Here is a 245,598-nt window from a genome sequence, read left to right as displayed (position 1 = left end):
AACAGCTGGACTTCATATTTTTAAAAATGGAGGATCAAACTTTTCTGCTTTTCTTGATCCCAGCAGCCCTTGAGCAACTCCAGGTGAAACCTGAAACCATCACATTGCCTGCTAGAGCCTGATTTGAATGTCTGTAGACCCTTCCCCCTTCCATCCCAAGATTGTGATCACGCAGACACTGTGCTTTAAATACCCTCTGCCTTCTCCCGCCCCTTTCTCCCGCACTGCCTGCTTTTTGTAACATCTTGCCTGGCAAAGAGATCTGAAGAGCTCAAAATCTTTTGGTTGGCCTAATAAAGGTATTGCGCTAACAGGACTTCGACATTTGTCTTATGGCCAAGACCTTTGCTTTCTGTTTTGTTGGAAACATCTGACAAATACCAGTTAGAAAAGGTTACAACGCTATGTGTGAACACTAGAGGGCAGCCAGGGTTAAACAAACAAAAACCCAGGCTGCAATCCTAACCCCACTTACTAGGGAGTGAGGTTAATTAGGCTTAGTTGCACTTACTTGTGAGTGAATATGCATGGGACTCCCTATGTAGTACCAGGGAGCACACACATGAACTGTTCACGCTGTTAATAGGAAGGGTAGCCATGTCACTCTATGCAGAAGGAGGAACCATTTATTGTGCCAGTACCACCTTCCATGAGAACAGAAGAAAGAAAAGCCCTTCTGGGCCAAGCCAAAGGCTCATGGAGCTCCATTTCTAACAGTAGCCAGCCAAATGCCTTCAAGAAGCTCACAACAGAGCATAAAGGGGATGGCCGCCCTCCGCCTTTGTCTGCAGCACCCGTGTTCATTCGTGTTTGTTTATTTTTCCTCATGCCCACAATGACCCAGATAGGACCAATTCACACAAATGTGAATTTTAATATTTATTTTTAATATATACTCAGTTGTACTGTAAAGTGTGATGCTGCTGCCAAACTTGAGCTTCTGGGCCCAGTCGGCAGCTCTGCTCAGCCAGGCAGCAGGATGGGGGGCATCACTGGCGATGCTTGACTCCCCAGCCCAGATGAACTCCAGGCATGTCTGGGGGACGGGACATGCCATGAGCCGGTTCCCATGTGGCACTGCCTTGCCTCGTGGAAGCTGCTGCAGCTGTCAACGCTTTCTTTAAAATGTTTTTATACCAGCTTTTGGAGTGAAGCCTCCTCAAGGTGGTTTACAAGATAAAACAATAATAATACAATTACAGTATCAGCATGACACGTTGAGAATAACAGCCAACAGCAAAAACTACCACGTATAAAGATGGACATCCATTAATTTAAAACCAAACTGGCAAATCCAGGCTCTTCAGGCCTGTTTACAAAGTTCATATAAAACATTATGGGAGAGCTCAACATTTTGGGGTTAAGCAAAAGCATTTTAAGTGGATTATTCACCAACGGCATACAGCATTTTAAAAATGGCTAAAGGGAATTAAAAATGGCCTTGCCTCATGTGTTTCTGGGCCCTCACCCCCCAATAGGCCATGACATTTCTTTCCCCTGGCTGTTCAACAACTCCAGTCAAAACAAGCTTCAGCAAAGAGCCAGCAGCCGGCGGCGCTGCATTCCCTAGCCAAGAACTGCGACTGCCCCAGCCAGTCACAGTAGCGTCAGCAGTTTGATGCTTAGCAGCTAGGCATTGCAGTCGTCCAACCCTATGTATGCCTGAGATCTCGCAGGGCTTGGGTTTCCTGTACTGGCAGAGGTGAGGGTTGGGCTGGTATGGGGGATACATTTTGTGGATCATGGCCTAGAGTGGTGTGTGAAGTGGAGCACCCAATATGTGTCATACCACTTTCACCCAAGTGCAATTGCCACCAGTAATTTACTAATTTGCTTTAGCGATTTACTATGGCAGCTTTCAAAAGCCTTTGCAGTGCTATATTTAACTGCATTTAAAAATTGGGAATTGAGTCCAGGGTGAGTATCTGTGCAGTCTCCTCACACGTACATGTGCCTGACTTGTGTTTGGGTCTTCAGTCCAGAGCCACGGTGTGCATGGCAGGAATCGGGGTGTCAAAGTAATGGGCAAGCAATATACCTGAAACTGGGCTCTCTAATGTGGGGAATTAGCAGCAAGACCAGAGCCAGACATTAGAATAATCTGGCAACATGTATTACAAAAATAGAAATAGTATACACATAGGCAGCATTCAGCTGGGACTGGCAGCTATTTAAATAACTTTATGGAGGATCCTGGGGATTAAGATTAAAGGAGCGAAAACACGAGTAGACCTTTTTGGAAAAAAGGAAAGATTAAAGAGAATGGATCAAAACACAAATATTACCTATTCCAAGGTGCAGAGTATAGAAAAGGACTTTCCTTCAAGGTCCACTGTGATCTGGGAGTTTGTTTTGCAGAGCAGAACACTGGAATTATATAGGGACTGTTCCTCACAAATTATGGATCGCAAAGTACCCTCGTCCCTAGAGTGCAATCTGTTGAGCGTACAGAATGGCGGCGATGGAGGACTGAAGGCTGGGAATGCCTCCTTAGGTCCCATTGAGCCCTAACTTTCTGAGTACAATGGAGCTGGAGGGAGAGGGAAGATTAGCAGAGGTAGAAGGGTAGAGGAAAATGGGGAAAGAGGTAGAGGAGAATGCAAAACCCAACTATGAGAGTCTCTGGAGAGGGTCACGTGGACTGAATTTTTTATCAGGAGGACTTCATTTTGAAATCTTGGTTAAGGGAGGGTTTTCCTCTAGGGTTAAAAGATGGCCAAGGGGATGTCTGGGACCTCAGCCGCCATGAGTGGTGAGTGCAAAAATGAAGCATGCAAAGGGGAGGTCCCTAACCATAACTGATGCTAATGAGTGTTAATGTGTTTACCATCCGTGGTGCTGCTTTGGGGCATGGTGTTTCCCCTCTTTAGGCTGCAGGATGGCCTGTTAAAAACGGCTGTGCCTAGGATGGCTTGATTATGATAGTAACTATGCAGACAGTGAGGCATTTGCATATATCCTGAAGTCTCACACCTGCTACAGAAAAGTAGGAGTCCCAGCAGTTACTTGCACCAAAGGAAGACAGTCCATATATATCTGCTTCATTCCCCCTAAGCTTTTATCTGACATATCTTACCCAGGAAAAGTGGACACATTAAAGTCAAGAGGAGTATACTTAAAATGACAGTGAGGCTGAGCTCCTCATAAGAGCATAGAGCTGGAGAACAGTATTGAAAGGAATAAACAAAATGATTGGAGCAGCCTTCCCTGCAGGGGATGGCTATTTCCTCTAGAAATAAAATGATCGGGAGGGAGGAGGAGATACTAGAGATGTATATAACCATTACTGGTGGGTGTTTGTTTATTTTCCTTCCCTTATAGTACTAGAACTCAGGGTGATGTGAGGGGTAGTGGGCTCAGGCCAGGTGAAAAGAAATCACACAGTGCATAGTTTATGGAATTCACTGCCACAAGATGTAGTAATGCTTGCTTGCCCGCTTTGTGAAAGCCTTAAGACAAGTCCATGGAAGATAGACCTACCAGCCATAGTGCCTAGGGGCAATATCCTTCCGAACACCAGCTGTTGGGGACAATCCACAGACACCAGACACCACTTTCTTGCCTAGATTGTGAAACATCTGACCTGCCACTGTGGAAACACAGTGCTGGACTAAAGAGACCCTTGGTCTGATGCAACACGGCAGTTCTTATGTTGACCATATACTACCTATCTGCTTTAAGTTCACATTAAGTGTTTTTTTTTTTAATTCCCTTTATATCCCACCTTGTTTCCTCTTGCAAGGACCCCAAGATGGGGGTGACCCTCCTCCTCCCTATTTATCCTCACAACAACCCTGTGAGGTGGGTTAGGCTAAGAGTCAGTGACTGGCCCAAAGTCACCCAGTGAGCTTCATGGCTGGGCAGGGACTAGAACCTGGATCTCCTGAGTTCCAGTCTGACACTATAACCATTACGCCACACAGGCTCTCAAGTGTTGTGTCAGCGCAACCGAGAACACATAGGCTTATATCTGCAATATCACCAGGTGGATTACTACGAGAGTATGCAAGCTTTTGAGTTACAGATCCTTTGGCACCACTGTGGAGCTTTCAAGAAATCAAGGAATGATCCCAGAATGGGCCTCCCCAGATCCTCAAAGCACAGTCTCTGTAAATAGGAGAGGGTTTGTAGCTGAGTCAGGCAGGAAGTGGTGGCTTTTCCCCCATAAGCAAATGCTTCCATCTGACCTGACTATCTGCTAGGGTGCAAAATCCAACAGGTTTACACTGTGGTTTGAAAAGAGGCAGTGAGATCTCTGCGAAGCACACACGAAACTAAAACCCAAGAGGTATTAGGCAGTTGGTAAGATCTAAAGGACATGTGACATGGAATTGCCTATTACTTTCTTGTTATGTATCCTAGGAGGGCGAGGGGTACTGTGGATTATTGTTTTTGAGCCTTGGCAACTCCTGCAGAATTGGGAGTAACAACAGTGGGTAGAGCTTCTGCTAAGTTCTTCGCTTCTGTGTTGTACGGACTGTGTAAAACCTGCTCTGTCTGTTTCATGGATTGTCAGGTGCCTTTTGTTCCATCGTCCACCCACAGACGGATGCAGAGTTTTTTTCCGTCATGCAGAAAAATCTGCAAATTATTACGTAAGTATGTACATAAGTATTTACGTAATTTACCTCAGTATGTAACATTTAGCGTATTGTTCCCCATTCCATTCAACATTTCCTCAGCAGAAACTTACGTATTTTCCTACGAATATATATGCGTACATTTTGGGAAAGTAAAAAAATCATACGAAAGTCCATGGACTCCGTGTGGCCTGAGGGGGGTGCTCTGCAGCGGATTGTGCAGGTCAACTTCTTAGAAATCCGAGCTCATTTTAGTCCATCTTGAATAAAGAACTGTTGTGCTTGAGGCCTGATGATTGTTGCAGTCATTCCTACTACCTATTCAACATTTTGTGGCAACAAGGATGGGATTTGAGAGCTATCCAGGCAGCAAGGACTGAATCCAATTATATAGCTAACTGTTAAGCAGTCAACTAGGCCCACTTAAGACCTGGAGCAACTCCTGTGCAAAAAATAAATCAAAATTAAAATGGCTACTCTTGGACATATTGAAGAGTTTTATGTGAGTCAACCTGCTTCCTGGGTTTCTTATGCAGAACTGCTTTCATTTTATCTTGAAGCAAATAAGATAGCTAATCCTGAACAAGAACAAGCTGTGATCTTAACTGTTTGTGGGCCGCAGATATTTGCCATAATAAGATCCCTCACTGCTCCTGCCTCACCCAAAACTAAGACATTTGATGAACTGTTAGGATTACTGAAGATACATTTCTCACCAAACCCTTCAGTTATTGTGCAGAGATTTAAATTTCACAAATGAATGCAGCAACCTGGAGAGGGCATTGCTGCTTATATTGCAGAGCTGCATCATCTTTCTCAACACTGCAACTTTGGGGATTTTCTAGAGGGATCGCCTTGTCTGTGGGGTTAAGACTGCATCACTATATGTCACAGAACTCAAGAGAGATGCAGAGGATTTAAATGCAATCCAGAGCAAGCAGGCAGAGAATTCTGGGCAGCAAGGACAACAGAACACAGGAAATGCACCCTCCATAAAATCTGCAGATAGGCCCTGGCTTAGCTATTCCTGCTCAGGCTGTGGACGGCCACATCAGCACTCTCTGTGCAGATTCAAGGATACTGAGTGCAGGTTTTGCAAGAAGAAAGGCCACCCTGAGAGAGTTTGCCATTCTAAATCTGTCAGCACAAGGCCAAGGAACTAGACAAAGAGTCACCCCACCTAGCGTCCCATGAGGTTGACTGTCGACAAGGTGATAAAACTCAACAGCGATATCACATTCAGAAGGTCTGTGGCAAGGAATCTCATGATTCTGTGTTGTATGCAATAGTATTAATTAGAGGTGCAAAATGGAAGTGGATTCAGGATCAGGGGTATCTATAATTAACAGGGACACCTTTAAGCACATATTTTCTGGGACCCTTCCTCCCCGGTTGTCAAGTCCATCATGCATTCTGCGTGATTACAATGCAAAGAAGGTTGATGTTGTTGGATGCTGCATTGGAGATGCATTGATGGCTCCTTCCAAGGGAAGCTTCCACTTATAATTAGGCAGTGAAAAAACCTCTTGGGGAAAACTGGTTCTCATCAATAGGTCAGCATTCAAGGAATTAATGTCCTTATTACAGGTTGGCTTGCAGCAATTGTTAATAAATTTCCAAGGGCATTTTCTGAAGAATTGAGAGAATACAAGGGGAAGCCAGTGTCATTCCATCTGGATCCACTCATTGCACCAATCTGCATGAAAGCCAGGAACATGCCTTTTGCACTGCGGGACATTTGTCTACAAACCAGGAAAGGCAATAGCTAATGCCGATGGATTGTGTTGGGTACCACTTCAAATTCCAGATTTTGTTGCACCTCCTCCACTGGAAGTCTTGATTCTCGAAGCCCTTCCTGACCCACCCCTTTATGCTGATCAAATTCCCAGGCTGACCACTCAGGATCCTACTGGGTCATTTTTTAAACTGGGTATGGAGCAGATGGCCGGATGAGGAACTGCCAGAGGAATTTAAGCCATTCAAACACCATCAGCATGAGATGTCCGCCCATAAGGGATGTCTGCTATGGGGAAACCTTGTTGTTACTCCAGATAAAGGTCATCAAACCATCTTGACCACGCTGCATGCAGCTCATCCAGGGATCATTTGTATGAAAGCATTGGCCAGGAGCTATATCTGGTGGCCAGGTATTGACTCAGATATTGACAAAACTGTAAATGAGTGCAGTACTTGTCAAGCCACCGGGCACAATCCACCAAGGGCACCTATCTTTCCATGGGAAGTGGCCAAGAAGCTTTGGTCAAAAATCCATATTGATATTGCAGGTCCATTTCAAGGGGAAAACTTCTTGGTTGTGGTAGATCCTTACTTGAAGTGGCTTGAAGTAGTCTTAGCGCCATCACAAACAGCCTCTGCAACAGCCACAGCACTGTGCCACTCATTTGCAACCCATGGGTTGCCTGATACTATAGTCTCACACAATGGGACTGCTTTTGCCTCTGATGAATTTAAAATGTTTGCAGACAAGAAACTTATTCGGGCGTCACCATTGCACTTCATCATCCCCAAGCAAATGGCCAAGCTGAACAGATGGTCCAGATGACAAAAGATGCCCTGTAGCACATTGTGGGAGGAGACTGGCCAACATGCCTTGCCAGGCTTCTCATTGTTCAGCATGTTACTCCCTGTGCAACAACAGGAGTCAGTCCTGCAGAGTCACGTATGGGGCGGCATCTAAAAACTTGCCTTGACTGTCTCCATCCAGATTTAGCTGAAGACTTAGCAAATGGAGCAAGCTCTGGATGCTGCCTTCTCAGCTCCTGCTCTCTATTCATTTGCCCCACAAGATCAGGTGTTTGCTGGGAACTATGGTGCTGGTCCAAGACGGGTTCCTTCCTCTATCACTGAGATCACTGCACCTGTGTCACACAAGGACCAGTGCGCAGATGGGTCAGTGTGGCATTGCCATGTTGACCAGCTGGGAAAGCATTCTGGCCAGAGTGGTTGTCATCAGCAGACGTGTGTTGCTGTGGAACTGATGTGTTTCTTTCACTGCCAGTTGAAGCCCCAGAACCACTAAGTGATGGGAGCAATACACCTTCCTTACCTTTGCCAGTTACTGAAAGGAAGTCATCTGAGCAAGCTACACCTACTAGTCCAGCGCAGAGGCCGTGCCATGCAAGGGTGCCTCCTCGTTGGGTGGAAGGCTACGATAGCTAAGGGGGGAGGAATGTTATGTATGTACCCTGGGGTGCAGTGGGGGGGGCACTGTGGGTTAGTTATTGTTTCTGAACTTTGGCGGCTCCTGCAGAGCAGGGAGTAGGAACAGCGTGCAGAGCTTCCGCTAAGTTCTTCACTTCTGTGTATGCTGAATAAAGAACGCTTGTGTTTGAGGCCTGCTGATTTTTTCAGTCATTCCTACTACTTTCTCTTGGTCTTTAAAAAGAAAAAAGCAGCCACTGGAAGCTGCAGAAAGATGTAGAGGAAGGCTGCATGGGAAGGGGCCACTTACACTTTCCCTGCCAATGTTATTTCCCATCAAAGTTTATTGCCTCAAGATGCTTCTCTTTGCAGAGGAAATGATGTGGGGAGTTGTATTTTTTCCTGCAAGAATGTTATTGATTGATTGATTGATTACATTTCTATATTGTCCAGTAGTCGAAGCTCTATTAAACAGTTAAGGGTGATGCCCTTTCTTGGCTGGAGGATAAAAAGTTAAGCACCATCACTCCACCCTCCCTTTCTCAGCTCCTGACTGCAGGCAAAGAAAAAGTCAGAGGGAAAGTTATATGGAACTCCATATTAACATATTATTCAGCCCTAAGGTGGAGGGGACGGACAACTGTTTGTATGACCTCAGCTCAAACCCTTTTGATAGATTGAGAACTGCATAATGCCTTTTGGCTGTTCTGGTTTCTTTCTCATTCTCAATGGTCTGAAATGAATTCTAACTTCAGGGAGGGGCAGGAAGAGTTACACTAAAACATAATCCAATGTGGTGCTGGAGAAGACTCTTACGAGTCCCCTGGACTGCAAGGAGGTCAAATCAGTCCATCCTAAAGGAAATCAACCCTGAGTGCTCATTGGAAGGACAGATACTGAAGCTGAAGCTGAAATATTTTGGCCACCTAATGCGAAGAGAAAACTCTCTGGAAAAGACCCTGATGCTGGGAAAGACTGAAGGCAAAAGGAGAAGGGGACGGCCGAGGATGAGATGGCTAGATAGCATCACCGATGCAATGAATATGAACTTGAGCACGCTCCGGGGAGAGAGCGCAGGACAGGAAGGCCCGGCGTGCTATGGTCCATGGGGTCACGAAGAGTTGGTCACAACTGAATGACTGAACAACAACAACATAATCCAATGATGTCTGTGTATCACCCAACATGTTTTGTGAATGGCAGCTGATTAAGGTAATAATCATTGTCTGTACTTTCTTGCATTTCAGTGCCCTCTGACAACACAGTTTACATCCCTGCCCCCAGCATGTGTACATAGATTTGCCAGTTTGAGGTCAATACTTACTGCATCTGATGAAGTGGAAGATGCCCACAAAAGCTTATGCCAGAATAAATCTGTTAGTCTTTAAGGTGCCACAAGACTCTTTGTTGTTTTTGCTGCAGCAGACTAACATGACCGCCCCACTGGAAATTAAAACATAGGAATTCTCTATGTTGGGTCAGGCCAAGGTTCATCCATCTCCAGTAGTGCCTGGCCAGGTGCCTCTGAAAGCTTACAAGAAGAGCATGACGGCAAGGCCCCTGTTGCTTGTCCACAAGGGCACCCTGCCTCTGAGCATCACATTTCTATTTAGCTGTTGTGGTGAAGAGCCATTGATACTTCTCTTTCACGAATCCAACCCTTTAAAAAGGGCCGTGTAAGCTGGAAGCACCTATTGCGGTAATGAGTTTCATATTCACTGTGTGATGTAGCCGTCTATTTCCAGTCCTTGGACCTGCTGCCAATCAATTTCATTGGTTGATTTCATTCCAAAGAGTTGTATTGGTTATTTTAAAACGTTTCTACTGAAGTATTATTTGTAGTACATTGTCAACAGGAACAAACATATTAAACATTAAAAACACAAATATAAATTCCCTTTCTTTAGTATAATTCATTTCTAGCATATTACTCAGCTATAATATTGGCATTGTTTTCTGATAGTATTTTGTAGATCTCTGTCCTGTGTTTTATCAGGTCATTCCAGAAGGATTTTTGAGCAACTGGGGGTATATGATCTGACAGCTTCTTGTTATATACATGATAAATGGAAACCATAATAAATTGGTCATGCCTGGAAATCCCTCCCCATACTCTGCTGTGATGGGTTAACCGTTCTGAAAGTGCAATATCCCATATTTTGGAACAGCAGACCTGGGCTGAGCATTCAGTTTGAGATTTCCAATGCTGTGCTATTTCAGGGCAGGCTGCCGCTAGCATGAAGCCAACCACTTCCTGGAATCATAGAAGAGTAGGGTTAGAAGGAGTCTATAAGACCATCAAGTCCAACCCCCTGCTCAATGCAGGAATCCAGGTCAGAGCATCAAAGTTCTCAAGGTGAAGCTAAACATAATGACCTGGTTCGCTGCTAACCATGGGTAAGAAGTCTCCCGCGTGCTCTTGGCTTCTGCTTTACATCCAGCTTTGTAAACAACCCAGGAATGCCCCGTGAGCTGCTGTGAGCTGTTTTTATATTATGTCTCTCTGCACCCTAATTCTGCCATTGCTCACTCCCCATACTAAAAGGCACTGAACAACTTGTGGGGCAGTTGGCCTTTCATCTCAGGTATTGAGAGAAATCTGCTAATAAGGGGTCAGGAATAATAATGTAGGGAACTATATCTGATATAATCCAGAAGACACCACTCACCCCATCTAGAAGGGATGGACTTGAGGTCAATCCCTCAACCTATATAGCAGCAATCCAGCATTGTCACTTCGCCTCCAGCATAGAGGGGCAGAGATTGATTCAAACGCTGCAGTTTCATCAGGGTGTCATGCCAATGAAGCACTGCTTTAAGAACAGCCTCTTTCAGCCTGGCAGAAATAGTTCTGAAGGATAGCCTCAACCATGTTGCATCCCAACTGGCATTAGTTATTTGGCAGTCCAAGTCACTTTCAGCCCTTGAGTATCCCCTATGTTCCTTCACGGGTTAATTTTTGAATACTTCTGGGTGTGGAGGAGGAATCCAGAGACAGACAATAGTTTTTAACAGTTGAAGGTGGTATTAAAGAGGCATGTTTGCCTGCCATGTGTACTCTCACCTAACCAGATAAACAGGTATGTATGCCTCAAAAACTTCCAGTGCCTAGTTGATCAGAGGTGACAGTGAGGCAAAATGGGTTTGATCCAGACTGGGCTATTAATGCTTTAGGCTCCTTGAAATCCATCGGATTTCAATGGGACTAAAGCAGAACTGCTTTAGGCTCCATCCATCCTAATGAGTAGTATACCTATTTCATTCTACTTCGCAGTCTCTTAAAATTTACAGTCTGTCTCCAGCCCTGATTCTGTGTTTCCCATCAGTCCTCTGAAGTAGTAATTCTGTGTGTGTCAGGCTACAGTACTGTGTCACAAGACAAAAATGAATTTAAAGCACCAGTGAGTCGAAAGCACCCAACCAGAGAAGAGGTAATCCATTGCGTTTCTACAGGAAGTACTGCTTTGCCTTTGCCTGCTTCCAACAGAGTTGGGCTGGGGTGGGGGCTGGGGGGGCTGGGGCAGGGTGGGGCGGGGGGGAGGGTGTATCTGGTAATTGTATCCTGCCTTTGCATTGTGCCTGATTGGATCTTTCCATCGCTCCTGATGCAAGGACACAGCACTCCCAAAGTCATCTAACTTCTCTGCACAGATCACACTCTGAGCTTGCTCTTTCTGTTCAGGAGACACACTCAGCCCTGTGACTCAAGTAGAAACCAGGGGGTGGGCTCCTCTGAAGGTGGGTAATTTGTCGTGATGCACAAGTTAAAAATAAACCTTTTCAGGCATAAAAATGAAGTGTGCGGCAGTTTTAACATCAGGAAAAATGTGTGCCTCAGCTATCTAAAGTTCTCATCCTCTACACAGCAACAATGTAATGGATGAGATGGTTTTTAAAAAATTATAGTGGCTGTGAGATGTTGTACAGTCATCTGGTCATGTTGTCTGTCATTTATGCATGTGATTGTCATTTACATCAGTGCGAGGCCCAAACATGGGTAATTTATATTCCTTTATCTGACAAATTAATTGATAAATTTGCCACAATGGAAGCAAGGAAAAAGTCATCAAAGTAGGCTACCTGTGTGAGTATGAGCTGTGTGGGATGCTGCAATGAAATATTGCAGCGTGAAGAGCTTCTGTTCAGCTTCCACCAAGTTAGTCAGAATTCTGTGCACACTAAGTTCCTCCCCCCATTTTGTATTTTTTTTCTTGGGGAGGATTGGGTGGACATTCTTGTGTCCGCCAGATTACAATGTTGGATTGATTTTTCCATTGATTTTTATGGGCAGCTCTCACCTCTTCTTCTAGGAATATTTAAAATAACTTCTCAGTGTGAAGCAGGAAAATTACGCATTTCCCATAAAATGTATAGTTTTATCCCGGGGCCTTTTTATATAGATGTGTCTCTTCCTCCTCCTGCCATTCCATTCCATTCCCCCTCCCACACAGTCAGTCAACATTCCATGCCATTGAGTTATTATGGGGCTATTTGTGGGGGGAGGGCTGCTCCTGAGGGTTTTTTCCCCCTGCAGATCTTTTGGTATTGTGCAAATATCACAATTACCAGAAGTCTGCTGATACCTTTCTCTTGTGCATGGGTGGTACAGATGAGGATAAACCCAGGATGTGATGATTAATTATTTTAATAAAGGGCTTTCTGTTTCAATTATGCATAATTTCTACTCTTAATTTTAGTAATTGTAAATCATGTTTATAAATACACGATGATTTGTAATGTTTTGAGATTTTATTATTTTAACATTCCATTAAAGTTGTTCAGTCGTTCAGTCGTTTCCGACTCTTCGTGACCCCATGGACCATAGCACGCCAGGCCTTCCTGTCCTGCGCTCTCTCCCGGAGCGTGCTCAAGTCCATATTCATTGCATCGGTGATTCTGTCTAGCCATCTCATCCTCTGCCGTCCCCTTCTCCTTTTGCCTTCAGTCTTTCCCAGCATCAGGGTCTTTTCCAGAGAGTTTTCTCTTCGCATCAGGTGGCCAAAATATTGGAGCTTCAGCTTCAGTATCTGTCCTTCCAATGAGCACTCAGGGTTGATTTCCTTTAGGATGGACTGATCTGACCTCCTTGCAGTCCAGGGGACTCGAAAGAGTCTTCTCCAGCACCACAGTTCGAAAGCATCAATTCTTCGGTGCTCAGCCTTCCTTATAGTCCAGCTCTCACAGCCATACATTACTACTGGGAAAACCATAGCTTTGATTAGACGGACCTTTGTCGGCAAGGTGATGTCTCTGCTTCTTACTATGCTGTCTAGGTTGGCCATAGCTTTCCTCCCAAGGAGCAAGCGTCTTTTAATTTCATGGCTACACTCACCATCTGTGGTGATCTTGAAGCCCAATAAAATAAAATCTGTCACTGCTTCCATTTCTTCCCCTTCTATATGCCAGGAAGTGATGGGGCCAGATGCCATGATCTTAGTTTTTTTAATGTTGAGTTTCAAACCAGCTTTTGCACTCTCCTCTTTCACCCTCAACAAGAGGCTCTTTAGATCCTCTTTGCTTTCTGCCATTAGGGTGGTATCGTCTGCATATCGGAGGTTGTTGATAATTCTCCCAGCAATCTTAATTCCGACCTGTGATTCATCCAACCCGGCGTTTCTCGTGATGTACTCTGCATATAAGTTAAATGAGCCCAGAGCACTAGGAGTGTACAAATTGCGACATGGCATGTCCAGTGTTTTCATGGGTGAAGATAGTGTTCCTGACACATGGCTCATACTTTTCTCCCAGAGGGCCTATGAGTTCTCCATGCAGGCCTTGTGCCTACAGCGTGTGGTGGCTTGAGCAAGAAAGAAGAGGCACTTCGGGTCTTGTCCAAGTGCCTGGTTGTCTGTGGACTGGGTTAGGTAATATCACAGGACTATTTGGCCACCATGGCAACTGGATTGACATTTTTTCTGCCCAGATAATGTGGGACACCATCAGTGAGTGATATCATGTTAATGCAGGGTCAGGTGGAGCTTCTAGGCACACTGCGGGAGTGTCTGTCAGTTCTGCTATGTTAGTGTTTGTTCCACAGCTACTGTTTTCTTGACTCTGCTTCTGAGAGTGCGTAGGGAATCATGACTAGCAGACCATCATACTGAGACCATAGTATTATCCTGTCAATCTTCTTTGAAAAATCTCTGTGTTTCAGACATTGCCCGAAGGAGACCTCACTGCTAATCTTTATGTTTGTGGAAAGTTCAAAACTAATTTGGATATGAAATATGGGTTTGAGGCAACTGAAAATGGTTTGCTTGACTGCATGCTCTTACATTTGAGCACTATGTCACAACATGTGGTCCTTCCAGTCACTAGAACACAGGCACATCGAGCTTCCCATGTGAAAATAATGCTCACTTCCAGTGCAAATATGCATTTCCCAAGAAACTGCAGTGACAGAGACTGAAGTCTGTTGATATATCATAGAATCATAGAATAGTAGGGTTGGAAGGGGCCTACAAGGCCATTGTCAGGGTGGAGACTGAGCCAATAGAGCCCCAGAGCAGTTCTGATTCTGAGAAGGAACAGCAATCCGTGGGAGAGGAGCTTGCTCATCTCTCACAAGCACAGCAGCTGGCAGAGATTCCTCCTGCCAGCATTCCTGGGAGAGATAGTGACCCTGGCAGCAAGAGAGCGCTGGTAGGGGGCTTGCTGGATGCTCGGCACAGACGACAGATGGAGTGCGCCGAAAGGAGGTGCTCCGCTCGTTTGGCGCTAAAACAACGGTCGCGTCCCGAGGACCCAAGGGAAAGAGGGAGGATCTCTCCATAGACCTTAAGTTCAGAGTCCTCCCGTGGTTCCCCTTCAAATGGGGACCAACTGCCTTACCTGGAGCTTAGACTACTCTGCTATCTACCCCAGTGCTGTTCCTTGCTTAGTCGCTAGTGATTAGTATCTGAAAGAGTCATAAAGGAATAAAGCCTTGGAGAGAATCCTTGTCGTCTGAGTCCTGAGTTGGCTATTGGAGGGGACTGCAAGAGGCAGCTAGGGCGCTCCTGACAGCCATCGAGTCCAGCCCCCTGCTCAATGCAGGAATCCAAGTCAGAGCATCCCCGACAGATGGCTGTCCAGCCTCGTCTTGAATGCCTCCAGTGTGGGAGAGCCCTCCACCTCCCTAGGGAATTGGTTCCATTGTCTATCGCTCTAACAGTCAGGAAGTTTTTCCTGATGTTCAGCCGGAATCAGGCTTCCTGTAACTTGAGCCCATGAGTCTGTGTCTCACATGTTTTCTGCAGGGTAGTTCAGACTGGCATTCTCTTTACTGTTTTCATTCAACCATTATGAAACCATGTGCCATCAAGTTAAGAAGCTTCAGGGTCTGTCAAACCAGTGCTGCTCCTGTTTTGTTATGTTAAAAACTTAGCTCTCTCAGAAGACATTGAAATTATGGTTCGTTTATAAACAGCCACCTGTTTAACTATTAATTCAAAATGGAAAAATATTAATCCCCCTTCCCCCCTTTGACTGAGTTGCTTCTCAGAGTTTGGGACATGGCTTATGGTCAAACTCACTAATATTATTAGGGTAAGGGAACACAGGATAATAACTTTCTTGAAACACGGAACTTATGCTATCGAGATATAGAAAGCTTAAGTGTATAAAAGTTCAATAGGGAATATTACAATAAAATGATATTGATAAAAGTGTTACATTTTTTATATGCTGTAAATAACTGTTAGTTAGGTAATTGCATGTATGTATCGCAGAACAATATTGTTTAGGAACCTGGAATGTCAGATCAATGAATCAAGGTAAGCTGGAGGTGGTCAAACATGAGATGGCAAGATTGAACATCGACATCTTGGGAATCAGCGAACTAAAATGGACAGGCATGGGCGAATTTAATTCAGGTGACCATCATATCTACTACTGTGGGCAAGAATCCCGTAGAAGAAATGGAGTAGCACTCATAGTCAACAAAAGGGTGGGAAAAGCAGTACTGGGGTACAATCTCAAAAACGACAGAATGATCTCAGTACGAATCCAAGGCAAACCATTCAACATCACAGTAATTCAAGTCTATGCCCCAACCACTGAGGCCGAAGAAGCTGAGGTTGATCAGTTCTATGAAGACCTACAACACCTTCTAGAACTAACACCAAAAAAAGATGTGTTCTTCATCATAGGGGATTGGAATGCTAAAGTCGGAAGTCAAGAAATCACTGGGATAACAGGCTGGCATGGCCTTGGTGTACAAAATGAAGCAGGACAAAAGCTAATAGAGTTTTGCCAAGAGAACACACTGATCATAGCAAACACTCTTTTCCAACAGCACAAGAGACGACTCTACACATGGACATCACCAGATGGTCAATATCGAAATCAGATTGATTATGTCCTTTGCAGCCAAAGATGGAGAAGCTCCATACACTCAGTAAAAACAAGACCTGGAGCTGACTGTGGCTCACATCATGAGCTTCTTATTGTAAAATTTCAGCTTAAATTGAAGAACGTAGGGAAAACCACTAAACCATTCAGGTAAGACCTGATAGACAGAGTGCCTGAGGAACTATGGATGGAGGTCCGTAACATTGTTCAGGAGGCAGCAACTAAATCCATCCTAAAGAAAAAGAAATGCAAGAAAGCAAAGTGGCTGTCTGATGAGGCTTTACAAGTAGCTGAGGAAAGAAGGGAAGCGAAAAGCAAGGGAGAAAGGGGAAGATATATCCAACTGAATGCAGATTTCCAGAGAATAGCAAGGAGAGACAAGAAGGCCTTCTTAAATGAACAACGCAAAGAAATCGAGGCAAACAACAGAATGGGAAAGACTAGAGATCTCTTCAAGAAAATTGGAGATCTCAAGGGAACGTTTTGTGCAAAGACGGGCATGATAAAGGACAAAGAAGGCAGGGACCTAACAGAAGCAGATGAGATTAAGAAGAGGTGGAAAGAATACACAGAAGAACTATACAGGAAAGATCTTAATGTCCCTGATAGCCATGACAGTGCAGTCACTGAACTTGAGTCGGACATCCTCGAGAGTGAAGTCAAGTGGGCCTTAGGAAGCATTAGTAACAACAAAGCTAGCGGAGATGACAGCATTCCAGCTGAGCTATTTAAGATCCTAAAAGATGATGCTGTTAAAGTGCTGCACTCAATATGCCAACAAATTTGGAACACTCAACAGTGGCCGCAAGACTGGAAAAGGTCAGTTTACATTCCAATCCCAAAGAAGGGCAATGCCAAAGAGTGTTCAAACTACCGCACAATTGCGCTCATTTCACATGCCAGCAAGGTTATGCTCAAAATCCTACAAGCTAGACTTCAGCAGTATGTGAACCGAGAACTACCGGAAGTACAAGCTGGATTTCAAAGAGGCAGAGGAACTAGAGATCAAATAGCCAACATTCGCTGGATCATGGAGAAAGCAAGAGAATTCCAGAAAAACGTCTATTTCTGCTTCATTAACTACACTAAAGCCTTTGACTGTGTGGATCACAACAAACTGTGGCAAATTCTGAAAGAGATGGGAGTACCAGACCACCTTAACCTGTCTCCTGAGAAACCTGTACGAGGGTCAAGAAGCAACAGTAAGAACCGGACATGGAACAACCGATTGGTTCAAAATTGGGAAAGGAGTACGACAAGGCTGTATATTGTCGCCCTGCTTATTTAACTTATATGCAGAGTTCATCATGAGAAACGCCGGGTTGGATGAATCACAGCTCAGAATTAAGATTGCTGGGAGAATTATCAACAACCTCAGATACGCAGATGATACCACCCTAATGGCAGAAAGCAAAGAGGATCTAAAGAGCCTCTTGTTGAGGGTGAAAGTGGAGAGTGCAAAAGCTGGTTTGAAACTCAACATTAAAAAAAACGAAGATCATGGCATCTGGCCCCATCATTTCCTGGCATATAGAAGGGGAAGAAATGGAAGTAGTGACAGATTTTATTTTCTTGGGCTCCAAGATCACCGCAGATGGTGACTGCAGCCATGAAATTGGGAGAAAAGCTATGGCAAACCTAGACAGCATAGTAAGAAGCAGGGACATCACCTTGCCAACAAAGGTTCATATAATCAAAGCTATGGTTTTGCCAGTAGCAACGTATGGCTGTGAGAGCTGGACTATAAGGAAGGCTGAGCGTCGAAGAATCGATGCTTTCGAACTGTGGTGCTGGAGAAGACTCTTACGAGTCCCCTGGACTGCAAGGAGGTCCACTCAGTCCATCCTAAAGGAAATCAACCCTGAGTGCTCATTGGAAGGACAGATACTGAAGCTGAAGCTCAAATATTTTGGCCACCTAATGCGAAGAGAAAACTCCCTGGAAAAGACTCTGATGCTGGGAAAGATTGAAGGCAAAAGGAGAAGGGGACGGCCGAGGATGAGATGGCTAGATAGCATCACGGATGCAATGAATATGAACTTGAGCACGCTCCGGGAGACAGCGCAGGACAGGAAGGCCTGGCGTGCTATGGTCCATGGGGTCACGAAGAGTCGGACACAACTTAACGACTGAACAACATCGATTCATATAACTGAAAGAAGTCATTGCACATTATTTAGGTACATATACCTGAGAGAGAGAGAGAGAGCATGCGTTTGTGCATGCCGTGGAGTTGCACTGAGCCCAGGCCCCTGGCGACCTTTGGGAACTGGTGAGCCAGGGCCCTGTGTGATGCAGCAGTGCAGCTGTAGCTTCTAGACAGACTTAGAGCGCAATCCTATCCAGATAGGCATCCGCCTCTGAACTCGGAGGCGACTGCCTATCCAATGCAGGGCAGAAGAAGCACGGAAGGGATCGTTCCCTCCACGCTTCTCCTGCCCTGCCTTTTTGGCTAGATAGCCAATTTCGGCTGTCTAGCTGTGGGAGCATGGAGAAGGGGAGGAGGCTGCCGGATGACACATAAGATGTGCCGTACTGGCATTTCCACCCTGCCCACCCTGGAACGCCCCCCAGAATTCCCCGTTTTGCCCGCTCCATGCTTCTCTTTCAAGCGCAGTGTGCGGGGCTGTCCCACGCTGCCTTTGAGGCAGCGTGGAAGTGGGGGGAGGTTGGTTTCCGGAAAACCAGATATCCTATGGCCGTCTAGCCACTGTCTAGCGGCCATAGGATTGCTCCCTCCAAGATATAACACCCTGCAGTAATCAATGCAAGAAATTGTCAAAACTTCGATGTTAGCAGTCAGCTCCTTGTTCTCTAGGAAGAGGCAAATAATGCCATATGTTTGTACTGTTCTGTACTTTTGATTTGTCACTACAATGTGTTACAAAGTGCTGATTGTATCATTTCCTATATTCTTGCAAGTGCCAGGAGTTACGAACAGCAAGTGCCTATAAATTTGTATAAATTTGTTTTGGAGCTTTCCACTGAGAAGAGGAAAAAACGTTTGGGGGAAAATAAAGTATAAAATGTATTGTTCAAGGCCAAATCTCTTAATATGCAGAGATTAAATTGGGATTTTGTTCTGTGTAAGCTCCTTTAAGATCATCTTAGAGGTATTAGATTTTTCACAACTACTGTAAGGAGAAAAACAGCAAAAGTTGCATTAACTGAGAAGCCATGAAGCTAGAAAGTAAGTGCCCTGGAAACTGTTTTACAAGATAGATCTATTCAGCCTAGTCACTCATTGTCTCATGATCTAATCAGCAGAGAATAATTACAGGAGGGTAGATTTCTGTTGAAGTTAGGAGAAACTTTTTAATGGTAAGAGTAGTTTGACAATGGAACCAATTACCATGCTGGAGATCTTCAAGGAGATGCTCTACATTTCCTCTAGTCATGTTTATTTGTTTATTTATTACATTCCTATACTGCCCAATAGGAATGTAATAAATAAACAAACAAACAAACATGACTAGAGAAAATGTAGAGCATTCCTATACTGCCCAATGGGGCCGCAGTGGCTTAGTGGTTAAGACGCTGAACTGCAGACTGGAAGGTCGGCAGGTCAGCAGTTCGAGACCCGAGTGCTGCCTGACGGAGTGAGCTCCCGTCTTCAGTCCCAGCTTCTGCCAACCTAGCAGTTCGAAGGCAAGAAATTGCAAGAAGATAAATAGGTACCGCCTCGGCGGGAAAGGTAACAGCATTCCGTGCACCTTGGTGTTCAGTCATGCTGGCCACATGACCACGGAAGCGTCTTCGGACAGCGCCGGCTCTTCGGCTTAGAACAGGGATGAGCACCGCACCCTAGAGTCGGACACGACCGGTTGGGGACACCTTTACCTTTTTATACTGCCCAACAGCCAAAGCTCACAAGCTCTACATGTCCTGCAACAAGCATGGCACTGGACTAGATGGCCCCCTCCAATTCTTTGATTCTATGGATCATAGGAGGGGGGCTTGTTACAATTCTATACAGATATTACAATTGTATACTATGATACATTCCCTGATAATTACAAAGTTGGATTATTATACTGAGCTGGAGACGAGGCTGCCTTTGAAAACAAGGAGAAACTGAAACAGATCCAGAATTTGGTGGTCTGTTATTTGAGCAGAGCATGATATGGGGATTATATCAATTGCTTTTAGGATCCAACTGGAACCGGTGGTTCTGGTGGTTAAAAAGGCTAGCGTATGTGACCTCTAGCACAGGGGTGTATAACCTCCAGCCTGGGGGCCAAATCTTGATCTCCTGGGGTCCCAGCCTGCCCCTCCACTGTTCCCCACATGGCCCCACCCCTTTCCCTGGATTACCAGCTGTTTCACGGTTTCCCAGCTTTTTTAGTCCCCTTCCCCATTCTAATATGTTGAAAATGCCCCTCCTACACCTTAGCTACCAGCAGTAAGAGTTTCAAACTAAAATACGAGGGTATTTTGGGGCCCACTCCTTTTGCCTTCAACCCTTCCCACCACTGCAATGAGGGCCCCGGACTTTTTCAGAACTTACCTGAAAAGGAATTTGGTCCTTGCGCCAAAAGAGGTTCAACACCCCTGCTCCCACACACCAACAACAGCATATACTGGCGTAATGGATACTGGCATTTCAGGGATACTGGCACTGGATACTGCCCACAGGCCCTGGATATCTGAAAGAACATCTCTTCCCCATGCATGCCTTCAAATCACCCAAGAAGGCTCTTTTTCAGGTGTCCTAAGCCTCTGGGTTTGGTGAATAAGCACAAACTTGAGGGCCTTCTCCACCACCTCCATCCCCCGCATCAGTGGAAGCCAATAAAATGGACCTAGAGCAGACAAATTCATAGCATCATGATGTGCTGAGCATCCCCGATATTTATTAAGAGTATAAAGTCAGAAGACATGCTCAAAACATGAGGTGTGCTAAAAGAAGCTCTTTGGCTTCTGACCCTACATTTTTATAAAACTGTTATTTAAAATAAGCACTGATCAAGTATTTACAGACCCAATTACTATTTAATTTCAATGTCATCTAAAAATACATTTCCATGGATAGATGCACTGTTTCTTTTTCATGTGATGAAAATCAGCTGTTTTGCCCCTAGCATTGTTTATATGTACATCGTGTACTTTAATCTCCCCCGGGGAACTGGAGGGAAAGTAATACATGGTGACAACATAGCACTTGCCAGTATGAGTGCAATACCCCAGTTTTCCCTGACATGATGGAAACATGTAGAACTAGTTTTTCCAAGGCATGGTCCAAGACAGAAGAAGGTACAATTGTTTCCAGGACTGTGGAGGTAAATTTGGGCCACTTTCATCACACTTCAGATATTACGTCTGTCTTCATCTTTAGACACTGCACTTATTCACGAATAAACATGATTAGTGGGATTGCATTGTAAAGTTGAGAGAGATGAATTTCCACAATTATGCATATCTAAGTAGAATACTAAAAATATAATTCTTCCATTCTATAAGCGACAATGCAAACCATAATTTGTAATGGCTTGGGATGTACACTGTTGTACATTGAATTCCATGAGAGAGAAGAAAGCCGTTTGCAATTGCGGTTGTTTAAAAGGGATTCACATTATTGTTAATGGGGTCCATATGCTGAATGTTCCTGAATATTTTACAAGCTAAAACAAAACAATGTTTCAGGGTTTGGTGGTTAAAACCTGATTTCTTTACAACAAAAAGTATGTTTTGTCAACTAAGTCTAAACTACTTCCAATATGTAAAAAATAATTTCTCCAGATGATGTTTTCATAATGTAATTGAATAACTTAGCCATTGAAAAACAGTTGCTGAACTTACATCTCACTTGGCATATGCTTCTAGCCAAAATTTATCTCTCATTTTCCAAGCTAGTCTATTTCTGAGACTCCTTTTATGAGAAGCCAGTTAGATACCTTTCAGGAAAGGGACAAGCCAGAGTTCTGGGTCTGGATGTCACAATGCATTGTTTAGCCTCTCCTCTTGAGCAAGCAAGGAGTGACAGAACAGCACTCTGGCTCATGGTTGTTCTATGTGAACCAGACCTGTATGTTCTGGGAGCTGTTCTAAGACCATCAGAGGGGAATATGGAGGTGCCTTCCAGGGGATAGAAGGCAGTGTGTTTAACCCTTTCTCTGCCAGTGGCTTTCTCTAAAACTCCCCCTCCCCATTGCCTTTACCACTGCAGAGTTCCAGACCTGCAGTATGTGCAGCCTGTCTCTTTAAGCGACAGGCCTAGGTTGCTATAGCTGCACCCCCATTTCTTGGGTAGATGTGGTTTTCTCGATTATCCAGCTAGCACTGGTCAGGAGGAGTTACTTTGTCTATACAGAAAGCTCAGGCAGTTGCTAAGTTGTTTGGTATCTGTTCATGAACAACGAAGGTTCGTGATGTTACCCAGACTCCTACTGCTTCTTCACCTTAGGGCTGACAAGTTGGACAGCCATTTCACACAGCAAGTACTCCCCACCAAACACACAGAATTAAACAATGAAATACCACGAAACCCATGTACACCTCTCAGACTTGGGTATGGAAACCCATGAGGTGCGGAAGCAACCACGAGGAGTTTTGGGGGGGAAACAGTCCTTAGCCTAGCCTACCTCTTGGGTCCTTGCGAATGTAAAATGAAGCCCATATATACTGCTTGAAGCTTCATGGAGGGTGACCAGATGCAAAGCTCTTTAATAGCGCCCTCCTTTGCTGCTGTGTCAGCATGCTGCCTTTCCCAGGCTTTGCTCTTTCCTGCATCCTTCTTGCAAGGCCGCAGCATTTTATCACAAGCCCACCAGCTGTCCAGGACATGTTGTTAATGACTGGGTTGGGATGATCACAGCAGGGGAAGCAGCCCTCGTGGCTGCTGCCCCCACCCCTGCACGTGCATGGCCACCATTTGCATTATCCCCCGTGCTGTAGCATGGATTGGCATGCAGTCTGAACCTGGCGTGGCAGGGAATGCTTCCTACCCACCCTACAACCCACGATGTGCGATAGAGGTTGAAGGATGGGAATGGAGCTCTCCCCACCACACCACGCACTACGTTCATAGAATGCACCAACCTGTGCCACAGTGGAAGGGATAATGCAAACGGTGGTCGCGCGCGGAAGTGAGAGGGAGCAGCCATGATGGTTGCTTCCCCCACTGTGTTCATCCAAATGTGGCCAAACATTCAGTCTTTGGCATTCCCCTCAGGCACTGTAATTATTCTAAGGACTTGGGAATCCCATTCTTTCCCTCCTTCGCTCACAGCCTGATGGAACTCACCATCTTTCATACCACACACACACACCCACGCACACCCACACACACACATTTATCGCATGACACTTGTAATAATCAGAACTGTGTGTGTGTTTTCTGTGTCGACACGATTTTCAAGAAAAATCCAAGGAGATTTGCAATATCGACATAGAGAATCACAAGGGGTGGGGTGGGGGACAGTAACAGGTAAATATACTTCTCAGAAGATGGGAATCAAGAGCCTGCTTTTCAAATTCTTGACACATCTTGAACATTCAGAAAAGGTCCAATCTCAGGCCTAAAATAAATCTCAGACATGTTCCTCAACATCCGTATATTGCTCCTAACTTTGCCAGTACCAGAGGGTATTTCTCCACTTCCTTCAAAGCTAAAACATGCCAACCACTCACTCAAGAGTTCCTTAATTGTCCTCCCAATTCACCAGAGAGCATAAACATTTATGCTATTTATGTAAGAAATATATATGCTGCTTTTCCCCTCCAAAAAAGGAGTCACTCAAGTAATTCAACAAATCTACCTTTCTGGCAGGAGAGATGCCCGTTCTAAAACCAGAACATTTTGAAACACATTGGTTCCTACCTCTAGGATTCCCACTCCCTGAGAATAAGCAACTTCTCCATTATATGAAGTTTGTATTTTAAAGTAGTGGCTTCCTTGATACCCATGTGTTTGTCTACTCAAAAGCCCTCCCATGTTCATTTGGGAAAAATGTCTTTGTCATCTTTGCAATCTCCTGCTCTGGTCCTACAAATGATCAGCATTGCTCTCTTTCGAGTGTTTTAAGTGTTAGACTTTGACTCTCTGAGCTAGTCTACTCATGAGTCAGCTGTAATCAATAAGGAGGCAGGAGATCTATTTTTAAACCAATCCTGCTTCCTTTGATTTTTATTGAGATGGGATTGCAAAGTGGGTAGGAAACTGTGGTGGACATAAGATAAGCTCTCACATGTATGTGTTTTGTATTATGTCTGCCCTGGGACAGCCCTACTGTGGAGCTTGGAGAGATGGCTGCCTCAGGCGATGGGTTTGGGGCACTATTAAAAAGGTGGCAAATTGTCATTCATCTCATTTGTTTTATATCTTATACGTAACTTTGAATCAGGAGTGTTGAACTTCAGAGGCCTGCCAGCCAGATCCAGCCCCCTGGAGTTCACCAGAGCCCCCCCTTCCCCTGTCCCCATCCCTTGCTCTCTCCCATCCCCACTGTTTGGTGGTTCCTTGCTTTTGAACAGTGCCACCCGCCCCCCTGACCTGACCAACCCATTCCAAACGGCCGAAATGCCCCCCAAAGGCTTCCTAACTGGCAGGAAGAGCTTTCAGCTAATAGGTGCTTGCATTTTGGCCCCATCCCATTTACTTTTGGCCCCGCCCCTTTTGTCTTTGTCCCCACCCACCACTGGAATACAGCCTCGAATGACCCTCAGGCGGAAAAAGATTCGCTGTCCTGCGTATGTGCGCTCGCATGAATAGATCATTTGAGATATGAACTGGGAGAGAGCGTTGTCTGAACAAATAAGGGTTGCGATACTACGCACGCCTGTCGTTGAGTGAGAACTGCTGAATACGCCGGGATCGACCGCTCAGCACACATGTGTAGGACTGGCCTGCATGTGCTTTTCAGCAGAGCAACATCAGGATTTGTGCGTGCTACTAACTTCACAGAGCGCTACAGTTGCAGCCCAGCAGAGGAGGGGAGAGAGAGGAGCTGCTGATCAGATCTTTCACCTCAGGGCTAAAATGTCTTGCGCCAGCCCTGCAAAACCCCTCATATGAGAATTAAACGTAAAGCCGTGTGTCTGGCTGGGGGTGGGGGCGAGGTTTGTGCTCCGTCTCTGGAATTATCACCCATTCGTTCGTGCTATGAAGAACCAAAGAAGAGGTCGGACAAAGCAAGATAGCAAGACAGTGGAAGTGGAGTAGGGATGGCCAACTGACAGCCCGCAGTTGGGACATAATCTGCCCCAGCTTAACCCCGCGAGCACACACCTCTCCATTTTCCACCTCAGCTGCTTTCCCCCACGTAAGCTATGGCAAAGAGCTTTTAAACAAATATATACCTCAGCGTGAACCGCAAATCAGTTATTGGTCAAGCCCTCCTCTTCTGTACTTCAGCTGCATAACATGCTTTGTCATAAGGGGGACGGGGAGGTGTTAAGAGACCCTTGGCTGTGCCATCGCTTACACAGGAGTGAGTTGTGAAGCCACCGGTGTTTGTCTAGTACCCTGCTCAGGGCAAAGTGGAGTGGGTGGGCCTTTACTGTGGGGGCTCCTTGGTTATGCAGTATCCTCCCCATGAGGCTTGCTTATCTGGGCCTATTTAATCTTTGGAATTAAATGGACTGTTTGGCTTGGGCATTTAGGGACTGAGAGAGGCAGAGGATAGTATCTTGTCTTTCTTGCTGTTATTAGAAATGTGTGAGATTTCTATGTATTTGGTTGTATGAGTATGCTGTTTGTAATTTATTCTGTATTGTTGGCTGCCTTGAGGAGGTCTTTGAACATTTATTTATTTATTTAATTTCATTTCTATACCGCCCAATAGCTGAAGCTGGCTGGGTGGTTCACAAAAATTAAAACCAAAGAGCACACAATAAAACAATATAAAATATATAAAACATTAAAACCACAGTATAACAATACAACCAGAATAAAACCAAGCAGCAATGCAGGGATTTAAAATACAGATTTAAAACACCGAAGCTAAAAGTCTAGAAAGCTAAAATGCTAAAATGCCAGGGAGAATAAAAAGAATACAGTGTAGGTGCCAGGCGAACCTCACTAGGGAGCTCATTCCACAGCAGAAAAGGCCCTCATGGGTTTATAAATGAAGTTAATAGGTGCTGCTGGAGCCTTCCTTGGCCAAAAAGATACATTTAGCACTAGTCATACGGAGTAATAAATTTTAAACATGGCCCCTAGATGAGTTACTTGCCTTTCAGACTTGGGTTTCCTTAACTCAGAAACTCCTTGGTGGAGTTGGGAGACATTTCTGTGGATCTAACCCAAGTATTGTGTGTGTGTGTGTGCGCGTGCGCGCAGGCGGGGGTGTGATTTTAAGTGCAAACGGAGAGTTTGGGTGAGGGATACTGAACCCTCCCCAGCACCCCTGTCTTGAGTGCTTTCCCCACAGCTGGAGTCATGTCCAGTTTTGGAGCTCAGGTGCCACGTAAGGGAGACAAACCACGGGGAGGGCAGCCGTGAGTGGTAAGAGGGTTCAGTAAGTACACCCTCAGCACTGTAAGGGCCATACAGTGCACACAACCCCCGAAGGGGGACGAGCACATGCAAATACTTCCCTAATTGCCATGTGATGTCACCACCCCGCTGGCAAACCCATGAGGCTACTTTTACATTGGCCAATCAAACACCCTGGTGGGAAAAACAATCCAGTCTTGAAGTGCCATCAGCTACCTCCAGGTTCAGCAAGATCAGAACACTAAAGCCAACTCATCTAGGTACCTTTGATAGTGACTTTTTGTTCTGAATATTGAGCTATGTTACCATGAATGGAAAAGTAATCAAGCTGAATGAAAAAGTAATCAAGAGGCAAGGAACCTCCCTGAACTTTTTATTCAGTATCAGAACCAAACTTCCGTTCCCTTTGTTTTGACCCATCCTGGGTACAGCCTCAAAGCAATCAAATTTTTTGTAAGCTTTGTGTGAAATCCTGTAATTGGCTGGGTGTCTGAATGATCAGTGTTCATTCTTTCTGCTTGGACATCCCTTACACTAGTGTGTCTCATCTCTGAAAATAAACCCAGGGTTTGATAGCCTTCTATTATAGTGCCTCACTGGCAAAGGGCTGGATGCACCCGAGCTCATCTGATCTTGGAAGCTAGGCAGGGTCAGCCCTGGTTAGTACTTGGATGGGAGACCTCCTGGGAATCAGGCTTCCTGCACTGAGCAGGGGGCTGGACTCGATGGTCTTGTAGGTCCCTTCCAGCCCTGTGATTCTATGACTCTTCACTAGTGCAATTCTCTATTCTACTTTGGCAGCAAGCCTATGTTTCCTGGGCCACAGTTACCCTATTCTATTGAATCATCTTACTTGCTGTATTTGCAAATAAGGATCTTTCACACCTAGAGAGAGAACACTTTACCAGCCCTGGTAAAGTGCCCGCTGAATCCCAGAGCCAGGTTCCATACAGGGAGAAGCACCATTTGACTGGCTAGGTACTCACTCTGTAAACTCCCATGTGAGTCGTCAGCTCTGAGTCCAAGAGAGGTGCTCTAGAAGTGAGTCTAAGGTATTGGGAAGGGCTACGAAAAGGCTCAAATAAATACACAAGATTTTTAATTGCACTGGAAACTTTAAAGAAGAGCCCCTTTGGCAAAGCTTCAGAGCCAATCTGTTTTTAATCAAAATTGTGGTGCCTAATACTGGCTTGGTAATTTCCACATCCCACAGAGTTTGGCCAGGAGTTCCAGTTGTGCCAAAAGGTAACCCCCTAAGAATTCTCAAAAAACCCTAAGAGCACATCAGCCTCCAAGGGCAAAACATTCCAACAGGACCACCACCCTCTGAAAGGAAGGAAGCAGCTGCAAGTCTACACCTCACCAGGCAATGATATAAGTATTGACAAAGGAGTCACTGGGAAATCCTTCACGATCACCAGCGTCCTGCCTATTAAAGGCACCAAGTCAAGGATGCGGCCAGCCATGTGTGTTGGGGGGGATTATATTTTGGGGCAGCCCATGGCTGTCATGGTCCTGAGCTGAACCAGACATGGCAGCCCTGACATGGATGTTGAGGTTTTTCCAGATGGTAGACCTTGGGTTCCTCAAGGCAATCTCCATCAACTGTTGATGGAAGGCAGACTGTTGAGCAGCAGTATGCTTGCTGCTCCAGCAGAATCTGTAAACTGTTTCAATTGCCCAACACAAGATACAACTGCAGTGCAGTGAATGTGTTGTGTGAGGCATGAGAGATGGTGGATTCCAGCAGGCTGCAAGCTAAGGAGGGAAAGAGCAGGATTCCCAAGATCTTAGAATAATTACAGTGCTGAGAGGAATGCCAAAGACTGAATGTTTAACAACACGCCCTGGACAGTGGGTGAGCTTGTGAGTAAATGCTGCAGCCTTGCGAGGAGGACGCAGGAAAGAGCAAAGCCTGGGAAAGGCAGCATGCTGACACGGCAGCAAAGGAGGGCGCTTCCTCTTGCAAGGGCGTTTTCAGCTGAGCCCTGCTGAACGGTGAAATCAATATAAGGAGGAGAAGAGGGCAAAAGACCGAGAGCCACAACCACCAGAGTGGTGCATGTACCTGGGTCCCAACTAGTTAAGTTTCACAGTTTGGGAGTTGGGTGCCCATTGTAGTGAGTGGCAGGTATGAATGATTAGAGATTTGCATACTGACCTATAATTGTAACAATAAAGGAATATTATCACAAAAGCAATTGTGTGGTTGTGCTGTTTATATCCTCCCCTCTCTTAGGTCCCAAATGTCAGGTTTGATCAGTCTGGCACGAGGCTAAATTTTGGTAACACAAACACACCAAAATTGGAGCCAAATTAGACAGGAGCTGTGGAAACACTGATGGAGTTCCTATACATGACTATAACAACTTCTTCTTGGCCCTCAAGAGAGATCAGTTCCTTTCACAGATGGTAGTTGTGTTATTCTAGACCAACTTTGCAACAATATCATCAAAGCTGAAGGCAGCTTAGGTTACTATGGTTGGACAAAGGGCCAGAAAGGGAATAGGTTTTAAGTGGCTGACCTCCTTTCTGTCTGACCTCCTTTCCCCTTCCCATCTCACCACCACCACCACCTCTCCCCATCAAAGAACTACTGCAATGCAGATATTGCAAATTAAATTTTCCAAGCATACAGCAAGCAGATCAAGCTGCAGAGTTAAGACTAAAATTAATATTACTATGGGATAATAATATTGGCCTTATACGGCTGTAAGGATTACTTTGTACATGCTAAATGCATACATACTATGCATTTATTACTTCCTTGTTAATCACCTAATATCTGCAGGTCAAGAATAGGCATGGTCAGTTTTTCCTAGTCAAGAGGAATTCTGTAACAGCAGTACAGGTTGTTTGCTTTGGAGGAGAGAGAATAGTAGTGATATTATGGTGGGTGTTTTTTCTGGTGGTTGTTATAAATACATGGATTGAGCAGGAGTGGAAAACCAAGGCACAGGGCTAGTCCCAAAGCAACATTAGATCTCCAAAGCCAGAGCAGCACCCTGGCAGCCCTGCAAGGCTCCTTTTCGTCAGTCAACTTTACAAATGTAAACAGCTTTCTCTGGATGGATGGAACGAGGTGTGAGGAGGAATCTGGGACTGAGGCTACTGTTGAAAATGGCCTGTGACAAAACCTACATATTACAGCCTTGTTTAATTGCTAGATTGCTGCTGACAACTGAAGATTCAGTTACAACCATTTTTGGGGTGAGGTCTGTGCATGTTTGTCTTCCATATCTATGTAAGAAAACCAGACCAGGAAAACCTGGGCAGAGACTGATGCTACAAATGCAATTCGATATACTGGGGACAAAAGGAACCAGACAGTGTGTGATTCAAGAGCTTGCAGCTCTGCCAGCACAGCGGCATGAAGATGGCGGGAGCCTAGGTGCAGAAAAGCACCTTGCATCTGAATGTTCTTCTGTATGCGCGGCACACACAGGCACTAACATTTTCTAACGCCGTAGGGTTCTCTTACATAAGGATCTTCACACTACCCGCTCTGAATGAATAACCCCTCGTCTCAAAAAGCATTCCACTCATTCCAAATGCCAAAGTACCTTCCCCCAAATTTCCAATTTTTCCACCGGAAAACCGAGACTGGGGAAGGGTTCGCGGCCCGTCTTCGCGCTCCCAGCCCCGGCGCGGCGGCGTTCCTGTCAGCTGTCCGCGGCAGACCGCGTGACGCCGCAGCCCCGAGCCCATTCACTTGCGGGTGAGCCGCGCCACGTTCCGCCACCGCGCGCCGCTTCAGACGCGGCCATCGGCCGGCAAGCCGGGGGGCGGCGCGCACCGCCCGTGCCTGATCCGGGCCGCCACCAGGCCGGGCGTCCGCGGGTGTTCAGCGCGCGCGGCCCGGCCGCCCTTGCAGCAGCGCCGCGAGGCGCGCCGGCCTCCTCGCGCCGGAGGCCGCCTGGCGGCCGCGCGCCTGAGCCAGGCGCTCCCCGGCCGGCTGCCCGACGCCCATCCGCGGGGCCGCAGCCGCGAGCGCCCCGCGCCGCCCCCGCTCGGACGGCGCCTTTGTGCGGCTGCTCCGGCGCGGGACGGCCCCGAAAGTAGTCCCGGCCGCCCCCGGGCCCGCCGCCGCGCCGCATCACTCCGTGAGGGAGCGGGCCAACGAGTCCCTCAGGAGCGCGACGGGCCGCGCGCCGCCGGCGGTCCCGCCGCTTCGCGCAGGGCGGGCGGGCGAGCGAGGCGGGCGAGGCGGGCGAGGCGGGCCGGCGTCTGCGCCAGCGGCGGGCCGGGGATGCGCCGCTGCGCCCCCGCTCCCCCGCAGCCCGGCGGAGCGGCGGCGGCGGCTGCCGGCGCAGGGAGGGAGCCGCCGCGGCGGGCTGGGCTGTCCGCCGCCGCCCGGGCTGAGGCAGACATGGAGGGCCGCGCCGGCCGCCCGGGCGACGGGCCGGCGGCGCCGCGGCCCGCCTAGCCGCGGCGACAGCGCGGGAGAAGCGGCTCGCTCGGCGCGCCCGGCCCGGCCCCGCCCCGCCCCGCCCCGCCGGCATGCGGCGCCGCCGCTCCCCTCGGCCCCGCCGCCGCCGCGACCCCCGCCGCCGCCTCGCGGGTGAGCGCGCCCGAGCCGAGAAGATGGGCGCCGTGCTGCGCGGCCTCCTGGTCTGCGGCTTGTGCTCCCTGGCCGGAGGTGAGGGGCCGCGGGGGCGGCGCGGGGCGCGCCCGTCTCCTGCCTGCGCGGGCGCCGCTCCCGGGTCTTCCCGGGTCTCCGGCGGAGCGGAGCCCGGCAGCTGCGCGGGCGGGGGCGTCGGGACGCGGCCCGGCCCGGCCCGGCCCGGCCTCGCGGGCTGGCGCAGCGAGCGCGCTCGCCGCCCTCCTCGGCGCCGTGATGCTCGGGGAGCCGAACTGCGGGGCCTTCGGGGGGTTGCGCGCCCCCGGCGCCGCCTGCTCACCGTCGACTCGGGGGCCTCCTGCCAGATAAGCGCGTCCCGCCTAGCAGGCTGAGTGGTTCTCGGGTTGGAGCCGTCGACTAGCCTGCGCCCCAGCCCTGAACCTCTTTACTCGGGAGTAACCCCAATGGAAACTGGCTCAAATGAGTAGACATGATGGAGATGACTGCGGAAGTTGTAATTAAGCAGATAAGCGCGCCTCGCGGTGTAGCTGCAGAGGGACCCCCTGCATGTTTACTCCAAGCCAAGTTCCACTGAGTTCAGTAGGATTTAGTCTCTTATAACTGTGCGTGTAAGGACGTTTAGACTGCAGTTTGGGAAAGCTGCCTTACCTTGATTCCACTCCGAAATACACTTATTTTGGAGCATAACTGCTGATGAATGAAACAAATGAGATTGACAGTTTGATCCTAACTATGCTTACTTTGAAGTAACAGTAAATAGCAGTGTTTCTTTTTGCAAAAGGGTAAGAAATAATCAGGTTTTCAGCCAAGAACTGCAATATTTTTTTGTCTGCATACACACACAGGGCAAGGTATGTATATCTTAACGTATACAATTTCAGTTATATGCACCAGCATAATTTCATTTTGGGAAAGAAGAAAAGGCTCCGTAGACTTTAAGGAAAGTTTATGTTTAGTTTCAGAAGATTGGAATAGATGGTTATATACTTGTCAGTTCAAGCCAAAAATAAGTCTGTTTATTCAATATTTTATTTATTCATTCCTCCCCCCCATTTCCTGTATTTGTGGTTAGTGGAGTCTTCAGATACTGTACAGCTGATTTATTGTAGCTGTTTCAAATACTGTTGGGAAGAAATACTTGTTCGCATCTATCTCATAACTATCCTTTTTCACTGTTGTGGAAGGAGAAGAATGCTTCTTGTATTTGTGTGCACAAAGGAATCCTGTCTTGATTTTTTAAAAAAATCCTCTGCCAACCTTGGTTTGTTTTGATGAAAACATATCAAAACTATGATCCTGGCTCCTGGAAAGCCAGTTGATTGATAATCTTGAGATAAAAACATTCCTCTATTGCTTTAGGCATCTGTTTGCCATATTGCATCCTCCAAGGAAACTTGTATATATGTTTAAATGCGTGATATAATAGAGAATATTCCACTTGTGGAAGGAAAGTTGATTTAATTGGATCCCTGATTTTCAGAGGAACAGAAGTAAAATTTCGGTTTAACTTTTTTCCGGCATAACATTTAATCTAGTTCTTTACATCATGACCAAAACACTTGGTCCAACTTACGTCTGAGGCAGTAATACAAAAATCAGTAGGGCCAGGGAACAAATTCTTACTTTTTCCAATTGTCATACTACCATATTTCTATGAATTTTCTCAGACCTCCTTTCCTGTAGGGAAAAAGTTTCTAATGATGGTTAGTTACTTTTAGATTTTTATTTCTCTTCTCTTCCATATTAGTGCCGAAGATAAAGTCTTGCTTCCAAAACAGAATAATGGGGAACAATCCAACTGCGAGTTATACTGTGTATGTCTCATTGGAATTAATGGGAGCTGCACAAGAGAACAGTTCTCCTGGGCGTCCTTTCATTGAAAGGAAAGGGTAGGGCTTCTTGTGCAGGCCTTGTCGATATGAAGGGCAACTGTGCAAAAGCATGTTAGTTTCCCTCCCTGCAAACCTCATTGAAATTGGTAAGTCGAGAGCAATCCCAACACTTGCTGTTGCCCTGGAACAGGGAACAGGGCAACACTTGCTGTTGCCCTGGCTGGAAGAGGGGATTTAGGATGGGTGGGAAAGCCCCAAGAGTGGGTAAGCATGCCTTCCTTGAGGCACCCAGTACACCTGGAATTCTTAGCAGTCGTAGGAGTAATGCTGGTGTCAGTCCTCCTGGCAGGTGTGCCCAGTGTGGGGTGTGTCGGGGTCGGCCTTGGCACCACTGGATCGAAAACCTTGTGCGCTCTCAGATCAGGCCTGCATCCTAAGCCAGGTTCAGGCTACTGTAGTTATTTTCCCTCCAATGGGAGGGATTTTTTTTTAAAAGATGAAAAAAATAAATTGCCCTCCCATCCTGGCTGGAATGAGCCATCAGGGTTCTTTGAAATGTCAAGATTGCTTACCTTAACCCCACCAACCTCCCCTTAAGATTGCTCTGTAGTTCGCCTATGCAGGTCTTACTGAAATGAATGGGAGCTGTGCAAGAACTCCATTATTGTTCTCATGTAGCTCCCATTCATTTCAGTTGAGGAGGATTTTCTGGAGGATTCTGACCCTTCTCTCTTCAGAGTTCACTTAGTCTCGCTGTTCAGTTTTTTATCTGGAGATATGCTTCTATATATTATTGTCCCATTATTTCTATCGGATCTTGGTATGGGTTCAGGTGAGGATAAGAAGAGGAACAGTTGAACTCTGGCTATAAGGTGCCCTATTTCATTTCTTTGTAATGAAAATAACTCATGTAATGTAGATTGGTTCTTTAGATTACAGGGAATTTAAGAATGCAGGTCTTTAGGTTACTGAATATCTGGCTCTGGGTGGAATACAGTTAGCTCCTCCTTCTGTCAGTGGAATGGGGAGAGGTGCAATTTCCCTCTCCTGCAGCCCCCTATGTGCCCTCAAAATCTGAGCAGATTTTGAGAGGCCACAGAGAGCTGCAGGGGGAGGAGAGGAGGTCTGGTATGAACAGAAGTTCACTGTACTGGTTACCTTTTAGTTAGCATATTGTAATAAACTGCATAATATGAGGAGCATATAGATATAAATAATCAATCTAGTGTAATGGATAGAGCGTTGAAATTGGACTGGACAGACCGGATTTTCAAATCCCACTTGGCCATGAAGTTGAAGTTCACTGGATAACCTTGGGCTGGGTAACCTTAGACTAAGCCCACAGCACAGGATTAGGGGTGGGGATATAAAATGGGGTGGGGGGGGGACTGAGCTCCTTAGATGAAGGGATGGATACAAAAGTAATATTTGTGCCAGGTTGTTACATCATTTTTGCAGTATAGGGATGAGGGTACCAGTTTTGACAGTCTTGGTGAAAATTTAACTAGAGAATTGCTGTTTCGAAAGCAATGTTAGTAATTTAGCCATTACATATTTTAAATACGGACCATTGGGTATCTACTTGCCAATCTGGCTAGAACAAGTTTCTTAGACAGTCAAGCTTTTTAATTCAAGTTCATTTGAGCAATATATTTTCCCAGACTCCAAACATCAGAAAATAAGTTAGAATGCTCTTTCTGAGACAGACTAACAGCTGACTCTATGCATGTTTACTTGGAAGTAAGCCCACAGAGTTCAATGGAACTTACTCTCAAGGCTTCAGTATGCAGACTTTTGCATAAATTCCAGAGGGGTAGTTGTATTAGCCTGTAGCAGCAACAAGCCTGTCTTGTGGTGCCTTGAACACTTGACAGATTTATTGTTGTGACATAAGCTTTTGTGCACTAGAGCTCATCTGATGTGGGATCTAGTTCATGAAAGCTTATGCTGTTAGTCTTCAGGTTGTCCCAGTACTTTTTTTTATCCTTTCCACAGTTACTTGGAAGGCAAAGCTACATCTTACATTGAAGATGTAGCTACCAGCTCTGTCTGTCTTTCTTTTCAGACTAAAGTGAGTGCAGGGGCCTGATCTGTATTGGGATCATGTCATTGGGGGTGGTGGAAGGGGGCCTTAACACTTTGCCTCAGTTGTAGTCTAGATCGAGAGCTCCAAGCCTGTGATCCATTAAAACAAAGTGCCCCAAAATAATCCCTTTGTTTTGATGGGTCACTTTTTGGCAATGAAAAATTACAGGCACAGGGGCCGATCCGGATTGGAACTACAGCAGAGGGTTAAAGCACCCTACCCCCCAGGCTAGGGTCCCAATCTGGATCAGGACCCCAATCTGGATCAGGACCCCTGCATTTACTTTAGGGTAAAAGGCATAGCTGCTCACTCTGTCTTCAAAGTAACATGTAGTTTGGTCTAAGTCCCATAGAACAAAGTGGGGTTAGAATAACAGAACCATAGAGTTGGAAAGGGCCATTTAGGTCATCGAGTTCAACCCCCTGTTCAGCGTAGGAATCCAGTTTAAAGCATCCCTGACAGATGGCTGTCTAGTCTCTGCTTGAATCCCTATAGCAATTGAGGGCTCACCACCTCCCTAGGCAGTTAGTTCCATTGTCTGACTGCTCTGCCTGTTAGAACGTTTATTGCAAGTTTAACCAGTTTATCTGAATGGTTCTTAAAATGTGGTGCCCAGATCTGGACAGTGCTTAAGGTGAGGTCTGACCAGCACAGAGTAGATTGGAACTATCACGTCCCGTGATTTTGAAACTATACCTCTATTGAAGCAAATTGCATTTGCCTATTTGCCTTTTTGGCAGCCACGTCACACCGCTGACTCATATTCAGTTTATGATCGACTACTATTCCAAGATCCTTTTCACACGTACTATTGCCAATCCACTTCTCCCCCATCTTAAACTAGTCCACATGATTTCTTTTTCCTAAATGAAGAATTTTGCACTTGTCTGTTAACATTTCATTGTGTTATTTTCTCCCCAATTTTCTAACCTATCAAGATCATTTGGATTTTGTTTTTGTCTTCTAAGGTATTAGCTATATCGCCCAAGATCCTTTTCATACATACTATTGCCAAGACAGGTATCTCCCATCTTACACCTGTGTATTTGATCTCTTTTTCCTACATAAAGAACTTTGCACTGGTTTTTGTGTCTTCTAACCTATCAAGATCATTCTGAATTTTGTTTCTGTCTCCCACTGATCCACCTAGTAGAAGTGCCATGTAGCCCACACTTAACTAGTTTGCTAATCGGAATATCATGGGGCACTTTGTCAAATGTTTTGCTGAAGTTAAGATATATAAATGAAATAAGGTTAGTCTGGCAGGACTTGTCCTTGACAAGTCCATGCTGGCTTCCAGTGATCATTTGCATTAGTGTCAAGTTGCCTAAAGATTGAGCACTTTATAATCTGCTCCTGAATCTTCCCAACTATTGATGTCAGACTGACTGGTCTGTAATTTCCCAGATCTTCCTTTTTGCCACTTTGAAGATTGGGATATTTGCCCTCCTCCAGGCATCTGATACTTTACCTGTTCTTCAGAATTTCTCTAAGATAATGGAGAGATGCTCTGTTAGCTCCTTCAGCATCCTAGGACACAGTTCATCTGGACCTGGGGACCTGAATTCATTTAAGGTGCTTAGATATTCCCTGACCATCTCTCTGTCAACCTCAAGCTGCACTCCTTCGCCTTCTGCCTGTTTTTTTACGCATGCCAGATGGGACACAGATTAACTTCCATGTATTCAAACACAGGATAAAGCTATATACTTGCTAGGTGATAAATAAAAAAGGAAGTCCAAGGGTGATTTTTAGGAGGAAGGCTTCTTTTTATCAGTTGGCAGTTTGGGGAATTTACTTGGTTTTCTTGGGCCTAAGTACTGTTTCATACATTATAGTATAACGGTTACACAGGAGCAAATGTGGAGTTGCCATGGAATGTGTACTCAACGGGGCCTTGGCCAGTCTTGGCTCTCTAGTGAGTATACTGTATGCTAAGTGTGTGTTCAAACACATATTTGTTTTTGAAAAATTCAATCTTAGCACTTAGATTTTCTTACTGTGGCCTGATAGAATATAACAATAGAAAGGGGATTTCCCTTATGTCCCCTAAAGACCCCTAGCAATTAATTTATATCAATCAGGCAATTCTTCCTACCTTTTGCTGTCTCATAATGAGGAAGCTCCCTAAAAGGGAAGTTTCTGCAAGCAAGAGTGAGGTGGAGAACGACATATGCCCCAGTATTGAAGGTTTCACAGCTGGAATTCATGGCCAGACCCTGGAGGGTTAGCCTTCACCTTTTCTCCCCTCTTAAAAATGTTGCTTATGCAAAGCATGCATCAAGAGACTATCAAATATTTATGGAATATCCCAGTACGGCATTATTGCCATGAGCAGTGCAGCTGTGATGCCAGGCCAGGCCTGGAAGAAACAAAAATGCTTTTTACATAAATGGCTCTCAGATGTAAATGCTTTACAGAAAAAATACGCAGCAATGAAGAAAAATAATTAGGCTATAGTTACAAAAAAAATAGCTAGCACTGTGTTCAAGCCTTGCTTGGATGGCCAGTTTTGGGGGGGCGGGGCACAGAGGATACTCAGTTCACTTTACTTTTATTTGTCTCTGCCATAAACCATAACAAAATTTTAAAAATCGAGCAAACACCATTTGCTCAGTTTGTAACATCAGTTTGTAAACTGATTATATAATATGACAAGTATTGTATGACGTCTACAATAAAAATATCCAATGCGGAGTTTGGAAACAGAGGAAGCTCCATTTTTTTAATCCTATCTGAGGTTAATACTGTCCTAAGGTGGATTTTCATTCTGCTAGAAGTACGTTCTGCTATTTAACTTCATTTACTTTTATTTTATTTTTAAAAATCCTGATTTTCATCATAAACAATTCTGAAGCAGCTAACAAAAATGAGAACCCATTAACTTAAAAATAAAAACGAATTCAGACCTCAATAAAACAGTCACAGAATAAAAAATAAAAAGAAACATCAGTCAAAGCAAGACAGCCAAGGCAGCAAAATGTAACATCTAATTAAAACCTTGGGATAATAAATTGTTTTTACATAGTGACTAAAAGCAAAGTAAGTACCAGCGAAGTTTTCCACCACCTGCTTGCTACCATCTGCAGTTGCCACCCATTTCACCTCAGAAGGCAGGGACACCCAGGGAAGGGATTATTTTGAAGACCTTGGAGAGCGGACAGGGTCATATGGGACTATAGGTTTCCATTGCTGAGAACTGTATTGATGTAGCCTTATGTGCATGCTTGAATCTTGTGCACGCTATGTGTGTGTAGGTTTTATGAATAGACACTCCATATATTATATCAGGAACTGTTGATAAGAAAATGAAAGTTTTAATATCACCTGTGTATATAGATCTTCCTTTGCTTTTTCATGATCAGGATATTGAATTCTATTTTGAGGACACTTCTTTTTCCCCCCTGTCTTTCTCCTTTCAATCCAACACAACACCTTCCTGCCATTCTTTGTATTCCACACTGATACACAGTCTGTTTCCTTGAAAGTCAGGGTGCGTTTAGGTCGCCATTAGTAATATACTTACAATATGATTCCTTCACAATACTAGCTATAGGCATCTGTTTTATTGCATATATCACATCAATAACAGCAGGTTTGCTCTAAAACATCTACTGCACACTGAACAGTATTGGGTGTTTTATTTTCACAGTTATACAATATGTGATATGTGTGTAACTGTGCACATATGTGCTACAAGATGTGGTGATGGGCCACTATTAGCTTGGATGGCTTGAAAATGTACAGGGTTAGACAAATTCACGAAGTCAAAATTATAGTAGCTAGATATGGAACCTCAATTTTCAAAGCTTTGATGATCAGATGCTGAGGATGACTGGATGACCATTTCCATTACATTCTGCTTGTGAGCATCTTGCTGATCACTTGGGAGAGAGAGGCTGGGATCCAAAGAGCTGCTTAGGTTCAAACCAGGAACTTCCTAGCACAGCGGAACTTTGAACAGCTGATTGTCATGCTGTATCATAAACTGTTTGTGTAAATCCTCTTGGTTTTGAAAACAGTTTGCCATGTACCATGCAGGAGTCTTCTTGGAGAAAAGCAAGAGTAACTATACATGCCTACTCAGAAGTAAACTCCACTGAGGTCAAAGGGGCTTATTCCCATATAAGTGGGTATAGGATTGCAGCCTAAAACTTCCTTGGATTCATGGTTCTGTGGATACTTCTGTGGAATGTTGGACTTGATGAACCTTTGGTCTGATCTGGCAAGGCAGTCTTTTCTTATGTGAATCTTGGAGGTTCCAAAATGTACGATAACTAAGGAACCCTTTTAAAAATTAAGATTGGAGGCACAGTTTGCCCTTAAAGTTCGTATCTCAGTGGTGGAGTATATGTTTTGAATGTGGAAGGTTGCAGGCTCAGTCTCTGTCACCATGGACCCTAATGATCTAGCTAACTACCAACCAGTAATACATATCCTATCCTGGATGATAGTGATGTTCTGGACCCATTTCTGATCCAGTTTCGCTGCTTTGATTGTCCCTGGTGGATAACCTGCAAGGAGAGAGTGGTGGGGGAGTGAGTTCCTTTTTATCCTCGTATCATGGTATCCTGGATTCCTTTCTGGGTTGGGGTCACTGTTTTGTAGTGGTTTCTAGTCCTATATGGTTGACCAGTTCCAAAAGGTTGTGTTGGAGGGCTGTAGTTTGGCGTGATGCTATGATATCTCATAAGGCTCTGTATTGTCCCCATGCTATTAACATCTGCATGAAACTGCTGGGAGATAGGATCAGAGGTTTTTGTAGTGGTTGCTAACAATACAGTGATGACATCCAGCTTTACTTCTTTAAGTCAGACCCAGGTGTAGCCTGAATAAGGTATGTGGAGGCAGTGAGGGCTGAATGAAAACTAACAAACTGAAGTTCAGTCCAGATTAAAAAATGGAGGTGAATGGATTATCAAATATTAACAAGGTATTAATGGTTGTGAATGGATTATTACCAGGGAAGTGGTATTCAGTTGGCTCTAGACAGGGTTGCACTCCCCCTTAAGAATCAGGTTTGCAGCCTGAGGCTGCTGCTTGGTCCAGCTCTGACTTTTAAAGGCCTAATTGACATGTGACCTGGATATCAAGCGCCTTTTCCCATAAAAGTCTGCCTGTCACTTAAGATCTTAGTGGGAGGCCCTTCTCTGGTGGCCCCGCCTTCTGAAGTTTGGTGGGCAGCTATAGAAGAGAGGCCTTCTCAGTGGTTGGCACCCACATTATGGAACTCCTTCTCTAAGCTTGTTTATTTTGCCTCATCGTTAGCTTTTACCTAACTAGGTGAAACTCAGCCTGTTATTTCAGGTTTTAATGGCATTTGATTGCTTTTTATGGTACCTGATATTTATATGAGAATTGATTGATGTAAAGCTTTTACCTTGCTGCCTCATTGTTGATCCTTTTTTTGCTTTTATCTGCTGTGTGACTGGGTTCAGGCACAGCGGCTTGGGTTAACCCACAACTAGCTGCATTTCTGAGGGGTGCCAGGTTGCATACGCGACCCCTGCTCGGGGATTGTCATGTCGAGTGAACCTAGCGAGTGTGGGTTATGCAAGGGCAGCCCTCTCATAACCCTGAAACATACCATGGGTTATATGAGGGTTAACTCTCACATAACCCACACTCACTGGGTTCACATGACACGACAACCCCCGAGTAGGGTTTGCATATTCCAGATGGTGGCCATGAGTGCCCCACATGCATTACAGCCTCAGTGTGGGTTGATTAACTCACAGTGGGCTGTCATGTTGTGTGTACAGCCTGTGTGTGTGTGTGTGTGTGTGTGTGTGTGTGTTTGCTTCATTTTATTCTTCCAAGCCACTTGAGGCATTTGTGGAAGGCAGGATATTAATCCCAACATAAATAACTACAATATTTTTTTTTAGCATATGTAAGGGTAAAAATTATTGTCCTTCAAAGGAACCATTATCTGCATCTCATGTTTCTTCATGAGCATGGCTCCTGAGTAGAAGGTGGCAAGCCCATGAAGCAGGCATTTCTTTTGGAGGGCAGGTCATTCTGTTGCCCTCTTTGCATTGAGAATGATTGATCCAGTCAGTCACAATGCAGAGACAGCAAAATTGACTGATCCCAGTAGATGCTTAGGGGAGGGGGGGGGGGGAATGAATCATGCGGAAGTGTAAGTAGCTGCTAACTCTTGTGGATGCATGCTTTTTCTCACAGTATATAGTGAGAATTACTGAAATATTTGCTTCTCATCACACTCACGCTTCAGCTGAACCTTTTTTGAGTTTAAAGTTCAGCTAATACACTATCCAAAGGCATAGCCATGTTAGACTGTTGCAGCAAAAACAGAAAAGAGTCTTGTAGCCTCTTAAAAATTAACATATTTCTTATGGCATACGCTTTCATGGACTAGTTTATTTTGTTGTTTCTGTTAATACTACACTGTTTGCCATGGTCTGCTTTTGGTGTATTGGACCATCAAAGTCTTTTGCTGAAACACTTTCAGTAAAGTATTAAGCAATGTGATTATAGTGTTTGTGGCTGAGGTTAATGTAGCTGGAAGGTAAGATAAAATGGCATTACTGCAAACTGTTAAAAACGAAGAGGAATATGTTGGCATTTCTGTTTTGGATGAAATTGTAGTTTGTCAGATGTCTGAAAGTGACCATATCTGCATCAACTTGCCAAATAGGAAACTTTAAAAGAAACCCACACATTTAAAGAAATTCATTTTCAGAGTGTATAGAGCATGTATTTCTTTACCTGCTATTATAACCATAACTTGTTGAGATGACGAACCCTACACACCTCATTTTCAAGTCCCAACAAACGTATAAATTTGTTTATGTACCTGCATTCATGTAGTGCAGGGGTGGACAACATATGGCCCCCACCTCACCTCCCAGTGTGGCCTCTGCCACCCCCTAGTTTGCCCCTCGCCCTCCACTGCCCCCACATCCTGAAAAAAAGTGGACAATTTTTTAAAATGAAAACAAATGGTGTCCAGAGCAAAATGAAGCACCCAAAAGGTAAAATCTAACTTGTTTGAAACAAGCTAGATTTGACCTATTTGGCACTCTGTAGTGCTCTGGACACCATTTTTTCCATTAAATTTGTTTTCTGTATTGCCTGGAAGACTGCAACCTGTGGAGGGGGAGGGTCCAGGTGGGTGAATTGTTGCTTACCCCTGGTTTAGTGAATATAATTTTTTTCACTGCTGCTGCATGTGACTTGGAAAACATTCTGGTATGCCCATGAAATCTGAAGTCTTACTATTTGAAATGAAGCTGTTGTGAGCAGAGATAAGATTTGGGCAGAACAGTCCTATGCATGTTTATTCAGAAGTAAGTCCAACTATGAGGACTTGAATGGGGCTTACTCCCAGGTAAATATTCATAGGATTGCAGCCTAAAAATGGGTGGCCGAATGTGGATGCTGTTGATTCTTTTTGCATGAGGCAGTAGTTGGTAGGCAGGTTGAGCTAAAACACAGTGAGGGAACAATCCTCTGTGGATTGACGGTCACCTCTGGCCCTGGGGGCAACCGCCTGTCCAATGCAGGGCGTGAGGAGCGGATCTCCTCCCCCCTCCCCCCTCCCTGCTCTTATGGCTAGACAGCTGATTTTGGCTGTCTAGCTGCGGGACCTCGGAACACAGGGAGCGGCGGCTGGGCGACACATAGGATGTGTCGTACCGGCATTTCCAACCTCTCCACCCTGCCCTCAGGAATGCCCCATTTTCATTGCTCCCTGCTGGTCTTATGAGCGCGGCACGCACAGTGATCTGTGCTACCTACGAGAGTCAGGGTTGTTTTTCTGGGAACCAACCTATCCTATGGCCGTCTAGCAGCTGACTAGTGGCCGTAGAATTGTGCCGTAAGCTAGATAGGGGCAGTGAAGAAGTTACTGTGTGTTTGTGGAACAGTAGGCATAATCTAATAAGGTGATGATCTCCATTAATGAATTTCCTTTATGGTTGGAGGCTGAGTCAAAATACTGAGTCTGTCTGCATTCAGACGTCATGGTAAGCCAGATATTTTTGGAAATTCTGGCATATCATGAATGAGCAAACACGTTGATCCACATTGCTCGATTGCTCCCGCTTAGCTCTTACTAGCAGCAGGAACAGCTAAACAAGCCAGGGGTTCTCCATTCGTGGTTTGTTTACTGTGATGTTCAAACCAGGAACTCTGGCTTGTTGATCTAATAAGCCAGAGTTGGTTTTTAGGTTTTGACTCTGGCTTGTTAAGAGAGCAACAAACCAGAGTTCCAGTTTGGACGTCAAACTAAACAAACCATGGGCGGAGAATCCCTGGCTTGCTTAGCTGCTGCTTCTGTGATTCTATGCTGCTGGCAGGAGCAGCCAAATGAGACCAATCAGGCAGTGTGCTTGCTGATTTCACCCTTATTTCCAGTTATATTCCTGCCCATGGCTTTAATTTCTCAGGTTCTGCTAGCATAAGCTACCTGAAAGGTGATTTCCATAAACTGACTCCTCTAATTCTCCCTTGCATCTGAAACTCTCTCAGAACTGCTACTTGGTCTCTCTCTCTCTCTCTCTCTCCAATTTAAATACAACCTCTGCCTTAACCTCACAGTCATAATCTCTAACAAAAACAAAGCACAAGTATGTGTAACTGCATTTCCTAACACTCATCCCCTCTTGTCCTTACTTCATCCTTCCCCACCATTCCCTTCATTGTTTGCTGCATTTTTGAAATTTAGATTGTAAGCTCCTTGGGACAGGGATCTGCTTTTTGTTGTCACTGCTTATTTCACTTGTAAAGATGGCTTGAGTGCAGATGGAGAAAAACTCCGTAGTGGACGCAGTCAAACACTGGTGTGTGCTTATGGTCAGCTATATTTAGGGGCAGTGAGGGCAGCAAAGAAACGAATGTGTCTCTGCCTCTGTTGAATCCTCTATATACCACCCAGTGGAGATTTTCAGGTTAGTCAGAGGCCTACTGTGATATTGTTGCAAGGCACTTCCACAATAGAATCTATGGATCTGCTTGGATTTCGATTTCAGTGTTAAGGCAGGTGAATTAGTTGAGGTATCCAGAGGATAGCCGTGTTCAGTTTCCTTGGAAGAGTTTCAATTGGGACAGCTTGAGGACATTGACAAAATGCTTGGACAGGTTCGTGCAATCACTTCCATATAGGATCCTTGTCCCTCTTGGCTTATAAAACCTCGCCGAGAAAGAACAGCTGGCTGGGTCAGGGAGGTGACCAATGCCTTCTTGTGAGAGGGAGTAGTCCGGAATCACCTGAAAGAGACAGTGGTGAGACCACTCCTGAAGAAATACTCCCTGGACCCGGAAGATCTCAGTAACTTTAGGCTGGTGACAAATGTTGCTTTCCTGGGGAAGGTCCTTGAGCAGGTGGTTGCCAATCATCTCCAGATGCTCTTGGATGAGACTACCTGGATCCATTTCAGTTGGGGTTCAGGCTGGGTTTTGGCATGGAAACAGCCTTGTTAGCCCTGCATGATGACCTATATTGGGAGAGAGACAGGGGGAGTGTGACTTTGTTGATCCTCCTTGATCTCTTGATGGCTTTTGATACCATTGACCATGGTATCCTTCTGGGACGATTGTCTGCGCTGGGAATGGGAGGTACTGCCATTGGTACTGCCAGTGGTTTTGCTCCTACTTGGATGGTCAACTCCAGAAGGGGGTGCTTGGGGGATATTGCTCCACCCCATTGATTCATTCTCCAGGGTGGGATTCTGCAGAGGTTGTTTTTGTTCTCCCTGCTATTTAACATCTACTTGAAAACATTGAGTGGGGTCATCAGGAGTTTCAGAGTGTGTTGTCATCTGTTTGCTGATGACACGTAGCCCTATTTCTCTCTTTCATCTTCAGCAGGTTAGGCTTTGGATATGCAAGACTGGTGCGTGGCTGTGACAATGGACTGGATGAAGGCTGATAAACTGAAGCTCAGTCCAGACAAGACTGAGGTGCTGTTAGTGGGTGGTTCTAGACAGGATGGAGAGTGCTCAACCTGTTCTGGATAGGGTTACATTCCCCTTGAAGGAGCAGGTTTGTAGCTTGTGGGTTCTCCTGGAGCAATCATTGTCACTTGAGGCTCATATGGCTTCAGTGGCACGGAGTGCCTTCTACCAACTTCTACCTTCTACCAGTGGCCCAGCTGTGCCCCTATCAGGACAGAGATAAGTTGGCTTCAATAGTCTATGCTGTGGTAACCTCCAGGATGGATTACTGCAAAGCGCTCTACATTAGGCTGCCTTTGAAGATGATTCAGAAGCTGCAGCTTTTGCAAAACGCAGTTGCCAGATTGATAACGGGGACCAGAAGATCCAAACATACAACACCAATTCTGGCCAGCTTGCACTGGCTTCCTGTACATTTCCAAGCCTGATTCAAAGTGCTGATTTTGACCGATAAAGCCTTACACAGCTCTTTACTGCGATATCCAACAGAATGTCTCTCCCGACGTGAACCTACCCATATACTACGCTCATCATCTGAGGTGCTCTTCCAAGTGCCTCCTCTGAGGGAGACTCAGAAGGTGGCAACAAGAGAAAGGGCTTCCTTGATGGTGACCCCCTGATTATCCCCAATGAGGTCTTCCTGGAGCCAATGTCATCTTTTCGGTGGCAGTTAAGACCTTTCTCTACTCTCATACATTTGGCAGCATATGATAAGGTTTTTAATTGGGTCTTGGGATTTCTTATAGTTGGTTGTTAAAATTGTGTGTTGTCTGTTTATATGTTTGTATGTAAATGGTTTTATATTATGTACGATATTGTATTTTTAAGGTTTTTCATCTTTGCAAACACCCGGAGAGCTTTGGCAGTGTAGAAGTGTAATGAATGACTGAATGTGTATGGATTAGACTACAGGTTTTGCATAAGTGACTACAGTACTTAAGTATAGTCTTATATATAGGATGAACTTGCACAGGAAAATCTTCTTCCCATTATTTCAGTAATGTGTACTTTGATGAATTGTAGCTTTAGTGGTGCTTAACATAGATGTCTGGTCTTAAGGAAGGAAAGCCAGTGTGGTGCAGTGGTTAGTGTTGGACTAGGCCTGGGGAGACATGGGTTCTAGTCCCCACTTGGCCATGAAGCTCACTGAGTAACTTTGGGCTAGTCACTGACTCTCAGCTGAACCTACCTCTCAGGGTTCATAGATAAACAATGGAGAGGAGGATGATCATGTATGTTGCCTTGGGCTACTTGGAGGAAAGGCAGAATATAAATGTAACAAATTACATTTCTCAGAAGCAAATCTTCAGGCAAATCCAACTTCAGCACACATTAATGTATTAACCACCCTCCTTTTGTTGAACGCTGAAGGACAAATATTCCCTCTGTGTAGAAAGGAGGATCTTTGCACCATCTTATCTCCTTGTACAACCAAGATGTGACATCAACACTGTCTTTTCACTGTCCCCAGTTCTCATTAACTCCCTAGCATATATGTACAGTCTGTCGGTTTGGCGAATGCCTCCCCTCCAAGGGAATGTGGGAACAAGCAGTATGAGTAAAATAATGTAAATGAATAGTACTGGGGATTCCAGCTTTTAGTTGGAAAATGAAAGAAAAGAGTCTTTCTGGAAATGGGACAAAAATGGGGACAATGTTTTGCTAAATTTTTAGATTAACAACTGCTGGCATGGTCTAAAGTCTTTCAGTGTCACAATCTTGCTGAAGTTAAGCAGGTCTGGATCTGATCAGTGATTGAAGGCTAGACTGCCTAGGAACCCGATGTTTCCATTTCTGAATCCAAATGTTGGCATTGACCTTTAAAGCCCTAAATAGGGACCAGAGTATCTAAAAGAACCAGAGTATCTAAAGGAACATTTGTACCTGCTCAGACCCCTAGGTCATCTTCAGAGGCCTTTTGGGTGCCCCGGCTGAAAGAAGTTAGGAGGGTTGCTACAAGGGAGAGGACCTTCTCAGTTGTGGTACCCCACTTATGGAATGCTCTCCCCAAACAGGTTCACCTGGTGCTTATGTTGTTATCTTTCCAGTGAAAGGCTTGAAGAGACCTAGTTCTAGATTAGCTAACCATTCATAGATGTGTTAAATCTCTATGATTCTATGATTCTTCCCATTGCATGTGAACAGGAGTGGGAATACTCAAGCCCAAGGCATTGTTACATGTAGATGTAGCAACAAATGAGGGCTTGAACCAAGGCAATGCCTCGCTCAGCATTATCTCATGTTTAATGTCAATCACTGCCTTATGTTATTTGGATGCCTATTGTTTTGCTGAATATGGGTCCAGTCAACCGCAGGAGATCTGCAGAGCAGAGATGACTGTTTTTGTTCCCGTTTGGAGATACTTGTGGTTGTAGCAGGCGATCTGTAGGAGAACCTTGCTATGCTGCTAGGTTTGCCCCTCACCGAGGCTGGGGCCAAGCAGCCCTCAGTCCTATTTTAGCCAGTAAATGACATAGAATCATAAAATCATAGAATAGTAGGGCTGGAAGGGGCCTACAAGGCCATCGAGTCCAACCCCCTGCTCATTGCAGGAATCCAGGTCAGAGCATCCCTGACAGATGGCTGTCCAGCCTCGTCTTGAATGCCTCCAGTGTGGGAGAGCCCACCACCTCCCTAGGGAATTGGTTCCATTGTTGTATTGCTTTAACAGTCAGGAAGTTTTTCCTGATGTTCAGCTGGAATCTGGCATCCTGTAACTTGAGCCCATTATTCCGTGTCCTGCACTCTAGGATGATCAAGAAGAGATCCTGGCCTCCTTCTCTGTGACAACCTTTCAAGTACTTGAAGAGTGCTATCATATCTCCCCTCAGTCTTCTCTTCTCAAGGCTAAACATGCCCAGTTCTTTCAGTCTCTCTTCATAGGGCTTTGTTTCCAGTCCCCTGATCATCTTTGTTGCCCTCCTCTGAACCCTCTCCAGTTTGTCTGCATCCTTCTTAAAGTGCGGTGCCCAGAACTGGACACAGTACTCCAGATGAGGCCTAATCAGTGCTGAGTAGAGGGGAACTAGTACTTCCTGAGATTTGGAAGCTATGCTTCTATTAATGCAGCCCAAAATAGCATTTGCCTTCTTTGCAGCCACATCACATGGTTGGCTCATATTCAGCTTGTGATCAACCACAATTCCAAGATCTTTCTCGCTTGTAGTGTTGTTGAGCCACGTCTCCCCCATCTTGTAACTGTGCATTTGGTTTCTTTTTCCTAGGTCCAGAACTTGGCATTTATCCCTATTAAACGTCATTCTGTTGTTTTCTGCCCAGCGCTCCAGTCTATCCAGATCACTTTGAATTTTGTTTCTGTCTTCCAAAGTATTAGCTATCCCGCCCAATCTGGTGTCATCTGCAAATTTGATCAGCATTCACTGATCATCATCATTAAAGTATTACGCCACCTACACAGTGGCATTCTTGGCTTTACAGAAAATTTGACAGTAGGCTGTGGTTAAAAAATTGACCGCGACTGGGTTCGCATGAGCCACTAACCAATGATGGTTTGTTTTCCAAAGTAGCCCATGATGGTTTGTTTTGTATGTCATCTGTGAGCTGTTTTTCCCGCCCACAAGGGGTTATTTCCCCGATATAAGCCACCCTGAGAACCCATGATCTGCAATAGGATTATTTTACCTATGGTGGATTAGCGTGTCGCCTACAGAGCTGTTTCGGAGATCAGCCGAGCAACAGATTGCACTGCCAGTGGCCCTCCAACCCCTTTGCTGCCTGATTCCTCCCTCTCTCCCCCCTCCTTCGGCAATGTGTCCTGCAAAGTTGCTTTTGCCTGGGCGGTTCTCGAACAGTTTCACCCGCTGTTAGATCCTCACTTTTCCATGGAAAAGCAAAGTTGTGCAATTATCCAACAGCACATCTGGTGCCTTCCCACAAGTGGAACCTGTTTATTAAATTTCATCCCATTCCTGTAAACTTTCAAGGAGTTGGAGGCACCCTACCCCTTTTTGGTGCAACGCTCCCTTGGGTCCCTGTCAGGCCCTAATCTCCCCATTGTGGGTGTGCCACAGTGGAGGAAGGAGCCATTTCTTAGGGACTTCAGCCTAGTAATATTCCAGGGGACTTAAGGAGTGCAGACAGCCCTTGGATCCCTAAGCATGGATACCCAGGAGGAGTGTTGTGGCAAAACCTCTCCATCGTGCTTCACAGAGGGCTTTTTCACACAACCATCAGAGCAAACTGCTCATGCTCTATCTGGGAGACTTTCCCCAGAGAAGGGAGAGAAGGAGGAGAAGGCACGCATGAAAGTTAGGGTGCGCCATTGGAACTGGAAAAAAGGTGGGCACAGTCATAGAACTGTGGGGCAGCCCAGAGGCCCAGGCGATCCTTAACACCATCAGGCATGACAAACTGTTTCTGTGGTTCTCCATCCAAACGCACCAACTCAGCAGATGCTTCTTCCCTTCCCTACAACCCACGAGACTGAACCTCCCCCACAACTTTCACCACCAGCATCAGCCCCCAAGCCAGCCACCCAACTCGCCCCCCAACCTAGGCATGATGCCAGATAGTGCCTTAGTAGATCCAAAGCAGATTTAAGCAAGCCCAGTTTTAAGCAAGCCAAATAAGCTGCTTGGTATGCCAATAAACCGTTTCTTTTTATTCTGTGTTGTTGTTTTGCTCCTGGCAAAGGGGGAGCTGGCAAAGGCTTGGACATTGGGGTGGTGAGTAGGGAATATAAAATTTCTCCCCATCCCTGCAAAGCTTCAAGGAGTTCGAGACCCCCACCTCTTTTGTTGCACATAGGCGGAGATAGGGCTTGGACATGTGGCTTGGGAAGCGGCACAGCGGTGGGAGGAGTGGGCAGGAGCAGGAAGGAAGGCCTTGAGAATCAGGGTGACATAGGTTGGTTAGGGTGGTGGGGATGCGGGGAAGGATTGACATAGGGTTGAGAACAGTGGGGAGCTAGTGGAGACAGAAGTTGTCCCTAACATGAAGCGGACCAATCAGAGACAGGTTGGTGACGTAGTGGCAGTGCGAGGGACAACAGGATATGGTTTTCACCGCAAAGGAAGCTGGGATACTTGCCCATCCGGGCGGGAGGACTGGGGGGAGGGGAGAGAATAAGCTAGGTTGTGTAGCTTATGTGTCAGATCTTGTGATGGGGCACAGTAGGCTATTTGCAAAATAACCTAATGTGAACAAGTAAGTTGACCACTGTGTCAACTCTAGATTTCAGTTTGTTTTGTTGAATTTTACTCATGATGGCTTTAGATATTTTATATGTCACTTCAGAGCTTTAACTGTCAAAAAATCATTGTTTATGGCTGTTGTGAACTGCCCTGGGAGTTTTGTTATACTAAAGGGTGGCATAAAATGTTTTAAATAAACAAGCGTTAGCCAGAAGCAGAACTGTTTTATAGAATCAAGTTTGTTCTACTCTGAGTACGAAGAAGGGTAATTACACTTTTTTGATAGCAGTTTTTGCAAAAATGTTCTAGTTTGCCATTTTGGTTTTTGCAAACATCTTGTTAAATTAGCCAGCGTTACTGAAGCGGGGATCCCTGCAAGAATTTTAAGCAGAGTATATAATTAAGAGTGTATGTTAAATTTTAAAATATCTCCTGAGAAATCTGTGTTCCAGGTTACTCCCTTTTCAATAGCCAGGATGTATCATGTGCTCTCAGCTTAACTTTCATGTAGAATGAAGCAGGTTTTTGAGTATAAAAACATCTTAGAATATCTGCACACACAAGGGCTGGGAAAAAGCCCTGAAAAGAAATCACTTGGCATGGCTGCCCTAAGTCATTCTCCTTATCCCTTCCATGCTAATTAGAAATACACTTTCATCCTAAATTGCCTTGGACCATGAGTGCAAAGATCCAGGAAGCAAATAAGCCATTGGTACCACTCCTGCCCAGTATCCTTCCTGACTGAGCTGGCGGTGGTAGTCTCAAGTGTGGTGTTTGAGGAACTCAGGACAGTGGTTCTGGGTGACTTTAACGTCCATGCTGAGGCTGTCTTTGGAGCTTTGTCTCTGGACTTCATGGCCTCCATGACAACCATGGGGCTGTCTCAGTCTGTCATCAGCCCAACACATGAAGCAAGGCATACCCTTGATTTGGTTTTTGCTCCAAGCTCTGAGAGGAGTAATCTGAAAATGGGGGGCGGGGGTCCAAGTAACCCCATTGTCCTGGTCAGACCATTTCCTGGTGAGATTTGAACTTCAATTTGAGCTGTCAGAAATGGATTATCCTTTCCCTTCGCAATCAACGCCACAATAGACAAAGCTTCAGGCTAATACGACTTTATTTTGCTAGAGACTAGCCTCTCTGTTTTGCTAGAGACTAGCCTCTCTGCAAATGCAGATTCAAGGAAACTCTCAGACTGCCCCAGGCCCTAAACAGTTTCTAAGCAGAGGAGATGAACCAGAGGTTAGAGAAGTTGCCAGCAGATTAGGTATGAATCTCACGGCCAGGCTTGCTCTGCATTGATGTGGCTCCCTCCTACGTTGGCTTCCAAGAGTGGCTACCTGGGCGAAGCATCTGAGCCCTGCCCCTAACTTTTCCTGCTTAGCTTTGCGATGTACCCTACCATCGCTCAAGTCATGCCCCACCTCCTCCTCCTCCTCCTCAACTTGAGTTCCCATGGTGGAGGGAGGGGGGCAGGGATTGAGCCTGAGCCATCTGTTTGTCAAAGCCTTCTGAGGAATCTCTCCTAGCATCTAGCTGCTCTAGGGAGGGGAGGGTCCCTCCCCCATGCTTTGATCTAGCCATTCTAACTCTGACTTAGAATCTAAGTTGTCAGACATCTGAAAGGGCTGGGGTACTCATCCTTGACAACGGTGTTACTCCTGCGGGGGGTGGGGGACCCATTCAGATGGTCTGCCCCAGGAGATTGATGAAATCCAATGGATTTCTGAAAGCCCTTTGGGATTTTGCAGTGGAGAAAGCTGGTGATCTAGCTGAGGCCCTAGTCTCACTGTGGTACAGTGAGATGCAGAGGGTCAATGACTTGATTGCACCCGAGTGCCCTCTCCGACGCTGTGGAGCCTGCTCTGCTCCCTGGTATGCTAGGGAGCTACGGTCAGTGAAACAGGCTGGACATCAGGTAGAGTGCAAGTGGCACAAGACTCGAAATGAAGACAATCGAGCACACTGTAGAGCACATAATCCTGCCTATTGTGTGGCAGTGCGGGCAGCAAAGAAGGCTTGCTTTGCTGCCTTCTCAAGTAGCTGTCCAATATAGCTCTTTTGGGTGGTCTGGTGGCTGTTAACAGTCTCCCCAACAAATGCGGCCCTGGTCCCCTCAAGGACCTGACCTGCTGTGACCTTTTTGCATTGCACTTTGAGGACAAAACCGCTCATCTATGCAGCTAACTTGACAGTGTTGTTAGTGCAGCTCCGGTTGAAGTGTTTAACGCCACCATCTGCCTGATTTTGTGGGAGCAGTTTCAGTTGCTGCGGCCTGATGACGTGGACAAGGTGCTTGCAGCATTGCGACCGACCATGTGCCGTCTTGATACTTGCCCCCCTGGCTAATCAAACCTAGCTAAGGGGGTATGACTAGATGGGGCCAGGGTGTTGTGAATGCTTCTCTATGGGAAGGGGTGGTTCCTGCTGTTCTTAAGGAGGCAGTAGTGCATCTACTCCTGAAGAAGCCCATTCTGGACCCAGTGGTTTTAGACAACTACTGCCCAGTTGCAAGTACCCCTTTCTTAGGGAAGGTGGTAGAGAGGGTCATGGTGGAACACCTGCAGGGACTCTTGGAGGAAACTGATTATCTAGACCCATTTCAGTCTGGGTTTCGACCTGACTACAGGACTGAATCAGCCTTGGTCACCCTGATGGATGTCCTTTATTGAGAGAGGGGGAGGGGGAGCGCAACCCTGCTGATTCTGATCGATCTCTCATTGCCTTTTGATACCGTCAACCATGATATCCTCCTGGATTGACTCTGTGGGATGGGCATTGGAGGCATTGTGTTACAGTGGTTCTAGTCTTACCTGCAGGGTCGATTTCAGAGAGTAACATTGTGTGACCATTCCTTGGCCCCTTGGCAATTGAGCTATGGCGTTCTGCAGGGTACCATCCTGTCCCCAATGTTGTTTCACATTTACATGAAGCCGCTGGGAGTGTTCATTAGGGGACTTGGGGCCAAGTGCCATCAGTATGCTAATGACACACAGCTCTATCTCCCTGTGACATCTGAATCAGGTGAAGTTGTGCAAGTCCTGGATCAGTGCCTAGATTCAGTAATGGGCTGGATGAGGACCAATACACTGAAATGGAATCCTGCCAAGATGGAAGCCCTGTGGGCAAGTGGTTCCTGGGTCTGGGAGATAGGCTCATTGCCTGCTCTGGACGGGGTTGCACTCCCTCTGAAAGATCAGGTTGGTACTCTGATGGTACTCCTAAATCCATCACTCTCGCTGGAGGCCCAAGTGGCCGTGGCAGCTCAGAGTGCCTTTCACCAGTTCGGCTGATTCGCCAGCTGTGGCCTCTCCTGGACAGGGATCGCTTGACTACGGTGGTAGAGGCGCTAGTAACCTCAAGATGGGTTTACTGCAAAGCGCTGTATGTGGGGCTGCCCTTAAGGCTGCTCCAGAAGCAGGAGTTAGTGCAAAACGTAGCAGCTCAGCTGTTATCGGGAGCTTCCCCGTTCCAGCATGCAACCCCTTTGCAGAGGGAACTGCACTGGCTGCCTATTTGCTACCGGGCCAGGTTTAAAGTTTTGGCACTAGTGTGCAAAGGCCTAAATACTTTGGGACCAGGATACCCCAGAGAGCACCTTCTCCCTTACCAACCTGCCCAGTCACTGAGATCATCATGCTCCTGGTGGTTCCACATGGACCTATAGCTCAACTGAAGTCCACCTGGAGAATAGCCTTCAGATCCCTTCCTATGGAACTCCCTGCCTCTGGAGGTCAGGCAGGCACCAACACTGTGTTGTTTTCGGCACCTCTTGAAAACAGCTCTTTTCCAGGAAGCCTTCCTTGGTTGATCAGCCTCAGTTTTATTGGCACTCTGTTTTTTAAAGAATAATTTCAATATGTTTCATTCTCTTATATTCATTTTATCTCTTGTTGTTCACCGCTCCGGAATCTGTTCAGATGTGGAGCGGTATACAAATGTTGTAAAATAAATAAATAGGGATGCTAGATACACCTGAATTGCTGCAGCAGTAAAGAAGCTAGTTTCTTTTCTACCTGGATCCGAAATCTTGTAAGAAGAAGAAAAAGCACATTTGCCTCATACTATTTGCCCTGTCAAGACAAGTGTTATATTTTCAAATGAACAGGAGAGCATTCAACAAACTCACCAGAAGTGGTACTAGTAGCAAATGGGGACATTTCTGCTTTTCTAAGGGAAAGTACTGGTCCAAATTATGTGGATGTGTCATGGAGTTGGCCCTCATGGAATGAAATTGAATGGAATCAGCTTCAATAAGCCATGCGTAAAATGGTAGTAAAAGCTGGTTGCTCTGAAGTCCCTGTCTGTTTTTACTGGGGAGCTGAGAACAATAAAGTAGATGGGATGAGAGTTGGAAAGCAAGAGGTGGAAAACTCAAATAAGCTCTGACAGAACACAGCTAAGCAGGGTGGATTGATCTAAATCCCAGCAGCATGATTTAAATCAAATTTTGCAATTTGAAATTATTATTATTTTTTTTTACTAAGCACACTTCCCTCGCCCTACCTCCCAGGACCTCTCAAAGTACTTAAGTTGAGTTTTGGGCTTGCTTTATAGTAAAACAGTGTTTGCTATGAACAGTATGAATCATTTGTTGTTGTTGTTCAGTCGTTCAGTCGTGTCCGACTCTTTGTGACCCCAGGGACCATAGCACGCCAGGCCTTCCTGTCCTGCGCTCTCTCCCGGAGCGTGCTCAAGTTCATATTCATTGCATCCGTGATGCTATCTAGCCATCTCATCCTCTGCCGTCCCCTTCTCCTTTTGCCTTCAGTCTTTCCCAGCATCAGGGACTTTTCCAGGGAGTTTTCTCTTCGCATTAGGTGGCCAAAATATTGGAGCTTCAGCTTCATTATCTGTCCTTCCAATGAGCACTCAGGGTTGATTTCCTTTAGGATGGACTGAGTGGACCTCCTTGCAGTCCAGGGGACTCGTAAGAGTCTTCTCCAGCACCACAGTTCGAAAGCATCAATTCTTCGGCACTCAGCCTTCCTTATAGTCCAGCTCTCACAGCCATACATTACTACTGGGAAAACCATAGCTTTGATTAGATGGACCTTTGTCGGCAAGGTGATGTCTCTGCTTCGTACTATGCTGTCTAGGTTTGCCATAGCTTTCCTCTCAAGGAGCAAGCGTCTTTTAATTTCATGGCTACAGTCACCATCTGCGGTGATCTTGGAGCCCAGGAAAGTAAAATCTGTCACTGCTTCCATTTCTTCCCCTTCTATATGCCAGGAAGTGATGGGGCCAGATGCCATGATCTTAGTTTTTTTACTGTTGAGTTTCAAACCAGCTTTTGCACTCTCCTCTTTCACCCTCAACAAGAGGCTCTTGAGATCCTCTTCGCTTTCTGCCATTAGGGTGGTATCGTCTGCATATCAGAGGTTGTTGATAATTCTCCCAGCAGTCTTAATTCCGACCTCTGATTCATCCAACCCGGCATTTCTCATGATGTACTCTTCATATAAGTTAAATAAGCAGGGTGACAATATGCAGCCTTGTCGTACTCCTTTCCCAGTTTTGAACCACTCGGTTGTTCCATGTCTGGTTCTTACTGTTGCTTCTTGACCCTCGTACAGGTTTCTCAGGAGACAGGTAAGGTGGTCTGGTACTCCCATCACTTTAAGAATTTGCCACAGTTTGTTGTGATCCACACAATCAAAGGCTTTAGCGTAGTCAATGAAGCAGAAATAGATGTTTTTCTGGAATTCTCTTGCTGTCTCCATGATGCAGTGAATGTTGGCGATTTGATCTCTAGTTCCTCTGCCTCTTCTAAACCCAGCTTGTACTTCCGGTAGTTCTCGGTTCGCATACTGCTGAAGCCTAGCTTGTAGGATTTTGAGCATCACCTTGCTGGCATGTGAAATGAGCGCAATTGTGCTGTAGTTTGAACACTCTTTGGCGTTGCCCTTCTTTGGAATTGGAATGTAAACTGACCTTTTCCAGTCTTGTGGCCACTGCTGAGTGTTCCAGATTTGTTGGCATATTGAGTGTAGCACTTTAACAGCATCATCTTTTAGGATTTTAAATAGCTCGGCTGGAATACTGTCATCTCCGCTAGCTTTGTTGTTACTAATGCTTCCTAAGGCCCACTTGACTTCACTCTCTAGGATATCCGGCTCAAGTTCAGTGACCGCGCTATCATGGCTATCAGGGACATTCAGATCTTTCCTGTATAGTTCTTCTGTGTATTCTTGCCACCTCTTCTTAATCTCATCTGCTTCTGTTAGGTCCCTGCCTTCTTTGTCCTTTATCTTGCCCGTTTTTTCACAAAACGTTCTCTTGAGATCTCCAGTTTTCTTGAAGAGATATCTAGTCTTTCCCATTCTGTTGTTTTCCTCGATTTCTTTGCATTGTTCATTTAAGAACATTTAAGAATCATTTAGCTCTATAGTAATTTTGGCTTTGTCACCCTCCCTTGCATTGCTAAGAGTAGAACTCTGCTGCCTGGTCTTAAGAATTACAGCATACTGGTTTGCAACTGAATAGAACCTTTATGTAATCTAAAGACATGACAGGCACATGTCTTTTATATTGTAGAATTATGCAAGAATATTAAGCCAGGATCATTTAGTTCAGGGGTGCATAACCTGGGGGCTGCATGTGATCCCCCTCCAAGGCCTTAACTGCAACCTCCTGGATGCCATGACTACCTCATCACCAAATTCCCGTCCTGCCAGTTTCCTGCCAATTGCATTGTTGCAACCAGTGATACAGATAGCTATTTCCAGTGAGGAAACAGTGTTCTGTATGAGGGTCTCTGAGGGTGGGGGTAGTGGAAAGCCTTTTGTCCAGGATTGCTGGGGTGAGACGGGGGAGGGAGAGAAGGCTCTCTGCTCCCACAGTGATCTTCATACAGACCTCTCTTTCCCTGCTGTTGCTAGCAGTGAGGAAAGAGTGATCTGTATCTGGGTCACTTGCAGGGTGGGGTGTATGTATGTGTTGCATATGCTTGTGTAGTCCCCACCCCCAGTTCAGAATCTGTTCTTTTTAAAATGTTTTAATTATGGGGTTTTATTCTTGCTGTTCACTGCTCTGAAATCTTTGCTGTGGAGTGGTATATAAACATTGTAAATAAATACATAAATAAATAACTGCTACAACATCAGAGACACAGGACTCTGTCGAACAAAACCCAAGCTGTCAACAATGCACATTTACTGTCAAGAATGCAGAATCCTCTCACATGTTGGGAAACTGAGCATAAATGTCTATCAGTAAAATATACTTTAGATCAATAATTTTAATAAGGAATGGAAGAACTAACTATGCTGGGAATCTTACAGAGAGGATTAAAAAAAACATTTTCCCCCCATGGCTTCATTATTTCCCAACATTGTACATCTTTACTCTTTCTATACAAGTGTTCTTATTACATAGCTTTTAGAAATTGTTTTGCGGGGAGTAAAGGCTGGGTAATAATATATACATACTTTGTCTTAAATTCTAAAATTGAAAGCTGTTCAATTTTTGAGGGTGGGGGCATGGTCCTCAGGAAAAAAAATGGGAGAAAATGGTTCCCCCCCCCAAAAAAAAAATATTTCCAGTTTTTTTTCTGGGCCTTCCCATCTCTACCCCTCTTTGAGGATCAGTCCCACTAAACAAAGCAGAACTTGCTTCTAAGTAGACATAGATTAGACCAGGCTACAGCAAGTGTGCAGCACTTTCTAGAAGCAAGATATTAGGCCAAATAGTCTCCAGGAAGGTATATTTGCAAGAAAGGTGCTCAAATGGGTGGTTGTGGTGGAATTCTAGGCACTCATAGATGACACTGATCATCTGGATTCATTTCAGTCTGCTTTCTGTTATGGGTTTGGTGCTGAAATGGTTTCCACATTGCTTGGTGTGCTGCATTTGTCTTGGTAGGTCACAAGTTGTGCAGGTTTGGCCTACACTGTAATGTTTTTAAAACTGTTTTTATTGAGAGGGAGGAAAATCATACATTTTTAGTAAGAAATAGAATAATTTAACAAACAGAATAACATTAAAAAACTGAAATGTACTAGGAAAGATGTAGAGTCAGTAGATCATTATAATGGGGCTTACAGTGCAATCATATGCATGTATACTCAGAAGTAAGCTTCATTGAGTTCAGTGAGACTTAGTACCAGGGAGGTGTGTGTAAGATTGCATTCTTAATTTACTTAGGTTGTAACTAAATGCAAATAAGCTGTGCAGCACATAGGACTGGACAGTCTGCTTACCAGTCTGCTAAGGAAGTGTATACATAAGTGTATGTGTGAGAGACAGAGACAGAAACTCTTCTTGACTCCACATAATTGCAAAAGAATTGCCTTGCTAGATCAGGCAAAGATCTAGCATTCTTTTTCCAACTGTGGCTAGCCTCTTGAAACTCATTAGTAGGGTGAGATTGTGATGACCACACATTATTGTTGGTCCCTAGTATATTGTCATCAGAAGTACTTTGTCTCTGAACATGAAGGATTCAGTTAGCTATCCTTTTGGGTAGTAGCCTTTTATAGACCTATCCTCTGTGAATTTGTCTAATCTACTTTTAAAACCATCTCTAATACTTTATTTATTGCTTATTTAAAGTATTTTTATCCCATACCTCAGCGAAACAAGGCTCTCATAGTGGCTTACGATCAATCAGCAAAAAAGACAGTGATTGTTGTTACATCTTGTGGCAAAAAATTCCACAAGTAAATTATGTGTTGTGAAGAAGTGCTTTTTGTCCGGTTGTCCCTAATGCTAGTCAATTGTACGTCTCTTGAGTTCTTATTTTATTTATTTATTTATTATTAAATTTATTAATCGCCCATCTGGCTGGTCACCCAGCCACCCTGGGCAATGTACAACATACAATAAAAACAGCCTAAAACAATAAAATTCTACAATAAAAACATTTTCTAAAATACCCTAACCCACCCCAAATGCCTGCCTGAACAACAACGTTTTTAATGCACAACGGAAGCTCATTAAAGAGGGGGCATGACGGAGTTCCCTAGGGAGGGAGTTCCACAGAGTGGGGGCCACCACAGAAAAGGCCCTCTCCCTCGTCCCCACCAGTCTATCTGTCCTGGCTGATGGGACAGAGAGAAGGCCATCCGAGGCTGATCTTGTTAAGCGGCCTGTCTGGTGCTGCTGGAGGCGCTCCTTAAGATAGGCTGGGCCGGAACCATATAGGGTTTTAAAGGTCAAAACCAACACCTTGAATTTGGCCCGGAAAACAACTGGTAACCAGTGCAACTCCTTCAGCACTGGAGTGATGTGATCTCGCCGGCGGCTGCCTTTAATCAGGCAATTCTTACTTGTTGTAATGCTAGAGTGAAGTATAGATGTTATGGCAACCGTGTTCCCCCTTATTTCTTCAGAAAGGTGATAGCTGTGGATGTTAATATTTATGATGTATTAACTTATTGGTCACTTCATGTAGCTTTTTGTTTATTGAATCCTTAATTTGTGCATTAATGTATTTCTGGCTTAATGTGTTTCTCTTCTTTCAAAGCTTCTCCACTGTTGCTGTATGCAAATCGGCGTGATCTACGATTGGTGGATGCTGCACAGGTAAATGAGAATGCTACGGTTGTGGTGGGAGGCTTGGAAGATGCAGCCGCAGTGGACTTCGTCTTCATGCATGGCTTGATATTCTGGAGTGATGTAAGCGAAGAAGCCATTAAGCGAACTGAATTCAACAAAACAGGGAGTGTGCAAAATGTGGTTATTTCTGGGCTTTTGTCACCTGATGGGCTAGCTTGCGATTGGCTGGGCGAAAAACTATACTGGACAGATTCCGAAACAAACCGGATTGAAGTTTCCAATTTAGATGGATCTTTGCGAAAAGTTTTATTCTGGCAAGAGTTGGATCAACCCAGAGCAATTGCCTTAGATCCTGCAAGAGGGTAAGTCTGTTGTCGTTTTATACTTTTACTTTTGTGTGTGTATGTATCGGGGGGGGGGGGGACTTTTTCTCATTCTGTAGAGATTCCTAGATAGAGCTTGCAGATCAAAAATGATTTATCTCTGTGTGAGCAGTTTGAAACTATATCCCTGTTCTGCTGCAGTGGTGCTTCAAGGTCAATCTTTGGCAGCAAAGCACACTTTCTCTGAATTTCTGCTTGTGTTCCAAAAAGCTGTTCTGTTCTTGAATGACACAAATTAAGGTCAGTGACTCAAACTAAGTGTGTTAGTATTCTTTCATTTAATAGCTTTTAATTGCAACTTTTCCCTCTCATTCCTAACCTGGTTTTGTATTTTCATGGCAATAATTATTATTAAAAAAAATCAATATCAAAATCAATACAATTGGCAATTTATAGCATAACAGCAAAAAATCTTGCAATCTAAATTTTGGCAGTGGGAGAGATAGGATGAATACAAGCAAATGCATTTACACATGAAATATGCGTGTATAAATCTAAGCTTGAGACCAATGTTTTTCAAACATGGTTTCAAAGTCAAAGAATGGCGTGATTCCTCAGAGGTAAAATTGAAGCTTCATCAATAGGTAATGGCAGACAAATTTCTGTTAAAGACAGCTTGCCCATGGATGACTGATTTTCCCCTGCAATGAGCAGCTTTGAAGCAGCTTTGGATGTATGTCTGAGGCAGACTTTCAGTTCATGCAAGGTGATAATGAGGCCCAGCAAGCCTTTGTGAAAGGTTTATGCTCCTTAGCACACATCCTCAAATCCTCTGCAGTGTGCAGGGATTCCTTGGTAGACTAGTCAAATGGAAAGTGTTGACTGGCCTGGATGGAGGCTGCTCTTGTCTTCTTATTTTTCAGTGTTTACTAGGCATGTTATTTACTGAGCTAAGAAATATCTGTCTTGAGAGATTAAACCAACATAGCCTCTCTGTGCCTGTTTGCAAATGCATTCCTGTGTATAACACTAGCCCTTCTCCATATGGTTTTAATCACAACTCATAAAAGCTAGTGTGGGCTACAAGATTTAATGGCTTCCGTGAAATTGTCATTTTAAGTGTTGCCAACAGCTCATTAGTAACATTTACTGGGCTTCCCTCGTTTTTTTTTCTTGTTGTTGTATCTTCATCTTGTTGTTGCTCTGAGACTGAAGTTATTTTGACAGGTGAAATGCCAAGCTGGTTAAATCCCGCAAAGATGATGTGGAATGACCTATTTCTGTGCATGCACAGATTCAGTGAACTTTGTGTTGAGGAGTCATGGGAATGTAAGTTGTTAATGCTATCACTAAACATATTACTTGAAATCAAGCACCACATATCTAAATTGAACTTGCTTTCAAGTAAAAATGCTGGAATATTGACAGGGCTTTATGCCTTGCATTGGCTATTCATTCCAGTGTTTCCATGTTTCCTGTATTGCATTCCATTGTGCAGATTACTACATCAAGAGCTGCTGAATTACAGAATGCAAATAACAATTTTGGGAAGATTTAACTTTTGTATGTGGTACAGTTTTACAAAAACAGATCTAAGGGATGTGTAACCCTGTTTTGCAACTAGGATTGCCACCTCGCTGGAAAACTATTGACTGACAAGATTTGGAGTTTCTCTTCCTCCCTTTTGTTCCTGGTCAAAGGAAGCAAAAGCTGTTTTTTTCTGCTCATGGAGGATAGATCTAGCAATGATTATTTGTAATTGCACTGTAAGGAACATCTAGAAATAGTAGATGCCAGTAGCTCTAGGGTTATCTGAGGGTTTTTTAACCCTCAAATAATCCACGATGCCTGGGTTTGCATGACACAACAGGCTGTGGTGCAGCCCCGCCATGGCTTGCATATTCAGAATGGTGGCCAGCATGCATCTCGAAGCCCCATGGGTGAACTAACCCATGGTGGCTTATCATGATGTGCAAACTGTGTCAGGATGCCGCTGAATACCAGCTGTTGGGAGCAACAGTGGGGAAATGCTGTTGTCATCATGTCTTGCTTGTAGATTTCCTAGAGGCATCTGGTTGGGCAGCGTGGGAAGCTGGATGCTGAACTAGTTGGACCTCTGATCTGATCCAGTGGAGCTCTCCTTATATTCTGGTTTTTCTTCTGTTTTAAGCGTGCCTTAAATCCTATTTTCCACATACATGCAGAACACGCCTGTGTATGACATAGGAGGTGTATGTGCCTTCAAACTGCTGCTGAGGTACTGCTGCACCTCCTCTGGGCCTCATTACCTGTTGTGAGCAGCAGTGAGGAGGAGCCTGGCTGGAGGTGGACAATGACGATGAATTACAAGGAGAAACTACACCACAGTGGGTGGAATGTATCCACTCATTATTGAACTCTGCCAGTTATCTGCCCTACTACCCATGTTGACCTGTTCTGCCTGAGTCCTGTTGGCATAATGTATATTATGATGGCTTGTGATCTGTAGAGAAGCTGATTCACATTCTTGAGTGATCCGCCTTGCGTGGATTCTGAATGAATTCTCTGCCATAGTGTCAAGCCCCTGCTGGAGGACTCTTCCTGTAAGGAGCTAGAGTTCCTAGAGATGGATGTTGTCATAGAACATCAATATCAAGAGACCTGGGGGAGGCTTGCCCCTCAGGTGAGAGAACCATGGTTCCATCCCCACAGGAAGAGGGCAGCTGTGCTTCCAAGACAGAGGCTAAGTGACCCCCCAGTCCCAGAGAGTGTCATTGCCTTAAGAAGCAAATCAGAAAACTCCAAAGAAGGACTCCTCAAGAGGAGGGAATGCCTTAGGAGGAAGGCTTGTAATATACCGTAGCTGAGCCTTGGGTGGGGCTCAGAAGGTTCTGGTAATATAAGCCAGCATTATCAGTCTAGCCTTTGCTGAAAACAGTGCCCTTTCTTCAGCTTCTCATTCCTGGTGTCTTGTTTTCCTGACCTTGATTTGTGTTTGGGCATCTGTGTTATTGATCTTTGGACTTCTGCCTGATGCTGCCTTCTGGACTTTGATTCTGCTTGACTGATATATTGTGCGTTTGACCTTGGGTACTCCTCTGACTACTCTGGAAAATCCATGTTTGCCTGGTAAAAGTGTGCTTCACCTTTGCTTGGTTGTCTTCTCTGTTGTAATCAACTCTGAACTAGTTGGAGCAGGACACATAGGTCCACTGATTGTCCTTTTGGACTACAAACTCAGATTCAATGCTTCCCATCTATAACATGGGCAAAATGTTCTTAAGACTATATTCTAAATATTTGATTCCTTAATCTTATGGTGCATATATGTCAGTTGACATGTGTGCTGTGGTTGAATGTCCACTGGACTACAGCTTCAAGTGACAAAAACAAGGCACAACAATCCTCCGGCTCACGCACTCCCCTCTCTTCCTTGGGCATGTCCATGAGGAGGAGTTCAGAAGCTTTTGTTTCTGTCTTTGCTTAACCACCCCTTGTTGTAACATCCAGACCAACAAATTGTGGTTAATGTTAACTGTGGTTTGTTATTTCAAACAAACCATAATTAAAATTTACCACAGTTGGTTGACTGAGATTATTTGTGGTTAAGCAAATACAACAGTAAATGTTTCCGAACTACTTCTTACAGTTGTGCTGCAGGGGAGAGTGCATGAACCTGAGGCTCACTGCAGCTTGTTCTTGTAATGCTAAATTATGGTTTACGTGGCATTTGATCAGGGCCATAGTCTGCAGCTGGGCTCATCTGCTTGAGTTATGTACTTTTAGTTCTTGCTTTGTGATAATGACACATTTGAAGTCTGGATTTTGTAGGTTGATCTCTGTTGGCTTGGGATCATATGTAGATGTATCATTTGGTAGCAGGGATTTGGTAGCACATGGAATAACTGATGAACAGAGCAATTATTGTGGGCTCTGCCTCTTTACTATAGGGTGCTGCCCTCGGCTCCACCCAGGTACTGGAACACTGTCTTTCAGAAGTTGGCAAACCTGTCATAACTGTCTGTCTTAAGAAGCCACAAACCCAGAGGTGATTATGTTTTTCGTACTACAGATTATGACAGATGTTGAGTGTGGTATAGCAATCAGCAAAGAAACAATCAAGGTTTGAGTTGGAACATGAGGAATGCCTGGTTAACAAGGTAACTTGACAATCGTTTGTTTATGATTGGCATTTGCATTCTAAAGTGGGGGTGCACAACTGATTAGCCCCGAGGGCTGCATCTGGGGCCAGGGCCTGCACGTGTGTGTGTGTACGCTCTTCCCCCCCCCATCACGTTTCCCTTTGCCCCTACTGTAAACTTCAAAAGCCAAATCAAAACACAGACCAGAGACTTCAATTCCAAGGCTCTTTAATCCACTTAATTCAGTGGGTCATTCAGATGCTAATTGTCAGTGACCCACAGTCTACCACAGAAATGCCGCCAGGGAGTTCAAAAGTTGCCCACCATTTGAGGAACAGATGAGCTTGCTATCCTAACTTAAGGGATGGGGGGGATCTCTATCTTGTGAGGAGTTGAAGCGCAGCTGTTCCCACAGGGCCAGTCGGGCAGATCGCCTAAGCTCTGCCCCTGCCATCTCTTTCAGCTCTCCATCTGTGCCTGGCGTCTGAGAATTCAGGCTCTACCAGCCCCACCTCTCCCTGTTCGCTATCTCTCACAGGGGTGTGTGAAGAGGGGCTCTCTCCATCCAGCTGTGCTTTTGAAGCCTGAGGAGTTTGCCTATCCGTCTCTGTCCAGGCCTGGGAAACGTCCTCCCCCACATTTTGCGGTTCCTCCTCAGACTCTGAGCTACTCTGCCAGCCCAGTGGCAACCCTGACATCCCCCATATTGCAAACATACACACTCCACTCCCCTCCATGCACATCTGCCGCTGTGCACAGAGATGGGGAGGCTTAAACGTCCCTTCCCTGCCCATTGAGATCTAGGGTTTGTTGAGAGCCTTCCCAGCCTCCAGTGAGATTGCTATTTCCCCACCGCTGGTAGCAGCGGAGAAACACCTTATTTGCAGGTGAGGTTATTGGGTCTCCCAAGGAACTCCAGTGACATCACTTTCCCAGGGCAGCTAAAGCAGCACCAAGACAACGTTGTTGTCCCCCTACAGTCGAGCTGATTGGCTAGGCTGCGGGGGAAAGTGGGCAGGGTCGCTATGGTTCTGTGGGCTTGCTATGGGTTGTTCACCCCATTTTAAAGTAAGTTGTAAAAAGGGCAGCACCAAAGGCAAGGCTTCAATCCCAAGAGTGAAATGAGTATGAGGATATTTTATTATAAAAAAGTACAACTGATACACATTTTGAGCTTGCATGTTCTTTAGGAAAGCTATAGAAATAACGCAATTTTTCAGTTGCAATCCAGAGTGCTTAAGCACAAAGGCTCTCATGCAGTTTGTTATTTCGGCAAAGTCCCAATGAAGCAAGTTAGTCCTGAAGATTTCATGGAGTGTCTTCACTGTTTTGTGATTTCGCCCTCACCTCCACCCCGGGCCAAGGCTTTGTGATCAGTTGGTGAAGCCCTGTTCCAGGTACTGGCTTTCCTGGATGTTAGATTGTCATCAGCTGGGAGCAAAGCTTTTCTATAGTGGTTCTGGAATCATGGAAATCTTCCCCCATCAGATCCAGCTATCTAACTTGCTTGTCTCATTTTGGAGACTGCTAAAAACTTTTTTCTAGTTTTGGGAGAAATTTGTCTGCTGATATTTTTAAAAATGATTTTAACTTGAAACTTTTAATGTAAACTACTTTGAAGAATGCTTTTGTTGAAAGCTGGAATATAAAAGCTGTACATTGCTTTCAGTGGAACTTACAACTATCTTGAGGTGGATTTGGAGCCAAAACGTTCAGAGTCAGGCCACATCTTGGCATTTTATCCAAATGTGAAATAAAATAAATGTAATTTTAAAAGTATTTCATTTGTTTCACATTTGGATAAAATGCCAAGATGTGGCCTAACTCTGAATGTTTTGGCTCCCATTTATAAGACTGGATTATATATTATAACCAGTTATAAAGCATACGAGATATTGGAAGTAGGAATTGTTCAGCAAATACGACAATCAGAAAAACTCATATTCTGACTTATACAAGCAGTTTTATTTTTACCAGCTCAAAGACCACTCCAGTAGGAGAGAGAGAATATATATTTACTAAAGCCCTATGTTAGCTTTTATGTATAAATAGGGATGTATGGATTTTGTTAAATCAATTCTGTCTGTGTTTCACGGATTGTCAGGCGTCTTTCATTTCATCATCCTCTCATCAATAGAATCAGATTTTCTTTTTTCCAGAATTTCATTCTACTTGTGCTAAATAGTTAATGCAGTTAAGTGCTAATGGACATTAACTAATGGAGGTTAGCACATTTGTGCAAGTGCAATTATTTTGCATATTTTGTCAAATATTGGGAGTGCAGTGCATTCATAAATGTGAAACACAAGAGTATTATGTTTATGGGGCACACAAATTCCTGTTCCATGTAACCAATCGAAAGTTGACGGTGACAAACTTTGTTTTAACTCAGAAAATGTGAGAGTTTGGTAATGACTTAAGTCCTAATGAGTCTGGATCCAATATCTTATCTTTCCTGAATATATAGAATTAATTTAAAATCCTTGTTACAATATTAATTCTGCTGTTCTATAACTAATATAATTCTATATTAGTTCTATAACTAATATAATTCTGCTGTGATTTTCAATGGAAATTGTACATAGGGTGTGTGTAGTTGCCTCTTGACAATGGAACAGGGTAGGAAGCTGGAATTGGTAATCTGGTTCTGATTTAAACAAGTTTTCTTGCCTCTGACGTTCCCTTTTGAAGTTGAAACGAATGGCGTTCTTAGTTGGAGGCTTTGACAGGACTGGCTGCTTAATATGTGTCTTGTTAGTGTGTGTGTGCGTGCAGGGGGAGAGAATGCACAAACTTATTTGCGTGTATTTGATTCTCTTTTATTACTTTTTTCCTCCAGATGTCTTGTAAAATCTTCCAGATCACTTCACTTAGCCACTATTGAAAGCCACGTGTTACTTTAAGAAATGTTGCGCTATTAGTGAGCATACATATGGCTGAGGTACATACATGTTGTTGCTCTAGAGCAGAAGTAAGCCATAGATGTTTTGGACTACAACTCTCATATGCCCCAGGCAGCATGACCAATGGTCAGGGATTTATAGGAGTTGTAGTCCAAAACATCTGGAGGCCACCAGGTTGCCCACTCCTGCTCTATAATTTAAACCTAAGAATTTTGGTGGCTTCTCATCTCTTATTGGCCTATCTTCTCATCTTTCTTTTCACTGTCTCATGCATACATTGTTTCTCTGTGTGTATACTTGCTTTCCCTTCTTGCAGTCATTCTTGCCGTCATTCCAACTTGGCACAATAAAAAATCAGGATATATGTTTAAATAGAAGATAATCTATAGCACATGTATCTTCCTGATAACGTTCCATCGCACAAATACCATTCAAATTGACAGCTTGGTTTATGCATTGGAGGCTTTTCCTGATTGGCTGGTGTTAGAAGAAATTATTGTCTTGCAGATATGTGATTCTCCCATCAAGTGGAGGCCAGCCCGTATGGGAGGGCCCTGCCACTGGGTCTGGGAAGGCAGTCTCCAAGTCGAACTTCTGGAGGAGGTGGGGCCTCCCCATGCACCCCAATTCAACTTCCTGCCTCATGGTGGGAGGCAGCGTTCTCCAAGGCTCTCGTGCGCAAGACCAACTACAAAAGAAGACAGAAGACAGGAGCGACGTGCAGTCGTGACGTGGGGAAGGTGACTGCTCCTCTGGCATACAGAGGGTCGGCTCGTGGAGGGGTGATGGAAACAGACTTCCCCCCCGGGGGGGCTTCTCATTCACCACCACACAGGCGCTGGGGAAGCCTCAATGCTCCAGCTCCTCCTGCACAAGAGCGAAGGGAACCCACAGCCGCTGTTCTGAGGCAGGTGCCGCGATCTGCCCCCTCCCTGCCAGCAGCCACATGGATGCAGTGGAGAGAGGCCTGCCCGGACAGTGGAGCCTACAAGGGTCAGCGGTGGCTTCCATTGCTGCTGCCCCCCCGAAAAGGAACAGGAGTGGACTGGAGAGGGCGAGTCCAAGCGGCGACAGGGACCCTTTCCTGCCCCCCCCACCTAGCCACAAACTACCCAAGTCTCCCACCCCTTTCAGGAGCCTTAGAAAGGGTGGGAATGGAGGACTCCAGGCCCCCGCACTCCCTTTCATGGGAGCCCCTGGAGGAAAGTGCAGAGGGCCTGGAGCCCGGCCCTGAGGGCCAACCCCCGCCACAGCTCTGAGAGGGGGGAAGGTCCATGCTACATCTCCTTGAGGAGGCCATTCACCAGATCAGACGCAAGGCCTCACCCCAAGAGGGAACTGGGCGCAGGGAGCGCTCCCATAGGAGCACATCCAGGGAAAGTGCCCGACCTGGGTGGCGCACCTGCTCGCACTCTTCCAGCATCAGCTCCATGAGCAACCGGCGCAGCAGATCACACTCCAAATGGGGGCGCAGCCGCACCTCCTCCCCCCTGCACCCACTCTGGGAAAAGCAGACGGAGGGGGAGGAGGAGTGAGGTCTCGGGTAAATCCCAATCCACCTAGATGGGGATACTACCAGATAATATCCATAAATCCACTTAACTGGGCACACATTGCAAACTCTGGAAGCAAATGATCGAGCGAAGGTGCCATTGTTAACTTGCAAGGAGGAGAAAGGCATGTGTGGCTGGGCTTCTGCCTGCACCTGAGCCAGGAGTCCTGGTCGCGCACCCTGTGCAGCGTCGAACAAGCATGATGGTCCCTGCTCCTTGGCCAACTGGCAGCTTGGCCAGCTGGGCTGTTAACCCTTCCTGCTGTCCTTCAGCAGGGTGGCAGCTGAGGGGAAAGCACACACTTCCTTCTCGGCTCCATTCTGTCAAGGGTTCCTTGGCAGCCTCTCTCAGTCTAATCCAGTAGCCAAGTCCAGACACAGACAAAGGGATTCTTTTCAAAGCTTTATTCCTCTTTTACAACTTAACAACTCTATTGTTAGCAACTAGATATGAGCAGCAGAGTACCTATGCCCTAAGTTGGAACAATTGGTCCCCGTTTGAAAGGGAATCACTGGCAGACCCTGAACTTATGGGCTAGGGAGAGTCCCTCCCCTTTTCCCTTGGATCCTCTGGGCGCAACTGTTGTTTGCGCGCCAACCGGACACTACGCCTCCTTTCTGCGCCCTCCATTTGGCACCGCTCCCTGCGTCGGCGTTGCCCATTCAGCAAGTCTTCTTCCCGCGTTCTCTCACTCCTGGGACTGCTATCTATGCCAGGAATGCCGGTGGGAGGAATCTCTGCCAGCTGTTGGCCCTGGGAAGGATGAGCATGCTCCTTTCCCAGGAGCGGCTGCTCTTCCTCAGAATCAGAACTACTCTGGGATTCTGTGGGCTCAGTGTCCACCCTGACACATTCTGTCCAAGGAGAGTGGGAAGGGTTGATCTTCCCACTCTCCTTCGGCAGGATGGCAGCTGTTCTGGTGCCAGGGCTGAGCAACCAGCTGCGCCTTCCTTTGCCATGCCTGGCACAGACTGGCGCAGTTGCTCTCGGTGGCCGTGGCAGACATGGGATAGGACTAGAACCCAGAGACAAATACCATGGAGCTTCCCTCTCGGCTCCTGTCCCATCCTGCTGCCCCCGTGACTGCTATCACTGCACACAGTGGCACTTTCTTGGGGCAGTGGGAAGCTGCTCAATTCAGACTGCGTGCCCCACTTTGGAGACCACTGGTCAATGCCCCATAGAGTTTCACAATAATGCATTTGAAGGGGTGAAGGAAGCCTAAGAATTGTATTAGATGGATTATCTCCCTCCCCGCTCCCTGCACACACCACTTCGCAGTATATATTTTGCCATAAGTTTAATGAAACGTATTTTTCCCTAATAGAGCAAACTACAAGTAGCCCCATTAGCTTATCATATATTATTTTTATTCCCTTTTTGCTACTTGACAACAGTTTTCACTCCCAAGTAGGTAGGTAAGTATTCTTTGACCTCATCCATATTTAGTATTGGGCTACTGGTTTTTAACTGCTTAGATACAGAATTTTGTTGTTAGTCTGTTAACAATGGTTGACAATTTAGTCCAAACAGCATCTCTTTAAAGTTATTTTCAGCAAAGAGTCAGAACACTTTTTTTTCTTAACATTTCAGGATGGGTGAAATTTGTTGATAATGTTTTTGTTTTGCTCCTTTGCTGGCAATTACTTTAAAGAAAGAGATGCTTTTGTGTGAAATAATCTTGAAGCTGTAGGTACCAATTCTTCCCCTTTATATTGTAAAGAAATTGAATATCTTTTTAAAGAAATGGAAATCACTGGAATAGTTGTCTGTTCTTAATCTAAAACTTTCTTATACCAGAGAGATACCTTGCTCAGTTTACTACATTCCATTTTAGGCAATACTCTCTGTAATTCTTTGTTCACTATCAGGGTGGATTGATTTAAAGCAAGTTTGCCACTCCTAGTTCCCCATATATTACTTAAACAATGGTGCAAATCACTGAACATGTTAATTTACAACTCTATGGTATGTTACAACAACCCCAAAGAGGGTCTCTCTTATGCCCAGAAGCCATGACAGTTTTTTTGCAGCAAAAGTGGGGGGGAATGTAGGCACCTAGAAGCTGTGTCTCTGCTATATGTCTTATATTTTACTCTGTAGTTCACTCCACTGTTTCTTTCTGCTCTGCCTCTTGACAGTCCTTTCCTATATTGTGTCTCTGTCCTGTCTAACTCATCTGCCTTGCTTGGCCCAGCTTCACCACCACATAAGCACAGAACAACAATGCTCTTAACCAGTCTGTGTCTTTGCACATGCACTTTAGTCAGAGGAACATAGGAAGCTGCTTTACACTGAGTCAGTCCACTGGTCTGTGTAGCCCAGTATAGTCAACACTGACCTGCAGTGATTCTCCAGAGTTTCAGGCAGGATTCTTTCCTAGGCCTACCTAGTGATACTGGGAATGGAACCTGAGTCCTTCTGAGTGCAAAACATGTACCATTGAACTATGGCAAACCCCAAAGTGTTTAGAAAGCACGAGCTGGTAGGTGGCCTGGAAAGAGCCATTTTTATGCCCATGTTTTAATTTTACCTTTGCTTTTGTTTTTCCAGTTTCAGTGGAAGGCCCATCTAAATTTCTCCTGCTTACAACTTTAGTATTGCAATGGCATGACAGTTGCAGGCATCAGACCTGCCAAATTTACTTATTTACAACATTTTAACCCAGCGCTTTAGCCAAAAACGGTGCCCAGAGCAGCTTGCAAAGATTAATAATAAGAGAGTTCCTGCCATCAGGCTTACCATCTCAGAGACACGCCACAAAAGGAAAAGGGATCGGAAGGGAGGTGGGGGGAAAGCAAAACTCAGATCTCAAAATTTCAGATAGATTGCCTTAAAAATGGAGACCTTTTGTCCAATTAAACAAAAAAAGGTCTCCACAGTTGTGTTTCATCTTGGCTTTTCTTTCGCCATCATTTTACATTACAACAAATATGGTGGGTGCATTCATTTTTAAAATGAGTCCACTCAATTGGCCTATGACAGGTAGATGATCATGGCAGAGCCTCGCAATCCAGGAGCATGCACAATTGAAACTTGCTGAATTCTGGGCTTCATAGGGTGCAGATATCCCCTTGACTCTGACCATATGTAAAGATTGAAGCCCAATGAAGCCCTTGGCTCCCCCCCCCCTTTTCCTTCTTGGTGCAAGGTGACAGATCAATACTATTAATGCAGTTTCTGGTTCTTCTGAAGAAATGATGTTGACCCCCTACTCATTCCTCCTTGCAGCTCATTTTCACCTGATCTGTTTCAGTGAGTTCTCTGGGGCCGGAGCCTTTCTTTATTCATGAAACCTGGTAGTCAGTGAACATACCTCAGTGTTATATAAAACTGAAACTGATAAATACCATAACTAAAGATCTTAATGCTGCAAAAAGTTTTGGGAACATGCCGCCTCATTTTACTTCATCTTGGTGCCTTGTTACGTCCTTGCATTCATTTAGTGATTAGATGGGTTAATGAATATTTGGAGGAGAAGAGGACTGCAGTATGAGAAAATGATTGGTGTGGAATTCTTTGAATTTGTTTGTCTTGAATCACACAACATGCTCGTCACTTGACGACTTACGATTTTGTGAGTGGCAACTGAACATGTGAACTGCCTTAGCTGGCAACTATTAGGTTTCAAATGATATGACAACTCTGTGGTTTCTAATGTGTGATGGTTCATTTACATGGGCAAACCAACAACAAACCTCAACTTGGTATGTTTGGATTGGTCTGTTTCCAGTTTGTGTCAGTTCTCATGTCATTCATAAGTCTGTTCCTCCCATTTCTGCATTTATTTATTTATTTATTTATTGCATTTATATCCCGCCTTTTTTTCCTCTTGCAAGGAACACAAGGCGGCTTACATTAATCTCCTCTCCGTTTTATCCTCACAACAACAACCCTGTGAGGTAGGTTGGGCTGAGAGTCTGTGACTGGCCCAAAGTCACCCAGTGAGCTTCCATGGCCAAGTGGGGATTAGAACCCGGATCTCCCGGCTCCCAGTCCGCCACTCTCACCTCTACGCTACACTGGCTCTCCTGTTTCTACAACAATTTGCATTTTTTTAAAGAACACAATAAATTATTATTTTTTGTATGCATCCCAAACTAAAACATGCATTTTTAAGTCTGTTTTGGTATGTTTTTTAAACCGAAAACGATCGCAGAACTCTGTGAAGTGTGGAAACTGAAGGGTAACTACATACTCAGCTGTGTATTAGCCCGGAAAGTACAAATCAGGTCAGGTTGCTTAAAAAAGCAGACTGAAGAAAATAATTGAGCATCTCTAGATGCAGTAAAGGAGTACTGAATGTGCATATGTGAATTAGCCCCATGTGTGATGTGCATGTCCATTTAATGTTTGGTATTGTTATGGACACATGAGCCTGAATTAGTGCCAGAACTATATTCTGAACCCACAAATGTATCAGTTTTTAAAAATGAAGATGAAAGTAGCAGATTGAGGTGTGAAGATTTTATGCCTCACCATTTGAGGGTATGCTCTCTGCCTATATAAGAGGGTCAGACCTCTCTGTTTGGCAGTTTCCACCAATGGGTAACCATTATTCCTTTTCTTTGTCAGACTTTTTGGTGATGGTGGTAAATGTTAGTATGTGGCCATAAGATGCACAAAGCAAAATTTCCTTTTCAGATGCTGTTACTTTGGCTGTTGGACATGATTTTTTTTAACCTTACAACAATGATTCTACTTGGACTCGTCCTCTGAACTTAATGGGTCTAGCTACAAAATTCATGCCCTACCCTTATAATTGATTTAGGGCCCAATCCTATCAATTTCATTCCCCCTGCTTGTAAGCCTCCAAACTCAGAGGCTTACGAGCATCCAATGCAAAGTGGGAGGAATGGCAGAGGCAATTATCACCTCTGCTGCTCCTCCAACTCTGCATTTTAACTAGACGGGGTTTTTTGCCCATCTAGCTGGGTGCATTGGAGGGGGAGGGGAGGAGGCTGGAGAGGCTTTGGGATAGCTCGTATCCCAGCCTGGCCAGTCCCCTGCCTGCCCACCAGAATGCACCATCTACCAGCAGCCTGCGCAGTTCTCTCTATGCTAGGGCGGGGTAGGTGGGGGGAATCATGGATTCCCATCTCTGTGGGCAAAGCGCTGTCTCTGCCATCGGATCCAGGAATCCAAAGTATCCTATGGCCTCCCAGACGCTGTCTAGGGGCCATAGGATTGTTTCCTTAGGGAATTAAAGAGAACAACAGATTCCCATGATTGCACTGTTTTTGCTTTGAATCTTGACCCATGAAATGTTTGGCTGTGGTTTCAGCTGAACATTGTGAGGTACTTGGATTAACTCTTATGTTGACTACTGCAACCTTCTCCTCTTGTTTCACCTTGGTCCCCTTATTCATACCTAGTATTCAGCTGCCAAAATCATGATCTCTTATCATGTGATCCTTAAATCCCTGCTCTGGCTTCTTGCTTACTCCCATATTCAGCACAATCTCCTTGTCCTTACCTTCAAAATGCTCTTTAACCTTGCCCTCCACTCCTTATTTCTCTGTTCTTGTATCCTGATACATCCCTTGTTGTGACCTTCTCATTCAGCTTCACCACCTTCAGCTAAGCAAAGGTCTCATATTCCCTCAAAAGATTCCACACTTTCTCCCTTGCTGCACTTTATGCGTGGAGCTGCCTCCCAGGACATCTGTGTGATGCCACCTCTTTTACTTCCTTCAAATCCTTCCTCAAACCCTGACTTTTCAATGAATCCTTTGACCCAGTACCCTATTCCTGTGACCTACTGCAACTAAGGTTATATATATTGTAGGGGTGAGGGAAGGTACATGAAATTAGGACATAGGCTGAGCAAAATAGATAAGAGCAAAGGTTATAAATCCCACCAAAGGAATCTGCTATGATAGTGGCTATAGATGAAGAGTTGAGACAAACATCAACATAAGTCGAAAACAACCATCAGTATGTTCTAAAGTGGCATAAACAGAAGTAAGGGACAGTTGAAAAGCAGAAAAGGGAAGTAAGGGAAAGATGATTTGTAAGCAAGCTATGCAAAACAGTATAAAGATGTGTCATCCTGTAATGAGGTGGGAGTAAAAGTATAAAGAAAGCTAAAGTAACCAATCACACAACATATCATGTTCAATTGTAATGCTGTAAAAGCAAAGAGAGAATACTGGGTAGGATCGCTCCCAGTCACCTCTGCTAGCAGAAAGTCATAAATACCTAGTAATGTCTGTTCTTCCAAGCTCGTAAGTTGCATCCTATTCTAAACTTTGTTAACTAGTAACATGGTACCATCATCTTTCGATAATTGTCCTAAATACATTTACTTCTTAATACATGTTTTAAAATACAACACAAATATATGTGTATCCACTGACAAAGTAAATGTGTTACTGCAGTCCAAGGGTGAATCACAAGCTATGAAGTTCATCCCCCTGTAGTTGTTAGGATTGAAGGGATTGAAATGGTGGCAAAGGAGAACAAAGATCCTTTACTCTTGCCTCAGTGCCCATCTCTTCCTATCCTTTTCTCTTGCTTGTCTTTATTAACATCTTCTCCTCATTCACCTTCTTCTTTATAGCTTTCTCTCTCGAACCACCAGGCTGGCACACAGAAACACACTCTCCTCCTTGAAACAGGGGGGCCAGGCCTGCCTCCCCCTCGAAGGTCCTTGAAACATCCCAGCCTGGGAAGCTAATAAAAGAGAGCTTGTAGCATTCCTGTTTAGGAGTGAAATCTTCCCAGTTCAGGGGTGAGAGAAGCTGCCCCTCTGTGAGAAAAGGGTGAGGTAACCAGAGATATGCAGGACCTTCTAGTTCCCCACCCAAGACTAAGCTGCATTGTATCAGAGGCATGGGAAAGAAGTCCTCCTCGTGAGGAGGGTCCTATTCATAAGAAGCTCTTCACTTAAGAGGAGCCCTCTTCAGCAAGCAGACATTCCTTTGCCAGGGATTGATGTCAGACCAGTCAGGGATTGATGTCAGACCATTCTGACAACAGAATGAAATTTAATAGGGATAAAGGCCAAGTTCTGCACCTAGGAAAAAGAAATCAAATGCACGGTTACAAGATGGGTGATACTTGGCTCAACAGTACTACAAGCAAGAAGGATCTTGGAATTGTTGTCGATCACAAGCTGAATATGAGCCAACCATGTGATGTGGCTGCAAAAAAGGCAAATGCTATTTTGGGCTACATTAATAGAAGCACAGCTTCCAAATCATGTGAAGGACTAGTTCCCCTCTACTCAGCACTGGTTAGGCCTCATCTGGAGTACTGTGTCCAGTTCTGGGCAACACACTTTAAGAAGGATGCAGACAAACTGGAGAGGGTTCAGAGGAGGGCAACGAAGATGATCAGGGGCCTCGAAACAAAGCCCTATGAAGGGAGACTGAAAGAACTGGGCATGTTTAGCCTTGAGAAGAGAAGATTGAGGGGACATTTGATAGCGCTCTTCAAGTACTTGAAAGGTTGTCCCAGAGAAGAAGGCCAGGATCTCTTCTCAATCATCCCAGAGTGTAGGACACAGAATAATGGGCTCAAGTTACAGGAAGCCAGATTCCGGCTGAACATCAAGAGAAACGTCTCCTGAATACGACAGTGGAACCAATTACCTTGGGAGGTGGTGGGCTCTCCCACACTGGAGGCATTCAAGATGAGGCTGGCCAGTCACCTGTCAGGGATGCTGTGACTTGGATTCCTGCATTGAGCAGGGGGTTGGACTGGATGGTCTTACAGGCCCCTTGCAACCCTACTATTCTATGCCTGGCCTGTGTCCTAGCCTGAATCTTAAGGCACCAGTATTCTCAGGGCCCAGGTGGTTGCCCAGCATCCCCCTCTGCCTCAGAAGCTGAGGTCTGTTCCTCTTGAGGAGGCAGATCTGCAGGCATCACCGCTGAGGGCCCAGGACCATCTTGGGTAGTGCTGGGGTCCTCTGAGTCAATTTATTCCTTGGGGATATCTGGCTCCGAAGATTCAAGCTGTTCCTCTGATGAGGAATCCCCCAGGGGAGTCATGATGTTCAGTGAGCTTCATGGGCAAATGGGGACTAGAACCTTGGTCTCACAAGTCCCAGTCCAACACTCTAACCACTACATCACACTGGCTCTGACGGTTTCCCAGTGGCTCTTTCTGTTGGCGCTGAGGGTTCCTCAGTGACTCTTTCTGAGATGGGAGATGCCAGAAACATATGGGTTTTTTTCACTGTTGTGAACTCTTAGTGTACCAGTTTCTGCAGCAGGGTGGGGATGGACACCAGATCTCTGGGAGATGCATTTTTCCATTCTTGGACAGCGACTGCTGCTCTGTGCTTTCCTCCCAGTTCCCTTCTTCACAAACAGCCAACGTGAGCGACAAAGTGGACTGCATCCTGGTGACCTGTTGGTGGCCACAGAAGCCCTAATTCGCTGCTCTCCTCATATCATTAAGTCCAGACCTTCTGTCCAATGATAGGGGACAGGTGTGTCACATAGAAATGCACTCTCTAAAGCTGACAGCATGTCAGTTCTGTCCAATCCATCATCATCTACCAGAGGTGTTAGAGGCATTGGAGGCAGATCACAAGCTGTCCATTTGAAAGTCCTAACTCATCAAATTTGTGGCTCATTGTGGCTTTGACCCATTGAGCTATACAAGATGTCTTGTAGTTTCTACTTTCACTAACATCTAAAGGCCTTGCTGTTTCCTCCATAAAGGTTTACCTAGCAGCTATTTCTGCATTTCACTCTCCTGTTGAAGCTTCTTCTGTGTTCTTGCACTCCATGCTTAAGCGAATTAATCCTCCAACTGCCAGGCCAGTGCTGATCTGGAGTCTTTTTTGATGGTCCTGGGAGTCTTGATGTCTAAGCCCTCCAAACTCCTGGCAGCATGATCTCCTAGATTACTTGCCTGGAAAGTTGTGTTTGGGTGGCCATCGAGTTGGCTGTGCGAGCAAACTCCATGCTTTGGGAATAGATCCACCTTACTTGGCAACACACAGGGACAAGGTAGTCCATTGTCCGGATAGGTTCTTTCTACCTAAGGAGACCTGTGTTCCATCTTAACCCTGACATCACCGCCTTGTGTTCTTCCTGAGCCCATCTTCACCTCTGAACACTTTCAAACATTCCCTTGACATTAGTAGGAAGGAGCACTTTGTTTCTCCCTAGCATTTGTCCAAATTGGTAACCTCACTGAAATAGTAATGCTACAAGATTGCCAAACTTCTGGTCCCACAGATGGTGTGAGGCCATTCTACCAGGTTGGTGGCTTCCTTGGTGGTATTTTTCAAGAACTCTTCTGTACTTCTTCTATACCTCCACTTGGTCCCACCCCTTCACCTTTGCACACCATTAGGAGTTGGACGGCCACACTAGGTTGGATGCTGTGTTTGGTCAGGGAGTACTTTCCTCGCTGATATCTTGAGCTACCTGCCCCTCCTCCAGATAATTTAGCTTGGCAATCAGCCATGTGTGTGGTGCACAAAGACCATGAGGGACAGGTTGCTTACCTGTAACTGTAGTTCTTCGAGTGGTTATCCGTGCATTCACATAATCCATCCTCTGTTCCAACTGCTGGTGCTCTTTGCCTGTTTTCCTTCCTGCTTTGGTCTCTACCTGGCTGCTGCATCAGTCAATGCAAACTGAGAAGGAAGAGCGGGTATCACATCCTTTGCGCATGCATACACAAAGAGCGAGTGGGTTTCCCACCAAAAGCAATCTCAGCTTTAGAACATTACAGGCAAGTCTATGCTCAGGCATAGAACTCATATTTGTAAATGCACAGATGAGCACTCGAAGAACTACAGTTACAGGTGAGCAACCCATGCTTTCTTTTTTTTAAGATATAAGTGGAACTGAAAACTTCCCTGAATTTCAAATTTTAGGCAGTATAATAAAAGTTCTGACAATTTGTATAAATAGTTGCTGCTTACTCCTCAGACTTAAGATATTTCATATTTTAACATGGAATAATACCTCACATTTTAATTCTTATGAATAAAGTTGTATAACTGAACATAGAATACATATGAGCGCTGTACTGAAATGACACTTTCAATACATCCTTTACTACTTTATGGTGGGTTTTCACCACAGGATACTGTGTCATTTAGAGGTATATGATACATTTATGTTCTTGCACTTAGATTTGTTTATGGAGCACTTTGCTTCACAGTGATACCTTACACTGGTCTGGAATTGCCTCATAATTTCGTGACTCTGTTTGCCCCCTGTGAAAGTGGGGAGTCGAATTTCTATTGCTTTTGGGGAGTGGGAATGTTTGGTGAAATTTTTAGGGATTGGAGGGGTTAAACTTTTTAAAAAAACACACGTTGACTGCTTGTAGTGGTGAGAGGGTCTCCTCTCTCTAGTCTGCCAGCAGGCTACACTTCCTGGAATGTCCATGGGAGGGAATGATGCTCTTTCCACGGCTAATACCATCAACATTCTCTTAGGTTTTGGAATCCACTAAGCCCTTCTTGGGCTGTGTGTTGGTTTTAAGGCATTTCTTGTTCTTTTAATTTTAAGGCCATGTTTGTTTGTTTGGGGAGGGGTAGGTTTTTAGAGGGAAGAAAGGAAAAACAACACCTTTTTGCTTTCTCACCCTCCTGAAATGTCCTCCACTGTTATGTATAGTGCTAGACCATGGCTGCCAGTCTGAAGCTGAGCGCGTTATTGCTATATAGTGGCAGTGGTGGTAGGGCGGTCCTAGGAGGCAGGTTTCTCCCTTCTCAAAACCTACATATAATATAGAGAGCAACATTTTTAGCCTCAGGATAGGCATATGCAGAATGTGCAATCCCCACTTTCAGGAATACAATAAACTGTCAGGGGTTAAGCTGTACAATCTGCCCCTCAACATTTCTCCTCTCTCTCTCCCCCCCCCCTTCCATCTGAGACTTTTAACATCCCATGTTTTTAAATAGCCCTCAATATTCCATGGATACTGGAAGTTACTGAGCATAGGTGCTTGTTGGGCCATTTCTTTTTCTTAAAATGTACAAATATAATCTGTATTCTTCCTAAGTCACTTGTGTATACAACAACCACTACCTTAATTTTGGGTGGTCCTATTTTACTTCCAAATTGTTAGGCATGGGACCACCCAAATGGTATTTGAGGAGATGGATGATAGAGCCTTTTTAGCAGTAGCACTAGTTTTATGGTACTCCTTGCCTAGTTACATCCAATAGGTTATTGAAAAACTTGGTTTTGAAGTCTAGTTTTAATGTGTTGCCATTGTTTTCATGATATTCTTATTAATTGTACCACAGTTGTATGTTGAATGCATTTTTATTATTGTATTAATGTAAGCCAGTTTGACTACTATTTGGCAGAAAAGCAGCATAAAATCTTAATAATACTACCTAGAATATAGCCCAGAAGGAGAGAGAATTCACTTAAATAACACTGAAGTAGTTATGTCTTCCTTTTGATTGGAAAATGCTCCTGATGGGTATGGGAAGAACTGTTTATAATATGTGTTTTCCCCCTTCCATTTCTTAAAATCGTAGGTTCATGTATTGGACAGACTGGGGAGAAGTGCCCAAGATAGAACGTGCTGGGATGGATGGATGGAGCCGCTCAGTTATAATCAACGCGGACATTTATTGGCCAAATGGATTGACCTTAGATTATGAAGAGCAGAAGCTCTATTGGGCAGATGCTAAACTGAACTTCATTCACAGATCAAATCTGGATGGTACACATCGGTAAGACTTACGTTTGGCATTAAAAAAAAATGTTTTTTTCCTAAATAAATAAAAGAGTGCATTACAAGGAGATGAACTAATTAGAGCCCTTGACTGCTGTGTATATTTCATTAAATTTCAGATGTTTGAGTTTAGCAGGATAATTTTGTTTTTACCTGCAGAAGGATATCAAACAGCTATTTGCTGGGAATCCCAAAGGGAAACTTCTTAACTTGTTTTATTCAGAAATGAGACTACTTTAATCTTCACGAAATGCAGTTCTTCAGAGACTCCCCTACAACCTGGGATTTGACTGCAGTGCTATAGTAATGATGTTACCTTTTTAGAAGCGTGTTTGAATCCTTTACTTTGTCTTGAAAAATTTCCGTGTGTGTGAGCACAGTCAGTCTCTGTCTCTCTCCTTCTCCCTCTCCCCCTCTCTCTCAGAGACAGAGAGAAACGTATTAAATGCACAGAACAGAGAAACGTATTAAATACATAAAACAGATAGTAGTGTAAGCTTGGAGGCAGGAGTGCCCTGACTAAACTGGGTTTCTTTAATGTGCTAGATTCCAAAGAGCTTGGGAATCCTTAATGGAACTTTGACAGTTTTCCTTTGAATAGTAGATCCCTGTGCCATAACACACAGATTTTGATGTTCCCTTTAGTTTGAAAGGGTTATTGCCATGCAGAACTGTGTTGGTGGGGACAGGGCTGTTGTTCAGGAAAGAGAAGGTCAAAGCCACAGCTCTGCACATTTTGGCCTGCTGTGGTAGCCAGCCAAACCTTGTGCCTGCCACCAAACTCTGCACCTCCCTGATGTTGTTCTGTGATTTGGAAGCACTTGAAAAACATTGTGATCACCCCCCTCTCCCTTTTTCGAATCCCTTGTGTGATGGAAGGGGATAATCCCCACCTTTCTTGCCAGATTAAGGCTGCAATGCCATACGCACTGATTTGTGAGTAAGCCCCACTTTACTCATTAGGACTTCTCCTCCGACATACATAGGATTGCAGTGTAAAAGGTATGCTGGCCACTGGGAAGTAATTGTATATGTATACTCCTATCCCAAGCAGTCTGAGCGTAGAGATAGTGATATTGTTGTGTTTGGTTTTACTATGTTTAATATTTTATTTTATGTCTGTATTTAATGTATATGTCATATTGAATGCTTTTGAAGATGGGTGGGGTGTAAATGATGGTAATGAATAATACGTGTAGGATAATTACAGAAACACCTAGGAAAAGGCATTTAAAACATTTATTTTATCATTTATTTAATGTGCACTGAAGTATTTTATTTATTTATTTCATTTCTATACCACCTGATAGCTGAAGCTCTAGTCGAAATAGAGAAATAATTGCCAGTATTAAAATGCCCTCACATCCTATACTTTTCAGTTATTGACAGTGTTGATTAATGGGAGAACAAAGAAATGCCTCACTTAACAAACTGTAATATTGTCCTCTTTCTGATGAGAGAAGAGCTGTGAAATACACCTGAGTAATGAGTTCCCTTGAAAGCAGCCCTCATCTAAACGGAAAACTGACCACATGCAGGACATGAAGCGATACACTACTACAATACAAATTGCAGGCTAAGGGTGGCTTCTCTTGTAATTACAGAAGAACTGCAGTTTGCATACCTGTGGTTTGTTCAGTTTATTTTTGACAGCTGATCTTTCTTTTTGAATTGTAAGTGAGTTTGCAGTCTAGATATATTTGAGCTATAGAACATTATTGTGCGTGTTAACTTGTCATTTTTAAAAAGTGAGCTCAGAAACACCACTAAATTCATGGATGAATAGTACAGTCCATCACATGTATTACGGACAGCCAATTTCTGTATTCTCGGTGGCCTCTCTAGACAGTGGCCCGGCTGGAAATATGTGGACTGATTTACTGTATTTATGGTTGAGGTTTGGAGAACTTTAGGGGTGGTATATGAATACCACCATAGTTTCCCATAGTTATCTGTGCATTTTTAATAGTTACGTTGTTCTAAGTTTTCCTTGAGCTCTTCTCCTCCGGAAAGATGTGTGTGCGTGTATGCGCGTGTATGCGCAGCATTAATCACACTCAGTAACTGACAGAACATCCCATTACCTGCCTCAGGCTTACTTCGTATTGGCACGAGGCAAAATTAATCAATGCTTTTAACAGGGAAACAAGCAGGGGTGGGGGTGGGGGGAAGAATCTTCCAATCATTGAATAACTCTGCCCAAGTTGCTTTGTTTTAGATACTGGGTTCAAAATATGATTAAAATATAATGACAGTACTGTGGGGAATGTTATCTTAGGATTTCATTTGAAACAAGAATGAGTAAAAGAAATATTTCTAGATCACAGGTTGGGCAACTTTTGGCCCTGCAGATATTTTGGCCTTCAGGCCTCACCATTGCCTTCTTTGGTTTTCATGTCCTCCTCGGAATTCTGCTGACTCCAATGTATCTTAAATACTCTTTGTCCCAAGTCTTTGCACAATGTGGAAAAACATGTCCTTTGACTATGTGTCCTGTTTCTTTTGGACATTGCCTTTCCCTTAGAAGCCTGGATTGTTACTTACATAGCTTCACTTGTTGGCAACATTCCTGAATTATATGACCATTGCGTCAGGTTTTGGGCTTACCTTGGAAGTTCCTCTTTCCAAGGTTTTTCCTAAACTCAGTTAGTTAACTGTATGTTGTTCACATTCCGCAGTCCGCTGTGTAATCCCACATTCAGCATTGCACATATGTATACCTGTCTTTACACATTTTCCTTCTGGTAACTTTGCATGTTTCTCCTGATAACTTTCCTCCATTCAAACCACAGGAACCCATTCATTCAAAGGGAAGCATTATATGATTTTACATGACATTCTCCTTGGTGACACCCAAATGCTCTCCTGGTGTCTTCATTATTATTTTTAGGCACCTGGCAAAGTCCATTCTGTCCTCTTGGGTTTTTACAGTGGCATCTGAGTTGGCCTTTTAGACATATATGATCCCTCTGGTTTGTTTTATTGAATTTTGATGCTGCCTGGTTTTGTTACATTTTTAGTATTAGGATATTTTCTTAAGTTTTTCCATCGTGAACCACCTTGAAACATCTGTAAATAAGGTGACATATAAATATTAATACAAATAAATGATTCAATCTTATACATTTTGGGGATATGCTAAAAAGCTTGGCTATAGAGTTGCCTGGTCTTATGAAATTCAGGCCCTGAGATGTGAGCAGTGGAGCCTGGAATCTAAACTGGTTTTCTGATAAAACTAAGCAGTGTTTTCTGATAGGGATGGGGGATGGCGCTTGGCGAGTCAGGGGACGGTTCTTGCTGTGCGTCCTGTCTCAGAGGTAGAATCTGGTTGACATGGTAGGGAGTGAATAGCAAAAGTTTTAAAACCAGATAGAAAATATCTGGTCCCCATGAAACTGGCCCCTCATTCTGAGACTTTGCTTTTGCCCCTGGAAACCCTTAGAAGAAGCTTAGAACCCTGAAACTTAAGGTCAGACACTGAGGCTTGGCTAATCCTACTTCACTACCATCTCAGTAATGCTACATAAGCTCTAGTCATCAGGCCACTAGCATAGTCATAACAATATTTAGCATTTATATAGTGTGTTACAGTGTTCAAAGCGCTTCATATACATTAGCTCAGCAATCCTGTAAGACAGGTCAGTGTTGTTGTGAATGGGCGAGTGTGCTGGTGCACGCTGCTTGATTGCTCCCACTGTGTGTGGAAGCAGCTAAACAACCCAGGGATGCTCCATCCCTGGGTTGTTTGCTGTGATGTGCGAAGCAGGAACCCATTGGAGGAGAGACAAGCCAGAGTTCCTGGTTCACACATCACAGCAGGGATGGACCATCCCTGGGTTGTTCAGCTACTCCCACATATAGCGGGATCAGTTGGGCAGCATGTACCAGTGCCTCATTCCCAGCAACCCAGCATTTAAAAAATACCCGGGTTGTTGTGACATGCAAACTGGGCCACTCTATTGTACATGGATTGGCTGAGTCTGAGAGAAGTGTGGTTACCCTAAGATTACAAGTGAGATGTGAAATCATGGTGCATAGCTTACATTTATCTGGTACACTGTACCACCAAAGTAGACAGTTGTAGTGTGATAAAGGGAATGGCTTCTACATTGAAGCAACACCTGGAAGGCCAATACTATAAAGAGATTCATTTTGATTGTAGATATCTTCTGGGCTGTATGCAGCTTGGAGATGTGGGTTTCACCTGAGTCATGATGCTGGAATTTCTGGCATTGCTTGTCTTTGTAATAAGTTCTGCATGGAGATGAGATATGTCACTTCTGTTTACAGAATGAATAGGGGGTCCAAATAGACTTGCCAAATGGCAGCAAAAGTTGTTACATCCATATACTGGAAACTGGTGGCTAGTAAGGGGTGGAAATTTCCTTTTTTAACTCATTATATTAAAAAAAAAGGCATGATCTCACACTTTCATTCATCTCAGTTGTTGTAAGGTTGGGTGTTATTTGACTAGACACTATATTTAAATGGAATAAAAGGCTCTGGCCCTGTCCTCAGGCTTATTTATTTATGTATTTATTTATTGTCCAAGAGATTAGAAACACAAAAGGAAGGAAAAGGAGGGAGATCATTTTGAGAATGCCAGATGAGGCAGAAGAAGGACATTTTTAACCGGCATTGAAAGCCAGTGACACCTAGGCTGCTCTTGCCCTTGGCTGGCATTCTTGCTATGGGACCAGAAGGGTGCAACCTCCCAGTAGCCCTTAGGTCTCTGGCTGGTGATGACTGAGTCCAGAACATTCTCACCATGCTTTTATACCCACAGGGCAGCATATATATGCAGCAGAGTTCTTTCTGGGAGGGAAGCAATTTTTCTGCAGCTGTTGGTCCTGTGTCTAGGACTGATATTCCTCTTACATTTGTAATTATATGCTGGTGTAATATAAGCAGTGGTATAAAAATGCTTGGAAAACTTCAGAGCCAGCTTAGGGAGACCAAGGGATAGAACTCACCAGTGAGAAGAGGGGATCCTATTTAGTATTTCACTAGTCTCCTTGTAAGAGTATGGAAGGAAGAGAAAATGCTTAGTACCTGTAATGTTTATAAGTCCATTTTATGTTTCCTGTTAGTTCTATCATGCCAGAATCTGGAGCAGTTCCAATCCAGGTTTTATTTGTGACTCATTCTCTCCACAGTTTATATCTGGTAGGCAGATATGACAGATTCTTGTTGGACTCAGTTGAAATTCTCTCTTTTTCTAAAGTTATTTAATAAAACCAGACTTGCCTTGAATGCTTCTCTGCATTATCCTGGGTCCATGAAGAATTGTACACTACCCCCTCTGCCTCATGGTGCAAGTCACCAGGCCCAATATTTTATATATCAGTGGTTAGTGGGTTTCTTTCACCACTGCAAATAATAGTAACACCATTTATCTTGGCACAGACGGTAAGCTAAATTGCTAGTCAATCACAAAGACTGGGATATGATGGAATATTTTCTGTGGGGGAAAGGAAAGCAAAGTCTTGGCATTCATACACATGTCATCATTAATACCAATGGCCTGGTTCACATGTAACCATTAACTATAGGTTAAACAATCTATAGATGGTTGGGACCACATGGCAGCAAGCAAGCATACTGCTTTCTGCCTGCTTGCCACTTGCATTTTGCATCAGCGTCCATAAAACAACCCAAGAATGCCCCGTTCCTGGGTTGTTTGATGCGATGTGAAAACCTGGAACTCTGGGTTGTTTGTCCCTGAACAACCCAGAGCTCCGATTTGCACACTGCATCAAACAACACAGGAACAGAGGTTGTTCATGACCCTAGTTTGCATGTAACAACAACCCATCAGTTTAAAAACCTGTGAGTTGTCTGGGATGTGTGAGTTGTCTACAGTGCGCTGACCTTTTCTGCTTTACAGCACAACCCACGATTGGCTTGTTTGTAGGTTGTGCAGAATGATGTGCAAACCCAGACCACTGGGTTGTTTAGGGGCTAAACCCAGCAGTTAATCCAGCAACAAACCATGGGTTAGCCACTGGGTTTTTTAGCCTCTAAACAACCCAGAAGCCCAAAAGTGGAAGAGGCAGGCGTGTTGCATGCAGTGCACCTGTGCCCCCCTGACAACCTATCAGTTTTTAAAACGATGGGTTGTCATTACTTGTGAACAACCCCTATTAAAGCTGATGCAAAGGGGAAGTGGTGAGCAGGCAGGAGGAAATGCATTTGCTCACTCCATTGCGGCCCTGCCAATTCATGTGTTAACCCTTGAAGTAGCATTACATGTGAATCAGGTTGCTGTCATGCTGGGTAATGTTTAGGACCACGGAGTTGAAGTTATCTGTAAAAAAACAGAAAGGGAGAGTGTTTATTATTTTCTGAACCATAATTTGTTTTATTTTTGTTCCACCCCCTCCTCCAAGAACCTCAGGGTACTGTATACGGTTAGTCATGGAGGGATACTAACATGTTTATTCAGAAACCAGTATTTTCCCCACAAATCATAGGGCTGAGGGGGAAATAGCTAAAAGTATTGCAAAAAGCTAAGGGAGAAATACCTTCTCTCTTTTCTTCAAGTTTTTCTTCCTTATCGAAGTAAACAGTTGCATTTTGTTAGAGTTATTCAACAAGACTGAATTCCAGAACTAGGTTTGCCTGCTAAGGAAGGACCATGAATTAATTTTCTCCTCGTTTTAGCCTGCAGCAACAGCCCTAATTAATAAGTTATCACATTGCTGGCTGAAGGGAAATGCACTTACACAGTCTCCTAGGAAGAATTTTGATTAATGAAATGGGCGGGTTTTTGGAGGCCATTGTAACAGGGGGGTGGGGTAAGGGAATGTTACTTAAGCAACTGTCAGACACATAGATGTCTTGCAGTCTCTTTTCTTTTGCCATATTTGCACTCAAGCAATTGTGATTAGTGTTCAGGAATAAAACCATGTCTTTGAAAAGTTTTAAATTTAAAGCCTGTTCCTGTTGGAGATACAGTGATGATAACGCTAGAGATTTACACACGATTTACAAGTGATTTATATATCAGTTTATAAAACAATATTGGAGGATTGTCAGTGGACGATACCAGTAGGTAAGGGGACCATTTAAATAAATCCCTTGGTGTATTTATTGGGATTTACAAAAGGTCTTTAGGAGCAACAGGAGTTAATGCTAGTCTTATTATAACTCTTAAAATAGAGGTGGCATATGAATGGAAGAGTGTAGAGGGTACTCTGATGTGGTTAAAACAAATTTGGTGTTTTATCAATGTACACATTTATGGCACAATCCTATATCCACTTATCTCTGAGTAAGATCTATGGAACTCAGTGAAACTTCCATGTAAACATGCATAAGGATAGGGCTATTCATAAAGTACAGGGAAGGAAGGGATAATTTTAACCACATTATTTTATTCTCTGTACTGTAATATAAAATATCAAAACATGTCTGCTGAATTTTTCTATTTTTATCTTCTCTTCTGCAGTGCACAGTTGGTATGACACCCCCCCGCCCTTTGAATGTGCTTGTATATTGTATATGTAGCTGGAATTGGTATGGTGAGCTGAGAGATTTTGTCATGATTAGGAGTTGTAGAGTTGAGAAGGTCTATTTAGAAAGAGATGTAATATTGGGCTGCATGGAGGTTAATATTGGATGGTTTCTGCAAGGAAATATTGTTTTGCATATTCTTTGTAAAAACATAAAGCATTGAAAGTGTAGCCTTGGGATTTTAGTTACAAATTGTAAGTTAGCTGAGCCATTGGGATTTTTCTTAGCAATTGCTTTATATTGTAATTAATATTTTTCCAGCATATTATTGCAAACATAAAGACTTTTTATAGTAAAACAATGTAGGAAATAGTATTTTTTGTAATAGACTATTACAAAAATAGTATTTTTACCATTTGCCTCTCCAGATTTGGACAAAGCTCTGTGGTTGGAAGAATGTGTGTAGTTTTTTTTAAATCAAAGCGTTAGATACTGGTCCATCAATTTCATTCTCCTAGTTGCTGTGGTGAGTGGAGCCCCCTTCCAAATCCCCCTCACTTAGTATTGCTTATGGGAGGCAGTGGGGCAGTCAGGAGAGTTCCATTACCAGTGGTGAACTGCTGGATGCAGTTGCACACACATCCATTCCCTATGTATAAGCACAGAAATTGGGTTTGTTTGTTTATTTGTTTATTTATTTTACTTATTTATTTATTAAATTTATTGACCGCCCATCTGGCCACTCTGGGTGATGTACAACAATAAAACAGTTCATATAATAAAATTCAACATTAAAACCATCACATTTCTAAAATTACCCTAGCCCTCCCCAAATGCCTGCCTGAACAACCACATTTTTAATGTGTGGTGGAAGCTCATTAAAGAGGGGGCATGGCGGAGTTCCCTAGGGAGGGAGTTCCACAGAGTGGGGGCCACCACAGAGAAGGCCCTCTCCCTTGTCCTCAGCAGCCTAGCTGACCTGGCTGATGGGACAGAGAGAAGGCCATCCGAGGCTGATCTTGTTGAGCGGCCTATCTGGTGTTGCTGGAGGCGCTCCTTGAGATAGGCTGGGCCGGAACCATATAGGGGTTTAAAGGTCAAAACCAACACCTTGAATTTGGTCCGGAAAACAACTGGCAGCCAGTGCAGCTCCTTCAGCTTTTAGGCAGTTCACACATAATGGCAATTGTGGGTTAATTAACCCACAATTTGCTGTGCATGAGGGGGAATGAGTGAGCATGCTGCCTCCTACACACTCCTCACTTCTGCTTTTAATCAACAGCCTAAAATCAGCCAGGTCATAGGTTGTTGATTGTGACATGCAGTTCCAGAGTGCTGGGTTGTTTAGAGGCTAAACAAGCCAGCGGTTAGTCCAACAACAAACCATGGGTTAATGGCTGAGTCGTTTAGCCCTAAACAGCCCAGTGCTCTGGGTTTACATGTCATGCCATGAATAGAAGAGAAACATCTCAGGATGCTGAAACAAAGATTTTATTTGCAAAAAAGCCTATTTGTATTTTAAGGCCTTCAGGGGGCTGTAAAATAATACAAGACAGCACATTACTAAAAAAGCATAGAATTTTTAGCATTAAGAAACATATAGAACATTGCACACTGTAAATAGGCCTGTGCATACTTACGGATAAAAATGTCTGCAGAAATTCTTACAATAAATATCTACTAAAATTCACTGGCAGCTCATAAAAGTGTTCTGAAGGTTGTAGTTTATATTCTATCTGTTAGAGAAGGGGTTTTTTTAGAAGTTTTTGCAGGTGTTCCGAAGATACATTAATTAGCTCAAGACCCCTGTGGACAGGACTGTGTTAGAGAGGAAAGGGGATGTCTGAAAACTACGTTGCTGTTGCAGAAGTGGTAGAACTCCAGTTCCTCATTTAGTCCCTGAGGGGATAAAGTGTTTAATCTTAAGATCCATTCCATTTCCTTTCTCAGCAGGATCTTATCTTTGATATTAGGCCTTTCCAGTGCTCAAAATCTAAAGTCTGTTGCAAGATGTTTATGTTCAGTGAAATGGCCAGCTAAAGTGGCAGCTATTTTTTGTGCTTGTAGATGAAACACACATATTCATTTGCTTTCCATTTCTAGGCAAGCTGTAATTAAAGGATCTCTTCCACATCCTTTTGCTCTGACATTATTTGGGGATACGCTGTACTGGACTGACTGGACCACTCGCTCTGTCTTGGCCTGCAACAAATATACTGGGGAGAATCTACGAGAAATTCATTCCAACATCTTTTCTCCCATGGATATCCATGTGTTCAGCCAACTGCGGCAGCCCAATGGTGAGTTCTCTTTGTTTTTCCCTTTGCTCACTCCAAGTTGGGACTGGGTTGTAGAGGTCCCCATTTGCTTTTCATAGTGTAAGGGAACATTTTAGTTGCTTTCCTTGGGAAAATTTACAAAGCAATTAATTAGAATTATATTCCAAGATATATTGACTTATTTCAGATATCACACTAAGCCTGGTTAAGGAACATACCCTGTAACTCAGTATTAGCTATGATTTGGTATGATGTCTGAAATGACAAACAGTAGTTTGCTATGGGCCAGCAAACATACAATGGGTTGACTGGGTTTCTGGGCCATGGTTAGTACCAATTATGCTTTGGATTAACACAGGGCGGCATACGGATACAATCAATTTAGACAGTATAAAAGAATAAATAATTTAAACAGCTAAAAACTTGTTAAACAATTAAGCAGGCTAATACCAATTTAAAATCTAAAACAATAAGACAGTTAAAACAGTGTGCTACTTTAGGGAAATCATTTGAGCCCTCAAAGGCTTTAATAAAAAGCCATGTTTTAACTTGGCGCCAAAATGAAACCAGTGTCTGCGTCAATCAGGCCTGCGTCAGTTGGACATTCCGCAACCAGGGTGCTTCAGCAGAAAAAGCCTTCTCTCACATCCCACCATAGTGTATGTCTCGCACTGGTGGGATTCAGAGGAAGGCTCCTCCAGCATCCTCCATCTCAGTCCTTTTGTTGTTGTTCAGTCGTTCAGTCGTGTCCGACTCTTCGTGACCCCATGGACCATAGCACGCCAGGCCTTCCTGTCCTGCGCTCTCTCCCGGAGCGTGCTCAAGTTCATATTCATTGCATCCGTGATGCTATCTAGCCATCTCATCCTCTGCCGTCCCCTTCTCCTTTTGCCTTCAGTCTTTCCCAGCATCAGGGTCTTTTCCAGAGAGTTTTCTCTTCGCATTAGGTGGCCAAAATATTGGAGCTTCAGCTTCATTATCTGTCCTTCCAATGAGCACTCAGGGTTGATTTCCTTTAGGATGGACTGATTTGACCTCCTTGCAGTCCAGGGGACTCGTAAGAGTCTTCTCCAGCACCACAGTTCGAAAGCATCAATTCTTCGGCGCTCAGCCTTCCTTATAGTCCAGCTCTCACAGCCATACGTTACTACTGGGAAAACCATAGCTTTGATTAGACGGACCTTTGTCGGCAAGGTGATGTCTCTGCTTCTTACTATGCTGTCTAGGTTGGCCATAGCTTTCCTCCCAAGGAGCAAGCGTCTTTTAATTTCATGGCTACAGTCACCGTCTGCGGTGATCTTGGAGCCCAAGAAAGTAAAATCTGTCACTGCTTCCATTTCTTCCCCTTCTATATGCCAGGAAGTGATGGGGCCAGATGCCATGATCTTAGTTTTGTTAATGTTGAGTTTCAAACCAGCTTTTGCACTCTCCTCTTTCACCCTCAACAAGAGGCTCTTGAGATCCTCTTCGCTTTCTGCCATTAGGGTGGTATCGTCTGCGTATCGGAGGTTGTTGATAATTCTCCCAGCAATCTTAATTCCGACCTCTGATTCATCCAACCCGGCATTTCTCATGATGTACTCTGCATATAAGTTAAATAAGCAGGGTGACAATATGCAGCCTTGTCATACTCCTTTCCCAATTTTGAACCAATCGGTTGTTCCATGTCCGGTTCTTACTGTTGCTTCTTGACCCTCGTACAGGTTTCTCAGGAGACAGGTAAGGTGGTCTGGTACTCCCATCCCTTTAAGAATTTGCCACAGTTTGTTGTGATCCACACAATCAAAGGCTTTAGCGTAGTCAATGAAGCAGAAATAGACGTTTTTCTGGAATTCTCTTGCTTTCTCCATGATGCAGCGAATGTTGGCGATTTGATCTCTAGTTCCTCTGCCTCTTCGAAACCCCGCTTGTACTTCCGGTAGTTCTCGGTTCGCATACTGCTGAAGCCTAGCTTGTAGGATTTTGAGCATCACCTTGCTGGCATGTGAAATGAGCGCAATGGTGCGGTAGTTTGAACACTCTTTGGCGTTGCCTTTCTTTGGAATTGGAATGTAAACTGACCTTTTCCAGTCTTGTGGCCACTGTTGAGTGTTCCAGATTTGTTGGCATATTGAATGCAGCACTTTAACAGCATCATCTTTTAGGATTTTAAATAGCTCGGCTGGAATACTGTCATCTCCGCTAGCTTTGTTGTTACTAATGCTTCCTAAGGCCCACTTGACTTCACTCTCGAGGATGTCCGGCTCAAGTTCAGTGACCGCACTATCATGGCTATCAGGGACATTCAGATCTTTCCTGTATAGTTCTTCTGTGTATTCTTGCCACCTCTTCTTAATCTCATCTGCTTCTGTTAGATCCCTGCCTTCTTTGTCCTTTATCATGCCCGTCTTTGCACAAAACGTTCCCTTGAGATCTCCAATTTTCTTGAAGAGATCTCTAGTCTTTCCCATTCTGTTGTTTTCCTCGCTTTCTTTGCATTGTTCATTTAAGAAGGCCTTCTTGTCTCTCCTTGCTATTCTCTGGAACTCTGCATTCAGTTGGATATATCTTCCCCTTTCTCCCTTGCTTTTCGCTTTCCTTCTTTCGTGAGCTACTTGTAAAGCCTCATCAGACAGCCACTTGGCTTTCTTGCATTTCTTTTTCTTTGGGATGGATTGAGTTGCTGCCTCCTGAACAATGTTACGGACCTCCGTCCATAGTTCCTCAGGCACTCTGTCTATCAGATCTAATCCCTGAAATCTATTCCTCACCTCCACTGTATATTCATCAGGGATATGATTTAGGTCATACCTGAACGGTTTAGTGGTTTTCCCTACGTTCTTCAATTTAAGCTGAAATTTTGCAAGAAGCAGCTCATGATCTGAGCCACAGTCAGCTCCAGGTCTTGTTTTGACTGACTGTATGGAGCTTCTCCATCTTTGGCTGCAAAGGACATAATCAATCTGATTTCGATATTGACCATCTGGTGACGTCCATGTGTAGAGTCGCCTCTTGTGCTGCTGGAAAGGAGTGTTTGCTATGATCAGCATGTTCTCTTGGCAAAACTCTATTAGCTTTTGTCCTGCTTCATTTTGTACACCAAGGCCATGCCTGCCTGTTATCCCGGTGATTTCTTGACTTCCTACTTTAGCATTCCAATCCCCTATGATGAAGAGGACATCTTTTTTTGGTGTTAGTTCTAGAAGGTGTTGTAGGTCTTCATAGAACCGATCAACCTCAGCTTCTTCGGCATCAGTGGTTGGGGCATAGACTTGAATTACTGTGATGTTGAATGGTTTGCCTTGGATTCGTACTGAGATCATTCTATCATTTTTAAGATTGTACCCCAGTACTGCTTTTCCCACCCTTTTGTTGACTATGAGTGCTACTCCATTTCTTCTAAGGGATTCTTGCCCACAATAGTAGATATGATGGTCACCTGAATTAAATTCGCCCATGCCTGTCCATTTTAGTTCGCTGATTCCCAAGATGTCGATGTTCAATCTTGCCATCTCATGTTTGACCACCTCCAGCTTACCTTGATTCATTGATCTGACATTCCAGGTTCCTAAACAATATTGTTCTTTACAGCATCGGATTTTCTTTTCACCACCAGACACATCCACAGCTGAGTGTCCTTTCGGCTTTGGCCCAGCCGCTTCACTCTTTCTGGCGCTACTTGGAAATACCCTCTGCTCTTCCCCAGTAGCATATTGGACACCTTCCGACCTGAGGGGCTCATCTTCCGGCGTCATATCTTTTAGCCTTGTGATACTTTCCATGGGGTTTTCTTGGCAAGAATACTGGAGTGGGTTGCCATTTCCTTCTCCAGTCCTTGGGAGTCTCAGTCCTTGGGCAGGCATATATGGTGGGGGGGAGGTGCTCCCTCAAATATCAAGGTCCCAAGCCGCTTAGGGCTTTAAATGTCATTACTAGCACCTTGATTTCTGAGTGTAAGTGTATCGGCAGCCCGTGCAATTCCTTTAAGACTGGTGTTATGTGATCTTTGCAAGGTGTTCGAGTCAACAGTCTAGCTGCTGCATTTTGCACTAGCTGCAATTTCCAAGTCGTCTTCAAGGGCAGCCGATGTACAGTGCATTGCAGTAGTCTAATCGGGAAGTTATCAGCACACGTGGCTAGGTTATCCCTGTCCAGGAAAGGCCATAGCTGGCAGATCAGCCAAAGCTGGCCCCAACTACTCTGGGCCATGGAGTCCACCTGGGGCTCCAGTGACAGAAATGGATCTAGGAATACTTCCACGCTACACACCTGCTCCTTCACGGGGAGTACAACTCCATCTAGAACAGGTCACGTACCCAATTCCCAGACTCGGGAACCACCGATCAACAGAACTTCTGTCTTGTCAGGATTCAGCTTCAGTTTATTGGCCTTCATCCAGTAATAGGTCTTCTACTTTTGGAGGGTACTGACCCTAGAGATGGGAGTGCTGAGCATATGGGAAAAAAAGCAGATGATCGCTCAAAATTATGGTTTACCTGTATATTCTGAAGTGCAAACTGTGATGTGGATTCTAAACTATGGTTAACACAACATGGCTTAGTGTGATGACTGAACGGAGCCATTTTGTATTCTTGATTATAGTATTTTTAAATTAAAAATTAAGTTGTTTCTTCTGTGGCTATACCAATACATTTTTAATTCTCTTTTGTAAGATGTCAGGGTGCCAGGCTTTTGCACAATACAAATTTTTGCCTTTTGTTAGCCAATTCCTTTGCTCATAAACAAAGGCTTCTGTAATGCCTTTTGACTTAAATGGTGTTTCACAAGAAGCTGTGTTGAATGGATCACCAACTGAGGTCATATTTCTTTTATTTCTGTCTCTTGATGTGGAAGGTAATGCTATTTACTACCATCAGGAGAACTGATCTGTGTTTTCTCTGTATTTAGCAGCTACAAACCCATGTGGAACCAATAATGGGGGTTGCTCCCACTTATGTTTGATGTCTCCTGTCAAGCCCTCTTATAAGTGTGCATGTCCCACCGGTGTGAAACTCCTTGAGAATGAAAAGACCTGCAAAGATGGTAGGTTATGGTTTTAAATGTTCTTCAGAGAATAAAGTTAAAACTGGCAAAGAGATCTGCTGGCATAGTTGGATAGTCTGTCTTTCTGGCAATTGTGCCTGTAGTCAGGTCCAGCATGTGAGATAGTGTCACTTTAGCACATACTGTAGCAGTGATTCTCAAACTGGGGGTTTAATTTTTGTGAACCACCCAGAGCGCTTTGGCTATGGGATGGTAAAGAAATGTAATAAATAATAGGGCGGAAGATAACCTGGAGGGAAGTGTATGCAAAGTTCTAGGGAAGAAAAGCACCTGTATCAGGCAGAGCCAAAACACTCTTCTCCCAGCAGCAAAGGTTTAGTGTAGCAGTGGATTGCATACATAGGATTTGGGTGAGGATTTTGTGTGCTCATATGCTAAAGAGATGGTTGGAAGTGCACTGGGGCTTGAAAGGAAGAGTAAGTTTAGAACTGGGGCAGGATGAAAATGAGATACACTATGCACTTATCCACCCCCTCATACCTTTGTGCAGTTTTGTCTTTAGTATAATCAGCTGCAAAGTAGGCAGTATTACTATGCGGGATAAAATGGAGGAGGAGGATAATGTAAGCAGCCGTGGGTTCCTTGCAAGAGGAAAAGGGGCGGGATAGAAATGCAGTAAATAAAAATAAAAATATAGGCCTGACTTTATGCCACTACTAGATTCATAGGCCTTCCTGTTGTTACCTAGGTGTGTCATAAATACCCACTGACATGGCACCCAGGTGGGTTGTCACCAGTAATATACAAAATATTGCTAAGGGATGAAAATGCATTTCATGGAACAAATAGACAAGCTGGATAAAGTCTGTGTCCTAAAATTGGATGGGTATTTAGAGGTACTCACTCAGTGTTTACAGTATTTGCAAGCTACTTTGCGACATAGTTTTACAAGGTCGTCTGCAAAATAATGAGAATACAAATCTACAAACCGAATTTAAACCATGTTAACAAGTGTGAAACTAATTAAATTAGTCAAAGCAACAATAGTTTCCCAGTATTATTTATTTATCATTCACATCGTGTTACAATAAAAACATAGAGCATAATAAATATGAAATATAAAATATAGACAGGAAAATTACAAACGTATGTCTAGGTTACAGATATAGTTTTTTACTTCAGTTGTCACAGCCAGGAAATCAGCAAAGTCTCCACTGTAAGCTCAGTTTTGACACTCTGTCACTATATGTTGGATCGTTTGTTTTTCAGCCCCACAATCACAATTTGATGATGTTATTTTGCCCCATTTATAAAGGGCATCTGCACATCTACCATGACCCGTGCGAATTCGGTTCAAGGTTGTCCATATCGCACGGGGCTGGTCAAATCCAGGTGGTTTTTCCAAAATACAGGGCAAGCTTCGGCATTGTGGAGGGAAGTTTCCTAGCCATTGTTGTTTCCACGTGTTGTGGATATTGAAATCATCTTCTAGAAGAGCTTTAGCGGTAGAAATGGCTGGATGTCTCAATCTTAACCTATTTCGCTCCAAGTAGATTATGTCATTTAATATTGGTAGCTGGAGATTGTCAATAATCTTCCGATATTCTTGAAGAAGGGTGCTGTTTTGTCTTGCATCCGGAGGTGGTATGTGGCTCAAAACAGGCAGCCAGTATGTGGGAGTAGGTCGAATCTACACTAGTTCCCCAGTGTCTAGTGGAATAAGAATGCTTTAATCAGTTTTCAGGAAGGGTCAGGAAAGAAGAGAAACAAGTTTGGCAAGGAAGAAAAATAAGGAGAAGGTCCTCAGGATAAGGGAGAAAAACCAGACCCCCTTTTTTCTAGTGTTTTTCTGGACCTTTACATCTGGCTGCCTTCTTCTAGCCAAGAAGGGCAAGGGTTGCAGACTTCTCCAAGTATCTGTCAGGGGCAGTTTTTTTTAAATAAAGGGTGGTAGTGGGGTGCCCAAACAGAGCCCGCATACTTTCTCCCCTCCCCAGACCCCTCCTTCCAGAGGCAAATCATTTGCTTTACACTCCAGTTACGTGTACAGTGTTCAAAGTAAGTCTCCCTTCTGTGACTTCCTGCTGTTGTGAGTGCTCATTCATCTCTCCTCTGGCTGTGGCTTGCCTCATCAGTTGTCCTCCGTGGACACCCTCCAGGAATGAACTAAAAAAACATACAGACTCCAAGGCAGGGTGTCCCGGAGGAACACTTTGCCTGATTTCCCCAGTTTAGTCTTGTTTGGCTTTGGGGTTTAGTAAGGTTAGTAATAGAGTGTTTCCGATCAACCCCAAGCTCCAGCCAGTCCTGGTGCTCGCTTTTTAAAAATTCTGCGAGCACCTGCTCAGTGCACTCTCTAATCGCCTCCACTCACTCAGTCACTCACCTGGATCAAAGCAGCAGCAACGTGAAAAAAGCATCAGTTGTGTGAAGACAGCCATACGCTGGTCTAATTCAAAGAGAGAGAAAAAGCGAGAAAACACCGAGAGCCAAACTACACCTTACTTTAAAGATGTAGGTAACAATGATGTCTTTTTTCTTTTCTGTTTTTTTACTCAAAACCAAGTGCGAGGTGTCCAGTTTGGATCAGGACCTAGCATGGGGGAGGGGTGTTAACCCTTACTAGATGAGCTTGATTAAGAAAAGAGAACATATAATGAGGGCCACTGATTTTAACGAGACTTGCTTTCAAGTGAGTATACATAGGATTCTAACAGCCTGGGAGCAGTCTCCTCCTGAGTCCACTGTATTCAGGACAAACAGGTGGCAACAGAACAGAATACAGAACAATACAAGCATCTCAGAACTGAAATAATGGACTTTGCTCAAGACAGAGTGACTGTGAGCCCTTGAGGGCCGCTAATATTAGCACCGAATCTGCAGAGGAGCTCAGGAAGACCCTGACAGTCAGTTAGCCACAACATAGAGACTCCCAGACCAATTCAATCGTGTGCAGATTTGAAAAGAAAGAACAATTCCACGTGGATCAACTACAGCTCATTTTCAGCAGGGTAAAAGCCAGATTTGAGACCAGTGGCTGGCCAAGTGCCAGGCTGCTTCCTTAAAAACACCTGGGAAAAGCAAAGCCAGTCACAAAGGTAAAATTCCTTCTCTGGAGACAGATGGCATTTTCCAGCATCCTTGGAACCTGTGTAGAATGTCACTCTTGGAAGCTATCGGAGCCATATTCATGACTTGGCTCTCAGTTCTCCAGGACTTTGGCGAGAAGCTTGTTCAGCTGGTTCACCATTGGGAGAGGTCATCATTCAGCCACTATCATTGCATTGTCATAGATATGATCAAACAGCAGTTGGGCCAGGTCAGGCTGGCTCGACCACAGCTGGCTGAGTTGTGTCATCAGAACATGCCCTCCGTTTATATCCAGCATGGGTTGTAGCATCTGGGCTTATTTCTCATTGGTCTGGGCCAGCTTCTGCATGCACGTAAAGAGGGGGCCAGCAGCCATCTCCAGCACTGTGATCATGGCCGGATGCATATCCAGATGCAAAGTCACCTCAAGAGCCAAGAATATTTATCATCAAGGCAAGGAGGTCCTCTGCATCCTGGGAACTCAAGCATTCTACAGCTGGGCAGCTCTCCTCGTTTTTCACCTTATAGTGGTCAGCAGTAATGTCTGTCTCCATGGACGTCAGCTGCTTCTTGTCAAACTCCTGGAGGTGCAGAAAAGTCGGCTAGTCGAACTGCTCATAGCAGAACAGCACCTCTGCATCCTTTGTCTTCATGGCTTTGTAGTATGGAGAGTACTAAGCCAGATGGTGATTGAGGACACATAAGTAATAGATGTTTCTGCTGCCGACTGGCATGCAGCTAGCATATTGCAGGAGACTGGTCAGCTGGCTGCAGGGAGTGCTGAGGTCTCACAGTGCAACAGCTTACTTATGTCCTCGTTGACCTCCTGCTTAGCAATTGTGACAGTCCCCTCACACATAAATGGCCCATAGTCCTCAAAGAACTTGGCATATTTCTTGGGAGCCCTCTTTCTCTGGTCAATGAGAAAACCTGATTAGCCTCTGCTGCAAGACATTCCTGAGCATTCTGATAAGGGTGCTCTCCTGAAGGAGCTCCTGACTGAAGTTCAAAGGGGATATTCTTGCTGTCCACAACTCCTTTTAGGAAGCACATTTGGGCAAGTTCTCTATGGCTTTGGTCAGCATCAGGACCTTGTGACTGGAGAGGGCAACATCAGATCCCAGCTCATGGCTGACATCAAATATGGAGGGCTTTGACTCTGGCACATAGAAGATGCTGTAGATGTTGATGGATTGGGTCTGTCTTGTAATGGAGGACATAGCAACGCTTATCATAGGCCTGGGCAACGAAATGGTAGAACACTTTGTGTTGTCAATCCCCAATGTCCTTGGGCTCTATCATCTAGAGGGCCTACAAGGTGTTGATGCACTGTATTGATACCCATTGAGGAAGAAGGGAAAGCTGAGGGAGTTGGTGTAACTTGTGATGACCTTTTTGACTCACACTTTGCTTTCAAACTCCTTGCAGCTCCCCTTGAGATGGAGAATTCTTTTGGTCCCAGCTCAAACTCCAGAGGCTGCTGAAATCTCAAATGTCCCTGAACCATCCAAATACTAGCAGTAGCCAGTGCTGCCCAACTCTGTTGACTGCTAGAAAACTTCTACTCAATCAGCCACCATAAAGGAAGAGTAGAAACCCACTTGAAATTGGGCCTCAGCCTGGTTCTGTAGCATCACCAGAAAGGCCTTAGAGCCAGATCTAGCAATGCAACTCAGGTTAGATAGAAGTCCTCCCTAGGGGGGACTTCCCCCCATTCTGGCAGGATCTTTCCTTCAGACATCAATTTGTGGTGCAGTTTTTCCAGAGTATCGCTGCCACTGGAGAACAGCTCCCAGAAAACCACCTCCTTCTCTGAATAGAGGGAGTGGGCCACCATGCCCAGCACTTTCTGCGGCTTGGCCTAGAACTTGTTCTTGGAGGTGGAATCTGGGATGTTGTTGGGGTAGCTAGCTGACCAGCCTGTGCAATGGACAAACCTTCTCCTCCTCGTCACTGTGGGGAGCCCACATATTTCATCTGCGACTGGAGGCCCAGCTCAGCTCAGGTATTGCCAGTGGCAGGAGGGCCCAGTGCAGAAGCAGCACTCTTGGCCCTGCTAGAGGTGAGAAGAAAGCAGAGGCTTGGAGGAGCAGCAGCAGCTCCCTTCCTTTCTCCTGAGTGTGCCCTTTGTTCCCTGTTGTGATCCCAATCCAGATTGGGGGCCCTGTACCTGGAATTTACATTGACAAAATGTGATCCATTCAGAACTGAACCGGGACCACAGCAGGGGGGAAAGAGTGAAAGCTCCCCAATCCCCTACGCTAGGGTCCCGCTGCAGATCAGGTCCCTTGTGCCTAACTTTGAATAAAAAAGAAAACTATGATTTAGTTCGATGCAGACAAAGAGAGCGGCAAAAGCTGGGGGGGGGAGAGGGAGAAAGAAGCTGAAGTGAGTGTGTTTGTGTGCACAGAGTCTGTGTTTTATTATGTTGAATTGAGAAGAGAGGGACAGGCTGCTACTGCCCCTCAAATGTGGTCTGGAGACTAGAGGGAAGCAAGTAGGTAATTTTTTTTTTTGAACTTGTGGTTCTATTTATTTATTTATTTATTGCATTTATACCCCGCCTTTCTCCCTCTCGCAAGGAACTCAAGGCGGCTTACATTATCCTCCTCCTCACCGTTGTATCCTCACAACAACAACCCTGTGAGGTAGGTTGGGCTGAGAGTCTGTGACTGGCCCAAAGTCACCCAGTGAGCTTCCATGGCCAAGTGGGGACTAGAACCCGGATCTCCTGGCTCTCAGTCCGTCACTCTCACCACTACACTACACTGGTTTTATTTTTCTCTCCTGACTTTTGCACTCTCAGTTGATTTCTGCTGCCCAGTTTCCTTCCTCCTGCTTCTTGTTGTTGTTTTCCTCCTCCATTTACTCCAAGGATGGGGAACATTTGTCCCAGGGGCTGCATGCAACCCCCATCCGGCTGCCAGTATTGGTGGTGTAAAAACATTTTTAAAAGAAAAAATGTTGATTGTAGCACTACAGAGCACAACAAGGGTCAAATGTAGCTTGTTTGCAAGCTGCATTTGACCCTTGTAGCACTCCATACTGCTCTGTATGCCCATTTCCCCCCTTAATCCCCCCCACACTGCCACTGAATTTGGGGGTGCAGGGGGGCAACTGCTGATTTTTAAGGGTTTTTTTTCCAGATGTGTGCATGCAGCTCACAGGTAGGGCGGCGGCGGGGATATGTTTGCTTCTGGTCTTTCTGATTTCTGTTGCATTAGAAAAATGTGGCTTCAAAGGAGTGGTTTTGTATGCTGTGGTGTTCAGAGACTGCCTCCTCCCTTCCACCATGCACTCAGGATCTTGGTCAAATCGCTTGTCTCTGTGGTTTCTGCTGGCTGGAGCAGAAAAAAAATGTGTGTTCAAAGGAGCGGTTTTGTGTGCTGTGGTGTTCAGATCTCACCTCTCCCTTGCCAGTCAGCATCTGGGAAATGTCACTTGCCTATTTGCCTCAGTTGGCCTTTCTGTGAAATGGGTTTCTATTAGAGCTCAAAAATATGGGTTCAAAAGTGGTTTTTGTGAGTTGTGATGCTGAGACCCCACCCCTCTCCCATGTTCTCAGGAAATTGATGAAGTGACTGGCCTTTTCATCTTGGTTTGCTTTTCTGTAAAATGGGTTTCTGTTGGTGCTCTGACTCCATCCGTTGTTAGCTACCCTACCCTTTGCCCCATCAGCCATACTGGGCACCAGCTGCTACACAGCTTGGTAAAGGGCAAGTCCAGATCACAAAGCTTCAGGCAGCTGATTCACATGGGCATGTTTCTATCACTTGATGACTGTAGCATCAAGTGGTGACATGTATGTGCAATTGGAAGTTTGGTATCCTCTCCAATGACCTCAAATGCAATGGTTTTAAAATAGTCAGCTCACACTTTCTAGTTGTAGGTAAACCAATGACAGCAATGTTGAGGGTATAAAACAGACACATTTTAAACAAATGTCCATATTTTACTTGGGAATATACATGGCTTTTAAAGTCTTTTCTTGCAGCATTTTGCAGGATGCACCACCTACTTCTTAATATGTCCTCGCCTTGTTTTTCCCTCATTGTTTTATCATGGCTGCATGAATCTATCAGAAGCTTACTTCAAATAATTTGTGTCTGATGTGTAGAGCAAATTAAACCCCTCTCTCTCTCTCTCTCTCACTCACTCCCGCTCTCAAAGGACTGGAAACTGAGCTTGCAAAATTTGTCCAATAAATTACCAACCCATGTACAAAAACGCTTCCCCACCTCTTACTGCGTGAGCTATTGATGCATCAGCTAATATTGTTTATTTTGCCTGTCTAAATAGATTATCCCAGGCAAGGGGTATGAGTATAGTTCTGCAAAGCTAGTTTAAACTTATTTTAAATAACAATCTTCATAAAATAATTTAAATGATGACATCTGATGTCATCTAGAGGCCTGTATTTGTCAGTTTTCTTTCATCTGTTCCCAGTTGTCACCATGGAAAGCTAATGGAATAAAACAGAACCATGGTTGCAGGAGATATAAATCAAAAAATCGACTTTGCATTCAGAGTACAGAAATATGCTTTCAATGTATATCTGCTTAGAATCACTTAAGACACAATATGGCGTGATACAGTGGCACATTTAGACCCAGGAGGCCCAAATTAAAATCCCTTCTCAGTCATGAACCTCACTGGGTGACCTTGAGCTAGTCACTTTTCTCCCAGTCTAGTCTTCCTCATAGGATGATTGTGAGGTTAAGATGAGGAAAACTCCATGCATGTTACCTTGAGCTTCTTGGAGGAAATATGGTATGAAAATGTAATAAAGTAACGAACAAGATGCCCTATACCAGGCAGATAACATTCCTGAAGTTCAAATAGTATCGTTGGTACTATTGAGAGGTGTACACTGAAGGACTGCAAAGTAAAAAACAGACAAATTTATCTAGCCAGGTGGTTATTTGCTACACACTAGAGCTAACATGGTATTAAAGGCCTGTCTGTAAGAACACGCCTTGCTGGATCAGATCAAGGTCTGTCTACTTCAGCATTCCGTCTGTGTTGGAGACCAGCCTGCTGTTTCTGAGAAACGTGCAAGAACATGATAATCTTTCACTTTTGTTTCTTCTGGTTACTCAGAGGTATATTGCTTCAGTAGATCGAGGTTTTATTCAGCTATCATGATTCATAGCTATTGAGAAACCTACCCTCATCCATGAATTTCCCTAACTCCTTTTTAATACTTCTCTATGCTAGTGGCCATCAACTACATCTTCTGGATATATATAATTTATAATTATTTTATAATGCTATATATGAACCAAACAGAAGCCATAAGGTCAATAACAAAACAAGGACAACAACAAAACGAAATAAACAGTGTTCCCTACAGCGTGGAAGTATCTTATGGTTTGTTATACCAGTGGTCGCCAAACTTTTTTGATCGCACACCCTATCAGTGAAAAAATTTTGAGCATGCACCACCAATATATGTGTATTTATTTATAAATTATATACATGTACTACTGTACTAATATATTATGTACTACTGTACTAATATATTATGTACATTATAAAACATACACAAAAATAAAAATTAAACAGGATGCGATAAAGATGGAATAAACAATATTTTTAAAATATTATTTTATTTATTAACTGTACAAAAAACCTTTTTGCTCTCACATAAAAAATATTTTAATATAATCTGTAAATCCACTTAACTGTGCACATGTCATTGCTATATGCTGATGATCGATCGAGGGCACGACTTTCAACTTGCAAAGAGGGAAAGGTCTCCTTGCAAGGAGGGGAAAGGCATGCTTGGCTGGGCTCCTGCCTGCCCCAGAGCCAGGAGTCCTGGTCGCCAGCCCCCCACCCTGCGGAGTCCCCACTCCTTGGCCGACTGGTGGCTTGGCCTGAGCTGTTAACCCTTCCTGCTCTCCTTCTGCGGGTTGGCAGCTGAGAGGAAAGTGCCCACTTCCTTCTTGGCTTCATTCTGCAAAAGGAGAGTGGGAAGGGTTAATCTCCTTCCCGCTTCGCTGAGTGGGAAGGGTTAATCTTCCTGCTTTCCTTCAGCCACTGCCGCCACCCTCCTTGCACATGTCAGCTTGTAGGAGCAGCAGGAGGCAGCTTGCGCACCCCAGTGGATTGTCTTGTGCACCCCACTTTGGAGACCACTATGTTCTACAACCACGTATCATCAACAGTTTGGAATACAATTATATTCTGGTTACGTCGTCATCTGTCCAAAAAGAGTGCTGGAGTGCTGGTGATTTAAACTTAGGGAGAGCTCTGTTGATGAGTTGAATAAATGGGTACCAAATCTCAATACATTGATCATGCTTAATGCTTTCCCTCATTAATCTGTTGTAATGGATTAAATTTCCTAACAACGCCAGTTGCCGTAGTTTACTGAACCAGCCTGAGATTGTAAATCCTGAGGAAGATTTCCAGTGGTGGGCCACTCCGGTCTGGCTGCCATGAGCAGAAGACCTAGCACAGCCTTCCCCAACCTGGTGCCCTTCAGATGTGTTTGACTGCAACTCCCATAATTCCCAGCAAGCATGGCCATGGAGAAGAATGCCCTAGTAGGTATTTGTGATGTAAGGGTACCTGCACACTATCTGAGATGGAGAGCAGTCCCAGCAGGTTATCTGGGTCAGCGATATGGGAAAATACATCTCAGAGGATCCCAAAACTTCCAAACAAAACTTTGTGTTTGAGGGCATGTCCACCACATGTGAAACAAAGTCCCTAAGCCTCCACACATCCTGTGGCATTTGCGGGGGTGGGGGAGTGAATTATTCATATACTGCAGCTTCACTGGGGTATAATAACACTGGAGAGTAACTTTAATTGCCACCTCTTTCACTTTAGTTGATGTTGTATTAATAAGGGGTTTCTAGTGCCAGATTTTATTCTGGCCAGTCTTTTTAACGGTGCCACGCACATCATTCTCCCAAGTGGTTTTCAGACCTTGTGGAGTTTGTTTAGCCATTGATCACATAGTGATTCTAAAGGCATTAGCAGTTGGGAGGCTTTCCTGTTAGCAGCTTTGTTCCTTCTTTTTCTTCTTTGCTAAGATTGTGATTTGGAGTTTCTGCAACCATCCTGCCCTAACATCACCCAATTTTGCAACTAAAAGGCAGTATCTAATGTGGCTGTTCTGCCTCTGCTGGTTCAGTTGCGCCCAAGGGAGTGACTGCTTGTTCAGTGAAGCTTTTGTGCTTCTAAAGGGTGTATGTGGGGGTAGGGATTAATGGTATATGTAGACCAATCCTATATAGGTCTACTAAAAAGTAAGTCTCACTGAATTCAGTGGGACTTACTCCCATGTAAGTATGCATAGGATTGAAGCCCTAAGAAAATGCTGTGTGTGTGTGTGTGTGTGTGTGTGTGTGTGAGAGAGAGAGAGAGAGAGAGAGAGAGAGAATGTCTTGGGGGGGGGGGAGTCCATGACCATGAATGCATTTGGGCTTGTGTGTGTGCTTGCATGAGCTGTGTTGTCTGGTTTTTCTCTCCCCCCCCCCTCCCCCGAGCACTCATGATTTTAAAGACAATTTATTCAGTTTCCTTGTCTGTGAATGTGGTTGTTGGAATAAAAAAATGTGACTTCAGAGGAGTGCTTTTGCATGGATTATTATTACTATTGCTGTTACAACATGCAAAAGGATGGATTTTGAATGTTCTGCAAACTTGCTGATGTGTTTGGCTGTGGGTTATATCAGCTCTTGGGTATAACAAGTTGGGTATAACAATACCCATATTGTTGGTAGGGATAGTAGTGTATGACATCATTGCAGTGTAGTCCAGAATTGTTACCTAGTTGACTAGTGGGTTGGGTTGTTTTTATTTATTTGTTTTTAGGGAAATGCAGTGGGGGGGGGGGGGTTGGACTGTGAAGTATTCCATGGAAAGAAGGATACTTACCTTCATTTCCTTCATTAAGTGTCCTGACCTCCCTGTTCATTACCCCCCCCCCCACCACACACACACACACACACACACACAGGGAAGCAGACATGGCTGTACTGGAGAGAGGGCACTTAGAAGCGATAGTGTCAACTTCCTTGGACATTCTTCCACTGATCAGCCAGGTCTTCAACAGTATTGCTGACATATGAGGTAGGAATCTCCCCAAGTGCATTCAGAATCTATTCAGATCCATCAGGCGCATGGGGCAGACCATTTTAACAAGTCCACCACTCCTACAGAGGTTTGAGCCAGCAGCCAGTGTAAAACAACGAGAAAGTGATCTGACCATGACAACAGAGTCACATATAGCTTCTCCATCTTTGGAACACGAACTATGTCACTTCTGGCTCCAAGATATCCTTTTTCAGATAGGGCAGTCAGAACTATACACAGTGTTTTAAATGCGGCCTCATAATGGAATTGTATTATGATATTTAACTGTTACTTACTTTTAGTTTTATTCCCCAATAATTCCTTTGTTCAGTATTTGCCTGTTCACTGTTGAAGCATATTGATTTGACACTTTCAGTTATCCTTTCACTATGACCCAAAGATCTCTTTCATTGGCTGTCAGTTCAAACACTACATGTGAAGTTAGAATCTGTATTTTTTTTCTCTCCCCGTGTTCATCACTTTACTGATGATGCACACTGCTTTTCAATAGCATGCTCAGCAGCAAATAAAATCAAAATTGCATAAAGCATTTATACTGATCAATACATAACATTAAAAATAAATTTATGAATGTGATAAGTAATTTTCTTGTAGAAAATTTAGGGTTGGCTTCTCCATCTGCCCCTGATCAGTGTTGAATGAGAATGCGGCAGCCCTGGAAAATGAAGACCAGGTCTTGTCTCCTCTTTCTTCTGTGGCAGCTGAGGCTCCCTGTAATAACAGCAATTCAAGTGATAAGCAGTAGATTCAGGGTAGACAAAACAAAGTACTTCCTCACACAACACATAATTAACTATGCTATTTGCTGTTACAAGATCTGGCAGATGGCTTTAAAAAAGGATTAGTTTCCTTTTCATGGAAGGTGGCACTATCAGTGGGAAGAGCCAAGCTAACAATCAGAGAAGTATTTATCTGAATAGCAGTTGCCTGGGATGTAAAGGAAGATGGTTGCCTTCATACCCTACTTGTGGGATTCCTTGAAGGAACAGACTGCCCACAATTGGAAACAGTCTGCTGGGCTAGATGGACTTTGGACTTGAACCAGGAGGGCAGCCATTATGCTGTTAGGCAGCAGAGGTGGCAAATTGCATTGTATCTCATCTGCCATGCCACTACCCACCCAACCCATTTTTGAGACTCAAACTAGTTCTTCATATGTAGACTTCCACCTGTTTACTCATTAATGATATTAGTGAAATCAGTTCACTTTATATGTTTGTTTATGTTATAAACCAACAAAAACAAGCATTGAAAGATGTGAAATTGAAGAAAGAGAACCATGTTGTGTGTTATGTCTAAGTCAGGTATGCTGAGTGTAAACAATCATCAGATAGGGGGGAAGCCAATTGTGTTGTTACATCAAAATCCATTTTTCTAAATTAAGTGAAAGCACTCTCAATTGTATATTTAGATCTTTTTTTTTCAAGGATTACAGCAAACATAATTTTTTAAAAAAATCATTCAGACTTTACTGGCTCTTTAAGTAATAGGCATCTTTTCCTCTCTGGTGTATTAGGCTGTAACTTTAGAGAATGTTTGGGAGTGATGGAATAGGATTTCTTAGAACTTGCAGTGCCTTGGCATTGACAGATGATCCATGCAGCCAAAGGTGAACCTGGCTGACTCCAGTGGAGTAGTTTCCATGACAACTAACTTTTTTTGTCTTCTCAGTTTATAGCAGAGATAAACATTCTTGTGTACTTTATTTTAAGTACAGAGAAAAGAAAGTACTTCTTAACACAAGACGTAAGTAAACGTATGGACTTCATTGCCATAAGAATAAGTGATGGCTTAGGTGGCTTTAGGGGAAGACTGGACAAATTTATGGAGGATAGGTCTATCTGAAGCCATTAGCCATAATTCCCTCTAATACCTAATTTGAGTGTGGTGTGCTGACTGCTTTGTAGCCACAAACAAGAGGTGCTCTCTGTGTGCTTGGGGAAACCCTGAGATCTGCAGAAGGACATAGAAAAAATTAAAAGAAAGATAAAGGGGTCAAAAGCAGGTAAAAACAGGTTGAACGAGTGTGTCCTTGTGGACAGAAAAAGGGAAGGGAGAAGGGGTGCAGAACAAAAACCCAGCAAAGCGTTACCTGAGGCTCAGAATGTGGCCATAGCCCATCCCTCCCTGACAAGCCCTCCCAACTTCACTTCGAAAATTAATAGGTCAGCAACCCCTCCCCACAAAAGCTGATGAGAAGCACCTGGCTGATGGGAGCAGCTCCTCAGAAGGTGGAGCTGCTCCCTGAAGGCCAAAGCAGTGACGTGGGGCAGAAAAATTACTGCAGAATTTTCCATGGAAAATTTTCCATTTGATAAGTTCTTTAATAAAAATGCATGTATGCCAGTCGCAAATACAATATTAGGCAAGCTTGGCAATTTCAGGGTTGTAATGTTTTTTTCAGGTGATTGTCCTTAGCAAGTATGTCATTGAGATACATATATGTCTCAGAGTGAAATGAAACTTATAAGTAGTGACAACGAAACTGAAGGCGCCCCAGCATGTTTATGGAAGAGAAATATTTCAACCCTGTTGAAATAGATGAGTGGTTGTCAGCATATCATGCCCATTTCTTTGGGTTACTAAAATTAGTGTGGCAATAGTTTTCAGTACCTTTGGTTTTTTTCTTAAATCTAAACAATGTAAGGAAAGCATGTGCTATTGTCTTTAAATTTTTGCAGATTTTCCAATAAACGTTTCTACATAATGTATCACTTAAATCACATTAAGTGTGCTTCACTTTCCCCCCTCAAATATTTCAGGGCAAATACTTGTGGTGTACTGGGACAAAAAAATAACATGGGGTACTTTTTAAGCTTTGTTTACTAAATGCAAGTAAAATAAACATGTTAAATTAGATCTCTATAGGGCAGGAGTGGGCAGCTTGTGGCCCTCCAGACGTTTTGACCTACAACTCCCAGTAGTTCTAGCCAGCATAGCCAGTGGTGAGGGATGATCAGAATTGTAGGCCAAAACTTTTGGAGGGCCTCAAGTCATGTCGTCCCCCCCCCCCCCAATCCACCCTTCTAGGGCATCAGAACATTTTCTGATACAAACAGAAACGAACCTAATTTTCATTGGAAATTTTTCCAATTCATAATTTTCTGGAAAACCCACATCACTGGGTCAAATCAGTGAGAAAGCAGGTGCAGAGATGGATAGAAACAGAAAGGAGAGTGAAAGATAAGAGAAAGCAGAGGGAAGAAAAATGGTGAAACAGCAAAGCGCATGGAAGGAGAGAGGAATTAAATGTAGTGGAGAAAATAACTGGATGGGAAAAAACAGAGGGCAGACACACCTTCCTATCCCTCCAAGCAACATTTTTTTTACAGGGCCTCACTTGTTATAGCTAAATAGAACCTCAATGTTTGGATGCAGTATATATATGAATATGAGATGCTGTGTTTCTAAGCTTCCTGGAAGGATACAGAACTAACTGAACTTTGAGTCCAATCTAGGTGGGTGGGGTTTTTTTATGTATGGCATAACTTGATTTAATCTGCAGGGTGATTAAAGACACGTTGCTTCTCCCTGCAGCTATGCTGCACAGCCCAATAGGTGTGCCCTAGGAGATCTTGCAGTGTTACAGAGGATGCTGCCAAACAAAAGGAGGAGGTTCCTCAAGTGAAGATACAAAATAAACAAATCAGTGAACCCTTAGAACAATTGTGTGAAAACAGAAGGTACATGAATAAATAATCGCTGGTAATAATCAAATTGATAAACACCTATGCATCAACTAAATATACTTGGTGTACAAACAGCTATGTAATCAAGAATACATATTACATATGGTATATGCAACAATGCTGTAATGAACACAGAGTCTCTATTTAACAAAATGCTATAATACTGATCAATTGTATATTGTCACAAAATATGATGAAAGCTCCGGATTGTATTTTCGTTTCTGTTATCCAGAATGGCAAACTAATTATCTTATTTTCCTCATCGGTTATGGATGGCAGCCAGGCTTGTTCCTCCCAATTACTGTGCTCTGAGACTTTCAAAAATTGCAAAAGCGCTCCAGTAAAACTATTGCCAAAGGCTGTGCTCTTCCAGAGGAGGAATAATATTCCTAATTTTCTAAAGGTTTCCAAGGCCACCCTTATAATAAACACTGGACAGTCAGAAAGACATGAACATGAAAGAGGTAATCCATGGCCGCAAAGGACTGAGAGTGTGGCAGGGCCTTGAAATAGTGGCTGACATATGGTGTTGATGCTCATCAGGTAAAGGAGAGCAGTGATAATGGTGGAAGGACTATGAGAGTCTCAGCTATTTCTCTCATCTTGAATCTGAGGGAGGTTCTCCTGACAGTACCACCTTGGAGAGGGTTCCCATTGGGAAGTAGAATGACTGTCCCACGAATAAAAAGGAGAATCGGAATGGTACCTGGGATGTTCTCTCCATGTGGCACCCCAGCCTCTGCAGTCTGAGTAGAAAGATCTGGAATAAACCAAGTCTGAGGAAACCCTGCAAGAATCCAGGGACCAAGTGACTGGCCAGGGCAGGCAAAAACACAAGGAGGGATCTGAGGGAGTGGGTCTGGCAATCTGTCCTAGAAGGCTGTCCGTCTTGGATATTAATTGCATGCCTGTTCCATAGAAGGATAGGAGAGTTAAGCAGAGGTGGCAGCATCGGTATCAATCCTTAGGTAGTCGGGTTCAGTGTCGGATTCAGTATTGATACATGGTAGTATCTTGGACTGAAATCATCATATTTTTCTCCTTCAGTTTTGACGGCAGCAGCTTATGCACCTTGGTTTTTTCAGATAATTTCGGGGCTATGGTGATATTTAGAGAGTGGGTGGATTGACTCAAACATTCTTAGAGGTGATGGTACCAGTATAAGCATCGGACTTAAGAGTCACGTGAGAATATTCAGAGGAGTTTGACACTGGAGGAAGCAAGGTCTTGGAAAGAAGAGACATCTCCAAGCTTCTAGACAATCAGATAGTGGACTGTTCGTCTGATGGTGCAATGGACACAGCCAGGAATAACATGAGCCATTTGGATCTTGGGTAACAACCCTCTTTGTATCACCCTTGCTAGTGGTTTAGGAATGCACCTATAGGCAGTCCACCTGTTTTCCCCAGGAGACAACCTTTAAGGCACCCTTCTTGCAGGGCTCCAGGTGCACCTTCGAGTTGTCCAAATTCCATAATATGCATAGGAAGTTGGATAACAACTTTGAGTTCCCCCAAACCTCTCACCCCCCAGCCTCCCATTGCCCCCTTTTTGGTGCCTCCCTCCTGCTGTATATCTTGGTTTGGCTCTTGGGTCCTATCTATAACCCAAAGAGGATACCAGATCACATTCGACTCACTTCCCCCCATGGGCACCATATGAATCATGCCTACTTCTGCCACCCTACTCAAAGACATTTGCACCCTCCTAGAGAAGGGAGCTATAGAGACAATTTTGACCCAAGACATTCAAGGTGGTTTCTGTTCTCGGTATTTCATGGTACTGAAGCGGGACAGGGGCCTCCGCCTGATCCTGCTCAGACAAGTGAACCTCTTTATCACTCCCAAGTGTTTTTGGATAATTAAACTTTGAGACACCTACTTTCATATTGCCTTTGCAGATTTGTACGGTGGCTTCCTTCAGTTCGTCATAGGCAGGGATGCCTTCCAGTTCTGGGTGCTGCTGTTTGGTCTAGCAACAGAACCCAAAATGTTCACCAAGTGTATGGCCATCGTTGCAACCCACCCTCACCTACAATGCATCTCCATCTACCCGTATATAGATAATTTGCTTCTCCTGGCTCCATCTGCAAGGGATCTCGTATGCAACATTTCCACTGTGCACCATATGCTTCACACACTCAGCCTCTGCATCAATTTTGAGAGGTCCCACCTGCGCACTTCCCAGTGGATCCAGTGCATAGCAGTGGTCCTGGGCTCCACCATGGCCCAGGCATATCTGCCAGGTGACAGAGCGGAGACCCTCATGGGTTTAGCTCATAAGATGTCTCTCAGATGTGAGAACCCACAGCAGCCTCGATACAGAGGCTACTTGGTCTCCTGGCAGTACTACCACCATCGTTCATTTTGCCTAACTTCAGAGGTGTCCCCTCCAGACCTGGTTCATATGGTTGTTCAGCCCGATGTGGGACCCCTGATGGACTATTCTGCCCTTACTATGGGTCATTGCTTCCACCTTCAGCTGGTGGCTGGAGAGCTCCAACCTTATGGATGGTTTCCCATTCTGTTAGCCCTCACCATCTGGAACAATAACAAGAGATACTTCGTCATGTGCTGGGGTGCGCATTTTGGTACCCTCCAGGTACAGGGATAATAGTCCAGAGGCAAATCTTGGTGTCATATCAACCTGCTGGAGCTTCTTGCCATCCTGAAGGCACGGAGGGCTAACCTGTCCTTTTTCCACCTTTCTCTGAGTTTTCTTTGGGAGTGGGGGAAAGAGTTGTGCTCCTATGTGTTCTGATTTGGAGGTTGTTCTTCTATTTTTAATGTGGTCCAACGGAGCTCTTGAACAACTTGATTTTATTTGTCTGAAGGCACCTTCTTTATTACTGCTTTTTTAGCAAGTGCAGAAATGCATGTATCAGGAAGCTGAACTCCAGTTTCCCAGCCAAATGATTATTTCCCCAATTCTGCTCAGGATGATGTCAAACACCATTCTGAAGATTGGTTGAACGGATGGTTTAGAGAGAGCCATCAAGTTCCATAGAGGGGATTGGTCAGCTATATGTTCTCCCAGTGGTTTTGGAGCAGACCTAAGTGATGTTTTTGCTTTGTGACCCTGCCTCCAGTTCTTCCTTCCAGACGCATGGCACTAAAAGTAATGTCAGACTTAATTTTTTTTGGTATTCCGTATTAGATGACTAGCCATTATGTAGAAAGAATAGTCATTACAATTTGAATATCAGACACTAATCTTAGAATGGGGTTGGATATAATTTGGCACCTTCTTGGAGAATTACGGATTTTCCTACGGGTATCAGGGTGAATATCTTAATTTATCTTCTGAAGTGGCCTATAAGATGTCCATAAGGTGAGAGCCAGAGCACAGAGCTCTTCAGTAAACAAGGCTGCTGCTTGTTGTCATTTTAAGGAGCCTGATAGTGTTTTAAGATCTACTAATTTGCACCCACAGGGTAAAGAGTCTGAAACCACAGTAAGTGGAGAACATAAATAGCAATGTGGGACAGGGCTTTATTTTTCATTGGGAAAAAATCCATTCCCTAAGTTCATTAGTAGCAATGCATGGATGCCAATTGCAAATACGATATTAAGCAAGCTTGGCCATTTTAAAGTTGTAGATCGGTGATTGTCAGCATATCATGCACACTTCTTCAGGTTGCTAAAATGTATTCGTGTGTTAACAGTTTTCATTACCTCTGGGTTTTTTCCTTAAATTTAAACAATGTAAGAATATCACATGCTATAATTTCTACATTATAAAACACTTAAAGCAAATTAAATGTGCTTTAATTTTTCCGCAAATATTTGAGGCGAAATAAGTTGTGGTGCATTCTGCCAAAAATAATAATATGGTATACTTTTTAAAACTTTGTTGTTTCCTAAATGCAAATAAAATAAACATGCTTAATTAGATCACACTCTAGGGCAGCCTTCCCCAACCTGATGCTCTCCAGATGTTTTGGAATACAACTCTGAGCATTGGGCCATATTGGTTGGGGCTAGTGGTACCTGAAGACGAAAGCATCTGGAACCAGGTCGGGGAAGGCTGCTGTAGGGCATCAGAAAAGTTTTCCATTTGAATTTCCCCATGCAAATTAACCTAATTCAAAATTTCCTGGAATACCCAAATCACTAAACACAGGTTGTACCTGGAACAAAATGTCTCCTAACAGGAGTGCTCTTATTCAAGATTGTAGCCAGCAAGCCATGCCCTTTCCCAGAATACTACGCTGTTCCTCCTCATTTTCAGTTTTTTTTCCAGCTGACATTCAACATTTCATGGGTACTGAGCATGGGGGTGGAGAAGACACTTCTATAAGAGTCTCCTGGATAAGATTAATCTAGAATTTATCATGTCCATAGAAGGCCAAATCAAAGTGACTTACAGACCTGCCTCTAATTAGACCTGCCTGTAATTGGGATGATATTTTCACAGAGCAGTTCTCTTAATGGCAGAGACTCATTTGTCTATCCTGACTCTCTCAGATATCTCTTTCAATATATCTTGGTATCAGTCGTGTGTCTTGATTTTCCTGCTGCTGTTTATTAATTAAGCTATTGCTGTTTTGTTATTGTATGTTCAACCACTGCTGGAACTACCCCAGAAATCCCACTTTGTGAGGCAGGAAGGTAGAATATAAATATTGTAATAAAATAAATATTAGGACTTCTCATCAAATCACTGCAAGATGCTTCACACATACTCTCCCATTCCTTTCCACAATATAGATTGACTTTACTTTTTAAAGGAAGAATATTCCCTTAAGCAATGCATCCAGATATTTATTTATTTTATTCAGAACATTTTTATGCTGCTCTTCAACCAAGGCTCCCTGAGTGGCTTACAAAGATCACCAATAAGGCATTAATGTATTATTAATATATATGCTTGAACACTATTGTTAACCATTCATGCCTTGTAACAATTAATAGATTTCCTAGATTAATAGATTTCCTGTAAGTCACTTTGATGGCCCACTTCCTTGAGGGTGGGAGGGAAATCCTAATAGGTTAGGGAACAAACTTTGGAAGAAATAGAAAGCTGACATACAAAACAATTATAACCTACATGTCAGTCAATTAATAATCTAGCGTGAAAGGTATACAATACTTCATACTATTTAGAGGCTTTGTGTGGGATTGAATGTGGGAAATTAGGTTCAAATCTTGCTCAAGTATAACTCTCACAAGGTGGCCTTGGATAAGTGATGAATTGCGCTCTGACATCCCAATCCATCTGATAAGGTTGTTTATTTATTATGTTGTTGTCAGCCTAAATGGGATAAATGTCACATGTGTTGCCCTGAGCATCTTCAGTGAAGAGAAGGATACACATGTAGGAAGTAATAAACAGGATAACATTGCGTTAAGTTTTTAAAACATAAATCTATGCAGGTGCCACGGAATTGCTGCTGTTAGCCCGGAGGACTGACTTGAGGCGGATATCTTTGGACACTCCTGATTTCACTGATATTGTTTTGCAACTGGAAGACATTCGGCATGCCATTGCTATTGACTATGATCCTGTAGAAGGGTACATCTACTGGACAGATGATGAGGTGAGGGCTATCCGGCGCTCTTTCATTGATGGGTCAGCTAGCCAGTTTGTTGTCCAGGCACAAATTGCCCATCCTGACGGCATCGCTGTAGATTGGATTGCCCGAAACCTTTATTGGACTGATACTGGTACAGACCGCATTGAAGTAACAAGGCTTAATGGGACTATGAGGAAGATCTTGATCTCAGAAGACTTGGAAGAACCTAGAGCTATTGTTTTGAATCCTATGGTTGGGTAAGACACACTATTTTATTATAGGGGTTTTAAAAATTAATAATTCTAATATTTAATCGACAACATGTATCTCAGAAACATATGTCTTAGTTCTAGAGTACTTAGATAAGGGACAGGCAACTGGAGGCCTCAGGGCAGATCTATTCCTCAAAGGCTTTCCACCTGGCCTTCAGCATAGCCCTTGATTCCACATAGAGCAGCCCTCCACCCACAACCCCAGACCCAACATACTATTAAGCATCAAGCCTAGCCTTCCCCAACCCAGTGCCCTCCAGATTTTTGGGCTTCAGCTCCCATCAGCCCTCTCCAGTATGGCCAATGTCAGGAATGCTAGAAGTTGTAGTCCAAAGCATCTGGAGGGTGCCAAGTTGGGGAAGGCTGATCTAGCCACTTTCTCCCAAACTGAGACACAATCAGAGGGCTCTCCTACAGTGTGAACTGCAGTAGAGGCTTTGACCTGTTATTAAGCACATCAGCTGCTTCCAAGCACAAACCCAAACACAGGGAAATTGTGTTGAGTAGCTGAAGTGCCTAAAGTAAATCAGAGACAGCCTGGAGATACAGACAAACAAACAGCCCCCTTCACAGGCAACTCTGCTTGGGTTTCTTGGGAGGTTGCCAAATGATTCTACCTGTCAATCAGGCTGCAGCTGGTTGAATGAGACAGTAAAAAAGACAGCGCCAGAAAAGCCCAGCTCAGAGGCTTGATTCATAACATCTGGTTACAAAATCACCTAATCATTTGTATGCTGTATTTCTCTTAAGTGTTTCTAGTTTATGGGATACTATGTTGTGTTTGTTTTCTCTTTCCAGCAGTTTAACATTTTGTAACACTGGTAATTTTTTGTTGCTTTAAAAATATTTGGATCAGTTTTTAAATTGCTCTGGTCTTTTTTAATGGTTGATCTTGTTGACCATGTGATAAGTGCAATATGGCATCTGACTGTGATCTACTTACATGATCTTCAGCTGGGGTGGGCAACACATGGCCCGTGGGTCATACCACTACTCACCCAATATTTTTTAAAATACATTTTTTTAGAAAAAGGTGTCCGTAGTGACTACAGAGTGCCCAAACAGCCAAATTTAGTTTGTTTGCAACAAACTAAATTGCACACCCCTAATCTATGGTTTCATCTTTTCCTTTCAAAATGTGCTAAACAGATACAGATGCAAATGTAGGTTGCAACCTGAAAGCATTAAACATTGATCTGTTTGAAACAACAAATTTGCCTTTATAAGATATCATATATTTATAAGACAAAAGTCACTGGAAAAGACCCTGATGCTGGGAAAGATTGAAGGCAAAAGGAGAAGGGGATGGCAGAGGATGAGATGGCTAGATAGCATTACCGATGCAATGAATATGGACTTGAGCACACTCTGGGAGAAAGCGCAGGACAGGAAGGCCTGGCGTGCTATGGTCCATGGGGTCACGAAGAGTCAGACACGATTTAACAACTGAACAACAACAAATTTTCTGATCTCTTTTGTCTGTTTATAAAATGGAAAGAGGAAACTGCGTATAGATCTTGATTAATCTCTTCCAGCATATATAACCTATTGGTGTCCACTGTCAATGTCATGTGGTATACATTTATGGGAATTCCATAGCACTTTGCTGAGGATTTCAGTTGAACAATATTGCACATACATTTCAGTGCAAGTCACTTCTGCAACTCAAATCTATAAGAAGTTGGCCTTTATGAACGCACGCGCGCGCGCGCACGCACTACAACCCACGAATGGTGTATTCTTTATGATGATAGCATTTTACTGCACCTTATCTGTTTATCTTTCAGCTACATGTATTGGACTGATTGGGGAGAGGTTCCGAAGATTGAGAGGGCTGCATTAGATGGATCAGACAGAGTTGTACTGGTGAACACGTCACTTGGTTGGCCAAACGGATTGGCACTGGATTATAATGAAAACAAGATATACTGGGGAGATGCCAAAACGGACAAAATTGAGGTCTGTTATGTTCATTTCACCTATCTAAAATCCAAGATACTTCTCTGAGGCAGGCTATTTGTGTTGATTGCTCAGTAAGCACCAGCAACTACAAATAGCATTTAGGATCAGAATTTGCTACTGGTGAGTTCTGGTGTTGGTATGCTCTGCTGACTTTCTCTGAGCCTTTTAACGAGTATCTAAAATTCAAAATTATTTTTCATGATCCATTAAATAAAAGGTGCCATCAGTTATAGAAACACAGCTTTTCCATACAGTGCCTGTTTTGCCTTTCTTCATCAGCTTGGATTTCCAGTTCTGAACATTGCAGTTTCACAGTCCAGAGTCTTTCTGTTCGCAGCTCTAGAGACTGAAATGACTATAAATCCCACACGGACTTGTAGTTCTAGAAGTACCTTTTTAGTAGAGATGGGTGAGCTTCCCTGGGATAAACTCAGAAATTTCCTGAATACTTCCAAATGCTCAGAAAAATTACCCTGATCTCAGGAAAATTCTTCCTGCTACCATAGGAGTGAATGGTCCTATCAGTTCTTCTGGGGATGGAAAAAGAATTTGGCAGCCTTAAAATCTTACCTCTCCGGTGATGCCAGCTTTTATGAGCCCCTGAAGTTCTTTTCCAAACCTAGCTCAGGAGAACTTTACCAGCATCCCTATTTTTTAGGAATTTGTGTAGTTGCTTCCTACAAATGCTGCTCTTACATATAAAACAGTCAGCTTGCTCTTGCTGCATTCCTGGCTTAATTTTAGACCCCATTTTCTCATTTACCTATTGTCGTGGCTGCTGCTGTATCCACAGTTGCTTGCATGGCAATGAGGAAGCATGTAAGGTATTCTGTCACTATGGTTAGCTCTGACATTGTGCTTGGCAACTAGTGGCCCAGCTCCTTGGAAGATGTGATGGCCTTTTTACGTGGGTAAGTGTGGGTAAGTGTGGGTGCAGCAGCCCCCTGCTAAGTAGACATGTAAAAGGGTCTTAGAATACAGTTTTTTGTCGGTTAAGCCAAAGCATTATTGTGTTGGAAGCTTTTGAGGAGCAAGTTTAGACAATGAAGGAGATATACTTTAAATCAACATTTAAATTAGAATTTCATTTACCAAGATCTCTGGGCTAATAACACAGCAGTATTAGTATAGTTCACACAATTTCAAGTTCAGTTTTTTGTCTGTATTGTGACAGTCACTAGCAGCATGGGAATAATGCACATCTATCACTACCTCAATTCTGATGTTCTCACTGTCTTTGGCTGTAAACCATAGAATAAAAACTAGATGCAGTGCAGAATTACTGGGAAACAGAACACAACTATTATATTGCAAAAGAAATACATTTTACCACAGGCAGTCTTGATACCTTTTAGAACAGAGGTGGGCAGAAGGTAGTTCTCCAGATGTTTTGGACTTCAACTTCCAGAAGCCTCTGCCAGGATGACCGGTGGTCAGGAATTCTGGGAGTTGAAGTCCAAAACTTCTGGAGATCTGTTTTCAGCCCACCCTTGTTTTACAACATTAAGAATGCATATGTCTCTTAGGTTCTGTGGATTTAAAGGGTCCTGATATCACAACCGCATTTAAGGGAATGAACAGAAACTCTGTCCCCATTGCTTTCTTTATGTGTATAGAACTGTCCTAGGATTAGCAGAGAATGAAAATGTCTGTTTTTTTTCTCATTCAGTATACAGTGCCCATTCTACATTTAAAAAACCCTGCTTTCTTTGGCTGAGGTATATGTTATTGAGCAGGGGGTTGGACTCGATGGTCTTGTAGGCCCCTTCCAACCCTACTATTCTGTGATTCATAATGATGTCATACATGAGATGTCTTCGAACAGTGGTAGTGGAATTGGTAGTTGCTACCCATGAATACTTAAGACATTTTGCATTGTTGTGTCCCCTAGGAAAGATTTTAAAATTAGTAATATCTATTAATTCTCAGCATGTATATTTAAATTTGTGCCTGGTGACAATAATGTTTTATGTGATTGTGTTTATAATATCTGAAATACATTTTGGAGCATTGTGACTTATATAGAATGATATGAAATCCTCGAGGCTTCCAAAGCTGCATAATAAAAAGTCCCCTTTTTGCTTCTTAGCTTGCAGTATTACTCAGATAATAAGCTTGCTGCATCACCAGAAAAAGGGAGATGCTTCTTTCAAAGCCAGATTTTGTGTCTTGATTTTTTTTCCTGCTGCATATGTGTATTTCCCCCCTTCCCCCCTTTTCTTTAAGCTTACTGATTCATGCTGCATGGTTGAGTAGCCCCCAGATAATAAAGCATCAGCAGGGGCTAATGGAGACTGGTGGGGGGTTCAGCGGGGAGCTTTTGTTCCCATTTTATCTGGCAGCCTGCAGCAGGCAGAGGAAGGCTGTGGCTCAACAGCTTCCTCATTTATCTCGATCAGGTTTCACTGCTGATAAACGTCTGTTGAATTGGATGGCTGCTATTGTGCTTACCAGTGGGGAAGATTTGCGTTTTTTTCTCCTGCCATGCCATGAGGTTAAAAATGTATGATCTGCTTTGTTAAATTGGCTTTATATATTTATTTATTCCCTGCTTTAAGGTGATATGGGGTAGTGGGGGGTTTTCCCCTTTGGATGAGCTGGTCATATATGCTACCTATCTTAAGACATGGGCCAGATTCAAAATGCCCAGCACTGGTGTACCAATTTTATGTATGTTGTACATCTTTGCATATTCAAAGCAAGCTTCCTTACTTCTTTCAAGTGGCTTCCTTGTTTTTAGCATATGCTTTTGCTTTAGTTTTTCCTTTTATCTTTCCATTTTCCTGCTCTTTATTCTTCCTTTGTCCAATGAAGACAAAAAACGCACTAACACCTACTAGTGGTGAATTTTGGAAAAGCTTAATTGCTTCCCAAAATAGCATTACCCATCGTCTACTAATTTTCAGTACAATTTGTAGTTTTACCACGTGATTTGTCACTGAAATATCTGAATCTTGCACTTCCATTATTCTCCGCAGTCTGATGCTAAAACACAAAATGCGTGTGCCTCCTAAGCATTTGTATTCATTTCTTCAGGAGTCTACCTTACTATAAAGCTCCTAACAGATAACCGTATCACACATGGACAGGAAAATTGTGTTTGTCACAGAAGCTAAGCTCAACAGGGGTTGCAGCCAGTCTGGTCCCTCTATGATACATCTGTATGCAAACCTTTTTTATTCTTCTTTTTTTTACATTCAAAATTCAGATGTTTAGATATTCTCTTAAAATATCTTAATCCCTGTTCAGACATTCCTTTTAGGGTACAACTCTATGTGTGGATGAGGAATCAGGATTGCATTACTGCACTGTGAACCTGTAAAGATCAAGGGCAGAACAGGAAGGCACAGCTCCAATCTGCTCTTTTTGCCTCCTCTCATGAATTTATTTGTACCTAGTCATGAACATGTAATGTATGAAGTGGCCTGGTTGTGGATAATGATGAAAAATGATCAAGAAAAAAAAACTGGAGGAGGCGATATTGTTATCATGAGAGTGCTCCATTTAATATTTTCATGCTGAATTAGAAGCCAGCAACTTTGTTTCCTAATTTAAAATTCTCTCCGACACAAGGTAGATTGTTCTTTCCCTAGCACAATAAATCCCAAACTGTGTGATCAGGTACAGTATTGTGCCATGAGAGGAATGAAGCGTGTCTTGAAAAATGAAGCTGTCGTCTTGATGCTTCCACCAGTCTGTGTTCCTGTGCAGCACTGGTCACCACGCTCTCTGCCAATACGTGGACGCTGATATCACCCCAAGGGAGAGAACTAAGGATACACCAACGTTGCCAATGCAGCCTGTACCACAGTCGACTTCTGTGGGGGAATCTCAAGAAAAAAAGCATCACCCAAAAAGGACAGTGCTATGACTGAACCCCAACTAACCATGCAAAAAAGGAGGGTGAGAGGCATGATTAACTAGGCTGCCCTGTAGCTGCAAGGAGAAGGCCTGCATGTTGTTCTATGAACAGATTAGGAAAACAAAGATAAATCTCTTGGAAGCGAGAGTGAAGCATGCCTCCTAGTCAGTTGCGGTGCCACTCAATAGGCAGGTGGGGCAACGACTCCCTTGTGAAAACACTCCCATTCTCCCCCCCCCCCCCATTATGATATTGATTGTCTCCTTCTTGCTCTGCCATTGTGCCAGCCGCTGCCGCTGTGCTGCATGGACTACTTGGAAGGGACTCTGGTACTGCAGCATCATTTGGTAACTTGCACGTGCACATACACAGTACCAATACACAAAAAGAAAGTGGCTTCCTTCCTGGAGGCCTTGCTCTTCCGAAACTGGCCATGGTTGTGTTTTGTTTTGTTTTGTTTTAAAGCAAAGGCACAGCTTTTGTGGGCCAAGCAGCCCTCTGATCCTCAGAGGACAGCCTCTCTATTTAACCCTATTCTCTATTTTATTTTATTTGCAACATCTCTATTTTATTTCAGAACAGTTTGCTTAGAGTTTTTCTTTTTGAAGAGTAGGGTGAGTGTGTGAGCCTTAAATCTCCTTTCTAGGTTCGTTTTTGTTGTTGTTTCTAGCTATTTTTAAAAATCTTTTGGCTTGTGATTACTTGATCAGTTCCCCCACCCCTCTTTTTAAACCTGCTTGGTTTGGCAATGGTGGTATTTCTTTCCCTTTTAAAAAAAATCTGCTTGTAGTTGCATGTGGGGTGGGTGGTTTTTTGATAAAGTCAGAACTTGCTAGCCATACTTACTCCTGAGTAATTCAGTCCTTCTGGCTTCGGAGTAGGCATTTATAAAATGGAGTAATCTTTTTATTCTGCATGCGCTGCTTCTTGCTGTTGCCTCTGAGGAGGGTTGGAGAGGGGATGGCTGTGGTGATGCTCGTGTAAAGAGGAGTATTTTTGGATGCTCAGAACTTGCTGGCCATGCTTACCAGCATTTTGGATGTTTTTGTGTGTGGCTTTGGAGATGTGTTGTTGTTGTTGTTTTGTTGTTGTTATCTCAGTGTCCCCTTTTGTAGTGGATTGCTCCTGGGTTCCAGAGACTGTTTTTCTGTTTGGCTCGGAGGATATCATCATCATCATCATCTTGTGTGGCTTTGTTGATTCTCCTCCACTGTTTGCACTAATGATCTTAAAGGCACTTAATGCAATGGAAGTTGTTGCTGGAACAGAAGAATGTAGGTCCAAATAAGTGCTTTTATGTGGCTTTGTAAATCCTCCCTCCCATTTTGCACTCATGCTCTTAAAGTGGTGGGGATGCTCATGTAAAGCTTACTGCTGCTGGAGCAGGATACTGTGGACTCAAAGGAATGTTTTCTGGTGGAGTTTGATGGGTCAGAGACACCACCTGGCCCTTTGCCTGTCATGGGCCCTTGCCCCGCCTCTGGCGGCCCTTTGTCTTCCCCACCAGTCACCACTGCTCATACTTTAATTTTTAAAACACCCTGTTCCCTTGGTATCAAGACTTTGGGAAACACTGCCCTTGCCTTTAGATTTTTCCCCCTGTCTCAGAGACATATGTTGGGAATTGTGAAATTCTGAAGCACGCACAAGGCTTGATCACACTTTGCATCTACTGCTCTCTGTTCTTCTCCTTTCCATATAACTCTTTCCAAAAGAGAGATGAAAATTGATAGGCCAGAGCAGTTGACTCTTTGCCAAACTGAGAACAGATCATTGTATAGTTTGATTTAGAAGGGGCCAGGGCTTGTGCAAGTATTAAGGGAAAAATGCAGACGAAACAGATATTCCAAACCTGCTGTATTGTAATTCTAGAGCTGGTCAGACTATTTTGAAATGTGAAAATGAGTTGTACATAGTGCATGTATTTGGGATCCTGAGTTGGCAGGCATTTCTCCAAATGCTTTAAAGTCTGTTTTCCTAGAGTGTTTTCCTATATAACACACTCCCAAGTCCATTTCCTCTAGAATTTTAGGATTCACTGAAATCAGTGGTGCATGTGACTTATCAATAAGCAAATTCCTGGCTGGGTCAATGGGATTTGAAGTTTTGTTAAATACTAACTTTTATATGATCTTAACTATGTTGGGTGGGGAAAATAATCCAAGAATAATATTTTCTATAATTTTACAAGGGCAAATTCAAGCATCATAATTCCTAATACTTGGGCTTAATTTAGGCATTCAGTATGTACTTCCACCCTCTGTCCTCCCACACAGCTTCTCTCTCTGTTTCCTGCTTAGCACTAGCTGTGATTTGTTGAGATGTCTGAATTGGCAAACCATGGTTCACACTTGCTTTCCAAGCTAGAATTCAAAACCATGGTTTGAAGTCAGTTTAATTATCCTGATTTCGAGGGCAGGAACTAACCATACTTTGCCAATTCAAGTATCACAGCAATCTGTGGTTAGTGCTAAACAGGAAACAGATAGAAGCAGAGGGGGAGGAGGAAGAAATGAGCCTGAAGCTCATTCACAATCTTCTAAATGCTGGTCTGAATTGAACCATTTATTTTGTTGAAAATGCAGCTAAAAAAAATTTATACAGAAACTCCACAAAGGCTGCAATCCTGTATCAACGTACCTGGGAATAAGCCCCACTGAACTCAAGTGGACCTACTTCTGAGTATAAGAAGTGTATAAGATTGCTGTAAAAAAAAATTTTTAACAAAATATCTGGCCAACCCTCTTTGTGGTGCATATAGTAGGCAGCCTTTTAAAGCATGCTTTTAAAGCATCATATCGTCAGATTACATCCCTCTAAAGTAAAAGATTCTTCCTTTAGTGTGAATCAACAATGCATTATTGGATGACACATGTACCACAAGGCTTCATAGAGTGCTAGGCATTGCATGTACATTCCTCCAAACAAGCTACACATATTACTTTCCCATTTTAATGGACATCGTACTTCACAGAGTAACATAGGAAAAAGATAGGATTTCGCCCCCCCCTCCGGAATTTACTCTCTAAAATTTGAGAATAAAAGAGACAACAGGTGGAAAGAAGGGAGAAAGAAAAGAGACTTTTTATGGAGATATCCACCACAGCTTCAAGATCCTTTCCCTGCTCAGTTGCTGCCAGCTCAGACGCAATCAATGAATACGTCAAGTTAGGATGTTTTGCCACAGTATGCATCATTTTACACTTCTTTACATTGGTTCACATTTGTCATTTGAATGCCTAATCATCCAGTTTGAGGAGATCTTTTTGGTACTCTTCAGTATCCCTTTAAGTCTTAACTGCTCTAAATAAGTTGGTGCTGCAAGAAACTGGCCACCTCACTGCTCACCCCTAACTTCAGATCATTTATGAACAAATTAAAAATCACTGGTCCCAATAGAAATCCTTGGGGTATTCCACTGTTTACATCCATTCATTATGAGAACTGTTCATTTATTCCTACTCTCTGCTGCCTGTTCTTTAACCAGTTACTGATCCAAAAGAGGACCTGTCCTCTTATCCTATGACTGCTAAGCCTGCTCAGGAGTCTTTGGTAGGGGATTTCATCAAAAGCTTTTTGAAAGTTCAAGTACACAGTGACATGGTTCAGACAGCGCAACAATCCACAGTTTAAATGGCCTGTGAATTTTTGTGAATGAGCAAGAGCAAACAAGACTGCTGGCTCCCTCCCACTCCCACATGGGTTCCAGCTCTGGGTTGTTCCTCCACCAACACTCCACAATTCCAGGTTTGTACATCGCACTAAACAACCCAGAGGCAGATCATTCCTGGGTTGCTTGGTGCAGCAGGAGAAAGCAGGCAGGAGTTGGCACACTTTCTCCCTTGCATCATCTTCAGTCTTGCTTTCAAACCAACCACCGGCCATTGCAGTTCAGCCTAGCCCCAACACTTCGATACTGACAGTTGAGAAGGAGAAGATCAAACCTACCAAGTCTTGAAACAAATGCCGTACTAACTCCCAGGCACCAGGACCAAAGAACAGCAAGAAGACCACATACAGAATTATATCCGATGATGAACCTATGGTTACACTGACACTGAAGCAGCCTCTTATGGCTAACTTCTTCCAAGATGTGATTCTCCCCCAAATTCTGGAGGTTGCTGCGGAAGTTCAGGCACTGATACCAACATCCAGTAATGGTTGCCCCACTGGTTACCCAAACGTCACCTGTGGCCAACTTAGAGCCACCAACTAAGCCACGCTCCAACAATCGCCCCTCGGGACAGGACAATTCCTGGTCCATTTCATCCATGCCCTCTTCTGCAGTGGCCTCCATTTCTTCCTGAGATGCTGCCGTGGGGGATCAGAACCCACGTTCTTCATCGGATGATGTGAGGCCCTACAAAGAGCAGATACTGTGAATAGTGAAATCTTTGGGACTAGAGATCTAGGCCCCTGTGGTTCCTGTCACAGACCCAGTATTCAAGAGGGTGCCACTGGACCTAGCTCCCCCTGTCACTATTCCCATGCTCACTGCTTTTGCATAACATTAAACAATAATTAATGAAATCTTCCACCATACTTCCAATATCCAGAAGGATGGAGAATTTACACCAAGTCCAGGAAGAAGACTGCTCCTTCCTCTTTAAACACCCCACACCTATCTCTGTAATTGTGGAAGTGTCCCAGTCCAAGATTAAACAAAAGATCCCATTCTGCTCCTGTTAACTCGGAAGCAAGAAAGTTGGACTTGGTAGGACATAGAATCTACTCCACCATGGCCGCAGTGCTACGTGTGGCAAATTTTGAGGCTTGCATGGCAGCCTGTCAGCAATTTCTATGGGAAAAAGCAGCGACCTTCTTTGCTGCCTCCCAGAAGATGTAAAGAAACTCAAAGTCTGGTGGGCCAACAAATCAATATGGCCTAGTATATAGCCAGCTGTGGCACCAAGGGTATGGCAGCCACTATATCACTACAGCATCATGCCTGGCGTAGAATGGCAGGGCTTAAACAAGAAGCTAGATCCAGGGTAGAAGACCTCTCTTTTGACAGAGAAGGAGTCTTCAGTGCATCCATAGATGAGAATCTGGACCACATCCATAAGATGAAAACATCTCCTGCAAGATGAGAATAGGATCCCAGTCCTCCTCTGCCTCCACTGATCAGCCTTACTCATATTGGCAATGCAAGGGTCAGCGAGGCGCTAGCAGATCTCAGCCTCGACTAGGCCAGTCTCACACATCCCCTTTCAACCAAGATAAATACCACCAACCCACACAGGGCAAATATCACAACCACTTCAAATGTCATTTTTTACTTGTGCAGAGGGGCCCACCCAACAGCCCCACTCTTTGACGGACTCATGCCCTTCCTTCCTGTGTGGGAATCCATCACGATCGCATATTCACTCAGCAGGCCTGGGACAACCCCTCACAAATGGGAGCTCTCTCCAACCATCATATCAAACCTGTTCAAGGTGTGGGGTACCTCTGCGGTAGACCATTTTGCTACAAGCCTAAACTCAAAGTATAGTACCTTATGCAGCAGGGCAGGCCATGTTCTAGACTCCCTGAGCGGTGCTTTTCTCCTCAGTGAGAGGGGCACCCTAAACTATGCCTTTTCCCCCTTTCTTATCATAAGCGTTGTGAACAAGGTAGAGGAGGAGAACTCCCCCTGTATCCTGATGACCCCATGGTGGTCATGGCAGCAGTGGTTCATGACATTGCTTCTTCTGTCCAACAGCATCTTTTTCCATTCTCCTCAAAGGCCAGATCTTCTTACCACAAACAGGTCAGACACCCTGATCCTGAAACCCTTAGCCTCACAGCCTGGAGGATAGTCAACCTTCCCAGTTGTCTAAGGAGTTATTGGAGGTAGATTGCCTTCTGCAAACCCTCCACTCAGGCTTTGTGTACCACTAAGTGGAAGATATTTTTGGCTTTTCTCACACCAACAGGAGAGAGTCCAGAGTATTGTGACCTTTCTCAAGTACTTGATTCCTTCCTTCCCTCCCTCCCTCCCTCTCTCTCTCTCTCTCTCTCTCTCTCTCTCTCTCAAAACTAAGAGTCTAGCACTCTCATCACTCAGAGCATATTTGGCAGCAATCTTGGCTAATCATGACAAGGTTGAGGACTTCTCCCTTTACTTGCACCCAGGTGTGAAGCGTTTCCTCAAAGGACTTTCTAATCTCCATCTGCCAGTCACCCCACCTGTTTCAGCATGGTGTTGTTGTTCAGTCGTGTCCGACTCTTTGTGACCCCATGGGCCATAGCACGCCAGGCCTTCCTGTCCTCCGCTCTCTCCCGGAGTGTGCTCAAGTCCATATTCATTGCATCAGTGATGCTATCTAGCCATCTCATCCTCTGCCATCCCCTTCTCCTTTTGCCTTCATCAGCATGGTGATTCTAGTGTAATTAACAGCGAAACCCTTCGAACCGATTCCTGTTGACAACCTACAACTCCTTACTGTTAAGGAAGCCTTCCTCACCACAGTTACTTCGGCACACAGAGCAGGTGTGCTCTGCACTCTTTGCCACGATCAGCCTTATTTAACGTTCCACAGAAGTAAGGAAGTATTGTGACCAGACTGTTCCTTTCTCCTTAAGGTGGTGTCACGGTTTCATTTGGTTCAGGATATTGTGTTATATCCTGTTTCTTCTACAACCTACCAATCTTCAAGTCAAGCTTCACCCATTAGACATCTGAGGGCTCTTGCTTTCTATTTATGGCACACTGCCTCATTTCGAACTTGGTCTGTTTGTGTGTCACTCAGGCCTGAGGAAAGGACACCTAGTATCCCACAGCACGTCTGTCTTTCCTTCTAAAGTAGAGACAAGCTGCAAGACCATTAAGTTCAGACTCTAAAATTATCTAACTACACTACTGGCATAGCAAAAAATAGACCAGCTAAGTCTGGTTAGGATTGCAGCCTTTCTGTGATTTAAGCACCTTGAAAGAAGGGAGAGGGATATAATTTTACAGTTCATTCTTTTTCTTCTTGATTATTATCATGCAGAAGGTAGGCGTGTGGGTGGGGCAAATGAAAACCACATTTTGACATTTGAAAAGAGGTACGCCTTGCAAAAGTTTGCTGGTGGCATTCTTCAGGATTTATAGCACAATCTTATGCATGTTTACCTGGAACTAAGTCCCACTATGTTCAGTGGCTTCTTCCCAAGTGAGTGTGCATAGAATTGCAGCCTTGGCTGCAATTCCCTAGGGTTTTTGTAAGTTTAATCTCCATATGGGGTAGTGGATGCACGTTATACCTAGGGAATGTGTATGTAATGTATGCACATAGGATGGGACCAGGCAATGCACAGTAGGCCTTTTTCTGTACTAGGGAGACTCGTTTTGAACTGTTTCTAACATTGTAAGACAGTGTTGTCACCCCCCCCCCGCCCCATGTCTTATTTGTTTCTTTTATTACATTAAAATTCCACTTTTCCACTGGGAGTTAAATGTGGGGTATATGATCCCCCAAATTTTTATCTTCGTCACAGCCCTGTGAGGTATGTTGGGCCAGTCACCACCTGTAAGCCTAAGGTCATCTAGTGAGCTTCATAGGTGAGTGGGGATTTTCTCTCCTGTCCTAGTCTGACGCTGCTTACACGGCAACAACAGTTCAAACACCTTCTTAAAGTTTAAATCAACATGGGTAAAAAAAGTATAATAATGTGCACATGGGGGTGGGGATAGGAACCCAGGCAGTGATCATCGGTATTGAAATTGGAGTGTTACAAGCATGCAACTACCTTTGTCTGAGAGATGTTGAAGGTTGTAGTTTAACGATCCAGACAAATGCAGGAGCAATCACTGACATTGCTACCTTTGAACCTTGCATCCAAGAGCTTTGGAGCAGTGTAATTACCTTCAACACCATTAGTTTTTGGGTGAGAAATGATCTGTTCTAGAGTGCACTGTGTGGGGTGGGACATCATTTGCTAGTCTGCCTCAGGCAGAAAAAATGCCTTGGGCTGGACCTGCTGAAAACTAACAGGGACACACTATCCCATGCAGTTCCTGGCATCGATAATCCACCAAGGCAAACGAAGCAGTCCCTGTTCCATAATCAGGCCTGAAGTCAGATTATGCCTGCTGTGTCCGTGTTCTCAGAACCAAGCTGTCCCATTTCCTCCCTCTTGGCTCAAAGGCTTCTAGCATTAGCATAGGAAAAAAACCCACCTTGTAACCTGGTGTACTTCCTCAGTTGTCTCTGGTGTGTGCATTTTCCCCTATGGCCCTTTGATCTCTTTGACTAGCTATCATGTTCTACTGCAGGGGTTGGGGAACTTTTTTCAGCTTGAGGGTGGGTGTGGCCACCCCATTCACCCCCCCCCCATCCATACGGTTCTTACACGCATGCATCACTCTCTCTCTCACTTGCATATGCACATGCGCACACACCATTTTCTCCCCTTCACACTATTCACACATGCGCGCGCACGTGCACACCCTTCCTAAACAGCCCCCCCACCTCAGCTGATTCATGCAGATCAGCTGAGGTGCGAGACATTTTCATCCCTGACATGACGTGCTGGGCAGGGAGGCTTAAACCTCCCACCCAATATGCCACAATGGGGATGAAAGTTCAGTGGGGGAAAGTTCTTATCTCCGGTCAGCTGCTAATGGGAGATGAGTGCTTTTCCCTGCTGTGTTGTGAGAAAGGCTTATGACCTATGTATTTCTACCCCATCCTTATTTGGGCAATCAAAAATATTTTTACCCAAATCCCATAGGAATGATTCAGCCTAACCCAGACGGAGCCCAGGTCCTATTGACCTTCTCCCAGGGGTCAATTTAAAAGCTGTTCTGCCATCTTATTGATGTTAAGCACCAGCAGTCAGTTCCATTCTGGTTCTTGTGGACCTCATCCCTTTTGTACAGGCCCAGCTTATCCCAAAATATTCCCCAGTGACTAATACATCTAAACCCCTCATCCCTATATCACTATCCCATCCATACATCCAGACCCTTCAGCTTTGCCTGACTGGGTGGATCTGCACATGGAATGGATAGAGAGCTATTCACAGAGCTATGTTGGAGGGCCTGGCTTTCATCCCCCCATCTAGCAACCTAAATTTGGCTTTTAGGACCGCATGACTAAACTACCCCACATCACTGGTGCCAACATGCATCACAACCATGGAGTCCTTCCCAGCACCATCTACCAGGCCATCTAGAAGAGCATAACATCCTCAGCCTTTGCACCAGGCAGGCAAGTCACCATGCTGTCTCTACGACTCTCACAACCTCAGCTGTCTTTGTCTGTGTTGACCCTTCCATGACTAATACCCCCCTGCCCAAGAATGGGTCCCTTCCAAGGAAACTTTTTCCTCTTCCTCAGAGTAATGGACTCCTTCCTCAAGACCATCATTCTCCTTAACCCTGGGAGTGGGACTTCACTATGACATCCTCAGAGGCCTCATCCACCAACATTTCTGTCAGCTTCTCCTAGTCAACTGCTCTGGCCTCAAGGATTGGACTTGTTCCATGGCAGCCAAGAGCTTATTGTACTGAGCACACACACGTGATTTCTGTCCAGTGGGCAGGTAGTACTCTGGATAGCCCCCACAGCCCTTCTGGCTTTCTACCTTCATAGGTGTCTTTTTAATTGGTTTTGTTAACAGTAGTGGGGAAAGGTTGACTGCTCTTCATCCTGTCACTAAACACACACAGGTGCTTAACTTGCCTGTCCACTTACATCTTTTTGCCTTAATGGTTTGTTACTGGGACTGAGATGCTATTTGAGCTTGGGCTTCCACTTGCACTCCTAGTGCTGGGCATTCAGTGAAAGATTGTGGAAGGGAATGATTTAGACAAAGGGGTTCTAGGTACAGGGTTAGAATACTCTAGGTTAGAGGTGAGAATACTTGCAAAATGACTTGCAGGCAGAAATGTCTGTTGTGCTGTTAATTCATGTCTTTTAGAGCAGCCAAAAAAGTTTTGCTCTTACTTTGCACTGTAAACCTGAGCTGGAATTCTCTTCTCCAAGGACAAAATATGCAGAAAACGAATACATAACAAAATAAAAAATAGCCTGGAGCATTCATCACAATAAAATTAGAAAATATGACTAAAAGCCATTTAAAGCTTGATGGAACAATACACTCTTCACCATCTAAGGCATAATAAAGAGGGGGCTAGTCTGACCTCCCTAAGAAATTAGTTCTATAATTGGGGTGCTGCTGCCCAGTCTTGAGCGCTCACCAACCTAACATCACTAGGTGATGTGCCTCCAATGACAATCACAAATTACAACCAAGTTCATATGGGAGGAGCAGTCTTTCAGATATCCTGATCTTTAACTGTTTAGAGCTTTATTGGTAAGAACCAGAAATTTGAATTGGGTGTGGGAAAAATTTGGAAACCAGGGCATCACGTCCAAGACTGGTCTCATAAGGTGTGTAAAATGCATGCCAGACAGCAATCTGGATGCCACATTTTGTACTATATGTAGTTTCCAAACACTTTTCAAGGGCAGCCCCACATAGAGCTCATTATAGTAACATAAGCAAGAGGTGATTATGGATCACTGTGGCCAGATCCTTGTTTCCTAGGATGAGGTTCAACTTGCACACCAGATGATGCTGGGCAAAGGCACTCTTGGCCACCTCTGCCACTTGGTCTTCCAGGAGCAGGGTTAGATCCAAGAGCACCCCAAAGCTGCATACTTTGTCCTTCAGAGGGAGTGCTACTCCGTCCAGACTAAGTTGTATTCCCAGTCTTGGCTTGGCTTGCCTAGTGACTAACAGGACCTTTGCCTTGTCTGGATTGAGCCTCGGTTCAATTTGCCTTGTCTGGATTGAGCCTCGGCCAGTACCTTCTAGTAATAATGGCCAAAAGAAGAGCTTTTTGTGTGTGAAGCTTAGTCATTGCAGCAAGAAAAGTTTAGCATGTAGTGTGGTGAAGCTACATATGTTTTCTGTTCTAGTCTATAGTCTTACTGTGGTTTGAAGGGCTTAGGAGTAGCCTCAGAATGTGAAATCCAACCGCACAGTGGTTAAAACCAGCAGAAACCACTGGAGACACTGATTAAGATTTAGGAGGTTTCTTGCATGTTGGGACTTCCTCCTTTTTATTAAAGAAGCAGCTCTGCCTTTCTTGTGACTTTTTGTCCCACCAGAAATCCTTACATATGTGTAACCTTTAAATGGGGCATACGAGTATAAAATCCAACATACATAAGCCTGAAAAATTTGATCGTTCCCTCATATGATCTGAGAATTGATTGTGCATCCCCTGGTTGCATCAGCTTAATTAAAGGGAATAATTAGAATCGGGTGTTTAAGTAATTAGGTAGATTTTCAGGGGTGAGTTTGGGAGGCCCCACCCTATAAAAGGATCGGAAACTTTGTGAGTTTGGTCTTCACCATACGGTTGTGTGGAAACATGCCATGCCACGATCAAAATACATTTCTAAGGATCTCAGAAAAGCAGTTATTGCTGTTCATCAGTCTAGAAAGGGTTATAAAACCATTTCTGAGGATTTGGGGCTCCACCAACCCACTGTCAAACAGATAGTCTACAAACAGAGAGGGTTCAAGACCACAGTCACTCTATCCAGGAGTGGTCGTCCTACCAAAATCTCTCCAAAGAACAAACCGGTGCATCCTGTAGGAAGTCAAAAAGGGCCCCAGAATAACATCCAAAGATCTACAGGTCACTCTCGCCTTGGCTAATGGGAGCGTTCATGACTCAACAATCAGAAAAAGTCCAAACAAGAATGGCGTTCATGGGAGGATAGCCTGGAGGAAACCACTGCTCTCTAAAAAGAATATTGCTGCCCATCTGAAGTTTGCTGAAGATCACATAGATGATCCCCAAGACTTCTGGAACAATGTTCTCTGGACAGAGGAGTCAAAGGTAAACCTTTTTGACCTCAATGAGAAACGTTACGTTTGGCAAAAAAACAAGCACTGAGTTCGAACAGAAGAACCTCATTCCAGCCATCAAGCATGGTGGTGGGAAAATGATGGTTTGGGCCTGCTTTGCTGCCCCAGGACCTGGATCGCTTGCCATCATTAACACAACCATGAATTCTGCAGGTCATCGGAAGATTCTAGAGGAGAATGTCAGGCCATCCATCCCTGAGCTGAAGCTGAACCGAAAGTGGGTCATGCAACAGGACAATGATCCTAGACATACAAGCAGATCTACAAAAGAATGGCTGTAGAAGAAGGAATTCCTTGTTTTAGAATGGCCTAGTCAAAGTCCAGACCTAAACCCCATCAAAATGTTGTGGCAGGACCTGAAGCAAGCTGTTCGTGCAAGAAAGCCCTCAAATGTCACTGAGTTGAAGCAGTTCTATAAGGAGGAATGGGCCAAAATTCCACAAAACCAATGTGAGAGTCTGACCAATAGTTGCAGGAAATGCTTAGTTGAAGTCATTGCTGCTCAAGGGGGTGCTACTCGGTACTGAATCTAAAGGTTCATATACTTTTTCACACATGGATATTGAATGTTGAATCAATTGTGGATCAATAAATGTTGCAAAAACATCATGTTCGTGTGTCATTTGTTTAATCAGGTTATCTGTTGTTTATCTAGGATTATGGGATTAGATTAAGATCTACTAACATTTTAGGTTGGAAATGTGTGACAGTCCTAAGAGGTTCACAAACCATTTCTTGCCACTTCATAGAATTTTTGCTGTCTTAGGAAATAGCATGTGTGGAAGCTTCATGGGATTGAATTCCTAGTTTTGTTTGGAAAACTGAGTAATAGCTTGGTGGTGATAATTAATTCTGGCATATAAAAGAGACTTCATGAAGAGATGATGGGATTGTACTTCTGATTTCAGGAGTAGAGGGTAATATTTTTGGCAGGATGTTTACAATAATTGTCTGTCTCTTTTACCATTAGAATTTGTTTACACAGAACCATCAATGGACATAGTACTTGACAGAGTAGCATAAGCCAAAAAAATAAAAAATCAGTTGCTGCCCCAAGGAGCTTTCAGTCTAAGCAAGAAATAGGGAGGAAGATCTACCAGGTTGATTTTTCTTACATGTATACAGCCATATTGTTTGTGCTTGCAAGTTGATCATTAGTTATGCTTGCATGTTGTGAGGCGACACACAATTCTTGAGGGTATGGATACCTAGTGATTCAGTTGTACTCTCTGATGATCACCAGTTAATTTTGAAATGTGGTATGGCTTTGTAGCTGCCACAGAAGATATGGTGAGCTACCCAACAAAAACAAAAAGTGTGTTAGGGAGGGGGGACATTGATGCCTTTCTCACGCTAGAAGAAAGGAATACTTCATTGCTATATCATCATTACAGTGTTAGCTTTTTCTTAAGAAGTGGCATATTTTCTCTAAGTGGCTTAGTGGTTAAGATGCTGAACTGCAGACCGGAAGGTCAGCAGGACAGCAGTTCGAGACCTGAGTGCCGCGTGACGGAGTGAGCTCCCGTCTTCAGTCCCAGCTCCTGCCAACCTACCAGTTCAAAAGCAAGAAATTGCAGGTAGATAAAGAGGTACTACTTCAGCGGGAAAGGTAGCAGCGTTCCGTGCACCTCAGTGTTCAGTCTTGCTGGCCACATGACCATGGAAGCATCTTCGGACAGCGCTGGCTCTTCGGCTTAGAAATGGAGATGAGCACCACACCCTAGAGTTGGACACAACTGGTTGGGGACACCTTTACCTTTAAAGCCACAATAGCTAAAGGTTTTAAACACGTCTTTATCAGAATGAAATATGATTTGTCTTTTGATGCTATTATATTTTGCCATGGCCTTGGTCATTAAAAAATTGACTTAGGCTTATTATAATTATAATAATTATTATATTTATTTATATCCCGCTTTTTTCCCAATACTGGGACTTAAGGTGGCTTTACAACATTAGGCTAAGAATCCTATACACACGTCTGTGGGAGTTAGCCCTATTGAATGCAATGGGGCTTACTTCTGAGTAGAGATGCATATAGTCCTGGTTAGTGGACCTGGAAGAATTTCAGAACAAGCTGAAATTTGATATATAATTGCAGCTTGACCTCCTGAACAAGATACTAAAAGTCCCAAACAATCCCACTTGGGTAACAGCTACCATTTTATAAAAATGTTCCTGGGTTATTCCGTAAATCAGTGTTTCCCAACTTGTTGAAACATTTTTCTCTCCCATCGCCTGATTTAAAGTTGAAGGCACATTTCACTCTTTTATACCCACAAAGATTTATTTTTAGTGTGTGTATATATCTTGCCCCGAAAGGAGCCAGCTACCTGCCCATGTCACTCTTCTGGGAGATACTTCTGTAGGGAGGAAGGAAACACAGGATAGTGATTAATGCAGAGATATAACATACAGCTCCTTCTGATGGTAAGTAGTTCAGCTACATCTCTGCAGCAGGGGTGATTGTAGGTATGATTGGGAGCATTCAGAGTTGTGGTAGAAGTACTTACCCACAATGGAGGCTGACTGCAAGGGTATGTAGAGGCACACAGTTTGAAGGCTGGTCTGAATTTTCTGATATCACTTGCTTTGGATTCAGAAATTGTGTCCTTTCACTCAAACCCATCTCATGTGTATGTGGTATGTTTTTGTACCTGTGAAGGTCATGAACACAGACGGAACCAGTAGGAGAGTGCTTGTGGAGGACAAACTGCCTCATATTTTTGGTTTCACGCTGTTGGGGAACTATATTTATTGGACAGACTGGCAAAGGCGAAGCATTGAGCGAGTCCATAAGCGGACAGCAGAAAGGGAGATCATCATAGACCAGTTGCCTGACCTCATGGGCCTGAAGGCTACGAATGTCCACCAGATAATTGGTGAGTGTCTTAAAAATCTGGACTGCACACGATAAGGCAGAGGGGCTGTTTTTCTGATCAGTTGGAAAGGGAGAATTTTAAACTGAGGTATCCTTACATTTTAGTAACCATTTAATGCAGGGGTGTTGAACTCATTCAGCCTGAGGATCGACTTCGGTTTTGGAGATGCTCTTGGGGGTCACGTTCCAGTGGAGGGCAAGGCATAAGGCAAAAGGGGTGGGACCATAATACCAGCATATTTTATCTTAAAGCACTTGCTGCCAGTAACTAAGGGGGTGGGGGTGGGGGAAGGAAACATGGCCATCTGGGGAACCCCAGAGGGCCATATTAGGACTGCAAGCAGGCCGGATTTGCCCCATAGGCTTGAGGCTCACCCCTGATTTAAAGTGAGAGAGTGGAGACAATTTTAATCCATGAGAATATGAAGACTCTCAGTTCAGCCACTTTTGAATATTGCTTGGAAATGGGCATCGGTTGAACATGACACTGATCAAGTTGGGCTGTGTGCTGAATTCATGTCTTTAAAATTTAAGTTGACGTTTATGTACTCTGTGTGTGTGTGTTTATTCCCTGTCTTTGGAATTATATTCTGCATTTCAAGTTTCCCAAAGTGGAAAATGGCCCAATAAAAACACTAAAATGCAACAATAAGAATTGAATGAAAACTACAATAGCATAAAATAATAATAAACAGCAGATAAAATAGTGTAAAAGCAACAGAAAAAAGAGCAGATGAAGACCAGCAATCACAAAAAGTAAATCAGAATGCTGATTTTATCGGAATTTTTAAATCAGAATTTTAAAAAAATCCTCAAGCAAATAGAAAAGGTTCCTCTGGCCAGGTTATCTCTGGTGAAAGACACTTCTTGACACAGATGTCATCTAGGCATCCAAGATAAGAGCCAGATCTAAGAGCCCCAAGCTGTGAACTTGATCCTTAAGGGGGGAATGTGATCCTATAGGAATAGATTGAATGCTACCCCCCAATCAGGCCAACAACCTACTAACAAACAACACCTTCGTTTTCTATACTTCGTTTTCTATACACGTTTTTCAGGACAACAAAGCTAATGATGATAAACTGGCTTAAGCAGAACTATTTTGTTTCATTACTGTTTGATTTACGTGTCACTGCCAATGTATGGAGCACTATACAAAGTTCTCTAAGCAGGGTGAGGGCAAACAGCTCCCTCCATCCATGTGCTTATCTGCATCAATTTTTGACAGTGTGGGAGGCTCCTTTTCCCCTTTTTGTCATCAGTCCTTGTGAACTGTGCTTGAAATTAAGGGGTGTTGTACATTCATTTCCTTTTGTGGAAGGAAGTAGTCAGTGCTATTCAAATTGAGTTAGAGGTGTAATTTAGAAGGACAGTGTGTGGCCAAAACAAAAGGAATGTACTTTTTCATATTTCTAATGTGCTATATAAATAATAATTGGATCCCAGTTGGATTTGATTCTTATTTATTTAATTTGTGAATAACTGAGAGTCATCTTAATGTTCATACAACAGTTGTTCTTAAATTTAATTGTACTGAAAACCGCATAAATGGCTGCTTGTCTCTACTTTTCTCATATGCATTATACCATAGTCATATAGGAAGATAGCAGCTGTCATATTTTGTAATATGGCAGAGCATTTCAGAATCAGTTTTCACCTGTAGTCTGAGGCTGTCCATTCCAGGAACATGCTTAACGTGAGTGTGCAGATCATGTGGGTTAATGCTGTAGAGTAGCAGCTCTGGAGAGTTCAAGGGCAAAGCTAATCATCCTTGAGGCCAAAATTGTGTTTATATTAGTTTCACATCAAAGAACAGTGTTGAATGATTTTGTTTATGTTTCCTTAGGAACAAATCCTTGTGCAGAGTCCAATGGGGGTTGCAGCCATCTTTGCCTGTACAGGCCTCAGGGTTTGCGTTGTGCCTGTCCCATTGGTCTGGAGCTCATAAGTGACATGAAAACTTGCATAGTCCCAGAAGCTTTTCTGCTGTTTTCCCGTAGAGCAGATATCAGGCGAATCTCTCTGGAGACTAACAACAATAATGTTGCCATCCCACTCACAGGAGTTAAAGAAGCTTCTGCTCTGGATTTTGATGTGAGTGACAATCGCATATATTGGACAGACATCTCATTAAAGGTAATGTAATGACAGAGTCAAAAACCTTTGGCTTAAAGTATTTGGGTAAAGCAGTGACATTTTATTAGGTTGATTGTAGGCAGTTTCATCAAGCTGGACTGTTTCAGGTCCAACCAAAGTTGGCTGTTTCAGGCAAAGGGGGCTGGCTCACTACCGGGGGTGTGGATGCATCCATTACTCTGTTCCTCTCGGAGCAGGGCAGCCCCATGCAGCACTGGAACTCCCTTCTGCCAATATGTGGCAGTGATATTGCTGTTTCCCGCCTCCCAGCTGAGCAGAGCAGAGCAGAGCAAGCTGCTCCAGCTGGTCCAGGGACTACAGAAGCAGGCAAGCTCCCAGAGAGCGAGCGAACAGAGCGAGCGAACAGGGGGAGCAAACAGGAGTTGGCCAGGGGAGTTGCAGTGGTTGAAGAGACAAAGGAGACAAAGGAGACAGAGGCTAAGAGGGAAGTGGGTTGCAGGAAGCCCAGGGCGCTGCCCTTTATCCTTCTGACTGGCTGTGAGCTCACCAGGAGCTTCTGAGAGCTCCAACTGAATTGGAGGGGTGTGGCCTGAGTACTCCCAGCAGCTGACTGGGCGGGAAGCTTCAGTCTGTTTCCCGCCTCCCAGCTGAGCAGAGCAGAGCAGAGCAAGCTGCTCCAGCTGGTCCAGGGACTACAGAAGCAGGCAAGCTCCCAGAGAGCGAGCGAACAGAGCGAGCGAACAGGGGGAGCAAACAGGAGTTGGCCAGGGGAGTTGCAGTGGTTGAAGAGACAAAGGAGACAAAGGAGACAGAGGCTAAGAGGGAAGTGGGTTGCAGGAAGCCCAGGGCGCTGCCCTTTATCCTTCTGACTGGCTGTGAGCTCACCAGGAGCTTCTGAGAGCTCCAACTGAATTGGAGGGGTGTGGCCTGAGTACTCCCAGCAGCTGACTGGGCGGGAAGCTTCAGTCTGTTTCCCGCCTCCCAGCTGAGCAGAGCAGAGCAGAGCAAGCTGCTCCAGCTGGTCCAGGGACTACAGAAGCAGGCAAGCTCCCAGAGAGCGAGCGAACAGAGCGAGCGAACAGGGGGAGCAAACAGGAGTTGGCCAGGGGAGTTGCAGTGGTTGAAGAGACAAAGGAGACAAAGGAGACAGAGGCTAAGAGGTAAGTGGGTTGCAGGAAGCCCAGGGCGCTGCCCTTTATCCTTCTGACTGGCTGTGAGCTCACCAGGAGCTTCTGAGAGCTCCAACTGAATTGGAGGGGTGTGGCCTGAGTACTCCCAGCAGCTGACTGGGCGGGAAGCTTCAGTCTGTTTCCCGCCTCCCAGCTGAGCAGAGCAGAGCAGAGCAAGCTGCTCCAGCTGGTCCAGGGACTACAGAAGCAGGCAAGCTCCCAGAGAGCGAGCGAACAGAGCGAGCGAACAGGGGGAGCAAACAGGAGTTGGCCAGGGGAGTTGCAGTGGTTGAAGAGACAAAGGAGACAAAGGAGACAGAGGCTAAGAGGTAAGTGGGTTGCAGGAAGCCCAGGGCGCTGCCCTTTATCCTTCTGACTGGCTGTGAGCTCACCAGGAGCTTCTGAGAGCTCCAACTGAATTGGAGGGGTGTGGCCTGAGTACTCCCAGCAGCTGACTGGGCGGGAAGCTTCAGTCTGTTTCCCGCCTCCCAGCTGAGCAGAGCAGAGCAGAGCAAGCTGCTCCAGCTGGTCCAGGGACTACAGAAGCAGGCAAGCTCCCAGAGAGCGAGCGAACAGAGCGAGCGAACAGGGGGAGCAAACAGGAGTTGGCCAGGGGAGTTGCAGTGGTTGAAGAGACAAAGGAGACAAAGGAGACAGAGGCTAAGAGGTAAGTGGGTTGCAGGAAGCCCAGGGCGCTGCCCTTTATCCTTCTGACTGGCTGTGAGCTCACCAGGAGCTTCTGAGAGCTCCAACTGAATTGGAGGGGTGTGGCCTGAGTACTCCCAGCAGCTGACTGGGCGGGAAGCTTCAGTCTGTTTCCCGCCTCCCAGCTGAGCAGAGCAGAGCAGAGCAAGCTGCTCCAGCTGGTCCAGGGACTACAGAAGCAGGCAAGCTCCCAGAGAGCGAGCGAACAGAGCGAGCGAACAGGGGGAGCAAACAGGAGTTGGCCAGGGGAGTTGCAGTGGTTGAAGAGACAAAGGAGACAAAGGAGACAGAGGCTAAGAGGTAAGTGGGTTGCAGGAAGCCCAGGGCGCTGCCCTTTATCCTTCTGACTGGCTGTGAGCTCACCAGGAGCTTCTGAGAGCTCCAACTGAATTGGAGGGGTGTGGCCTGAGTACTCCCAGCAGCTGACTGGGCGGGAAGCTTCAGTCTGTTTCCCGCCTCCCAGCTGAGCAGAGCAGAGCAGAGCAAGCTGCTCCAGCTGGTCCAGGGACTACAGAAGCAGGCAAGCTCCCAGAGAGCGAGCGAACAGAGCGAGCGAACAGGGGGAGCAAACAGGAGTTGGCCAGGGGAGTTGCAGTGGTTGAAGAGACAAAGGAGACAAAGGAGACAGAGGCTAAGAGGTAAGTGGGTTGCAGGAAGCCCAGGGCGCTGCCCTTTATCCTTCTGACTGGCTGTGAGCTCACCAGGAGCTTCTGAGAGCTCCAACTGAATTGGAGGGGTGTGGCCTGAGTACTCCCAGCAGCTGACTGGGCGGGAAGCTTCAGTCTGTTTCCCGCCTCCCAGCTGAGCAGAGCAGAGCAGAGCAAGCTGCTCCAGCTGGTCCAGGGACTACAGAAGCAGGCAAGCTCCCAGAGAGCGAGCGAACAGAGCGAGCGAACAGGGGGAGCAAACAGGAGTTGGCCAGGGGAGTTGCAGTGGTTGAAGAGACAAAGGAGACAAAGGAGACAGAGGCTAAGAGGTAAGTGGGTTGCAGGAAGCCCAGGGCGCTGCCCTTTATCCTTCTGACTGGCTGTGAGCTCACCAGGAGCTTCTGAGAGCTCCAACTGAATTGGAGGGGTGTGGCCTGAGTACTCCCAGCAGCTGACTGGGCGGGAAGCTTCAGTCTGTTTCCCGCCTCCCAGCTGAGCAGAGCAGAGCAGAGCAAGCTGCTCCAGCTGGTCCAGGGACTACAGAAGCAGGCAAGCTCCCAGAGAGCGAGCGAACAGAGCGAGCGAACAGGGGGAGCAAACAGGAGTTGGCCAGGGGAGTTGCAGTGGTTGAAGAGACAAAGGAGACAAAGGAGACAGAGGCTAAGAGGTAAGTGGGTTGCAGGAAGCCCAGGGCGCTGCCCTTTATCCTTCTGACTGGCTGTGAGCTCACCAGGAGCTTCTGAGAGCTCCAACTGAATTGGAGGGGTGTGGCCTGAGTACTCCCAGCAGCTGACTGGGCGGGAAGCTTCAGTCTGTTTCCCGCCTCCCAGCTGAGCAGAGCAGAGCAGAGCAAGCTGCTCCAGCTGGTCCAGGGACTACAGAAGCAGGCAAGCTCCCAGAGAGCGAGCGAACAGAGCGAGCGAACAGGGGGAGCAAACAGGAGTTGGCCAGGGGAGTTGCAGTGGTTGAAGAGACAAAGGAGACAAAGGAGACAGAGGCTAAGAGGTAAGTGGGTTGCAGGAAGCCCAGGGCGCTGCCCTTTATCCTTCTGACTGGCTGTGAGCTCACCAGGAGCTTCTGAGAGCTCCAACTGAATTGGAGGGGTGTGGCCTGAGTACTCCCAGCAGCTGACTGGGCGGGAAGCTTCAGTCTGTTTCCCGCCTCCCAGCTGAGCAGAGCAGAGCAGAGCAAGCTGCTCCAGCTGGTCCAGGGACTACAGAAGCAGGCAAGCTCCCAGAGAGCGAGCGAACAGAGCGAGCGAACAGGGGGAGCAAACAGGAGTTGGCCAGGGGAGTTGCAGTGGTTGAAGAGACAAAGGAGACAAAGGAGACAGAGGCTAAGAGGTAAGTGGGTTGCAGGAAGCCCAGGGCGCTGCCCTTTATCCTTCTGACTGGCTGTGAGCTCACCAGGAGCTTCTGAGAGCTCCAACTGAATTGGAGGGGTGTGGCCTGAGTACTCCCAGCAGCTGACTGGGCGGGAAGCTTCAGTCTGTTTCCCGCCTCCCAGCTGAGCAGAGCAGAGCAGAGCAAGCTGCTCCAGCTGGTCCAGGGACTACAGAAGCAGGCAAGCTCCCAGAGAGCGAGCGAACAGAGCGAGCGAACAGGGGGAGCAAACAGGAGTTGGCCAGGGGAGTTGCAGTGGTTGAAGAGACAAAGGAGACAAAGGAGACAGAGGCTAAGAGGTAAGTGGGTTGCAGGAAGCCCAGGGCGCTGCCCTTTATCCTTCTGACTGGCTGTGAGCTCACCAGGAGCTTCTGAGAGCTCCAACTGAATTGGAGGGGTGTGGCCTGAGTACTCCCAGCAGCTGACTGGGCGGGAAGCTTCAGTCTGTTTCCCGCCTCCCAGCTGAGCAGAGCAGAGCAGAGCAAGCTGCTCCAGCTGGTCCAGGGACTACAGAAGCAGGCAAGCTCCCAGAGAGCGAGCGAACAGAGCGAGCGAACAGGGGGAGCAAACAGGAGTTGGCCAGGGGAGTTCGGCAGGGGAGGTCAAGGGGGAGGCCCCTAACATTTTTTTTTAACTAACTTTTTCCCATTTATTTGTCTTGTAACACACACTTCCACACCAGTGGGACTCTGCTTTTAACCTCTACTGAGTAGAGGAGCAGGCACAGGCTAGTCTAGAACAATCACAAAGCTAGACACAAAAAGGGAAAAGAGGCTATGGAAGGACAAGACTCTCCAGTGGTGGTGACCTGCAAGGTGTGTGCAATGTTTGTTTTCTTGCCTGAGAACAACATGGCCTACACCTGCAACAAGTGCAAGTTGATCACGCTGCTGGAGGAAAAAGTAAGTGGACTGGAGCGGCGACTGTCAACCCTCCGGGGAATAAGAGAACACGAAGAGTTCTTGGACAGAATGGGGGAACTACAGCAGCAAAGGGCAGACCAGAAGCTTGAAGAGCAACAGCAAGATGAGGCAGTGGGAAATGCTGAGGTGAAGAAAAATGGAGTAGAGGATACTCCTTGGAAAACGGTGACAGTTAGGAGAAGAAGAACTAGACGCCACTCTGCACCAGTGGAAGCGGTGGAGCTGTGGAACCGATTCCAGGTACTTGCAGATGAGACTGGAGGACAGCCTGCAGAGGAAGAATCACAGGGGACCCTGCATGAGAGTGAGCAAGAGGCTAAAGGTCAGTCAAACAGAGGCGATGAAACCCAGGCCTACAAGAAGAAGAAGAGAAGAGTGGTAGTAGTGGGAGACTCCTTGCTGCGTGGGATCGAGACCCAAGTATGTCGCGAAGACCCGTGGACTCGCCAGGTATGTTGTCTCCCGGGAGGACAGATTAGAGACGTGACTGAAAGGTTGCCTGCACTCATAAAGCCCACTGACAGGTATCCCTTTCTTCTCATCCATGTGGGAACAAATGATACCGCCAAGCGGAGCTACGAAGAGATCACGTCAGACTTTGAAGCTTTGGGAAGGAAACTCAAGAACTTTGGGGCCCAGATAGTTTTCTCATCCATCCTTCCAGTAGTTAGAAGAGGGATAGAAAGGGAACGAAAAATACTCCGGGTGAATGACTGGCTACGAAGGTGGTGCCGACGAGAGAGATTTGGATTCTGGGACCACGGGCTATACTTCCTGGAAGATGGGCTGTTGGCTAGGGATGGGTTGCACCTCACAAAGGCTGGGAAGAATGTGTTTGGCCACAGCATGAAGAACTTCATCAGGAGGGCTTTAAACTGAATCCTACGGGGAAGGGAGATGTAATGTTGGGGGTAACAATGGACGTAGGCGCATGCACTGCAATGGAGAGAACAGCGCTGATAGCGCCCAATAATAGTCTTCAGACACATGTAGGAAGAAAGCCAGACTATGAAGCACATGGTCTTCGATGTCTATATACTAATGCCCAGAGTATGGGAAACAAACAGAACGAACTTGAACTCTTAATACAGGAGGGAAATTATGACTTGATAGGTATAACTGAGACTTGGTGGGATGACTCTCATGACTGGAATACAGCAGTTGAAGGATATAACTTGTTCAAAAAGAACAGGAGGAACAGAAAGGGAGGCGGGGTTGCACTGTATGTGAAAAATACATATCTCTGCACAGAAATACAGGAGGAGGAGCTTGGTAGCCCCATCGAAAGCATCTGGGTTGAAATAAATGGAGCAAAGAATAAAAGGAGCCTGGTGGTCGGAGTCTACTACCGGCCACCCAATCAAGGAGAAGCCAAGGATGAAACTTTTGAAAAGCAAATAGCCAATGTTTTAAGGAAGCATGATGTAGTAGTAATGGGGGACTTCAATTTCCCCGATATTTGTTGGGAGACAAATTCTGCAAAACATGGCCCCTCCAGGAAATTCCTGACTTGTGTGGCGGATAACTTCCTCCTACAGAAAGTAGAGGAAGGAACTAGAGGATCGGCTATCCTTGACTTGATCCTAACCAACAGAGATGACTTAGTGGATAAAGTAGCAGTTACAGGAACTCTGGGGGAAAGCGACCATGTTGTACTTGAGTTCTTGGTTCTAAGGGAAGCAAAAGCCGAGTGTACTCAAACGCGTACCCTGGATTTTAGGAAAGCTGATTTTAATAAACTCAGAACAATGATCAGTAAGGTCCCATGGCAAGCAATGCTAGCGAGAAAAGGAGTCCAAGATGGGTGGGAACTTTTAAAAAAGGAAATTCTCAAGGCACAATCACAAACAATTCCAACAAGAAGAAAAGGTGGAAGACAACAGAAGAAGCCAATGTGGCTTCACAAAAAGCTTAGGGATGACCTGAAAACAAAAAAGGACACATATAGGAAGTGGAAAGAAGGCCAAGTAACAAAGGAAGAGTACAGGCAGGTAGCACAGAATTGCAGGGATGGCGTCAGGAAGGCTAAAGCGGAGAACGAGGTGAGGTTAGCGAGGGATGCTAAAAACAACAAAAAGGCTTTCTTCAGCTACGTGCATAGTAAAAGGCAGAGGAAAGAAATGGTTGTTCAGCTATTAAATAAGGATGGCAAAATGATAACAGAGGACAAAGAAAAGGCAGAGGTGCTCAATTCCTACTTTGGCTCAGTCTTCTCCCAAAAGAGGGTCTATGACCCCCCTGGCAAAGGCGAAGTACAGGCTGAAGGGGCAGGATTGCAGCTTGAGATCGACAGGCATATGGTCAAGGAACACCTCATTACTTTGAATGAGTTCAAATCTCCAGGGCCAGATGAACTGCATCCTAGAGTCATAAAGGAACTGGCAGAAGAGCTCTCAGAACCGCTGTCTATTCTCTTTGAGAAATCATGGAGGACCGGGGAAGTGCCAGATGACTGGAGGAGGGCTAACGTTGTCCCTATCTTCAAAAAGGGTAAAAAGGAGGAACCTGGGAACTACAGACCAGTCAGTCTGACATCAATCCCTGGGAAAATTCTGGAGCAGATCATAAAGCAATCCATCTGGAAGCACCTTGACAACAATGCCGTGATTACTCGAAGCCAACATGGATTTGTCAAAAACAAGTCCTGCCAGACAAATCTGATCTCATTTTTTGATCAAGTCACCTCCCTTGTAGACCGTGGGAATGCTGTAGACATCATATACCTCGACTTCAGCAAAGCTTTCGACAAAGTGCCCCATGATATCCTGATGAGCAAACTAGCTCGAAGTGGGCTAGATGAAACAACGATCCAGTGGATCCACAGTTGGCTACAGAATCGGACTCAAAGAGTGCTTATCAATGGGACCTTCTCAAGCTGGGGAGAGGTAACGAGTGGGGTACCGCAGGGCTCAGTCCTGGGCCCAGTGCTCTTCAATATTTTTATTAATGACTTGGAGGAGGAGGTGCAGGGAATGCTGATCAAATTTGCAGATGACACAAAATTGGGAGGGATAGCTAATACTTTGGAAGACAGAAACAAAATTCAAAGTGATCTGGATAGACTGGAGTGCTGGGCAGAAAACAACAGAATGGCATTTAATAGGGACAAATGCCAAGTTCTGCACCTAGGAAAAAGAAACCAAATGCACAGTTACAAGATGGGGGATACGTGGCTCAACCACACTACGAGCGAGAAGGATCTTGGAATTGTCGTCGATCACAAGCTGAATATGAGCCAACAATGTGATGTGGCTGCAAAAAAGGCAAATGCTATTTTGGGCTGCATTCATAGAAGCATCGCTTCCAAATCCCGGGAAGTACTAGTTCCCCTCTACTCAGCACTGGTTAGGCCTCATCTGGAGTACTGTGTCCAGTTCTGGGCACCGCACTTTAAGAAGGATGCAGACAAGCTGGAGAGGGTTCAAAGGAGGGCAACAAAGATGATCAGGGGACTGGAAACAAAGCCCTATGAAGAGAGACTGAAAGAACTGGGCATGTTTAGCCTTGAGAAGAGAAGACTGAGGGGAGATATGATAGCGCTCTTCAAGTACTTGAAAGGTTGTCACAGAGAAGAAGGCCAGGATCTCTTCTTGATCATCCCAGAGTGCAGGACACGGAATAATGGGCTCAAGTTACAGGAAGCCAGATTCCGACTGAACATCAGGAAAAACTTCCTGAGTGTCAGAGCAATACGGCAATGGAACCAATTACCTGGGGAGGTGGTGGGCTCTCCCACACTGGAGGCCTTCAAGACGAGGCTGGACAGCCATTTGTCAGGGATGCTCTGACTTGGATTCCTGCATTGAGCAGGGGGTTGGACTCGATGGCCTTGTAGGCCCCTTCCAACCCTACTATTCTATGATTCTATGATTCTATGATACCATCCCAAGGAAGGAAGTAACTCTGCACCAGAGTTCCCTGATACAGCCCACACTATAGTTGGCAGTTGTGAGATTCCCAGGAACATCCACATTGGCCAGAAAGCAAAGCCCTATCCCTGAGCTGTGACTGACTAGACAAAGGGGAGAGCAGGATGCCTGGAGGCAATATATTAGGCTATCCAGCAATTGCAAAGGGGATACCTGCCCATTGTTCTGGAAGATGATTGAGAAAATACTTTTTTGGGTTTGTTTATATTTATTTATGTATTACATTTCCATACCACCCAATAGCTGAAGCTCTCTGGGTGGTTCACAACAATTTAGACTGAAGTATGCCTCCAAACTTAATCTTGGGGGAACCTGTGTACTAAATGTAAGGCTGTCAGAATGATCTTTCTAATCATTGCTTTTACAGATTAGGGCAGGAAGCAAGTGACTTGACGGAAGCCAACATCGCACTGATTCACTCTGGATGTTTTGCCAAATGTACTAATGGATCATACTAATTCCTAAGTTTTCATGTGTGCTGTTTCTCTTTCCTCACCCCCACAGACCATCAGCAGAGCATTCATGAATGGTAGTGCCCTGGAGCATGTGGTTGAATTTGGCTTGGATTATCCAGAAGGCATGGCTGTGGATTGGCTAGGGAAGAACCTGTATTGGGCCGATACAGGAACAAATCGCATTGAAGTGTCGAAGTTAGATGGGCAGCATCGCCAGGTTCTAGTCTGGAAAGATTTGGACAGTCCTCGGGCATTGGCATTGGATCCTGCTGAAGGGTGAGCGGTCTGCTTATTTTTTTGTGTTGAGCAATTAAACCAGATGCTGAATCTATTTTATTAAGGGCTGAGGAACACTGACTGTTCTGTGAGGCTGTTGGTATAGCCAGTAATTTCCAAATTACCAGCACATTCTTAGTTCCCATGTAGTGCTGGCCAGGCCTGCTGGAACTCATTCTAGTTTTATCTGTATCAGTTGAGAGTGCATCCTTTTCTGTGACTTACCAGTGCACAAAAACATCAATAACAGAGTGCAAGTTGTCCTTGAGAAAAGCTTATTTACTGGTCTCTTCATTGAGGAACCCCTGATAAGCTTCAAAGAACAGAGTATGCCCATCCCAAATTACTTTCAAACATGTTAATCCCAATGAATAATTAGAACAAAATAGATAAGATGATAAACTGAGCGAATGATAATGCAGCCCATAGAGTAGGTAGAGTTTTAAACTTAATGAACCCCTTAAAGCAGGGGTGTTGACCCTTTTTCAGCCCAAGAGCCAAATTCCATTTTGGAGAAACTCTCAGGGGCCACATTCCACTGGTGAGCGGGCCTGAAGGCAAAATGGGTAGGGGCAAAATATAAATAATACAAGCATATTTTAGTTTAAAGTTCTTACTGCAAGTAACTAAGCCTTAGAAGGGGCATTTCAACATTTTAGAATAGGGGAAAAAACCACACAAAAGCCAGGAAGCCACCAAATGGTTGGGAGAAAGGGGTGTAGCTGTCTAGGGAACCCCAAAGGGTTTAGATTGGGACCTTAGGAGGTCTGGATTTGGCCCAACAGGCCTGAGGTTCTACACCCCTACCATATAGGATTGGGCACTCTAAACTAAATATTGGGTACTCTAAACGAAATAATAGTTTCAAAATACTATTGCTTTTAAACTGACCTGTTTTATCATTGAATCTGGTGTTCTTGTCTAGTTCTGTTGAACTTGGTTTTATTGCATTTTATGTTTTTATTTATTGTTGTGAGATTTCCTGTAAGGATCCTAAAAGGTGGCATATAAATACAGTTACAGGTGAATACATATGGTGATACCCTGTTACACCAATGCCTATCCATTAAGCAAGATTTGAGTTTCTTTTATCCCCATGCCCTTACAGCAAAAAGGGTCTATATCAAAACCTACAATTTACTTGGCAAAAAATAAACTATACCAGCTTATTAAATCTTCAGCTCGTTCTGTAACATCAAAATATGATGGATTTAAAAAAAAAATCAGTACATTTTCCAGACAAAACTATTAAAAGGGAAATAAGTGGCCACCAACAAGAGGCATTAATCTGAATTGCTTATGTAGGTAACAATGAATCTAATCTCTAGCCATGTACAGATGGATCTGTTTTTCTGAAATATTCAGTCTTTGAACAAGTCTTCTCTCCAAATGAGATTCAGTGGTGGCTCTTGCATGGCTCTGATTATTTCAGTAAGACATGGCAGCTTCCTAGTGATTTTTGCCCTAAATTTTCTATTGTGGTATCCATATTCTAACTGCAAACAGTGACTGGATTTGGATGACACTATAACCCATGATGGGTTAATTAACCCACAGTGGTTTACTTAACTCATTGTGGGTTATCATGTTGTCTGTCGGGATTTTTTATTTTTACCCATGATGGCTTAGTTCACCAAAAAACCCATGCCAATAACCCACTGTCTGCAGTAGAGGTTATTTAACTGAGCGTAGGTTATTGTGTCATCTGGCAGTCACTGTGGGTTATTTTGCCTGGTTAGGGAGGTGTGCAGCAAGCGCGGTCAAAACCACTACCGCTGTGCTCTGGCTATAAATCGCTAAAGCACTTTATCAGTCAGGGAAACATCTTCCCCCTGCCTCCCCATGGCTGGAATACAGGCTTGTCATTATGTCAAGCCAGTATTCCAACTTGGGAGGAGGGGTTGGCATTTTCACTTGATTGCTAAAGCACTAAAGCGCTTTAGCGATCTCAAGCCCAGCCTTTCTTCCCAGAATAAAAATAGGCTGAGGGCTTTAGATCAAACAAAAATGCCCCCCTCCCCCAGCTGGAATACAGGCTTGTCCTAATGACAAGCCTGTATTCCAGCAGGGTTGTGTGCAACCCCCCACCCCTTTTTGTAGTTCCTGGTATTTCCACTCTGGGGTACCTGTGCAGGGCTTTGAGGGTGGATCGGGTGCCTCCTGACTGGGGGAGGCTGTGTATGAGAGCTTTAGAGGTGAAAAAGCGTCACTGCTCGGGCGGGAGAACTGCAGCAGGACAGGGGACAGGGGTGGTGGTCAAATTACACACAGTAGCTTAATAAGCTACTCAGAGTAGCTTATTAACCCAGTCGTGTGGCGGGGCATCGTGGACTATTTAAAAAAATAAGCTACTGTGAGTAGCTTATTAAGCCACCATGGGTTAACATGACGTCTGAACGCAGCCCTTATCAGCTGGAAAAAGGCAGTGTCTTGTGTTCTACAATGGGCTGTGGCACCTGAAGTTTACAAAAGTAAACACTGCACTAAACATTGTGTTCCCTGGTTGATGCAGTTTTATTTATTAGATTTGTATACTGCTAGATTTGTATACCACAAGTAGCCTTGGGTGGTTTACAATCATAAAATCAAACAACAACAACAAAATAACCAAAAAACAAATAAATCAGAATAAGGATAAAAGGTAAAGGTGTCCCCAACCAGTCGTGTCCGACTCTAGGGTGCGGTGCTCATCCCCGTTTCTAAGCCGAAGAGCCAGCGCTGTCCGAAGACGCTTCCGTGGTCATGTGGCCGGCATGACTGAACACCGAGGTGCACAGAACGCTGTTACCTTTCCCGCCGAGGCGGTACCTATTTATCTACTTGCAATTTCTTGCTTTCGAACTGCTAGGTTGGCAGAAGCTGGGACTGAAGACGGGAGCTCACTCCGTCACGCAGCACTCGGGTCTCGAACTGCTGTCCTGCCGACCTTCCAGTCTGCAGTTCAGTGTCTTAACCACTAAGCCACCGCGGCCCACTAAGGCTAAGGATACAACAATCAAAATCATACAATATTAAACATTACAAATAGTAAAAACAGTAAAAACATTGAGGAGCTACAGTAAAATTAAATAAGGCAACAGATTAAAGGTTAAATGCCTACTTAAAGAGGACGGTCTCAGCCTGGTTTCTAAATCTATATAGTGAAGATGCCAGGTGGATCTTCCTGGGAAGGGCATTTGGTAGGTGCTACAGAAAGCTCTTTCCCTGGAATTAGAGCAGGAATGCACGGGAGAAAGCACTCCTTGAATCAGAGTGCTTGCCCTGTTCATGCTTGGTTCAACCCCTCAGTCTGTTCACCTGGAAAATACTTAGAATTGGTCACCGAGTGGAGCTATTTTTGTTCTCTGCCACTGTTTCCCTGCCCAGATGTGTTTTGGTGCTTGCCTGCCTGCCAGGCCTGGCCTGGCCTGGTCAGAGCTGCCTTGCCAGTCGTCGCCTCCTCTTTGGGGCAAAGGGGCAGCTGTCATCCTGCACTTTTTAACTGTGGTATTCTTATCTGTGGAATGTTTTTATTGTAGAATTTTATTGTTTTAAACTGTTTTATTGTATGTTGTACATCGCCCAGAGTGGCTGGGTGACCAGCCAGATGGGTGATTAATACATTTAATAATAAATAATTTAATAATAAATAAATGTACTCTGACTCCAGTTCACTACTCCATTCCTCTGAGAAGGACTGCATTGGGTCCAGGGTGGTGTAGCTGATTTTTCCTCGTTGGTTCCAACGCAGAGGATTTAAAATAAAATGGTACACTGAGCTGAAAAGCCCTGCAAAACGTGCTCCCCATCCCCAGGTCTGCCGTGGCCAGTGTGAGCTGCTTCACTTCTCCCTGGCCCATTTATTATTGCATTGCAAGATATCTGAAACAGCCAGGAGTCGGTGCCAAAAGTTAGATTCCCATTACTGTTGTGTGACACACATGATTTAAGAGAGTAGACAGTAATTACTACATATGGTAGTCTTGATAAAATGCAATACCTCATTTTGGAATCTTGACCTATACAAACGTTGATTACCTTGTGCTATTATTTTATTCCTACTTAAGTAAAAGTCTTCTCTGTTTAACTGGGAATGCAACCAGAGTTATTTTGGTATATTAACATTTGCAGACTTCCAAATTTGTCATATTGCATGCTCATCCTTTTAGTGCTGTTGTGCGCAGCTGTGTGTTAAATGTCAGTTGGGGTAATAGTTAATGGTAAAGGTTCTGTTTGGGTAGAGAGAACACCATATTAACATATGAATTATGCCCTCCCTCCAAGAAGATCAGAGCAACATTTTCTTAGAAACCCTTGTGAGGAAAGTTGGTGAAAGGGAGAATGACTTGCCCAAAATTACCAAATGAGCTTCATGGCTGAGCAGGGATTTGAACCAGAGTCTCCCTAGCCCAAGTCCAACTCATTAGCCTATGACTCTGCAACTGGAAATTCCATGGTCAAATCTGGACCTTGGGTGAATATTTATTTAAAACATTTTAGTGCTGCCTTTCAGTTAAAGATTTCTAGGGCAATTTACAGTACTGTCAGGCTTGCAATTGCTGACTGCAACAGTGTGGCTGTGGCCATGGGATTTGTCAGAAGTTCTGTTTGGGAGGGGTGAGGAGATCGTGGCCCCACTGCCTGGTATCCTCCATAATATTTCAAGTCCTCCGCGTTTGTATCCTGCCCTTCCTATAAAAGCTCAGACCAGTGTACAGTGCTCCCATTTTATCTTCACAACAACCTTGTACAGTAGGTTAGGTTGAGAGACTGTGAGGTACCTGGGGCCACTGGTTGAGGTTTATGGCTGGGTGAAATTTTAAACTTGGAACTCCATCCATTGTACGCAGTGCAAGAAAAATGATGTATTTCAGTCTGTCTGAAAAGAAATGGAAATTTTGTTGCATGCTGAAATAATTTTTTTTAAGTTTTATAGTTCAAATCTATTTCCCTATTATTCCTTCTTCTTCTTTGCTTCTGTATGAGATAACTATGAAATATTTGACCTATATCTGTAGGTTCATGTACTGGACAGAATGGGGTGGGAAGCCCAAAATTGACAGAGCTGCCATGGATGGTACGGAACGTAGTACGCTGGTGCCAGATGTAGGCCGGGCTAATGGGCTGACAATCGATTATGCTAAAAGAAGATTATACTGGACTGATCTGGATACTAACCTGATCGAATCTTCAAATATGCTAGGTAAGTTTTAGTTGGTTTGTTTGTAGAAGCTCGATCCTTCAGTTCCGCCAAAGTTGTGAGATGGGAACTGGAATAGTTACAAGACTGCCAGCTCCAGTAAATCCTGTCCACCTACAGAGATCTTTGCTGAAGGCCTCCCCCCACTCTTTCTCTCTCTGGACACCTATGTGACCCATTCCCTATTGACTTTGTGTTTCTTGTTGAAGAGTCTTTTAATGCTTGTTATTGTCCCCCTGATTTTTGTGATTGACTGCTTCTGTTACTGATTTTGCTTCTGTTAATGATTGTGGTGCTCAGTATTTTGTTTTGCTTTTGTTTAATGCAGGGATAGTGAACCTCCATCCTGCAGGCCAAATCCAGCCTGCAGAGGTCCCCCATCTAGCCCACAGAGCCTCCTTGGATTCTTCCAAGAGTCGGGGCATGGTGTCCAAGCCCCGCCCCCTGGAGGACTCTCTGGTGTTATCTCTTGAGATCCCATGAGGAGATGCATCCCTCAAACCAAAAAATGTTCTCCATCTTTGGTTTAGATAAATAGTAGTATCAAAATGTAATTTAACAATGCTGACCTATTCATTTACTCAGTAAATGTACATTTACTTGAGTTCACTGAGGTTTACTCCCAAGAAAGTGGTATAGGATTGTGGCCTAAATTAGTATGTTTTCAAGTATTCATGTTCTCAGTTTTTGATCATTAGTTTTTAGAAGAATATGATACGTATCTACACACACTGTAAAGCTGTCAGAGTTATTTTGTTTTGTAGTGATGAATGTTTTTCCCCTAATAAGGCACAATAGACTTCAGCCATTTCTTATTTCATTTGCAAAGTTTCATATAATGAAACTTTAGACCCTCCATTATATGCACGGGGAATGAAATGAGTTTAGGGTGGGTTAAACGACAGATGTATTTGATTAAGTTTGTCCTTTCCAAGGAAGGTTGGTTTGTAGTGGGGTGGAGGCATCTTGACATCTCAAGTGCTCTGTACTCGGTATACCTTTCTCTTCATTTACTTTTTTAAAAACAGGCCTTGACCGTGATGTTATAGCAGATGACTTGCCTCATCCATTTGGTCTGACTCAATATCAGGATTACATCTATTGGACTGACTGGAGCCGGCGTAGCATTGAACGTGCCAACAAGACAAGCGGCCAGAACAGAACTGTCATTCAAAACCACTTGGATTACGTGATGGATATCCTAGTCTTCCATTCATCCCGGCAAGCAGGCTGGAATGAGTGTGCTTCTAGTAATGGGCACTGCTCCCACCTCTGCTTGGCAGTGCCTGTTGGTGGTTTTGTCTGCGGATGTCCAGCTCACTATTCTTTAAACTCTGACAACAGAACATGTAGTGGTAAGCCATAAACACAGACAACAAGTTAGGTGCTGCAGAGGGCAAAGGAGACAGCTATGTTTTTGTGGTTCTGACTTGGAGTGCAAACATAACAGTAATATTTTAAATCGAAACCATAATTATCTCTAGCCCTGGTGACAGGAACAGACATATGCTACATAATGGCCCATTTCCACGTGTAACACAGAAAGGTTCATTGTGGTCTGGGAGACCGGGTTCATACAAGAATTTTTATATATACTGCATGTGTTTGTGCTTTAAACAATAGCTGCAAAACTCAGAAATGTTTGTATAGCTCTTTTTCTGAGTGCTCAGATATGTTGCATATATCATCTCAGTAATCCTTACAGTAAGCGCAGATCAGTTATTACTATACCCATATTGTAGATTGGGGAGCTGAGAGAGACTAAGGTTGTGCTCACACATGACAATAAGCCAGGAATCCCAACTTAATAAATCACAGCGTGAACAAGCCACATGCTAGTATATGCAACCCGCTTGATTCTGTTTCATGCAAATGAGTAAACCAGTCAGGAAGGGGAGAGCTTTTTATGACATCCAAATCTGAGATTATGGTTAAGTTCCCTCAAACAAGCCAGGATCCCTAAGCCATCTTTAAACCAGGGTTTGTTGTTGGTTTATGAATCCTGACATGTTTCAGCACATATAACCGTAAACCTGAGTTGGAAAGCTCTCCCCTTCCTGAGTTGTTTACCCACTTGTGCCTAGGGAGGAACAAAGCATGAGTGAACAAGCCGCATGCACAAGCATGCAATTCATTGACATAATGGTTTATTAATCCAGGATTCCTGGCTTATCATTATATGCTAACACAGCCACTGGGGGTGTTCGGATTATTGCAGGGGGGAAAGAAGCCATCATGGCTTCTCACCCCGCCCCAGTACACGTCACACGCACACCCGTTGTTTACATAATTGCCCGCAGTGCAGGTTGGCGTGTTGTCTGAACCCATTGGTGCTATTATTCTCATATTGCAGGTGAGAGGCTGAGAGATAGTGTCTTGGCTGAGGCCACGTACTGAGTTAATGGTAGAGGTGAGATTTGAAGCAGGAACTACTTGTTTCACTGTTCAGTTGCATATCCACAGCTCTACATGAGCTCTGATAACAGAGAAATAGCAGAAGTTACTGAAACATTTCTGCAAAGTAGAAACTAAAAAAATGAGATTGGCTCCTCCTCCTCCTCCTCCTCCTCCTCCTCCTCCTCTTCTTCTACTACAAGAGTTTTTAAATGATTTTACAAGATTTAGGTGTTGGTTGTTTTCCAGCTTCTGAATTAAGGTAACCAGAGTCAAGGAGCCTAATTCTAAAATGCTGCTGACAAGTACTCTGGGCAGTTAGGTGTTTCTGTTCCAATTTAACATTTCTGTTGGCAAGCACAGTCAAAGCTCATACGTGCACACTCATACACTTTTCCCTTTCTTATTTTACTTGCCTGGTATTGAATCCTGTTCTGAGACCAATTTTCCCCTATTGTGACCTATATTGCACATATATGCACACATTCTCTTAATTATGAGATAGGAACACTACTAGGGAAAGAACTGAGGTCTCGTTTCCAGTGCAGAGACTATATTGTTGAGTGTAACTAGTTTTATTTATTTTTTGCCTACTGCGACTGCGTGATATTTCACTCACAGAGCATTCCTGAAATAGAGGCGGAATGTGGGCTCAGTTTTATACTGCACTCGACACGCAGGTCCCTTGCACAGATTGTTCTAGAGATTTGCAAAACAATGGTCTTTGTCCCTGTAATTTCCCTGGTGGGGAAAGATACTCTGCTTGGGACCTAGGTGTGCCTTCCTCCGCTGGCTTCCCTTTCTTTGGCCCGAAAGTTAATCTACTGGGTTGTGGGGAAGGGGTAATGCAAGGAAGGCCCTGCTTGCCTTGATTCTACTCACAAGCAGTTGCACAGAGGCACTCACTTTTGTGAACACCTCTATTCGAACTCTCACATCGTCCCTTCCTTATAGATTGTTGTTATAAGGACAAGCAGGTGTGGATAGTCCTTGGGTTTGCATGATCCATCTTTCCCTTTTGCCTTTATGCATGAAAAGAGGAAATTAGAAACTTCCACTTCTAGTTCATGACAAACCATAGTTGGCTGTTGAGTGTGAATGTGGCTTAAACCATAGTTTCTCAGCAAAGCAGGATTTCAAATCAGGCTGGCTTGTCATTATGTCTGAATTGGCCCACTTTATAGCCATATTCACATGATCAGATCTCAGCTTAATGAGATGAAACATACATGAACTTCATGCACCCTCATTCTCCTCCTTTTGTATAAGTGTGAAAATAAGCCAGGAAGCCACAGTTAACAATAGCTTCCTGTTACGTTCACACTGGGAAGCTGTGGTTAATGGCTTCCAAACAAGCCAGAATAAGTCATGGTTTAAAGTTAGATTCCGTATCAAGACTTCCTTGGAAACCATTAAATATAGTTCCTGATTTGGACGTAACAGTAAGCAGCAGCTAGCAGATCGCTTCCTGGCTTGTTTCCCCTCTCTGGCAAAGAGAGGAGAAAAGCGGCTGTGTGGGCAGGAGCTTCAAGTTTGATTAATTAATTTGATTAATTAAGCCAAGATCTGAACACGGTGTGTGTGTGTGTGTGTGAGAGAGAGAGAGAGAGAGATTTTACTATCGCTGCAACCCAACTAAATAAATGTTAATTAATTAGTGAAATGAATTTATGTTGATTAATAGATTTGTAAATCAATTTAAAATTACAGATGGGTAAAAACAGTATTTCTAAAGCAAGAAAATACTTTACTTTTAAATTATGCACATGTATTGTAGCAGGCATTCTTGTAGTAAAGGTATTCCTCTTGTGTTGTAGAGAAGGAGTATACTCCTTTTGAGATGGTGTTTGCTATCTGCAATTTTTATAAGCACTTGTATTTAAAATAATTTTAGTTTAAAATCTTCACTGTCCAGTCGGAGCCAGCTTTTTGGTTGATTAAAAATCATGTAATCTCACCGATGAACTGATAAACATAGAAGTCCTAATTAAGCCTCGTAGTTAAGCACTAACCTGGTAGCCATAACAGAGAAGGTATTCCATGCAGGTGAGTGGGATATCCCCCCCCCAATGCCTGCCTAGAAATGCAGCAGGGATGGGGCTCCCTGTTCCTCCTCTGCCAGTCCCCAGCAGGCTAGTAAAATCTTTTGCAGGATAGTATCTTTTGTGAGGGTGCCCTAGTCTTTCTTTAGTTGCTTGGATAAGTGGAAAACTTGTTTATTAAAAATGTGTTTGTCCAAATTAATACTTCATGGGTTGTTTTAGAAAATAGTTACAAGTTCTATACTTCCCCCAACCATTTCCCTTATGTGTTCCAAATGTAATTTTAAACAACTGTGCACTTTCTTTGAGATGATCTCCCTTCTGTGTGTATCATAACTGAATGGCTTATTTTGTTCATTTGAAATAGGAATGGGGAAGAAATTTGTTCACTTCACGGTTTAACACAAGCTTGCCTAATTTACACTTCCCGAACCAATATATGAACCAAAACACAGTTATACTTTAATATTCAGACTCTTCCAAATTTTGTGATGGAGTTCTCCAATCAAAAACATCTTGAAAAATGTGTAGATTAGGGGAAAGGGTGCCCAAAAATACATATAGTAGTGAAAATAACATTAAAATGTATTTATATTAGGAGAAATTGTTTGTAAACATGTGTATATCGGAGGAAATTGTGTACAACATTGTGTATATTAAGCAAATTATGCCCAAAAATGTGCATGCATTTTTGTTCCATCTTTTTCTTTTTTTAAAAAGAAGTGACCCAATGCAGAAATGAACTTAAAGTTGGAGAGATGAGAAACAGAGCAAAATCAAAACTGACAGATTTGTCTGTCCCTAGTTTTAAATGCAGACAACCTCTTGTTCTATGGGGGCAGTGTTGGGCATTGGCAGAGTTTTGTTCAAAGCTTCTGAAGCCTAAACCTAAAGATAATTAACATTTCCCCTTTTGTATCTGTCTGTATTTATGTTTAAGCTCCTACAAGTTTCTTGCTCTTCAGTCAGAAGAATGCAATCAATCGCATGGTGATAGATGAGCAGCAGAGCCCCGATATTATCCTTCCAATCCACAGCCTCAGGAACATCCGGGCAATTGACTATGACCCCCTGGATAAGCAACTGTACTGGATTGACTCACGGCAAAATGTTATCAGGAAGTCACAGGAGGATGGGAGTCAGGTATCTAATTGTGGGTTGTTTAGTTTTGCCATGAGGTTGGGAGAGAAAGGGAACGAGGAAGAGGGCTCTGTGGAGTGATAGATATTTATGTTTTAACTATTTTATTGATAATGAATTTTGCATAGAGTCTGTGGGAGTAGTTGCTTATTACTATATGATGGTGATAGTAGGAACACCTCCATTTGCGGGGAGGAGGTTGGATTCAATTTCAAGCCTAACTATACCTTAGTATTGTGACTCTTTGGAGATTCAGCCAAAATACACAAATGTTGTGCTGTTGAAAGCACAACATTTGAGAAACCTTGCTTTACGTGTGAGATTGCAGCATGTATTGCGTCTTTTCTGCCCCACCTCCTTAAAAATGAGCATAGGGTCATGCTGATGTTTGAATTTTGAAACATAGAACTGTGTCCTAAATATGCATACTAAAAATCAGGAAGGGCCTCAGAGTGCTTTAAGATGTTACACCAAGTGCTGAAGTAGGAAACATGAGGTCACATTTCCTATAATGTCCAAAAGTGAGCTTACACATGGGTAGATGCATGATTTTCTATTATGAAAACAGCACATGCCTCTCACAGCAAGCTCCCTTTTTTGGACATTATGGTAGAAGTATAAAAATGAGAAGTACTTCTCCTGTTTCAGTACTGGCTATAACTGATGTAATCATTTTATTAAAGCTACTGCTTCAGCAGATTAATTCTGTATTGTGTAGCTGTAAGCCAACTTCTAATTCTCTTTTGCTTGTTTCTTTGAATCAATTTATTTCTTGCATTTTCACCCCCAGAGCTTTACAGTTGTGATGAGTCCAGTTCCAAATCAGAACCTAGATATACAGCCCTACGATCTGAGCATTGATATCTACAGCCGTTACATTTATTGGACATGTGAGGCCACAAATGTAATCAATGTGACACGTCTGGATGGGAGGCTGATGGGAGTGGTGCTGAAAGGTGATCAGGATAGGCCCAGGGCCATTGTCGTGAATCCAGAGAAAGGGTAAGTGGAGTTCCAGATGGGAAATGCATGCCTAAGGCTCAACAATTAAAACTCCAGTGGCTCTTTTACTTGCTGACATTTTTCCAGTCTTTAACTCTTCTCAGCTGAATCATAGGGCTGGATCAACAGGGCTGTGTATACTGTATGCATAAAAACAAATTCTGTACCAAGGTAAAGTATGTGATAACAGAAGTTAAATTCTGCAACATGTATACATTTTGAAGACTAGGCACATTTAGGTACTTTTCATAATGTTGGACATTTTAATATTTTGCATAATTCAGCTTTTGCTTAATCATGAATAGAAAGCAAGGTGTTACTCAGGGCACTGAAGCCATGCCCTCTGGCCATTGGAAGGCCAGGATGAGAAAGAAACAGAGTATTGCCAATAGAAGGGTAGGTCAAGGCAGATTGGCTTTTCTATTCCTATGACATAGACTGGGTTGGTGGGGGGAGTGTGTGTGTGATTGTGCCAGGGTCCCCAGTGTGAAGTTCATGGCTAAGTGGCGGGTTGCCTTCCCTGGTCTGCTTTGTTAATTTGGGGCTCTTCACTTTTCCATGGAATATGGTAAAAAGTCAATTCTGATATTAAAATGGATCTGCTTGCATTTTCATGGTTTTTACACAGGACCCAACCATCCACCTACCCAACCACCATCAAATTAAGCTTACATTGGGGTCTATTGACACCAGTAAAAGCACAGTAAAAGTCACAGATCCAGTTAATTCCAGCACCACCATAGTGGTGCAAAAACATGTATCCTCTCGGCTTTTACAAGGGATCTCCACGAACAAACGATGTCATCATGTTCACAGATGTGTTCTGTAATTTGTAGTTTGCGGAAGATTACTTGTAAAAATCACAAAGATCCATTAGAATCCATGCCTTGGATCTGTGTTTTTGTGCCACGTCAGTGCTGGAAAGCACAATATCCTTGACTTTCACACGGAGACAGATATGATCTGTTACTTGATGGTGGGGGAGATTTTGTGTAAACTCATACTGCAGTGCATAAGCATTTTTTGTGTCATTGCAAGGGAGAAAGACAGGGACAAAACCAGGACTGGTTGGCTCTGTCTACCATTAGCTCTAGCTTCTCCTACCGCTGGCCTCCCTGGCAGTCACCCCACTAGTCGGAATCAGCACCAGCCTTCTCTATATGCTTCACAAAGCTGACCAAAAGAGCACTTCATGGCTGTTTTTACACTAGCTACACTAGTCTGGACTTGCCATCCTTCATTCATTTTTATGGAACATCCAGATGACATTGCTGCCAGTCTGTGGCATTGCAATGCTTTCTGTGTTGTCCTGTCATGTTTTTCACACCTTATTTATAGAAGGTTTTTTTATTTTGTTTTGTTTTACATAAAATTCAGTTGCCGCACCATCCTGCCCAGCGTGGACTGGCAAAGCATTACTGAAGCTTTTCAGGGCTACATTGCCCTTAATCAGAAGCTTCCATCTTTGCTTCGTCTGTCACTAGTTTTTTCATATTCAAGCCAGCCAGTGTTACTGGTCAGTAACTAATGATTTTCATCATAAGTAATTAGTTCATATTCACCACCAGGGGCATTTATGTAAAATATTAATATACTGCCCTTCATCCTGTTTTGGATTTCTGGGTAGTGTATAAACCAGTTGTATTACAGTACAAATCCAGTAATAAAACAACAGATAAAAACCCTTAAAACAACCAGACAAGTTAAACTGCCAGGATGAAAAAGAATATTTTTGCTTGGCACCAAAAAGATTGCAGCATAGGTGCCAGCGAGTCTCTTTAGGGAGGGTATTCCATAACCAGGGCACCACTGCTGAGAAAGCTCTTTTCTTTGTTGTTGAATAGCACGCCCCTGATAAAGGAGGCGCCTGGGGAAGGGCCTCGGCATTGCTAGTTTCTGTGCCTTTTCCTTTCAGTTATAGCAAAATAGTGCTATTTCACACCGAGAGAGAGAGAGTAGTCATTGAAGCCCACTGCACCAGAAACAGGAACTTACTAATTATAGGGCAACTGAGAGAGAATTTATCAATTATTCACCAGTAATGCCAACTGTGCTGAACAGGAAACAGTTGCAGCACACTGCTGCTGAATGTGAGTAGCCATTATAGAAGGATCCATAAGGACCTGAGTAAACATTATAGAAGGCTTTTAAAATATCTACTCAAAAACGCTGGGGCAAGCAAGTCATCGAGAGATTTGGAGTGAGGTGCCATCAATATATGGATGACACTCATTCCAGGGAGGCTGCAGCACTCTTTAACGTTTGGGGATGGTTTGGGGATGGATGAGAGTAAAGAAGCTGAAATTTAATCCAGACAAGGTCGAAGTGTTGTGGGTAGGAAAACCAAGTACTCTGGATGGAGGCTTGCAACTTTTTGTAGACTTGAGTTGCACTCCCCTTGAGGGACCAAGCACACAGTTTGGAAGTTCTGCTGAACTTGGATTCAAGTTACTTGAAGGACCATCTTTGCCCGTATTAACCTGCCTCCATCTGTGGGGCTACTTGTGTTCCCACCTATAAGAGCAATTAGGCTGGTGGGTACGAGGAATAAGTAGTGGTCAGTACTTCTCAGTAGTGGTCTCCTGCTTGTGGAACTCTGTTCCAATTGATGTCCATTAGGCACATCTGGAGGGTACCGGGCTGGGGAAAGCTAGACTGTAGGATCACACCCTAATTGTCTTAATTTTTCTAAGCCTTTGATGGTTGAAATATATGTCACATACAACATAATCTAAGGAAATTCAACTTTCTGTTTCCTATCTATAAAGCAACTTTGAAAAGAGTAGTTTGGGAGTAGAAAATTGGCAGAGAGAGATTGGTCCACCACATGATTTGCATAATTGCCAAATAATTTGTATTATATGCAAATGATGCTGCCCAATTTGGGGGAACTGAAATATGACAACCCTAACTACGAGCCCAGTAATTCACCTAGGCATTTTTTAATTTTAGTTTTGCTTTCTCTCCTGTTTTTTTCTGCACCAAGGATTGGTTAATTGCTGGGTTGTATCTTTTCCCCAGTCATATGTTGCAGATTTGTTTGCCTCTCAGCTTTGCACTATTCTCTGTGCTTTCTTTGTTAAAAAAAAACAACAAACCAATTTGAACATTGCAGGGTCCAATGTACCCCAATAGTTTTTGTGTTAGATTATGTTTTTGAAATGGAGTATCAAGAAAGCCTGTTTTATATATTAAACTGGACTCATTTTAAAATCAAATTGTATCTTTATTTCAAACTTAGTCTTGAAAGGAGCCTATTGGACTCTAATTTCAGATTGATACTGTCAAAACAAATCGTGCAGAGTGTGTAAAGCAAAGTTGCTTTTTCATTTTAAAATAGTGAAATAAATGTTCTCATACATGAATAATTCAGTTACAAGGATGTGGAATCTTTGCAGTAAACCCAAATGGGAGGAGGGGAAGGAAAAAAATTAAGGAAAGGACATAAATTCTTTAACTTTGTTTTTGCAGGTATATGTATTTCACCAATCTCCAGGAGAGATCTCCTCCCAAAATAGAAAGGGCAGCATTAGATGGAACTGAACGTGAGGTTCTCTTTTCCAATGGACTGAGCAAGCCTGTAGCCTTGGCAATTGACAGCCAGTTGGGAAAGCTATTCTGGGCAGATTCTGACCTGCGGAGAATTGAGAGCAGTGACCTTTCAGGTAGGGTAAAGCCATTTTGCTTTCTAATAATTAGATGACAACCAGCAGCATTCTTTTCACCCTTATTTCCAAAAACAATCAAGGTCTATGCAGGTGTTAGCCTGCAACATGAGTAGACCTAAAGTGGGAATGGGACATGGGCGCACACATCCTATAGTCACTTCAGGTCTATTCGTATTGCAAACAAACTCCTGCCTAGACCTTCAGTGTCGCAAACGTTTCACAAATGGCTAGGAATGAATGTGTATTTCTTCTTTCATTCCAGTCTGTGTTTTTCTCTTGATATTTACACTGTAGGCTTTGCAGAATGTTTCATGTGCATTACTTCTCTTTTCTAAGCATAGAAGGGTATAAGCATATAAGGATAACCCTGCTGGTTCAGACAGGATATCTAGCCTAACATCTTGTTTCCTGTAGTGGCCGGTGAAATGCCCCAGGGAAGGCCACAACCAGGACATGAGTGCAACAGCTCTTCCCTGTTGCTGATTCCCAACAGATGGTATTTGATGGCATAGTGTGTCTGAACCTGGAGGTGCTCTTTAGCATCTACATGAAACCATTGGGAGAAGTCATCTGGAGGTTTGGGTCATCAGTATGTGACTGTCATGCACCTCTACCTCACTTCTCTACCTGCTTGTCCCAGGAAGACTCAAAATCCTGTGCAGGTGTTTGGAGGCAGTTGGTATGGATGAGGGTAAAAATGATAAAGCTTAATCTAGATGGGATTGCAATTCCCCTGAAATTGCAGATATGCAGTTTGGGAGTTCTCTCGGACCTCCACGCTATCTATGGAGGTATAGGTGATGTTGGTGGCTGGAAGTACCTTTTACCAGCTTAGGCTGCAGCGCTGCCTAGAGAAAGCAGAATTTGCCTCAGTTACACATAGTGTCTGGTTACATCCAAACTAGACTACTGTAATAATCTCTATGTGGGGCTGCCTTTAAAGACATGGGGAACTTCAGCTGGTACATACTACAGCTGCTAGAATGTTTGTGTGGGCCATTTATTCAGAACGTACAACACCAATACTGTGCCAGTTACATTGGCTTCCTGTTCATTTCTGGGCGCAATTTAAAGGGCTCGCAACTGTTTCTGAAGCTGGCTGGTTAACCTAACCAGAGTTTGTTATACACTATGATTTCTGGTTTGCATGTAATGACAAGCCAGGTTCTTTAAAGTGAAACTAGATGCTTACATAGTCTTTCTCCTGGCTTCACAGGAGGAGGAGAAAGGGGGAGCTGAGGCTTTGCTCAGCTTTATTCTGGCTTGTGCAGATTGCACTAAACCATGGTTTAGCATTACATGCAAACCAGCTCACTGGCTAAGCTAACAGGTCTGACAGTACTAAAATCTCCACTTGAATCAAGTATTAGGACAGTGTAGACTTCTGTAAACTGTGTTTTCCCTGAAGTTACATGGGAAGCACTTGTAAGCATCAGATGAACTGAAGCCCTGGTATGTAATTTAGCTCCAGCTTTCAACAACACCCCGTGTACATGGGGAAAATGTCCTGGCACTTTTCACTTGTTCAACTACATTTTTCTTTTCTTTTCAAAGGTGCCAATCGGATAGTTTTAGAAGATTCCAACATACTACAACCTATAGGCCTGACTGTGTTTGAGAACTGGCTCTACTGGATTGATAGGCATCAACAGATGATTGAAAAAATTGACATGACTCGTCAAGAAGGACGTACAAAAGTTCAGGCCCGTATTGCCCAACTCAGCGATATTCATGCTGTTAAAAAGCTCAACATGCAGGAATATAGTAAGTGCCATGCAATATTATGTGAGAAGAGAAACTGAATGGCCTACGGAGCTCATGGTTCAGAGTTACTTCTCATAAAAACATATTCTGTATGGTTTTCAGCCCAATTGAGCAATCTCTTGCAAACCCACTATCCTGGTTCAAGACAACCTTTAGGCCCATGGAACAGTCTGAAAGCACAAAAACAGAAGTATAATATGGAGACAGTAATACACAATTAAGCGATTTAGGGTGCAATCCTATGCATGTTCAGACAGAAAAAAGTCTTGCAACTTCCAGCATTGCCCAGTCAGCCGTGCTATGTAAACGTGCATAGGATTGCACCCTTAGAAGTTCATGTTTTCGTCCTGTTGTATTACCCTTGATTGTGAAATAGTTTTTGTTAATAAGGCTCTCTTGTTGGATCCCAACCAGGAGATTGTTTGTTTAAAAACATTTCTATACCACCTGTCATGTTCAACATATCCAGGTGGTTTACAATGATAAAACTACAGTATATACAATATATAACAAACCAGTGGCTGTGAATTAAAAATTATAAAGACTGGTCTCATGGATAAACAAATGCTGTGAGAAATAAAACGTTCAATATACACCTAAACTGTAGTAGGGTTAGCACATGTTTTATTTCTGTGGGAAGGTAGCCCAAACAGCGGGTGCCCCTTCAGAAAAAGCCCTCTTCCTCATCATCAGATGGACATCCTCAGGAAGTGGCACAACTGGGGGGTAGGGGGGTGGAGGCTCTGTGTCAAGGGCTCCTTGGAGGCCTCTCTCAGTCTAATCCAGTAGCTAAGTCTAGACACAGACAAAGGGATTCCTTTCAAAGCTTTATTCTTCTTTTACAACTTAACAACTCTACTGTTTGCAACTAGATCTGAGCAGCACAGTACCTATGCCCTAAGTTGGAACAGTTGGTCCCTGTTTGAAAGGGAATTACTGGCTTAAGTCCTGAACTTAAGGACTAGGGAGAGTCCCTCCCCTTTTCCCTTGGATCCTCTGGGCGCAGCCGTTGTTTGCGCACCAACCGGGCACTACGCCTCCTTTCTGCGCCCTCCATTTGGCGCCGCTCTCTGCGTCGGCGTCGCGCGTCTGCCAAGTCTGCTATCCGCGCTCTGGACTGCTATCTAAGCTAGGAATGCTGGTGGGAGGAATCTCCGTCAGCTTTTGGCCCTGGGAAAGAGGAGCACGCTCCTCTCCCAGGAGCGACTGCTCTTCCTCAGAATCAGAACTACTCTGGGATTCTATGGGCTCAGTGTCCACCCTGACACTCTGATGATGATCACAGCAGTTGGGCAGATCTATATGGGAGAAAGTCTTCTTTCAGATGTCTTGGTCTTAAGTTATTTAGGGCTTTATAGGTTACCAAAATACCAAAACCTTAAACCAGGCCTGGTAGCAAATTGGCAACCAGTTTTGCAGTCTATTAAACTCAAAACGCAGGGCAGAGCATTAAGGGAAAATGTTGAGGAAAAGTTCAGTTGTAAAGCACCTGTGTTGCATGCAAAAGTCCCTGACATTACTAGAACAGTTCTGGAAAAGACTCCTATCTGAAATCCTGGACAGCCACTGCCAGTCAATGAAGACCAAGGTAGGCAACTTGTGGCCCTCCAAATGTTTTGGCCTACTACTCCCATCATCCCTCACCATTGGCTATGCTGGGTAGGGCTGATAGGCCAAAACAGTAGGATGGCCACAATCTGCCCACCCCTGTTCTAGATAGTACTGAGTTAGATTGACCAATGATCTGAGCCAACCTTCCCCAACTTGGTGCCCTCCAGATGTTTTGGACTTAAACTCGTATCAACCCCAGCCAGATGGCCAACAATCAGGAATGCTGGGAGTTGTAGTCCAAAACATTTGGAGAACACCACATTGGGAAAGGCTAGTATAAGACAACTTCCTACATTTCTAAATTGTAGACCGAAAAGCTCCTTCTCCTGTCTAACATAAAAATGGGGATAAAATAAGGAAATTAGGGATCAACTTTTGATAAAACATGAATCACAAAATGTTGAGAAGCATTATTGCAGACATATTTGGCTAGGCAACTCTCTTCTTACTCACATGGTCAATTTCTTTCTCTTAAGTATGAAGGCGCACGATCCTATTCCCTACACTCTGAAGTGATAAATCTAGTAACAACAGCACCATATGATTTTTGCTCATCGTGTATCTTGGCTTTTAATTTACTCTATTTATTAAAATATTTTTATAACTCCCTTCAATTAAGGGTTCTCAGAACAGTGTACAATACAAATTTAAAACACTTGTAAAGCAAATAAGAAACGTAAAAGCTTGGAAACAAAACAGCAGATACATCAGTTCAAGAAAAAGAACTCAAACTAACAGTCATGGAAAGCTAAGCCAAATAAAAACGTCTTCACTGCTCACCAAAAGGCAAGCAGAGAGATAGCCAATCTTATTCTCTTTGGGAGGGAGTTCCACAGCTGGGGTGCAACCACAGAAAAGGCCCACCCATGTAGCCACCAAAATAACCTCATTTGGTGGTGGGTTAAGGCAGGGCCTCAAGTGACAATTTTAACATGCAAGCAGGTTCATATGGAAGCAGGCAGTCCTTCAGATATCCTGTTTAAGGCTTTACAGGTAAGAACCTGCACCTTGACTTGAGTTTGGAAATAAATTGGCAGCCGGTGCAACTGTCATCAGACTGGTATAATATGATCACTAAAATGCTCACCAGACAACAGTCTGGCTGCTGCATTCTGCACCAGCTGCAATTTGCAAATGCTCTTCAGGGGCAGCCGTACTTATAGCATGTTGCAGTAGTCTAATCAGGAGGTGACTTAAGGCATGTGTAACTATAGCCAGATCCTTCTTTTCCAGAAAAAGGCTCAGCTGACATACCAGCTAAAGCTGAGCAAAGGCACCACCTTTGCCCTACCTAGGAGCAAGGCTGGATCCAGGAGTATTCACAAACTGCACATAGCTCTAATAGAAGACCACGTTTCCTCTTCTTTATTCCCCATATCCATTTCCAAAGGGAATAGATCATCTGGAGTTCTTGTCTATGATCTCTGTGCATCACACATATGGGTTTTTGCCTGTGTGGAGCCTCAATTTGGGAACTTTCCAAAACTCAGGAATTTTGGTGGGAACTCCTCCCCTAGGACATGCCCCTAGCGAGTTCCCACTCATTCTCTCAGTTCTTTGACCACCGTTGTGGCAGCCTCGTTGGGAATATTTTCACCCGGTTGGACTGCGTGTATATCGTATCTGCTGAGGTTTTATTCTCGCTTTCTCTTTTCCACTATCGGTTTTTCTTTCTATCTAGTTTAGATTTTATTTGTTTGGTTTCGTTACAGTCTTTGTTGATCATTCGATGCCTCCGGGCGTATGACCCTGAAGGTGCCTTTTTGAAAATACGTCCAATGTGGCAGTAAGCTTCCACCCACAAATGGGCATTTTCTTTGTTTGGTCTTGAAGAGAGCCACATTGTTGAAGCTTGTCCCCGCTGCCAAGGTTTCACCAAACAGGTCCACTGGAACAGGATGGACATACTTAAGGCGGCACTGTGGAAGAAGACTTTGGAAGCAGTTGAGGCGCCGACAGGAAAGATGTCCCAACTGCAGTCACATATGCAGGTGCCAGTTGAGCCAATCGCATCTTCCTCACAAGAGAGGCAGGTGTTCGAGTCTTCTCCTTCCCCCACTCCAGCTCTAGTCATGTGCCATCTGGATCTGCCTATGCCTGAACAATCCCCGACTGTTTTGATGGCTAAAAAGCTATCCAAGAAAGCATGGACTCTGAAATCGTCCTTCGATCCACAGAGGAAGAAAAAGAAGAAAGAGTTGAGGAAATTGCTAGTCTCCCCAGACAGCAGTCTCAATGATCCTGGCTCCTCCTCCACTTTCGGACTTCCCAATCCCAGTGGCTCCATCACTGCTGAGGCGGGAAGCGAGTTAGGTTGCTTCAGCGCTGGGAGGTGAAAGTAAAGACCCCACTACGTCTCGGGATCGTGAGAGGCATGATTCGGCCAGACGCTCTCTGTACTGTAGTCTTCAATGTTGAGAGGAATATTGGCACTGACAGTGCTCTCCAGGCTTGGTCGCATCCGATACATACCAGTCGAAGCATAGAGGAAGATTCCACCACCCGTCCCCATTACAGAAACACTCCTGATCGCCTGTTTCCAAGTGGGAGCAACATGCAGAATGACCTCTTCCCACCTGTTACTGGGAGGAATGGCATGGCAGACAGGACCATGACTACTATGACCTAATGCAGTATCTTGTTGCTGTTTCTCCTTGATATTGGAGCACCCCATCTCTCCAGGCCTCCCGCAGGTGATTGTGTCCTTCCTCCACCACCACCACCATTACCAGGCCCTTCACAAGTAGAGCACGGGATTCCTCCCCCACTTCCCTGTGATCTGCCACCAGCCAACATCTCTTCAGTGCCAGCTTGGACGTCAGTGGCCCAGCTGCATTCCCTACCTCATTTGGATGTAGAGGACTATCAGTCAGGTTCGATTTCTGTCTCTTCTGTAGCACCATTGGTATCATCGCTGGATGCAGTGGTGGGGATTCAGGAGGGCGCATCTCCGTCAGAGGACATGGGTCACTTCTGTGACCAGATTCTTCAGATGGCCCAGTCCTTAGGTTTAGAAGCTCAGCAGCCAGTCCAGAGGGCCAAGGACCCTGTCTTTGACGCTGCCTATACCGAGACAGCAACACCAGTGGCTATGCCGTTTCTGCCGGTGCTGTTGCAAACTATACAACTCTCTTGGAAGGCCCCTTCCTTGATGGCACCCACATCTAAGAAGCTAGAAAATACGTATCCTGTTCAGGAGAAGGATGTGCATTTTCTTTTTCCTCACCCTCGCCCTAACTCTATCATTGCTGAATCCTCGCAAGGCAGGTCACCTGTGGACAAAGAAAGCCAAAGACCCAATCTTATGGGGAGGCGGATTTACTCCTCGGCAGCGCTCAGCCTGTGGGTGGTAATCTATAAGGCCACCATGTTGAGGATTCAGCTATTTCTTTGGGAGAAGGTCTGATCGCTCTGTGACCACCTGCCCAATGACCAGAGGGATCTCACCCAAGTCTTCCAGTTGGAAGCTATGCACCTCTCAAGGCAACATTAATACAGCCAAGCACCAAGCAGATCGCTATGTGAAGGCCATGGTGGGTGCATTTGCACTGTGGTGGCATGCATAGTTGCGTCTTCAGGTCTTTTGCAGGAGGACAGAACTCGCATAGAAGACTTGCCCTTTGATGAACATGGGGTCTTCAATGTGAAAACTGATGCGAAGGTCTCAGTACAGAAAGCTAAGACCACAGCCGCTAAGATAGGGCTAGGACAGCCATAGGTGTCATCTTCTTACAGGCAGCAACGGTGGTATCGTCAACCAGTCTTTTACCAGCCACAAGGCTAGGCTGATCGACAGCTCAGGCAGCACTCATCCGCTGTACTGAAATGCCAATACCCTCCAGCGCATCCTAGGACCTGAGAGAAAGGTGATCATTCAAGTAAACACCATCTTTGGCTCCCCCCCCCCCACACACACTCTGTTTCACCCTTCTTCCTGTCGTCCCATGTTTGGAACTTGCCTGTTGCTTTTTCTTCCCCATTGGACCGATACAGTGTCAGACTTGTGGGTTCTTGCCATCATCCACAGGGGCTATAGGATTGAGTTCAGTGTCCTCCATCCTTTGAGGACATCTGTATTGCTCCCCCTCTTCTGTTCTTTTAGTAGAAGTGGGTTCCCTGCTGGTGAAGAGTGCTCTTCAGTGAGTATCCTTGTCACAACACCACAACGGCTTCTGTTCCCGTTACTTCAGAGTGCCAAAAAGGGATTGAGGACTTTGACTGATCCTAGATCTACTTGATATGAATTCATTCATTGCACCAAGAAAGTTTCAAATGATGACACTGGCATTGATCCTACCACTTCTCAGATGGCAGCACTGGTTTGCATCTGTGGACCTAAAAGACATGTATTTTCATATTGCAGTGGACAGATTCAGCCAACGCTTTCTCCCCTTTGCCATCAGTCCAGATTCTTACCAGTTCACCATTCTACCTTTCAGCCTTGCGACTGTGCCAAGGGTATTACGAAATGCATGGCCGTCATCTGTGCTCACCTCCACATCCAAAGGGTGAAACTCTACCCATACTTGAACAACTGGGTGCTGGTTGCCCCTACAGAAGTGGAGCTCATCAGGGCAATTGAAGTTACTCTGAGATTGCTAGACACATTAAGCAGGTATATCAGTGAGGAGAAGTCGAATCTACTATGGGTCTACCTTGCAGTGTTTTCTGCCTCACATGTGCCCATTGAGGGTTCTAGAGTTTTCTCCCACCCTCTCAGTTTCTCTGAGGGGCGAGGAATCTTGAGCCTCTGATTCAACCAGTAGCTCAGTGGATCCTCTCGATAGTGCTGAAGGCGTTGACAACTAAACCATTCAAACCTCTGGCAACAACTGAGCTTTGCTTCTTGTCCTGGAAGGTCGCATTCCTAGTTGCGATAATGTCTGCTCATTGTGCCAGTGAGAGTTGTGCTTTCCGGGTTGACTCGCCTTACACAGTTTTCCATAAGGATGAAGTCATTCTTTGCCCCAAAATAGCCTTTTTACCTAAAGTAGTTTCTGAGTTCCATTTAAATCAGGACGTCTGCTACCAACGCTTTTCCAGTCCCTGTCTCCACCCTTGGAATCTACTGTGCATACCCTGGAAATTCGTAGAGTGTTTGCCTTTTACAAGGCAAGAACAGAGCCGTTTCATCAGTTCCCAAGATGTTTCTATGGTATGGATGCCTCTGGAAGGGACTCCTGGTGTTGTCTCAGTGTTTACTGTCTTGGGCAGTGCAGGTGATAAAGCTGGTGTATGAGATTACTGGATTGGAATCCTGGAGCCAGGTCACTGCAAATTCAACTCAAAGTCAAGCTGCCCCTTCCAAAGACAGGTGCCCCTATCGGACCTTTTTCTGGGCTGCGACTTGGTTGCAACTATCCACATTAATAAGACATTATTCGTGCTCAAGCAGACTGCACCTTTGGATCGGTAATTCTCTCTACTATAATAACCCTCCTCCGGTAAGTCAGCTTTTACTCTGTCTGATGCACAGAGACCACGAAGAAGAAAGGTTGCTTACCCATATTGTAGTTCTTCGAGTGGTCATCTGTGCATTCACCCAACCCACCCACCGTCCCCACGTGATTGTCCTATTTGTTCAATGTTGGGTACCGAAGATGTTTCTTCTCGGTCCAAGGACAAATGTTGATTATTCAGAACGTCTACATTGCCTTAACTTTTGTAGATACTTTTAAAGTGATAGAAACTGCTTTTTTCATTTGGACAACCCCATCCAGTAGGCAATCTGTGATGGCCATTGTTATGCAAGAGCTTACACCGGTGCAACTCCCAGCAGCTATGTTTAAAAACATAGTTACAACAGTCAGGAAAAGAGGTAGCATAGCAACAATAGCCAACCCCCACAGAGTCTCTGACAACTAGGATGTCCCCTACCCATCATACATTACTCACAACTCTTCATTAGGCATGCACAGAAAGCCTCAAACAACAGACAATAATCAAACACCAAGTTGATGTCATTTAAACTGTTCCCTGTTCTTTCCCACGCAGAATGGACAAGCAGGAGGAGGCCAATTATGTAGGACTAAGAAATACAAGTCCCAGCTTGTTCCCTTGGAGAGTCTGAATCCCCCCATAGCTGTTATGCCTCAGCCTAGGTAGTAGTACACAGCAGCAAATGGAAAGCATGGAAGCAACTGTTGTGCAATGGAAAGGTCAAGGGGCACAACAGTTTAATTAACCCGCCATTTGCCAGGGTTGTGTGCCACCACCATTCTGAATAGGCAGCCTGCAATTGACCCTATTGGAGGTTGCTCCGTGACGTGTGGATCCGGACACTGTCAGTTAATTGTGGGTTAAACTCATGGCTCAGACTGCCTTGTCTTTATTTAGAATGCAGTGTAAAATATTTTCTTGGGGGAAGGGGATACTCATATGGATTCTGGCTAGAAAATAGTGCACTCCTGGACGGTTTCCCAAAACAGTAGGATTTATTTTTCAGGATAAAAAGATCAGAATGTTGGGGTGATCAAGCAATAATAAAATGACTTAATAACAGCAATATAAATAACTCATATGTTATAAGTGAAACTAAAATTAGACAGTTCCCCTTTCCCATACCCCTTACAACTTCTCCCCTTCACACACACACACACACATATACTCTGTCTCACTCACAGTTTTGATTGTAGAAGCTCTGCAACAGCCTTCTTCTCAGATTCCATTCTCTCCTAGGCACAAATATTTTGAGTAGCTCTCTCTTCCAACTGTCTGTCTCCCTACTCCTCAGTCACTCTCCACATTCACCAACTGCATTGTTTTGCCGTTTCTTCCTCCCTTGCACATCCTCTCCTATCTTCCTGTGAAATAGCCAAATTCAGCCACTCTGATTCCACCTCTCCTCCCAACTAACTGGCCACTCCCATATAAGGTTAATCACAGCAGCCCAAGTCCCTCTCGCACAGCCAGCTATACTGCACAGGCTTGTCCTCTTGACTGAAGCTTTGTCACTATTCCCAGTTCCTGTTAACTTCTCCTTCTTCCTTCACTAAAGGCAAACACAATTGCTGCCTCTTGGGCTGAGAGATAATAGCCCATCACCTACATGGTGGAGCTGACTGTACAGGAGGGGATTTATCTGACAATAGCTCCATTCCCAAGAGTCCACATGTTGTCACTTAGACTCCCTTCCTACTATCTCAGATTAGAGCTTGTCTCAGCCTGGCTTGAGTTTTTGCTCCCTATATTGCGTATCTGAGCAGCCAGACTCCAACTTCTGCCTAGATAAGAAGTTGAGATCATTTTCCTAACTTCAGTGCTCCTATGTTTCAGTTCATTAGTCTTTGTTGTTTTAAATGAGTGTCGTGGGGTGGGACTATCATCTTGAATATTTTTGGAGTGGGGAGAGGAAGAGTAGTGCCTTGCCATGTTAATTTTAGAAAAATGGTCGAAGGGAGGTATTACTACCCACTCTCACAGACAAACAAGCATCGTTGCGATGTTACAGAAGTGGCCCAAAGGCATTGATTCTGCCGCTTGCCTTGTATTACCCAGATTTCTTTGGGGTCTGTTTGAAGGACAATTCATCAGTAAATTTCTAAAATGAAAAGTGTGGGGTCTTAAACCTGACTGGATGTCAGACTAACTGACAATTTATCCTCCGTAATCCCAGACACATGACAGCAGATAGTGATTACATAGTGATGCGAGTTATTCTGCAGATAGTTAGAGGTTACTTCACATTTCTGGGAAGGAGCCATGGTATTGAAAATACGTCCTGATACTAAACTCTGGCAGGTCCTAGTTCAAATTAATCCTTATCTTTGTCCCTACTGCTGAAATGTGTTCTTTCAAGAACTGATCTTTCAAGAGGAAGATTGGTACTGGTGGGCAAGCCGATTTCTACTGAGGTCTGTCTGCCATTATTAGTTGTCACATTGAAGAATCTCCTGATCAGTTTCTGAGGAGCCCTAGAGTGTCTTGGAGCTTGATTCGAAAGCCACCAATGCAGGCTATCTTTGATTTAAAAAAAAACCAATTTCAATACGTGAAGTGTGCTTTTCCACTCTTATTTTGTTTTGCAGGGCAGCACCCCTGTTCCCAAGATAATGGTGGCTGTTCGCACATTTGTATTGTGAAAGGTGATGGAACCACACGTTGTTCTTGCCCAGTGCACCTTGTCCTGCTTCAGGATGAACTTTCTTGTGGAGGTAAGGCTTTTGTAAGGTGTCACCATTTCCCCTTATGTAAATCAATACCTCTGATGTGGGGCACAGCTAGAACATGCTAGCTGTATGCAGTAACATGAAGCCATAAATGATTGAAAGAGAGGAGAAACAGGTGAAGAGGAAGACTCTTATAGTAGACACTTAAGCATTTGGAGTGGGGTGATGGAGTGGAGAGGGTGCTTCTTTCTTTTTGTGCTCACTAGGCTGTGTGTGTTTGTGTGTTTGTACTCCCATTTTTATAAACTATTTTAAAATCTACATCATGAAATCTGAATTCTCCCGTCTAAAACCATGCAAATAAAGATTGATTATGCAAAATTTGGCCACTTTTACTACTTGCATAATTCTGCTTTTGCTAGTGAAAGGACTAACATTGAAGCCTTTCTCCGACATCCCTTTGGCTTCTGAGATTTCAGCAGGTGATCGCTCACAAACACTTTCAAGTGTATGTTTGCAGTGTTTTAAAAAATAATTATTTGGAAGCTGTATTCTTTACTTTTTGGAATTGCAAAAGCCCTCTCTATAGTTCCTCTGCTATTCCATCTTTAAAAACTACCAGACAAAAAAGTTTCTGAGTGAAACCTTACTACTCTGTTGAATTAGAGAAGAAGGTTGTGTTCTGATAACCTGAAGAATTTTTGGATGACCTCTCCCTGTTTTTGAGAACTAGGTCTTAGATTCTCCTGTAACTCAGCTCTTTAAGACTATGCATATTCTAATAGATATGTCAATGACTTTTCACTTGGCCTCATAAGGTACTTTTTTCCTCAGTAAGGATTCTTGAAATTTTGGGTTGTCCCCCTTTAGAAGCTTACCCAGGCTGGAGATCTTACTTGTTTGGTGGAAAAGCAGGTAGGAGTGCCCTGCTCTACCACACTCAAAATGTACCTGTGATGCAGATGTTCCACACAGATATCTGTTTGCATGGAGGGCCAAATAGCACAATCTTCCCCACTCTTTTTGAAAAGGGTTGAGCAGTTCCAGCTTATGCTTATACAAGTTCCCACATGAAACACGCGTACTGCTTATTCTGGTAGAAGTGTTGTAGGTGCTTACCCCATCCATCTGGTTAAGCATCTGAACTTGGCCAGAATATACCTGATTTTCAAGGTCTCTTAATCCATACTTAGTGGTCTGGTCCAGTGGTAATGCATCTGATCTCTTGACCAAGTTTAAGAGTGGGCTTTCATATACTTCCTCCTCCTCCTTCCCTCTCCAATTTGAAAGTGGCACTCCCTTCTCTTTCAGCTTTAACCATGGTTAAGCATTACATCTGCACCAGTGCTAACTCTTAACCAAGACCTGCAAAACCCTGGTTTTAAACTCTGATTAAATTTTGAACCCTTCTTAGTGTTAACATAACCGTGACTAAAGCCAGTGCAGATGTAAATCTAAGCCATTTACATCTGCACCATCTGAACTGTGGTGGTGGTGGGGTTTGCGCTAGAGATGGAAGGAGGGTGGCCTGCTCTTGATCTCTTAACCTTGGTTACTTGCTGCACTCCTGAGGCTGGACTTTTTTTTAGGGCAGTTTAGTATTTCCCTCTGTGTCTCTGAACCTTATTGATACAGAGAGGAAGTGGGAGGGTTTTGATGTATTATGGCTGACGTGAGTTGTGTTACTCTGCATGTGAATTAGTTAACTGGCTTCCATAGCAAACACAGTTGTGTACAAGACAGTTACATACTTCAAGAAGATAATCTAGGCATGTTTTTTCTAGACATTCAATCCTAGACCAAAAAGAGGTTCACTTGTGGGTTTCGTTTTGTTAAAGGGAGATAAAACTCTACATTTACACTACATAAGGTCAATAGTAACTATAGTTCATGTTAACTAAGTGTGAACAGCTGCACTGAGATAGCAGTAGCCGACTAGAAGGACCTCGGGCGTGGGGAAGAGTCTCTTTCTAAAACAAGCCTGACTGCATGCAGTCGTAGACACTGAGTCACAGTGTATCCATCTGCTGTACGTTATATCCCTTTTAATGTTTTCGTTTAGAGTTACTGTAGAGCACTGGAACGTGAGCCGTCTTCATGAACACAACTGGGTTGCACTAAAAGCAGTGCCCTTCATGTCCACGTGGAGCTTGAAGACATAATAAGGGGTTTGCTATTGTGCCAGCGGAACTGTGGGTTGTGAGATACCGTTTTTGAGATTTGGGTGTACGTGTCTTCTTCACAATATTGGTGCCAAATGGTTTAGATCCTTGCAGACCTGAGAGACTGTCACCTTCCTCTGTGCCCACATTGCCGCTGGCTCGCAGTGCCCAAGAAGAAAAAGGAAAACACTTCGAAGGTGTGGATCTGGCCAGACCTGCACTTTCAGAAGCCCTTTGTGTGTTGTGAGGGCTGAACTAAATGGAACGTTGTCTGATTTCTTTGTGCGTGTGTGTGTGTGCACGTGTAAGTAACTTCAAGACCTCTTTTTGCAGTGGGAAGCGATGCATAAATTTAATAAATAATAATATTAGGTCAGTCGTTATGCTCCCCTTCCTCTATGTGCTTTGGCTAAGATTTAAAAAACGTCTTCATAGCACCAAGCCTATCAAAGGATGCTTAGGAGGTGCCTTTTCAGGGCCCAGTTACATGCTACCTTTCCTGTGTAGTTCTGGCCTTGAGTGTAGGGTTTCTCTGGAATATTTCACATATTATCAGAGGAGGGGGCTATCTGGACTGAACCACTACAGTGGGGACTAGGGGGGCTTTAACCTCCCTCTACTGTGGTTGATCTGGATTGGGGGGGTCCAAGCCTGCAATTTGCATTGCCAAAAAAGGACCCATTTATTAAAGCCCCCCTACCCCATGCTGGGATCCCAATTTGGATTGAGCCCCCTACACTGGCAATTTCCCTGCACTTAAGCCAGAACGATTCAAAAAAGGTAACATGTAGTTTGGGTCTCAGTGTGTTTATTTCTAGATGACTAAACAAAACTCAGAATGGAATGCTTATAGGAAATAATGAAAAGTATTCCTATTTGCACTGGGGACAGTCCAGTGAGATGAGTAGAAAAGGTGTAATTCAGTAGATGAGACCAAAGTATTCCCTCTTCCTAACAGTGCCCAGCAAAACATGATGTAAACATATACTTCTCTGAGATAAAAATTTCCATAGGATATTCCATACTTTTGTCCTACATTTGCTCAATTATTTCGCTTAGTATACTGTGTAGATTGAAATATCCTAAAATAATGTTTAAAGCTCATATAGTACTATATTTGCCCCTGCCCCTGGCATAGGAGTAATGGAGCATGGTTTTCAATTCATGCCTATGTTTATGTAACTAAATGGGCCAGTGTTCAACTCATGTGTGTCAAAACAGCATAGCAATGGACTGATGGATTTCTCATCAGCAAATGAAGGGGGGGGGGCAGGGAGAGAGATTGAGAGTGCATACACAAGCAGATGTTACAAAAAGATCTGCAGTGAGCCATGGGATTGTCCGCTCCCTCCTCAGATAGAATGATCATCCCCTTCCCTATTTAACTACACAACTTTAAAAACATCGTATATAGCAAGAGAAGCTAGAAAAGGCAGCAGGAGAGGGAATGAGCCTTCTATCAATATCTCCTTGGGGATAGTCCTAGAGGAGAAAATAACGTAAATAGGCCCATTAATAGTGCTAGGTTGTGACTGTTTATTGCAGTCTCATTTTTCTTAAACTGTACGTGGATGTTGCTCTTGAAATCATGAAGATCCTGAGATATACATATTAGCAACTGTGTATCTAATAGAGGCTCTTCTACTGTGTGAGTCCCATAGTTTCGTTTGGTTGTGTGCTGATGTACAGCCAGTGTTCGGTCACTGTGGGAGAGAGGTAGAGATTAGAGTCCATCAGTGCATAGTTCAAACAAAGCCTTATTTTCTGTTTTCCATAAATGTAATTTATACCTTCCCACAGAGATTTGCCACTTGATCAGACATTTACTTATTCCTTTTCCATCCTTCTGAGAAAAAAAACCCATTTTTTGTAACAGAACCGCCAACATGCTCCCCGCAGCACTTCACATGTTTCACAGGGGAGATTGACTGCATTCCTGTAGCTTGGCGCTGCGATGGGTTCACTGAATGTGAAGATGCCAGTGATGAGAAGAACTGCCCTGTGTGCTCAGAGACCCAGTTCCAGTGTGAGAGTGGGCAGTGCATTGACAGCGTCCTTCAGTGCAATGGAGAACCAAATTGCCAGGATAGCTCGGATGAAAAGAAATGTGAAGGTATTAATGTTTCCAACACATGGAATAGCTGCTTAAGGGGGTGGGGGGAACAGAGTTGGAAGTGAAGGAGAAGAAAAGTGACAACTTCTAACACAAGCTTGCAATATTTATTTCAAACAATGAAATTTGGGGTGAATTGTTTATTCTAGTGTGCTACAACTAGTGCTGCAGGTACTCTGCACAACAACAAAAAATTAAATTCTGAGCCCAGGAAATCCAGTTTCAGTGCTAAGAGTAATTAAATTCTGTAATCTCTAGAAATCTTGTAAATTAAATGAATCTGTATAGCTTGCCTTCTGCTATTTTTATTTTAATTTTGTTTGTAATTGGGAAAGGCAAGGAACTACGCAGGGCACGGCAGCCGTTTTCCTACAGGAGGACAAGGATACCTTTGAATGGGTTGCTTCTCCCACCTTAATAGAAAGGAGCTATACAAATCAGACTTGTGAATGCTTTTCTATGTGGGAGGGAGCCCCCACCCAGATCTAATCCTGCCTAGCTCCAAGGTACAAGGCGTTGGCAGAGCGCCACCATATTGCTTATTTCTTCAATTTATGTTCTGTTTTTTTTCCTAAATTACCACACGAGATTTAGTCAGGTTGTAGTACTTGCCAATAGACTCTAGGAAGTAGTGACAACTGTAACTCACCCTGATCCACAGACAGGGAGTATGTCACCTGAGATTATTAGTGGATTTGATAAAACAAGGAAAGTTCTGGGTGTGATAATATCACTTCATACAGAAAAAGCGTCTGACAAAGTGTACTGGCAATTTATTTTTTCCACCCTGTCAAAATTCAGACTCGAATAAAAAATTCTTTACTCTTCTTCAAAGTCACAGGTGATGTTCAGTGGAATCCTGTCAAGTCCATTTTCTTTAGAAATAGGTATACACTTTTCTCCATGAATATTTAACCTCTGTCTAGAACTACTGAGGAATGTAGTCAGACAAATTAGGAATATTTATGGCCTTTTACATAAAAAAAACAAACCCGGAGTAGAAAACAATTTTGTACTCAGATAATTTTTTCACAAAAACCTGAATCTTCTGTACTAATAAGATTAATTTACCCCTTTGGAATACTTTTCAGAGATACTATCAATTGGAAAAAATCTGAACTGCTCCCCCTGGGCACTAAGACTTCCTCTAGTTTAAATTCTAGTAAATTGAATGTAAGCCCTCTCTCAATCCAAATATCCCGCGACCTGGAAAGATGTGCTTCACTCAGATTAATCATCTGGGGGAAAACTAGCACACTTAAAATGAACATTCTGCCATGCATAATATATAACCTTTATGGTATACCCACATATATTCCCAAGCTGTATTTTCACAAATTTAGCATGGTATTTCAGAAATGTATTTGGGGAACCTGCCCTCCACCCTCGATTTTCTCTTAAGTGTACTGACCACAGGGGGAGGCTTTAACTTCCTGTATTTTACATTTTTATCACAAGGCATGTCTCCTCTCTTGCACAAATAAATGACAGCCCTTCCCTCTTTGGGTAGTCCTAGAAGCTGCTTATTTAACACCTCCTTTTAAATTGGATGGCACCAGGTTCCACCCAGATAAACAAGAGATTGTTCCACCTACAATTCTGGCGGCTAGAGAGATGTGGCATACTGTAGCTCATCAATTCCATTTTGACTTATGGACACACACCAAAACTCTGTGGTGCAATTCAGACTTGAAAATAGCCAAGCAGCCTTTCCTTTGGAAAAGCTAGTCCAAATGTGAAATCCATAACTTAAGACTAAGTATAGGATGTGAGGGTGAGTTACTGTCCTGCCTAGGCCAAGTCCCATCAGGGCTGAGCTGAAGACCTGTGTTGTTCCAGCAACCAGCAGACCTTAACTGAGAGCTGATATAACCTAGTCTCCCAAGCCTACCTGCAACTGGTTAGTGTAGCTTTCCAGGCCTCTCTACTCCTGAGGAGCCTGTTACTCCTGAGGAAGCTGGTTCTTTGGCCCTTGAGGTGCACACTTTGTCACCAGGTGCTGTCTGCACCTGCAGCTTCTGGCATCAGCACTGTCTGGGGCTGGAAGGTGGTTTGACCTCTGCCTCCGCAGGCAGGGCATCCACTGCAGATCCTTTCTGGTCTGCCTCTGTAGACAAGCCTGGCACAGTCTCTCCTGCAATGCTGGGGGTGTCCAGGCTATTGCTGGGATCAAGGGGCTCTGTCTGCTCCATTCTCTCCAATTAAAATACCTGTTTGCATCCATGTATGGCCCTTTACCTTTGAGTGCTTCTGAACCTCCAGTTTTATTGGACGAGCCAATGGAGTCATCATAAGTTACCAAACCTACAGTCGCTACCTATAAGTGACTTGGAATGCGCTAAACTAGCTGTCTAAGGCTTCAGGGGGCAGCAGAACAAGGAACTGGCGTGCCCTATACATCCGTGCGAGTGGAAAGTAGCTTTAGCCTCTCTGCAGTCTGTTTTTCCAGACTCAAAACTATGTCTGATACAATAAAAATGTGTGTTCTGCATATATATTGGACTCCTCAAGGCTTTTTAGAAAGAAATTATCAGTTTCAGCCATATTTATTTATTTATTGGTGTTGGTGGCACCCGTGATGGTTCATTCGTCCGTGTGATGCGGTGGCCTCTTTCTGGTCAGATGCTATTTTATGTTGTTCTATTTAGAAACCTTGTTGAAAGTTGCAGATGTTCAGGCACTCCTAAACTATATACCCACGATATGAAAGCTGTCAGACAGTCACTGTAAATGGGTTCTGCGAGACTTCATGATTGCCAAGAGACTTGTGCTTCAAGGATGGAATGATAAGTCTCCACCACCTGTTATTCAATAGACTGACAGTTTTTCCGAGAAATGTATATGGGCAGTAGGATTGCATACAGTAACTTGCATGCATAAATAACTTTCAGTTTTCAACTTAGTATTGTGAGCTAAACTAGGCAATTTGTGACAGCAGTTGTTGCAGATGCATCAAAATGTAAACCATGCTATTTTACTCCTCTTCTTCTCCCTCCTTTCCCTTTTCCTTCTTTCCTCCCCTTTCCCTTTGTCTGTTTATTCTTTGTTATTTATATAAAAAGTAGGAACATTTAATAAAAGCTATTAATACTAAAAAAAAGAAGTCTTTCCTCCTCAAAAAATCAGAAGGAATCAAAGGAGTTGCAGTACTTTTTAAAGTGGAGAGTATTATACCCCCTCCCTCAGAAATTTGGAGAGAGTGCAGTATCTCGTGAGGCAGCTGAAGAATTCCAGACCCTATTTGTGTGTGGAGAGTTTTATGCACTTTCCTCAGAAACAGAAGGGGCAGTGAGCTGTCTGGGCAGATACTCCTTTTTACCACCTTTTTTCTCTGAAGCCACTAGAACAGGAAAAGCAGTTTGTTCTGTTTAGGGAGCTGCCTGTCTCTCCCAAGCCCTGAGAGGCCAGCAGGGGCATTTCGGAGAGCAACAGCAGAAGAGCCTGTGGATTCCACTAGATGACCACAATTTTATAAGTTAAATAAATAAAGAAAGCCTCATGACTTTATAAGGAGTTCAAGGGTTCCCCTAGATTGCCCTGTAGCTACATTGGTTTGTGACATTATTGATTCCAGATCGGGATAAAACTAAATAAATACTCTGGTCCTATGGAAGTCCCATGAGGCCTCGGGCTTAGCCAGTAAGGTGGCAAGGTGCTTGCAGCAATGTGACCGACCAGGTGCCCTCTCGATCCCTGCCCCTCTTGGCTAATAAAAGCTAGCCGAGGGGGTATGACTGGGTGGGTTCACGGAGTGATAAATGCTTCCCTGTGGGAAGGGGTGGTCCCTGCTGTCCTTAAGGAGGCAGTGGTGCGACCGCTCTTGAAGAAGCCCACTCTGGACTCAACGGTATTAGACAACTACCTCCCAGCCTCAAATACCCCTTTCATAGGGAAGGTACTTGAGAGGGTCGTGGCGGAGCAACTGTAGGCGCTCTTGGAGGATACTGATTATCTAGACCCATTCCAGTCTGGGTTTTGATCTTGTTACAGAACTGAATCAGCCTTGGTTGCCTTGATGGATGACCTTTGTTGAGGGAGGGACAGGGGGAGTTCATTCTGTTAATTCTGCTCAACCTCTCATTGGCTTTTTATACCATTGACCATGGTATCCCCCTGGATCGACTCCGTGGGATGGGTATCAGAGGCACTATGTTACATTGATTCCAGTCCTACCTATGGTGCCAATTTGAGAGAGTAGCATTGGGTGACCATTCCTCAGCCCCTTGGCAATTGAGCTGTGGGGTTCTGCGGGGTACCATCCTTTACCCAATGTTGTTTCACATCTATATGAAGCCACTGGGAGTGGTCAGTAGGGGCTTTGGAGTGAAGTGCCATGCTGATCACATGCAGCTCTATTTCCTGGTGACATCTGAATCAGGAGAGACTGTGTAAGTCCTGAATCAGTGCCTAGACTCAGTAATGGGCTGGATGAGGGCCAATAAACTGAACCTGAATCCTGGCAAAACAGAAGCCCTATGGGCGAGTGGTTCCCAGGTCTGGGAGATAGGTTCATTGCCTGTTGTGGATGGGGTTGCACTCCCTCTGTAAGATCAGGTTTGTAGTCTGAGGGTTCTCCTAGATCCATATTGTCACTGGAGGCCCAAATGGATGCGTCGGCTCAGAGTGCCTTCTACCAGCTTCGTCTGATTCGCCAGCTATGGCCTCTCCTGGACAGGGATAGTACAGGCATTAGTAACGTCAAGACTGGATTTCTCCAATGCACTCTGTGTGGTGCTGTTGTCAGGAGCTGCCCCATATCAGCACGTAACTCCTTTGCTGAGGGAACTGCACTGGCTGCCTATTCGCTACCAGGCCAGGTTTAAGGTATTGGTGTACAAAGCCCTAAACAACTTGGGACCAGGATACCTGAGAGAGCGCCTTCTTCTTTACCAACCTGCCTGGTCACTGAGGTCATCAGAGGGCATGCCCCTGATGGTTCCACATGGACCCATGGCCCTACTGGAGTCTGCCAAGAAAAGAGCCTTCAGTGTGGTGGCCCCTTTCCTGTGGAACTCCCTGCCTTTGGAGGTCAGGCAGGTGCCAACTTTGTGTTGTTTTCATCACCTCCTGAAGACATTGCTATTTCAAGAGGCCTTCCTTGAGTGACCAGCCGTGGTTTATTAAGTTCAGAATTGGTTTCTTTTAATTCTTTTAATTGTGTTAATTGTTTTAATATGTTGTTTTATTATTTTATCTTTATTGTTCACCGCTGTGAAATCTTTTGATGTGGAGCAGAATATAAATATTGTAAATAAATAAATCTCTCCTTTTACCAAGGTTTCAGGCCTTTGGCCCAAGGAACTCCTGGAACATGCTTCTCAGGAGAACAGAGTTCTTTGTAAAGTTTCTGCAAGTTAGCTCAGGCTTCTACTTGTGATGGTAGATACAAATGTAGATGCTGCACTCTGGCAGCAGATATGGTCAGACTAAACATTTAGCTTGGAGAGTATACTTTATGTCTGAGGTTGATTAGTTTTTACTCCTTTCTTTGGTAGGTACTCCTTTTGGAGAGTCTTTGAAGATGTTTAATAGGCTCAAAGGGCACGAAGAAGCTCCTTTCTCTGTTCTCTAGATAAGAACTCTTCCAAGCCTTTTATTAGTTCCTTATGTCCCATTAAACAGCAGTTTACTAAGAGGATGGCAAAAACAACAGAATGTTGTGGCACCTGAAAGGCTAACAAATTTATTATGGTATAGGACAAGTTTTCATAGACTGTAGTCCACTTAATCGGATGCAGTCCACTTAACTGGGGGAGTAGAACAGTAAATACCGAGTTCAGATGGAAATGAAGTGCAGAAAACACAGAAGTGATCATTACCTTATTAACAGTGGCCAGTCACAACACAGGCGCTGGGTGATAAAACTGACATCTTTGTATCGGTGAGCTGGTTAACATATGTAGTATGAGAAAAAAAGCACACCTTTGTCCCAGTTCAAGTCACAGGAGATAGGGTTAGACCTGTTGGTGAATTCTTGCTTAGCAGTTTTGCGCTGCAGTCAGTCTTTGAAGCTCCTTTGTTCAAGAATGGCCACTTTAAGGTCAGTGACAGAATGTTCTGGGAAGTTGAAATGTTCCTCTACTAGCTGTTGTTGTTTTTTAACATTGCCATTTCTGATTTGTAACCATTCTTTTGCATAACAACTGACCAGTTTCTCCTGTGTAGAATGCGGTTACTGCTGTCAAATGATGGCATATATCACATTAGAAAATAAGCAGGTCTATGAAGCCCTAATGTTCTGGATGACATTATTAGGTCTTGTAATAGTGTTGCCAAAGTAGACACGGGGACAGAGTTTGCATCTGGGTCTGCCACAGTGTCTGTATTTCTGTTACATGCTCTCTTGTTGTTGGTGAATAGCAGTTTTAGGTTGGGGGGCTATGAGAGGGAAGTGTCATTGTCTAGGATGGGCTATTTGAGTGGTTTTAGCTGGGGACTGTGGGAAACAATGAGTGGCGTGCTTTCTCTTCTACGTCTGATCTGTAGTAAATTATTATTGAGGGCTCTGTTGATCTGTTTTTCACTTGGTTGGGTTGGTATTATAGTCTGAGAAATGCTTGATTTAAGGCTTTAGGTTGTGAGTCTATATCTGATTAATCTGAATAGATGTGGTTGTGTTTTAGGTCTTGGCTGTACACAATAGATTTTGTGGTGTGTTCTGGGTGGAAGCTGGAAGCATGTATGTGTAATACTCAGCGGGTTTCCATTATAAGGTGGTGGTTATATGTCCATTATATAGTTGTACAATAGTGTCCAGAAAATGAGCCTGTTGCATGGACTAGGCTTGGATTGATGGTGGTATGAAAGTCCTGGTGGAACTTAATAATGATAGTCAACAGTATATCTCAGGTAGAGGAGAATCTTTTGGAGATGGGGGCTGATGAAGAAGTGTTTTTCTACATCAGCCATGAAGATGTTGGCATACTGTGGGGCCATGTGAGTATCCGTGGCAGTGCCATTGATCTGAAGATATACGTTCTCCCCAAAGCTGAAGTAATTTTGGGTTAAGTACAAAGTGGCAGCGTTCGGTGGCTGGATATGCTGCAGCATCATCATGAATGATATTCCTGATAGCTTGTAGTCCATCTTTGTGGAGGATGTCAGTGTAAAGAGCTCCAGCATCCACAGTGGCTGGTATGGTGTTTTTTGGGAGATTTGTCAGTGGATAGGACTTTCCTCAGGAAATTGTTGGGCCCATACGTAACTCTTAAAAGTGCAGTCCTGTGCATGTTTAGACAGAAAAAGTCCTACAACTTCCAGCACCTAGCCAGCATGGCTAGCTGGGGCGTGCTGGAAATTGTGGGACTTTTTTCTGTCTAAACAAGCATAGGATTACGCCCTAGAGGCTGTGGATAGCATCTCATTCTGCTCAGCTGGGATCGTGTGGTGAACTGTCTTGTTTGCTGATTAACTTGGCTTGGGCACAAGTGCAAAAACCCTCTTTGGGAAAATCTAATCCAGTGTTATGACTATCTAAGAATTCTTCCTGTAGCGTTGATATGATGCTTGTTTAGTGTCACTGCACCGTCCAGAGGTGTACTGGCAAGGTGGTAGTTGTGCATTGGTACACTGTTTAGTGTCATGGTGGAAGTATTCCTTAAGTCCCTAGACAGCAGAAAAAAGGCTTCTTGGTCACCACAGGCTTCTGAAGCTTACATTAGCCAGAACCAGTTGGGTGCCTTACCTGTCCATAGACAGTTGGCTGATTTTAAGGCTTTCAAGAAAACTCACAGGGGTCTAAAACTCACAGGGGTTTGATAGGTGTAACTCTTCCTCCATAGTATAGGTTCAAGGCAAAACGTTTTTAACTTCTCTGAAGAATCCAATGTTTTCTTGGATATCAGGACACTGGTATCCTGGGTTGAGAGAAACAGGTCTGTCTTTCAACCCAGTATTCAGGTTATTGATCAGGTACCTCTCCAAGAGAAATTTTCAGGTATTTACTCCATTTTTCTTTTGTTAAAATAAGCAGTCACATGGGAGTTCCCAAGGCAGTCACTAGCACCCACATAGATCCCTTGGAAGGAGACATGGATCTCTTTGGAACATGGGTTCAAGACCCACTGAGGGAGGAAAAGACTCTTAGGTTCTTCAGCAAGGGAATGCTCTAGCTTCTGCAGATCTCATAGGAGCATATAGTCATTTTGCCCTACCCCTGAAGATCCTCAGATAGCTCGGAGGTAGCAATTGTGGAAGCAATTTTCATTAATACATGGTGCTTCCATGCCAACTTTTTTCTACTCCTGGGGGGTGTTTTTTTGCAATTGTTGATGGCCTTCCTGTTGACTCACAGGTGTCTGGATGCACATTAATTTATCTTTACATAACTATTGCATTTACCTATCCATTTTTCTACAGAAATTCAGATGACCCTGCAATGCAGTGCTCATCATTTCTTGTAAATCAGTAAAATATTTGTTGGGTTTCATGCCCCTTGGGCAGGCAACAACAAGGGATCCACATTGCTTGCAAAAGAGTGGATTTTATACAATTTCTGATCCTATCTGATCACCACCCCTTACATCATCCTTCTCCAACCTAGCACCCTCTAGATGCTTGGAACTACAGTTCCCATTGTCCCTGCCCATTTTGGCTCTTGGCTGAGGATGATGGGAGTTGTAGTCCAAAAGCATATGGAGGGTGCCAGGTTGGGGAAGGCTTTCTTAAATTTTATATTTGAAAGTTTGCTTTTTGGTAACCACAATTTTCTGTCCTAAGCCTAAACATTCCAAGGGAAGTGTGTGCAGGACTTTGAGGGTGCATTTTAAAATCTGAACAATTTTATCATTTCTCTCCACTCTTTTTCTAGCCAGGAAACGTTTGAAGGGAGCTTTGGCTGGGTTATTAAAGATCTGTATCTCCCAACCATACAGGCTCTGCAGAGCCTCACTGCCTGTCTAAAGCTGCCTGAACTAGCATGCCTCCTTTAGTTAACTATAGGGCTGCCACTTGGGTATCCATTTCTTGAGTGGGAGCTACAGTAATAATAGTAGTAGTAATTGTTGTTATTGTTGTTTATTGGATTTCTTAGTTGCCTTTCTCTTTAAAAGACCGAAGGTGACTTATAGCACAATTATTAAAACATGCACACGCACAATATAAAATAGCTAAAAACAATTTCCATTAAGGTACCAAAACGTAATAAAACAAATCAGACATCAATACAGGCCATAGCCCTAACCACTGATGCATAAGCAGCCCATCCTATGCCTTCAGATGCCTGGGAATAGAGGAAAGTCAGAGCGAGTAGCAGGGACCACTGAAAAGGCCCTCTCCCTTGTTCTCATCCTCTCAACCTCCCTGAAAGGAAGCACTCTGAGGAGGGCTACTGATATTGATTGCAGTGTGCGGGTAGGTTCACTCCAGGAGAGGCGCTCCGTCAGGTACTGCACTCCTGAGCCGTATAAGGCTTTATGCATCAAAACCAACAGCTTTCATTGGGCTTGGAAACACAGGTAGCCAGCCAGCGCAGGTAGGCCAGAATTGGTGTTACGTGCTCGGACTTGGGGTCCGCATGGTCAGTCTGGCTACTGCATTTTGCACTAGCTGCAATTTCCAAACTGTCTTCAAAGGCATAAGAGTGCTTTACAGTAATCAAACCTGGAGGTTACCAGTGTATAGACTACTGAAGCCAGGTTATCCCTGTCTAGATAGGGATGAATACATTTCTATAGAACTTTCTGCAGCAAAGTACTCGACCTGCATTGTTGTGGCATTATTTTACACTTCCCAGTCTGTGGCCACTAGAATAATTGCACTTTTTTCTGCGCTTATCTTCAGTAGTATCTTTGCCAGCACGGCTGTGGTAGTCAAGATGTACATCAGTATGCTGAGCTCTAAGAGTATGCATTTCCTTTACTCCTTCTGTCAAGACTCTGGAGAAAAATCTCATCTTGTTATTGGATAGGAATGCAAGATATACAATACTAGACAGCCTTTGCCTCTTTTGAAGCAGTCAGGTTACAAGTACTCAAGAAAGTGGTTTGGAGATATACACAGAGAGATTCCAGCCCTGGGGTCAGTACCACTTTTGAACACCCCATTTGAGAATACCAACCTCCACTGTAGGAAAAGGGAAAATTGGGCTTACTGTGATAAGTTCCTTTTCTACAGTGGGTGAAGCATCCTACCCACCCTGGACAGAGGTTTCTCTTTGCTGGAGGGGATAACCCATGGTCTTCAATTCTCGGGGTATTTCAGTCATGAAGATCCCCACACTTCATAGATATTTTATTTACTGTTCTTCTGTCTTTAAGAGTTACAATCCCTGAATGCACATGGACAGTTGAGCAAGTTAAGAGTTATCACTGTCTTTGATGCTATGTTACCTGCCAAAACTGGAAGAGACCTCTCTCACACAGAAAAGCATAAAAGGTAGCCATGTTGGCCATAAGAAAAATTCTAAACTCGATAGTAGTCTAATATCGTTATTAGGCCAGCCCAAAATGTGCAAGCTTTTGAGATCTCCAGATCTCTTCATCAGGCAAGATGTTACAAAAAGCAGGTTATGGGGATTGAGGTGGTGGGGTGTGTGTGTGACACCTCTCACTTGATGTTGAAGTTCTGGGCTGATCCTGAACTTAGGCATATTCATTGACCTCTGGATCAGACCAGACACACAGGAGGCCCTACAGAGCACCAGGCACGACACTCTTTTCCCATTGTTTTCTAAGCAGATGACACTGCAAGGCTTTGCATGTAGTACTGCACAGTGCAAGTAAAAAGCTGCACAGCCGGAAGAAGTTTATGCAAATAACGATCCACAAGAAGCAGTCGGGTGTTGAGCCACGCACCATGCCACATTAGGACAAGTTGGCAACAATTCTGGACAGGAGGGATATGACACCTGCAGTGGCACCACCTTGTCACATCCATTGACAGTTATTGACTGACTGACTGACTGATTGATTGATTGCATTTCTATACCGCCCAGTAGCCAAAGCTCTCTGGCTGGTTTACAAAGTTAGACGTTGCCCCCTGAAGCCCATCCTTTCGCCTGCAGGGATTCCTCCTCGCCAACACCAAGGCCATCAAAGAAAGTGTATGCTTCACGGAAAGAGGTTCCCGTGGTAGGGGACCCCTCTGTGGCGCGTCCACCCATTGCAAGTACACCCAAGCAGCGTCACGTCAGGAACAGTCTCTCGACTTACAGATGCTGCACCCCCAAAACAAGGTTTCGTGTGGAATCGGTCACAGAATGGCCTCCGACAACTTCGGCTGAAGGTGCTCGTGCGAAGAAAGGAGAAACCATGCCGGCCGCTGTGGGAGCCCAGCGCTATTTCCCTCACAAGCCACCACTTTTGCTTCAGGGACCAGCAGCCCCACTTACTCCTCCAGTGCGCTCAGCCCAAGTGTGCCTCAGCCGGTGCAGGGAAACCCTGCCGCCGCTGCAGATGGGGGATCAACGGCTCCCTCCCAAGCATGGGATGTGGACTGCATCATTCGTGACATGGTCTGGGCCTCCTTTCCAAGGACGATGCTATCCAAGATTGACCTCCCGGGGATGCTGCTATGGACTTTTGCAGGTCCGACGTGCTGGATCCCAGCGCTCTCCCGAGGATCTCTATGCGGCAACTGTCCCAAGAGAAGGAGCAGCTCACGCACCACATAATAGCAGATCTTGATAAGCTTGTGATGTGCTCTGTTGCCCATATGGGTGCACCTCTGCCCAAGGGGCTGAACAGAGGGGTGGCAAAATGCCAGCATTGGAACAGGACTTGCAGGGGACGGGAAAAGAAACATACAAGGTTTCCATGAGCTTGGATTTCCTTGTGTGGGGAGCGGGGGCTGGATTCATCCCATACAAAAATCCTCGCTCTGGAGGGTAGGGGGGCAGAGTTCTATAACTGAAAGTCCTTCTACAGCATGGTTTTGCAGACGGCAGCTTCATGGGTGTGTATGCTGGTGTTTCTGGAAGAAGTCATGACACAGTTATCTTTTGGAATTCACCTACATAAGCTAGCCACAGTTCTTCACACCCCCACCCCACCCCCGGTCCGCATGCACCCTCTCATCCTGGGCAACCAGGCTTTGCTTCTTCAACCTTGGCTCATGGCTCCATACCACGCTTTGAGAATGCCCATAGGAAAATCTTCAGCTACCACCACAGCAAGGCAAGACTACCAGTGGAGAGAGCATTTGGGCAACTAAAGTCATGGCACTCCTTGTACACACTTCTGGATGTTGAGGAAGACCTAGTAGCAGATGTTATTGTCGCATGCTTCATGCTGCACAACATCTGCGAATTGGGAGATGACGTGCTCCTGGAAGACAATCCTGACCTTCCCAGGCCCAGGGCTCAGAATGATGCCATTGATCCCAGCACCAGCAGCCCGCCCCACGCCCTCTGAGTCCCCACTCAGAAACAGCTTCATGCTTTGAAGCACAAGCAATACAAGCAGTGATTGCTGACTTCATCTGGGACCATTATCCACATGTTCTCTGTGCCTAACTACCACGTGGTATCATGCATGGCCATTAGGTGCTTCCCCCCCCCCAAACAAATGAAGGACTTGCCTGCCTCTTACATGTACCCTGAGCAACCTTTTAGTAAATTTTCTTTTGTAATCCACACCAGTTGTGTTTTTTCATCTAACATAAACGAGGGAAACCTGCAACTGCTTTGGAACAGTAAAGGAATCGGGCAGGGGGGGGTGGGGGGGTGGGGGGCATAGGTTGAAGACAACAGTGAGTGAAGTTGAGAGTGGTGGCTATTCCAGTACCAGCTGAAGGGTGACAGAAAACACTGCCTCTTTGATCCATACTGCTAAGCCCCACTTCAGAAGTTTCCGAGGGGGCAGGGGTTGGAAGACTAGGAAGTAATGGAGCAGTGGGAACTTTGATGTGCCAGAGGGGGGTGTATGGAAAGGGGGAGGGGTGTGTGCAGATGAACAAAAGGCCAGAGCAGCGCTGCTAGCAGGAAGGCAGAGCAGCGGGGTGGAAACATGGAGGAGGGTGTTGAAACATGGAGGAAGGCAGCGTCGCACTGGGAGTACAGCGATGGAGTCCTGTGGCTCCCCCTAGCGCTTGCTGAGCACAGTGAGGACATTTTAGTGCTCACCAAGGCTCTAGTAGACAGCAGGCGTCCCAGGGGGTGGGAATTATTATTCTGCTAGAACAAGCCTTCAAGGGAAACGTCTAATCAGGATAGCACAAGCGTTCCCAGGAGCAGCCGAGCATTCAGACATGCTCAGACATGAGCAGACCAATGGCAAACAGGCTTCTGACATATTGAAGACTTGCCAGTCGTTGCTGACCCTTCTGTGCCGTAAAGACTCCAGGAATATGTGCTGGGAGCAGGCAAAGAGTGCGGAGGAAAACAACCCATGGCCTGCAAGAAGAAGCCACGCTGCGGTCTATTGTCTGTTGGCACTGCCATGACTTCGCCATGGGTAAAAACCCACCGTGGCTTAATTAGACCATCGGCTGTTGTGTGAACTGGTCCGTGGTGTCTGCATGATCACAATCTTGAGAGGCAAGCGGGAGGAAGGGCCTGCAGACATTCAAATATGACACTAGGAAGTGATGTGATGGTTTCGGGTTTCACCTGGAGCTGCCCCTAGGGCTGTTAGAAGAAAGAGAGGCAAATATAGATTCCCCATTTTTTAAAATAATAAAATCCAGCTGTAACTCAGAAAGAACCCCTGCCTATTGGAATGAGTGGGGGGAACAACCCACTTGAGGATATCCTCTGTCAATTGTGGAAAAGGAGCTTACAGTGTTGTCCAGTATTCTATTTCCTCTTTCTCCCCTTCCCCCTTGACGATTGAAAGCACCCCACCACCCCCAGTTTCTGAGGCTTCGGCAGGCATTGCTCACACACTTCCATACGTATCTCTATAGCCAAAAGTGATAGAAATCTTGAACACAGAGATTCTCTGGAAGCTGAATTCTGCCCCAAACACCGCATTCTGGCCCAGAGGCTTTTTGATTTGTGAGGAGTGCTATCTGTCCCATCCCAGTTGACAACCTTTTCTCACTCTTCTGTGAGTTTACTTTTCTCTCCCAGGTGTGTAGCGGTCATCCTTCAGTTAGCATGCGATGGGACAGGGCAGTGATTTCTCTGTCTTACATATTGTTCAAGTGTGATGTTCAAATGTAATAAGTTCTCCTGCTTTAGAACTCATAAAACTGTAGGCTTTGATACTATTTTTTTTATGCTGCATATTTAGCTTGTTTTGTTATTGCTGTCGTTGACTAATCATGGGTTCACTTTCCCCTCCTCCAGTGCTTTGTTTAACAGATCAGTTCCGATGTGCCAGTGGGCAGTGCATTGGGAAAAACAAAAAATGCGACCACAACTTGGACTGTAGTGACAACTCTGATGAACAGGGATGCTGTAAGTATGTGAAAATTTACGTTTTAATGTTATGCTGCAACAACTGTTTCAGCCCAGTTCATAAATTATCTTGCTTGTGGAATATAGAAGATGAAAGTAAGCTTTATAGTTTTTGGCATAAAGCTATAGCTAGCTCATTGAAGCTGCTAATGATTTCAGAATTCAGTATACACTGAACACAGTATACACAGCACGCGCACGTACACAGAACACAGAATAAATCTCCTCCTCTCGAGGGCTGTGGTTTGCATTTTCATTCGCGGCTAAGCACTCCTACATGCTGTTGCATACAGACTTTATCAACATCTCTGATGTTCTAACTGCACACTTTACTCTAGCCACACCGGTGTGCAGTAGAGGCTGGTGGCCAATCGGACTAGTGGGGCAGAGTGAGGGTCAACAGAAGCGGACCCAAGAGGACAACAGATGAGCCACCCACAACTAGTTTTCTACACACCCTCTTCTGTCCATGCAGCATAGCTGTTCTTTAAGGCATAAAGCGAATGAGAGGCAAAGGAGCATTTAAAAGCAGGAAATGTGATCACTGAGACACACACTCCTTGAAGACGTGAATCTGGCAAACCACAGCCAAAACCAACATGTTTTAAAAGTGGATTGCACTTAAAAAAAATTAAATGGTCTCCAAGAATCATTAATGGCTTTGAAAAAGATCACCAAAATGGATTCCACAACCCATATTGTTGTAATGCCTTTATTGGGTCAACCAAAGGATCAAGAGGGAAAATGTGCAAGCCTTCAAGATCTCCAGGTCTCTTCATCAGGCAAGATGTTATAAACAGCAGGTTGTATATATTGGTTGGGGGGGGGCGGGATGGGGAGGAAAAATGCTGACTAGATGGTGAAGTCACTTTGTCTACAAGCAAAGCCCCAAGCTGGAATGTGGGAGGAGCAGAAGAGATCTGGAGATCTTAAAAGCTTGCACATATTTTTTGAACTTTTGGTTGGCCCAATCAAGGCATTACTACAGCAATATGGATTTTTGAATTTTGAAAAAGATGAAATGCTCCCCCAACCCCCAAATACTGTTTTTAAAAAAATACAAATGACCCAAATCCCCAGAAATTTATTTTAAAACAATACAAATGACCCCAAGAACCAGAACTAGCTTTACCCAGTGCACCCACCACTCACTAACCCACGAGTGGCTCCTTTGTAGGTTGCTGAGCGTGACACCCAAACCCAGGCTTCGCAACACAGAAGAAATTCAAACTTACACAAGCCTCCCTCCCTCCCAGTTCACACACTCACTCACTTATTGGCTCAGCCTCTCAAATGCAATAGAAGGCACAGTCACTCTCAGCTTGTGGCATGGTCTCCTGTGATATGCCGCAATCTGCGCAGGTCTTAAGGAACAAACCAACCACCAGTCTGCCCATCTTGCTGCCTGGGAGAAAAGAGACGTGGCTGGCTCTGGGACTCCTCCAGCAGCAGCCCACCCACCCAAGGTCTCCGAGCCTTGCTCCTCTGCTGGGAGGCGCAGCTCATGATCTCCCTTCCCATGAGCCCTTCCCTTGGGAAGGAGAGGCCATATCTGATTGGGTGGCTCAAGCTGGGCCTGAGTTGAGGAATTTTTCTTTTTGCCAATTCATGGGTGTGCAGGCCTTCCAGGAACCTTTCTGCCCAGCACGCACATGCACAGTTCCAAGAATGAGCTGCTAGCCAGGAGTTCCTTCCTCCTGGTCCCACCAGCAGCTGGCACAATATTGCCATGCTGCAATTTGCAAGTAGTAACGTGATTTTTCAGGGAGGGGGAGGGAGTAGCAGTTTGCAGCCCCCTACTGTCTGATTCCCACCGCCCCTCACAACCTGAAACAGCATCCTTATGGCATTCCTCTACCAACTAGCTTCAGCGTATTGACCATGTGGATGGCTGCTATTGTGTGGAAAGATTCAACATTCTTGCTCTATCGTCCTGGCAGACAAGGGCATGAAAACGTTCCACATGATGGTGATCATCCATTGCGCTGGAACCTTCTGAATGGGACAGCTGGAGGATGCAATTTGGCAGCCTCCCTATGGTAAAGTGATGTGTTCCAGCTCTTACTTTCCTCATCTAGCTAATATTACTTGTCCCCATTCTCAGACAAACTGAAGCTGTCCTGTTTCAAGTATTTATCTACAATTAAGTTGATTCCACCTCACACCAGAATGCTGGACAAGATGGGCCTGATCTCGGAAGCTAAGCAGGGTCAGCCCTGGTTAGTACTTGGATGGGAGACCTCCTGGGAATCAGGTTTCCTGCACTGAGTAGGGGGTTGGACTCGATGGCCTTGTAAGCCCCTTCCAACCCTACTATTCTGTGATTCTATGACCTTAGTCTGATTCACCTCCTACCTCAGTAAAACTGGGAACAGATTTCATCACATTCTCCTCTCATAATGTTATGTAGCAGCGTAAAATTCAAAAGGCATCAGGAACTGGCTCTGGAATTCAAGTTGTAGTGAAGGATATTTGGTATCTTACGATTTTTCTCCTTCCTTTTAGACACAACCGAAGAACCAGCCCCACAAGCCACAAATACGATCGGTTCTATAATTGGTGTGATTCTCACAGTTTTTGTAGTTGCCGCAATGTACTTTGTTTGCCAGAGGGTGCTGTGCCCTCGCATGAAAGGGGATGGAGAAACTATGACCAATGATTATGTGGTGCATGGACCAGCTTCTGTACCTCTGGGATATGTGCCTCACCCAAGCTCTCTCTCTGGATCTCTTCCTGGTTAGTCAACTGTCTTAAAGGCATTTTTGAACTGTGTTGTGTAGAATATCTTCTCTGTTATGAAGTTTTTCATGGTTATACCAGTATATCTTTGCTGATGTGTACCAACATAGCAAATATTTATGCTGGCTTCCCAGTTGGGGCAATTGAACTTCGAAGTAGTTGAAACTAGATAGAACCCTCAAATATTTTTATAATCAAAAGTGTCATGTAGAGTTGCATGCACTATCCGCTTCTTCCGCTGTCGTAAATTCAGTAATTCCTAAGCCCTTTATGCCTAAAGCCAAAATAAGGTATGCCAATTAACTGTTTACCAAAGTCCTCTAGGCAGCTTAGCTAGTGTGGCGCTGAAAGGTGATCAGGATAGACACATTGACCTGACTTGCATGTAACAAGTCATGCATGGCTTGTTGTTCTGTTAACCGCTGGGTTGTTTAGCCCCTAAACAGCCCAGCGGTCCAGGTTCAGATACCACACTCAGCACCCTATGAAGAAGCCACTCATAGGTTGCTGAGTAAAAGTGGAAGTGGTGTGTGCGCTGCAGGTTGGATGCTCACTTTCTTCCATTCGTCCCCGACAGCCCATCAGTTGTTTAACCCATGGGCTGTCGTTACATGCAAACTAACTCAGTGACGTTATCATGAACTTCCAAGTGGAGCGTGGAAATGCACATTTAAAGCTTACCAACTAAAACTTTGACCACCCACAAAACAGAAGATGCCTCCCCCACCTCCAAATTTTATCTCTAAAAATTAAACTGCTCTCTGCAATATGTTGTCAGCAGGGCTGTATGTATTAGTCTTTGCTAATACATACCAAACTTATTTATCAGCTTTGCACAAGTTCTGAAATGCCAAGAAAAACTTAATTATGCAACCTGCATAAATCATGCAAAGTAAACATATTTGCATGATTGATTGTACTTTACTGGAAAGTTATGGTCTCTTAAAAAGACGAAAAACCAAATCCATGGGGACTAAGGGCTGTGTATAAAGAAGATAGACTGCTTGCTTCTCTTAAGCCCATGATCCAAATGGAAGAAGGGAACTGGCCATGGAGAGTATGCATTCTCATAGCCCAGTTTCTTTCCCCATAAGAACCTTTTATGTTGTGAGGTTGGTTGCTGCTTCGCAATTTAAATTGTCTTGACTCAACTCTCACCTCAGCCAATACAGCCCCACTGGGTCCTCTTGCCCACTGGTTCCACAGAGTTCCTTGGCACGAAGAGAGGCATCCAGGAGGTAACCAGACCTTTAACCTGTGACAGTGATTGCTGTCCCTCAAGATTAAAGGATTGCAGGCAGGGCAGGATTGACTCTAGAGAATATACACTGTTCAGCATGCATTTGCAGAATCCCAATTCCTCCCCCCCACACACACACACGCCAAATTAAACATAGGGTAAATGGGATGCACGTCCCAGTGCAGATAGACTGTTTGCATTGCATTGCTTTCAGCGGAGTGCATGCTCAGATATGCATCTCGTTGAACACCCCACTGAAAGCACTGTAGTGCAGATAGATTGTATTTAGCTCTACACAAACTGTAGATTTTTACAAATATATTTTTGCATTTCTACACTTGTCTTATACCAATGATGTTGCTGCTCCTTTCCCACCATCATTCTCACCCTTCACAACCCTTCACAACATTTTGTCAGTTCTTAGGGCTTCTCCCTTCGCAATCATCACACTCTAGGAAACAAGGCGTCAAGCTATCACTCCTTTATTAGGTAACGACTAGCTTCTTTACAAATGCACATTCTAGGAAACTCTCAGACTGCAATGAAACAGCTAATCTACACAGCTACGACTATCATGACTATCAATAGAGGAGACAAAGTGGAAGTTAGAAAAATTGCCCGCAGTCTGGGCATGAACTTCACGGCCAGACTTGCTTGGCAGGGTTGCCCGTCCCCTAGGGTGGCTCCCTCCTACGTTGGCTTCCCTGAGTGGCCAACCTGGCGGAGCGTCTGAGCCCTGCCCCTAAGTTTTCCTGCTTCACTCTGTGACGGACCCTAGCATCCGTCAGGTCACTCCCCTCGCTCTCCTCCTCCGAAACCTGAGTTCTTATGGTGAAGGAATGGGGGAGCCGTTCAGGCTGGGCCATCTGTGTGTCAAGGTCTTGGGAAGAAAGTCTCGCTGTATCTGGGCTCGCTGGGGAGAGTGCCTCCCTCTGTTCTTGCTGTTCCCATTCTGATTCTAAATCTGAGCTGCCAGACATCTCCACACGCTCAGATTAATTCCTGACACATTTGTATACAGAACAGGTCCTCTTTGGGTAATTTTGTAAAGTATGTGAGAGTGGTCATTCATATTATCTGCTTCACATTATGGAAAAAAATATAGCCGCTATTAATGTTTAAACTTGTGATACTTGGTCTTTTCTACCCATAAACACCCTTGTCTGGGAACCATAGTTGTAAATGTTTAAGTTGAAAATTCTTTCTTTTTTAGGAATGTCCCGTGGCAAATCTGTGATCAGTTCACTAAGTATTATGGGTGGAAGTAGCGGACCTCCATATGACAGGGCTCATGTTACTGGGGCATCATCCAGTAGTTCTTCAAGCACCAAGGGCACGTACTTTCCTCCAGTAAGTCACTTTTGAGAAACCATTTTACCCATTGTTCACTGCACAGTTGAGCCTAGGTCTGTAAGCTTATTGGTGAAACCTGTTCCCAGTATAAGCAAAGGAGATTGACAGGAATTCTACCTCCCAGTTTTGGATGCCTCAATATTGGAGTGTCCAACATATCCTGTGCCTTGCCAGGCTCATGACAGCAGGGTAGAAATGAGAGAGGAGTGTGGGGCTTGACCCATTTCCCTCCAGTAGCAAATAATGGGAGGGAAATTACTTATGCCAGCTCCAGGAATGGCATAAATTTACCCCCATGATGGAGGTAAATACACTGTTCCCAAATACACTGACACCATGTTCCTCCTTTACATCCCCTGTCACTGGAGCACCAGCATCTGGGATGTAAGGGATGCAGGGGCTGGAAGGGGGGATCCAAAGTTGGATCTCCCTCTTTTAAGGGCAGATCTTTCTTTCTGCCCTCGGAGGGAAAGGTCCAAACAATCTTAGGGCCCCTGGAATGCCCTTCCGGGAGCCATAGGATTGCAGCCTCAGTTAGGCGGTTATTGTAACAAAATCCAACCAAATGGGAAACCCCACAAAGGATGCAAAAGAAGCAATGGGGTAAGCAAAAAAGGTGATTTATTTCACAAAATAAACAGCTCCAGTGCATTTTGGATCACAAGTAGGTCCTTCTTCAGAGAAATCTATAGAACGATGTATAAAATTTATGTTAAAGAGTTTAAACATTTCCCTGTATTTTTAAAATATGTATATACAACATAACTACAATAACAATACAATTGATTATTAAACACTACAAATCTAATGAAAGAGAGACTCAAAGTTCCAAACTATGCATAACCATAACATATACTGAATGATAACATATCTCAGGAATAAACAAACTGACTCAGTGTGACTCCAGTCTCCTGTGCTATTCCAGATCAGGGAGAAACAGACAAGCTAGTATCTGCGCAAATCGTGATTGGAAACAGCTGTATTTTAGATCAGCATTGCAAGGTGAAGAGACTCATTAAGGCCAAAGGGAGTCACTGTATTTAACCTCAATATCCACCTAGCTTCTTTCTCCAAAAGAACTTTTTCTGTTTTTTTTTAAATGTTATAGTGTTATATAAAAAAATATTGGTGTGTCTGGTTTTTCTTCTTTTCTTCTTTGTTCACTGCTTTGGAGTTTCTTAAAAAGGAATGTGATTTATAACATTAAATAAACGTTCCACATTCCTCAATTTTGTTCCCAGGGCACAGTCTGAAGGCACATGATGCAGCAACCTTGCAGTTCTACCATGGATATAAAGTGGGACATAAATTACCTCTAAGGCTGCAATCCTATGCAGACTTATCTGGGAGTAAGACCCACTTAATTCAGTGGGGCTTACCTCTGAGTAGACAAGCCTAGGATTATATTGTAAGATTAGTATATATAGAATGTCAGTGGTATATGTAGAATGAACTAGTGCTGTGTTCAATAAAGATTGCCTTACTACTGTGTTTAAACTTTATCTCAATTCTGTTAAAATTAGTTCTCCCGCACTTCTCTCTCTCAGATTTTGAACCCTCCTCCATCACCAGCTACTGAGTGTTCACATTATACTATGGAATTTGGTTATTCTTCAAATAGCCCTTCTACCCATCGATCATACAGGTAATATTATTAGTGTCCATTCCAACTCTTGTGTAGCCTTGCAAATAAGTTCACAGACATTTCCATTGTGATGGAAAATGAAATCAGGGAGGTGGTGTAACTTGAATTACCCCCACATTGACTGGATGCATGCATGTTCTGGTCACAACAATGAAGTTAAATTTGTCAGCACCCTACGCAATTGTGCCCAGAGAACTACATTAGGACCAGTGCTTTTTAACTTCTTCATAAGTGATCTGGAATTAGGAGTGAGCACTGCCAAATTTGCTGACTATTTAGGGTCGTTAAAACAAAAAGATGGCGAAGAGCTCCAAAAAGATCTCTCCATACTCAGAGAATGGGCATTAAAATGTAAAATGCAGTTCAACTGAAGCAAGTGTAAAGTGATATATGTTTGGGGGGTGAGGGTGGGAATCCCAACTTCATGTATATGCTGATGGCATCCAAGCTAGTGGTGACTGACTATTAAAGAGATCGTGGTGTTGTGGTGGACAATTTGATGAAAATGTATACCCAGTGTGCAGCTGCTGTGAAAAAGGCAAATTCAGTGTTGGCATAATCAGGAAAGGGAATGAAAATAAAACTGCCCTTATACAAATCTATGGTGCAACCACACTTGGAATACTCTGTACAGGTTTTGGTCAGCACACCTCAAAAAGGATACTGTAGAACTGGAAAAGGTGCAGAAAAGGAAACCAGAATGATCAATGGGCTGAAGCAACTTCCCAAGAGGAAAGGTTAAAACAACAGGGCCTGTTTAGCTTAGAAAAAAAGCAAGTAAGGGGAGACATGATGGATTGTGCATGGTGTGGAGAATGTGGATAGGAAGACATTTTTCTCTCTCATTATACTAGAGCCTGGGGTCATCCCACGAAGCTGATTGGTGGGAAATTCAGAACAGATAAAAAGAGGTTCTCCTTCATACAGTGCATTAAACTATGGAATTTGCTACCACAAGATTTAGTGATAGCCACCAATTGGATGATTTAAAAATGTGATTAGACAAATTCATAGGGTATAAAGCTATTATAGGCTACTTGTTAGACAAATTCATGGAAGATACAGCTGTCATTGACCTGGTTTGCACATAGCAACAACCCATAGGTTTAAAAACCAATGGGTTCTCACGCATGAGCGCACCCACCTCTTCCGTTTTTACCTCACAACCTGTGATCAGCTCCTTTTTAGGTTGTGGAGCATGATGTACGAACCTGGACCACAGTGCGCCCGTTCATCCCCACTTGTGCACGATAACCCATCAGTTTTTTAACAAATGGGTTATTTTTGTGTGTGAACAGGCCCAGTGACTACTAGTCATGATGGCTATATCCTACCTCCAGTATCAGAAGCAGTACAGCTTTGTACACCAGTTGCTAGGAAATATGAGCCAGAGGGTGCTATTGCACTCATGTCCTGTTTGTGGGTTTCCCACACGCAGCTGGTTGGCCACTGTGTGAACACAATGCTAGTCTAGATGCACCTTTTGTCTGATCTAGTATGGCTCTTAAGTTCTTATGGGGGGGGGAGATCCTCGCAAAGGGCTCCTCCCACTTCACAAAACTCTTCCTGTCAAGTTGCCTGGAGACTATCCTGGCTCACAGATGGTCTTCACCAGTTTGTTTCTGTGCCAGAGGCTTTTTTAACAGAGGTGGTGTTTTCACCAGCGTTTTACTCTGAGCCAGCCACGTGATGAAGTCCTTAGGGGATACATGACGTCCTGGCCATCCCACAGCCGCCCCGGACCTTATCAGGGAAAAAACGGATTTCCTGAGACTGCTTAAAGTCCAATTCTTTTCCTTCGGTCGGGTTCTCCCCAATACAGTTGCTGTGTGCTACAGCCCCCGCATTGACCTCGAGTATGCCGGCCCTGCCCAGGGGTGCGCCTTTCCCCGTGAGCCCCATCAAGGGGTGTTTCCTGTGTGTTTCCCATCCCTGCACAAACCAGTGTCTACTCAGAAGTAACTTCCATTGTGCCCAGTGAGGCTTCTCCCCTGAATGTCCACATCAGAATTTACAGAGATCCCCCTCAACTGACATGGCACAGTTTAAAGCCCAATTCTTTAAGTGCAATTAAGCGCAATCTCAAGGCTCCAATTTTTCATTGTTTGGTTTATTACCTTAGGAAGTAACTACTTCACGCCTTTGTTATAGAGATCCTGCACAGCATTGGTTTGGTTAGAAAGGGGGCTGGGTTCCCATCCCTGTGTCGTCATTGTTGCCCCCACCCCCCGGTCTTTCCCAGCACAAGCATATGTGTGTCTGCTCGGAAGTAACTGCCATTGTGCTCAATGAGGCTTTGGGGATGCAGGTGCGTCTGGGCTGTCAGGTGACATTCACTCCAACCCCCACCCGGAAGTATGTTCTGTGAAGCAATTTTTAACGGTGCTGTGTAGCACTCCCTTGTAGAGCCCTGCATGGACCAAATCGCAGCAAAGCCGATTCCTTTTAAAAAATCCAGTACTCCTCCATTTGCTTCTCCTGCCTGTGGAGACACGGTGAGAGGCAGCCTGCATTCCCAGTTTTGTATCCCTATGGCCTGCCTTTGGAATGCTCTGGGTAGTCTTTTGAGGTATGCACATATACTAACGAACTTCCTGAGCCACTATCAAAATGAAGAGAAGAGGAAATAACAGGTTGCTGAGATACACTCCCCTTGGGAAATAAAACTTGTCCAAGCTTGTTTTACTGAAATTGCACGCAAGGCAATCCTTCATTGCGGTTGTTGTTTTGTAGCTATTTAACAAAGGCCTGCATTTTGGAGGCTATGTATGGTACTGACTTTATTTCTCATTTAACCCTAAAAGCCACTCGCTCTCTTAAGGGGGGGGCAGGCGGGGTGAGTCCAAAATCTGTTTGATGTCTAGTGATGGCATATTGGCAAGATCATCTGAGGTTCCTTTGAAATACTGCTGCTTTTATTCACCGTAACATTTTTTGTTCCAGTTACAGGCCATACAGTTATCGGCATTTTGCCCCTCCCACTACACCGTGCAGCACGGATGTTTGTGACAGCGACTATGCCCCCAGCCGCAGAGCGATGACAACAGTGGGCAAGGGCTATACCAGTGACTTGAACTATGATTCTGAGCCTGTGCCCCCACCTCCAACACCACGCAGCCAGTACTTATCGGCAGAAGAGAATTATGAAAGCTGCCCACCCTCTCCGTACACAGAGCGGAGCTATTCACATCACCTCTATCCTCCACCCCCTTCTCCCTGCACAGACTCTTCATGAGAGACTCCCTCCCTCCTTTGACTGCCTCCAGCTTACCAATGTACAAACAAATTGTCCCTATCAAGAGGGGGGAGGACAAGTGGCAGGGTATATAGCGTGTACAGTTAAAATTTATTAAAGGGGCGGGGGATACTGGAGATAACTTGTACAGAAAGGGGTGGGGATAAAAATGGTTATTTATATATTTTCCTAAAACAGAGTTTGCTGCTTTGTGCCATAAGAATTTTTTAAAAATTGTATACAAAGGGGTTTTTTTATTTTTCCAAATGGAACACAAGAAGATGCCTTAAATCAGTGAAGTGACCGAGCAAACAGGGAAATGGAAGGACAGGGAGTGTTGCTGTTCAATGAGCCAAATACCAAAAAAAGGAAGAAGACAAAGTCGAAGAAGAAAGCTTTTTAACAAGGAAAAGAATGAAAGGAACCTGTCATGAAGCAGCATCTAGAATTATCTGCAAAGAGCTGAATAACCTCTTGCAATTTTAACTCTGATGGGCCAGCAATTCAGATTAAACTTTGAAGAAACTGTCAGACAGATAACTAATGGTACACAAAGGGCTTTGTTTACTGCAAGAATACAGCTATCACATCAGTGAAAACATGCATTTACACACTTTTGAAAATGGCACCTTTTGTTTAATTCAGATTGGTGAAGTAGGTCCGTTTCAACACTTTTGTAGCCCTTTGTCCCTTTCTGGGAGTTCTGTCATTTTGTTAGCTGTGGTTTTGTTTAAGGCTGTGAGCTTTTATGTTTTACTTTGTGGGGCTGTTCACTTGGCATTTGACCCTCAGTATTTTCCCTGAGATAGGGAGGGGGCCCAGCTGGGATTTGCAAGCTCCTTCCCTGTTCTAACTTGCGGAGGATCCTGCACGTAAATAAATGTGGGGTCTCCTGATGTCTTTTTTACCTTCTGTCTACAGGGGAAGAAGCAGAAGAGGGAGTGCACAAACCTGAGGCCTGCTCCCTGCCTCACCTCAAGTAAGATCCAGGGCGGGGCGGGGGGGGGGGTGTACAAGTGAGGAATGAACGGGGCCCTTTGTGAGGATGTGTGTGTGCGTGTGAATGTGAGAGGAGCCTTTTTCTTCTGCCCGTACAATAGGATTATGTTCTCCTACCAGGTCAGTGCTATTTCCATGATAATGACAAGGGTAATTATACCTGAATAACTTTTCCTCCCAGCTCTTCAAAAGGTTTCAGTGCCCAAAAAAGTTGTCATATTTTTATACCACATAATAATAAATAATAAAATAAATGGCATATTTATAAACTATAAAATTTAACTCTGAATTATTAGTTTAATGTAAATGAAATCTTATATTCTTGCAGTACTTTCAGTGTATAGTAAATATCACAGTATACAATTCATATATATTAAAATACTATTTTTCTTTATTAGGAAGCATTTAAACTTTTTTTGGAGTCAGGATGCTTTCTGAACACCTAGGTTGTCAGAAATAGTTCTTCCTGTTGGTGCAATGTTGATGTTCTATAAGCCAGTCTTTGCAGTATGACTTTAACAAGCCACTTCCTCTGATGTGGCAAAACTTCAGATCTTAAGCCCAAACCACTGTGAATGTCAGTTTATAAAGTTATTCTTTGCCAAAGTATTTTATTAACATTCTATATTTTGTTTCATTTTGTCTGTATCCCTTCAGTGATTCGAAAGGGATGCCAGGTCTTCATTTATGAGAGCCAATACGTGAAAATCTGGAGCATGCAGCTTTTTGCTGTTTAGGCAGTGAGCATCTAAGTCTTTGATGGAGGCTTTCCTGAGATTCAGCCTTTCGAACTTAAAAGCATCATGAAGGCCAGCACAGAGAGCCTTCCTCCTGGACTTGGGGGGGGGGGGGAGTCAGTATTGTAACACTGATTCTTCATGGATGTCAGGAAATTTTATTGCCTTCACTAAGAGCTGCTTCACATATTATGTGGCAATTGGGCGTTGCTAGGCCATTGAAAGATTCAGGCACATAGGACACAAATCTGCATAAAATTTGCATATGCTAATATGTATGTATGCACACTGAGAAATAATTACTAAGATTTATTTAAATTTCACAGAAAGCAAAGCCAGCCAATTAAGAGAGTTTTGCCTTTAAAAGCGGCCTAAAAATCATTTTTGAATGAATGAGTGAATGAATAAAATCCAAATCACCTCAAATAAAATAAATTTTTATTTAATTTGCTCTCTGCCCCAGATCATCCCAAATCAATAGTTCCTCTTCAATTACAATTAAGGATGAAATCCTATGCATGTTTAGACAGAAAAAGGCCTACAACTCCCAGCATTCCCCAGCCAGCACGGTGAATGGCTGGCTGGGGCATGCTGGGACTTGTAAGCCTTTTTTCTGCCTAAACATGCATAGGATTGCACCTTAAGTTGTCATCTCTTCTTCCCCTCCCTCCCCTTTTTTTATTTCCCTCTTGGAGGAAAATTGCCCCCATCCTATGCATTTCAGTTTAGGAGAAAAATTTATCTCGATACCAATGGAAGTTTTCCCTGCCTAACTGTAATTGCCATGTGGGTGGGGGTCCAGCCTATAGGGAGGAGAGGATTAACTCTTCCCTCCCCAGCAGTAATTCTCCTTGAAAATCACCCCCTGCATGGCAATTAAGGGGGTTTTTTTGGTTTGTTTTTAAGGAATCTTCCATTGGCATCAGTGGATACTCAAGGCTTTAAAGAATAAATCTGGGACAGGGACCCGGGCCCGGGCCTAGCGACTCCCCCTGGTGGCACTCTTACTAGCTGTGATTGCACCTGCATTACAGAATTACTTACCGGACTACATATGCAAAGCATGAAATTGCCACCGATGTCTTCAAACAATTGGACAGATAGTGGGCATACAGCGGGCAGTTGCAATCAGCTACACTCAGTGCCTGCAACTCCATAGCTAGCATAACCGATGGTGAGGATGATGGAAGTTGCAGTCCAACAACATTTGGAAGGCCACAAGTTGCCCACCCCTGGTGTATTTGGAGACACAAGTCACTTTTTCCTACTTCATTTGCTCAGGAAGATACCAGTGTGACATCAGAGTAGCAGCCGCTGCCATAATTTCTACATAAAGTATGAAGCAGTTCTTGCTTGTTTCCTTGCCAGTCTTAGTTAAAGATTTTCAGGCTCCAAACATGCCCTGCTTTTGAATCTATGTTTTGGATTTTGTTTTGTTTTTTGCTAACTTGTTGCACTGTTATATTTCAGTCATCAGAAGTTCACTTTCACTTCAACTCCATGAGTGATCATGGCATTTAGAAATCGAATGAAAATAAACTGTGTGCCTGACGATACCCCAAAAGGCTTTAAAAGAATCCTGTCTTTGTATCCCAATCCTAAGTGCATTGAATTGGAAGTAGGCATCATTGAATTTAATGAAATTTACTTCCAAAGTAATGTTTGTCAGGATTATAGCCCAAATTTTGAAATCATTCTCAGGCTTTGGTTCCAAAGACCAGCTTGCACAACATTTGCAAAAATATTGGATAACAGGAGCTTCATTTCAGATACTTGAAGTTCTGTAGTTGTCCACTTGACTCTTTGGACAGGAAAGAATTCTATGGGGTCTCCTGGAAAACGGATATGTTGTAAGCAATACAATACCCAGTGTGTGAAGAATATTGGAGGTTGAAGAGACACTGAAGTGCTGTTGGGAAGTGACTCCTTAGTGTTGTTTATACCATTCTGACTGGGAGTTAGCATGTATAAACTTGCACTGGGGAATTCAGAATATTGCATTGCTTTATCTCAATCCAAACACTTGTACTCCGTCAGCAACAATGTTTTCTTCTTGCAAAGTGTGTTTGTGCCAATTTTTGTTATGAGGTGGTTGAGCTTATGCCATGGTATCTTCTTTCTGTGACAGAACCAGGGTCCCTTGCCTCCTGTGCAGATTCATTTAGAAGAATTAGGTCTTCGCTTATGTGATGATAGCTGTCAATTTCAGGGGTGCACGCAAGACAAATCCTGGAAAGAAAGCAGCTAACATTGACTTCTGCCAGATGCAACATTTCAACAGGGTAAACCTGTTTAGCATCTCTGTAGGTCAACAGTTGTACTCTGAGACAAATCAGTCCTAAGGTTAAGTTACTGTTGAGGAGGAGCAGATGTACTAAGCTTCTACCACTATTAATATAATGAAACGGTGTATCCTGGGTAGTCAGCATGTAGGCTTAACTTGCATGATTTCACTCAATGCTGTATAATGCCACCTCTGCCTGTTCCTGAGACTTAGTGGGCCTGTTCGCATGGCTCGCTAAGCCACCATGGGTTAATTAGCGCCCAGGGCACCACGGCTCATCATGTCGTGTGAACCTGGCAAGGGTGGGTTGTTGGTGTGGTTAACAAACCACCCAGAACCCATGGGCTGTTTTAGGGACCGCATGATACGACAAGCTGTGGCTGTGGCTGTGACTGGAATAGGTACACTGGTGCCCACTGGTGGCAGTCTTATCAGCCGTGGGCACCACAGCTCCTCATGGCGTAAATAAACCCTAACGAGCCGCAGTGCTCTTGGTGGGCGCACTCCCGATTTTTCATTCTGGCTGATGCTTTTTTGCACATCACATGACTCCTCATTGGGGCAGCAGTCACTTCTTGTCCACTGAATGAGGAGTTGCTTTCTCTTGGGAACACGAAAAGCGAAGGTAGCCACATTGGCCAAAGGAAAAATGCTAATATCCATATTAGTGTAATAGTTTTATTAGGCCAACTCAAAGGGCACAAAATACTGTGCAAGAACTTGAAAGCTTGCACAGTGTTTTGTGACCTTTGAGTTGGCCTAATAAAGGTATTGTGCTAATATGGACTTCTGTATTTTCTTTTGGAATTTTTCTCTTGGGGGAGTGCTTACTTCCAAAGGGCAGGGTGTCCCCTGGGTCCTATTTCCCACAATTTTCTCCAGCTGATGCATCTTACTCTATGGGGATGCATGTACTTGAATTCACTCCACCACTCTGTGAAGACAACCCTTGGTTGGACATACACTGTTCCACATACTTCAGTGGTAAAGTGTTCACATCTGACAGGCATCTTTTAAGACATAGTTGCCTAATACTTACCCTAGCATTCAAATGCATGACTATTACAAGAAGTCCGTGTACCTTAATAATACAACCTATCCTGATCTCAGCTCTTCTGATCTTCTCTGGAATGATAAAGGCCTAAAGTCTAGTTAATGTTGCTCTGCTCATTGTAGAATATTTAAAAACAAGCTTTATGCTTGATTTTATAGCCACAGAAACATAGGAATATTTAATTGGGTTCCCAGCAAACAGTTTCTATTAGAAAAGCAATAGGTAGTTAACTGTTTACTGCAACTAGAAATTATTGTTAAACAAGCAAAGTTTTGTGCCTGAGACTATATTTTCCACTTTAGAGTCTATTTTTTGAAGTTTTGCTTAAAAATTAGTGTGTTTGCTCTAAAGGCTGGGGGATACATGATGACAATCAATTAAGAACACTAGCTTTTATTTAAGAGAGTTAAAATAAGCCCTCTGCTTTTAAAATACCAAATGGATAGTGGAATAAGAGTGAGTTTTTTGCAACTCAGATAAACTGAACACAATGATAAAACAGAGTGCGTACCAAATTACACTTCGCAGCATGCATCCAAACAAACATGCACTCCAGCCCTAGGTATGTTTACTAAGTCTCACTCCTAAGGGGGCCTGTAAGTAAGTATGCATAGGGATTGTAGCCTTAAGCACTTTTGTTTTCCAGTGATTTTGGTGGGAGAGAGATGCACATATTTAAATCTTCCCCATTGAAATCAATGAGACTGAAAAGAGCTTTTTTGGCCTCTGCATAAACTACCTTAAAGGCAAATTCTGTTAAACCTCAAAGGGTGAAAGTATCTATTAACAAAAATTGTCAGTTTCACTGAAACTGTACCTGAGGTCTTTGCAGCTAAAGTTATAAATCTATAAAACCTATTGTATAAATACATGTGCTCTGAAATTTACTGGCCTATGCTACTGTGTCAACCTCTGGTAGTTTGATCCCAAGGACCATTTTTGTCCTGAAAATACTTCTGACCAAGGTCAGTGTAATATACATTAAGGAATTTGCCTGGCATCCATCACAAACTCTTTAAAAAGAGATTAGGTGCGGGCGGGGAGGGGGCCGTTGTTGCAGTAGGAGCAGTGAATGCCAAAAAGAAATTAGAGTGGTGCTGTATACTTTAGCCAACCAGGGGAAAAGGCAAGATACCTTCATATATGAAGAGGATACTGTCTAGCATAAGCTGAACAAGCCTTGTTTGCAAGTGAAGGATCTGGTGCTGCTTTTAGTATTTTCAGTGTTTTCACTTTGTTTTTGTAATTTTTAATCTCTTTCCTTTGTAATATTTTGTTTAAATCCCGCTAGCGTGTTCATAGATTTCTGTATGATGGTGCTTTGCAAGGATGTCTTATAATGACCAACATTTGGTCAGCCCTACTCACTCATTCACCAACACTTGTTTTGTATTGTAAAATAAAAGTGCTTTACTTGCAAGCTGTATATAACCTTGTACAAAGTTCCCTACCCTTTTTTCAAGTATTACTACTATACATGGAGTTGTAACAAATAAAATGTTGATTTTTTTATAATAAACTTGAGTGGAAAATGTACTTTGTTCATTGTGTTGATCATATACAGGGACTTTAATTTAAACTAACAACATTGAAAGGACAACGTGATACAGGGAACCAAACTGTGTGAGGTGTGTATAGTGAACACCTGTGCCTGAAGTACATACTGTATCAGTCTTCAACCTCTTGGATCCCTCAGTTGTTCTTCATTGCAACATAGGAGCAATAAAACAAGCTAATTTTGTTTATAAAATAATGAAATGGAGATGAGAGGAGGAGGACCTTCTAAGCTGCCTTGGGTTCCTTGCAAGAGGGGAAAAGGATATAAATGTAATATAATAAAATAATAATTTTGACCCTTTTGATGCTCCAGATGCCATTTTGTTTGGAAATTTTTAATTTTTGTGGTCCCCCTGACTTGTGGGGTGGGGGTGGGGTGGGGGATGCACTGAGGGTGGGGGTGTAGGGGTATAGCTGCTAGCGGGGAGTGGAGCCTGTTGATACTACCTGGCTGGTCACGGGACCGAGCCCAATGAAAAGGGGGAGATCGCTAATGCAAAGCCTTTCATCAAGTGAAGCAAAAAATAGCATGTTACCTTCCTATCCCTGCAACCTGAGCTTTTAGTTCTTCCCCTGGAAGCTTTGACACTTGGTAATCCTAGCAACACCATATTAAATGCAACAGGACAAGATACTATTGTTTTACTTTCCTTGTTCATTTCAGTAACAGTTATCACACTAAATAATTGTGGTTGCAGCCAGACTGGCTTTGGTATGTTATGGGAGGAGTAAGGGTAGATGGAACCTGGCAGAGCCAGAATAGACTGGCTTTTTCAGATCCCAAGACTGTGCCTGCCAGAACATAAGAGCCCTGCTGGATCAGACCAAGGGTCCATCTAGTCCAGCATTCTTTTCACACAGTGGCCAACCAGCTGTCATCCAGGAACCCACAAGTGGCATGAGCGCAACAGCACCCTCCCACCCATGTTCCCCAGCAACTGGTGTACATAGGCTCACTGCCTCTTGGTACAGGAAACAGCATATAGCCATCAAGACTAGTAGCCATTGATAGCCTTTTCCTCCAGGAATTTGTCCAACCCCCTTTTAAAAATTGGTGGACATCACTACATCCCATGGTAGCAAATTCCATAGCTTCACTATGCACTGTGGGAAGACGCCCTCCCTTTTATCTGTCCTGAATCTCCCACCAATCAGCTTCATAGGATGACCCCGGGTTCTCGTATTTTGAGAGAGGGAGAATATGGTTTATTAGTGAGCTGGTAAAATGCAGGTCAGTTGGCAATCCTGATTTAAGCTTCTATGCCACCTTCCTCTCGAACTTGTATGGAGCTCTGTCCCAGTGCCTTACGTAATTAAAACTAGGAGTATATCACATGCTAATTTGAGTACTTTCTTAACTATCACTGCCCCCTAAGGAGCCATGGTTAGCTCCTTGCTATTCTTTCTAGCTATCTAAAATGATTTCTAGGGCAGCTTTCAGGGTGGAAGCCTCTCACGGCAGCACGCTATGCAAAAACCTAGAAGATTCTCCCCTCATATTGCAAAGCCATAACACCAAGCCCAGCAACTAGTCTAATCAAAGCTCATCCCCCACGGTGGGTTCAACATGGCACCAGTAAAAATGGATTTATGAACTGCCTCTCAGATCTCTGATTTACCCCGTCTTTCCTTCGGGTCTTTCTGTGTGCTGTGTCTGTTTTTTCAGAATACACGCTCCTTAGGGGCTGCCATGAGGTTTAAGACAGTGAGAGAAATATTGGAGTATATGCAGAAAGCCTCTGTGTTTAAAACTCTTGGAGTCAAACCAGATCAACCTCTTTTGCTTAATCGCTTCCTCAGCTCTTGCCATTCCAGCCTTAAAATTCTACACCATCGGGGGCAGGGGGAAGGAACAATGCTAGAAAAATAGTTTGCCAATTTTAGCAAAAAAAGGGGGTGTCACTCACCTCCCCCAGCTGCACCGCCAGGCGAATTGAAGGGCAATTCCCAGGCGAACTGAAGTGGCAACACCAATCTATCAACCTGCAAATGCTTCCATAGCCTGGAAGACTATCCACAGCTAGGATCATGGCATGGGGGAGCTATAATGGGTTGGTCCTTTCGCCATGGGGCTCCTTCACATGGGGCTTTTATCCTGCTATGGAGATTGCTTACTCGCAGAAGTTTGTGGGTCCCATACACCCACTCTCCTCCTCCAGGGCACTTCCAGCTCTTTGAGAGCTCCACTGTGTTGTTTTCCATGACAATGACAGCCCAGCATTTTCCCTCCTCCCACCATGCAGTCGATGTAAATGAGGGTATACTGTTTAAAGTCACTCTATTGCAAACTATACAACAGTGTGGCTTTGTAATGAAACACCTAGACCTTATCGAGAAGTTTAGGGGTTGTTGTTTTTTAAGCCATGTGGAAAGGACCCGATCTAATCCCAGAAAGATTCTGGAAGCGGAAGCCCCAGTAAATTGCGGGATTTTTAGCCTTGTGTGATGAAGCCCATGGTGACCAGACCTTGGAATACTTTCCTCATAGAAGAAAAAACTTCCCAAATTTCATTTTCCCAAGTAGCTTATCAAGGGTGGGCCGCCTGCAGCCCTCGGCCTAATTTCATGCATTTGGCAAAAGAAAAAAAAAGTGGAAAGTCAACTGCAGTTCTTCTTGTAGCATACAGAGGAAGAACAATGATTTATTAGTGCTAGGTGCTGTCTGCCTGGATAACATAGGTAACCAAGTGCTAATACTCAGAGTGAAAGAAAAATCTTGGTAGTCGCTATCCCCACATGGTTCATAATTTTACAGATTTCTGTCATTCCCTCACTGCCCCTTTCTGTCTAGACTCTGGAGCTGGGGTTCCCAACGTGATGCCCATGTTGCTGCCCAGCAGGCCTCGTGTCCCTCCCAATTTTAAAAAGTTTTTTTTTTTTAATTACATTTCTTTTAAACTGGGAGAGTGGCATCCTGCAAAACAAAGTGCTGGTCTCCAGGGCCGTTTTTATTTCCAGGGATGCCTCTGTGCCCCATGTGGGTCCCAGGGGCATTCCTAGAGAATAAAAATTGTGGGTGGATTGGTGGGTGTTCACGCGCTGTTTGTATTGCCTTAGGTTTAGGGTCTTGGTGTGGTGTGTTTTTCCTGGGTTTGTGGGGGATGCTCTCTGAGGCTCATCAGTTTGCCTTCTGAGAAATGGGCCCTGGAGCAAAAAACTGTGGGTTCAAAAGAGTGGTTTTGTATTTTGGAATTTCTGCCTTGTATTTAGGTTCTTGGGGAGATTACTTTTGCCTTCCGGGAAATGAGTGTCTTGCGAGTAGCCACATCAACTATGGCAGCCATTTGGTGAGTGGGCAATCCATTTTGTGAGAGCACACACAACACTCTCCCAAAATTCCAGATGTGCCCACTGGCCCACAGGGGCTGGGGACCCCTGCTCTAGAGCAGAGGCTTGGCATTTGGGATACTATTTCAATGCTACTTAGTTATAAGAAGAAAAAGATTCCCCCACCTCATAAGCAGCAGTGTGTATGTGTGTGCGCCTGTGTGGCCTCCAGCAGACACCGGATGTGGCCCTGAAAGATTGCTGCAACCCCTTGATAATTTTGGCTGCCTTTTCCATGCATTTCCTTGTTTTATTCTTTCCCTTTTATTGTTTTTATTTTATTTTTTTGAGATGTGGTTAACAGAATTGCATGAAGTATTCTAAAATGTGGCTATGATCAATTTTTATAAATTGCATTATAATACTTCCAAATTTGTTTTCAGTTCTTTCTTAATAATCCCTGTCATAGATTTTCTCACTGCTATTGCATACTAAACTGACATTTTCAGAGCTCTGTCTTCAGTGACTTCATAACTGCAAGGTTTCACAGCTGACTTGGAAGCACTGTGATAAAAACATCTGATTGTTTGTCCTCAGACAGTTTAAACTGAGGGTACTTCCAATGGTAGGCTAAACGTTATAGGATTGAAGCCTGTGGTTGCTTCCAGACCAAGGACTCCTGGAGCCAGCAATCAAAAGGCATTGTGCAGGCAGCTATGCCATCTTTTCTTGCTTAAAGGATTTTTTCTTGTAAGAAAAAAATTGAAAAAGTAGTGGGAAAACACTGTCTGGACCCATCCCACAACCCTGGTAAAATTCCAGGAATGAAGCAGTGAGATTGCACAATAAAAGCCTCCTCTGGAAGCATCTTGAAATGGACATAATTTCCACAAGGCTGCTGCATTTCCTGCCTCTCTGTTAAATTGATGGTTTCTTTCAAAATGTTGCTATGGCTATACAGTTGCAGAAAGGAATGATAATCAGGCTGTGCAACCAGTTCAGCGTAAGTAGTTACAACCTCCATCTGCTTATAATACTTGTTTGGGTTCCTTTTTCTGTTTTCTCTAGTTTTTCTTTTCATTTCTTTACCTTTTTAAAAATGTGTGACCTGTTTTATTTAAGATATTAACAAATTTGTAAGGTTTGAACCCCTCAAAATAATTAATTAAAACATAAGGAGAGTGATGGATCCATTTTTAAAACAAAACATTATCTTTGGGAGAACTGCAGTAGGCTTTCTTTCAATCAGATTCTGGACTAGTTTACTAGAGTTAAAAAATGCCAAGCAGGAAAGAATGGGACAGATTCCAGTCTTATACAGCAGCTGAACAAGAACACACACACACACACACAAAATAATTTAACGGGCTTGTTTTACTGTTTTATTAATCATGCTAATCAGTACTGATAATCTGTGCTTGGGCTAATAACAGGGTTTTGTCCATTAAGGTTAATACATTTCAGGGTCAAGATTTCTTGCATACTGGTCAACTCTGTTAGCTAAAGGTACTCTTCGCTTTCCAGAAAGAGAGCGATAGTAACTTAAGAGTAAGCCACAATGTGGGCGAACAATCAAATTAAAAGCAGATCTTAAATTTAAGTCAGCCTTCTTGGCCATCAGTCTTCTATCCCTCTCATCCTAACCCAGCAACACAGAAAGAAAAAAAAGAGAGAAACAGGTGTTTTTTGGATGGCTATGGTTTATCATCCACATTCGTGCTACCTACCACTACCATCTGGCACTTCATTGCAGCATGCTGGTTCATCTGGTGAGTGGCAGTTGGAGAACTAAATCTCACAGAGGAAAGGTGTCAAGAAAAGTTTACACTTCTCCCAGTCAGAACTGACCTTCTTGACCGAGGCGCAGATAGTAAAACAGAGTTTTGATTGGGTGGACCAATCATTCGAAATAATTCGAAGCATTACGTTGCCTGCTTTGCTATTATTCAACATGACTTCAGTGAACCAGCAGCTAAGATTTCCTGGAGGGCCACACTAAGAATGAAATCAGACAAGGCGGAGGGCTCAGGCTGTGATCTCAGTAGCTCAGAAGGCAGAAGGCAGGGAGCTACGACATTATAAAACCATTCACACCACTTCTGTAGGGAAAGAAGTACGGTGAAAAGGTACAGCAAAGGAAGGCAATGAAGTGAGGTAACTGCCCCGCTCTTAAAGTATTTCAAGCACTTATAATTGGTTCAAGTAAGATATAATCAATATCAGGAGAGGTAGGCTTAGTTTCCCAAGTAACTAGAATCCTCCCAAGACATTCCAACAACCATTAAAAGGGGATTAATGTGTGGTGTTCTTAAATCTCCCCATTCCCGGGGCTGCAATGTTCTTATGGTTTTTCATAGCTGCATAGAAGTGAGAATTTCAACAAATGAAGTTACACCATGAAACAAATGATTTGGAGAATCATATAGTAAAACTCTTCTTCGACTGTACCACTTCAGATTGCAGGTAAGGTAGTCACATATTTGAATGCTCACCCGTATCAGAATTGGCGTACACACAGGAAATTGGAAAGTCAGCTACACTAAGCCAAATCCTGTCCTTGATATGCTAGTTTTTATATGTGCAAGGACATTTTAACATGAGAAAACATTCAAACATACTTTCCCCTGACCTGGTCTGAAGTGATACAGCTCAGTGACACCATGGGATTCTCCCCCATTGTGTGTTTCAGCTCTCCAAATACTGCAGCAATAAACAAATTGTATCTGATAAAACTTTGCTTTCCATGGACTACTAAAAGACCTCAATAAAAGGCCTACAGTCTAGGCCTCCTCCCAGACTGAACCCCTCAGTTCTACTCCCTCAGACCCCCTTTTTGGTCCATGTTATTTTGTTATTTTCCACTTACACCTTTACAAATGTCTTGTGAGGAAACGTATTAATATGCTTATCTGCCTAAGTAAGGCATCATCAAAGTCTGCTAAGCAAAAGAACTAGAATGTTACAGCAGAGCTGGCGTCAGGTCTGTGAGAGCCCTGGACAAGATGTCTTGGGTGGGCCCCCAGAAGCAGCCTGGTGCTTCCCCTTGCAAAATGCAGATGGCAGCAGCCTGACGCTTCTCTTCTTAGTGCCCGGCTGAGCATGCTTCCCCCAAATAAGCTTACCAGGCCAGGCGGTGGCTGCCAGGAGGGTGGGTAGCAGTGCTCAGCCCAGGGCTTAGAAGCAAAGCAGGAGATTAAGTGGCTGCACCCACCACAGCCCTATGCATGTTTAGCCAGAAAAAGAATCCTACAGTTCCTGTTATGCTTCAGCCAGCATGGCTAGCTGGAGGAAAGCTGGGAGTTGTAGGACTTTTTTTCTGTCCAAATATGCCTAAAATTGTGCCCTAAGTCTTTTAAGTTTTTGAGGGGATGATCTTCCTGTCGTTCCTTATCCCAATCAACTGCTCTAAATCAAGGAACGTCTCCTGAAGAACACGTTCTTTCGTTATTCCACGTCTTCCTCATCTGGTAATCCTAAAGCTTTTTCCTGGAAATGAAGAAGAAAAGGAATCAGTGAGGTTTATACAGTTCTGAATGTTGGTTTCAGTTCACAGCAGAGCAACAGAGTCTCCCCAGTACTGAGCAAAGAGACCCAAATGCACATTGACGGCTTCATACAAATTAATACACGACTTTTAACAGGTTATCAAGCGCGATCTCTAGGAGACGTCCTGTTTCTTATTTCTTTATTTATTCTGAACATTTAGATATTGGAGGGGCGGGCAATATGCGGCCTATGGTCACAAGCAGCACCATGCCACCGCCAGAGGCAAAACATTTGCAGCAGACTGGAACTGAGGCTGAAAAGGGAGACATTTTGCTCGTCAAATTGTCCCTTTTCAGCCTCTGTTGCAGCTTGCTGCTGAAAGTCAGTGGCAAACTGCCAATGATTTGGCACCACACTGCCGAATTTCAGCAGCAGGGTAGTGGGAGTGTTGCCCTGGGGGCTGAAAATTGGCCCCTGGACCCCTCAAAGTTGTCCACCCCTGATATCCTGCCTTATTTGCTAAAAAGTCATCAACTCGGTGTACATCAATTTAAAATAATGACACTTTAAAACAATAAAAAATAAGAACAATAAGACCAGTAAAACATTGTAACATTAAGACCACTGAACAATGTAAACGGCTTACAATAGAAAGTATCATAGAATCGTAGGGTGGGAAGGGGCCTACAAGACCATCGAGTCCAGCCCCCTGCTCAGTGCAGGAAGCCTGATTCCCAGGCGGTCTCCCATCCAAGTACTAACCAGGGCTGACCCTGCTTAGCTTCCAAGGTCAGACGAGATCGAGCACATCCAGCCCTTTGCTTGTTAAGAAGATGTGTCTTCACAGCCTTTCTAAAAGCCAAGAGAGTGGGGGCCAATAGCAGTTTGGGAACGACAAAGGAGAAAGACCTTCCATGCGTACCTGACAAAGGAGCTCTGGGGGTCATGGTGCCCTCAAAAGGGCCTCTCCTGCAGCAATTAATACCTGAGCAGGTTCATAATAAGGCAGGCGGTCCCTTCAATAGCCAAGTCCTAAGCCGTTTAGGGCTTTAAAGGTTAAAATCAAAACTCTGAGTTGATCTTGGAAAGCAACTGGCAACTAGTGCAGGTCTTTCAAGATAGGCGTAATACGCAATGGTTAGCTCCAGGGCTTTTTGTGTACGTAGGAATGGAAGATAATGGTAGGGCATTCGCTGAGGCCTGTACATATAGGCCCCAACGTAGGCTTTCCCCTGCCAAATGGGAATCTCCACCTTGCCCACTATGCTAATCTGGCCAGTAGGATAGTGCCTATCCTGGGAAAGGGGAGATAAACTCTTGGCAATTGCAGATGGGCTACTGATCCTCTCAGGCATCTGTTGGCAGGATACTTGGTAGCAGAACAAGCCCTGCAAGCTACCATAGTATTCGGCAACCTTTGGTGTTTCACTTTAAAAAATCCAGCTAGATAATGCCAGGCAAAGGTAGGAAAACTGACAACACAAGTGACCTTGGCCAAAGCACTGCGTTTCTAAAGATCGTGCATGTAAGCCTAAATTTAGCAACACCAAATCAGAAGAGCATGGAATCAGGAAGATAATTGGATCACCAAATATGCAGAGCATATTCCAGCCCTGAAGTGATTTCTCCCCGGTATGATCTACGTACAGATGTAGTTGCAGACTGAGAATTCCCCAACTTTTCAGATTAACTTTTGGATTAATTTTGATTAGCCTTGGACACAGTACTGCCTTGATTAGCTTTTCCTTTCCGAGCTCATCCTTTTGACATTCACAATGGCTCTTGCAATGAGTCACTCCCCCCATCACCAACTTTTGCGAGCAGTCCAAAACTGCTATTGATTCTATCTGCAAAGCTTCTCTATGTCCCTTTATGTCATGTTATGTCCAGCCTCACACTTATGGCTCATTACAAGTCTTTGTTTTTATCCTATAAAAACCAAGGCTTCAAGCCCTCAATGTCCAATCAGTACCACGCTGCTGAAATCACTCATTTTGGTTCCTTGCCATCCAGAGGTAAGGATCCATGCTGCTGAAATCACCTGATTCCACTTTTTCCAATCTACAAAGGGACTATTCTGCTTTTTAAGTTTTATACCAGTTTAACTGCCATACGAACATAACAGCCATGCTAGATCAGAATAAACGCTGATCTAGTCCAGTATTCTGCTCCAACAGTGGCCAATCAAATGCCAACGCACCCTCCCACAACTGGTACTGACAGGCATACATGCTGCTTCTGATACTGAAGGTAATGTGCAGCTATCATGACTAACTAGCCATCTAAGTTGGCAGCTGTCATCAGTAAGCTTGTTGATTGTTTTCCTAGCCCATGTCACAGAACTACTATTCTCAAGATTCCCTCAAGGAAGAAATACTTATGAAACCTATTTTAGTCTGTAGTGTAGCTAAACCCGAACATCTGAAGGAGCTCATGCAAGCATGTCACGTTAGAGTAATAATGCAGACAAACATTCTGACTTCTTCTTTCAGATGTCCATTAGGGAGAACATAGCACCCCAGCATTCCCACCCCTATCACAGAGGGGTGTTGGGGCCAGCCGCATCAATGGGATATTTCATACATCAATATTGTTTAGAACGTGTACAGAAAGGAGAACGATAAACAAAGGAAGTAAAATCTCTTACCCATCCACCTTGGCTATAGATCCAAGGGCTGAAATTTTCCTTGAGGTATTTTGTTCCAAAACCCAGCACAATGTTCATGGGATGGCTATCCACAGCGGTGAGTCTCGTGATGACTTCTACAGCAAAAGCAACTTTTGTGCTCTGGACCTGGACCTCACAGTCTGTTGCCGAATCTACAGTTGCTTCTTCTAGGAACTGGTCAGCAACCCTCCTGAAGAACGCATAGGACATCAGGTCTGAGATACACTGAGAGAAAGTCCTATCTTTTTCTACCTGAAAATGGAAATTAACGCATTTGTCAGTGGGAGAAAACAGAGGAAGCACCCCCACACCCCAAAATCATCCAAGTGATATCACAGTTGAGAAAGGATTTGAACCCTAATATTTCAGGTCCAGGGATCTATACATGCAGCAAGCTTAATGTATTTTCCTTGTACAAATATGCCTGTTAGATGTCCCAAATTAAATGTTAAAATTCCCCACACACCTGCCTACTGCCGTGGTTAGAACAGATTTGTGTGATGACTTTCTCTACCTCAAGTGACTTTTTGCAGTCACCTTGTAAATGTGGTTCTGTGAAAATGCCTTCTGCAGCTCTGACCTCAACCCTGTCTGATAAATAATGCTGCATGCTTGTGGGACTCAACCTTGTGGCACAAAAAACTCAAATTGTTTTACTCTAATTCAAAAGGTGGAATTATCTATTTCAGGGATAGCCAACTTCTATATTCTTGGGGGACCACTCTATTCTCTAAATAAGGGACCATGTAAAATAGCTTTGGGTGTTTGATGCAGTCCCTAGACAGCTATGACTGATCTATCTGAATCCAGGGGAAGGGTTTCTCGCCCAACTCCTTCTCTGAGAAATGTGTGCTTCTCCCTTCCCACATGTTCAACATTCCACAAACATTTTAGAAGTGTAGTATGAAAAGGACTGCACTGACATGATTTCACAAAAGTGGAAATTAATAAAAGCAAAGGAGCAGAAGCTTCTACAGCATAAGCTTTAGGATTCACTACCTGTAAAAAGCAGAAATGGCTGTGAGAGCTGGACTATAAGGAAGGCTGAGCACCGAAGAATTGATGCGTTCGAAGTGTGGTGCTGGAGAAGACTCTTACGAGTCCCCTGGACTGCAAGGAGGTCAAATCAGTCTGTCCTAAAGGAAATCCACCCTGACTGCTCATTGGAAGGACAGATACTGAAGCTGAAGCTCAAATATTTTGGCCACCTAATGCAAAGAGAAAACTCCCTGGAAAAGACCCTGATGCTGGGGAAGACTGAAGGCAAAAGGAGAAGGGGACGGCAGAGGATGAGATGGCTGGATAGCATCACCGATGCAATGAATATGGACATGAGCACGCTCTGGGAGAGAGCGCAGGACAGGAAGGCCTGGCGTGCTATGGTCCACGGGGTCATGAAGAGCCGGACATGACTGAACGACTGAACAACAAAAAGCAGAAAGGAAAAAAAGGTTACTCCTGTGCAAGCACCGAGTCATTCCTGACTCCTAGAGGGACGCTGCTTTCGCTGGCGTTTTCATGGCAGACTGTAGCGGGGTGGTTTGCCATTGCCTTCCCCAGTCGTGACCACCTTGCCCCATTTTACCGACCTCGGAAGGATGGAGGGCTGAGTTGACCTGAGCCGGCTACTTGGGACCCAGCTTCCGCTGAAATCGAACTCAGGTCGTGGGGAGAGTTTCAGTTGCAATACTGCCGCCTACCACCCTGCGCCACACGAGGCTCTGTAAAAGGCAGATCAGAGAGTAATAACTGCTTCCCCAAATTGGTTACCTTTTCCTGCAGTTCATCTCCTGATTTTTTTAACAAGGCAACTATTGTGTCAATTATCTTTGCTTCCTTATCTGGTGAAAGACAGGTTAAAAAAATTAGTTAATTTTCTGGTCTAGCACAGAAAGTAAAAAATACATTCATCAATACATTTATTAAAACAATAATTTTGTAAGCTGCCATGGGAAACCATCAATAAAAACTGTTAATCAATAAATAAAATACAGCTTTAAGTATTGATATAGCACTTTCCCCAAGTCCTTCTCTTACATTATCTCTGTAACCCTTCCAGACAGAGGCAGCCAAGCCCTACTGGCAACTGCTTCAGTCAAAGAATGATGGCCATCATGACAGATGGCAGAGTGGGAGACACAGAGGTCTAACTCACGGGGACACCAGTCACTGAGAAGTTCACCTTCAACCCCACTGAGAAACAGGAGACATTTCCAGTAGACGGGCACAACCCTTAAAAAAAATTCCTGAGAAGTACAGCTTGCTTACCTGTCACTGTGGTTCTTCGAGTGGTCATCTGTGCATTCACACATATGGGCTCTGCGCCTGCGTGAGCCTCAATTTGGGAAACTTCTAAAGCTGAGAAAGTTTTGGTGGGAACCCTTCCCCACCGCCCCATTGCGCATGTCCGGACGGGTTCCCGCCTATTCCCTCATTTCGATGAGACCCAAGTGTGGCCTCGTAACCGAAGGGAGTACAAGGAACAAACACCTCGGTATCAGACAAAATAATATCACGAACACCGAAGTGGGGATGGTGGGCTGGTTGTGTGAACGCATAGATGACCACTCAAAGAACCACAGTTACAGGTAAGCAACCTGTCCTTCTTTTTCATGGTCTCTGTGCATCACACATATGGGTGAGTAGCAATCTCACTTACCAGATGTGGGTAGGTGTCCTAATGTAGCATGACCAAAGGAACAGTCTGCTTGAGACCTCACATCCAGGCGATAATGCCGTACAAAGGTTGACAGTGTTAACCACATCACAGCATGGCATAACTCCAGAATGGAAACACCCTTTTCAAATGCTATTGACATCGCCATGACTCTAGTGGAATCACCTTACCCAAATCCAGGTTCATCAGCTGGTAAGTGAGGGCAATTGTTTGAGCCACCCAAGAGTCTCTGGGATGATATCGGCAAACCATTTTTGTTTCCCCCATAGCACACAAAAAGTCTAGGGGACCCGCAAAAAACTTCAGTCCTGGACTTATAGAAAGCCAATGCCCTATGAACATCCAAGGCATGCAATCTAGACCCCAACTCCAATGTCAGGGATGGAAAAAATGCAGGGAAGATGATGTCCTCGTTAACATGAAAAGTAGAAGCTACTTTCGGTAAAAACTGTACATCTGGGCAAAGCACACCTTTATCCTTGTGGAAGACCACGTAAGGATCATCCACTCTAAGGGCTGCCAGCTCACTAGCCTGACGGGCAGATGTCACTGCTAATAAAACGACCACTTTCCAATACAACAGGCGAAAATCAACCATTGATAACGGTTCAAAAGGCTTAACTGCGAGAGCCCAAACGACTACTGATAAGCTACAGCTTGGCACCAGTGGTTTAACAGGAGGGCGGAGAATTTTTACTCTGCAAAGAAATTGTGGAGTATGAGGGTGTGAAAAAACAGTAGGGAAAAAACCCTGCTGGGGCATGTGAGGCTGAAATTGCTGCCAGATAAACTTTTACAGGTGAGCATTTAAGTCCTTTTCCAAACAAGGACAACAAAAAATGCCAAACTTGATGAATTGAACAGTTAACTACATCTACCTATTTTGCATTAGCAAAGGTAGAAAACTTCACCCACTTAAGGGCATAAGAACATCTAGTCGCTGGCTTCCTAGCCGCCTGTAAGATTGCACGAAGCGGCTCTGGAAACTGTGGCACAGCTGGTGATTTCAGAGCCTCCATGCTGTTAAGCAGAGTGTTTGGAGATTGGGATGTTGAATCCGCCTGTTCCAGTCACAAGGAAGCTGTCTATCTTAAACTGCAAACAATATCGCAACAGTGGATGCAGCAGGAGTGGATATAACGGCATTATGGTGCTTTCCGTCTCCTAGCCTTGCATTTGTCTTAGCTCCACGGCACACCATGCTAGCTTTTGCAGGACGCTCTTATGATACCAAGGTTGCTTTCCTGAGCAGTTACAGCCGACCTACCACCTATTGATATGTGCGGTTCTGTTCTGTCAAAGTATTATATTTATAGCTGAAATGCTGATGATTTCAGAAATTATGGGGAAAGCGATCATCTGGAACTCAGACAGGAAACACCAGACAAGCCTAATTTTTTCTACACTAGCTTATGAGGCTCCACACTTTAACCATCTTAAAAAAAATTATTTTAATTTTTAAAAAAGAATACCTATTTCTAGTCCTTATACTAGGTCATCAATACTGTTTTGTGGGACCCTAGGCAGATCTTCAGATGCTTACCAGAGATCCCCCAATTACAAGTTAATAACAGCAGAAAACCTTTGCTAGCAAACAACTTGTTTAGCATAGGCCTTCCCATCAGGCACCGTGCAGCCTGGTCACATTCAAAGATTCACGTTCAATTTTTGTGTAGAACAGCAGTGATCCCCAGGAAGCCTGGCCAGCTTGTCCGAATGTGCTCTAGAAGGTGTGCTAGAATCCTCTGGAACATGCAGGGGCTGTGTGGCAAATGTGCAGAGGTTCTTTTGCAGAGAAATCAGTGTGGAAGAGGTTCCCCGAAGACGGAAGTTAAAAACACACATACAGCTCAATAAAGTACAGAAAGCCATTTAGCTGCTCAAGAAAAGCAAGGCACCTTTTCCATCATTTTCTTCAAGTACAGGTTTGCTGGTCTGTCCGCCATCTTCTTCGACACTCACGGTACGTTTCAATGAGCTCAATCCTGTCCTTCCAGGGTAGGACCTGGAATTATCAACTATTTCAGCAAGCCTGTCTGCCACCTGAGTGATGTCTGCATCATCTAATAAAAAAAGCAAAGTGAGACAATTCCACTGGCCAGTCTGCTTTCAGCTAATGCTTAATTCAAGTACATACACTTTCCTTCATCATCACAGGACACAGGTAAGTTCTACTAGACATTACAGAGGGAGATAAATGTATCACTGCCAGTTTTCTAAACTAGTTTGGACCCAATGCCCTGGTAGCAAACACGAAAAGGGGGAGAGCACCACAAATGGCAAAGAAAGAGGGAGAAAACTCCAGATGCTACTTTCAAATTATCTTTAGGGGTCACACAGCACTTGAAAGGAACATACTTCTGGGTGGGGTGAGGGGAGTAGAACTGAACATCATCAAACTGGCAGGGGCTGCTCAACCAATAAGAGAGGCTTGTTTCCTGCCCCTGTCCAGGCTCCCCCCTGCTACCACATTATTATGAATGGAGAGAAACTAATTTTCCCCATGTGTTCAGATTTCCCTGAAGAAGCCAAAGTCCCCAATTGTCGAGTGCAGTATCTGAACGCTCTCCTTGAGAGCTTCCCCCCACCCCAATTTCGCCTCATTCCAGCAATCGGTCACAGAGTTATTGCTCCCACCCCATTTTTCCTCATGTGCACACTTTTGCCTTGAGAAGTCAAAATCCCTGATTTTTGAGTGCAGCATCTGAAGACTCCCTCTGAGAGCAGGCCAGCCCCCCAATTTTGCCCCATTCCAGCACTCTGCCATGGAGTTATTGCTTCCAATTCCCCCTTTCTCCTTCTCCCTGCTCGCAATGAGAAGCTCCTGTAAACCCGAAAGATTGTTACTGTGATAAAGCAGAGAAGGGACTTTACATTAGAGAAACTACAGATCATCAAAGAAGCACAACATCGTTACAGCGATTTAAGAGAATATCGGAGAAGCGAAAGGGCGCTTTAGGGCGAGTTACTAAAGCTAGCCTTTAACCCTTTCACTGTGGGGGAGTGAGATTTATTTCTTACTTCTGAGTAAATATGCACAGAAGGGGGGACATGTTAAAGATTAACAGCAGGCTACTTAAGGTGAATGAGTGTCCCTACTACTGTGGTAATATGAGGGATCACTGGGGATTTTCTCAATGGAGAAAACTACTTCCACTGGGGAAACAAGAGGGAATGGGGTGTCCCGCCCCCTTGACCATGTCACTGCCAGGTCACAGAGGCACACCCAGGATTTAATATGTGTGTGTATGGGTGGGGGGGCAATGACATGGCACACTGTGGTAAAACTGCCAGGGAGCCACTTTCAGTAAAAAAAGTCAGAGTAAAAGGAGTTTCAAAAAATGTGGCTTTTCAAGAGGGAAGCAGCTGGTTGGCAGCAGGTTGGTGACGAAGTCATCTGTTGCAAAGGAATTCAGGCTACTCTAACTTCACACTAAATCATTCGTGAAGACAGCCCCTTGGTGGGTCAGGACAAAAGCCACAGCCTTTTCAAAGCTTTGGCACGTCTGAGCAAAGATAGAGCAAAGCTTCATCTGCAAGCATCATGAATACACACACACGCACAGTGGCCCTGTAAGGGGAGTGGCCACAGCTCAGTGATAGAGGACATGGCTTTGCATGTACAAACGATCCCAAATATAATCCCTGGCATCTTCAGTTGTTAAACGATCTCAGGTAGCAGTGCTAAGAAGGACCCCAGAGTCCTTGGAGAGTCACTCTCATCCAGAGAGGACAGTACTGGGCTAGATGGACCAAATGTCTGACTATGTAAAAGCGTTTCTCCACATCAGGTTTTTTATCCCGCAACTTTACCAGGGCTTCTGCTTCCAGATTCTTTGCAAGATTAAGATGGGTTCCTTCACACACACTTCCTGGGTTTTTTCTTCGAAGGATTGGCTTTATCTGCAAGTTCTATACGTTTCATTATACAGCCACTAGATGGTGGTGTTGCTATAGTGCCACTCCCTCTTTCCACTGACAAATTTAAACCACTTCTTTTTATTACCTCATTATCTCAGTTTCAAATAAAAACACAGAAATGATCAGAAAGCATGGGAGAGGCACTGGAGGCTGATGACATCATGCAAAGGACCCGCAAACTCAAATCTCAATTGCAGGATAAATGCCCCATGTGAAGCCCCAAGCCACTGTCATGTGTGTACAGACAGAGCATTTCCTCTAGAATCCTGGGCAGAGGTGGATGGGTTGAAATGCTTGCTTAAGAACAAAAGAGGAGGCCTGCTGGATCAGACCAAAGGTCCATCTAGTCCATCCAACATTCTGCTTTGCCCAGTGGTCAACCACATGCCTCCAGGAAGCCCACAAGCGGGGCATGAAGGAAAAGCCCTCTCTCACCGTTGCTCTTCAGTAGCTGGTATGTGGTGGCAAACCACATACCTGCACATGGAGGTCCCATATTGCTATCATGGCTAACATCTACTGATGGACCTACGTATGTCAGAACCGCACCCCTTAAAAAACACAGAAGAGTAGTGCAAAGGGCACTGGTGCCGATGGAACACCATGGTGTCTACACACTGAAAATGCACAATAACCCCCAAGAGTACAGAAAGTCAGTGCAATGCCACTTGTAGCTTACAATGGAAGAAGGATTTATTAGCTCTTGGAACCATCTGTTTGGAAGCACCTGTCAGGGTGGAAACTGAGCCCACAGAGCCTCAGAGCAGTTCTGATTCTGAGGAGGGACAGCAATCTGTGGGAGAGGAGCTCGCTCATCTCTCACAAGCATAGCAGCTGGCAGAGATTCCTCCGGCCAGCATTCCTGGGAGAGATAGTGACCCTGGCAGCGAGAGAGCACTGGAGGGGGGCTTGCTGGACACTCAGCACAGACACAGGGAGCGACAACAGATGGAGGGCGCGGAAAGGAGGCGCTCCGCTCGTTTGGCACTAAAACAACGGTCGCGTCCTGAGGACCCAAGGGAAAGGGGGAGGATCTCTCCATAGCCCATAAGTTCAGAGTCTTCCCGTGCTTCTCCTTCAAACGGGGACCAACTGCCTTACCAGGAGCTTAGGCTACTCAGCTATCTTTCCCCAGTGCTGTTCCTTGCTTTGTCGCTAGTGATCAGTATCTGTAAGAGTCATTAAGTAATAAAGGAATAAAGCCTTGGAAAGAATCCTCGTCGTCTATGTCTTGAGTTGGCTATTGGAGGGAACTGTAAGAGGCAGCTAGGGCGCTCCTGACAGCACCCAGTGTAGTCAGTGTTGAAATCAAGAGAAACAAAAAGTGCTTAGCTTCCTTGTCTGTCCTTAAAATGGATTTATTTTATTGTATCTAGCCTCTTAAACTGTATTTTAATTGTTATAAGGGTTGGATGAGCCATCTTGGAGAGAGGCTCTTTTGAAGTCAAAGGTGGGCTAAAAACCTACCAATCATCAGCCACTAATATGTGATTATGACATATATGAAAACAAAATCACACCTACCTTGCACCTCTGGTGAAAAAGTAGGCACACCCCCAACCCCCGCCTGCGGCATGAGCGCACGTCCGTTTATACCATCCTCACTGTATGTGATTGTATTCTGGGACCCCTCTTCAGTTTGCAGCCTTAGACAGGAAGGAAGCAGGAGGCGTTTCCAACTGGGCCTCTTCCTCTTCTTGGTCTTCTTTGTACTTTTTCTAGGAGGCTTTTCTTGACTCTCAGGAGACAAGCCTTCTGGGCTGGCCACTTCCACATCCTCTCCGCCTCGAGGTGACCCCTCCTGGCCTTTTGCTTCCCTTTCTAAAAGCTGCCTGTATTTGCTAGCAGACAGTCGGCGCTGGGCATAGGCCATAAGCACTCTGTATTCTGTGCTGGTTCTGTCCACATCATCCAAAGGGATTTCTTCCATACTGGAAGAATTGGCCAAATTCATGTTGTACCTGCAAAGATAATGCTCCTTGTTAATCTTGACTAGGAATCCCCTTTATTAATGATGGTTAGAATTTCTTTGGAGCCCCTTCAGCAAAGTGGGAAAATCAAACCCAACCCAAGGCTTTTGTAGGCAAATTAAAAAATGTTTCCACTCCTCCAGTTTGCATCTTATTGTGACCCAAGAAAAATAACTAGGGTTTCCAGGTGTGCTGAGGCTCGGTCTCCAAGAAGCAGTGGGAAACGCTTGACAGCAAAGGGGCCGTGCCTGGCAGTCCTGGGGATGGAGCCTGGAAGCAAAAGACAAAGACGCCTGGTTGTGCCTGATGGCTCAGGGTGGAGACTGTGGTGCACTTATTTATTTTATTTATATCCCAGCATTTTTCTTCTTGCAAGGAACCCACAGCGGCTTACGTGATCCTCCTCCTCTCCATTTTATCCTCACAACAACAACCCTGTGAGGTAGGTTGGGCTGAGAGTCTGTGATGGGCCCAAAGTCACCCAGTGAGCTTCCATGGCCAAGTGGGGACTAGAACCTGGGTCTCCCAGCTCCCAGTCCAACACTCTCACCACTACACCACGCTGGCCCTAATAGCAAAGCTTTCAAGACAACGTCCAAGCAGAAAATTGATGCCATCTTCTCATCCTGAGACTTTTAGTCTTGGCCCTGAAGACCCTGAGGAGGAGGATAAAGCCCTGCGATTTAGAAACCCTTACAATGGCACTTTGAATGCAGTGGTACAGGATACTGTCTTACTCATAATTTAAGTAGCTTAAGGGTGCTTCCAGACAAGCCTTTTATAGAGCCATCACTCTGTCTCATTTTACAGGGGGCCCAGACAACATCATCCTCAACTTATAACCCTCCTGTGTTTTCCTGCTACTGCTTCAGTCCTTTCCTTTACCACAGGGAAAGACAGAACAGCTGCACGATGCCTTCTGACTGGTAGTTCTAGCAACCCTCCGTCTGGAAGCACCCTAACTTTCAAACTATAATGCTGCAGCCCAAGGCCGGCCCTACTGTTAGGGAGAGTGAGACGGCTGTCTCAGGCAGCAGATTTTTGGTATCATGAAAAGGCAGCAAATGGTTAGCTATTTAATTCATTATTATTGTATTTTTGCTGTCAACACTGGGGAGAGGGGATCGTGGGATTTTCTGCCTCATATGCTAAAGTAACATCCTGGCTTGGGGCACTATGCACCTTGACGTGAGTGGCCGAGGGGCACCATTTCCTACTCCATCTCAATTAGCGAAATGCCTCTGGGCTGGTCCTGATGCTGCACATTCGTTAACTGGTCTTGGGCTGCAATCAGGGCTAGCTGGGCTTTAGTATTCCCATTTGACACAGAACCATACATTGAAAAAGCAGCTAAATGCAGTCTTTTACCATTTCTTAAGCATCCTGATTGTGAGTACAAATTCATACATTTCGAACATCCCTATTTACCAGGGATAATCCTTAAGTTCTGGTACTTGCCTCTAGTAACCCCCTGTTCCTGTTTTGCCTTGTGGGCATTGGCTGGAGATGCCTTTTAAGATTTGGTTAAAGTACAGTACAGTTCTTCAGGCTTCAGCCCCCTCTCTGGCTCACTAAGAATTAAGTGCGTGAGGGGTGTTGATGGATGCATGTTGACTCTAGTACAAAGGCACAAAACTGCTTCCTTTCCATTCCTCCATAGCCACTCATCCAAGAAGTATTATTGAACGTGAGTCACAAATCTAAGTACAAAATTAAAATAGGTTCTATGAAATATTCAGGTTGGTGTTAATATGATGATGATGATGAAAAAGAAGAAAAAGAAAGCTACTACCATACGTTTACTAACACACTTCAGAAATATGAGCAGGGCAGGCTGTTGTAGACTTAAATGACCAGCAGGTGGCAAAGATCCTTCAGCAGTGTATAATAGCGAAAGAGCAGTAGGGGAGGTTGTGATACATAGATCATAGATTGTAGAATCGTAGGGTTGGAAGAGGCCAGCAAGACCATCGAGTCCAACCCCCTGCTCCATGCAGGAAGCCTGATTCCCAAGCGGTCTCCCATCCAAGTACTGACCAGGGCTGACCCTGCTTAGCTTCTGAGATCAGACGAGATCAGGTGCATCCAGCCCTGTGCAGAAATAAGTCTGTTACAACACAAGAGTGCACATTTCCTATGCCAATTGGTGAAATTTAGGAGGGTACAGGTTGTTATTGTGTGAGGAGGGTTAATTTTGTTAACCTTTTGTGGTGTGCTCTATTTCCTGCCCCTTCACTTTACTGATAGTCCAACCTAGGCATGTTTATTTGGAAGCAAATCCCACTGAGTCCACATATCAAGGGTGGGCAACTTGTGGCCCTTTTGCCTACAACTTCCATCAGACCAGTCATTTTGCTGTCATTTTGCCTACAACTTCCATCAGACCACACCATTGGCTATGCTGGCTAAAGCTGATGGGAGTTGTAGGCCAAAACATCTGGAGGCCTAACTCCAAAGCATGCACAGGATCATTACCTAGTGACTGTCTACTTTTGTCTTTTTCATATACTACATTCTGTCCGAATGGTTGTCACAGGGACACAAATAATCAAACCTCTGACTCATGTTTTCTCAAGCAACTTCCAGAGCCTCCATCCACTTGATTTCATAGAATAGTAGGGTTGGAAGGGGCCTATAAGACCATCGAGTCCAACCCCTGCTTTCATTCTCTGCTTTCTCTGCTTTCATTCTCTCTTCATACTTCCTCACCACCCTACATAGATCACACCTGTAGTGTTTGGGAGGCTCTCTTGGCCACTGCCTATCAAGATTCCTTTGGCCCTCTCTTTCCTCAAGCACTCACAAACACACAAAAAGAGAGGCTTCAGTCTCACGCCTTTAATTCATTATTCACGGGTTCATTACAGATGCAAATCCTCGAAGATTCTCCGGCTGCAAAAGATTGCCTCCAGGGGATTCAAATGGGATCACTGAAAGTTGCCCGCAGTTTGAAAGGGCGGCTGTCTGGCTAGCCTAACTTAGGAAGGGAGGTCCTGCCCCTCGCGTGCTGCTCCCCTGCGTCGCCTGTCACGCAGCGCTAACCAGGGCGACCGTCTGAGCTCCGCCCCTGGCGTTTCCCTCTTAGCTCTGCGCCGCCGCCTCGCATCTCTTAGGCCACAGTCCCCAGCCCCTCCTCCTCCTGCTCGCTGCTTCTCACAGAGGGGGGCGAGGAGGAAGCTTCAGGCCCGGCCATCTGGGAGTTGGTAACCTGAGAAGCACGCCTACCTCTATCTGAACTGGCCTGTGAAAAAGCCTCCCCCAGTTCTGGCTGCTCCTCTTCTGAATCTGAGCTGCTAACTATCTCCCTGCACTCAGAATCAATCCTGACACTGCCATTCCCCAACACCAACTTCCTCCTTCCACTCACCCTCGCCAAAAAAAGAAGGTCAAAACTGACTAAGGTCTACAAAGTGCAAGAAAACAGCATTCTCCACATTGTTTTGAACATCAGAAACATCTATCACAAAACACATCTGCTAAAGCACAAGATCAGGTTTGGACAAGTTAACAAGGATGACATAGTTCTACAGCTATTTTTTTAAAATTATTCGTTGCTTTATTTCAGAGTTTAGGAGACACATTGTAGCTGTTTCAGTACACTTACATGTTTTGAAACTAAGCTATGAAGCTATTTGCACACTTTCAGATGTTCACCTGGTTTGGGGTGGGGTGGGAGGAAGCAATGCATTGAACTGAGTTAGCTAATGAATAGATATATATCCTACATTTGGGGGGGGGGGAATCTTACAAGACAGCTTAGAATCATTATTTCTAACAGCAAACGTGGTATTATGTTATTGCAGTTTATGATTTTAAGCCTTGTTTTGTGGACTGCCGAGAGAGATTCCACTCCTGGGCAGTATAGAAATGCTATCAATCAATCAATCATTCAGTGCCAACTTGTAAAGTTCATTCAGTAAAGTAGTGCCACCCATAGACATAGTAAACATACTCCAGGAATTCCCACACATATAGAAAAATTATTTTAAAGGAAATACACACGCACTCACCACTCCCTATGATAGCAGCAGATGTGGAAAACTCTCCTGTAGGAACACAATCTTAGAAATAGTTAAAGGCTCTGACAGGGATGGCAGCGAAGGGGGTTGGCCCCAGAGGCCTGTAATGTATGAAAACAATAAAAACAGTCACTGGAAGACAGGAAGCTGCCTTATTCCGAGCCAGAGCACAGGTCCATCTGGACCAGTAATTTCAAGACTGGCTGGAGGCGGCTCACCAGGGTTTCAGGCAGGACTATTTCCTCGCCCTACCTGGAGATGCCAGTATCGAACTTGGGAACTTCTGCATGCAAGGTAGGTGCTCCATCACTGAGCTAACATTGTTTCCTAACAATACAGCAATAAGGTATGAATAACAAAACAGAATAGCTTAGAAAAGTTGCCATACACAAATAAATCATAAAAGGCCTTCCTGAACAAAAACATCTTCAAAGCACAGCTCGAAGAGGGGCACACCCAGAGAGTGAGAGAGAGCGCTCCGCAATCTTGGGACCACTGCAGAAAAGATCAAGGAGACCAGAGAGCAAGGCCTGAGATCATAAAATATAGGGGAAATTCATATGGGTGCAGTTGCTTACTAACCAGACCCCAGACTTTTTAGGGCTTTAAGGTCAATACCAGCACCTTAAACTGAACCCACCAACAAACTGGTAGCCAATATACTGGTGTAGTATATATGAACCAACTGCCTAGCTCCTACCAGCATTCTGGCAGTCACATTTTGGGCCAACTGAACTTTCAGAGGCCCTTCTCCGGATGCCCCCACCAAATGAAGTCAGACAGGTGGCTGCTAAGGAGAGGCCCTTTTCTGTGGTGGAACCGTGGTTGTGGAATACCATTCCTAGAGAGGCTCACCTGACTACATTGTGGTCTTTTTGGCAACAGGTGAAAACCTTCTTTTCCAAGGCATTTTAACCATTCAGTTTCTGTTGTTTTTAAATCTGTTATTGTATTTTTAAATCTTTACACTGCTGCTGGTTTTTACTTTTTAAACTTTAAAAAGTTTTATATTATGTTTGGTCATGCTGTATTTTATGGGTTTAATTGTTATGAACTGCCCAGAGAACTCCAGCTATGGGGTGGTACAGAAATGTAGTAAAATAAATACATAAATAAGTTTCCAACTGTCTTTAAGAGCAACTCCACATAGCCAGTGTTGTGGTAAGCCAGCCTGGATGTAACTGAAGCGAGGTCCACTTTTTTTAGATAGGGCAGTAGCTGGTAAATCAGCCAAAAATGATAAAAGACACTTCTACTTACCAGCATCACGTGAACATCTATGGCTAGTGACAAATCCAGGAGAACCTCCAAGCTGCATATTTGATCTCCACAACAAGTTGTATATCTTCAGCCAAATCAGCCAAATTGGATCCCCAATTAGCACCACTTTGGTCTTCTCTAGATTAAGTTTCAGCTTGTTTACCCTCATCCATACCAGTACGACCTCAGCTTAGAGTCTCCAACCTCACCCCCAAGATTAGTTGGTGGAAATGTGAGGTAGAGCCGAGAGTCACCTGCATATTGGTGACACTGCAGCTGAAACCTCTAGATGACCTTTGCCAGGAGGTTCATGTCAAAGAGCATGGAAGACAAGATGGAACGCTACAGCATCAGATAGGTCAAAGGCCCTGGGACAGAGCAATAGTCCCCCAGCACTACCTTCTGGGATTGATCTTCCAGAAAGGACCAAAGCTACTGCAAAACAGTACCCTCAAGCCCCAATGTAGACAGCTGTCTCAGAAGGATATTATTATGATTGATGACACCAAAATCTGTGACATTCCTGCTCTCTATTCCCCAACAAAGGTCATCCACCAGGGCAACTTGGGCAGCTTCTGTCTCCAGACCCGGTATACTCATTCATTCATTCATTCAATTTCTATACCTCCCAATAGCCAAAGCTCTCTGGGCAGTTCACAAAAATTATGCTAAATTGTGCTAAATTGGAACAGATCAAAATAATAAACATCATCAAACACCACCTGGCATTGAGAGACTGTGAGATGTACCAAGATCTTACCGCAAAAGGGCAAATGCAAGACCAGGTTATGTGATGCATTGACTCTCCCCTGTACTCCACCCCTAAGTTTGGAATGGGAGATGGGCCTGTGTCAATCTGTGTCAATCTGTGGATGTCACACATGAACAAACATGGTCCAGGAAATGTGGCCCAATCAGGTTTCCCAGACCTATGTACACAGGTGTATGGAAGATACATGGCCATTCATGCATCACTTCCACACATCACATCGTTGGTGGTTTCAGCAGTTGTCATATGTGACGCAGCCCTGTTCTTTTCAGCATAAGAGCAAACTGAAAGACCTTAAGGCACAATAGGTCTTACTTAAAGAATCAAGCTACAAAAAGCCCTTAAGGCACAAAACCATAATCAAAAATGTGCTTCTGAAAGAACATGGTGTATAGATTTATGTGCATGCCTCTCCCTTCTTTTTTTTTTTTTTAATGTTGATCTGGCCGTTCCTGTAGACATATGTAAAATGGCAGAACCATTAAGAATTATCACTGTTTATACAATACCATGAGTGTAGGTGTCACTTTTGGGAATAACAGAAGCAAAGAGATGGGATTCTGCCCGGAAAAGGCCACAATTTTTCACAGACAGCACCGGAAGGATGGGAGAGATGAGGCTAATGAAGGAGGAATAAGAGCAACTGCAGTTTTCTGACCCCTACCACTGGCACACTTTGCTGCCTCTTACTTTTGTTTCCCCTCTCAATGTTTGATCCAAGCACTGTTGAAAAACAAATTAAATGCATTATTCTAAAATAGTACACACACCCTGATCAATTCTTAGAAAAATAGACTCTGGTTGTAAAGCACAATCTTTTGGAAATGCATTTGTGGTACCAGGGACTGCTGAGCTGTGCTTTCAAAATATAGCAATCGTCCTAAGAGAAAGAAATTTGTCTACAGTGTATGGAAGTCCTTACGCTGAATCATATGCATAAAACAGCAGTAGTCACGAAACAAAGTCGATGCTAGTGTGCTCTGTACTGCTCTTAACGTCAAAAAACCCCCCACCCTTAATAGAAATTGTATTTATACAGCTATTCTTCCTATATCTAACCAAGGCCTCATCTACACAGTGCCAATTTTATTGTTTGTTCTGTCGGAGCTGCACAGTATTAGCGCTGTGAATTAACAACTGGGGCAGTAGATGGGAGAGTTAAAGCAGGCTTCCCCAGCTGGGAAGAGCAGAGATCGCAGAGCTGGGGAGGAGGAGGAGAGTGAGTAGCGCACAGCCTCTTAACTGCCCAGTCAACAGACTCCCCCCCCCCCCACACACACACACAAACACAGGCTCAATGAAGTGCTTCTGAGTACATGTTTATGACAATCTTCCGCCCTGGCACCCACCCTTTCTCCACTGCGCAGCTGCGAATCCACAGGCATCCAGCGTTTCTCAGCTGTGTTCCTTTGTAGCTGAACGTCTCCACTCTCAAGCTCGATACTTAACGTGAGAGAGGCAGCGACGTGGAACTGAAGGCAATGAGTTCTTTCCCAGTAGATATGTTTGCCCCTCTGCTCTCCCCCCCCCCACCCCAGGCCACTTTCCCTTCTACCAATCAGTGCGGCTTCCACCAGCCCGCTTCTTCGTGCCTCCATAACTGCGGAGCTGCGAAGGAGGAGGGGCATCACGAACGACGCTGCGATGTCAATCCGAGGAAGGGACAGACAGCTCAACCTTTTGCGGTGAACCTGAAGCAAGTGAAACCTTCGCAGCAAATGGACTCTGAGAAAACCCAGATTTCTCCGTGAAAACCATGATTGGGCTGCAAAGTGGGGACTGCGTCACCTGTCGCAAAGATCTTCCCTTCGAAGTGGCACCAGGGCAAATGGCTCATGTAGATGGGGCCCACGTTGTCCAGTAACAGATTCAAGCTTATCTCCAGGAGGAAATAACCATGGTAACTACATCTTAAGTATATGTGATAATAATTATACTTGGCATTTATACAGCACTCTTAGAGTGCTCAGAGTGCTTCACACAAGCGCAGGGTGGTTAATAAGCCATGGTGGCTTGTTAACCACCCTGCATGTGCTGGTTGCATGCATAATTACCCTCCCCGGTGTGGCTTATTGTGGTATCTGAACCACCCAGAGACCATGGTCTGTTTTAGGGTTGCTGAGTGTTTTGTTAATCACCCCAGCCACCCACCCTTGCCAGGTCTGGATGTCACAACAAGCTGCGCTGGTGAGTGTAATTATTTCAATCTGGCTGGCATGTGCCGGGTGGTTAACAAGCCACCATGGCTTATTAACCACCCTGCGATCGTGTGAACCAGCCTTGTGATCCTTACAACAGCTCTACAAGGCAGGTCAGTATTATTGTCCCCAAATTACAAATGGAGGAGTGAGAGAGACTTGCCTGAAGCTACCTCAGGAGTTTATGACAGAGGTGAGATTTGAACTGATGACTTCATGATTTTCTTAGCCACAACCCAATGTCCTTGGTTATCCAAGCACATTTAGCTATCAGTCACATTTTGTTCTCCAAGAAGCTCAGGGTGGTCTAAATGGGATTCCTCTCAACAAACCTGTGAGGTAGATTAGGCAGAGAGAGAGGGAGAGAGAGAGAGAGAGAGAGGGAGAGAGCAACTAGCCCAGTGAACTTCATGGATGAGTGGGGGAATTTTTAGAATTCAACATGCTACCTACTACCACATTGGCTTTCACAAGATTAGATATTCTGAAAAGAATATGTAAGGAGAAATGTAGGCAGATGAGAATTGCTGGCAAAGAGAAGCTCACTCTGGTTCTATATTCAGAGTCACTGATGCAGAGGAGAATCACCATCCATAAACATACCCTGAAATGGTGGTAAAAGTTTTACGATACTGCTTGCAAACCTTCTGATAATGAGCTGGTTTGCATAGCACCTTCTCTAGACAAGTTAGGAGTCTAAAACTGTCCACAGTCACACACTCACACTGTGGAGAGAAGTCAGATGAACTGGAACTGCCACATCACCACCTACTCTTTCCTGCAGTATACTGGTCTAGCCTGCTTTACATGACATTCCCCCATCATATACCAATATGATCGGTATCCAAGCCCAGGTCTACCACGCATGCAGCAAAATGAGTTTGTAGAATGGAAAGGACCACTTAATGCGTCCTGGTGTTATTAAAAAAAAAAACTCCCTGCAAGTAAAAAAGGGACGTATCAAGAAGAACGGTTCCAAATCAATCTCCTCTCTGCTGTTCTAATTTTCTTCTGGTGACAAGATTATTACACAAGGAATCATTAAAAATGTGACCCCTCGCCCACCTGCAGTCTAAAATGTAAAATGGTGCAGTCCATTTTACCATCTCAGAACACTTAACACCTCAACCCCACCTCAGTCTGTTACATGCATAGACCAGGTCCGGCTGACCGAGGTTGACTCTAGGCTCCTCCCAGGTAGAGCAATAGCACTGTGTGAACCATCTCTAGATCTTCTCAACCTGGCAAATTAATACAGCAGGCTAAACCTATCTAAAATAGCAGCACGTTCCAAATGATGGACCAGGCCACACAATTTTGCCCCAATAAAATAAATAAATTCCCTCTATTTACCAAGTTCAGAAGGGAGTGCCAATCCTTATGTAGCCAAAAAAGTGGAGGCATCACCAGGCCTGGGGGAACCCCAAGATTTGCAGTATAACAGAAAACCCATCAGGGAAGAAAACCCCCCCCCCCACACACACACACAATCCCGATGAGGATTGACCATGCTCAGCAGCCACAGAACGCTGTGTCAGTTGGAAACGTGGCTGGCTGGGGAAGAGGAGGGCATGTCCACGGACGCCTGGAAGGGTTCAAAACACCACTGATCAGCTGGCAAGAGAGGCTAGTTGAAGAAGGCAAGGAACTCATAGCGGGTAAGGACGAGAGGGGAAGTGATTTCTCTGTCTCTCTTCCTCCATTGTCGTTTGCTCCGTTTCTCATCTTCTATTTACTCCTCTGTAAGAAACTAGCAAAAGAGGATGGAGGGAGAGAGATACAGATTTTAAAAGGGTGGAGAAAACCATTACATTGTCTAGAGAGGTCATTTCCAGGTCCTCACTGAGAAACTATTTTTAAATATCCTGAGGGACAGAAGTGAGAATTGTATATAGGAGGCAATGGATAAATCAATATTTTAATTACCTTTTTCGAGCTGCCCTGGTGGCATCAATTGCCTTCTCTCTGAGCTCAGTAGGCCTACCTTGACCAATTGACCAGGGCACCCTAAGACAGGGGCGGAGAGCCTCCTTCAGCCTGAGCGCCAAATCCAGTTTCAGAGAAGCTCTCAGGGGCTGTGTTTCAGCGGTGGCTGGGGCTGAAGGCAAAATAGGTGGGGCCCAAAATACAAAAAAATACTAGCCCATTGTAGCTTAAAGTTCTCACTGCCAGGGGAGGCATTTCAACCTTTTAGAATGGAGGGAAAACTGCACAAAAGCCAGGAAACCATCCATCAGTTGGTGGAAAGGGGACGTGGCTTGCTGGAGAACTGCAGAGGGCTGGATTAGGACCCCAGGAGGGGCGAATTTGGCCCCTGCCTAAAACTTGCTCTCTTATCAGACCAGCGACCATTTAAACTACAGGAGACGCTGTCCCCTTTCCTTCCCCCTCCCGCTCTATATCCACATAGCATCTAAACTGAAAGCCCCATATAGAGGCACCACTAGCATGATGAATTGCTAGTATGTAGGTATATATGGGCTGTACATTGTTAACTATGTAGATTATACTACCAAAACCTAGAATTTTCAGATAACTTTTGTAGGATTCACTGGGGCAAACAAACTGGCAAAACATTATTATTCTAGTGTATCTGCTGTTTCCCCGTTCTAGATATTCCACGTAAGCCCTTTAGTGTTACATGCAGTGGAGATATTTCTACTATAGGCTGCAGCGCTCTGCTCCTTACATTCCCACTTCTGGGGGTTTGCTTGCAATGAAAGTTTGAAGAATTAGATAAAGAAAGGAAGAGCTCCCTGTGACATATGGATATTTCACACAGTATCTGATTTTACTGCTTCAGATTCAGTTTCCGGCTTCTGCAGAAGCTCAATGTCGTCAGCACAGCAAAGGATTGAACTTCCCCCACGCAGCAGATACCAAGGGCAGGGTGGGGTTGGGACTTTGAGGAATCATCTTCCAGGAAGTGCTGGTTGGAAGGCTGCCAGCAGGCACTGGACTTTAAAAAGTGTTTCAAAGTTTAAAGGCAGGAAGACCCTCAGCTACCCACCTCATAAAGTGAATAAAGGTATCACGACCCCATACCCTTCACTCACACACACACACACCTCTGAGGTTCTCCCCCTCTTAAAGCAATGAAAGCAGGCTATAACAGAGGGAGATGAAGGGAAGTGGGGCCATTCCACCAGTCTTGCTGAAAGATTACTTCATTTTTCCTCTTCCCTCATCCCTTTTTCCTTTTTTGTTGATTAATTTATTATTACATTTCTATCACGCTATTTTTCCTCTTGCATGGAACTAGGGCATGTTGCTACGCTATCGGCTTCAGCTGGCTTGCAACTTTGTTGTGATGTTTCCCCAATCGCATCTGCTCCTTCTCCAGTTTCCACAGTGCTTAAAGTCCCGGCTTATCATCGCTGTAGCCTGTTTCCACTGAGCTCTAATCGAATTATTTTCTTGATGGCTGGGTGGAGCCTGGGTTGGGTCTGACGACCTCATCAGTGTTCCTGCCTCCTGGGCCGTGTTTCCAGGACAACAGAAGGAGAAGCTAATGGAGGAGTACCAGATTTTTAAAAAGGAGTCAGCTTTGCTGTGAAGAGAGGCTTCCCCCCTCTCCCCTGCAATCTTCTTTCCCCTGAAAGTCCAGGTGCACCTGTATTTCAAGAGCAAGCCTAATTGAGCACAATGGGAGTTACTTCTGAGTAGACACATATACTTGCGCTGCGAAAGGGAAGAACACAAAGATGGAAACCGGCCCCCAATGAGGTCTAACCCAGAAGACCTCATTGACCACAATGGGAGTTACTTCTGAGGAGACAGCAATGGGTTTGTTGTGGGAAAGACAGCAGTAAACACAAAGACAGGAGCCAGCCCCCATTGTAACACACAGGATATGTATAATGAAGCTGAGAAGTACTTTCTTCCTAAGGCAATTCATCGGAGCCTTGTAATCCCGCTTGGTCACTTAATCGCACTTAAGGAATTGGGCTTTAAAGCGTGCTATTTCAATTGCGGGGGAATCTCTGTAAGTTCTGATGCGGGCGTGTAAGGCCCCAGGCCTGTAAGGAAGTTAATAGTGGTTTAGAGAGGCTTAGAGATCCATAATGCTCTCTGCTGTGGTTCAGTATTAAGTGCAATTTCCTTGCAAGTGGGCTCCTTGGCTTGTAAAATGAGTCAAAGGTTGATATGGCCGCCTCAGCACATTCCGTGCTAACGAGCTCTGGTACCATTTATCTTAGCAGAGTCTCGGAGGTGCCTGGGAAGTGGAGCTCTGTTTGTCTTAATGCTACAGGTCTGTGCTGGGAACCAAGCACTGTTAGGCTACGCTGGGAAAGTTGCAGATGAACTCTAATTAACTCTTGCTGCTGTCACGCTGCCTCGCTGTTAACATGTATGGTATAAAACCCACCTTGCACCACAGCTCTTGGTTCAGAGAAGCTGTCTGATCCAACCATTGGGTATGCCTGTGTGCTGTAAGTACTCAATAATAAAGTCTTATAAGTAAACCTGGATCTGGCTCATCACTTTCTCGGCACCTCCAAACCTTAGCAGCCCACAGCCAGGGCATACAGGGCATTCAAAGGCAAGCCTCATTGACTGCAATGGGAGTTACTTCTGATGGGTTTGTTGTGGGAAAGAGACGGAAACCAGCCCTCATTTTAACTCACAGGATCTCTATATGGAAGCTGTGAAGGAGCGACGTCCTAACGCAATGGACCGGAGCCTTGACGTCGCGCTTAATCCATGTCAATTGAGAGGCTTCTTTGTTATTTCTGTGGTCATTGAGAGGGCAGCCTCTTTCAGCACAATGGGAGAAAGCACCCCTTGACTGGGGTCATGGGCTGTGTGCTGGTGCTTATTTTCTATGATGTTTTAAAAGTTGGTCCCTCGGCAACCTGCTTCCAAAATGGCGATGAAACTTCCAGAAAACAGGGAGGGAAAGGGCTGGGTCACTGAGGTCTGAGCCACACACCAACGAAGGCCGGGCTACACTGTCCCATGGGCAGGACTATGATACCGAACCCGGTGCAGTTGTGGAAACAGGTCAGTAATGGAGCCGAAGTAAGCTGGAAAATTTAGACTATAACCCGTCTCAGAATAAGGTTTTTTTCCACATTAAAATGCAGGGCTGGTGCTGAATGGCCACAATGTCATGAAAACCCAGAGACCTCACCACACAGCCAGGTTGGAGTAAATCCCTGGTGGAAACACAGCCCCAGAGGTCCTCCTCTCTCCATTTTATTCTCACAACAACCCTGTGAGGTGGGTTAAGCTGAGGGCCAGTGCCTGGCCCAAAGTCACCCAGTGAATTTCATGGCCAAATTGGGACTAGAACCCGGATCTCCCAAGTCCAACCCTCCAACCACTAGGCCACACTGGCTCTCTTATCCTTGCGTGCCGTGTCTTTTTTAGATTGTAAGCCTAAGGGCAGGGCCCATCTTGTTTAACTGATGTACATACGCTGCTCTACTCAGTTCCTATTTAGTCTGAAAGGTTGTAAAAATAGGCTTGCTAATGCAAATCCCAAAGCACATTGTCCCCACACTGCAGGCTTGAAGTGGCTGCGTCCGGGCTTATGTGGCTTATGACAGACCTGCAGTGTAATTCACACTCACGACTGTAGGCCAGGCCATCAGAGTGGTTTTCAATAACCTTGCAGTGCTACCTGGTAGATTTAGGCCTATATGGCATGTTGCGGGTTGGGCTCAAACGGAGAGTAGCTTACAACAACCCGGTGCTACCCCTTGTTTTATCATGTCACCGAGGGAGTTGTATACAATAGCCTTGCAATATAGGTCACTGTTATCCCCCTACTGCAGGGTGGCCAGCTGTGCTGAGAGAGCGTAGCTTATGGCCGCCCCGCAATAGTTCACTGTTAATATTCAGAAGAAGGCCTGAGGCTGGTTTGCATTTCTAGCCCAAAATCCCCCTATACCTCTCTCAGGCTGCAGCAAAGTCTGATCTGCTAGAATTGCCCCCTCAGACCTCCTGCCAGGCCAGATCCAGCCTTCAATTGTATGCAAAAGTCTTGCACTCAGTTTGACTTGCATATGGAATGGTTGCAAATGTTCAAATCTATAATTAAAAATAATTGCACACGAAGTAACAGCAAAGTTTGCTCTTCAATGCTTTTGGGTTCTTCCCAGCCTCGTGAGGGAACACGCACACACCAGGGACACACTGCAACATTTCACTGTGGAGCCCCACTTGTAACTATATAGGCTCCTGGGAGTCCAAAGCAGTCCTCCTCAGAGAAGGCCCCTCACAGTCTCTCTGCATGAATCACCGTGCTGAACATGCCTATTTCCAGCCTGTCTGTTTTGAGTTGTCGGTCTGCCATGACTTGGCCTTTTCCCTCTCATGTCGGGGGACTGATGAATAAAATGTATTTTGTCAGAATTACCCACTGCGCATAGGTCTCTTGTGCATGCGTTTTGGAGAAGTCTAAGCACCCCAATATGCAGATAAAATTACTGTGATCTCTCATCTCCTCTGTTGTTTGTGAATTTATGTGTCATTGTAAATCTCTTGGAAAACAGATTTGTCAAGAAAATGTAATTTTTACGAAGTCTTAACATTCCTCCCTTTTTGGTAGGGAAAGGATACCTGCTTTGTGTGAAAAACCACTCCCGGTTCTCTATATTTGAGCACTAATCTTCCTGTTTCTTTCAATTTATAGAAACTAAAATGAAACTATCAGTAACCAGCTCCTTGGGTAAATAGCAGGGTTTTTTTATTTTAAGATATGTCAGATATGCGCCACAGCTCCAAGATGGCGTATCCGCTGCACAGTCAGCTTAATGGTACAAAGGGCATCTTCTACTATCTTACAAGTTTCCATGGGTGACATAACCTGGTACTAGGTTGTCCTGTGACATCCCATCTCTTGTTTCTGAGGTATGACGTACCTCACAGCCATTATTTCTAGTTATGGTTGCCGACTATTTTTCTGGCAGGGGATTTTTTTAATTAAAAACACACACAAGCAAGGAAGTTGGTGTATCTTGGATGAAACTGTCCAGAAAGTTTTAAAATATTTCTACCAGGGTTCAAAAGAAGAAAGGTGGAGAAGCGGCGAAACTGGAAGTTATACAAAGACCAGCCAGAAGAGCAAAAACCAAAGAGAGTGATGGCATTTGGACAGCAAAGGGCTTGAGACAGATAAGAGCTTTGGAGATCATTCAAAGGGGCTGAAGGAGCAATGTAGAAACGATGGCAGCAGATTGGTGCATCAGGATTGTGTTGTTGCCATTTCCTATAAAGCAGGGGAGGGGAAGTGGATTTAAAGTGCAGCATTAACAGGTTGTAGGGGGAAGGGGAAGCTAAACTCTTCCCCATCCACTTCTCCCACACCCAAACTGCACTGCTTCTTTCCAGATGCTTTTCTCCCCGTGGCATCTGAGGATGAGACCACAAGTAACTCCCATGAGGAGAAGAATGGCTGGAGAGAAGCTGTTTTGGACCTCTTTCAATTCTCCTTCAGATCAGTAACTCAGCGCTGAGTTGCAGCAGGTACCCTCCTCTGGGGATGGCATTTGAACTGGAAACTCTGACTAGATGTAAGAGAACATAACTCCAGAGCAGTTAATCATTTATTTTTTTAAAACATTTATATCCACCTTTCCTCAGAAGAGCTCAAGGCAGCTCAAAGATAAAACCATAAACGAACAATTTAAAAACCACATAATCTAGTACCACAGTAAGCCAGCTGTAAGGAACAACAGAAAACAGCAGCACAAATGATACAGAATTCAGTCTCTGTTAAAACCAGCAATTCAAACAAACCAGCCATTTTACCAACATATGAAAGGCCATTAAAGACAGGCTTCCCCCAAAACGAAGTTCCAATGCCTAGGCAGAAACAGAGGGGTGGGTGGGCAACTCTTACTCTCTCACACACTTCCAGATAAGAGGAAGTGTATCTCATCTCTCATTTTAATTCAAAGTGTCCCTCAAGAATCAGAAACACTGAAGTATACCAGTGCAGATTTCAAATTCCAGCAGAACATTACGGCTGCAATCCTATACACACTTACTTGGAGCAAGTCCCATCAAAACTGGAACTTACTTCTGAGTAGACATGCGCTGTACGAACCACTTATGGCTATGCCTGAAAGAATCACACAAACTTATTGTTTGGTCTCTAGGTGAGATACGAGAGAGTCCATTTGGGTTAGGATTGCAGGAGATCCCTCGTAAGAGAATAGGGTTCATTGCAGAATCTCATAGCTCCATAGACCAGCCTTCCTCAACCTGGTCCCTTCAGATGTGTTGGACTACATGGCAATGCTGGCTGGGGATGATGGGAGCTGTGGTCCAACACAGCTTGAAGACGCGAGGTTGGGGAAGGCTGGCACAGACAGAACTAGCCTAAGAAACAGCTGTTTCCAGCGGGTAGCCGTGTTAGGTGTCGCAGCAAAAACGGCAACATTCTTCTGGCGCTTTAAAGACTAACACATTTGTTCTGGCACAACCTCTCATGGACTATATAGCCCATTTCATCAGATGCATGGACTGTTATGGAGAGTTCCAGGCTTGTATACTGTACATGCGGTGGTGCTAAGAATTTTAAGCAGTGAGGTTGGAAGGAACCAGCCGTACATGACTGTCTTTTTAACACTCTAGCCATGTCTGGTCAAGTGGAATCCTGCAGCAGTGGAACACATCCAGCAAGTTCTCCAGGAGTAAATTGACAAAACACACAGCTCGGGGCAGGCTACAGGTTTGATAACGTTGATAACTTCCATGTGTGTGTTTTTTGCTTATGAAGTAACTGCATTCCAGAAAGGCAGGTCTGGCTGCTATCCCCAGCTCAGCTAAACGTAACCTTTCACCAGTCAAGTTTTAAGAAAAGGTCCTGTTGAGAGGACAGCGTTCAGGCTTAAGCAAACATAACACCCAATTCAAAGTCCAGAACATCAAAAACTTTGGGCACTTACCTTTGGACAACGCTGCACAAGCAACCCCTCAAAGGTGCCTCGGGCACTGTCACCTTCCTCGTTTTAAAAGGTAAATGTTTTATTCTCTTCTCTCCCCTTCAGCTTTACACCCAAACACTCACACAATTCAAATGAAAGAGAAGAACTGCTTCTGGATCACTTTCACTTCCTCATTGGAGCTTCATGACTTTGAAGGGTGGAGCCAATTCAGGCTGACACAGCCCCGGGTTAAAAGAAAAACACCCAACAACCTGCTTGTGTTTTAAAGCCATTCTGTCCGTGCTTGAAGCCAATCTGCACCCTTCACTCACTCACTCACTCATTCATTCATTCATTCATTCCCTGCACCAATTCTAATGTTCTAGAGCCATCTCTGAATTTTCAAGGGTCCATCCCATGAGCATCCTG

General features: G+C 44.4%; 2 protein-coding genes and 1 pseudogene across 20 annotated transcripts; 1 reads left to right on the top strand and 2 right to left on the bottom strand.

The window, feature by feature from the left end:
* Positions 1-30,613: 30,613 nt before the first annotated feature.
* Positions 30,614-210,056, top strand: LRP6 (LDL receptor related protein 6). 17 transcript variants are annotated; one of them, XM_084811353.1, is made up of 26 exons: positions 31,058-31,941; positions 59,548-59,606; positions 59,794-59,941; positions 63,954-64,041; positions 79,953-80,150; positions 89,711-89,907; positions 94,774-94,908; positions 115,136-115,532; positions 117,335-117,506; positions 135,893-136,109; positions 137,955-138,244; positions 147,465-147,691; positions 152,689-152,873; positions 153,899-154,225; positions 158,247-158,449; positions 159,237-159,448; positions 162,920-163,113; positions 164,671-164,880; positions 174,519-174,644; positions 178,638-178,874; positions 193,102-193,212; positions 195,718-195,948; positions 198,405-198,541; positions 200,092-200,189; positions 203,133-204,403; positions 205,081-210,055. In XM_084811353.1, exons 4-25 carry the CDS (start codon positions 64,019-64,021, stop codon positions 203,422-203,424), a joined length of 4,419 nt encoding a protein of 1,472 aa, XP_084667479.1. In that variant the 5' UTR covers positions 31,058-31,941; positions 59,548-59,606; positions 59,794-59,941; positions 63,954-64,018; the 3' UTR covers positions 203,425-204,403; positions 205,081-210,055. The 17 variants fall into 17 exon arrangements, with proteins under 17 accessions (XP_084667469.1, XP_084667471.1, XP_084667470.1 ...); XM_084811343.1 differs by lacking the exon at positions 63,954-64,041 and having other exon boundaries at positions 30,614-31,147; positions 59,548-59,941; positions 203,133-203,970; positions 204,346-204,403; positions 205,081-210,053; XM_084811345.1 differs by lacking the exon at positions 63,954-64,041 and having other exon boundaries at positions 30,614-31,147; positions 59,548-59,941; positions 203,133-203,464; positions 204,346-204,403; positions 205,081-210,052.
* On the bottom strand, positions 98,072-99,929 carry LOC146340286 (heat shock protein 75 kDa, mitochondrial pseudogene; annotated as a pseudogene).
* A 4,624-nt stretch (positions 210,057-214,680) lies between the features above and the next one.
* BCL2L14 (BCL2 like 14) lies at positions 214,681-245,365 on the bottom strand. Of its 3 annotated transcripts, XM_084811339.1 has the most exons (7): positions 245,191-245,329; positions 229,503-229,744; positions 227,599-228,035; positions 224,052-224,216; positions 221,247-221,317; positions 219,456-219,728; positions 214,681-216,808 (listed from the first exon to the last, which is right to left on the bottom strand). In XM_084811339.1, exons 3-7 carry the CDS (start codon positions 228,026-228,028, stop codon positions 216,767-216,769), a joined length of 981 nt encoding a protein of 326 aa, XP_084667465.1. In that variant the 5' UTR covers positions 228,029-228,035; positions 229,503-229,744; positions 245,191-245,329; the 3' UTR covers positions 214,681-216,766. The 3 variants fall into 3 exon arrangements, with proteins under 3 accessions (XP_084667465.1, XP_084667464.1, XP_084667466.1); XM_084811338.1 differs by lacking the exon at positions 229,503-229,744 and having other exon boundaries at positions 245,191-245,365; XM_084811340.1 differs by lacking the exons at positions 229,503-229,744; positions 245,191-245,329 and adding an exon at positions 235,442-235,696.
* Positions 245,366-245,598: the final 233 nt, after the last annotated feature.

This window comes from Heloderma suspectum, chromosome 7 (genome assembly GCF_057233095.1).
Source record: "Heloderma suspectum isolate Gila_16-S chromosome 7, 16-S_ref, whole genome shotgun sequence".
Lineage (NCBI taxonomy): Eukaryota > Metazoa > Chordata > Lepidosauria > Squamata > Helodermatidae > Heloderma > Heloderma suspectum.
This window is presented reverse-complemented; position numbering and strand designations above follow the sequence as displayed.

What these genes read in the sequence shown, in the direction of transcription:
- LRP6 (XM_084811342.1), top strand. Translation starts at nt 31,009, where the DNA reads ATGCGGCGCCGCCGCTCCCCTCGGCCCCGCCGCCGCCGCGACCCCCGC. An exon ending in GGATGAAAAGAAATGTGAAG is followed by an intron (nt 178,875 to 193,101) that starts GTATTAATGTTT and finishes CCCCTCCTCCAG; the next exon opens with TGCTTTGTTTAACAGATCAG. An exon ending in TCTCTCTGGATCTCTTCCTG is followed by an intron (nt 195,949 to 198,404) that starts GTTAGTCAACTG and finishes TTTCTTTTTTAG; the next exon opens with GAATGTCCCGTGGCAAATCT.
- BCL2L14 (XM_084811338.1), bottom strand. Translation starts at nt 228,028, where the DNA reads ATGAATTTGGCCAATTCTTCCAGTATGGAAGAAATCCCTTTGGATGAT. An exon ending in TTTTTCACCAGAGGTGCAAG is followed by an intron (nt 224,217 to 227,598) that starts GTAGGTGTGATT and finishes TTTTTTTATTAG; the next exon opens with ATGATGCAGACATCACTCAG. An exon ending in TCTATAGCCAAGGTGGATGG is followed by an intron (nt 216,809 to 219,455) that starts GTAAGAGATTTT and finishes CTTCATTTCCAG; the next exon opens with GAAAAAGCTTTAGGATTACC.